General features: G+C 45.9%; 2 protein-coding genes across 7 annotated transcripts in view; both read right to left on the bottom strand.

Moving 5' to 3' along the window:
* Nucleotides 1-15,936, bottom strand: part of LOC138370361 (probable cytochrome P450 49a1) — a 150,180-nt gene extending 134,244 nt beyond the window's left edge. For 4 of the 6 annotated variants that reach the window (XM_069334716.1, XM_069334720.1, XM_069334719.1 and 1 more), the window contains exon 1: nt 5,593-5,748. The gene's annotated coding sequence lies outside the window, so the exon portion shown is untranslated. The other 2 variants (XM_069334717.1, XM_069334718.1) reach the window with 2 other exon arrangements.
* Nucleotides 15,937-120,388: 104,452 nt separating this feature from the next.
* On the bottom strand, nt 120,389-240,337 carry LOC138370291 (pentraxin fusion protein-like). The gene is made up of 4 exons (XM_069334307.1): nt 240,316-240,337; nt 239,240-239,393; nt 238,957-239,125; nt 120,389-120,712 (listed from the first exon to the last, which is right to left on the bottom strand). Exons 1-4 carry the CDS (start codon nt 240,335-240,337, stop codon nt 120,500-120,502), a joined length of 558 nt encoding a protein of 185 aa, XP_069190408.1. The 3' UTR covers nt 120,389-120,499.
* Nucleotides 240,338-288,358: the final 48,021 nt, after the last annotated feature.

Here is a 288,358-nt window from a genome sequence, read left to right as displayed (position 1 = left end):
AGCGAGGAGGGAGGAGGAGGAGGGCGAGGAGGAAGGAGGAGGACGAGAAGGAGGAAGGAGAGCAAGGAGGAAGGAGGAGGGCGAGGTGGAGGAAGGAGGAGGGTCAAGAGGATGTGGGTGAGGAGGAAGGAGGAGGAGGGCGAGGAGGAAGGAGGAGGAGAAGGAGAGCGAGGAGGAAGGAGGAGGAGAAGGAGAGCGAGGAGGAAGGAGGAGGAGAAGGAGAGCGAGGAGGAAGGAGAAGGGTAAGAAGGAGGGCGAAGAGGAAGGAGGAGGAGGAAGGAGGAAAGAGGAGGAAGGAGAAAGAAGGCTAGGAAGAAGGAGAGCGAGGAGGAGGAAGGAGTTGGGCAAGGAGGAGGAGGGCAAGGTAGAAACGGGAAGGAGGAGGGGGAGGAGGAAGAAGGATGGAGGAGGAGGAGAGCGAGGAGGAAAGAGGAGGGCGAGGAGGAAGGAGGAGTAGTAGGGCGAGGAGGGAGAGGAAAGAGAAGGCGGGTGAGGAGTAAAGAGAAGGAGAGCGAGAAGGAAGGAGGAGGAGGAGGACGAGAAGGAAGGGGGAGGAGGAAGTCAAGGAGGGCGAGGAGGAGGAGGGCGAGGAGGAGGAGGGAGGAGGGCGAGAAGGAGGGAGGAGGGCGAGAAGGAAGGAGGAGGAGGGCGAGGAAGAAGGAGGAGGGCGAAAAGGGAGGATGAGGAACCGAAGAGGAGGAAAGAGGAGGAGGGCGAGGGGGAAGGAGGATGGAGGAAGAGAGCGAGGAGGAAGGAGGAGGAGGAGGGCGAGGAGGAAGGAGGAGTAGTAGGGCGAGGAGGGAGAGTTAGGAGGAGGGCGAAGAGGAAGGAGGAAAGCGAGGAGGAGGGCGAGAAGAAAGGAATAGGAGGTCGAGGAGGAAGGAGGAAGAGGGCGAGGAGGAAGGAAGAGGAGGAAGGCGAGGAGGAAGGAGGAGGAGGATGTTAAAGAGGAGGTTAAGGAGAAAAGCCAGGAGAAAGGAGGAGTAGGAGATCGAAGAGGAAGGAGGAGTTGGTATGGTAGGAAGGTTGCGGAGGAGAAGGTCGAGGAGGAGGAGGTCGAGGAGGAAGAGGTCAAGGAGGAAGGAGGAAAAATTCCAGGTAGAAGGATGAGGTCGAGGAGGAGGAGATCGAGGAGGAAGGTGGATATCAAGGAGGAAGGGGGGAGGAGGAGGTCGAGGCAGAGGAGGAAGGTGAATGAAAAAGAGGAAGGAGGAAGAAGGGGGAGAGGAAAGTAGGAGGGGGGAAGGAGCAGGACGTCTGGGGGGGGAAGGGGGGGAATTAGATAATGGAGGAGAAGAGGAGGGGGAAGAATAGCAGGGGTAGGAGTAGTACAGGTAAGAGGGGGAGGGGGGAAGAGGAGGAGAAGAGAAGGGGAACGAAAAGGAAGGGGAAGTGGAGGGGGAAGAGAAGGGGGGATGAGGAGGAAGGGGAAGAACAGGGGGAGGGGTAAGAGAAGGAAGGGGAAGAGCAGGGGGAGGGGTAAGAGAAGGCAGGGGTAGAGCAGGGGGAGGGGTAAGAGAAGGAAGGGGAAGAGCAGGGGGAGAAGTAAGAGAAGGAAGGGGTAGAGCAGGGGGAGGGGTAAGAAAAGGGAGAAGAGCAGGGGGAGGGGTAAGAGAAGGAAGGGGGTAGAGCAGGGGGAGGGGTAAGAGAAGGCAGGGGTAGAGCAGGGGAGGGGTATGAGAAGGAAGGGGTAGAGCAGGGGGAGGGGTAAGAGAAGGCAGGGGTAGAGCAAGGGGAGGGGTATGAGAAGGAAGGGGTAGAGCAGGGGGAGGGGTAAGAGAAGGCAGGGGTAGAGCAGGGGGAGGGGTATGAGAAGGCAGGGGTAGAGCAAGGGGGAGGGGTATGAGAAGGAAGGGGTAGAGCAGGGGGAGGGGTATGAGAAGGAAGGGGTAGAGCAGGGGGAGGGGTATGAGAAGGAAGGGGTAGAGCAGGGGGAGGGGTATGAGAAGGAAGGGGTAGAGCAGGGGGAGGGGGTGATGTAAACACTGGCCCACCGCCCGGGTGATGTACTAGCTGACCCTCGCCTGGTGGACCCTCAAGGACATCCATCGCTGCCTCACCAACCTGCATGTTCACTTAATAATATTAATTTAATTCCTTAGTAAAATCAGAGATAAATTAATATAAAACATTATTATCTTATTCTTTATTTTTCTTGCTGTATTTGATGAAGATGAACACACCATAGTCATCTACCAAGACCTGGCTGTTTAATCCAGCGCCCTAACACGTCATGGAAACTCTGTAGGCCTAATGTGTACATGCCCCAGCCGTCACACAGATCCTGTTACACTCCCTCCCCATCTTCTCCTCCCCACCTTCCTCTCTTCCCTCCTACCCTCTTACCCCCTCCTCTTCCTCTTCCTCCTTCTCATTCCCTTTCTCTTACCCCTCCCTTCTTCCCCTCCTCTTTCCCTTCCTTCACATTCCCCCTTCTCTTACCCCCTCCCCACTCCTCATCCCCCTTCCCTTACCCCTCCCCTCCTCCTCCCCTTTCTCTTACCTCTACCCCATTCTCTTACCCCTACCCCATTCTCTTTCCCTTTCTCTTACCCCCTCCCCACTCCTCATCCCCCTTTCCTTACCCCTCCCCTCCTCCCCTTTCTCTTACCCCTACCCCATTATCTTTCCCTTTCTCTTACCCTCTCCCTTCTTCCCCCTCCTCTTCCTCCTCCTCTTCCCATTCCTCCTCATCCCCCTTCTCTTTCCCCTCCCCTCTTCCACCTCCTCCTCATTTTCATCCTCCTTCTCTTCCCCATCCTTCCCTCCTCCACCCTTTTCTTACCCCTCCCCCTCATCTTCCCCATCTCTTACCCCTCCTCTCTCCCCCCTCTTCTTCCCCTTCCTTCTCTTTCCCCCTCCCCTCTTCCCTCTCCTCTTCCCATTCCTCCTCATTTTCATCCCCTTCTCTTCCCCATCCTCCCCTCCTCCTCATCCACCCTTCTCGTACCCCTCCCCCCTTTTTACCCCCTTTCTTTTACCCCTCCCTCTCCTCTTCCCCTTCTCTTACCCCTCCTCTCTTCCCCCTTCTCTTCCCCTTCCTCCTCATCCCTGTCTGTTACCCATCCTTTTCGCCCTCCTCCCCATCCCCCCTTCTCTTACCCCTCCCCCTCCTTACCGCCCCGTTCTCTTACTTCTTCCCCCTACCCTCACCCCCTCCACTTCCCCTTCCTTCTCATCCCCCTTCCCTCACTCCTCCTCTTCGCCCTCCCCCGTTTACCTCTACTACTTCTACCCCTGCTATTCTCCCCCTCCTCTTCTCCTCCGTCACTTAGTTCCCCCCTTCCCGAGGTCCTCCTCCTTGCCCCTCCTCCTTCCCCCTCCCCCCTCTTCCTCCTTCCTCCTAGCCATCCTCCTCCTCCTTCTCCTTCCTCCTCGTTCTGTTCCTTACTCCTCGCCTTCCTCCTCCTCGCCCTCTTCCTTCTTCCTCCTTGCCCACCTCCTCTTTCCTCCTCGCCCTCCTCCTCCTCCTTCCTCCTCGCCCTCCTCCTCCTCCTCCTTCCTCCTCGCCCTCCTCCTCCTTCCTCCTCGCTCTTCTTCTCCATCCTCCTCGCCCTCCTCCTTCCTCCTCACCATCCTCCTTCCTCCTTGTCCTCGTCCTCCTTCCTCTCCGCCCTCCTCCTCCTTTCTCCTTGCCGTCCTCCTCCTCGCCCTCCTCCTCCTCCTTCCTCCTTGCTCTCCTCCAATATATAAGACAACAAAACGTTTTCAGATTCTTTCACACCACTTTCCAGCAACATTTATAATTTATATCAATTATTTTAGGGAAAAATACATAAATTATATATTTAAACATGATATTAGTGTTTAATGGAATGCATAAGGAGTCAAATTGTGTTAAAAAGAGCGATTTTTAGAAAATTTGGAAAACTACTTTTTCCTGATCATAGAACAACTAAATGTATTTTGAAGGTTTCATTCAGCCCTTAAATATCATTCACAATTTATTAATGAATTTTACAAAAAACACCATATATTTTATATTTAAACATGTAAAAACTATTTGTAATACATTAGGAACAAAATAGTCGTAGAAAAACAATTATAAAACCTTTGTGTTTGGCTTTTTAGATTAAAAGTTTCTCAAAGGCTCTCCTGCACCATTCTCAATGGAAGTCATTCCTACACCTATGGGAAGAGATAAACGAACGTTTTCTATATGATTTGTGTTTGCTGGGTCCTGACGCCGGCCCTCATTGCCCTTCAACTCAGTCTCTCTCATAATACGTCAGAGTTTTAACAGAATCAACTAAACCGTTAAAAATTTTATATTTTAAATAATTGAAGTCAGTCATTTTGACATTTTATATGCATAAGCCTCAACAGGTTTGGGGGGTTGCTTGGGTTCGTGCGTTTAGGTTAGGCATGACAATTAAATTGTTTACAGTGTCCTAAGGAGAACATAAACAGCACTGCTACACACCTTTCGGCCCTTCCCCCACTTCCATTCCCACACCTTTCAGACACCATTTATCCTGCCCTCTTACCTACACTACTCAGCCTTAGCCCCTCTCCTTCCCTCTCCCCTCACTGACTCTCTTTATCCTCCCTTCTTACCAATACTTCACACCCTTAGCCCCTCCCTTTCCCCCTCCCTTCAAAGACACTCTTCACATTTCTTACTTACACTACATATCCTTAGCCCCTCTCCTCACAGAAGGCCTTCACCTTGCCTTACCCTTTACCCACACCCCCAAACGCAGTCCCCACCCCACATCCCCTAACACCGTTTCCCACATCGCTCTCCCCAACCCTGTTCCCCCACCGCCCACCCTCAACCCCGACCCTCACCCAACAACTCCCAATCCCGTCCCCCACGGCCCCAACCCAGTTCTCCACTACCACCCTCCAAACCCCAACCTCATCCCCAACCTCTCACCTCCAACCTTCTCCCAAACACCTCATCCAAATTTTGACACAGCTCAAAGGATGGTTGGCAAGGACTCGTTATCCTTGTAAGACGAGTTTCTCCTGGCAACACAAGCTTGATCCAAAGAGTTGCGTCAGCAGAGCACTGGGGTATACAAGAAAGAACTTAATGCGTCTATGTGTACTGCGTCAACTCTGGCGATACATGAACTTCAAATAGGAAACTGGGTACGTTTATCCTGTATTCACCTAGTTGTGTTTGTGGGGGTTGAGCTTTGCTCTTTCGGCCCGCCTCTCAACTGTCAATCAACTGTTTACTAACTACTTTTTTTTCTCCACATCACACACACACACACACACCCCAGGAAGCAGCCCGTGACAGCTGACTAACTCCCAGGTACCTATTTACTGCTTGGTAACAGGGCATTCAGGGTGAAAGAAACTTTGCCCATTTCTTTCTGGCTGGTGCGGCAATCAAACCCGCGCCACATAATTACAAGTCCTGCGCGCTATCCACCAGGCTACCAGGCCCCCGTGTATGGGACGTAATGAACAGATCAGAGGGGGGTAGAAATAGCCTAAGCTACTCTATCCCTTTGAGATGTATTTCTTCCTTGTCTCAATAAACATAATTGAGCAGATCAAACCAGTTCACAACACTAGGGTAAGTGTAAACCTCCTAGTAAGTGTAAGTTCAAATCATTTTATAACCAATATACTCACTGTTCACTGCAGGCACAATATCCGTCACCTTATAACGCCTTAGAAATTTTACAACCTGCAGGAAGCAAATTCCTGCAGATTGGGAAGGTAACTGTGGAGCTCCTGAAAGCTCTGCCACACACTACACAGAACCGAATGGGCATCCATTGAAGCGGTGTACGCTTCAGACCCCCAACCTCCTCCTCAACACAACCCCCATAACCTTGATAACGTCAACTCACTATCACTCACCCTCGCCCACAGTGATTTTCGCCCTTCTGGGCTAAGGAATGCTGAACTCTGTGACACCTTCCATTCCTGACGCCCCTCACTCCTGACGTCCCCTCCCTCCAGACGCCCAACTCTCTGCTGACGCCCCCACTCACTCCTGACACCTCCCCCACTCCTGACCCCCCCTCATTCCTGACGTCCCCTTCACTCTTGATGCCCCCCTCAATCTTGACGCACCCCTCTCACTCCTCACACACCCTCTCACTCCTCACGCCCCCTCTTCGGACGCCCCCTTTACTCCTCACGCCCCCTTCACTCCTGACGCCCCTTCACTGCTGACACCTCCCTCACTCCTGATGCCCCCTCATTCCTGACGACCCCCTTCTCTTCTGATACCTCCTCACTCCTGACGGCCCCCCTCACTCCTGACGCCCCACTCTCTCCCGACGCTGCACTTTCTCCTGACGTCCCACTCACTCCTGACACCCTCCCTCACTCCAGATGCCCCACAAACTCCTGCCACTCCACTTACTCTTGACGCCCCCCTCCCGCCTGACGCTCACTCTCTCCTGATGTTCCCCTTACTCCTGACGCTTCACTTACTCCTGCGGCTCACTCACTCCTGACGTCCTCCTCACTCTTAACGTCCCACTCACTCTTGACGCTTCCTTCACTCCAAACGCCCCCTTCACTCCTGACGCCCCCCTCACTCCTGACGCCCCCCTCACTCCTGACGCCCTTCACTCCAAACGCACCCATCACGCCTGACGCCCCCCTCACTCCTTACGTCCCCATCTCACTCCTGACGTCACCCCTCACTCCTGACGCCCCTCTCACTCCTTACGTCCCCATCTCACTCCTGACGTCCCTCTCACTCCTGACGCCCCCCTCACTCCTGACGCCCCCCCTCACTCCTGAAGCCACCTTACTCCTGACGCCCCTATCCCTTCTGACGCGTCACTGTTTTCTGACGCCCCCCTCACACCTGACGTCCCACTCACTCCTGACGCCCCCTCACTCCAGACGCCTCACTCACTCCTGCTGCCCCGCTCACTCCTGACGCCCCCTTCATTCCTGACGACCCCCCTCACTCTTGACGTCCCCCTCACTCCTGACGTCCCACTCACTCTTGACGCCCCCCTCCCTCCTAACGCTCACTCACTCCTGACGTCCCCCTCACTCCTGCGGCTCACTCATTCCTGACGTCCTCCTCACTCCTAACGTCCAACTCACTCCTGACGCCCCCTTCACTCCAAACGCCCCCTTCACTTTAAACGCCCCCCTACACTCCTGACGTCCACCTCACTCCTGACGCCACCCCTGTACTCCTGACGCCCCTCTCACTCCTAACGCCCCCATCTCACTCCTGACAGCCCCTCTCACTCCTGACGGCCCCCCCTCACACCTGACGCTCCCCTCACTCCTGATGCCCCTCCCCTTCACTCCTGACGTCCCACTCTCTCCTGACGCCGCACTCACTCCTGACGTCCCACTCCCTCCTGACGCCCCTCTCACTCCTGACGCTCCCTCACTCCTGACGTTCCCTCACTCCTGACGCCCCTTACTCCTGACGCCCCCCCTTCTTGACGCCCCACACTCCTGACGCCCCCCACTTCTGACGTCCCTTTACTCCTGACGTCCCTCTCATTCCTGACGTCTAACTCACTCTTGACGCCCCCCTCCCTCTTGACGTTCACTCACTCCAAACGCCCCTTTCACAACTGACGCCCCCACACTCCTGCTTCCCCCCCCCCCTCTCTCCTGACGCCACCCCTCACTCCTGACGCCACCCCTCACTCCTAACGCCACCCCTCACTCCTAACGCCACCCCTCACTCCTAACGCCACCCCTCACTCCTGACGCCACCCCTCACTCCTGACGCCCCCCTCCCTTCTGACGTTCACTCACTCCTGACGTCCCTCTCACTCCTGACATCCAGCTCACTCTTGACGCCCCCCTCCCTTCTGACGTTCACTCGCTCCAAACGCCCCTTTCACTACTGACGCCCCCCTCACTCCTGCTTTCCCCCCCTCACTCCTGACGCCCTCTCTCACTCCTGACGCCCCACTCTCTCCTGACGCCGCATTCACTTCTGACGTCCCGCTCACTCCTGACACCCACCCTAACTCAGGACGCCGCACTCACTCCGGCCGCAACACTCACTCCTGATGCCCCCTTCACTACTGACGACCCCCCTCATTCTTGACGTCCCACTCACTCCTGACATCCCACTCACTCATGAAGCCCCCCCCTCCCTCCTGACGCACACTCACTCCTGACGTCCCACTCACTACTGACGTCCCCCTCACTCCTCACGCCCCCCCTCACTCCTGACGTTCACTCACTCCTGAGGCCCTCACTCCAAACGCCCCCTTCACTCCTGACGCCATCCTTCACTCCTGACGCCCCTCCCCTCACTCCTGACGCCCCCCCCCCTCACTCCTGACGCCCCACTCACTCCTGACGCCCCTCGCACTCCTGACCCCCTCGCTCCTGACGCCCCCTCTCACTCCTGACACCCTACTCACTCCTGACGCCCCAACACTCCTGACGCTCCCCTCACTCCTGACACTCCCCTCACTCCTGACGCTCCCCTCACTCCTGACGCTTCCCTCACTCCTGACGCCTCTCTTACTCCTGACGCCCCCTCACTCCTGACGCCCCACACTCCTGACGCCCCCCCCCCTCTTGACGCCGACACTCCTGACGCCCCCCTCTCCTGATGCCCCTTTCACTCCTGACGTCCCCCCTCACTCCTGACGTCCAACTCACTCTTGACGCCTCCCCTCCTGACGTTCACTCACACCTGACGTCCCCCCTCACTCCTGACGTCCAACTCACTCTTGACGCCTCCCCTCCTGACGTTCACTCACTCCTGACGTCCCCCTCACGCCTGACGCCCCTCACTCCAACCGCCCCCTTCACTACTGACGCCACCTCACTCCAGACGCCACCCCTCACTCCTGACGCCACTCCCCTCTCTCCTGAAGCCCCTCCCCTCACTCCTGACGTCCCACTCACTCCTGACGCACCTCTCACTCCTGACGCCTCCTCACTCCTGACGCCCCCTTCACTCCTGACGCCCCACTCACTCCTGATGCCCCTTTCACTCCTGACACCCCCTCACTCCTGACATCCTCCTCACTCCTGACGTGACCCTCACTCATCACGCCCCTCCTCACTCCTGACGCCCCACTCACACCTGAAGCACCCCTCATTCCTGACGCCACCTCATTCGTGACACCCCCTATTCCTGACACCCACTTTATTCCTGACACCCCACTCAATCCAGACGTTCCACTCACTCCTGAGGCCTCTCACTCCTCACGTCCCCCTCACTCATGACGCGCCCTCACTCCTGACGCGCCCTCACCCCTGACGTCCCACTTACTCCTGACTGTCACTCACTCTTGACACCTCCCTCACTCCTCATGCCCTCTCACTTCTGACGCCCCCCTCACTCCTGACACCTCTTTCATTCCTGAAGCCCCCACTCCTGATGCACCCTCACTCCTCACGCCCTCTCTCTTGACGCCCCCTCACTCCTGACGCCTCCCTCACCCCTGACGCCCCCTCACTCATAACGCCCCCTTACTCCTGACTCCCCCTCACTCATAACGCCCCCTCACTACTGACGCCCCCTCACTCATAACGCCCCTCACTACTGACGCCCCCCCCCCTCACTCCTGACGCCCCCCCCCCTCAATCCTGACGCCTCTTCATTCCTAATGCCTAACCTCACCCCTGACGCCCCCTCACTCATAACGGCCCCTCACTCCTGACGCCTCCTCATTTCTGACGCCCCCTCACTCCTGACGCCCCCTCACTCCTGACGCCCCCCCTCACTCCTGACGCCCCCTCACTCCTGACACCCCCTCACTCATAACGGCCCCTCACTCCTGACGCCTCCTCATTTCTGACGCCCCCTCACTCCTGACGCCCCCTCACTCCTGACGCCCCCTCACTACTGACGCCCCCTCACTACTGACGCCCCCTCACTCCTGACGCCTCCTCATTTCTGACGCCCCCTCACTCCTGACGCCTCCTCATTTCTGACGCCCCCTCACTCCTGACGCCCCCTCACTACTGACGCCCCCTCACTCCTGACGCCCCCTCACTACTGACGCCCCCTCACTACTGACGCCCCCTCACTCCTGACGCCCCCTCACTCCTGACGCCCCCTCACTCCTGACGCCCCCCTCACTCCTGACGCCCCCCCTCACTCCTGACGCCTCCTCATTTCTGACGCCCCCTCACTCCTGACGCCCCCTCACTACTGACGCCCCCTCACTACTGACGCCCCCTCACTCCTGACGCCCCCCCTCACTCCTGACGCCCCCTCACTACTGACGCCCCCTCACTCCTGACGCCTCCTCATTTCTGACGCCCCCTCACTCCTGACGCCCCCTCACTCCTGACGCCCCCTCACTCCTGACGCCCCCTCACTACTGACGCCCCCTCACTACTGACGCCCCCTCACTACTGACGCCCCCTCACTACTGACGCCCCCTCACTACTGACGCCCCCTCACTCCTGACGCCCCCTCACTCCTGACGCCCCCCTCACTCCTGACGCCTCCTCATTTCTGACGCCCCCTCACTCCTGACGCCCCCTCACTACTGACGCCCCCTCACTCCTGACGCCCCCTCACTCCTGACGCCCCCTCACTACTGACGCCCCCCCCCCCTCACTCCTGACGCCTCCCTCACTCCTGACGCCTCTTGATTTTTGACGCCCCCTCACTCATAACGCCCCTCTCACTCCTGACGCCCCCTCACTCCTGACGCCCCCTCACTCCTGACGCCCCCTCACTACTGACGCCCCCTCACTCCTGACGCCTCCTCATTTCTGACGCCCCCTCACTCCTGACGCCCCCTCACTACTGACGCCCCCTCACTCCTGACGCCCCCTCACTACTGACGCCCCCTCACTACTGACGCCCCCTCACTCCTGACGCCCCCTCACTCCTGACGCCCCCCCTCACTCCTGACGCCTCCTCATTTCTGACGCCCCCTCACTCCTGACGCCCCCTCACTACTGACGCCCCCTCACTACTGACGCCCCCTCACTCCTGACGCCCCCTCACTCCTGACGCCCCCCCTCACTCCTGATGCCCCCTCACTACTGACGCCCCCTCACTCCTGACGCCTCCTCATTTCTGACGCCCCCTCACTCCTGACGCCCCCTCACTCCTGACGCCCCCTCACTCCTGACGCCCCCTCACTACTGACGCCCCCTCACTACTGACGCCCCCTCACTACTGACGCCCCCTCACTACTGACGCCCCCTCACTACTGACGCCCCCTCACTCCTGACGCCCCCTCACTCCTGACGCCCCCTCACTCCTGACGCCCCCTCACTCCTGACGCCCCCCTCACTCCTGACGCCTCCTCATTTCTGACGCCCCCTCACTCCTGACGCCCCCTCACTCCTGACGCCCCCTCACTACTGACGCCCCCTCACTCCTGACGCCCCCTCACTCCTGACGCCCCCTCACTCCTGACGCCCCCTCACTCCTGACGCCCCCTCACTACTGACGCCCCCCCCCTCACTCCTGACGCCTCCCTCACTCCTGACGCCTCTTCATTTTTGACGCCCCCTCACTCATAACGCCCCTCTCACTCCTGACGCCCCCTCACTCCTGACGCCTCCTCACTCCTGACGCCCCCTCACTCCTGACGCCCCCTCACTCCTGACGCCTCCTCACTCCTGACGCCCCTTCACTCCTGACGCCCCCTCACTCCTGACGCCCCCTCACTCCTGACGCCCCCTTACTCCTGACGCCTCCCTCTCCCCTGACGCCCCCTCACTCCTGACGCCCCCCTTACTCTTCACGCCCCATCACTCCTGACGTCCCATCACTCCTGACGCCTCATCACTCCTGACGCCCTCCCTCACTCCTGACGCCGGCCCTCACTGCCCTTTAACTCAGTCTCTCTCATAATACGTCAGAGTTTTAACAGAATCAACTAACGTTTTATATGCTTAAACCTCGACAGGTTTGAGGGGGGGGGGGTTCTTGGGTTCGTGCGTTTTGGTTAGGCATGACAATTAATTAAATTGTTTACAGTGTCCTAAGCAGAACTTAAACAGCAGTGCTACACACCTTTCGCCCCTTCCCCCCCCCCCCTCCCATTCCCACACCTCTCAGACACCATTTATCCTGCCCTCTTACCTACACTACTCAGCCTTAGCCCCTCTCCTTCCCTCTCCCCTTCACTGAAACTCTTTACCCTCCCTTCTTACTGATACTTCACACCCTTAGCCCCTCCCTTTCCTCCTCCCTTCAAAGATACTCTTCACCCTGTAAGGGGGCTGGTCCCAAACTTGCACAAAGAAATAACACCACATGAGACCAGAAGGCATGGCAGGATGTGCAGAATTCTCCCGCTGAAAAACAGAGATGCAATATGTACCCTGAGAGAGAACTCTATCAACGTCAGAGGCCCGAGTCTGTTTAACACTCTTCCACTACACTAGGGGCACAACTGGCCGATCCCTCACAGTGTTTAAGAGAGAACTTGACAAACGCTTCCAAAAGATACCTGATCATCCAAGCTGTGATTCATACGTGAGGCTTCGAGCAGCCGCATTTAACAGCCTGGTTGACCAGTTAAGCCTTGGGCTGAGAGGATGTGCGCACCTCCTCTCCCTTCTAGGGGTTAAGTTCCTCTTACCCAACCTTGTGCTGTGATCGCCAGGGCGGTATCGTTACAATATTACTGTGCTGCTGAGTGTTGCAACACTATTGCATAAGTCACTAGTATCAGAGGAACCCTTGACTGAACTAGTGAGTGGCACCTGAGTGTTGGAGGCAGGCCAGCCTGCTCCTACCGCTCCCCTACCAAACATTAGTGTTTGATGCATTGCTGGTGCTAATAACACAGCATCACCTGCACAGAGTACTTGGAACTCACTGTAAGACTCTCTAGCAAGAAACTAATGGCATAGCTTCAGCCAGCAACAAGTAAGGAGAGTGGTGGGACCGTGACCTGACCCCCACGGGCCCCTGACCCTTGCGGTCAGGGCACTGACCCAACGGTCTCCTCTATCCCTTCCCTTCTCTGATGGGAGGGTGACATAGCCGCCAACATTACAATGATGCCAGCTTTGTACAGAGCACCTGTACACTCCTAGTTATAAAACGTATCTTCCCCACTTTCTCTTACTCTTCTCATTTTGCCATTTCAACAGGTCAAGTGCAACGGCCCAGTGGCCCATGCGGTTACCTGTAAAATCTGGGGGGCCACTTGATCTGGGCGTCTGTTCACCCTTGTAGCAGGGTAAGGCTGTCTTAGGGAACATTCTGTCCACACATAGGACATAGGAGAATAAGTCACTGAGGGCTAACCTCTACGAGTCCCAACCAACCAAGTGGAAGGACGGAGTGCATAGCCCTCAGCTAAGGAGAGCTTATTATTAGGAAGGGAAAGGAAGAGGAAAGCAAGTAAACAAGACAGAATGAACAGGAACTGAGAGAATGAGAGGACACTGAGTAAAAATCCGCCCCCTTGCGGGGGGGACCGGCTATGAGAAACAGAATGAACTAGCAAATCTGTTATACACTCAAGGTAAGATTTTCTAAACTAGTACCCACAAAGGATGCCTCATTCATAGCACTATGCTACCAGGATGAAGATGTTGACACAATCATCAAGGGAAAAAATATACGTATGTTGAAGGATAAACGTTTCCAGGTCATTATTACCCCTGAGCTGCAGGCCAGGAAGACAGTAGTCCTGAAGAGACTTGATGCAGCACTTACTAACTATATCCCTAAAAATATTAAACGCGACATAGAAGAAAGGAATGATTGGGCCAAGGTAGAAGAAGTAATTCTCCTGCCGAATTTGCCAACCATGATGAAAATAAGATTCGAAGAAATATCCATGGTACAAAACACCCTCAGCCAAGGTATCTATTCCCACTACTGTCATCTTAGCACGGATAACTACAACTTTGAGCAAGAAGAATTCTATAAAATAACCACCTGTTGAAAATGCTATAAATATGACCACACAGTCGCAGAGTGCCAACAAACAGTCACAATATGTTCAGAATGTGCCGAGCAGGGACACATATACAGAGACTGCACGAATAAATCAAATCCCAAATGTCTCAATTGTGAGGGTCCCCACCACAAGCTGGCATCAATCTGCCCCACTAGGAAAAACATCCTAAAACAAAAAAAAGAGCCGACGCCACAGCAAAAAAGACAGCAATGGCCAATAATACCTATGCAGGTATAACAACCACCAATGCTTGGTCAAACAAGGTATCACTTTCTCCTGCTAACACTACCCCACACAATCCAGCAAACACGACCTCACAGGTAATTGGTGACCTACCCACAAAGATCCTGAGCAGTATGATCTTTGCTCACTTAGAAAACCTAGCAAATCCAGGGTCATTTGGATCGGTAATTAAAGAAACGTACAAGAGGAATGGTCTCACAGAAATGGAATTCCCAGACACTCCCTCCTCCATTAAAATCATAAAAGCCCTGGTGGACAACAATGTACTCAGCACTACCCCAACTGAGACCAGCTCCCAAGTGCCAGCACCCACGAATGCAGCAACCATCAACGAGCCAGAGGAAGACGAAACAACACCAGCAGCCACCACTAATGACCTCCAAAGAGTGCCCACAGACAAACAACCAAACATACAAGTTCCACAGGATACACAGGATCAGGGACACGCTACGGGCATCAATCCTCACCGCACACCAACAGTGTGGGGGTTTTCTTTTTTTCTTTCACGACTGCAATGCGTACGTCGCCAATGTATATGTGGCAGACGCTTCACGAAGCTGTTGGAATTAGCAGAGAAAATACGAGAGCAACCGTACAGGGCCTGGGAGCAAGGTCGAGTTAAAGTCTTTGAGGGTCTCTTCTCAGACTAGCTTCACCTGGTCGTGCTCCACGTTGATCATTGGAATCTCCTAACTATTTAACACTTTAAGGGATTCCTAGGGTCCTCATCACATTTATACTTTAGTGAATATAGGCAACTCGGTGTTGAAGACACCTAGAGCTGAAGGCTTGAGTAATTGATTGACAGTATTCAGAAGTGGTTCAACGGAAACACCGCATAAAGCTTAACAGTAGTTTATTTACTAACTTAACCACTAATACAAAGGGTGCTTGCTTTACTTTAGATTGGCGTCAGAAAGGCTCTGGTTGCATTAGTGAGACTCTTGACGTCTGGCTAATCGACTCGGATCCTCTCGTGGCGAAACACCTAACTTAACACAGTTGACAGCCAATCATTAACACGGCAACCTAACTGCCGGTATGCAAAGGGATCACAAGAGTTCTAACCGGATACTCGGGTAATGATGATATGCAATAACTCACAAATACACTGTCAATGGGACAGGCAATAACATGCACAATAATAATATCACACAATACTAAATGTGTGGTGTATGTGAAACTCACATTCACAGACGAGTGTAATGTCGTGATACAACACAGATAAACATACATACACCGTCGCATCACCTATACCTGTGACAGGTATGAGAAGGTGAGACTGTGGTTGATACCTCAGATCAACACAGACACAATAAAACAATGACAAAATCTTGTACTTACAGATGGGGTATCTCTCTTATTCACTCAATCACTCAGGCACATTTATGCAAGCACTCGTAGGTGGCCTGATAGCTGGTTTCCTCATTCTGAAGTGAGACCATTGACGACAGGGTTTTCCGCAAACCGTACTTGACACGAGGGTACTCACAGGAAGGCGTGCTGTATGTATAACTGACACACGCACACACTCTAGCACTGGAGGTGAGTAAGGGTGGTGTCACGTGGTACAGTGCGGGAGGCGGCGGCGGGCTACACGCTTGGGACAGAGTGGCGGCTGGCGGCTGATTTTATTGTACCATACAGGTACACTTGTGGTAACGTCACACACAGGCTACTTAGGCAGGAGTTACCTGACACCAGTCTGTTTTGCTCTGGTGATTTGTCACTTAGGCTTCTGAACAATATATTCACGAACACGATTACGGGCGAACGTTGGTATATCGAAAAGATGCTGAGTTTAACTTGACGGTGAGGAATGGACGGTGTTACAGTCTATTGGCCGAAAGACAGTACAGGACACGTCCGCTGTGTAAGGGCTTCCTCACGAGAATGCTCTTGCCTGAGGCTCAGGGCATCTCGTGGGACACAACACAAAGCATTACGATTTGACCAATAGCATTGCAGCAAATGGACGGGAACCAATCATATTGCTAGATTCCTGATCAGTAGCAGAGGTGACGTCATGAACACGTCACGACCACGTCACAGCTGTTATTCTCCATAATGCCAGTTGACCCAGAGGTCAGGCGGTCACCTCGCTGGCGTCCTCTCTACTCTCTCACGCTGGCACTTCCTATGTGTACTCACTGACCCTTTGTGGCAAGTATGCTTAACTTCCCTGTATCTACTTCCTGCCTAGACATACGGCGGCCTCCGTATTATAAACGTATTCCTGGTTAAGTGGGCATTCTGGAGATACCCAACATGCCAGGTCACTATCCAGGGTTAACAGAGATAGGGCTTGTGCACGAGATCGGTGCACTGTGCACCGCAATGAGCCATTCAAGTCAGCTATGGGAGAATCTTGAGAAACCATATTCTCACACACAGACAATGCTGCACACTCAGACACAGACACCCGGGCCTCAGAAAATATTCCCAACAAAATAGAATTCTTCTCAAGACAAACATCCCACACGGTTAACCTCAAGACCCTCCGAGAACGAATAAAAACTCAGCACATAAAGTTCCACCACAACATTCCCGGTGTCGATACGAATGATGTGTACAACCGGATAATTACGCAAACTTTCTACCAAAACCCCATAACCATTAAACAGTTAAGTGACGATAGGTTTACTGCAATGCACAACGGACATGCACCGACCCCAAACAATCCACTAGGTGGATGTGATCCATCAGTTTCAACATAGCCATACAGTCATTAAAAATAATTCAACACAATGTTCTATGCTGGACTCCGCACAGAGCATTGGAACTCAGCAACCTGTACAGAGAATAGACCCTGATATAATACTTATTAACAGCCATGGAAAAAAGGAAAGCGAGAAGATAAAAATCTTCAATTACAAAATTTACCAGGTCAACAGAGTTGACCAGGCCAACGATGGAACAGCAATTGCTGTAAAAAGAAATAATCCACACAAAATTCTAGATAACTCTCAAGAAAACTTCCTGGCAATCGAACTCCAAACTACGAAAAGTATAATCTTCATAGGAACATGTTGATAACAGAGCTGAAGCTCTGTTATCAACTGTATTCATCTACAGACATCCATATATGATGAAACACATGTGAAGAACCTTTCACACACTCACTGCTCCCTGACAAGAGGGAGCAAGCTTAGCATAGCTGCCAACACCCATACATTGTGTCAGCAAGGCGGACAGCATACCTGCTTTCATACCTCTCACTGTACTTCCCACTTCTATACTTCCCTTCACCTATGCATCTCCTTCCTCTTAACAACAACAACAACAACAAAAAAGTTCAGCAACCAGGAGGCCTAGTTATGGACCGGGCAGCAGGGACGCTAAGACACGGTATCTTCGGTATCTTCGCATGGTAACCGTAAGGAAAGATAACCCAGCCTTCTTATCTACATTACACACCTTTAGCCCCTTCCCTACCCCCCCTCCCTTTACAGACACCCTTCACCCCGCATTCTTACCACATTATACATCCTTAGCCCCTCCCATTTCCCCTCCCCTCACTGACAACCTTAACCACACCTTCATACCTACACTGCACACCCTTAGCCCTTTCTCCTTCCACCCCTCCCTCACTGTCACCCTGCCTTTTTAACCATAATACACACCCTTCCCCCTTCCTCTCACACATCTTTTACCCTGCCTTCTTACTTACACTACACATCCTTAACGCCTCTCCTCACAGACAGTTTTCACCTTGCCTTACTCTTTACCCACACCCCCCAACGAAGTCCCAACCCCACACCCCCCTAACCCCGTTCCCCACATCGCTCTCCCCAACCCCGTTCCCCATCGCCCACCCTCAACCCCGGCCCCGACCCTCACCCAACAACTCCCAACCCCGACCCCTACTACAACCCCACGGCCCCTACCCAGTCCTCCACTACCACCCCTCAACCCCCAACATCATTCCCCCCCCCCCCTCACCTTCTCTCAAACCCCTCACCCAAATTTGACACAGCTCAAAGGATGGTTGGCAAGGACTCGTTATCCTTGTAAGACGAGTTTCTCCTGGCAACACAAGCTTGATCCAGAGAGTTGCGTCAGCAGAGCACTGGGGTACACAAGAAGGCACTTAAATACGTCTATGTGTACTGTGTCAACTCTGGTGATACATGAGCCTCAATTAGGAAACTGGGTACATTTATCCTGTATTCACCTAGTTGTGTTTGCGGGGTTGAGCTTTGCTCTTTCGGCCCGCCTCTCAACTGTCAATCAACTGTTTACTAACTACTTTTTTTCCACACCACACACACACACCCGAGGAAGCAGCCCGTGACAGCTGACTAGCTCCCAGGTACCTATTTACTGCTAGGCAACAGGGGCATTCAGGGTGAAAGAAACTTTGCCCATTTGTTTCTGCCTGGTGCGAGAACCGAACCCGCGCCACAGAATTACGAGTCCTGCGCGCTATCCACCAGGCTACCAGGCCTCTGTGTATGGGGCGTTATGAACAGATCAGAGGGGGGTAGAAATAGCCTCAGCTACTCTATCCATGTAATTTTTTCTTGTCTCAATAAACATACTTGAACAGATCAAACCAGTTCACAACAACAGGGTAAGTGTAACCCCCCTAGTAAGTGTAAGTTCAAGTTATTTTACATCCAATATACCCACTGCTGCCTGCAGGCACAATATCCGTCACCTTATAACGCCTTAGAAATTTTACAACCTGCAGGAAGCAAATTCCTGCAGATTGGGAAGGTAACTGTGGAGCTCCTGCAAGCTCTGCCACACACTACACAGAACCGAATGCGCATCCATTGAAGCGATGGATGCTTCAGACCCCCAACCTCCTCCTCAATAGAACCCCCATAACCTTGACAACCCCAACTCACTATCACTAACCCTGGCACACCGCCATGCCTCACCATCTCAAGCCCCCCCCCTTACACCTCATCCTCAACCCTCATCCAAACCCGTTACGCTTTTTCTTACACCTCCCTACTCTAACCACCACATAACACCCGGAACCCATACCCCCACCTCTCACACCGTACCCATCATCTCCACCTCTAACGTCCACAAATCACCAGTCAGTACAATTCATCCCTGACTCACCACTTACGACGCATTCCTACCCGCCGTCCTCACCCTTCTTCCTCATTCTTCAATACCACCCTCACTCCTGACGCCCCCTCTCTCCTGACGCTCCCTCACTCCTGACTTCCCTCACTCCTGACGCCCCCTCACTCCTGACGCCCCCTCACTCCTGACGCCCCCTCTCTCTCCTGACGCCCCCTCACTCCTGACGCCCCCTCTCTCTCCTGACGCCCCCTCACTCCTAACGCCCCCTCACTCCTGACGCCCCCTCACTCCTGACGCCCCCTCACTCCTGACGCCCCTCACTCCTAACGCCCCCTCACTCCTGACGCCCCCTCTCTCTCCTGACGCCCCCTCACTCCTGACGCCCCCCTCACTCCTAACGCCCCCTCACTCCTAACGCCCCGCCTCACTCCTGACGCCCCCCCTCACTCCTGACAACCCTCTCACTTCTGACGCCCCCTCACTCCTGATGCCCTCTCACTCCTGACGCCCCCTCACTCCTGACGCCCCCTCACTCCTGACGCCCCCTCACTCCTGACGTCCCCTCACTCCTGACGCCCACTCTCTCCTGAAGCCCCCTCACTTCTGACGCCCCTCACTCCTGACGCCCCCTCACTCCTGACGCCCCCTCACTCCTGACGCCCCCTCACTCCTGACGCCCCCTCACTCCTGACGCCCCCTCACTCCTGATGCCCTCTCACTCCTGACGCCCCCTCACTCCTGACGCCCCCTCACTCCTGACGCCCCCTCACTCCTGACGCCCCCTCACTCCTGACGCCCCCTCACTCCTGACGCCCCCTCACTCCTGACGCCCCCTCACTCCTGACGCCCCCTCACTCCTGACGCCCCCTCACTCCTGACGCCCCCTCACTCCTGACGCCCCCTCACTCCTGACGCCCCCTCACTCCTGACGCCCCCTCACTCCTGACGCCCCCTCACTCCTGACGCCCCCTCACTCCTGACGCCCCCTCACTCCTGACGCCCCCTCACTCCTGACGCCCCCTCACTCCTGACGCCCCCTCACTCCTGACGCCCCCTCACTCCTGACGCCCCCTCACTCCTGACGCCCCCTCACTCCTGACGCCCCCTCACTCCTGACGCCCCCTCACTCCTGACGCCCACTCTCTCCTGAAGCCCCCTCACTCCTGACGCCCCCTCACTCCTGACGCCCCCTCACTCCTGACGCCCCCTCACTCCTGACGCCCCCTCACTCCTGACGCCCCCTCACTCCTGACGTCCCCTCACTCCTGACGCCCCCTCACTCCTGACGCCCCCTCACTCCTGACGCCCCCTCACTCCTGACGTCCCCTCACTCCTGACGCCCACTCTCTCCTGACGCCCCCTCACTTCTGACGCCCCTCACTCCTGACGCCCCCTCACTCCTGACGCCCCCTCACTCCTGACGTCCCCTCACTCCTGACGCCCACTCTCTCCTGACGCCCCCTCACTCCTGACGCCCCCTCACTCCTGATGCCCCTCACTCCTGACACTCCTCTCTCCTGACGCCCCTCACTCCTGACGCCCCCTCACTCCTGACGCCCCCTCACTCCTGACGCCCCCCCACTCCTGATGCCCCCTCACTCCTGATGCCACCCCCCACTCCTGATGCCCCCTCCCTAGCAAACAATTTCAGGTTTCCACAACGTTCCTGGAAAGTGTTTGAAAGGATTGGAAACGTTTGTTTTCAAGAATTAAATACGTTCTTTTGTGTGGAATTAAATAGGTTTCCAAAACTTTTAACCAAAACCTACGAACCTAACCCTAATTTGAAACTTTGTGACCCCCTTTGTACCTAATTTGAAACTTTGTGACCCCTTTTGTACCTAATTTGAAACTTTGTGACACCTTTTATAAAGTGTTTCAAGTTAAAATGCTCATATATGAATAAAATAGGAAATGTAAAAGTATAAATATATATTTCTACTTTTGGTAAAATATATATAAAGCATCATAATAAAGGTGGGTTCATCATTTTTATTCATTTATCATTTGTATTATTGTAGTGTATTGGCCTGGTGTAGTAGCGTGGTGTAGTAGCGTGGTGTAGTAGCCTGGTGTAGTGGCCTGGTGTATTGGCCTGGTATAGTAGCGTGGTGTAGTGGCCTGGTGTAGTGCCCTGGTGTAATGGCCTGGTATATTGGCCTGGTGTATTAGCGTGGTGTAGTGGCCTGGTGTAGTGGTGTGGTGTAGTGGCCTGGTGTAGTGGTGTGGTGTAGTAGCCTGGTGTAGTAGCCTGGTGTTGAACCATGGTGTAGTAGCCTGGTGTTGTGGCATTGTGTAGTAGCCTGGTGTACTAGCCTGATGTAGTACCCTGGTGTAATGGTGTGGTGTTGTAGCCTGATGTAGTACCCTGGTGTAGTGGTGTGGTGTAGTAGCCTAATGTGGTGTAGTGTGGTACTACACCACACCCTGGTGTAATGGTGTGGTGTAGTACCCTGGTGTAGTGGTGTGGTGTAGTAGCTGGGTGTAGTGGCATGGTGTAGGAGCCTGGTGTAGTAGCCTGGTGTAGTGGCATCGTGTAGTAGCCTGATGTAGTAGTTTAGTGGTGATGTAGTAGTAGTTGTTGTAGTGTAGTGGTGGTGTAGTAGTTGAAGTAGTAGTAGTGGTGTAGTAGCCTGGTGTAGTGGCGTGGTGTAGTGCCATGGTGTAGTAGTGTAGTGTAGTAGTGCAGTGTTGGTGTAGTAGTGTAGTGTTGGTGTAGTAGTGTAGTGTTGGTGTAGTAGTGTAGTGTTGGTGTAGTAGTGTAGTGTTGGTGTAGTAGTGTAGTGTTGGTGTAGTAGTGTAGTGTTGGTGTAGTAGTGTAGTGGTGGTGTAGTAGTTATAATAGTAGTAGTAGTGGTGTAGTGGCGTGGTGTAGTAGCCTGGTGTAGTGCCATGGTGTAGTAGTGTAGTGTTGGTGTAGTAGTGCAGTGTTGGTGTAGTAGTGTAGTGGTGGTGTAGTAGTGTAGTGTTGGTGTAGTAGTGTAGTGGTGGTGTAGTAGTTATAATAGTAGTAGTAGTGGTGTAGTGCCATGGTGTAGTAGTGTAGTGGTGGTGTAGTAGTTATAATAGTAGTAGTAGTGATGTAGTAGCCTGGTGTAGTGGCATGGTGTAGTTGTGTGATATGGTTATGTGATGTAGTAGCCTGTCGTAGGGGTGTAGTGTCAAGTAGTGGCGTGGTGTAGTGGGGGTGGCGGTTATGATGTGGGGGGTGGCGGCGGTGGTGTGGTGGGAGGCGGCGGTGGTGTTGGAGGCGGCGGCGGTGGTGTTGGAGGTGGCGGCGGTGGTCTGGGCCCAGGAAACAATTTTATGTTGCCACAACGTATCTGTAAAGTGTTGGAAAGTATTGGCAACGTTTGTTTTCACGCATTAGATGCGTAATGTTGTGTGGATGTAAATAAGTTTCTAAAATGTATTGCACGAAACATTAGCTAAAAATAAATTGAAACCTTGTGGCAACCTTAAATGTTTCATAAACGTAGTTTTTTATTGCTGTTATTTATATAAATGTAGAAATATAAAAATATATTTCAACATTTAGTAAAATGAAACAGGGTCATAATAAGGGTTAATTCATCATTTTTACTCGAGGAAGGAGGAGGAGAAAGGAGGAAGAGGGCGAGGAGGAAGAACGAGGAGGAAGGAAAAGGGCGAAGAGGGAGGAGGAGGAGGAAGGAGGAGGAGGGCGAGGAGGAAGGAAAAGGGCGAAGAGGGAGGAGGAGGAGGAAGGAGGAGGAGGGCGAGGAGGAAGGAGGCCAAGGAGGATGGAGGAGGAGGGAAGAGGAGGGCAAGGAAGAAGGAGGAAGAAGGAGAGCGAGGAGGAGGGCGAGTAGGAAGGAATAGGAGGACGAGGAGGAAGGAGGAGGAGGCGAGCGAGGAGGAAGGACGAAGAGGACTAGGAAGAAGAAGAGCGAGGAGGAAGGCGAGAAGGAAGGAATAGGAGGTCGAGGAGGAAGGAGGAGGGCGAGGAGGAAGGAGGAGTAGGAGGGCGAAGAGGAGGGAGGAGGGCGAGGAGGGAGGAGGAGAGCGAGCAGGAAGGAGGAGGAGGAGGGCGAGGAAGAAGGAGCAGGGCGAAGAGGGAGGAGAAGGAAGGAGGAGTAGGGCGAGGAGGAAGGAGGAGGGCGAGGAGGAAGGATGAGGGCGAGGAGGAAGGAGCAGGAAGGAGGGCGAGGAGGAAGGATGAGAAGGAGGGCGAGGAGGAAGGATGGGGAGGAGGGCGAGGAGGAAGGAGGAGGAGATGGGTAGCGAAGAGGAAGGAAGAGCGAGGAGGAGGGTGAGAAGGAAGGTATAGGAGGTCGAGGAGGAAGGAGGAAGAGATCCAGATAAGAGGGTGAGGTCGAGGAGAAAGGAGCAGGACGAGAAGGAAAGAGAAAGGAGGAGGGCGAGGAGGAGGAAAGAGGAAAGAAATGGAGGAAGGAGGTGGAGGGCGAAGAGGAACGAGGAGGAGAGTGAGGAGGAGGAGGAGGTGAAGGAAGGAATAGGAGGTCGAGGAGGGAGGAGGGCGAAGAGGAAGGAGAAGGAGAAAAACAAGGAGGAAGGAGGAGGAGGAGGACAAGGAGGAAGAGGGCGAGGAGGGAGAGGGAGGAGGCAGAAGAGGAGTAAGGAGGAGGCGAGAAGGAGGGGGAGGGTGAGAAGGAAGGAGGAGGGCGAGAAGGAAGGAGATCGAGGAAGAAATAGGGCAAGGAGGAGAGCGAGCAGCATGAGGGCGAGGAGGAAGGAGGATGAGAGTGAGGAGGAAGGAGGAGGAAGGCGAGGAGGAAGGAGGTGGAGGGCGAAGAGGAAGAAGGATGAGAGTGAGGAGGAAGGAGGAGAGCGAGGAGGAAGGAGGAAGAGGGCGAGGAAGGAGGAGAGCGAGGAGGAGGAGGGCGAAAAGGAAGGAATAGGAGGTCGAGGAGGAAGGAGGAGGGCGAGGAGGAAGGAGGAGGAGGAGGAAGGAGGAGGAGGAAGAGAAGGAGGAGGAGGAAGAGAAGGAGGAGGAGGAGGAGGAGGAGGAGGAGGAGGAAGGAGGAGAGCTAGGAGGAAGAATTCCAGGTAAGAGGATGAGGTCGAGGAGAAAGGAGGAGGTCGAGGAGGAAGGAGGAGGGCGAGGAGGAGGAAGGAAGAGGAGGGTAAGGAGGAGGAGGGTGAGGGCGAGGAGGAAGGAGGAGGAGGAGAGCGAGGAAGGAGGAGGAGGAGAGCGAGGAGGAAGGAAGAAAGAGGAGGAGAGCGAGGAGGAAGGAGGAAGAGGGCGAGGAAGAAGAAGGACAGCGAGAAGGAAGGAATAGGAGGGTGAGGAGGAAGGAGGAGGAGGAAGGCAAGGAGGAGGAGGAAGGAGGAGGAGGGCGAAAAGAAAGGAGGAGGAGGGCGAAAAGGAAGGAGGAGGAGGATGTTAAAGAGGAGGTTAAGGAGGAGAAGAGTTAGGAGAAAGGAGTAGTTGGAGGTCAAAGAGGAAGGGGGAGGAGGGTAGGGGGAAGTGAAGAGGATGAGGAGGAAGGGGAAGACAGGTGGGGTACGAGAAGGGGATGAGGAGGAAGGGGAAGAGGGAGAGAGAGGAGGGGTTAGAGAAGGGGAAGAGAAGAGGGAGGGGTAAGAGAAGGAGGGTAAGGAGGGGGAAGGGTTAAGAGAAGGTGGGTAAGGAGGGGGGAGGGGTAAGAGAAGGTGGGTAAGGAGGGGGGAGGGGTAAGAGAAGGTGGGGTAAGGAGGAGGGAGGGGTAAGAGAAGGTGGGGTAAGGAGGGGGAGGGGTAAGAGAAGGTGGGGTAAGGAGGAGGGAGGGGTAAGAGAAGGTGGGGTAAGGAGGGGGGAGGGTTAAGAGAAGGTGGGGTAAGGAGGAGGGAGGGATAAGAGAAGGTGGGGTAAGGAGGGGGAGGGTTAAGAGAAGGTGGGGTAAGGAGGGGGAGGGGTAAGAGAAGGTGGGGTAAGGAGGAGGGAGGGGTAAGAGAAGGTGGGGGTAAGGAGGGGGAGGGGTAAGAGAAGGTGGGTAAGGAGGGGGGAGGGGTAAGAGAAGGGGGGGGATGAGGAGGAAGGGGAAGAGAGGAGGGGCAAGAGAAGGGGGGATGAGGAGGAAGGGGAAGAGAATGGGGGTGAAGAGGAAAGGGAAGAGATGGGGGAGGGGTAAGAGAAAGGGGGGGATGAGGAGGAAGAGAGGAGGGGCAAGAGAAGGGGAGATGAGAAGGAAGGGGAAGATGGGAGGGGTAAGAGAAGGAAGGGGAAGATGGGAGGGGTAAGAGAAGGAAGGGGAAGATGGGAGGGGTAAGAGAAGGAAGAAGAAGAACAGGGGGAGGGGGGTGATGGTCACTACTCACGGGTATGAACACTGTCTGTTACGGCCCTCTCGGGACGCAACGGGGTTCTTACTCTGATGTTGTTAGAGGAAGTTGTATCCGACCCCAAGCCAGTAGTGGCTTTCAAGGGATGTGATCCGTGACGCAAGTAACTTAAAGGGGAAGGGAAATAAAGGCAAAAACTTAATATAATATATTAACCACCACCAATAAATAATATATAAAAAGATTACACGGGGGGAGGGGTATTAACACTGTACACAAATGTCTTCGTACTGAAGAATCGCACAATCGTCTTCTCCTGAAGACTCTGGTTCAACTCTCTCTCGGTGCTGAGTCGTCGGTGCTTACGTGGCCTCACAACGAATCCTCTGAGAACGCTGAGCCTACCCTGGCCACAGGTCAGCCAAAACACAGGTCCACTGGGGGCACCGCCGTGGAGGCCGTCAACCACACGTCCAGCTGGTCTGCTGGCAGGTTCCGGATCAGCAAGGCTGGTCAGGCCACTCCACGAACGATGTAAGGGGAACGCCCTGGACAGGAGCCTCGTGTGACACCACAAATCACTCTCCTGTCCTCAATACCCCAGTGGATAAACGTCTCCAGCAGTCGGTCCCGGGAACGACGATCCTTTCAACTGCCACTCCACTGGCAGGGTAACACCACAGTGTTCTTCCGGGGGACGACTTCACAGCTGCTGCAGCAAAGCACACGGTATGGAGACGGCTGCCTCGGGTAGACTGACTCAACTTCCATCACAGCAGTCCCAGGTCGACTCTGTAAGCAGACACGTCATCAATAACAGGGACACTAAAACACCTCACTTACAGGCTCAGACACAAACGCCCGACGTATCCACTCCCTAGATGGCGCTGTCGTCGGAGCACCACCTCACCAGAGGTCAGGAGCGGCTGTGTTGTGAGCTGCACAGGACTGGAAACTGGCCCTTGTGGCCAATCTACGTCGTCCTCACCAGGTGTCGTCGTCCGTTTGGAGGGGGTTTCGGGAGCTGACCCACAGATGGCGCGGTTGTCACTGCTCCGTGCTCGGACGCTGGATCCGGGTTCGTAACACTGTCCCACCCGGGCGATGGTCAGTTGGCTACTACTGACCCTCGCCTGTTGGGACCCTCATGACAACCGTCGCTGTCCCACCAACCATTGTTCAGTTGATAATATTAATTTAATTCATTAGTAAAATCGGAGATAAAGTTATATAAAACATTATTATCTGATTATTTTTTTTGCTGTATTTTATGAAGGTGAACACATCATAGTCATCTACCAAGACATGCCTGTATAATCCAGCGCCCTAACACGTCATGGCAACTCTGTAGGCCTAATGTGTATACGCTCCATGCCTCACACAGGTCCCGTTACTCTCCCTCCCCATCTTATCTTCCCTCCTCCCTTCTTCCCCTTCCTCTTCGATCTCCTCCTTAATTCCTCCTTGGGCTCCTCTATCTTCTACTCTTCCTCCTCCTCCTTCTCCTTCCTCCTCGTTCTGTTCCTTCCCCTCGTCATTCCTCCTCGCCCTCCTCCTCCTTCCTCCTCGTTCTGTTCCTTCCCCTCGTCATTCCACCTCTCCTTCCTCCTCGCCCTCCTCCTTCTTCCTCCTCGCCCTCCTCCTCCTTCCTCCTCGCCCTCCTCCTCCTTCCTCCTCATTCTACATCTCCTTCCTCCTCATTCTACATCTCCTTCCTCCTCGACCTCCTATTCCTTCCTTCTCCCTCTCCTCACTCTCCTCCTCCTTCCTCTTCGCCCTCCACCTCCTTCCTCCTCGCCCTCCTCCTTGCCCTCCTCCTCCTCCTTCCTCGTCGCCCTCCTGCTCTTCGCTCTTCTCCTTGCCCTATTTCTTCCTCGACCTCCTCCTCCTCCCTCCTCGCCCTCCTCCTTCCTTCTCACCCCCTCCTTCTCGCCTCCTCCTTACTCCTCTTCTGCCTCCTCCCTCTCCCTCCTCGCCCTCTTCCTCCTTCCTCCTCGCCCTCCTCCTCCTCCTTCTCCTTCCTCTTCGCCCTCCTATTCCTTCCTTCACCCCCTCCTCCTCCTCACTCTCCTCCTCCTTCCTCTTTGCCCTCCACCTCCTTCCTCCTCGCCCTCCTCCTCCTTCCTCCTCGCCCTCCTCCTCCTTGCCCTCCTCCTCCTTCCACCTTGCCCTCCTCCTTCCTCTCCTTCATCCCCTTCCTCCTCCTCCTCCTCCTCCTCCTCCTTCCTCCTTACCCTCCTTCTTCCTCCACCTCCTTACTCCTCGCCTTCCTCCTCGATCTCCTATTCCTTCCTTATCACCCGCCTCCTCGCTCTCCTCCTCCTTCCTAGCCCTCTTCCTCCTTCCTCCTCGCTCTCCTCCTTGCTCGCCTCATCCTCCTCCTCCTTCCTCCTCGCCCTCCTCTTCCTTCCTCCTCACCATCCTCCTTCCTCCTCACCCTCCTCATTCTACCTCTCCTTCCTCATCCCTCCTCGACCTCCTATTCCTTCCTTCTCCCCCTCCTCCTCTTTCCTCTTCGCCCTCCACCTCCTTCCTCTTCGCCCTCCTATTCCTTCCTTCATCCCCTCTTCCTCCTCACTCTCCTCCTCCTTCCTCTTTGCCCTCCACCTCCTTCCTCCTCCTCCTCCTTCCACCTTGCCCTCCTCCTTCCTCTCCTTCATCCCCTTCCTCCTTTTCCTCCTTCCTCCTTACCCTCCTTCTTCTTCCACCTCCTTACTCCTTGCCTTCCTCCTCGATCTCCTATTCCTTCCTTCTCACCCGCCTCCTCGCTCTCCTCCTTCCTAGCCCTCTTCCTCCTTCCACCTCGCTCTCCTCCTCTTTCCTCCTTGCTCGCCTCCTCCTCCTCCTCCTTCCTCCTCGCCCTCCTCTTCCTTCCTCCTCGCTTTCCTCCTTCCTCCTCACCATCCTCCTTCCTCCTCGCCCTCCTCATTCTACCTCTCCTTCCTCCTCGCTCTCCTCCTTCCTCCTCGCCCTCCTCCTTCCTCCTCACCATCCTCGTCGTCGTCCTCCTCTTTCCTCCTTCCTCCTCGCCCTCCTTCTTACTCCTCGCCCTTCTCCTTTCTCCTCGCCCTCCTCGCCATACTCCTCCTTCCTCCTCGCCCTCCTCCTCCTTCCTCCTCGCACTATTCTTCCTTCCTTCTCGTCCTACTCATTCCTGCCCCTCCTCCTTCCTCCTCGCCTGCCTCCTTCCTACTTGCTCTCCTTCTTACTCCTCCTCCTTACTCCTTGCCCTCCTCTTCCTTCCTTCTTGCCCTCCTCCTTATTCCTCGCCCTACAGTGGTGTGGGGGGTAGCGGCGGTGGTGTGAAGGGTGGCGGCGGTTGTGTTGGAGGTTGCGGCGGTGGTGTTGGGGGTGGTGGAGGCTATGGTGTTGGGGGTGGCAGCAGCGGTGTTGGGGATGGCGGCGGTGGTGTTCGGGGTTGCGGTGAGTAGTAGAGAGCAAGACGCACAGGTCACTTTTTTTTCTGGGGGAAAAAGTTACCTGTGTGGCTTAGGGTTTTCAGGTCCAAACGGAAAAAGTTACCTGGGTGGCTTAGGGTTTTTCAGGCGAATTTGGGCAGTCACAGATTTGGAAGTAAGGAATTCTTATGAGGAAAATAATTTCAAAGATCTTAGAAGTTTGTTAAAAGTTCTTATAATGAAAATAAGTAGGAAAATCTTAAAGAAAATTGTTAGAAAAAATCGCGTTTGTTTACAGCATTTCCAGGTGAACTCTACGGACATATGTTGCCTGTTTTCAACTTCGGAAAAAATTACCTTTGTGGCTTAGGGTTTTCAGGTCCAGAGGGAAAAAGTTACCTGGGTGGCTTAGGGTTTTTCAGGCGAATTTGGGCAGTCACAGATTTGGAAGTAAGGAATTCTTATGAGGAAAATAATTTCTGAGATCTTAGAAGTTTGTTAAAGTTCATATGGGAGAAACTCAAATTTTTCAGAGTTCAGTTTTAAGAAAATATTTCAGAGTTTCAAATAATCATAGAAGTTAATTTATATGTTTATGACCAAATATTGTAAAAAAGACCATTTTCAGAGAATATTGTCTTAGATGTTTTATTAAGGAAAACAGACAACTTAGCCATAACATTTAGTTTTATATCCAGTTACGGCTATTTCACCTGTAAAGACCAAATTGAACAGAGTCCAGTTATATACAGAATTTCGTCAGAGACCTATTTTATACCTAAAAAATGAACAGAGTCCACTTTATGAGCAAAAATTAGTCAGAGACCGTTTTAAGCTCATATTTCATCAGAGTCCAATTATCAACAGAAATTCGTCAGAGTCCAATTAACGACAGAAATTCGACAGAGTCTACTTTGAGAGCAAAATTAGTCAGAGACAGTTTTAAGCTCAAATTTCATCAGAGTCCTGTAATCTGTGAAAAATTTGACAGAGTCCATTTTATACCCAATTTTCGTCAGAGTCCAGTTTATGGTCAAATTTGCCAGAGACCACTTTGTGCCAAAATATTCAGAGTCCAGTTCTTGATCGAAATTAATCGGAGTCCAATTGAAGACCCAAATTTGACAGAGACCACATTTTCGCTACTAGCAGTCCAATCCCTTGAAATTTTAAACAGTCATATTTCAGTCGTCGTAAATAAGATCGTCAGTTACTGAGCTCCAGCTCTCGTCCCCCACCCTACTCCCCCCTCAAGTCTTTGTAAATAACCCAACAATTTCCCTGAAATTTTTACCCTCTGTATTTCAGACATAGTAAATATGATGTAAACAATTATAAAACTCTAGCTCTTGTCCTCTGTCCAAGTTCACTCCTGTAAATTCATTACTATCAGTCCAAATCCCCCTGAGATTAAAACACCCAACTACATTTTCAGACATAGTAAATAAAAACCAGTTCAGTTATAAAGTTTCAACTCTTGTCCCCCAGCTTAGCTCATTTTGTACAAGTTCTTTATTATCCAACTAAATCACCTGAGATTTAAGATCACCTTATTTCTAACGTAGTAAAATTAATCTGGACATTAGCCAAGCTCCATTTCCTCAGTCTTAGATCATCGAACATAATTATATCCGATCAAGACCCTCTCCAGCCTATCTGTTTATCAGAGTAATCACCTTACCATTCTCATCCCCAACGTATCCAAACCTTCAATAATCATACTGTATTTGCATATTTTCTCTATATTCAGCTGTGTTCTTCACATTTTTTCCATGTTTTCTGTGTTCATTCCATGTTCTACAAATGTTCACAGCATACTCAGTTCAAATTTTTCACCTGTTTTTCTCATTTTTTCTGTTTTCTACCATTTTCCCCATATGTTCTCTATGTTCTTTGTCATGTTTTCATGTACATCATATGTTCTCTGTATAACTTTTATACTCAGTATTCATGTTCTTAGCTTGTTCTTCACATGTTCAGTGTTCATTCTTGTATTCCCTATGTTCCTTATCATGTCTTCATATTCTCTATAAGTTCATATTCCCTGCATGTTCACTCTATTCATAAACTTTTTCTTACATGTTTTCTGTGTTCGCCGTATGTTCACTGTGTTCATTCCCTTACTTAACCTCAATTTTTTATGTTCTTTGTTTCTTTAAACCAATTTGTTTCTTCCATTCACTAACTACTTCTTTGTCAAATAATATTATACTGCAATACAGTTCCCTCAACAATTTTAGTCAACAAGTTTTTATTTGCAAAACTATGTCAAAGTAATTCTCGTAGTCAACTTAATAGTTCTACCAACCCCGTTCTTAAACAAATCTACACTTTATTCAGTTCCAAATTTACAAAGACAAACCTTTCTTGTTACTTCGTAACTAAAAATCTTTCGCCGAACAACTAAAACATAGTCACTTTCGTCATTTCTCAACTAAACTTATAATCCAATCAACTAAAACATAGTCACTTTCGTCATTTCTCAACTAAACTTATTATCCAATCAACTAAAACATAGTCACTTTCGTCATTTCTCAACTAAACTTATTATCCAATCAACTAAAACATAGTCACTTTCGTCATTTCTCAACTAAACTTATTATCCAATCAACTAAAACATAGTCACTTTCGTCATTTCTCAACTAAACTTATTATCCAATCAACCAAAAATAGTCAGGATTAATCTCATTCAACACCGTTCTTAACCAAAACATCCTTTCTCTTAGCTAAAAATTGTCAAAGGAATCTTTCCAACACTGTTCATAACTAACTTTATCCATCGTCAAGTAATTGAAAATAGTCTCGTTCATCATTTCGTAACATCCATTATGTTTTCGTCAAGTAAGAAAATATAGTGAAAGATATCTATCATCGTCGTTCTTAACTGACATTTATACTTTGTGGAGCACTGAAATAGTCACTGTCGTCATATTTTTTTCTTGTCTTTCCTCAACTAAAATAGTCAAATGTAACTTTTTCAACACTTTCGTAACTAAAATTATATGTCGCTAAGTAAGAAAAATCGTCAAATGTAACTTTTTCAGCACTTTCGTAAAAATTATATGTCGTTAAGTAAGTAAAATAGTCAAAGGTGCTCTCCGTAACACCAAAGTTACTCTTCGAGATAACAAAAGACACTCTCAAACACTCAAAAATTTACTCACATCCTCAAAGTTATTCTCAGAGTCATCAAAAAGTTAATCTCAGTCATCAAAATGCTATTCTCTAAGTAGCCTTTCGTTCATCAGAGAAACTTTCTAAGACATCTTCGTTCATTAAAGTTAATCTCAGAGGCATAAAAGTTATTCCCAGTCATCAAACTTGTTCTCACTAAGATTACAGGAGTTTAGGTTAAGGGGTTGGGGAATAAGAATAAATGATAACATAATAAATACAACTTATGAGCAACTTGATGAACTTTAACAAATAACCCTTGATCTGCAAAAATGACCATTTGAGAAATTAGCCCTTGAAACGAGTAAATTCCCGTATATAACAAAAATCCTTTGAAATGGTTAAACACCCAATCTTAAACAAATAACACTTGAAATGCAAAAATGTCCATTTGAGAAATTAACCCTTGAAATGAGTAAATGAATATGAGACAATGATTGACGAAACACAAAAGACAAGCAGGAATAATTATGTAAGTTAGATCATGTCTGGTTGGACTAGATAAGTTAGGATACATCAGTTTGGGAATGTAAGATTAAGTTAGGTAAAGCAAGTTAGGTTAGGTTAGGATAGGTAAGATAAGTTACGTAAGTTAAGTTAGGTTAAGTTATGTAAGTTAGGTTAAGCAGGTTAAGTTAGGTAAGGTAAGGTAAGTTAGGTTAAATTATGTAAGTTAGGTTAAGTTAGGTAATGTAGGTAAGTTAGGTTAAGTTATGTAAGTTAGGTTATGTTAGGTAAGGTAAGAGAAGTTAGGTTAAGCAGGATAAGTTAGGTTAAATTATGTAAGTTAGGTTAAGCAGGTTAAGCTAGGTAATGTAGGTAAGTTAAGTTAGGGTAGGTAAAGTTAGGTTAAGCAGGTTAAGTTAGGTAAATGTAGGTAAGTTAGGTTAAGCAGGATAAGTTAGGTTAAGTCTGGTAAGTTAGGTAAGATAGGTAAGGTAAGGTAAGTTAAGCAGGTTAGGTTATGCAGGTTAAGTTAGGCAATGTAGGTAAGTTAGGTTAAGCAGGATAAGTTAGGTAAGTTAAGTTAGGATAGGTAAAGTTAGGTTAAGCAGGTTAAGTTAGGTAAATGTAGGCAAGTTAGGTTAGATAAGTTAGGTATGATAGGTAAGGTAAGGTAAGTTATGTCAGGATAGGTAAAGTTAGGTAAGATAGGTAAGGTGAGTTATGTTAGGATAGGTAAAGTTAGGTTATGCAGGTTAAGTTAGGTAAGATAGGTAAAGTTAGGTAAGATAGGTAAGGTAAGTTATGTTAGGATAGGTAAAGTTAGGTAAGATAGGTAAGGTAAGGTAAGTTATGTTAGGATAGGTAAAGTTAGGTTATGCAGGCTAAGTTAGGTAAGATAGGTAAAGGTAAAGTAAGTTAAGTTAGGATAGGTAAAGTTAGGTTTAGGAACGTTACGTTAACTAAGTAACATTGGGTGGAGAGGATAGGTTACGCAGGTTTGAACAGTGTAGTTCAGAGAACAGTTTTAGGGTAAAGTGACTAAGAAAATATATTTTAACAGACGTGCAGGTTTGGTATGAAAAGCTGAACTAGTTACATTTTGGAGAGAAATTTTATGACTGAAGATGTCTTAAAGAATAACATGATGGAAGAAGGAGAGTTTCTTTGATGAACGAAGGTGTCTTAGAGAACAACTTTTGGAGAACGAAGGTGAATTAGAGATCACTTTGATGACTCTGAGAATAACTTTGGTCAACGAAGATGGATTGGAAAGTTTCTCTAATGAACGAAGGTGACTTAAAGATTAACTTTTATGATTTAGAGAACATCTTTGATGTCTTAGATAGCAACATTGATGTCTTAGAGAATACCTTTGATGACTCTGAGAATAACTTTTATGTCTTTGAGAACAACTTTGATGAGCAAGATTAACTTTAGATGTCTCTGAGAATAACTTTTATAACATAGAAATTAACTTTAATGAACAAAAGTGAGTTAGAGAATAACTTTGATGACTCTGTGAATAACTTTGATGACTTTGAGAATGTTTTTGAGAACATGAGTAGTATTTTGTTAGCTCAGAGAATAACTTTTTGATGACATAGAGAATAACTTTTATGTCTTAGAGAAGAACATTGATGGCTTAGAGAGAATATCTTTGATGAAAGATGATGTCTTAGATTAACTTTGACGTCTCTTGGAATAACTTTGATGACTTTGAGAACAAGTTTGATAGCTCTGAGAATAACTTTTATGCCTCTGAGATTAACTTTAATGAACGAAGATGTCTTAGAAAGATTCTCTGATGAACGAAAGGTTACTTAGAGAATAGCATTTTGATGATTGAGATTAACTTTTTGATGACTCTGAGAATAACTTTGAGGATGCGAGTAAATTTTTGAGTGTTTGAGAGTGTCTTTTGTTATCTCGAAGAGTAACTTTGTTGTTACGGAGAGCACCTTTGACTATTTTCTTACTTAACGACATATAATTTTTACGAAAGTGCTGAAAAAGTTACATTTGACGATTTTTCTTACTTAGTGACATATAATTTTAGTTACGAAAGTGTTGAAAAAATTACATTTGACTATTTTAGTTGAGGAAAGACAAGAAAAAAATATGACGACAGTGACTATTTTAGTGCTCCACAAAGTATAAATGTCAGTTAAGAACGACGATGATAGATATCTTTGACTATATTTTCTTACTTGACGAAAACATAATGGCTGTTACGAAATGATGAACGAGACTATTTTCAATTACTTGACGATGGATAAAGTTAGTTATGAACAGTGTAGGAAAGATTCCTTTGACAATTTTTAGCTAAGAGAAAGGATGTTTTAGTTAAGAACGGTGTTGAATGAGATTAATCCTGACTATTTTTAGCTAAGAGAAAGGTTGTTTTTAGTTAAGAACGGTGTTGAATGAGATTAATCCTGACTATTTTTGGTTGATTGGATAATAAGTTTAGTTGAGAAATGACGAAAGTGACTATGTTTTGGATGATTGGATAATAAGTTTAGTTGAGAAGTGACGAAAGTGACTATGTTTTAGTTGTTTGGCGAAAGATTTTTAGTTAAGAAGTTACAAGAAAGGTTTGTCTTTGTAAATTTGGAACTGAATAAAGTGTAGATTTGTTTAAGAACGGGGTTGGTAGAACTATTAAGTTGACTACGAGAATTACTTTGACATAGTTTTGCAAATAAAAACTTTACTAAATTTGTTGAGGGAACTGTATTGCAGTATAATATTATTTGACAAAGAATTAGTTAGTGAATGGAAGAAACAAATTGGTTTAAAGAAACAAAGAACATAAAAAATTGAGGTTAAGTAAGGGAATGAACACAGTGAACATACGGCGAACACAGAAAACATGTAGGAAAAAGTTTATGAATGGAGTGAACATGCAGGGAATACGACCTTATAGAGAATATGAAGACATGATAAGGAACATAGGGAATACAAAAATGAACACTGAACATGTGAAGAACAAGCTAAGAACATTGAGAACATGAATACTGAGTATAAAAGTTATACAGAGAACATATGATGTACATGAAAACATGACAAAGAACATAGAGAACATACGGGGAAAATGGTAGAAAACAGAAAAAATGAGAAAAACATGTGAAAAAAATTGAACTGAGCATGATGTGAACATTTGTAGAACATGGAATGAACACAGAAAACATGGAAAAAATGTGAAGAACACAGCTGAATATAGAGAAAATATGCAAATACAGTATGATTATTGAAGGTTTGGATACGTTGAGGATGAGAATGGTAAGGTGATTACTCTGATAAACAGATAGGCTGGAGAGGGTCTTGATCGGATATAATTATGTTCGATGATCTAAGACTGAGGAAATGGAGCTTGGCTAATGTCCAGATTAATTTTACTACGTTATAAATAAGGTGATCTTAAATCTCAGGTGATTTAGTTGGATAATAAAGAATTTGTACAAAATGAGCTAAGCTGGGGGACAAGAGTTGAAACTTTATAACTGAACTGGTTTTTATTTACTATGTCTGAAAATGTAGTTGGGTGTTTTAATCTCAGGGGGATTTGGACTGATAGTAATGAATTTACAGGAGTGAACTTGGACAGAGGACAAGAGCTAGAGTTTTATAATTGTTTACATCATATTTACTATGTCTGAAATACAGAGGGTAAAAATTTCAGGGAAATTGATGGGTTATTTACAAAGACTTGAGGGGGGAGGAGGGTGGGGGACGAGAGCTGGAGCTCAGTAACTGACTTGATCTTATTTACGACGACTGAAATATGACTGTTTAAAATTTCAAGGGATTGGACTGCTAGTAGCGAAAATGTGGTCTCTGTCAAATTTGGGTCTTCAATTGGACTCTGATTAATTTCGATCAAGAACTGGACTCTGAATATTTTGGCACAAAGTGGTCTCTGGCAAATTTGAGCATAAACTGGACTCTGACGAAAATTGGGTATAAAATGGACTCTGTCAAATTTTTCACAGATTACAGGACTCTGATGAAATATGAGCTTAAAACGGTCTCTGACTAATTTTTGCTCATAACGTGGACTCTGTTCACTTTTTAGGTATAAAATGGTCTCTGACGAAATTCTGTATATAACTGGACTCTGTTAAATTTGGTCTTTACAGGTGAAATAGCCGTAAATGGATATAAAACTAAATGTTATGGCTAAGTTGTCTGTTTTCCTTAGCAAAACATCTAACACAATATTCTCTGAAAATAGTCTTTTTTACAAAATTTGGTCATAAACATATAAATAAACTTCTATGATTATTTGAAACTCTGAAATATTTTCCTAAAACTGAACTCTGAAAAATTTGAGTTTCTCCCATATGAACTTTAACAAACTTCTAAAATCTCAGAAATTATTTTCCTCATAAGAATTCCTTACTTTCAAATCTGTGACTGCCCAAATTCGCCTGAAAAACCCTAAGCCACCCAGGTAACTTTTTCCCTTCGGACCTGAAAACCCTAGCCACCCAGGTAACTTTTTCCCTTTGGACCTAAAAACCCTAAGCCACACAGGTAATTTTTTCCGAAGCTGAAAACAGGCAACATATGTCCGTAGAGTTCACCTGGAAATGCTGTGACACAAACACGATTTTTTCTAAAAATTTTCTTTAAGATTTTCCTACTTATTTTCATTATAAGAACTTTTAACAAACTTCTAAGATCTCGGAAATTATTTTCCTCATAAGAATTCCTTACTTCCAAATCTGTGACTGCCCAAATTCGCCTGAAAAACCTTAAGCCACCCAGGTAACTTTTTTCCCTTTGGACCTGAAAACCCTAAGCCACACAGGTAACTTTTTCCCCCAGAAAAAAATGACCTGTGCGTCTTACTCCCTACTACTGCGGTGGAGGTGGCGGCGGTGGTGTGGGGTGGGCAGTGGTGTGGGGGGTGGCGGCAGTGATGTGCGGGGTGGCGGCAGTGATGTGGGGGGTGGTGTTGGGGGTGGCGGTAGTGGTGTGGGGGTAGCGCCAGTGGTATGGGGGTGGCGGCGATGGGGTTTGGGGTGGCAGCGGTGGTGTTGGGGGTGGGGGCGGTGGTTTTGGGGGTGACGCGTTGGTGTGGGGGGTGGCGGCGGTGGTGTGGGGGGTGGCGGCGGTTGTGTTGGAGTTGGCGGCGGTGGTCTTGGCAGCGGTGGTGTGGGGGATGGCGGCGGTGGTGTTGGGGGTGGCAGCGGTGGTGGTGTAGGGGGTGGTGTGGGGATGGCGGCGGTGGTGGCGGTGGTGTGGGGTGGCAGCGGTGGTGTTGGGGGGTGGAGGTGGTGGTGTGGGGGTGACTGTTGGGTTATCTGGGGCTTGAACTCATATATTAAATTATTTGATTATTATATATAAATAAATCGAAGGACCACCCACTTTTGAGAAAAGAGGGAAAACGAATAACGGTGATTATAATATTGACACTATAGAACCAGTGCCTATGCATAATAATTAAATGTATAATCACTTGAAAATAATGAATAGACTGTATTATTAATTAAAGTCAAAGCCTCAAATATCAACATTGGGGATGTATTTCTAGAAGTTCATATATATCTAGGAACCAGTGTGGTTCGTCACTAGTTCATTGTTGAGTTATTAACATAGTAAATCTAAACTAAAATAGATTCAAAGATATGATACCTCAAATAATGAACATTATAGATTATGAATTATTGAGCAACAGTAAGAGTAAACACCTTAATTACTAAATCATAAATTCTGGCAGTAAATTATTTACTGTAAAGATCCTATATGAATTATATTGAATTCAGTAATAATCTTAGCTAAATTTATACGAAATAGGTGTCTTAGCTGTAAGACGACTTCTGTAACTCCATTTTGTCATTTGTCCTCGTGGTCACAGGATCCCAATAAAGAAAGAACCCGAAGTGAATATCACGAATGAAGAGGAAACAACTTGTCGATTCCTTGTATACACGATGCAATCAGGGAAATTTAAGTAGCATTTTATTAGGCTACGAATTATTTCAAGTATTCATTAAAATTGAAATAAATGAAGAAAATCAACTAACGTTGTGTATTTGTTGTTCCTTCTTCATCACGACAGACTGCCCACAAATACACAATCTAGGATGATGCATCAAACGAGAATGGTATACTTAACATGAGGGTATCAAATACTGAAACCTACTGTCTGCCAGTCCCAGGCGTCCATTGCTGTGTACGCGAATTATGGGCCGTGACTTCAATTGTTAACGCGTTATTAACTGGCAGGGCACTGTAGAACGCGCAAGGAGGTAATTGTTGACTATTGGTTGAGTTACAATGTAATTATTGTTGGAAAACTCTTCAGTCACTACCACGCGTCTCGCCTCTCTTATCGCCAGGAATGCCTCATGCGCAATGGCGTCTCCGCCCTCCCTCAACCCGTCTCCCGCATTCACAACAGAAATTACTAATCACGGATAATTCTTTTCCGCGTAATTACTGATGTAATACGCTAATGAGAACTGGGTAACAGATAAAACTGCTACTAGATAATAATTTTAGTTAATAACTCTCGGTTTTGGATTATTGGGAGTTATATTATCCGTAGTTAATTATTACACAGAATACTGATAATTTTAGAGAACCACATTCAATTCTCTAACATATTGGTAATAAACGTGTCTAGATAGACATTATCTGATGCAATCTGGCTACTCAATGTCGTGAGAATTTGAGATATATACAAGAGTTGTTACATTCTTGTACAGCCACTAGTACGCGTAGCGTTTCGGGCAAGTCCTTAATCCTATGGTCCCTGGAATACGATCCCCTGCCGCGAAGAATCGTTTTTTCATCCAAGTACACATTTTGCTGTTGCGTTAAACAGAGGCTACAGTTAAGGAATTGCGCCAAGTAAATCCTCCCCGGCCAGGATACGAACCCATGACATAGCGCTCGCGGAACGCCAGGCGAGCCTTAAGATTAATTCTATCACTAATGCGCGGATAAAGAAATATTAAGTTAGGTTGACACTACCGTTAGTGAAATTAATAACTACTGTAGTTAGTATATAATAATAATGTATTATAATACAATGGTAGTTTGTTAGTGTTGGAAATTTCCAACATAACTCGGGGGGGGGGGGGGGAACTCGGGTCGCAGTTCAATGTTGAGTACTGACGTACCTATTCTGAAGTTAGTATTAATGTTAGTATGATAGTACGTCAGTACACACATAACGGATGTCCCGTAATTGTCAAGGACATACAATACTTTAAGTCTTGTAAAGGAACGCATTTTAAATGTAAACATGGAATTGTGAATCATCTAAAGTTAATAATTACTAAAGCCTACAATATACTCAAAGACTGGTGTTGCGATGACATGTAACGGTTATGTTACTAAGTCTTAACGTTTTGTAAACTCATAGATGCTCTAGATGGGATAAGTTTATAGTTGATAGCTTACACTATTATACAATAAAGTATTATTGGGTCATTCAAGATCAAGGAGAGACTGACGCTACAGTAAGGTCACTGTCAAGGGTCGCTGTGACTTGTAACTATTGAGTTACTAGACAATAACATCACGGAGCATCATGATCACCCCAAATTCAAATGAGGAAATTTGATTTAATATGCACTGCTGTGCAGTATTCATTCTGACTGATGGTATAACTAAGTTGCTAACTAGCTAAAATAATGTAATATTAGAGAACTGAAAAGGTTTGTTCATTAAAATCAAGGAAGATTCTGAGTCGACAGTGAGATTAGTAGCCTAGTCATTCTGACTCATGAGGTAATTGAATTGCAGCTCATAGGCTTGACACTGTAAACTCATTAATACATCCTCAACCTTTAAATGAAAATTGAGTTTATTAAATCAGTCTCTTTAAGTATAGTCAAATGTAATTAGTTGCGAGTACAGACTAGGCTAGTACTCAGTTGACACTAACATAAGTCCCTAAACCTACCTAAATAAATGGTTTAAATTTCTAACCTACCTAAATAGAGGACTAAGCTAATTGTGATAACTCACTAATTCTTAGTGGAGTTACTCTAGCTGAATTGTGAGCAGTAATGTACTCGAATAAACATTGTGAGCTATATTGAGCTCGCTAACAGGGTAAGCTATATTAAGCTCGTTAACAGAGTGAGCTATATTGAGCTCGTTAACATGGTGAGCTATATTGAGCTTGTTAACATTGTGAGCTATATTGAACTCGTTAACAGAGTGAGCTATATCGAGCTCGAACTAACGAGTGAGCTATATTAAGCTCGTTAGCAGAGTGAGCTATATTGAGCTCGAACTAACGAGGTGGAGTATTGTAGCGTTCAATTATCATGGCGAGCAATATTGAGCTCGAATTCGAATGGGGAACAATAAGGCACTCAATTATTACATTAATTCATAGGTGAGCTGTAAGATCAGCTTGGGTTATTAGTGCAAGATCCTTGTTGAAGAATAGCTAAGCACGGAATCTAGGCAGATTCTCTGGTGAGTAGTGCTCGAATTAGCGCAAGGAGCATTGTAGCGTTCAATTATCATGGTGAGCAGTACTCGTATTAACATGGGGGAACATTAAAGCACTCAATTGTTACGCTAACTCAGGGTGAGTTATATTGAACTCGAATTAACGAGGTGGAGCATTGTAGCGTTCAATTATCATGGCAAGCAGTGCTCGTATTAACATGGGGATCATTAAATCGCTCAAATATTACGTTAACTCAAAAGTGAGCTATATTGAGCTCATTAAGCATGTTAAGTAACAATGCTGATGTTTTAATGATAATGCATTAAACAAAGGGGAACCTAAGGTTGCTGGAAATTTAATTACTGCCACGATTAATCCTATTCAGAGATAATTTGTAACATTTTCCCAACCTAAATGTTTGACGGGTTATTAGTTCTCTGTAGATTCACTTACGTATTGGTAAGTTTGCAAGTTTGATTGTGCTGCACTCCTACAATAATTAAGCAGAAACGAAAGAAAAAACTCAAACAAAATTGATGCAAGTATTTTTCACTAACTCTTATTGCAGAAAACATTGAATTAATAAGATTTTCTTGGCAAACCTTAAGCGCAGGTATTTTGGACCTTGGTCCCAGTGAATTTATAATTATAGAAATTGCTTAATGACTTCATAGTATTGCTAAATTCAGGAAATGCTAGATGCATTGAGTGCTAGATTCTCTAGCCTAATATTATCGATTACCTAGGGAGACTGAGTGTAGTCAATTATTACTCGCCGAGAACAATTCTAGGTCTACAGTGGATTCAATGGTTTGGTCGCTGTGACTTGTACTTGTTTAGGTACAGACTACTGGTTTTCCACTGAGACCTATGAAACATCTCGGCGAATACTAATTGTATCACATTCAATCTGGGTTTATTACTCAGCTGTGTTTCTCATTTTAGCTGGCTGCTGGAGAATTGATTTACTGCTGACTAATTTATTATTGTTGGCAGGCCTAGGCTTGTTCACATTCAGAACTTTCCCTGTAAGTAAGTAGCCACCTGCAAATTGGAGCATATTCATGCCCAATCGTTTAACATGTCCAGTTATGAACTGGTAATAGTAGTCTGCTCCAACTAGTACATTTACATTGTTAAGGCGGTCAGACGTTAACTTCTTGTCAGCCAAATTAATTTCACGTTCCTGCAGGAAGTGGGCTGTGTACCCCAGACCCTTAAGATTTAGGTCAAAAGGTATTTGATCTACAACAATGGCTTGGATAGCCTTGACATGACTACCTAGTCGTACAAGCGGTTGAACTACTAAGTATTCTTGGGGTCCTCGATTTATTATGAACCCTGACAGGTTTAATTTTACCTGTCTGATTGGTTGTAAATTGAGTGTCTCTGCCGCTTTCTGAGTAATGAAAGTTTTCTGGGATCCTTGATCAAATAATCCACGAACGGGTGACCTTGGCTCCTTTGTTCTTTACTTGAAGTTGGGCAGTGGGCAAAGCAGCATCCACTTGAGATGCTGGTGAAATTACGCTGTACATATCTCGCACCTTGCAGCACTGTACTGGTGTAGATTCTCTACCTCCTATTCTAGGATTGACATAATTTGTCTTGACAAATTTGCACAGTGCAGCATGATGCTTGCCCTTTCTACACCTATTGCAGGTGTTCAGTGGGGTGTCACAGCTATTAACATTATGTGATTTGAGACACCTATTACATTTGTGTAACTGTTTGAGTCGTCTGACTCTTGTGTCTCTATTAGGGTAATTAGTACATTTGTACAGAGAATGTTTTTGATTGCAAAACAAGCATATTTCCCATCCGACAGCTCGTTTAGGGGTTACCGGTTTAGGTACAACAGTAACTGCAGGTTGTGATGGTTTTGTTGCTTGCATTTGCTTGTTATTTATTCTCTTGGGAGTACTTTGTGTACTCTGGGGAGCAATTACTGGGCTCTTGGGAGTGCTCTTTGGACTATTAGGTCTCTTAGGAGCACCTGTGGGACTTTTGGGCCTTACTGATGAATCAGTGTTTGACTTATGGTTATTACATCGATTATTAGTACCCTTGTTACCTGGTGACAGTGTCACTTTAGGAGTTTCAGGTAAGGCAACTGATGTGGGTACAGTTTCGGTGCATTCAGAAGAGGCATTAAGTGCCTGGTTTGCTGAATGATTGCTTATATTGCGCAAACCTGCATATATATCCTGCATTAACAGGACATTACCATTCTGGTATAAATATAATTTATTGAGTGTGTCACCAGACAATTTTCTCTGGATGATAATTTTAGTCATCCACTCAGCAGTTGGGTGATCCAGCTCTTTACTGAAGGAATTTAACAGTGACTCAAGCTGAAAACTAAAAGCTTGTAAAGAGTCAACTGATTGTTCTGGTGGAGATAAATCTAGTAATTGTTGTACAAGGTTTATAACAGTCTTCTCATTGTTAGCACTTACTCTAGAAGGCTGGTGTGAGTAATTATGACCATTACCTGTATTGCTCAAGGCCTCTTGCTTAGCCTCAGCTTTAATTACAGCTTCGGCTGCTGCTGCAGCTTTAACTTTATCATTTTCTGGTTCAGATTCACTGATTATTACAGCTTCACAAAGAGTTTCATCTGCAGCTTCACTTGTTTCTCTGGGTTCCTGTGAGGAGTTAGTTAATTCAGTAGCCTCATGCATTGAATTTATAGAATCCAGGGAATATTGAGAAGAGCTGTCTGAAAATTGATCAGACTCTGTAAATAAATTATTACGTGGAGTTGTATTGGATGAGATGGTAGAAAATGAAGGTTGAACTTCAGTTGTTGATCCTGTGTAGTGATCAGTATTGATTAGAGGATTCTCCTCATTTTGAGGTAGCTCATGTATTTCATCTCAGCTGAGTGCTTGCTTGGGTGTACGTCTACAAAAAAAATGTTCTGTCCACTCAGGAACATTTTGTGTCGCAAGCACTTATTTATAGTGATCTAACTTGTCTTGAATTATATCTTCATAATCGGCAAGATCAGATTCTATCAGATTCAATTCGTCTGGGTCTGTATTACTGACAAGGAGTATGTTCCTATAAGACTCGATTATATCCTTTACATAGTCATATTTTTGGCTAGCCACCTTTCTGGAAATTTTTAGCCTGAAGACGTCAACTGAGTTAGTTCCTAAACAGTTGTCACATTTGTCATGTAGTCTTGACAGGTGATTTTGAAGACCTTTCAAGATTCTTCCAGTTTTTTCTGGAGTAGCCATTATGGCTGTAAGTTTGAGCCTTATAGGGCTTATATAGCTACTTGGACAGCTATGGTACTTGCTCCTTTATGTAGAGCAGGTATAATTATTGACAGCCTGATATTTTCTTGAGGCTGATTGTAATTTACATCATTTAGAGGTTAGCTACCTACCTAATAATAAGCCACTAAGATTTGAGTGGTGCCTTGGTATCACTACAGGTGTTCCTTAGCTTAGCTCTTAAAAATCAGCCTTGGATGGGTAGTGAACTTACAGTAACACTCAAAGGTGTACATAGAAATATGTAATAAAATATGATTACACAAATGGTTAATCCCACCCATTTGGGTCAGCATTACATAAATTAATAATGCACCAGCACTGTCTAACAGTACTAGTCAGGTAATAATCCTACCTATTAATGCAGCTAATGGTGTAGACAGAATTTGTACAAATCTTAGTACCATGTCAGTCTGAAATATCCTATCTCTGTTGGGTTGGCATAATAACTACAATAAATGTGGTGCAATAATGTGTAAATAGTGCTATGTTTTTGGATTTTGTAATTTTATATAATATATACACTGGTAGAAATTATGTGTATAAGAAATTAAATGAACACAAGAGTATTAATTGTGTTTGGCAAGGTTTCTACTGCCGTAAATAATATTTAACACCTGAATGTACTTCCTAATTGTGGAATATAATGTTATCAGGGTTAGTAATGATTAACTGATTCATGGGATCAGTAATTTGAATTAGTATACTGGACCTGAAATGTTAATGAATTCACTGACTTGAGTGAATCAGTAATTATGGATTGAATTTAGGCTATAATGGACAGTCTGCTGACAGCCGTAAATTGAAATATTTGTATAGCCCAATAATGGTTAACACATAATTGGTGTTAGTGATTAATTAATATATATCCGGTTCGAAGAGGACCAAAATGTTGGGTTATCTGGGGCTTGAACTCATATATTAAATTATTTGATTATTATATTTAAATAAATCGAAGGACCACCCACTGTTGAGAAAAGAGGGAAAACGAATAACGGTGATTATTATATTGACACTATAGAACCAGTGCCTATGCATAATAATTAAATGAATAATCACTTGAAAATAATGAATAGACTGTATTATTAATTAATTAAAGTCAAAGCCTCAAATATCATAATTTGGTGGGGGGGTTTCTACAAGTTCATATATATCTAGGAACCAGTGTGGTTCGTCACTAGTTCATTGTTGAGTTAGTAACATAGTAAATCTAAACTAAAATAGATTCAAAGATATGATACCTCAAATAATGAATATTAGAGATTATGAATTATTGAGCAACAGTAAGAGCAAACACCTTAATTACTAAATCATAAATTCTGGCAGTAAATTATTTACTGTAAAGATCCTATATAAATTATATTGAATTCAGTAATCATCTTAGCTAAATTTATACGAAATAGGGGTCTTAGCTGTAAGACGACTTCTGTAACTCCATTTCGTCATTCGTCCTCGTGGTCACCGGATCCCAATAAAGAAAGAACCCGAAGTGAATATCACAATGAAGAAAACCAACATGTCGACTCCTTGTATACATGCTGCAATCAGGGAAATTTAAGTAGCATTTTATTAGGCTACGAATTATTTCAAGTATTCATTAAAATTGAAATAAATGAAGAAAATCAACTAACGTTGTGTATTTGTTGTTCATTCTTCATCACGACAGACTACCCACAAATATACAATCTAGGATGATGCATCAAACGAGAATGGTATACTTAACATGAGCATATGAAATACTAAGGTCTGCCGAAACCGCGTCTGCCAGTCCCAGGCACCCACTGCTGTGTACGAGTAATTACGGGCCGTGACTTCAATTGTTGACGAGTTATTAACTGGCAGGGCACTGTAGAACACGTGAGGAGGTAATTGTTGACTATTGGTTGAGTTGCAACGTAATTATTGTTGGAAAACTCTTCAGTCACTACCACGTGTCTCACCTCTCTTATCGCCAGGAATGCCTCGTGCGCAATGGCGTCTCCGCCCTCCCTCAACCCGTCTCCCGCATTCACAACAGAAATTACTAATCACGGATTAGTAATTTAGTAAATTACGCTAATCACGGATTAGCGTAATTACTGATGTAATACGCTAATGAGAACTGGGTTGCAATTATAGGGAATTAAATAGGATCATATTCTCGTTAAATGGTGTTAAACCAGAAATGGAGAGGATGTCTATTCCCTCCATAGCATTCGTACGTAACAGATAAAACTGCTACTAGATAATAATTTCAGTTAATAACTCTCGGTTTTGGATTATTGGGAGTTATATTATCCGTAGTTAATTATTACACAGAATACTGATAATTTTAGAGAACCACATTCAATTCTCTAACATATTGGTAATAAACGTGTCTAGTTAGACATTATCTGACGCAATCTGGCTACTCGATGTCGTGAGAATTCTAGGACTAATGCGCGGATAAAGAAATATTAAGTTAGGTTGACACTACCGTTAGTGAAATTAATAACTACTGTAGTTAGTATATAATAATAATGTATTATAATACAATGGTAGTTTGTTAGTGTTGGAAATTTGCAACAGTGGCGGCGGTGGTGTTGGGGGTGGCGGCGGTGGTGTTGGGGGTAGCAGCGGTGGTGTTGAAGGTGGCAGTGATGGTGTTGGGGGTAACGCGGTGGTGTTGGGGGTGGCGGCGGTGGTGAGGGGGGTGGAGGCGGTGGTGTTGGGGGTGGTGGCGGTTGTGCGGGGAGTGGCAAAGGTGGTGTTGGAGGTGGCGGCGGTGGTGTGGGGGTGGTGGTGTGGGGGTGGCGGTGGTGGGGGTAGCGGTGGTGGTGTGGGGGGTGGCGGCAGTGGTGTGGGGGGTGGCAGCAGGGGTGTGGGCGGCGGGGGTGTGGGAGGTGGCAGCGGTGCTGTGGGGGGTGGCGGCGGTGGTGTAGGGGGTGGCGGCGGTGGTGTGGGGGGTGGCGGCGGTGGTGTGGGGGGTGGCGGCGGTGGTGTGGGGGGTGGCGGCGGTGGTGTGGGGGGTGGCGGCCGTGGTGTGGGGGGTGGCGGCGGTGGTGTGGGGGGTGGCGGCGGTGGTGTGGGGGGTGGCGGCGGTGGTGTGGGGGTGGCGGCGGTGGTGTTGGGGGTGGCGGCGGTGGTGTGGGGGGGGTGGCGGGGGTGGTGTGGGGGTGGCAGCGGTGGTGTTGGAGGTGGCGGCGGTGGTGTTGGGGGTGACGGCTGTGGTGTTGGGGGTGGCGGCGATGGTGTGGGGGGTGGCGGCGGTGGTGTGGGGGTGGCGGCGGTGGTGTGGGGGGTGGCGGCGGTGGTGTGGGGGGTGGCGGCGGTGGTGTGGGGGGTGGCGGCGGTGGTGTGGGGGTGGCGGGAGTGGTTTGGGGGGTGACGGCGGTGGTGTTGGGGGTGGCGGCGGTGGTGTTGGGGGTGGCGGCGGGGTGTGGGGGGTGGCGGCGGTGATGTGGGGGGGTGGCGGCGGTGGTGTGGGGGGGTGGCGGCGGTGGTGTGGGGGGTGGCGGCGGTGGTGTGGGGGGTGGCGGCGGTGATGTGGCGGCGGTGGTGTGGGGGGTGGTGGCGGTGGTGTGGGGGGTGGCGACGGTGGTGTGGGGGTGGCGGCGGTGGTGTGGGGGGTGGCGGCGGTGGTGTGGGGGGTGGCGGCGGTGGTGTGGGGGTGGCGACGGTGGTGTGGGGGTGGCGGCGGTGGTGTGGGGGGTGGCGGCGGTGGTGTGGGGGATGGCGGCGGTGGTGTGGGGGCTGGCGGCGGTGGTGTGGGAGGTGGCGGCGGTGGTGTGGGGGGTGGCGGCGGTGGTGTGGGGGGTGGCGATGGTGGTGTTGGAGGTAGCGGCGGTGGTGTTGGGGGTGACGGCGGTGGTGTGGGGGGTGGCGACGGTGGTGTGGGGGGTGGCGACGGTGGTGTGGGAGGTGGCGGTGGTGGTGTGGGGGGTGGCGGTGGTGGTGTGGGAGTTGGCGGTGGTGGTGTGGGAGGTGGCGGTGGTGTCGGGGGTGGCAGCGGTGGTGTGGGGGTGGCGGCGGTGGTGTGGGAGGTGGCGGTGGTGTGGGGGGTGGCAGCGGTGGTGTGGGGGGTGGCGGCGGTGGTGCTTGAGGTGGCGGCGGTGGTGTGGGAGGTGGCGGTGGTGGTGTGGGGGGTGGCGGTGGTGGTGTGGGGGGTGGCGGTAATGGTGTGGGGGGTGGCAGCGGTGGTGTGGGGGTGGCGGCGGTGGTGCTTGAGGTGGCGGCGGTGGTGTTGGGGGTGGTGGCGGTGGTGTTGGAGGTGGCGGTGGTGGTGTGGGGGGTGGCGGCGGTGGTGTGGGGGGTGGCAGCGGTGGTGTGGGGGTGGCGGCGGTGGTGTTGGGGGTGGCGGCGGTGGTGTTGGGGGTGGCGGCGGTGGTGTGGGAGGTGGCGGTGGTGGTGTGGGGGTGGCGGCGGTGGTGCTTGAGGTGGCGGCGGTGGTGTTGGAGGTGACGGCGGTGGTGTTGGAGGTGACGGCGGTGGTGTTGGAGGTGATGGCGGTGGTGTGGGGGAGGCGGGGATGGTGTGGGGGTGGTGGCGATGGTGTGGGGGTGGCGGCGATGGTGTGGGGGTGGCGGCGGTGGTGTTGGTGGTGGCGGCGGTGGTGTGGGGGTGGCGGCGGTGGTGGTGTGGGGGTGGAGGCGGTGGTGTGGGGGGTGGTGGCGGTGGTGTGGGGGGGAAAGGTGAAGGGTATTTTCAGTGTTCTACACCCGTATTCTATACCCGTATTTTGATTTAACTCTCTTCAAACCAAGGGACCCCAGAGCTACTACTACTCAAGCCGAATCCCACGCCACGTGGTCTTAACTGGTTTGACCGGCTAAGATTCTAAAGCCGTCATGACGTGGAGCTAGGCTCCTAGCAAACTCTAGAATCACCTTACGCTGCCAGCACCAGACCGTTAACACTGAGCAATAGCCGAGGTCTGGATCGATTATTCTCTCAATAAACCTTGGGGCTTGATCCCCAGCTTGTCGGTATGGGAGGGATGAATCTACGTTAAGTGTGAATATATTAACAATCAAAGGGATGTTGAATTCTTAATCGGTGTTAGGCTCTGCGGCCCAATGAATCTCGGCCTCTTAGGAGCCACGTGTCCAGTACAAAGAATAATGAAAAATAAAATGGAAATAATAAAAAGGCAATTAACTAATTAAATGATTTATTCTAAAACTAAGCAAAATCTAATTCAAAGCACTTCCTGGCTTAACACTCCCTGTCTTAAGGCATGAGATGACTAACTTCCTATAACAAACTTGTAGAAACTCTACCTCTTATAGCTGACCAGCTGGTGTCGTGCTGGTTTCGGGCGAGGTGGAGTGGTCACCTTCCTGAGGCGTTGCCTTCTCCACACTGCCTAACTTGCTCTGCTCTACACAGAAGCCAGGGCAGGGTATTCCTACGCTTAGGCTTACTAAGTTTACTCGTAGGGTTTAAGTTGAACAACTAATCTCTGTTGTACTGAACGTCCCAGCTGGTTGGATTCTTTTACTGAAGGTAATTACACAGGCATCTTAGGGAAGAGCTATTTCCGATTACAAAACGGCTATTTGACCTTTGAGAATTACTGAATGTTTTAACTCTGATAACCCGTGACCGCCAGGTCGCCAAGGTTACTCCGCGTTAAGGCCTAGTCCCGGCTCGTGACGTCACTGATGGTGACTTACTAAGGTATTGACAATTTAGGGTACTCTTGATACTCTAAACAGAGATACTATTGAATATGTATGAATACAATATGAATGAAGACTAATTTCTCTAAATTACTGAATTCTATAAAATAATTCATTATACGTTACTATGAGACAAAGGTGCCAGCCATCTTATGACCCTAGACCACTAATTCCCAGGAGATGCCCCAGAGTCAGGTCAACTACACCTTGACTCCAATTTCTCTCACTCCCATGTCTGAGAGAGAACATACTGGATAATTCCTACAACAACCTAGTTTGTTACAGCGGTAGTGTGGGGGAGGGTGGCGGCGGTAGTGTTGGGGGTGTTGGCAGTGGTGTGGGGGGTGGCGGCGGTGGTGTGGCTGGTGGCGGCGGTGGTATTGGGGGTGGCATGTAGGGTTATGTAGGAGCAGCGACCACATGTTCACAGGACAAGGCCTACAGGCAGACTGTCGCCTCTGGGGAGGTAGTGGCGGTGTTTGAAATCTCAAACTATACCCCATCATATCATCTGAATTCAGAAATATTTCATCAATTTTTTAATTTTTAAACCCGCAATAATAATAATGCATTGGCATGTCTTATTTCCTTGCTGCATATTTACGACTTTTTTGTAATATTTACAACATTTTGTTTCATAATTTCAAAGCTCTCGCGAGTGTTTGGACAAGGTCACCGACAACCGTTACATAGCATGTCCTGTCCCCTGTCTCCACCACTCACTGTACCCAGGCGACACCCTCAACCAGCTACACCCAGACATGACTACACCCACCCACGACTACACCCTCAACTGACCACTACACACGACTACACCCCCACACACAACAACTACACCCACACATGACTACGCCCCACACGACTACATCCACACACAACTACACTCACACACGACTACACCCACACACGACTACGCCCACACACAACTACACCCACACATGACTACGCCCCACACGACTACGTCCACACACAACTACGCCCACACACGACTACACCCACACACGACTACTCCCACACACGACTATGCCCACACATGACTACGCCCACACATGACTACGCCCCACACACGACTACACCCACACACGACTACACCCACACATGACTATGCCCACACACGATTACGCCAACACACGACTACTTTTTTTCTGATCATAGAATAACTAAATGTATTTTGAAGGTTTCATTCAGCCATTAAATATCATTCACAATTTATTAATGAAATTTACAAAAAAACACCATAAATTTTATATTTAAACATGTAAAAACTATTTGTAATACATTAGGAACAAAATAGTTCTGAAAAAAAAACATTTATTATAAAACCTATGTGTTTGGATTTTTGGATTAAAAGTTTCTCAAATGCTCTCCTGCACCATTCTCAATGCAAGTTATTTCTAAACCCATGGGAAGAGATAGATGAAAGTTTTCTAAACATTTGTGTTTGCTGGGTCGCTCCGGACGCCCCCCTCACTCCTGACGCCCCCTCACTCCTGACGACCCCCTCACTCCTGACGCCTCCTCACTCCTGACGCCCCCTCACTCCTGACGCCCCCCTCACTCCTGACGCCCCCTCACTCCTGACGACCCCCTCACTCCTGACGCCTCCTCACTCCTGACGCCCCCTCACTCCTGACGTCCCCTCACTCCTGACGTCCCCCTCACCACTGACGCCCCTCTCACTCCTGACCCCCCTCTCATTCCTAATACCCACCTCACTCCTGACTGCCCCAGACTGCTGACGCCCCCTCACTCCTGACGTCCCCCCTCACCGCTGACGTCCCCTCACTCCTGACACCCCCTCTCACTCCTGACACCCCCCTCACTCCTGACGTCCCCTGTACTCCTGACGCCCCTCACACCTGACGGCCCCCCCAACTCCTGACGCCCCTCCTTACTCCTGACGCCCCCTCACTCCTGACGCCTCTCTCACTCCTGACGCCTCTCTCACTCCTAATGCCCCTCTCAATCCTGATGCCCCTCACTCCTGACGCCCCACACTCCTGACGCCCCTCTCTCCTGACGACCCCACACTCCTGACGACCCCACACTCCTGACTCTCCCCTCACCCCTGATGCCCACCTCACTCCTGACGCCAGTAGTGAGATATGACACAAATCACGACCGTTTTGCTTTTCCTAACTGTCGTGATTTGAGTCGTGCCTTTTTCGTTAGCCCAGTGAACTAGTCGAAGCTTTTTTTTCGATGGTCGCGATACGAGTCATTCGTTTTTCGTTAGCCCAGTGAACTTGTCATAGCTTTATTCGACCGTCGCGATTTGAGTGTTTTTTTTCCGTGGATGTCAACTGTATCGATTTGAGTTGTGATTTTTTCCCCGTGGATTTAAACAGTCGCGATTTGAGTCGTTACTTTTTCGTTAGCCCATTGAACTTGACAAAGCTTTTTTCGATGGTCGTGATTTGAGTCGTTTTTTTTCCCCGTGGATGTCAACTGTATCGATTTGAGTTGTGATTTTTTCCCTGTGGATTTAAAAGGTCACGATTTGAGTCATGTGTTATGTGATCCCTGCACAAACATCGCCAATGGTCAATGACGTCTACCAGTTTTCATCTTCCTTGTATCATACCGTTTTCTGATATGGTATATTTATTCCCATTTTCAATATTTATGGCAAGTGGATTAAAAGGTCGGCTCCTGGCGTACCCAAATTTCGTTAGTCCAGTGACCCTTGTACAGACATCGCTAATGGTCAATGACGTCATCAGCTAGCCGCTCAGTGTTCCTGCACAGGCACATTCAAGGGGATTAAAAAGCCGGTCTATGAGTCGTATGTTTTGCTTTACAACAGTGGCCCTGAAACCTAATGTATAATACCATCATCCCTAGTCTATTTAAAATTTCCTATTTACTTCCAACCATCGTCCATTGCAAAGGGAAAGCAACACACAGCATGAACTATCATGTAACTCAGCATTCTCCCCTTGTTACCGAACCAGTATTTACCAGGATTTTTTCCTAAATCTTAAACTTATCCAATTTATACACATTGTTTCGTGTTCTGTCTCGTGTTGATACGATTCGAGTCGTGTGTTTTTCATTGCAAATGGTGCTTGGGCCGTGTGTTGTTAGTGATTTTTAATGGCGGATGTCAACTGCATCGATTTGAGGTACGAATTTTTACCCCGTGGATTTAAACGGCCGCGATTTGAGTCGTGCATTTTTCATTATCCCGCTGACCTATGCACAGGCATCGCTAATGGTCAATGACATCACCAACTAGCCACTCAGCATTCCTGCACAGGAACGTTCAAGGGGATTATAATGCCAGTCTATGAGTCGTGTGCTTTGCATTACAACAGTGACCCTGAAACCTAATGTATAATACCATCATCCCTAGCCTTTCCTAAAAAAGGGGTATGGCCGCAAGGCAGCAGAGGTTTAAAATCAGGGTTTTCCTTCCCCTAGATGGGCTGCCTTGACTTAACCCCATTTATACTAACTCTCTGTTTCCTTTGGAATAGCCATGCCCTAATCCAACTTAATATAGCACCCTCAATATCATGAGCCTCTATTTTTTTAATCAGTCTTTCATGTGGCACTGTATCAAAAGTTTTGCTAAAGTCAAGGTACACAACATCACAATCCTTACCACTATCAACTGCCTCAACTATGCTAGAATAAAACGATAGCAAATTTTTTAAACATGAACGGCCATTTGTAAAACCATGTTGCAACTCATTTATTAATTTATTTTTTTCAAGATGAAGACGAATTGTATTTGCAATTATCGATTCAAGTAACTTTCCCACAATAGACGTTAGGCTAATTGGCCGATAGTTTGACGCAAGTGATCTATCTCCTTTCTTAAAAATTGGTACCACATTAGCTACTTTCCATGACTCTGGCACTCTACCTAACTCTATTGATTTATTATATATGGTAGACAGTGGCTCGGAAAGCTCCTCTTTGCATTCTTTAAGCACCCTGGCAAACACTTCATCCGGCCCTGGGGATTTGTTTGGTTTTAGTTTTACTATTTGTTTAATTACATCCTCCTTGGTAACTGCTAAACTAGTCAACCTGTCCTCGTCCCCATCAACATATATTTGTTCGGCTGAAGGCATATTGTTAAGTTCCTCTTTAGTAAATACAGATATAAAATATTTATTAAAAATATTACTCATCTCCTCGTCAGTATCCGTTATTTGACCTGACTCAGTTTATAATGGACCAATCCTTTCCCTAGTCTTAGTTCGATATAACTGAAAAAACCCTTTAGGATTTGTCTTTGCTTGTCCTGCAATGTGAACTTCGTAGTTTCTTTTTGCTTTCCTTATCTCTTTTTTAACATTTCTAACCAGTTGTACGAATTCCCGTTCTAAACTAACTTCCCCATTCTTAATCCTTTTGAAACACGCTCTCTTTTTACCTATAAGGTTCTTCAGATCCTTTGTTATCCACTTTGGATCATTAGTATTCGATCTATTCAATTTATATGGTATACTACGTTCCTGGGCTTTGATTAGAATATTTTTAAAAAGGTTATATTTTGAATCCACATCGAAATCCCTTTTCCGTCACCTGTCGCTGAGTTCACGCCTAGCCCACACCCCATCCCTACGACATTACAATCTATTTGACCCAAAAAATTTCTAAGGCTATTGATAACAGCTTTTCGAAAATCAGGCACTTTAACAGAATTTTCTCCTACAGGTCTATTCCATTCTATGCTAAATCTGATTTCTTTATGATCACTGTTCCCTAGCTCACTCCCTATTTCCATGTCCTTAATTTGTGTTTCCCTGTTAGTTAACACTAAATCTAAAATATTAATTCCCCGCGTTGGTTCCTTAATATGTTGCGTAAGAAAGCAATCGTCAATTAATTCTAAAAAATCTTCTGCTTCATTATTCCCTGTTTTGTTCACCCAGTTTATTCCACTAAAATTAAAGTCATCCATGACATAAATACTGTTAGATCTTGATGCTCTAGATATTTCATCCCATAGATGCTTTACTTCCATTCTGTCTAAATTTGGTGGCCTATATATAACTCCTATTATAATATTATTTGCTTTTTCGTTTAATTCTATCCAAATAGTTTCTGTGTGTGGCTCAGTTTTGATTCCCTGTTTGAGACTACATTTCAAATTATCCCCTAACATATATGGCTACTCCCCCTCCTCGTCTAATATATCTATCTGTGTGATTTTTTTTTTATTTTTATTTTTACATGTGAACATGCGAATAAATACAATAAAATAAATACAATAAAATAAGAAACCAAGAACAAACAATCAGACATAAAAAAAAATACAAAAGCACAAAACAAATTAATACGAATTAATACAAATACACTAAATACAGGCCTGAAGGGCCGACGACAAAAACACAACAATGAGCATAAACACATAAACAATCTAAATGAGCATAAACACATAAGCACATATCAAGCGGATAACATCAGCGGCATATGCCAGGCTGGCCAACATACGAACGGCATTCAGAAACTTGTGTAAAGAATCATTCAGAACTTTGTATACCACATATGTCAGGCCAATCCTGGAGTATGCAGCCCCAGCATGGAGTCCATATCTAGTCAAGGATAAGACTAAACTGGAAAAGGTTCAAAGGTTTGCCACCAGACTAGTACCCGAGCTGAGAGGTATGAGCTACGAGGAGAGACTACGGGAATTAAACCTCACTTCGCTGGAAGACAGAAGAATTAGGGGGGACATGATCACCACATTCAAGATTCTGAAGGGAATTGATAGGGTAGATAAAGACAGTCTATTTAACACAAGGGCAACACGCACAAGGGGACACAGGTGGAAACTGAGTGCCCAAATGAGCCACAGAGATATTAGAAAGAACTTTTTTAGTGTCAGAGTGGTTGACAAATGGAATGCATTAGGGGGTGATGTAATGGAGGCTGACTCCATACACAGTTTCAAATGTAGATATGACAGAGCCCGATAGGCTCAGGAATCTGTACACCTCTTGATTGACGGTTGAGAGGCGGGACCAAAGAGCCAGAGCTCAACCCCCGCAAACACAACTAGGGGAGTACAACTAGGTGAGTACTCTTCTCCTTTCACCAATCAGCCCGGCAGATGTTGTGTCCATCATACACTCTCTAAAAACCAAGGCAAGGAACACCAGTGAAATTCTGTCCATTGTGTACAAGAGAGCCTCCCATGCCCTTGCCCCACCCATAACACTACTGTTCAACAAATCTATAGAGTGTCACACCTTCCCTCATATCCTCAAAAAACCAAGAGTAACGCCAGTCCATAAAGGAGGCAATCCGGCGGACATAAACAATTATAGGCCAATATCAAATCTACCCATTCTATCAAAAATATTTGAAAAAATTATTTACAAACAGCTCTATTCCTACCTCGTAAAATTCGACATACTCAGCCCCTGCCAGTTTGGCTTCCGGTCCCAAAAGAGCACCAACGATGCAATCATTAGTCTCCTTGACGTTATCTACTCAGCCCCTGACAAAAATGAGTTTCCGATTGGACTCTTCATTGACCTAAGAAAAGCTTTTGATACTGTTAATCACAACTACCTCTTACTTAAACTCCAGCATTATGGAATCCGAGGCCTTGCCCTTGACTACATCCGATCCTATCTTAGTGACAGACACCAATATGTAACCATCAATGATACAACTTCTTCCACTCTACCAACTACCGTTGGAGTGCCACAGGGCAGTATCTTAGGACCTCTTCTATTTCTTATATATATATAAACGATCTGCCTAATGTCTCTAATATTCTCAAACCTATATTGTTTGCTGACGATACTACCCTTATCTATTCAGACCTCAACCCACATACACTAAATAATGTTGTGAATAATGAATTAAAACGAGTCCACTTATGGATGTCAACGAACAAACTAACATTAAACATCGAAAAGACTTACTACATCTTATTTGGAAACAAATCATCAAATGCAATTCAGCTACAGATAGACAATATTAACATCAGTAATAAAAATGATGGCAAGTTTCTTGGCCTATTCCTAGACAAGAGACTCAACTTCAGCACCCACATTCAACACATAACTAAGAAAGTCTCTAAGACAGTTGGTATACTCTCCAAAATCAGATATTATGTTCCTAACTCTTCTCTCCTCTCACTATATTATGCACTAATCTACCCCTATCTTAATTATGCTATCTGTGCATGGGGGTCTACCACTGCAAACCACCTTAAGCCCATCATCACGCTGCAAAAATCTGCTATCAGAATAATAACTAACTCTGCTTTCAGACAACACTCGGCTCCCTTGTTTAAATCCCTAAACTTGCTAAATATTAACTCCCTCCACACATTCTCTTGTGTCAACTACATTTACAAAACCCTGTTCTTAAATGCAAACCATGCTCTGAAACTCTCCCTGGACAGATATAATAGGACCCATTATCACCACACCAGAAATAAATATCTCTTTGATATCCCCAGGGTCAAACAATGTGTAAACACTCTTTGCAAATTAAGGGACCTAGTCTATGGAACTCACTCCCTAGTGAATTGAACAACTATAAAACTTTTGCCTTATTTAAAAGCAAAACCAAAAAGTACCTAATTTCATCTTCTTAGTTTCCTACACTGAGCTTTAAATTTGCTCTGTACCTAGTGTTACCCAATCTCCTAATTTTTATGTAGTATCAAACAACCTTATCATTGTGTTCATTGCTGTCTTCTTTTATGTGCTAGCCATATGCTGTATTGTGACTACAATTTTTGTCAACTACCATTCAAGCTGTTATTGCAATCAATCTCATTGTTTCTGCTGTATTGTGCCTACCAATTTTTGTCAACTACCATTCAAGCTGTCATTGCAATCAATCTTAGATACCTATGTGCTTAAATATACTGTACCTACAATTTTCTCTCATCTTCTTTTTTTCATTCCATGTAACTGTTATAATTTTTTTTGTCTATAAATTTTGCAAGTATTTACTTAAAATTTTCTTAGATTAAGGACCTGCCCGAAACGCTGCGCGTACTAGTGGCTTTACAAGACTGTAATTACCATATTATGTATCCTCACATTCTCAATGTACCTTCTTGTATATGCATAAATAAATAAATAAATAAATAAATAAAATGAAACACAGGAAAAAGAAACAACAATGCCGGACAGGAGGGTAACGGAAATACAATAAATACAACAAAACAATGGTCATGAGAACAAAACACAACACCGGCGTGAAGGGCGCACAATAGGTACAACACATTGCAAAACAAACCACAGGTCCAAGCACACACCAAACACACAGCAAGCACACAGACTACTCAAATTGCTCATACTTATCCGGCCACTCCGCCGCCGAGAATCGAACACAATATGCCTCGCAAAGTAACATGACGTCATCCAGAACAGGTTCATTATGAACCGTACGAGGATCAGGCATCAACTCCGGCACACCCACAACAAAACACCGAGGTCACTGAACCCAGATGGAAGAAGGGCACCACAGAACAGGATGCAAGCGGTCAACAATGTCAAACCGCAAAGGATTCTGAGCATCATGCGCCACGCCGGAAGCCAAGACGAGAGGGAGGGGCTCCTACCCACGAGGCCGGGCAATGGGCAGCGCACTGGGAGCCTCCTCGCCTGCCTCACAGGGCCCCGGGTCAACCACCGTACGATGCACCTGCAGGGACCCCCACGCTTGGCATCCTTCTTCAGCACCAGCTTGAGGCCTCGGCTCGCACCAGAACCCTCACCACCCACGTCTCTAGGAGCGACCACCCCCCACTGCGGAGAACCTTCTGCAGGAGAAAGAACAGGAGGTAAATCATAACAACAACCATTGTCAACAGCAGGCACATGGACGTCAGCAACCACCAGCGACGTAGAGCGCGAAGCACCCAGAACCGCCACATCATCGCCCGAAGCTCCACCTGCGCCGAAGTCCTCCACATCAGCCCTAGCAGTAGAAGAATGCCTGGAACGCTTGAGCACCGGCCGCACATCCTCACAGCCGGAGGCGGACCCAGAACCACAGGCCTCGCAAACCGTGCAAACCGACGCCCGTCGCAGTACGGCAGCAGCCTCAACCACAGGGGGAACCAGGCTGCACACAACAGGACGCTCTGCAGCCCCTCCAGCACCCAGCATAGCCGTAACACCTGGCAAGGGCCAGGCGCATCAGCAGGAGACAAGGAAGATGAAGACGACTCGCAGAGACCATCCAGAAGACCCTCGGGAGCAACTGGCACAGTGAATTGACCAGTGACAGGAGCCACCGGAACACCCGGAGGAGGGACAACAACCACCAGGGGCATGTCGGGTGACACAGGGGGGGAGGCCGCATCAGCAGCAAACGGGACTTGCCCCTCTTCATCTCCAGAATCCACGCCCTGAGAGAGCGGCAGGAAATCCTCTTCCTGGAACAAGTTAACAGGTGCAGCAGGGGCCTCAGAGCACCCGGCAGCCTGATGCCCTAACTGGCCACATCGGAAACAGGTACGGGGCTGCCGGGCATAATACACCCGAATGTAGTAACCCAGCAGCCGGACAGAAGATGGGATATCCAACCGCAGGCGCATACCTAAGGTACAGATGTTCGTCCGCTTCCCAGCATACTTCCCCGAGGAAAGCGTGTTCACCCGCACACTGATGACTGCACCATACCTCCCGAAGAAGCGCTGGAGAAGGTCTTCAGGGAACTCCAGGGGTGCACCGTGTACACTGATATAAGTCAGGGCACCACTGCAGTCCGAGACCGCTAACAGAGCCGGCGCCATCTGGCAACGGCAAAGAACGCCCATCGTACCGACGGAGGAAATCCCGATACTCCTCCTCCCTCACGAACTTGATAATCACCCGGTGGGCCGTAACAAGCTCAGTTCCGTAGACAGCCTCCACCGGGACACAAAGCATGTCACACATCACCAACTGAATGGCTGGATAACCAGCCTTACACGAGAACTCCAGTCCCACGGAATTCACACGCAGAACAGGAGGAATTAGAAGGACCCCCCCCCCCCCATGTCAGAACTGCCACGTCAGCACGCAGTCAGGTAGGCAACAACACTGGGAGGGCAGAGACGCCCACACCACCTGGCGACCAAAATGGCAAACGACCCCAGCAGTCACGGAGGCCGGGACACGTCCTCACTCCACAGCTGCTCAGGGCGGACTCTCAATCTGTGTGAAATAGTTTAAATCCATTTATTTGATATTCAGCTAATAATTCTCTATTTTCTACATTCATCCACGTTTCGGTAAGTGCAATAATATCTATTTTTTCTGTACAGACAAGAGCATTTAACTCGTTTATTTTGTTTCTTAGACTTCTACTGTTAGTGTAATATACCCTAAGTGAATTGTTATTTTGAGGCCCTTCTCTGTCCCTGATCATTTTGCCAATTTGGTTCTCCAACAAACACATACTTATATTACCTCCTTTCTCCCTATCAATTCCCATACCACTATCTACTAACAGTTTAAACCCAAACAAATGCCTCTAACCATTGGTTCCAACGAATTCACAACAGCAACAACCCCAGCTCTCGATAGATGCACCCCATCACGATAGATTCATAAACCCTATCAAACCATCCTAACCAGACTTATTATATAACAAACAAATACATTTCTACAGACTCGTTGTTGTTTAGCGACATCACGAAAAGCGACCTCAGTATGGGGATAGGGTATTAGCTCCCATTAACAAATAGGTCTTAAGGCACCACAGCAACCTGACTTTTCAAACTATGTGTGACGTCACCAGATGACCAATGCAGGCTTTGGCATGGTACATATCAGATAGATATAATAGTTTGTTAAAACACTCGCGCGCCCAGCGAAGGTAAAAAAAAAAAGCGGTATGTGCGCTCAGCGTTTTTGTCACTTAAGCGTAAAAACAAAAATGTGTATACTCTTTTTACTCTCCTGACCTTAGTTCTCGAGCAACGTATTTCATTTTGGTACCAACGTGTTCGCAATAAAATTCTCTAGAAGAATATCAGTAAAAAAAAGTCACGAAACATATAGGGATACCAGCACCAAATAAATAACTACGAAGATGACTCGCCGTGAGCGCCCCACAGCAACAAAATGTTTTTACTCTTGGCATTGTTATCACCTCCACACTTGTCCTATAGCGTTAATTTTGATATCAATGGACTCGCAATAAAATTCCCAACACGGTGATATGAATATAAACGTAGAATAATGGTCGCGGCCTACCCGCAAGAGTGTGGGAAGTGGTGGAACTGTTACCTGGTATCGGTGACGGGAAGACACATGTGTGATACGGCGCTTTGAAAGTTTATACTTATTTCACTGTCCTGACATTATTATTCTATGTACGTCATTCATTTTTGTGTCAATGTGTTCGCAATAGAATGTTCTATGAGCCCGTAGGTAAAAAAGATCAACAAAGCGTAAGATAGAATAGTGCCAAATATAAAACAACGCTGGAACATATCAGTGAGCGTCAAACACGAAATGTTTTTACTTTTGTTATGTTTGCCAAGGTTATACTTGTTGCACACAGTTATTTTTGGTTGTACATTGATCGGAATAAAATTCCCTAAACAGACATATGCATATAATACATGATATGGGGGAAGCATTACCAATATAAACGGCTAAAGTCACCCATCTGCAACCCGTTTGGGACACTCATGCAGACACACGCTACACCCAAAAAAAAAATCTATGAAGGTTCGAGTCTACTTATGGCAGTTTATGTGATACAGTGTTCATTCTGGTATCAAAATACTCGTTTCAGTTTGTAGTTCATGCGATTTTCAGAATCAACTGAATCGCTGGAGGTTCAACATTTGAATCAGAGTCAGAGTCATCTGACAAAACTGTCTCGTCAAATGGCAGTGTGCCAGACATCTCGGGTTCTGATTCGGTTGCTGCTTCAGCTTGAGGTGTTGAAGTAAACAAGGGCCGCCTCACACCAGATGGTCCAGGAGTTTGCATGGCGTCAGCATAAGCAGGACCTGTGTCATCATTTATGTCTGGAGCGTGCCGCAAGTGTTGAGATACTGTTGCTGTTTGAGGCCAATCTTCCAGGTCCCAGCACAATAGGGCCCAAATTGCCACCTCGTGGAACTGTAGCAATGTTAGCTTTTTTTCATCAGTTGTGTTGTATTTGTACAAAACAAAGGCATTATGCAAAGCCATTTGCAGGAAATAAAACGTTATCTTCATGGTCCACTTGTGAGTTTTCCTGGTAAAATGGTAATACCATTTGATCGAAGTGGTCCACACCTTTCATGACCTTATTGTACCATGCAGCCTAGTGGTGAGAAAGAGAGTCTCATGGCGCGCAGTTTGAAACAAACCCAAAGTAAATCGGATTAAAATTGAATTTTATACAAATATTTTTTCGAGGACATCATTTTATATCCACATCGTGGAAGCGGGTAGGCGAAACAGGACTCCAGGTGATGTCCTGATCCGCACAAAGTGTTATTAAATGTTATTATTCAATAAATGGCTAGACTAACCATCCCTACCTACCTAATCAGAGGTTTAAGAATATACATATTTATCATCCACAACTGTAATTATTATTCGGTAATAAGTGCAAAAGTATAACAGCAACCCAAATGTCGTAACGCAATTTTTGCAGAATCGTACATCTGGCAGCATAGCAGGTAGGTGAGCTGAACATAATAAAGGTAACTGCAGAAGTCCTATTGGCCCATACGAGGCAGCTCCTATATATCCACCCAATCACATTCATATTCATGTCCACCCTATGCTTAAAACAAACAAGGGATCCCATTTAAAGTATTAGTTTACAATAATAGTTTTAATAAATAGCTCTGATTCTAGTTTTATACACAACAGCAATTATGAACCCTATTGCTAGATATCGTACTATAATCCACAAGTAGTTATCACACATCTGGCAGCACAGCGGATTATAGTAGCTGTGTTCATAGGCTAGTCAACTGTCCTCACATCCATCAAATAGCTATTCAAATGTCGCACCTCAATTCATCTATCTAGCAACTCAGCTGGATGCTAGCCACTATATTCATAGGCTAATCATTTCTACACCTCAAAAAATCCAGCTAACTTATTTCTAAACCAACAGTCGCAAATACAAGCATACATACCTACACATACTACAACCCCTCACACCTGACATTCCACTCCTGACGCCCCTCTCACTCCTGACGCCCCACACTCCTGAGGCCCACTCACTCCTGACGACCCCTCACTCCTGACGCCCCTGTTACGAACCTTACCTCTTGTGGAGGTTGATTTCGGTAGTAAAATGTTGGTGGACACAGGGAGAGTGTATATTAGTATAAATCCCCAGCTGAGATCAGAGAGGCCGCGAGTCATCATTATTACTCCGCCCAGTAAAGTAGTGCCTTCTCAGCTGGAGATCATCAGAAATAATGTGAACTTGAATAGCTTTACTATGTAAGGGACAAATGGACTCTATAAAAAAGTATGCATGGGGGAATATAGTAATAAAATCATTAATGTGTTTGATAGCATATGTAAAGAGTAGAGTATTAAGGGGCGATGAGGCAAGAGAGGTGGACGCCATCTTAACTGGAGGGGAAGATGTATCGCTGCCGACCGTTCCTGCTATTTGAGGGGTTTTCTCCAGCCGTTCAGTCAGATAAGCCTATCCTTGTCTATATCCAGGGTTGCAAGATTGGGTAGAGTAATATTGCAGAAGTTGGAGAGGTTTTATAAGAGTCCAGGTTTCCTAGAGGCAAAAATATGTGTTGTTGGATGATAGCAGTTTGTGGCTGGGTGCATGACACCAGGAATGGGACAGTGAGCCGTGGGGTGGTCAGAGCCACTTGAGTTTATAATACATAGTGATCTTACGTTGTAAGGAAAATGCCTTGTTAAATGTAATCCTGTGACTTGTACGTATAAATTTGTGACTTGTGTACTAGGCTGTTTCCCTTACTACTCATACTCCCTAGACAACCTGGTAAGGTCCACCCCCACCAAATTCTCACTAGCTCTCTATGACAACACAAATGTATCATGGCTGATAACATCAGTAAAACACATCCCCCCCCCCTCTCCCGTGATAGAATTGGGTAGCCTGTCTGGGAGCACCTTACATATTGAGCAGCCTGATCGAAAGCCTAATAAAAGTGGATAGCCTGTAGATGTAACCTGATATAAAAATTGTGTAGCTTGTTTTTTTTTACTTTAACTTGTATAGAAATTTAGAATATTTTTAATATTGGTATAATATGAATATGAACTTTATTACTTATTTATGTACATTTTATTAATCTTTATGAAAAGTGTTTTAAGAAATTTTTGTGCGTGTTCTCGAGTGCAAAAAATTTACCAGTTGACAGGGTAGTCAAGTAAACTAAGCACTGTCCTTATCAATTTTCAAAACAAATTCTCAGCCTAAAAAGAGAAAGGTGGGTGCATAATTATAAACTGTGTTGGAGTCTGCTGTATCTTAGCACACTAAAAAATGGATTTGGTAGCACAACAAATTGTCGACAATCCTAGTGTTGAGGGTTTGAAAGCGGCAAAAAAGTCTATCCTAGTGGCTGTTGGCAAGCACTATGGACTATTATTGCACATGGGAATGGTGAAGACGGAACTGCTAAGAGAAATAATGATACACTGGGTAGATGAACAAATTCTCCCACAGGAAATATTAGAGCAGTCCCCGTCCACCAGTGGTGCAAATGTTGTAACTACAGGAAAGGTAGAGACTCAGATGCAGTGGCAGGCAGAATTGAAACTAAAGAACTTGCAGTTAGAGGCAGAGCAAGCTCAGAAGAGGATAGAGGCAGAGCAAGCTCAAGAACTAGCTATGAAGAGGTTAGAAGTGGAGCTAGCTCAGAAAAAGATAGAGTTACAGATTAGGCTAGCAGATTTGGGAATTAGATAAGAAAATACCGGTGTTGATGATTTAGGAACACCTGGGCAGTTAAAGATTCACAAAAATGTCAAGTTTCCTATATTCTGTGAGTCTGACCCAGACCAATTCTTCATACATTTTGAAAAGTTGGCACAGAGTATGGAGTGGCCTGAAACACAATGGGTATCTCTTCTTCAAGGTCAGTTGGTGAGAAAGGCACAGAAGATATTTGCAGCTATGCCGTTGAGTAACAGTTTTGACTATGATAAGGTAAAAGAAGCCATCCTTACTGCTTTTCAACTTGTTCCTGAGGCTTATAGCCAGAAGTTTAGACAACTGAGACGAGACCCAAGTCAAACTTTGGTAGAATTTGCACAAGAGAAATATCACATGTTTAATAAATGGTTAGATGCAGAAAAAATCAGGGATCTGGACTCTATTAAAAATTTACTCCTAGTAGAAGAATTTTTATCTTGCATACCTTCTAATGTGGCTTTGTATTTGGCAGAGAAATTACCCAGAGATATCTATGAGTTGGCTAAATTAGCAGATGAATATGAGTTGATGCATAAAGTTACTTTTAAAAATAAAATTCAATCAAATAGACAAGGATCTGGTCGAGCAGTAAACTCCTCAGTCAAATTTGGGTCCCACATGTACCCAACAGCAGGTCAAGGAAACACTTTTTCAAAGGTGCCAGGTGGAAAAGAGAGTAATATGAAACTCAAAGAGGATCACACTAGTAATAAGCCTCACCCAGAGTCGAAACAGTGTTCCTACTGCCATAGGAAGAGTCATGTTGTTAAGAGTTGTTGGTTTCTCCACCCAGAAAAGAGGCCTATGGCACTCACAATGTGTGATGGGAGGAAAACCAAAGGTGTAACAAAATAATGGGGAAAAAAGCACTTGCTATAAACAATTTTTGGAGAGTTTATATCAAATGGGAAATTACAGTGTGCAAATGGTTTGTGGCATGATGTTAAAATTTTGAGGGATACAGGAGCATCCCAATCTTTATTATTAGAGAGTGTGTTAGAATATATACAGTCTACAGAGACTGGGGAGGTAATGATTATACAGGGAATCACAGGAGATTTCTAGACTGTACACTTGAGAGAAGTAAACCTAGACTGTGATTTTATTAAAGGCAAAAGTTTAGTAGGTGTTAGTCCTAAATTACCAGTTGCTGGCATTGATCTAATTGTGGGGAATGATCTTGCTGGTAATCGAGTTAAAAGAGATGACCACCCAATAATGCTAACTAAGCCAGAAGTGATTAGGGCATGGACAGATCCTGAGGACATGGTAATGTACCCATCATGTGCCGTGACCCAGTCAAAATCAGAGTCTCAAATATCACAAACTCCCAATAATGTAAGTCAGGAGACAAAATTAGAGGTTAACAAATCAAATAGTGAAGTGGATCTTTGAGACTTTTATGGCCAAGTTGGAAGAAGCAGATGGGAACAGGATAGGGAGCACCTCCACCAAACCACCTAGGAAAAGGGGTAGGGGAGAGTGTAGTCCAGTTACCACTTCTGGCTCTTCAGACTTGAGATCAAAATCAAATTTTATTCATCAGCAAAGAACTGATCCTACGTTGACTGACTTGCATAATAAGGCAGTAACTGAACTAGAAGCAGAATCGGAGGCTATGACTTATTACTACACTAAAGAGGTGTTGATGCGGAAGTGGAGACCTTGGAGCTCACCTGTGTCACACACTTGGGAGGTAGTTAATCAAGTAGTCCTACCGAGGGGTTATAGAGAAAAAGTACTAAGTGTAGCCCATGACTCACCAATAGGCGGACATCAGGGTATTGCAAAATCATATAATAAAATAAGCAAGTACTTTACCTGGCCTGGATTAAAGAAAGATGTCATCCAGTATTGTAATGAATGTCCAGTATGTATAAAAATGGCAAACCAAACCAGGTAATACCAAAAGCTCCTTTACAGCCAATTGTGGTAGCCGAGGAACCTTTTACCCATATTATTGTTGATGTAGTAGGCCCATTGCCTAGAACCAAGAGTGGTAATATGTATATCATCACCATGATGTGTCAGACTACACGTTTTCCTGAGGCATTCCCTGTGAGAAATGCTACAACGAAAGTGGTAGTAAGGCACATAATGAAATTTTGTACTATGTTTGGTTTACCAAAAGTAATACAGACAGATAATGGGGTAAATTTCACTTCCAAAGGTTTTCAGCAGTTTTGTGAGAAGTTTGGCATCCTCCATAAGACATCCACTACTTACCATCCGGAGAGCCAAGGTGCTTTGGAAAGGATGCACCAAACCCTTAAGCAAATGCTGAGAACCAGTTGCATGGAAACTGGCAGAGACTGGGATGATGGTCTTCTACTGATGCTCATGGCACTGAGGGATACTTATCAGGAGTCCCTGGGGTGTTCACCCAACTCATTAGTTTTTGGCCATGAGGTGAGAAGTCCACTAACTATCTAAAGAGATAAGTTGGTTGGAAATCCAAAGAGTGTTGTGCAGGTAAACTATATTCATGACTTACAAGATAAGTTAAATAAAAACAGGGCTAAAGCCTTAATTCATCTTAAAGAAGCTCAAGGAAAAATGAAGGCACAGTACGATAAAAAGACAAAGCAACACCATTTTGAGGCAGGTGATAAAGTGGTGGTACTAATGGCACGACAGGGACCAACATTGTTGCATAGGTTCCAAGGTCCTTATACAGAAATAAAGAAACTCAGTCCCACCAATTATGTAATCCAAACACCTGATCTCAAGAGAAAGGAAATGGTAGCGCATGTGAATAGGATGAAATTAACACAGAAGGGAACTACCAATACCAACCAGGTGCTTAGTGTAGCCCATGTAGATGAGAATAATGGGGAATGTGACTTTAATAGTGTACCTAATGCTCATGTACCTTATTTTAGCAATGGGGAGTGGTTGGCTAATGTCCAGAAAATGGTGGAACATTTGTCATCATAGCAGAAGCAGGACTTGGAGCAGTTGCTGACTTCTCATGCAGACATCTTTGGCGATATTCCCACCCAGACTACAGTTATTCACCACGACATCGAGGTGACCGACAACAACCAGTCAAGTCACACCCATATAAAGTCAACCCTACCAAGTTAGACCCCCTCCCCATCCGGCCCGTTGGCGTCGTGAGGGGGCTTGGTGGACGGCTGCCGGAGTGTGATGCTCCGTTGGGCAGTCCTCTGTCCTTTTCTGGCCTTGCACTCCTGCTGCTGTCTTCTCCAATTGTGCCGGATCGCTTTTCCTTTTCCTTATGTTTCGTTTTTCTCCCCCCTCTTCTCCTATCTGCTTGTCGTTTCCTGCCGACCTTTTGCTTGTTTTGGATTATTTCTTTGGACTTCTTCTATTTTGACGCCCGGGTGCTTGAGGAGGCATACTCTTGCACCTGTCGAACTGTAGTACCCAACGTCTCGAGCGAGGGGAACCTTTTATTGGCAATCCCCCTTTCGTCGCTGAACCCGATCTCGACGGACTGACGGTTCTTAAGGTGGCGTTTGTGGGGCGTATACTCACGACGCACCCCTAGGGGGCCCCAGCATGATCGGCGATAGCTTCCTGTTGGGTGTCCTGCCTCTAATTGTGGCTCCATGGTGGGTATGGGGGCACATTCGTGGATGAATTTGTCACTTTTCGTCTCTATGTCGTTGAATGTTTCCGTTGTACCCTCTCGGGCTTGTGGGGTGGGCGACCAAGCCCCCGAGTCGGCCTGTATTGGAAGACCAGGCTCTGTAGCTCCCGCTGCGTTGGGCCCCGACCTTGCTCCTCCTTTGACCGTCCTGACTTCTTCCCCCAGCTCCCCTCCCTCCTCTGTGGTTGGGTCGAGCCTCCAGCCCCCGGTGGTGACCACTTCATCCCCTGGTGTGGCTAAGTCTTTCGTTGTGACTACTGCGCCTTTTGACCCCTCTCTCTCTAGGGGTTCTCAACGCCGTTTGCGCCCCAACCGCACTCGCTCGATTCCTTCCCGTGCTGATGCATATCAGGCCTTGTTTGGTCCTGCTTCATGGGCCAAATACTTTGATTCTGCGCCTCCTGACGATTTCTCCCTCCATCGGCATCTTGTAGATTCCGTGGATGCGTCTGTTACTTTCAACCCCACTCGTCTCGGTACACGTGTCGTTGCTGCTCCTTCTCAGGATGCGGCTTCCCGCTTGGCTGCCTTATCTTGCCTTGGCGAGATCCCTGTTCGGGTCTCCAAGAACGTTCAGATGAATGCCAGTGTTCTTTTCTCCTCCCACCCCATGTTGCAACTGGTGTTCGGAATCTGCAGGATTGCCACGATGATATTCGGCATATCCTTAATGCCCAAGGCCATTCTGTCCTCCAGGTTGACTCGTTTACTCGTCCCCCTCGTGGTCGTCGCCGTCAACCCCTTCGCGTTGTGAAGATCACCTTTGATGGTAGGACCCTTCCATCCTCTGTCATTCTTGCTGGTGCTAGGTGCTCTGTCCAGGAGTATATTCCTTCTCCTCGACTTTGTAACAAGTGCTGGAGGTTTGGGCATGGTGCCCTCCGCTGCTCTGGGACTGTCTCTCTCTGTCCTTTGTGTGGGAGTGAAGGTCACTCTAAGTCGGAGTGCACTTCTCCCCAAGCTCGCTGCCTCAACTGCTGTGAGGCCCATCCTACCTTCTCCCGTGCCTGTGTCCATTACAAGCTTGAGGCGGCCGTCCTTAACCTGAAGCACCGGGAGCGTTTATCTTTTCCTGAGGCGAGGCGCCAGGTTCGCCGGCTCCCGCCTTATACTAACATCTCTTATGCTCGCGTGTTGCGCTCTTCCTCTCCTCGTCCTTCCCCCCTTCCTCAGACTCTCAACCGTTTCCGGGCCTTGGACCCTGATACGCCCACTGCCCCCTCCTCTGTTCCTTTGAGTTCTCTCCCGAGGGGTCCCCCTCCTGGTCCTCTGTCTGGGGTTCCCCTTCTTTCAACGCGGTCTGTCAAGTCTCCTGTGTCTTCTTCATCGTCCCCCTCCGATCCTCCTCCCCATCCTCTTCCTCCATCTATCGGCTCTCCCCACCGCCTGTCGGTGCGGGCGGATGTCCATCGCTCTCCTAACGGCCGTCGTGTGTGCTCTCGTTTGGCTTCTCCTGTTGAGACACTGGAATCCGTTGCCCGGTACGTAGTTGCTGGGACACTGGTCTCTTTAAGTCAGAAGCGTAAGCCTGGCTTCTCTCCTTCCTCTTCCCCGTCGGGTAAGAAGGCTTCGCTTTCTTCCTCAGCTCCTACTTCTGGCTCTGTTGCTCCTTCCTCTCCCGTTTCAGTGATTGCGCCCCCTGTTCCTGCTATGGAGGTTTCTTTGGCCCCTGCTTCCCTTTCGGTTGCTGCTCTTGCTGGGGTGCACTCCCATCTTTCTACTCCCCCTCTTCCTGCTGCTGTCCTTGACTGCTCCTCTCCGTTGTCTCCTCCTCTTCCTCCTCCTCCTCCGGACCCCGCCTGCCCACCTCTGATCTGTTCTCCCGTTTCCTTCCCTCCGTCTTTGCTCAGTTTACCCATGCCCCCTAACCCTGACTTTGCTGACCCTGATCCCGACCCTGATATTCTTTAACGTGCTTTGTTGCTCTTTCGCCTTTGTTTCTTACTTGTTCTCTGTTTTTGTCCTTTCTCTTCTCGTCGTTGTCCATTCTTCAATGGAACGTTCGAGGTTATTACACCAATTTCCTCGAACTCCAACTTCTGATTTCGCGGTTTTCGCCCCTTTGTGTCTGTCTCCAGGAGCCAATGCATGGTGCTCGTCCTGGTCGTTTTCGTGGCTATTCCTTTCTCTCCCCCCCCCCAGCCATTGCTGGGGCTTCTAATTCTTCTGCTCTCTTGATTCGTGCTGATGTTCCCTTTGTTCCTTTACTTTTTCCTTCGCCTCTCCATTGTTCTGCTGCTCGTATCTTTGTGGGGAAATGGTACACAGTTTGTTCCATTTATCTCCCCCCGAGTGTCCCGCTCTCTCTTCCTGATTTGAATCACCTCCTAGACTCCTTGCCGGAGCCTGTGCTCCTGCTGGGTGACTTCAATTGTCGTCATTCTCTTTGGGGTGACGTTCTGACGAATACCCGGGGTCGCCTCCTTGAGCCGTTTCTCCTCTCTTCTTCCCTGTCTCTTCTGAATTCTGGTGAGCCCACTCATTTGGACTCTCGGACTCACACCCTTTCTTGTCTTGATCTTTCTCTCTGCTCTTCTCTTTACTTAGATTTCACGTGGCAGGTTCTTGATGACCTCCATGGAAGTGATCGTTTCCCCATCCTTGTTTCCTTTTTCTCTTTTCGCCCTTCCCTCTCTTTCCCTAGGTGGCAGTTTGCTAAGGCAGATTGGACCCTATTTACCCTCAGTGCTGCTCTCTCTGACCTCTCCCTTCTGCCTCTCTCTTGCGCTTTCCTCCTTTTTCATGACACTGTCTTCAACGCTGCCCTCCGCTCTATTCCTCGCTCTTCCTCTCGGGGTCCATGGAAGTGCGTTCCCTGGTGGAATGCAGACTGTGCTCGGGCTGTCCGCTGTAAGCGTGCAGCCTGGAAGAGGCACTGCCGTAGGCAGACGACCGATTCTTTTCTTTTCTTTCGGAAAGCGAGTGCGGTGGCCCATAGGGCCATCCGTACGGCTAAACATGAATGTTGGGCATCTTATGTCTCAACAATTACGTCCGAAACCCCTTTGGCCCAGATCTGGAAGCGTATCCGCAAGATAGCGGGTAAGTTCGTTCCCGATGTTTCACCGGTCCTTCACCTCCATGATACTCTTGTGGCGGACTCGTTGCAGGTCGCTTCCGAATTGGGTTCCCACTTTTCTTCTGTTAGCTCTGGTCTTCATCTTCCCCAATCTTTCCTTCTTCGTAAACCTGTCCTTGAGTCTCGTCCTTTAGATTTCTGCACTCATCTTCAGCTTCCCTATAATGATCCCTTCTCTCTCTCTGAACTTCGTTCTGCCCTGGCCCTCTGCGGTTCTACGGCGGCGGGCTCCGATGGCATTCATTATGAGATGCTTCGCCATCTCCCTCCGTGCACGTCTCAGTATTTACTGAGTCTGTATAATCGGATCTGGGAGTCGTCGTCAGTCCCTGAGGACTGGCTCGATGCCGTTGTCCTCTCCCGTTTAACTTCATGTATATGGTGGAACTTCAAGTAACAGTTGTTTGACAGACATTTTTGTCGTTGTTGGAAGTAGCAGTAATATTGAAGAAACTGTAGGAGTACCTTCTTAATTTGAGGAGCCATTGATGGACGTTGCAAGTTGCCCAGCTCAGAAGGTGAGGGGGAGCAGGAGGTTGCTGGCGAAGATTAAATTAAGCAGCAGCCTAGTATAGTCTATTTGTTAGAACAGTGATGTTATATCAGCGTGATGCTAGTTTGTTGGACATGATGATACTATGCTGTTATTTTTCATTCTTTGTATTTTTGTAATAAATGTGTGTCAGTAGATAACTTGTTTTGCACTTGTCCTGGTGAGAATTTCTAGGAGATAGAGATAAAAACAATTGCAGGCCGGTCGACAACAGGCATAATATCATAAAGGGGAACTAGACGTAGGTCATCCCAAAGCAAGGAGAGTGAGGGTAAATCGTATCGGTTCAGTTGTGTGTGTACTCATGATAATAGGCCGGTTCTGAGGCGATTCCCCAAATAGTATGACGGTGAGACCTTTTCTCCATAGTTAAGATTATTAAAGGGTGACTATCCAGGGTGCGCTCCATTGATGTTGTTGATAGCAATAATGTTTTTTTTTATATATTTTATCAAGGGGTAACCCTATTTATATATTTATATATAGGAGGTCCTTATATTCGGGAGCTCCTTATAATTTTGCGAAATCCAAAAAAATCCCTGATTATCTTGAGGGCCTCCCAATTTACCTCATCATTATAACAATAGGGATTCAGCGATGGGAACTATTTCAGAAAATTTGGACCTCAAATTACCCTTCCTTTATGTCTTACACACAGGCTGCTAATCGGTTCACCATTCAACGTCTCCTCGACCACAGTGATGACACAGACATGAACTATGATCTAGAAACCCCATACTGGATCTGGGACTGACTGCATCATCATCCTGCCTCACTTCTAAAGAGCCGGAGAAGGCGTCGTCGACTCGCTCACTGTTCACAGTCAGACAGCCGTTAAAATCTTCAGGAACTCCGGGTGAATTCCCATGGAATGAGCCGTCTGTGAATCGAGGGGTTAAGAATGAAGCTGCACCTAAGGATCGCCCACCCAAGGGCAGGCCCTCACGAGATGCTGCCATTGTCACTTCCAATATGCTGAAGAATGCTCTGCATAGCACCCTATGGAATGGCTGTCATTGCTTCTTCGAATTTTCTTTTCCATCTTATGAAGGTTATTAAGTAAACTCACATGTTTCCCCTGTTAGATGACATTTGTAAGCTGGTAATAAAAAAAAGCAGGGATAATGGCTCTCTTTTCAGAGAACACTGAGGCTTTTGGGCTGCGAGTTTCCTCCATTAGAAACAGATCCTATACAGTTTCCTAGAGAGTTTCCCACGTTAGTCGTGGAGCTGTGTGAAACGTGGCTGCCGAATCATTTCTCATTTATGATTCCATTATACAAGATTTACAGACAGGATCGACAAAAGGGAGGTGGAGGTTCTTGTCTTCTATGTCAGAGAGTCGGTCCCAAGTTCGTTACTCTAGATCAGTGCCTTTATACGTGGGAACCTTGAGTTCATAATGGTAAAGGTAGCCGTCTCCTATTGGTGGGGCACTTTAGGTGTTCTGTTAAACCCGTCAACTGTTACTTTAAGACAATATGACAATTATTTCAGTCATATCACAGACACCAGCCACGTATTGGGCGAGTCAGTACTCGCTACTCGTCATTGGATGCCTGGGAACTGTGTGTGCAAGATGACAGGCCACCACTCCCTGCCTTCCTTCCCGATCTAGAATGCCAGTATTAACATGAGCCTGGGGAAGAGAAAACAGCTGAGCTTTTCGCTAATCACTTTAAAGAGGTTTTCCGTTTCCTATTAAATCCGAGCGGCTCCGTCGTCTGGAGCGAGGGCGAGGGCAATTCTCAAGACTGTGATATCCCGTTTATGCCTAGAGAGCTGCAGAAAGCCCTGCTACTCTACGGCTGGGTACACAGTTGGTGTGGTCTATATCCCGAATGAGTTTTTCCGGAAAGAGCCAGATCTACTGCCGTTACACCTACTAGTCGTCTTCTATGCCTTCTGGTACACATGTATATTTCCTAATGGGTGAATATGCGCACTTCTCCTTCCGTTTCCCAAGCCTGTAACAATGACAACACATGAGATGTCTCTATGAGAAGTCACGTTGTACACTCTCCATGTCTACCTGTATATGATTTGCCACATAGACCTGTATTAAAGTGATAGTGCCACATGGCTCTCAAAACAAAAGTTACAGTGCCCTGAATACAAATGTTACAGTGCCATATATACCTGAACAAAAGATACAATGTCATGTGGCACCGAACACAAAAGTTACAGAGCAACGTGGCACTGTATATAAATGTTGCAGTGCCACGTGACCTTGAATACAAATGTTACAGTACCATATAGACCTGAACACAAATGTTGCAGTGCCACATGGACCTGTATACAAATGCTACAATGCCACATGGACTTGTATTAAAATGATAGTGCCACATGGCCTGAGTACAAAAGTTAGTGCCCCGTGCGCCAGAATAAAAAATTACAGAGCCACATGGCCCTGAATACAAATGTTAATTCCATGTGGACCCTGAACGAAAGTTACAGTGCCACGTGGCCCTGCACGGAAGATAAAGTGCCATGTGGCAATGAACACAAAACTAACAGTGCCATGTGGCCCTGAATACAAACGCATTCAGAACGTATTCAATTAGGCACTGAGCACTAATTGACCCTTCAGCTGGTTGAAATCCTTCCTGGGTGTGGAGTTTTCAGTTGCATATATTCTTGGGAACTATTCACGTTTGTTCGCATTTGTGTTGCTCACGTGGCCTCACAAAGTGAGGTGATTCGCTGAAATATCTATGACCAAGTTTACCACCAAGTGCTGTCGGGATGTTGGGCAAACAGCCTCAGCTACCAACGTCTTTTGTACATTCATTATTGGTGCCATGTGGCACCAATAATTGAGGACCATGTGCCACATGGTCCTCTTTTTTTTTTGTTTTTTTTTTTTTGAGTTATATACAAGAGTTGTTACATTCTTGTGCAGCCACTAGTACGCGTAGCGTTTCGGGCAGGTCCCTGGAATAGGATCCCCTGCCGCGAAGAATCGTTTTTTCATCCAAGTACACATTTTACTGTTGCGATAAACAGAGGCTACAGTTAAGGAATTGCGCCCAGTAAATCCTCCCCGGCCAGGATACGAACCAATGACATAGCACTCGCGGAACGCCAGGCGAGTGTCTTACCACTACACCATGGAGACTGTGAATCTGGTCTTCGACGGTCCATTCTGCTTTGCTTTGATGAAGGCGAATTAGCCGAAAACGCGTTAAGCATTCTCTATTTTTCACATGTGGTTATTCTTCATACATCTGTATAAATCTGTATATACAGATATACATTTGTTTATCTATATATACATATATACAAGTTCATGTGGCACTGTAACATTTGTATACAGACCCAGGTGGCACTGTTAGATTTAATTAAAGTCCCCATGTGGCACTGGAACATTTGAATACATATCCATGTGGCACTGTAACATTTATATTCAATCCTATGTGGCACTGTAACATTTGTATACAGACCCATGTGGCACTGCAACATTTATATACACACCCATGTGGCATTGTAATATTTGTATTCAAATACCATGTGGCACTGTAACTTTTGTATACAGGTCTATATGTCATTGTAACATTTGTTTACAGATACATGTGGCATTGTATCTTTTGTATTCAAATTCTATGTGGCACTATAACATTTGTATACAGGTCCATTTGACACATTACCATTTGTTTACAAGTCCATGTGGCACCGTAACATTTGTATTCAAATTCCATGTGGCACAGTAACATTTCTATTCAAATGCCAATGGCACTGTAACATTTGTATTCAAACTCCATGTGGCACTATACCATTTGTATACAGGTCAATTTGATACTCTGACATTTGTTTATAGGTCCATGTGGTACTGTAATATTTGCATTCAGTCCCCTGTGATACTGTAACATTGTTATTCAGGTCCATTTGACACAAACATTTGTTTGCAGATCCATGTGGCACTGTAACATTTGTTTGCATGTCCATGTGGCACAGTAACATTTGCATATAAGTCCCATGAAGACCAAAGTGGCACGGTAACAATTGTATACAGAACCATGCGGCACTGTAACATGTGACTACAAAATCATGCGGAACTGAAACCTTTTTTCTCAGGTCCATGTGGCACTGTAACATTTTAATTCAGTTCCATGTGACAATGGAAAATTTATCTGCGGAACCATACAGCTCTGCAACATATGTATACAGGCCCATGTGTCACTGGAAATTTTGCATAGAGTCCTCTGTTGCACTGTAGCATTTGTATACATGTCCATGTGGCACTGTAATATTTGTATACAATCCTGTGTGGCACTGTAACATTTTTATACAGACCCATGTGGCATTGTAGCAATTGTAAACAATACCATAGGGCACTGAAACATTTGTATACAGTCCTATGTGGCACTGTAACATTTGCATTCAGTTCCATGTAAAACTGTAACATTGTTATTCAGGTTCATTTGACACTAACATTTGATTACTAGTCCACGTGTCACTGTAACGTTTGTGTAAAGTCCCATGGGGCACTGTAACATTTGTTTAAAGATACATGTGGCACTGTAATATTTGTATACAGACCCATGTGGCATTGTAACATTTGTATACAATACCATGTGGCATTGTAACATTTGTCAACAGGTCTGTGTGGCACTGTAAAATTTGTATACAGCCCCATGCGGCACGGTAACATTGTTATTCAGGTTTATTTGACACTAAAATTTGTTTACTGGTCTATGTGGCACTGCAACCTTTGTATAAAGTCCCATTTAGCTCTATAACATTTGAATAAAAACTCATGTCACACTGTAACATTTGTATACAGAACCATGCGGCACTGTAACATTTTTTCTCAAGTCGTTGTGGCACTGTAACATTTGAATACAGTCCTATGTGGCACTGTAACATTTGCATTCAGAACCATACAGCACTGCAACATTCGTACACATGTCCTTGTTGCACTGTAACATTTAAACACAGTCCCATGTGTCACTGTAACATTTGTATTCATATCCATGTAGCTCTGTAACATTTGTATACAATCCCATGTGGCACTGTAACATTTGTACTCAGGTCCATGTGGTACTGTAACATTTTAATTCAGTTGCATGTTGCCCTGTAACATGTGTATACAGTCCCGTATGGCACTCTAACATTTGAATACACATTTATATACAGTACATACATCTGTGTGTATACATGCATGTATTTACAGTATATACATATGTATATACAGTACATACATCTGTATATACAGTATATACATCTGTATTTACAAATATACATTTGTTTTTCTGTATATACATATATACAGGTCCATGTTCCTCTGTAAAATTTGTATATAAACCCATGTGGCACTGTATGATTAGTTTAAACTCCCATGTGGCATTATAAAATTTGTATAGATATATACAGGTCCATGTTGCTCTGGAACATTTGTATACAGACCCATGTGGCACTCTATGATTAATATTTTAAACTCCCATGTGGCACTGTAACCTTTGTATTCATTTCCATGTGGCACTGTAAAATTTGTATATATATATATATATATATATATATATATATATATATATATATATATATATATATATATATATATATATATATATATATATATATATATATACAGGTCCATGTTGCTCTGTAACATTTGTATACAAACCCATGTGGCACTGTAAGATTAGTTTAAAGTACCATGTGGCACTGAAACATTTGTATACATTTCCATGTGACACTGTAACGTTGACCAGACCACACACTAGAAGGTGAAGGGACGACGACGTTTCAGTCCGTCCTGGACCATTCTCAAGTCGATTGTCTTGACACTGACACTGTAACATTTGTATGCAATCACACATGACACTTTAACATTTGTATAAAGACCCTTGTGACACTGTAACATTTGTATTCAGGTCCATGTGTCACTGTAACATTTGTATACAGACCCAAGTGGCATTATATTATTTGTATTCAAATTCCAAGTGGCATTATATCATTTGTATTCAAATTCCATGTGGCACTGTAACGTTTGTATACAGGTCCATTTGATAGTGTAACATTTGTTTACAGGTTCATGTGGCACTGTAACATTTGCATTCAGTCCCCTGTGATACTATAACATTGTTATTCAGATCCATTTAATACAAATATTTGTTTGCAGGTCCATGTGGCACTGAAACATTTGCATAAAAGTCCCATGGGGCAATATAACATTTGTATGAAGACCAAAGTGACACGGTAACATTTGTATACAGAACCATGCGGCTCTGTAACATTTGAATTCAAAATCATGCGGCACTGAAACCTTTTTTTCTCAGGTCCATGTGGCACTGTAACATTTTAATTCAGTCCCATGTGACAATGTAAAGTTTATCTGCAGAACCATACAGCTCTGCAATATTTGTATACAGGTTCATGTGACACTGTAAATTTTGCTTACAGTCCTCTGTGGCACTGTAGAACATGTATACATGTCTGTTGTATATTAATTACAGTATCAATTAACCGTACTATCTGTAGCACTAATATAAATTAATATTTCTCTATCTGCGCATCATTTGCTGAAATTCTCACCACATCGAGATGCAGGATTGCGTCAGATATTGTCTAGCAAGACATATTTATTACCAATATGTTGGAGAATTGAATAAGGTACTCTACTTTTATCAGTATTCTGTATAATAATTTTTTACTGATAATATAACCACTAATGATCTAATTACCGAGAGTTATTAACTAATAATATCACTAAATAACAGTTTTATCTGTTATATACGAACGCCATGGAAATTCTTCTCATTTCTCGTTAATAAGGACACTGTGCTTAATCAACACCATCTAACGAGAATATAAACAATATTTAATTCCCTATAACTGCAACCCTATTCTCTTTAACGCATTACGTAAGTAATTACACGGAGAAGAATTCTCCGCCCTTACTGAATTCTATTGCGAATGCGAGAGGGGTTGAGGGAGACGCAAGCGGGGAGACGCCATATTATTACTACAGAGTCAGACGAGACGTGAGGAGTGGCGTGGCTGACGAGTCGCACAGCATTAGTCGCGTGGTAGCTCCACAGACGGCCGCCATTCAATACCATCACGTGGTCTACAGTGCTGAACTGTTTAATAACGCGTCTACAATTAGTCACGACGCGTAGTTACGCGTACACAGCAGTGGACGCCAGGGACTGACAGACCCGATACCGGCAGACCTTAGTATTCTCGCACGCTCACGTTAAGTATACTTTTCCAGTTTGATGCATCATTCAAGATCGTGTATTTGTGGATAGTCTGTCGTTATATTACAAGAAGACCTATACTACAATGTTAGTTGATTTTCCCTTTTTATTTCAATTTCAATGAATATTGAAATAATTCATAGCCTAATCAAATGCTACTCAAATTTCCATGATTGCAGCGTGTAGGCGAGGATGTAACAAGTTGTCTCTCTTCACCTACGATGTTCACTACGGGTTTCTTCCTTATTGGGATCTTGTGATCACGTGGACGAGTAACGAAACGGACTTAATGAAGTCGTCTTACAGCTAAGACATATGTTTTCGTAGAAATTTGAATAAGATTATTAGTAGTTCCTATATATAAATTCATATATAGGAGAGTTAAGAGGAATAATCTAACGCCAGAATTTATTATTCGGTGCTTAATGAATCTACATTTATTGTTTCTTAATATTTAATAATCTTTCAATATATTAAATATTTAATATGTCATATCTTGAATCTATATTCTAGTTCAGTTTTTGCCATGTTACTAACCCTTTAATGAACTAGTGACGAACGACACTGGTTCCTACATATATATGAACTTCTAGAAAGAATCCCCCAATGTTGATATTTGAGGCTTTAACTTTAATCAATTAATAATACAGTCTATTCATTGTCTTTAAGTGATTGTTAAATCAATTACTATACATAGGCACTGGTTCTATAGTGTCAATTTTATAATCACCTTTATTAGTTTTCCCTCTTTTCTCAAAAGTGGGTGGTCCTTCGATTTATGTTAATTATCATTATTAAATAATTCAATATGTGAGAAAAAGCCCCAGATACCCAACAATGTCCATGTGGCACTGTAATATTTGTATACAATCCCATGTGGTACTGTTACATTTTTATACAGACCCATGTGGCATTGTAACAATTGTAAACAATACCATAGGGCTTTGAAACCATTGTATTCAGTCCTATGTGGCACTGTAACATTTGCATTCAGTTCCATGTAAAACTGTAACATTGTTATTCGGGTTCATTTGACAACCTGAATAACAATGTTACAGTTATTCAGGTTTATTCTGTTTATTCAGGTTTTAACAGACGTCGCGATCATAGCGACGTCTGTTAAAACATTACCACACATCCCAAAAGCAGCCCTCCATAATGTGGCAGCCAAGCTCTCTAATCTTCTGAAAAGGGTCAATGACGATCCAGAAAACATTCACGCTGGGCATAATGTTCTGTTGTTTGGCACTATAAGTCTCACCATCCCTCCAAATTAGGAAAAATCACTTGCATCCTCGGTTATTAGGGCGATAAATGAATACCCAAGGGGGATAAGATAGTTCGCCTGCCTACTTGAGCAAAACACACCCACCGCAATAATGGTAAAAACAACACATCGGAAATGTACAAAATCAGTGCATAAATCACCAAAGATAATTGAAGAGGGAAATACAGCAGGTGCTATTCGAGTCTTCATCAGTGACGATAAAACTGCTGCTAGAAACTCTGCCACAGCACAAGGCCTGCAAAGCAAGCACCCACCTAGAGCCCTACGAGTTGACAACATCGTACCACCACCAGCCAAGACCAGTTCAAACTCATTAACCCTTGATGAATCTGAGGTATATTAAGCAGCTCTTTCTTTTCCACTTGGGTCAGCAGGCGACTTTACAGGATTAAAACTTTAACACTTCAAGCAAATGCTAAATCCTGCTGTTGGTGATGCTGCACAAGATCTTTTTAAGGACCTCACAAAGTTCGTCAATGCATGCCTGGCTGGTGGTATACCTGAGGTCATCAGGTCCCTCGTTTTAGGTGCCTCTCACTGATCAGTTGATTTTGTAAATGCGCCCAAGAAAGATAGTGTGCACACTACATTATTAAAACAGTTAACACTGAAAAGCATCACTGAAAGTACTCAGAGTATGGGTAACGATGTTTATCAGTGCTATACCGACGGCTCTGTAGAAGAAGGTGGACGATATACCGGATGTGCATGTAACATATTTGAACAATCTTCTCTCGTACATACAGCAATGAAGCGCGTCAATGACTGGGCAAGTACAACTCAAACCGAACTTGCAGGCATATACCTTGCCACTGAATTTTTAAAAGACAAAGGCAGTGGACTTATATACTGTGACTCGCAGAGTGCACTCCTGGCATTGAACGCACATAGTAGTGACACCCAGAAAATAGTCAGTGATATTCGAATGAATGTTTTAGCTGACAAAGAAAACAGATTTGAGATTAAATTCCTATGGATACCATCACATGTTGGCATCGCAAGGCATGACACTGTTGATATGCTTGCTAAGTCAGCCTGCAGAAAACCAGTGGTAGAAATTGATATGGGTGTTTCATTAGCAGTGACAAAGAGAATACTTAAACAAATATCTAATGAAAATCTCACCGACCTAACAAATTCTCAAAGACCTGAAAGATGTAGCATTAAATATTATGATAGATATCGTGAGGAGACATTCACATATGGGACTAATAGAACAAGAACCCGGCAATGTGATGTTATAGTGGCCAGAATACGCCTGGGATATAGACGTATCTGGCAGCTTTCTCAAAACCCAAATGTCGAGTACACAATGTGTCAACTTTGTGAAAGAGAAAACATGCACTCTCTTGAACATTATATTGTAGAGTGTCCAATACTGACTGACTTTCGCCCTCCTGGGCTAAAGTATGCTGAACTCTGTAGTTACTATATGAGTACTGGAACACTGATGATATATTGGACTTGTATCCAAAATTGACCATGTAATGTATCAATCATACAATGTATGTATGTGATGTAACTATATAACCTGAGCTTGTAAAAGCACCTTCATCACCTTCAGTGATTAAATGCTTAATTGCACACTAGTTTCTTTATCAGCTACCTCACCCTGTCAGGGTAAATGAGACAAATGTATGTGAATGCATGTGTGTGTGTATATATGTATGTGTATGTGTGTGTGTGTATGTATATGTATGGGTATAAAGCATATATGGAAGCTGATCAGAATTACATTTCACCTTTGTGAATGTACATTAATGACACTATGTAAAAGACACATCTAATACTTTATGTAGGGCATACGTAAATCTGTGTATCTATGTATTTACGTATGTAGGTTAGCTTAGCATTTTAAAAGCACCGAATCACCTTCTGTGGTTGAGTGTTCAATAAACCCTTGAACTGTATGTTTAACACTTCTCTAACCCTGTCCATGGAGGACAGAAGAAAATGTATATATGCTGGTTAGCATTGTAAATGTATGGCCACGTCTGTGGTAGAAAAAAAAAAAAACTTCACTCAACAAGAAGGATTGGCGAATCAGGCCAATTGCTGTTAGCAACACTCTCTGATACCGGGATGCCAAGGCTACCACGAGGAATCTCAGCCAGCAAGCGGCTGAATTCCTGAAAACAATTCAGTTAGGATTTGGGATCCCTAAGGCTGTTAAGCGTAAGCTCTATCACGCATCACTCACCTTGGCCTTGTGTTACGTGAGGTTACAGTTAAACAGCGAAGGATCATGATACTGATCTTGTAACTCCATGCCGTGGGTCTTTGCTCCCTCCACTAGGGTGTCAAGCATCATCCCCCAGGGAGCTCTCCAAGTCATTCCTCAAGACCGGTCACCACTATTTGACCTTGGACCCAAGGGGAAGAGGAAAAAGCCCAGCACACACTGCTTGAGCTCAATCCTGCAGTGTGTGACACCCCTGCCAGGCCTGCCCACCTGTGCGTGCAAAGATTTTGCCGGACTTCCGGCCGTATCCTCAATCTCACCTCTTCCTTTCTGGTCACCAGCTGGGTAATTTTTAATGCGTCCCAGCAACGCAATCTGGTTCGAATGTAATATCGTATATACAGCCCAGGGCCTCGTTCTATATAATGCCAGTGCAAGAATTCAAATAAACATTCGTGTTGCCAACCCAGGGTCTCTTTCTATGTAATGTCAGTACCAGTATTCAAATATAATATCGTGTTGCCAACCCAGGGTCTCTTTTATGTAATGCCGGTACCAGTGTAGTATAATCATATATCATTTACCCACAATGCTCAATGATATGGAGGCGACACCAAATGCAAAAATAAAATAATAAAGTTTACTCAAGAGCAAACTACAGACACGTGAAATACATATATATATTCGTATGGAAATGATAATGGTGACAGCAGCGCTCCTCTGCTGGCCGCCGGCAACTCGCATCAGCTGATCGAGTTTACATAGACCACTGGCCCCTCACTGGGGGGCAACTCCGTCAGCGGTCCACAATCCTCCACAGGTCAGCCACTCACGCCCACCCGCTGTCTTCACCAGGCAGTAGATAACATGTACATGCTGTCCCACAGCCTAATCTACTCCTAATGAATCCTAGAAACACTAGTAAATGCCAAGCTATAACAATAGGCGTAGCTTGCCTAACATCAAGGAAAATATGGGAGGGAAAAATTATCTACTTTATCAAGTCCTGCCCTCAGATGCCTGGACTCCGATGGTCGCCGCGGTTCCTCAGTCCCTTCACATCGTTTCTTGACGTTCATGATGAGTCACCAGTCCATAGGCGTCGTGAATTCTCTCGTCATCTCCGTACTCGCTCCCGTAGTGAAGTTCCTGGGCGTGGCTCGTCCAGTCGTCACAGCATACTTGGTTACCCTCAAACACTCCTTCACCGAGACTACTCACTCGTGGATCAGGATTCGTATTCTCCCTACTGAATTCCCAGTGGGCGTGACCCAATCACAAAAGCTCTGCTACTCTCGGAGTTCCACTGACGGCGAGCCACTTCTTGCTCCTGCCACAGTCACTCCCTCGACCTTTCCAAGACTATCAGCTCACAGCTCTTGGCGCTCTTAGACCTTTGGAACTCGGCTCCTCGCACTTCCCTGAAGTACTGCAGTCCTTGGTAGTCACTACCAAGGACTATTACACTTGTCAGGCTGTGTAATTCCACTGAATGAGGCTCCTGGACCTCGGAACTTGAGAGCTTAACCAGCGCACGTCCACTCTCAATGAAGCGTCTCAAATCTCTCAGCGCCTAGTGCTCTGCTGGTAATGATCCAGGCCTCCTAGTGACGTCACAGACCCAGGGGTGGGCTCTTATTGGTCAATCACGTCATGTGACCTTAGCCAGCCAATCCCCATCCGGCTGGCGTAGCACACAAAATGGCAGATTTGCAGACTGGGGGCGCCATTTTGTTGTACCTAGGGTGCGACCTCCCCACTTACCTACAAACTTAAAATGCAAATTTCTCCATAAATAGATAACCATTTCGGTACCCTCATACTTCAAAATACTCCCTGCATCTCTGGGAACCTCCAGGGTAAGCTGATATGACTCTTAAAGCTGGCATATGGGAGAAATAGAAGAGGCTCCATAACAGGTCATGCTGCACGAGAGTATATCGTCAAAATCTCTGATGAAGGAAAGGCTCTGCTCAAACTGGACTTTAAAGGGCCTGGTGTATGTGGAGACTTTAACAAATATGAAAAATAATGACTAATTTTAAACAAATTAAACAAATCTCTTGTTATTTGGGATCAGCGTTTTGAAAATTTCATCAAAATATTTTAAGAAATAATATTTTTTACGATTTTTTTTTCAATAAATGCGTGCGCGACGAGCGGCAACTGGAACTGATAATAAAGATGATACCTCTTATTTACTGGCAATCAGGAATAAAGAGATGCAAGCACATGTCTGACGCACAAAGAAGATGAGTAGTAGTAAGGAGGGTCCACAGAGAGCAGATATGCCGCTAGTGCCACCTGGAGGGCCAGATTTCACACATAATAATTAGTTAGTATGTTATTATGCTGTATTCTGTTATATATTAAATAAATACATTGCCCAATGTCAATATTTCTTATGTCCCTTTGTACAAAAAGCTGACAACCACTATTTTTTTTTTGGGGGGGGGGGGTTCTTTTTCTCTCTCCTTTTTTCTATGTGGATTTTGTTGTGACTTATACATCTTGAAGAATGCATATCCGGACCTAAACATGTGAAGTTTGAAGGAATTTGGTCAAGATGTTAATTAGACACTGGTGGCAGAAGTTGTGACCTTTTTTGGGGGGGCCGATATATTTACAGAGTTCAAACTCTATTCTCATTGTCTATTTAGCTTGTATTGATGAATAAAGATCAGATGAGGGTCTTATCGCTAATAAATTGGCAATAAAGTTATTGCAATATATATGTTTCGTTATAAGAACATAAGAATGAAGGTTATATATATATATATATATATATATATATATTTATATATATATATATATATATATATATATATATATATATATATATATATATATATATATATATATATGTATGTATGTATGTATGTATGTATGTATGTATGTATGTATATATTGTGACGGAGTTCCCCCCCCTTATAATTCTCCCACGCCTGCAGTAAGAGTCATGTCTGCTTTTCCCAAGCGTTCTCTACGTTGCAGGCTACAATTTGATATATGGGAGAGAGTGAAGTGTTCTCGGAGAGCCGAGAAATTTGTGAAATAGTAATATTTTGGCCTGTGGTTTAGGCCCTTTAGGGAGCCAAGATGGCGCTTACCTCTCTGATCTCCCGCCAAAACCGTGTGACGTCAGTGGCACCGGATTGGTCACCGGCAGCAGTGTGGCACCGGGAGCCAATGAAAACCTCCCATAGTAAAAGTGACGTCACGAAGGAAGGGGGTCCGGCCAGCGCGCCGGCTGGCGCCAGCAGTGAGACACGACACGTCATAGAGGTCGGACGTGCGACGAGTGGTCCTGTCTGTCGGACAGCTGTTTCCCACTACCGTGGATTTACGCGTCACCTGAAGTCCGCCAGTACTCTGAGAAGTCTTCCCTAGTTCATGTGTTGAACCAGAAGAGGGAATTGACGGTTATTTGAGCAACAAGTGCTCCAGTCAGGTACTGTGCCAGTAGCAGTGAAGCCGTGCAGTGACGTATGTTGACGTCTGTGGCAATTCACCAATTCGTGACAGCGTAGTGGCTGACAGAGCCACTGGGTAGCTGAGGAAGAGAGGACTATTTGGGGAAACCGAACGACTGTAGCTGAGACGTAGGCGACAGCCGTTGCTGGGAGAAGACGACGGCCAGGAGACCGACTCCAACCTTCAAGAAGTCAAGGAGGAGGACGGACCTGCAGTGAGGAGGCACGGAGACGACGCGCTAAACGGTGGGACGACGAGAGGCTCTGGTAGGACACGACGACGTGTAGTGTGGGGGCGTTCCCGACACGAGGACCAGGAGCTACATCTCGACTCTCATCGGAGGATAGGGTGAAGTAGGTGGTTCTAGTTCCCTCCCCATTCCCCTTTAGTTAGCTATATTATTTGGCTATATTATCTAGCCTGAAGATTTTATATGTCGTGAGCAAGTCTCACCTATGTCACGGTAAAGCACCAGTGTGCTAGACAGTACTATCAAGAGTACTTGTAATATTCATGTTGATTATTGGTGTGTACAGACACCAGGAACCAGTGATAAATTTACTGTGTTGTGTATATCTTTCTATAGATTTTGATATGAACATATAGTAGTAAATTATATATAAGATTATGCCAGTATTCGGAGGTTAGGCTATGTGCCCAGAAACTATTTATTTTCCATGTATTGATGATTGATTTATATACTATATATATGTCTATGTTCATTCAGTGAATAATCATTTGTGAGTACAGTGAATCATTGCGTTATCGCCCACGAGAGAAAGTACTGAAAACTCCCGTGTTAATATTTCATTATATATTGTTGGATAAATAACAGTGTAAGACCATTACAGTGAATCATTGTAGAATTGATTGTAGAAAAGACTGTTTGAGCCTGAGTACAGTGTAACTAAGTAATTCGGTTTATTTGTGCCAATATAGAGTGTGCGAGTTTCTAGTAATATTGGAGAATTTAAAGAAACCGCGCGCGTGAATCTAGCAAACAAGCAAATTTCGCGCGGAGTGACCATTGCGATCAGCTGTTCTTGACACTTGATGAGGAGGGGAGAGTGTTGCCCTCTAGCGGTCGCATAATATCCGTGGGAATTACCGGCCGAGTCAGGATCAGTTGATTTATCAATTATTGTGTGGCCTTGTGACATCTTTCATACATTTTAAGTAAAATACAAAACTCTCTTTGTGTTTTTATCATCCCCTCCATTGATCTCGTGGCTATACTAAACCTGTAAGCATAGAGTGATAACAACAAGTACCTGCCTGATTCCTGATCTTTGAGTATGACCTTGCCAAGGCTACCACTGAATACACCAGTCCACTGATGGTGTTATTGGCCACCTTAAACACCAATTGGCGACCTTGTGATTAACCGTAGAGCCCTATTGTTGGGGAGGGCACACGACAGTCGATGTGATCGAGTCGTGTTCTCACTCTTTCTTAATAAGAGGCCGTTAAGATTGACTGGGAGACTCTCCTGGCGTGCAGTGGCGCCGTGAGGATCGAGGGAAGACCCGCAGGGCTACGGTGAGTTACCTTGAGCGTAACTATTGCTCACCCCAGAGTAAGGGAAGAGAATAATAGAGAGGTGAAACCCCAACATTGGCGACCTTGCCAGGATATAGATCGGAGTAAAGGTTGCAGTGGTACTTGGCAGTGGTGTTAGAGATCAGGTGCAGGTTAACACTGGTAGCACAAGATGGAGGATGATAAAGTAGCAAGGTTTATTGACTCTAGAGACGAACAGGTGCTGGAAGAGTGCACCAAGGCACAGTTACAGGCTATAGCGGATCATTTTGGAATAAAGCTGAAATCTGCCCGAGTTGGTGAAAGAAGACTAGAGATAATGGCTCAGCTAAAGGCTCGAGACGAAGCTTTGGGGGAGGAACGGCCCCAAACACCTGCCAGTGAGGGTGAACACTTGAGTATTGGTGGAAGCAGCAGGGGATCCAGCGGCAGCAGGCACAGCATTAAGCTGGAAATAATGAAGCTGCAGCTAGAGGCACAGCAGCGCAAGGAAGAGCGGGAAGCAGAAGCGCAGCTGAGGAGAGAAGAAGCACAGCTGCGCAAAGAAGAACAAGAGCGAGAAGCACAGATGAAGCGTGAAGAGCGAGAAGCACAGATGAAGCGTGAAGAGCGAGAAGCACAGATGAAGCGTGAGGAGCGAGAAGCACAGATGCAGCGTGAGGAGCGAGAAGCACAGCTGCGCCGGGAAGAACAGGAGCGAGAAGCACAGACGAAGCGTGAGGAGCGAGAAGCACAGCTGCGCCGGGAGGAACAGGAGCGAGAAGCACAGCTGCGCCGGGAGGAACAGGAGCGAGAAGCACAGACGAAGCGTGAGGAACGAGAAGCACAGCTGCGCCGGGAAGAACGAGAGCAAGAAGTTAGGCTGAGACAAATGGAAATAGAAGCCAACCAGGAGGTGGAGCTGAAGCGAGCTGAACTGGGACTAGGTGCCCATGCCCCGCCACAGGAAGACCGACGAGTGAGGGAACGAGACCTGCCGGTCTTTGTGCCTAGTGAAGCCGAAAGTTTCTTCGATCACTTTGAGAGAGTTGCTGCTATGAAGAGGTGGCCGAGGGCGGAGTGGGCGGAGTTGGTCCAAGGGAGGCTCACAGGGGAAGCTCGCCAAGCCTTCACTATGCTCGACTTCCAAGAATGCACTAACTACGATGCGGTAAAACGAGCTGTGCTCCGTTCCTTTAAGCTCACGCCAGAGTGTTACAGAAAGAGGTTTAGAGAATGTACCCGGTTGCCAGGAAAGTCGTATGCGGAGACGGCGAGGGACATAGAAAGAAAGCTCCTTAAGTGGCTGGACTCTGAAGAAGCAAGGTCGGTCGAAGAGGTCAAGGAACTAATGGCCATGGAAAAGTTTATGTCCGTGCTCTCTCCTGAGATCAGGATGAGGGTAAAGGAGGCGGACATAAAGGACCTGAGGGCCGCAGCCGACCGGGCCGACATGCTAGAAGAAGCCCTACGCCCACGCCGAGAGGGACAGAACCGACCACCCGCATACGTCGGAAACGATAGGAGTTATAGAAGGACGGATGGATGGAGGACAGGAACGAGTTCTCCCAAGTCCCATCTCTCAAGTTGGAACACCCGAGGATCAAAAGGTGCTGTAGAACCGATAGAGGAGAGCCAAGCTGAAAGCTCGGGAGTTGTTACCGCAACGAAGGAAACAACAAGCGGTGCGGGAAAGACACAGGGTGTGACGGTCTCTGGAGGCAGTGCTAAGGCGAGCGGTGGCGGATGGTCTCCGCCGAGGGGCCGCTGCTACAACTGCGGAATACCTGGACACGTCGCGCGGGAGTGCAGACGCCCTAAGCAGCGGGGACACGTTGCTTTAGTGATGTTCGAGGACCAGAGGGCCGAGGGAGTGCGGGATGAACCCGTGCTGAATGGGGAGAAGAAAATTCACCCATTCATGTGTCAAGGAACCGTAAGGATGGGGGTCGCAGACCCCATCCCAGTGAAGATGCTAAGAGACACCGGGGCTGACTTTACCCTGGTAAGTGAAACCCTGTTCCCAGAGGGTTACGAAAGTACCAGTGTGGGGGTGGCAAGTGTGGCCACTGTGGGAGGCCCAGTGACGATGCCCCTACACCAGGTAACTTTGGATTCCGATTATGGCTGCCAGACCCTAGTGGTGGGAGTCTGTACATCAATGCCCAAGATGGAGGCACAGGTCATCTTGGGGAATGACGCGTGTGGAGGATACGTCCTCCCACATCTCGTGAAAGGCGAAGAGTGCATAGAACAATGCATGGAGACAGGCGGGGAGTTGAACGCCTGTGGGGACGAGAAGGGAATCGCACCGGAGGCGATCCCAGTTTGTACTGTGACACCGAGACAACGCGAGGAACAAGGAGGGTGCGGATCTGATGGGGCTGAGGAGTCGACTGACAGCCTGGGAACAGATCACCTCTGCGTAGGACCCAGAGAACGAGTGGAGGGCGAGAGTAGCCCGAATGGTGAGTTGCAGGTGACACTCACCGGTTTTCCAGGGGTAAACCGCGCTCGTCTCGAAGAGTTACAGCAGGAGGAGTTCCCCGAATTGGTTAGTAAGGCCGAAGGAGGACGTGTGGGTCCTGAGAAGGCTTACTTTCCATTAATCTATATTATATATGCCATGCTATCTATGATGAAGGAACGATGGACGCCAGGAGCAACCGTGGGAACGGTGAATAAATATGTCCAGAAGTTCAAAGAACGTCTCACTAGAGCGAAGAAACTGGCTAGGAAACTCCTGAAGAAGGCGCAACGTAAGATGTCGGAGTGGTACGACAGGGGAGCTGCGCAGAGGAATTTTCAGGCCGGATCCAAAGTATTGGTTGTGCTGCCAGGTAAAGGTAGAGTGACCAGGTCGCGGTTCAAGAGACCATACCGAGTGCTGCGACGGTTGGGTCCAGTGTCATACGAGATTGGGAAGCCGGATGGACCCCGAAAGAAACAGGTGTGTCCCGCAGACCGCCTGGAACCTTTCTTCACTGTGGAAGGAAGAGCCGCCAAGCAGGACGGAACGATGTCCCGAGAAACCCAGCGGAAGACGGGTCTGAGTGTACCGAGGGACCGAGAACTCCCGGAGGAGGAAAGTAAGTGGTCCAGGGCGGACGGCACCAGTCTCACCCGCACTGAGAGTCTGACAAGGATCAAGGTCAAGCACATAAAGGGGAAGGACAACGTAGTAGCGGACGCCCTATCCCGCATACACTAACGAGACATGACTCTTATTTTAAGGGGAGGGGTATGTGACGGAGTTCCCCCCCCTTATAATTCTCCCACGCCTGCAGTAAGAGTCATGTCTGCTTTTCCCAAGCGTTCTCTACGTTGCAGGCTACAATTTGATATATGGGAGAGAGTGAAGTGTTCTCGGAGAGCCGAGAAATTTGTGAAATAGTAATATTTTGGCCTGTGGTTTAGGCCCTTTAGGGAGCCAAGATGGCGCTTACCTCTCTGATCTCCCGCCAAAACCGTGTGACGTCAGTGGCACCGGATTGGTCACCGGCAGCAGTGTGGCACCGGGAGCCAATGAAAACCTCCCATAGTAAAAGTGACGTCACGAAGGAAGGGGGTCCGGCCAGCGCGCCGGGCTGGCGCCAGCAGTGAGACACGACACGTCATAGAGGTCGGACGTGCGACGAGTGGTCCTGTCTGTCGGACAGCTGTTTCCCACTACCGTGGATTTACGCGTCACCTGAAGTCCGCCAGTACTCTGAGAAGTCTTCCCTAGTTCATGTGTTGAACCAGAAGAGGGAATTGACGGTTATTTGAGCAACAAGTGCTCCAGTCAGGTACTGTGCCAGTAGCAGTGAAGCCGTGCAGTGACGTATGTTGACGTCTGTGGCAATTCACCAATTCGTGACAGCGTAGTGGCTGACAGAGCCACTGGGTAGCTGAGGAAGAGAGGACTATTTGGGGAAACCGAACGACTGTAGCTGAGACGTAGGCGACAGCCGTTGCTGGGAGAAGACGACGGCCAGGAGACCGACTCCAACCTTCAAGAAGTCAAGGAGGAGGACGGACCTGCAGTGAGGAGGCACGGAGACGACGCGCTAAACGGTGGGACGACGAGAGGCTCTGGTAGGACACGACGACGTGTAGTGTGGGGGCGTTCCCGACACGAGGACCAGGAGCTACATCTCGACTCTCATCGGAGGATAGGGTGAAGTAGGTGGTTCTAGTTCCCTCCCCATTCCCCTTTAGTTAGCTATATTATTTGGCTATATTATCTAGCCTGAAGATTTTATATGTCGTGAGCAAGTCTCACCTATGTCACGGTAAAGCACCAGTGTGCTAGACAGTACTATCAAGAGTACTTGTAATATTCATGTTGATTATTGGTGTGTACAGACACCAGGAACCAGTGATAAATTTACTGTGTTGTGTATATCTTTCTATAGATTTTGATATGAACATATAGTAGTAAATTATATATAAGATTATGCCAGTATTCGGAGGTTAGGCTATGTGCCCAGAAACTATTTATTTTCCATGTATTGATGATTGATTTATATACTATATATATGTCTATGTTCATTCAGTGAATAATCATTTGTGAGTACAGTGAATCATTGCGTTATCGCCCACGAGAGAAAGTACTGAAAACTCCCGTGTTAATATTTCATTATATATTGTTGGATAAATAACAGTGTAAGACCATTACAGTGAATCATTGTAGAATTGATTGTAGAAAAGACTGTTTGAGCCTGAGTACAGTGTAACTAAGTAATTCGGTTTATTTGTGCCAATATAGAGTGTGCGAGTTTCTAGTAATATTGGAGAATTTAAAGAAACCGCGCGCGTGAATCTAGCAAACAAGCAAATTTCGCGCGGAGTGACCATTGCGATCAGCTGTTCTTGACACTTGATGAGGAGGGGAGAGTGTTGCCCTCTAGCGGTCGCATAATATCCGTGGGAATTACCGGCCGAGTCAGGATCAGTTGATTTATCAATTATTGTGTGGCCTTGTGACATCTTTCATACATTTTAAGTAAAATACAAAACTCTCTTTGTGTTTTTATCATCCCCTCCATTGATCTTGTGGCTATACTAAACCTGTAAGCATAGAGTGATAACAACAAGTACCTGCCTGATTCCTGATCTTTGAGTATGACCTTGCCAAGGCTACCACTGAATACACCAGTCCACTGATGGTGTTATTGGCCACCTTAAACACCAATTGGCGACCTTGTGATTAACCGTAGAGCCCTATTGTTGGGGAGGGCACACGACAGTCGATGTGATCGAGTCGTGTTCTCACTCTTTCTTAATAAGAGGCCGTTAAGATTGACTGGGAGACTCTCCTGGCGTGCAGTGGCGCCGTGAGGATTGAGGGAAGACCCGCAGGGCTACGGTGAGTTACCTTGAGCGTAACTATTGCTCACCCCAGAGTAAGGGTAGAGAATAATAGAGAGGTGAAACCCCAACAATATATATATATATATATATATATATATATATATATATATATATATATATATATATATATATATATATATATATATATATATATATATATATATATATATATGCAATTGACGATCACAAAACACTGATCATTTTATGCGGAAAATCCACAGATAAATCCACTAGAAAGTTCAAATTTAATATGTATAGGAAACCTACCAACGTGGGGTTGTATGTTCATTTTTATTCAAATCATCATAGTAAAGTTAAACAGGCAGTATTTTCAGGAATGTTTCTACGAGCTTTGAGGGTATGCAGCCCTGAGTTTTTTGATGAAGAGATTGCTAAAATATATGAAATTGGGAAGAGTTTACAATATCCTAAGAGGTTTTTGGATTTGTCGTTTCAACATGCCAAGCGTACGTTTTATAATCACGTCCCTAAGGCGAAACCAGAAATTATTAACTCATTGGTGGTACCTTATGCGTGTGGACTTTTAAAAATTGTCTCTGATTTTTAAGAAACTTAATATAAATTTGGTGTTCACTAATAGTACGATCAAATCCAATTTAATAAAAAACTCCCCTGACACAGCAGGTTGTGTGTATTCGCTTCCCTGCAATGATTGTGATTCTGTGTACCTTTGACAAACAGGAAAGTCCTTACAATTGCGGTTGTCACAACATGCTTTTAGTATTAGAACTGCCCAAACGTCGAATGCATTGTATCTACATACGAGTTTATGAGATCACAATATTAACTGGAATGGGGCAAAAAGCATTACCAATTGTGGGGATTTCGTGGAACGGAATTTAATTGAGTCTGCTCTAATCAGTCAGTGTCCAAATCTTCTTAATGTTAGTACTGGAATGTACAAACTTGATCCATTTTTTAAGTTATAATATTGCACAACAGTTTAAGAAAAAACTTTGATAGAGGCTTACAATGTCTCATTATAATTTTATATTCATATATTGTGTGTTCATGAGGCTTTTCTTTAATCTTTCATCCTTATTCTCTGACCGCTTAATCCTCTTTACCATTCTAAGCTAAGCTTTACCTGTTTCTGGTTAATTCTTTCCCTAGGGATGAGTTGGTCAGGTGCCGGCCTATATATCCTCCCCCTTCTCCCTTCTCCTTTAGTGAATCTGGTGTTGACAAAGGCTTTAACAAGCCGAAACGTTCACCTCATTTCATATTTCTCTGTGGATTTTCCGCATATATATATATATATATATATATATATATATATATATATATATATATATATATATATATATATATATATATATATGCGAACAAGCCTGAATGGTCCCCAGGACATATGCAACTGAAAACTCACACCCCAGAAGTGACTCGAACCCATACTCCCAGAAGCAACGCATCTGGTATGTACAAGACGCCTTAATCCACTTGACCATCACGACCGGACATAATGAGGTGATAGCCGAGGCTATTTGAACCACCCCACCGCCGGCACTCGGATAGTTATCTTGGGCATAGCATTTTACCAAATCACCTCATTCTTTGGGGCAACACGTGAGGAACACAAATGCGAACAAGCCTGAATGGTCCCCAGGACATATGCAACTGAAAACTCACACCCCAGAAGTGACTCGAACCCATACTCCCAGAAGCAACGCATCTGGTATGTACAAGACGCCTTAATCCACTTGACCATCACGACCGGACATAATGAGGTGATAGCCGAGGCTATTTGAACCACCCCACCGCCGGCACTCGGATAGTTATCTTGGGCATAGCATTTTACCAAATCACCTCATTCTTTGGGGCAACACGTGAGGAACACAAATGCGAACAAGCCTGAATGGTCCCCAGGACATATGCAACTGAAAACTCACGTATGTCCGGTCGTGATGGTCAAGTGGATTAAGGCGTCTTGTACATACCAGATGCGTTGCTTCTGGGAGTATGGGTTCGAGTCACTTCTGGGGTGTGAGTTTTCAGTTGCATATGTCCTGGGGACCATTCAGGCTTGTTCGCATTTGTGTTCCTCACGTGTTGCCCCAAAGAATGAGGTGATTTGGTAAAATGCTATGCCCAAGATAACTATCCGAGTGCCGGCGGTGGGGTGGTTCAAATAGCCTCGGCTATCACCTCATTATGTCCGGTCGTGATGGTCAAGTGGATTAAGGCGTCTTGTACATACCAGATGCGTTGCTTCTGGGAGTATGGGTTCGAGTCACTTCTGGGGTGTGAGTTTTCAGTTATATATATATATATATATATGTCGTACCTAGTAGCCAGAACGCACTTCTCAGCCGACTATGCAAGGCCCGATTTGCCTAATAAGCCAAGTTTTCCTGAATTAATATATTTTCTCTAATTTTTTTCTTATGAAATGATAAAGCTACCCATTTCATTATGTATGAGGTCAATTTGTTTTTATTGGAGTTAAAATTAACGTAGATATATGACCAAACCTAACCAACCCTACCTAACCTAACCTAACCTATCTTTATAGGTTAGGTTAGGTTAGGTAGCCGAAAACGTTAGGTTAGGTTAGGTTAGGTAGGTTAGGTAGCCGAAAAACAATTAATTCATAAAAACTTGGCTTATTAGGCAAATCGGGCCTTGCATAGTAGGCTGAGAAGTGCGTTCTGGCTACTAGGTACGACATATATATATATATATATATATATATATATATATATATATATATATATATATATATATATATATATATGTGTGTGTCGTACCTAGTAGCCAGAACTCACTTCTCAGCCTACTATGCAAGGCCCGATTTGCCTAATAAGCCAAGTTTTCATGAATTAATGTTTTTTCGTCTACCTAACCTACCTAACCTAACCTAACCTAGCTTTTTTTGGCTACCTAACCTAACCTTACCTATATATATAGGTTAGGTTAGGTTAGGTAGGGTTGGTTAGGTTCGGTCATATATCTACGTTAATTTTAACTCCAATAAAAAAAAATTGACCTCATACATAGTGAAAAGGGTAGCTTTATCATTTCATAAGAAAAAAATTATAGTAAATATATTAATTCAGGAAAACTTGGCTTATTAGGCAAATCGGGCCTTGAATAGTAGGCTGAGAAGTGAGTTCTGGCTACTAGGTACGACATATGTCTATATATATATATATATATATATATATATATATATATATATATATATATATATATATATATATATATATATATATATATATATATATATATATATGTCGTACCTAGTAGCCAGAACGCACTTCTCAGCCTACTATGCAAGGCCCGATTTGCCTAATAAGCCAAGTTTTTATGAATTAATTGTTTTTCGGCTACCTAACCTACCTAACCTAACCTAACCTAACGTTTTCGGCTACCTAACCTAACCTAACCTATAAAGATAGGTTTGGTTAGGTTAGGTAGGGATGGTTAGGTTCGGTCATATATCTACATTAATTTTAACTCCAATAAAAAAAATTGACCTCATACATAATGAAATGGGTAGCTTTATCATTTCATAAGAAAAAAATTAGAAAAAATATATTAATTCAGGAAAACTTGGCTTATTAGGCAAATCGGGCCTTGCATAGTAGGCTGAGAAGTGCGTTCTGGCTACTAGGTACGACATATATATATATATATATATATATATATATATATATATATGTCGTACCTAGTAGCCAGAACGCGCTTCTCAGCCTACTATGCAAGGCCCGATTTGCCTAATAAGCCAAATTTTCCTGAATTAATATATTTTCTTTTAATTTTTTCTTATGAAATGATAAAGCTACCCATTTTATTATGTATGAGGTCAATTTTTTTTTATTGGAGTTAAAATTAATGTAGATATATGACCGAACCTAACCATCCCTACCTAACCTAACCAAACCTATCTTTATAGGTTAGGTTAGGTTAGGTAGCCGAAAACGTTAGGTTAGGTTAGGTTAGGTAGGTTAGGTAGCCGAAAAACAATTAATTCATAAAAACTTGGCTTATTAGGCAAATCGGGCCTTGCATAGTAGGCTGAGAAGTGCGTTCTGGCTACTAGGTACGACATATATATATATATATATATATATATATATATATATATATATATATATATATATATATATGTGTGTGTCGTACCTAGTAGCCAGAACTCACTTCTCAGCCTACTATGCAAGGCCCGATTTGCCTAATAAGCCAAGTTTTCATGAATTAATGTTTTTTCGTCTACCTAACCTACCTAACCTAACCTAACCTAGCTTTTTTTGGCTACCTAACCTAACCTTACCTATATATATAGGTTAGGTTAGGTTAGGTAGGGTTGGTTAGGTTCGGTCATATATCTACGTTAATTTTAACTCCAATAAAAAAAAATTGACCTCATACATAGTGAAAAGGGTAGCTTTATCATTTCATAAGAAAAAAATTATAGTAAATATATTAATTCAGGAAAACTTGGCTTATTAGGCAAATCGGGCCTTGAATAGTAGGCTGAGAAGTGAGTTCTGGCTACTAGGTACGACATATATATATATATATATATATATATATATATATATATATATATATATATATATATATATATATATATATATATATATATATATATATATATGTCGTACCTAGTAGCCAGAACGCACTTCTCAGCCTACTATGCAAGGCCCGATTTGCCTAATAAACCAAGTTTTCATGAATTCATTGTTTTTCGACTACCTAACCTACCTAACCTAACCTAACCTAACTTTTTCGGCTACCTAACCAAACCTAACCTATAAAGATAGGTTAGGTTAGGTTAGGTAGGGTTGGTTAGGTTCGGTCATATATCTACGTTAATTTTAACTCCAATAAAAAAAATTGACCTCATACATAATGAAATGGGTAGCTTTATCATTTCATAAGAAAAAAATTAGAAAAAATATATTAATTCAGGAAAACTTGGCTTATTAGGCAAATCGGGCCTTGCATAGTAGGCTGAGAAGTGCGTTCTGGCTACTAGGTACGACATATATATATATATATATATATATATATATATGTCGTACCTAGTAGCCAGAACGCGCTTCTCAGCCTACTATGCAAGGCCCGATTTGCCTAATAAGCCAAATTTTCCTGAATTAATATATTTTCTTTTAATTTTTTCTTATGAAATGATAAAGCTACCCATTTTATTATGTATGAGGTCAATTTTTTTTTATTGGAGTTAAAATTAATGTAGATATATGACCGAACCTAACCATCCCTACCTAACCTAACCAAACCTATCTTTATAGATTATGTTAGGTTAGGTAACCGAAAAAGTTAGGTTAGGTTAGGTTAGGTAGGTTAGGTAGTCGAAAAACAATTAATTCATGAAAACTTGGCTTATTAGGCAAATCGGGCCTTGCATAGTAGGCTGAGAAGTGCGTTCTGGCTACTAGGTACGACATATATATATATATATATATATATATATATATATATATATATATATATATATATATATATATATATATATATATATATATATATATATATATATATATATATATATATATATATATATATATATATATATATATATATATATATCCACCCAATCTCATTCATATACATATCTAACCTACTGTTAGGCACTTAAGAAGCCCCAGTGTCTGTTTTACAGTTATCCCTAACGTATCCCTTTATTTTGTTTTTTGGGGGGTTATTTTATATTGACTTCATTTCAACACATATTGACCTACAACTTTCACATATTCGAGTACGAATGCCAAGCAATATTAATTATAACTTACAAAATATATCATAAATTAAAAGTACTATATTAATTGTCGCGAAATTTAAATGCATTTTTCTCTATGAAAAATATTTTCAACTTTGAGACCTAGTAAAAAATTCAGTTTCTGATGGATTCTCACCAGTTTTACATATTATGTACAAAGTTCTTATTGCTAAGGTTCCTAGTGAATCGTTTAAACATAAAGCCATAACGTTTGGAGTTATAAATATTTTGCCTTTAAATTTGGCACTTATTTGGATGGGCACATTCGAAACATGCTTTACAGTAAACTATACTCTTTAACAATAATTTTCTCACTAGCAGTTGAACGTTATGTGCCATTCTGAGACCGTAATGAATAAAATAAAAATTGGTGACATAATAAGATATTTATAGCAATTTGAAGTTGTGATTTTTTTATTTTGTTTTCTTTTCTTTAACTTTTTTCTGTTCATGGTATGATGCTTATCCATTTTGGAAAAGTTGGAGCATTTATCATGAAGATTATGCACAAACATAATTTAGTGTGTTTGAGGAAGTTTCGGTGCACATGGACCGGGCCTCTTAAATATGCCATTAACATGGTCAGAAGAGATATAGTGCTCTGTGATTTACATTTCCATTTCCGGCCCCTCTACCCGTTCATTATGTCTTGCTACAGTGGTGAATCAAAACTGCTATTTGGCGAACATGAAATCAAGTCAAGTGAAGGTATCCAGCAAGGTGATCCTCTTCTTTTCTTCTTAGTCTTAAAACAAATCACCGGAAATATATCCAGCGAGTTCAACATCTGATTTTCCCATAATTTTTTTGATAGCTGGCTCCCCTAAACACCCTTCTTGGGGGGTCATCAGAAAAATAAAGGAGCACGAAATAAACCTGGGTCTCTTCCTAAATCCTTCCAAGTATAGTCTCCTCAAACCCAGATATCATAGCTCCATCTTGCAACCAAACATCAATAAGATCCGTCTTGTCCGGTATCCATGTCATTAGCGCTTTGAACAGCATTCTCCTTGGAGGCCCCCCCCCCCCCCTTGGATCTAACGCTGTTGACGAGATCCTTGATAAGAAAATCACAGACCTCAATAGGATGGAAGACAGGATAGGTGACATCGATGCTCAGGATGTATTTTATCTTCTCAATAGAAGGCTATCCCTTCTGAGGCTAACCTACTTTCTGGGATGTTGTAACCATCTTACAATAGCCTAAAACTTGAAGAGTATGACTTCTTATGGAAGACCATGTTAGAAAAAGTTGTCAACCTTTCCCTCAATGACTATTAGTGGAAACAAGCCACTCTTGCAGTCAGGCTTGACCACCTTCGTGTCCGCACTGCCACCCAAATTGCAGTTCCAGTCTTCCTCTCTTCCTTCACAGCATCAGATTACCTGGTCAAGGAAATTGTACCAGACAACCGGGGTGACTTACAGGGATACATGAGCCCTGCTATGTGGAATGACACACAAAGAGGGATATCATGGCATAACTAGCCGTCAGATAAACAATGCTGAAAGCCAAGAAACAATCCAGCTGGGACAGCCCCATTGTAGACAAAGAAGCCACAGCTTTGCTGGAGGCAGCAACAACCCTCAGTAATCGTGGATGCCTCAGCTGTGTAGGCTCCACATTGTTACGGTGCCCTCTCCTATTTCTTTCGTTTGCCCGCTTTAAGAGTCATATCATCTCTCCCTACTGATTCTCTGAGGTTCAGGGAGTCTAATGATATATGTGGCGACCAGACCGGCTGCCAGTTAAGGGAGAACGTTACATTATAAGTTGTAAATAAGGGGAAATTGCAGCCCTGATATAAAATGAAAGAGTATCCCCTAATGCAGATATGACCTTTTGGAAGGGACACTAGCCGATCGTGGATTGGCCGACTTAGGTCGCGGGCGACCAATCAGGGCCCGCCATGACGTCACCGAGTGCCCCGGGCGGCGCCAACGTCAGAGTTGACCTAACCTCGGAAGCGAGAGGACGCGCCTCGGTCTGCTCTCAAGGATCAGAGGCTTTGCAAGCCTTTCTTAGTGGATTAGTGCTAGCTATTGCAGCCCATCTGCTGTATTGGAGACCCTGCGCTTCTGGGAAGCAAAAAGGAACCAAGTTTATTGAGCGAAAGAGTGCCAAACTTGGAAAATATTCGACGACGACGCTGGGCGGCGACGCTGGGCGTTGAGGGTCTGGAAAGGTGTGGCGGGCAAGTCTAGCAGTGACCGGGTCACATCCACTGAGGGTTTTGGAAGGACGACACCGTGCCTAGGACAAGGAGCAACGCCTTGTGGAAGGGGCGAGTGTGGGAAAATAGTGATTAGCTCAGCGCCCATCGATGAACCAGGATTGGGGTAGCTGAATCTCAGGGATTGGAACGGCGACGACGCGAAGGCTCCACGACACCTGAGGACCTGTGGAACGTTCCTGGATCGTCGAGGATCGACTCAGGAAGCGTGGGAACCTCACACCATCGAGGGACAGGTGTCGTGAGCCAGGAATGTAAGGTAGATCATTTTCCCTCCCATTACCCCTTGTGTGAGTAGGCTAGTTAGGCCACAATATATACTTATGTATGTGGCAATAGGACATTAATACTTTAGTAGTAGAATAGGCTGCAAGGCAGCTTGTATCCAGGACTGTCAGAGGGGACAGTGTGTATGGATGGCAGGACAGTGAAGAAGAGGCGCCGACGTGGTGAAGAGGCCCTCCTGTGAGAGAGTGTGGGACTCCTGTCTTTCTGCCCAGTTGAAGGAGTGTTGGAGGTCATGGAAGAAGAGGCTGACGATCTCCAGACTTATTATCCTTATTTTCATATTCATGTATTACTTGTGATTCTATGTGTGATCATGTAATTTGCATCAGTAAATTCACACTTTTATCATTGTGTTTAAGTGTGCCTCCATTTATAACATTTCTCTATGAGCATACATGAAGGTTATCATAGTACCACCTAGGGAACACAACGTTCTCTATAGAAGTTCTTATTGCCTGGAGAGTGGTAAAGACAGCACAGACTTACATAAAAGTGTACCCTTAGCCATCCGATCAGTATCGGTGCCTGAGTGGTGGCAACTATTAACGTAGTGGCTATAGAGAGGTAAAGCCACACAGACCTTCCTGGGAGAGTACCCTGGGCCAACAGTCTAGTAGCAGATCTATGGGAGTAGCAATCTTCTGGCTACAAACAATATATATAATACACCCACTGAACTGCATTGCTGGGGTGCAGATATAATAACCCAGCTGGCGACCTTGTTAAGGAGAAGATAGAGAAGACAGGCGGGAAAGGAGTTCCTGCAACCTTTTTGTCTGGCAGGCAAGATTCAGGGAGGTTATTGTTATAAGGTCAGCCTGAGTCTTCCTTCACTCCTCCACGGGTCTAGGCCGGAACTGATGACAACAGTTTCCCCGTGTTTGACTGAAGGGCTTCCAAGGTGAATCAGTGGCACCCCCCTTTTTGTGGTGGAAGCAAAGACCTGCGGAGGTGGGCATTGTTGGTCCTCTCTTGTGTGACCAAGGAGACTCCGGTGAATCCAGGGAGTTGGAGGGGCTGAGTATTTGGGCCTTTTGAGCCCCTAGCAGCTAAGTGTTAGCAGAGCCCCGCCCCCCCCCTTCCCCGTGACAACATGCAGTGGACTTCATTTTGGCTGTCCCTATGACTGCTAGAGGCGCATGCTTTGATCCACAGCACCTCAGTATTGCAGTGGCTCTCCCCCCCCATGTTACACCGATCCCCACTGTTCATAAATATATTTGCTGCGAATCAGATGCAGACGAATATGGATTGCTTGGCCTGCACTGTGGAAAATCAAGTGGATGGATTCACAACATGATGAAGTCAATGACTTCATTAGGAGGAGTTTTGCCTCTGCCCAGTTTCCAGCAGAGAGAGAGCCTCGAAATTTATTGAACTTTAACTCTGTTAGCTTTTTACTGGCCTACCTGATGGAATTATCTGCGCCCTTGGATTAATTGCTGACAATTAGAGTTGTACTATTCTTGCGTATCAACTCTGGCACCGATATACCTCAACCTCTCTATTGGCCAAGCAGGAGACGTGGCGACACACAGAGAAAGAGACAAGTCAACCAAGTATAGGGAAATAAATCACCGGTACAACTTCCTTCCAATAGGATTTGAGACTTTTAGTCCATGGGGAGAGAGTACAAAGAGGTTTCTTTAAGATCTTGATTCCAGGCTCATTGAAACTACAAGAGACTCTATTGCGGCAAGTTTTATCTTCCAGAGCCACAGTGTAGCGATCCTGAGAGGAAATGCTCGCTGTATCCTCGGTTCCTGCCCGACGTCGGAGGAGTTCGAAGAAATTTACAGCCTCTGGGAACTAACCTTTCCTTTATTTTCTCTTAATGTCCACATTTTGTAACTAACCAGATATGTAACTGTGTAAGCTTGTATAATAAAGTGTACAACATAAATAATAAAAAAGGGATGGTAGGAGAAGTGAATACTCATTTGCATTTAGAGTATAACAGAAAGTTTTATCAGAATGGTTTGTATTCCACTCTCCGAGGCTATGGGTCAAATAGCTTCGGCTATCATCTATTTATTGTCCAGTTGTGATGGTCGAGTGGATTAAGGTGTCCTGTACATAGCTGTTGCGTTGCTCCTGGCAGTATGGGTTCGAGTCTCTATTGAGGTGTGAGTTTTCAGTTATATATAAATATATATAAATATATATAAATATATATAAATATATATAAATATATATATATATATATATATATATATATATATATATATATATGTATATATATATATATATATATATATTTTTCCTTTATTGTGTATTTAAAGGTTACAAAACATACAAGACAAATGCCTAAAGGTTATGGATCTCTTGAAGCTCCTCCGCTTCTGGACAGGAACCGAGGACGCAGCAAGCATTTCCCCTCTGGATCGCCACACTGAGACGCTGAAATAAAAAACTGGAAGCCCTTGGGTCTCTGGTGACGTCAATGAGCTTGGACCCCAATTCCTTGAGAAATCCCAAGGCACTCTTGCCCCAGGGGCCATGCGTCTCAGACGCTATGGGAATCTGCCTATATATATATATATATATATATATATATATATATATATATATATATATATATAGGGGGGTACCACCACTGGTGCAATTATAGGGACCCACAGCCTCAGAGAAGGGAACACAGAGCATTCAGGGAAAAACTTGCCATTAACTCTGAATACGTAAGAGTGTTCGCTTCTCCTACCACCCCCTTTTTTTTATGGTGTACACTTTATTATGCAAGGTTATACAGTTACATATCTGATTTTATACAAAAAATTAACATTAAGAGGACACAAAAAAAAGTTCGCTTCCTAGAGGCTGTAGAGTTCCTCGAACTCCTCCGACGCCGGGCATGAACCGAGGATGCAGCGAGCATTCCCCCTCTGGATCGCGACACTGAGGCGCTGAAAGAGAAAACTTGCTGCTCTAGGGTCTCTTGTGGTGCCAATGAGCTTGGAACCAAGATCCTTAAGAAACCCTCTTGCACTCTCTCCCCATGGGCCTAGGGTCTCAGACCCTATTGGAACGAAGTTGTACCGACGATCTAATTGCCTGTACTTGGCTGACTTGTCTCTTTCTCTGCATGTCGCCGCGGCTCCTGCTGTGCTGGCAGAGAGGATGATGTACGTGGTTGCCAGGGTGGATACACAAGTATAGTCCCATGCCAACTGTCTGCCACCCTTCCACGGTCGCAGTGTGATTCCGTCTGGTCGGTCGGCAAAGCTAACAGAGTAACGGTTCAGTAGGTTGCGGGGCTCTCTCTCCGCTGGACACTGAGCAGAGGCAAGGCTTCTTTTAATGATGTCATTGACTTCGTCGTGTTTAGTGTGCCACCCACCAGATTTTCCACAGTGCAGTCCATATTCGTCAGCATCTGCCTCGCCGCAAATACACCTATGAACAGTGTGGATAGGGGCAGCAAGACAGAGAGCGACTGCATTACGGAGCTCCTGCGGATCAAAACGTGTGCCTGTCGCAGACATAGGGACTGCCAAAAGGAAGTCCCCTGCATAGGGAGCCTGCACAGCTGTGAGGCGTGCACGATCACTTGGGGTTGTTGCTGCCTCCAGCAAAGCTGTGGCTTCTTTGTCTACAATGGGGCTCTCCCAACTGGATTGTTTCTTGGCTTTCGGCATGGCTGGTCTGAGTGCTGGGTCTGCCATGGCACCCCATTTCGTGTCGCATTCCGTGTAGTGGGGGTCCTGTATCCCCGCTACATCACTCAGGGTGTCAGGTAGAATTTCCTTAACCAGGTCATCTGATGCTGAGGAGGAAGACAGGAAGGCTGGGACAGCAATTTGGGTAGCGGTGCGGACACCCAAGCCACCGAGCCTAACAGGAAGAGTGGCTTGTTTCCACTGGCATTCGTTGAGGGAGAGGTTAACAACTTTTTCCAGCATGGTCTTCAGTAAGAGGTCATACTCTTCAAGCTTTCGGCTGTCGTAAGATGGAGCACACCTCAGAAAGTAGGTTAGCCTCTGAAGGGATAAGCATTTGGTGAGGAGATAAAAAGCATCGTGGGCATCGATGTCACCTATTCTGTCTTCCATCCTCCTAAGGTCTGCGATTTTCTTGTCAAGGATCTCCTCAATGGCGTTAGACCCGAGGGGGGGCTCCAAGGAGGGTGCTGTTCTCGGCCCTAATGACATGGGCTCCAGGCAAGGCAGACCTTATTCTAGCTACGATGTCTGGGTTGGAAGAGACTACTTCACACTTGGAAGGGTTCAGGACAAGACCCAGGCTTACTTCTTGCTCCTTTATTTTCCTGATATCTGCCAAGAGATGGTCTATGGTGCCAGCTATGGTGCCATCATCCAAAAACCAGATGTTGAACTCGCTGGACAAGCTTTCGGTGATTTCTTTTAAGACTAAGCAGAAAAGAAGGGGAGCAAGAGGATCACCTTGCTGAACACCTTCACATGATCTGATTTCATGTTCACCAAAGAGCAGTTTTGACTTACCACTGTAGCACGATAGTATGAACGGGTAGAGGGGCCGGAAATGGCGATGTACGGCACAAAGTACTGTATCTCTTCTGACCATGTTGAAGGCATTCTTAAAGTCCAGTTTGAGCAGGGCCTTTTCATCAGAAATGTTGGTGATTTATGCTCGTGCTGCATGGGCAGCCGCTTCACAGCCTTGGGGGATTCCAAATCCTAGCTGGATTGGTTTCAGCAATTCAACCGCTTGCTGGCTGACTACCCTCGTAGCAGCCTTGGCAATCAGGCGTCGGAGAGTGTTGCCAACAGCGATTGGCCTGATTCCTTCGTCCTTCTTTTGGAGAGCACAGAGGGAGGCACCAAAAAAGAGAGGCCTGATGACCTCACGTATCTCACCAGCCAGGCACATGTTGACGAACCTTGTGAGTTCCATAAGAAGATCTTGTGCAGCATCACCAACCGCAGGATTTAACATTTGCTTGATGTGTTGAGGTTTTAACCCTGTAAAGCCGCCTGCTGACCCAGGTGGAAAAGAAAGGGCTGCTTTGTAGACCTCAGATTCACCAACGATTAATGGGTCTGAAATGGTGTCGGCTGATAGCGGAACGATGTTCTCGCCTTGAGGGGCTCTGGGTGGGTGCTTGCTTTGCAGGGCCCGTGCTGTGGCTGAGTTTCGAGGAGGAATTTTCTCGTCACTGGTGAGGACTCTAATAGCACTTGCGGTATTTCCCTCTTCAATTTTGTCGGTGATTTGTGCTCTGATTTTGTACGTTTCCGGTATGTTGTTGTTACCATTTCTGCGGTGGATGTGTTTTTCTCGGAGAGGCAGGCGAACTAGGTTGTCCCCCCTTGGGTATTCATTTATCGCCCTCAGGATCGAGGAAGCAAGTGATTTGTCCCTCCTTGGAGGGACAGTGAGGCATACATTGCCAAACAGAAGGACATTATGCCACGCTTGAATGTTTTCCGGGGCATCATTGACCCTTTTCAGAAGATTACAAAGTTTGGCTGCTGCATTTGGACGGGCTGCTTTTGGGATGTGTGGTAATGTTCTAGCAGACGTAGCTATGATCGCTTGGGTGAAGTTTTCAGATGAGATTAGGTTTAGATTAGATTAGGGAGTCTCTTCTCTAACTGTCAATGGCAGCTGGCCATTGCTTCCCTTTGGAAGCTGGTGGGAACCACTGCATCTTACCTCGTTGACGGTGTGAAAGCGGATAACACCACCGTTGGAGTTTATGGCGGTGTTTTTGTTGCATACTCGGCAAAAACCTCTTTTAGGAGCAGTTGTTGGCACCTCAAGGCTTGTGGAGTCCTGCCCGACCGCTGGGACCCCTTCCATTTCAACTCGGTTGGGAGAGTTAAACCGTGCATTGTTCTATAGAGGGGGGCAAACATGCTGGGTCATGGCCAAGCAACTGCCAGCAACTGGGTGTGGAGACAGCAACTGGGTGTGGAGCCAGCAACTGGGTGTGGGGGCATCAACTGGGTGTGGAGGCATCAACTGGGTGTGGAGGCATCAACTGGATGTGGAGCCAGCAACTGGGTGTGGAGACAGCAACCGGGTGTGGAGCCAGCAACTTGGTGTGGGGGCATCAACTGGGTGTGGAGGCATCAACTGGGTGTGGGGGCATCAACTGGGTGTGGAGGCATCAACTGGGTGTGGAGGCATCAACTGGGTGTGGAGGCATCAACTGGGTGTGGAGGCATCAACTGGGTGTGGAGCCAGCAACTGGGTGTGGGGGCATCAACTGGGTGTGGAGGCATCAACTGGGTGTGGAGGCATCAACTGGGTGTGGAGGCATCAGCTGGGTGTGGAGGCATCAGCTGGGTGTGGAGGCATCAACTGGGTGTGGAGGCATCAACTGGATGTGGAGGCATCAACTGGGTGTGGAGGCATCAACTGGGTGTGGAGGCATCAACTGGATGTGGAGGCATCAACTGGGTGTGGAGGCATCAACTGGGTGTAGAGGCATCAGCTGGGTGTGGAGGCATCAGCTGGGTGTGGAGGCATCAGCTGGGTGTGGAGGCATCAGCTGGGTGTGGAGGCATCAGCTGGGTGTGGAGGCATCAGCTGAGTGTGGAGGCATCAACTGGGTGTGGAGGCATCAGCTGGGTGTGGAGCCAGCAACTGGGTGTGGAGGCATCAGCTGGGTGTGGAGGCATCAGCTGGGTGTGGAGGCCGGTGGGGCGAGGGTCAGCTCAGGTAGTGAGGTGCGGGGGGGGGGGGGGGGGAGGAAGGGGTCGTTTTGGGGGGGAGGCGTGAGGTTTGTGTGTCATGCTATACACATGACACACAATATACATTCATATATATGTACACCAGGGTATGTATATATGACACTGAGAATATGGGGTTGGCACTTTGTTATATGTATGACACTATAAACGGGGGTTGATACTTTGTGGTGTGTATGACACTGAGTATCAGAGTTGGCACTTTGAAATGTATATTTCACTATGGCACTATATATACATGGTATTCACTTTGTATGTCGGGGCCGCAAAGTATACACTAAACAGACAGAAATTGTTCACTATCATTCAATGAGCCCACGAGGGAGGTGGTGGGGTGGTGTGGTGGTATATATATATATATATATATATATATATATATATATATATATATATATATATATATATATATATATATATATATATATATATATATATATATATATATATATATATATATATATATATATATATATATATTAGTATATTTTGGTAGCAGTCTTTCCTGTAGACATATATTATTAAATATGACCGAAAAAGTAAGATTAATAATTCTAACACGAATTTTCTCAATCTTTCGTACATTTCTTTTCACTGTTGGAGGTAAATCAAAAATCCATTCTCCAAAATTCATTTTTATTTCTAGTCTATCCAAAAATCAGAGGATACAACTGACGATTTACTATAAAACCAGAAAAACGGTCAGCCTACTCATGAGAAACTCTCCAGACACAAAACAGAACGCTTTAAAAGAGACTAACGTCGTCTATGCCTTCAAATGCCCTCTTGGGGACTGTAAGCTCCAAAAAACCCAGTATATAGGCAAGACAACAACATCTCTTTCTTGGCGTTTAACGATGCATAAGCAACAAGGCTCCATTAAGTAACATATAATCTCTTCCCACAACCAAACCATCGCCAGAGAAATCCTAGTAAACAACACAGAAATCATCGATAGATACAGCGATAGCATCAGACTAGAAATAAAAATGAATTTTGGAGAATTGATTTTTGATTTACCTCCAACAATGAAAAGAAATGTACGAAAGATTGAGAATATTCGTGTTAGAATTATTAATCTTACTTTTTCGGTCATATTTAATAATATATGTCTACAGGAAAGACTGCTACCAAAATATACTAATATATATATATATATATATATATATATATATATATATATATATATATATATATATATATATATATATATATATATATATATGTATATATATATATATATATATATATATATATATATATATATATATATATATATATATATATGTCGTACCTAATAGCCAGAACGCACTTCTCAGCCAACTATGCATGGCCCAATTTGCCTAATAAGCCAAGTTTTCATGAATTAATGTTTTTTCGACTACCTAACCTACCTAACCTAACCTAACCCAACTTTTTCTGCTACCTAACCTAACCTAACCGATAGAGATAGGTTAGGTTAGGTTAGGTAGGGTTGGTTAGGTTCGGTCATATATCTATGTTAATTTTAACTCCAATAAAAAAAAATTGACCTCATACATAATGAAATGGGTAGCTTTATCATTTCATAAGAAAAAAATTAGAAAAAATATATTAATTCAGGAAAACTTGGCTTATTAGGCAAATCGGGTCTTGCATAGTAGGCTGAGAAGTGCGTTCTGGCTATTAGGTACGACATATATATATATATATATGTCGTACCTAATATATGTATATATATATGTATATATATATATATATATATATATATATATATATATATATATATATATATATATATATATATATATATATATACATATATATATATATATATATATATATATGTCGTACCTAATAGCCAGAACTCACTTCTCAGCCTACTATTCAAGGCCCGATTTGCCTAATAAGCCAAGTTTTCATGAATTAATGTTTTTTCGTCTACCTAACCTACCTAACCTAACCTAACCTAGCTTTTTTTGGCTACCTAACCTAACCTTACCTATAAATATAGGTTAGGTTAGGTTAGGTAGGGTTGGTTAGGTTCGGTCATATATCTACGTTAATTTTAACTCTACTAAAAAAAATTGACCTCATACATAGAGAAAAGGGTTGCTTTATCATTTCATAAGAAAAAAATTATAGTAAATATATTAATTCAGGAAAACTTGGCTTATTAGGCAAATCGGGCCTTGAATAGTAGGCTGAGAAGTGAGTTCTGGCTACTAGGTACGACATATACATATATATATATATATATATATATATATATATATATATATATATATATATATATATATATATATATGCGAACAAGCCTGAATGGTCCCCAGGACATATGCAACTGAAAACTCACACCCCAGAAGTGACTCGAACCCATACTCCCAGAAGCAACGCATCTGGTATGTACAAGACGCCTTAATCCACTTGACCATCACGACCGGACAAAATGAGGTGATAGCCGAGGCTATTTGAACCACCCCACCGCCGGCACTCGGATAGTTATCTTGGGCATAGCATTTTACCAAATCACCTCATTCTTTGGGGCAACACGTGAGGAACACAAATGCGAACAAGCCTGAATGGTCCCCAGGACATATGCAACTGAAAACTCACACCCCAGAAGTGACTCGAACCCATACTCCCAGAAGCAACGCATCTGGTATGTACAAGACGCCTTAATCCACTTGACCATCACGACCGGACAAAATGAGGTGATAGCCGAGGCTATTTGAACCACCCCACCGCCGGCACTCGGATAGTTATCTTGGGCATAGCATTTTACCAAATCACCTCATTCTTTGGGGCAACACGTGAGGAACACAAATGCGAACAAGCCTGAATGGTCCCCAGGACATATGCAACTGAAAACTCACACCCCAGAAGTGACTCGAACCCATACTCCCAGAAGCAACGCATCTGGTATGTACAAGACGCCTTAATCCACTTGACCATCACGACCGGACAAAATGAGGTGATAGCCGAGGCTATTTGAACCACCCCACCGCCGGCACTCGGATAGTTATCTTGGGCATAGCATTTTACCAAATCACCTCATTCTTTGGGGCAACACGTGAGGAACACAAATGCGAACAAGCCTGAATGGTCCCCAGGACATATGCAACTGAAAACTCACACCCCAGAAGTGACTCGAACCCATACTCCCAGAAGCAACGCATCTGGTATGTACAAGACGCCTTAATCCACTTGACCATCACGACCGGACAAAATGAGGTGATAGCCGAGGCTATTTGAACCACCCCACCGCCGGCACTCGGATAGTTATCTTGGGCATAGCATTTTACCAAATCACCTCATTCTTTGGGGCAACACGTGAGGAACACAAATGCGAACAAGCCTGAATGGTCCCCAGGACATATGCAACTGAAAACTCACACCCCAGAAGTGACTCGAACCCATACTCCCAGAAGCAACGCATCTGGTATGTACAAGACGCCTTAATCCACTTGACCAACAAAGTTGCCCCAAAGTGGGCAACAAAGTTGCCCACTTTGCGCAACAAAGTTGCGCCTTTGTTGCGCAACAAGTTTGCGCAACAAAGTTGCGCCTTTGGGGCAACAAAGTTGCCCCAAAGAATGAGGTGTTTTGGTAAAATGATATGCCCAAGATAACTATCCGAGTGCCGGCGGTGGGGTGGTTCAAATAGCCTCGGCTATCACCTCATTTTGTCCGGTCGTGATGGTCAAGTGGATTAAGGCGTCTTGTACATACCAGATGCGTTGCTTCTGGGAGTATGGGTTCGAGTCACTTCTGGGGTGTGAGTTTTCAGTTGCATATGTCCTGGGGACCATTCAGGCTTGTTCGCATTTGTGTTCCTCACGTGTTGCCCCAAAGAATGAGGTGATTTGGTAAAATGCTATGCCCAAGATAACTATCCGAGTGCCGGCGGTGGGGTGGTTCAAATAGCCTCGGCTATCACCTCATTTTGTCCGGTCGTGATGGTCAAGTGGATTAAGGCGTCTTGTACATACCAGATGCGTTGCTTCTGGGAGTATGGGTTCGAGTCACTTCTGGGGTGTGAGTTTTCAGTTGCATATGTCCTGGGGACCATTCAGGCTTGTTCGCATTTGTGTTCCTCACGTGTTGCCCCAAAGAATGAGGTGATTTGGTAAAATGCTATGCCCAAGATAACTATCCGAGTGCCGGCGGTGGGGTGGTTCAAATAGCCTCGGCTATCACCTCATTTTGTCCGGTCGTGATGGTCAAGTGGATTAAGGCGTCTTGTACATACCAGATGCGTTGCTTCTGGGAGTATGGGTTCGAGTCACTTCTGGGGTGTGAGTTTTCAGTTGCATATGTCCTGGGGACCATTCAGGCTTGTTCGCATTTGTGTTCCTCACGTGTTGCCCCAAAGAATGAGGTGATTTGGTAAAATGCTATGCCCAAGATAACTATCCGAGTGCCGGCGGTGGGGTGGTTCAAATAGCCTCGGCTATCACCTCATTTTGTCCGGTCGTGATGGTCAAGTGGATTAAGGCGTCTTGTACATACCAGATGCGTTGCTTCTGGGAGTATGGGTTCGAGTCACTTCTGGGGTGTGAGTTTTCAGTTATATATATATATATATATATATATATATATATATATATATATATATATATATATATATATTAGTATATTTTGGTAGCAGTCTTTCCTGTAGACATATATTATTAAATATGACCGAAAAAGTAAGATTAATAATTCTAACACGAATATTCTCAATCTTTCGTACATTTCTTTTCATTGTTGGAGGTAAATCAAAAATCAATTCTCCAAAATTCATTTTTATTTCTAGTCTGATGCTATCGCTTTATCTATATATATATATATATATATATATATATATATATATATATATATATATATATATATATATATATATATATATATATATATATATATCTATATATGTATCTATATATATATATATATATATATATATATATATATATATATATATATATATATGTATATATATATATATATATATATATATGTCGTACCTAGTAGCCAGAACGCACTTCTCGGCCTACTATGCATGGCCCGATTTGCCTAATAAGCCAAGTTTTCCTGAATTAATATATTTTCTCTAATTTTTTTCTTATGAAATGATAAAGCTTCCCATTTCATTATGTATGAGGTCGATTTTTTTTATTGGAGTTAAAATTAACGTAGATATATGACCGAACCTAACCAACCCTACCTAACCTAACCTAACCTATCTTTATAGGTTAGGTTAGGTTAGGTAGCCGAAAAAGTTAGGTTTGGTTAGGTTAGGTAGTCGAAAAACAATTAATTCATGAAAACTTGGCTTATTAGGCAAATCGGGCCTTGCATAGTAGACTGACAATTGCGTTCTGGCTACTAGGTACGACATATATATATATATATATATATATATATATATATATATATATATATATATATGTCGTACCTAGTAGCCAGAACGCACTTCTCAGCCTACTATGCAAGGCCCGATTTGCCTAATAAGCCAAGTTTTCATGAATTAATTGTTTTTCGACTACCTAACCTACCTAACCTAACCTAACCTAACTTTTTCGGCTACCTAACCAAACCTAACCTATAAAGATAGGTTAGGTTAGGTTAGGTAGGGTTGGTTAGGTTCGGTCATATATCTACGTTAATTTTAACTCCAATAAAAAAAAATTGACCTCATACATAATGAAATGGGTTGATTTATCATTTCATAAGAAAAAAATTAGTGAAAATATATTAATTCAGGAAAACTTGGCTTATTAGGCAAATCGGGCCTTGAATAGTAGGCCAAAAAGTGAGTTCTGGCTACTAGGTACGACATATATATATATATATATATATATATATATATATATATATATATATATATATATATGTAAATATATATATACATATATATATATATAAATATATACATATATATATATATATATATATATATATATATATATATATATATATATATATATATATATATATGTATATATATATATATATATATATATATATATATATATATATGCGAACAAGCCTGAATGGTCCCCAGGACATATGCAACTGGCCCGATTTTTGGGGTGTGAGTTTTCAGTTATATATATATATATATATATATATATATATATATATATATATATATATATATATATATATATATATATATGTCGTACCTAGTAGCCAGAACGCACTTATCGGCCTACTATGCAAGGCCCGATTTGCCTAATAAGCCAAGTTTTCCTGAATTAATATATTTTCTCTAATTTTTTTCTTATGAAATGATAAAGCTACCCATTTCATTATGTATGAGGTCAATTTTTGTTTATTGGAGTTTAAATTAACGTAGATATATGACCAAACCTAACCAACCCTACCTAACCTAACCTAACCTATCTTTATAGGGTAGGTTAAGTTAGGTAGCAGAAAAAGTTAGGTTAGGTTAGGTTAGGTAGGTTAGGTAGTCGAAAAATAATTAATTCATGAAAACTTGGCTTATTAGGCTAATTGGGCCTTGCATAATAGGCTGATAAGCGAGTTCTGGCTACTAGGTACGACATATATATATATATATATATAGTTAGTCCGAATCTGAGTCACTCCCCAAATTGTCACGGTCTGTCTGAACCATTTGGACTGGAATATACTTCCACAGTCCGTCTGAATTTCCCTGGGCATTCCCACCCAAGAGAAAAATCGTTGCAGGTCAAACGCCGCATCGGGACAGCTCCCGGAAATCTGGTTGACGCACACATGATTGTCATCAGGTAGGTATTTCCTCATTTCGTCCGTGGCAATGGTCCCACCCCATCGACCAACAGATGCTCAAATGCAGGCCCAAACGCAGGAACAGGGACTAACGGGGCCTTTGGTATCGCCGGTTGGCTCTTCCCTGCCCTCTGGCAAGGTTAGCACGTCTTACAGTAACGCCTCACATCGGCGTCCATACCTGGCGAGTAGAAATGGTCCCTGATCTTACGCAACGTCTTGGTCACCCCCAGGTGACCTGCAGAGTCCACAGAGTGCGACAGATCCAACACTGCCGCTCTTCACTGGGCCGGCAACACTACCTGGTGTCTCGTACCTAGAGATTCTTCTCCATCCTCACAGGCCTCCACTGTCTCATCAGCATTCCGTCCTGTATATAAAAATGGGTGGCCCTCTCAGGACCAACACGTCCTCCTTTGGCCTCATGAATCAGTTCGGGGAACTCTATCTGTTGCAACTCCCCCAGACGAGTGCGGTCTACTCCAAAAGAACTGGCGAGGGTCACCTGTAACACACCATCCGGGCTGCCTTCGCCCTCCACTCGTTCTCCGGGTTCCACGAAGAGGTGATCGACTCCCAGGCTGTCAGACGTCTCTTCCCCAGCCCTATCCGATCCACTCCCTCCGTGTCCATCGCACCGCCTTGGGATCACAGCGCATACAGGGAACGCCACCGCAGCGAGTCTAACACTCCGCCTTTCTCCTTGTAGTGCTCCAAGCACTCCTCGCCCTTCACGAGGTTAGGAAGGTCACATCCTCCACATGCGTTATTTCCAAGGATGACTTGTGCCTCCATCTTGGGCATTGATGCGCAGGCCCCTACCACTAGGATCTGGTAGCCATAATTAGAATTCAGAGTCACCTGGTGTAGGTGCATCCTCACTGGGCCTCCCACAGTGGTCACAACAGCCACCCCCTCACTGGTACTCTCGTAACCCTCGGGTAACAGGGTTTTACTCACCAGGGTAAAATCTGCCCCAGTGTCTCTCAATATCTTCACCGGAAAAGGGTCTGCGTCCCCCATCCTTACGGTTCCCTCACACACGAAAGGGTGAACTCTTTTCTCCCCACTCAGAACGGGTTCATCCCGCACCCTCTCGGCCATCTGGTCCTCTACCCTCACGAAAGCAACGTTCCCCTGCTGCTTAGGGCGTCTGCATTCCCGCGAGAAGTGTCCGAATCCCCCACAATTGTAGTAGCGGGACTTCCTTGGCGGGGATCTTCCACCACCGTTCACCCTGGCAACGCCTCCAGAGGGCGTCGCTCCGTGGGTCTTCCTCGCGCCTTCCGTCGTCTCCTTCGTCACAGCAACAGCTCCTGAACTCTCAGCAAAGGACTTCTTTACCGACTCCACAGCACTCTTTGATCCTCTACTGTCTCCACTCGAGAGGTGGGACTTGGGAGAACTCGCTCCTGTCCTCCACCCGTCCGTCCTTCTATAACTTCTCCCATATCCGGAGTATACTGGCGGTCGGTGCTGTCCCTCTCGGCGTGGTCGTAAGGCTTCTTCCAGCATGTCAGGTCTGTCGGCAGCGGCCCTCAGGTCCTTTATGTCCGCCTCCTTTACTCTAACCCTGATCTCAGGAGAGAGCACGGACATAAACTTCTCCATGACCATCAGCCTCTTGACATCTTCAACCGACTTCGCTCCTTCGGATTCCAGCCACTTCAGGAACTTTCTCTCCATGTCTCTCGCCGTCTCTGCATAAGATTTTCCTGGCAAACGGGTACATTCCCTGAACCTTTTCCTGTAACATTCTGGCATTAGCTTGAAAGAGTGGAGCACATCTCTCTTCACAGCATCGTAGTTGGTACACTCCCTGTGGTCGAGCATGTTGTAGGCTTCGCGAGCTTCACCGGTGAGTCTACTCTGAACCAACTCCGCCCTCGGCCACTTCTTCAAGGTAGCGACCCTCTCGAAGTGGTCAAAGAAACCTTCAGCTTCGCTTGGTACAAAGACCAGCAAATCTCGCTCTCTCACTCGGCGGTCTTCCTGCTGTGGCGGGGCAGGTGGGGCTAGCCCAAGCTCAGCTCGCTTCAGCTCAACCTCTTTGTTAGCTTCAACCTCTTGCTGTTTCAGTTTAGCTTCTAGCTCGCGCTCCTCCCGTCTTATCTGTGCCTCATGCTCTTCCTTGCGCAGCTATGCCTCTCGCTCTTCCCGTTTCAGCTGTGCCTCTCCCTCTTCCTTGCGCAGCTGTGCCTCTCGTACTTCTTTGCGCAGCTGTGCCTCTCACTCTTCTTTGCGCTGCTGTGCCTTTCGCTCTTCTCGTTTCAGCTGTACTTCTGCTTCTCGCTCTTCCCTGCACAGCTGTGCCTCCAGCTGCAGCTTCAATATCTCCAGCTTGACGCTGTGCCTGCTGCCGCTGGATCCCCTACTGCTCCCACCAATGCTCAAATGTTCTCCCACGCTGGCGGGTGTCTGTGGCCGTTCCTCCCCCAAAGCCTTATCTCGGGCCCTGAGCTGTGCCATGATCTCAAGTCTCCTCTTTCCCACTTTGGAAGATCTCAACTTTATCCCAAAGTGGTCAGCTATCGACTGCAGCTACGCCTTGGTGCAATCCTCCAGCACCTGCTCATCTCTAGTGTCAATGAACCTTGCTACCTTCTCATACTCCATCTTGTGCTACGAGTGATAACCTGTACCTGATACCTAATACCACTGTAAAGTACCACAATTGCAATCATAATCTTGATCGTTATCCTGATCGTTATGCTAAATACTTAATCCTTGCAAGGTCGCTATTGTCGGAGTACGTCGTAAGTGAGTAACGGTGTACAAGAACTAAATCCCGAAATCCTGGCAGGATCGCCAATGTCGGGGTTTACCTTAGTTGTAAGTATAAGTATAAATGATCGTACTTAATATCCTGTCAACGGTCGCCAACGTCGGGGTGTCGCTCTCTCTACATAGACACCACCCAGTAGTATTAGCGATAACTGTTACTCACTGTAGCCCTGCGGGTCTTCACTCAATCCTCGCGGAGCCACTGTTTGCCAGGAGAGTATCCCAGTCGATCTCCAGCTGGCCTTATAGCCAAAGATGAGTGAGAACACAGTCTGCTCTCTCCCAACTGTGTGCCCACCCCGACAAGGGATCTACTACTAACTGCAAGGTCGCCAACTGGTGTTTCCCGTGTCCAGTAACACGTTAGTGGTATTGTGGGATTGTGGTACTAGTGGCAGAGAGCTTACTCGTTAAAACTGGTCACAGGCAGGTATGTATCTCTATCACTCTCACTTTTTCCAACTGTTCTATAGCAACAAGATATGGAGGGATAATACAAACGCGAAGGTAGTTTTGTATTTTACTTAAAAACACACAAGGTAAAAACAAGCACATGGCAGTAAGTCACTCTCTCTTCATAAAACTGGAACTCATCAAGAGGGCAACACTCCCCCACCTGTCAATATCAGCTGAGCGGCCCCCCTCACTGTGTGAATGCTTCTGTACTTGTTTCCTGGCGTTATGTGCCTGTTTCTTTAAATTCACAGTAATCACTATATTTGCATTCAACACAATATTTACTATAAAGACAATAGAACGCAATGAGTCACTTCACTGGTCTCAAGCTCAATAAATCGTTTCTACAGCAATAAACACGATAATTCACTGTAAAGGCGTTATGCACGGCAGATCATGATAATGACAATGAATGCAATTAACCACGGTACTGGCCTTAGACTCAGTAATTCCTTTCAAAGGCGATAACACGACAAATCACTGTACACATGAAAATGTTATCCAACACTCCAGCACATATATATATATCGATCAATATAAATAATAATAAGATAATACTGGGCACACAGCCTAACACCAATAACTGGTACACTTATATATATATATATATATATTCTCTGGCATAAGTTATACTATTAATGTCACATGAAAGAAATCATCCATGACACAGCAAATCTCTTCAATGATCAAAGGTGCTCTCACACACACCACAAATATATATTCCGTGAGAGTTTTCCACAGCCTCACTCTTCACAACTGTGTCCTACTGTGACATAGACATTGGTGAGCCTTGCTCACGACATATAAGATACTCTGGCTAAATATAACTGACTAAAGGGGAATTGGGAGGGAAACTAGAATCACCTACTTCCACCTCACAGATGTGGGTTCGCCCTCCGGTGAGAGCTGAATTGCAGCTCCTGCTCCCGGCTCTCGACTCGTTGTAGGGAACGCCCCCACACACGCTGTGATGCTCTCTCAAAGGAACCCAATCAACATCCCAAAATAAACGCGTCGTCACCGTGCTCTGCCCTCCGCAGGTCCGTGCTCCTCCACAACTTCTTGAAGGGTTGGAGTCGGTCTTCTGGCCGTCGACTTCTCCTCGCAACTACGTCTGCAGTCCTACTTCTCGGCTGCAGTCGTCCTGATTCCCAATTAGTTTTCTCCTTCCACTGCTTCCCAGTGGATTGGCCCAGCCGCTACGTCGTCACTAGATGGGTGAACTGCCTCAGACGTCACATATGTCACTGCACAGACTTCACTTCTTCTTGCAGAGCACCTGTCCCTGGAGCACGTGTTGCTCAATATTCCGTCGATTCCCTCTTCAGTCCATCACATGAACGAAAGAAGACCTCACAGCGTACTTGCAGACTACGATTGACGCGTAAAATCCACGGGAGCAGGGTACAACTGTCAAACTGACAGGGAGAACTTTCACACATCCAACCTCGTCAACGTGTCGTGTCAAACTAGTGGCGCCACAGAGGCGCGATCTCTGGACCCCCTTACTCTCATGACATCATACTTGCCAGGGGCGGTTTTCATTGGCTCCCTGTGCCATGTCACTGTTCGTGACCAATCTGGTGCCACTGACGTCATACAGTTTTGGTGGGAGAATGGAGGGACCGGCGCCATATTGGCGTCCTAAAGGGCCTAAACCACAGGCCAAAATACTCTTCTTTTACGAATTTGTCGCCAACGCGAGAACACTACATGCTCCCACATACGTCAAATTGTTGCCCGCAACATAGAGAACGTGCGGGTAAAGTGGATATGACTTTTACAGCTGGCATGGGAGAAATATAAAGGGGGGAACACCGTCACACTGGTCTGCCCTAGGTCGCCAGCTAAGGGTTTATACTCGTGTCCCAGCAACATGTCAGTCAGTCTCATTAGTTATCTTAATTTAAGGATGCAGTCTCATGTGCAGTGCAAGGTGACACAAGTCCAATTTTCACTCAAAATAGCCCTAGAGAATGGAGGCTCACTCAAACACATAGGTAAGATTAAAAATTTACTGAAGAAAAATATATATACTTGTATAGGGAAATAATCAGGTGGAAATTTCAGATGGTGGCAACCTTCTCTCGTCGCGTCTCTGGCAACACGGTCAGCTGACTGGGTCCACATGTCACGCGGCGGGCACACACCTCGCGCCTCTGGCAACACAATCAGCTGGCAGCTCCAACTGTCAAACTGGCAAGGACACACCTCGCGTCTCTGGCAACACTCTCAGCTAGATGATTCAAAGTTCGTTTCTGGCTTCTTGAAAACCAGCTATTATTCCCAGATACACTAACGTCGCCACATCTACATATTTATGTTCCACCACCAATTCATGCCTAAATGAGCTCCTTGCCTCCTAGCCTAACACTATCACATAGACAATAAATGGTGACCAGAATGTGTTGCTGGGTAAGCTAAGGAAGGGGCGAAGGGGGGAACCCTTGGTGGCCTTCTTATGCCACCAGTTGATCTTGGTACCATTACGATCCATAAATATAGGGATTCATACTCAATATATAATTCAAACATAAATTTTTCCACCCATGATATTTCACTAAAAATCTCAAAAGTTTTTGCGAAATTAAAAACTAGGTTTTATTTCCTTTTTGTCGTTCAGTAGTATTTATTTTATGTTAGTCTGTTAGTTGTGTTTCTGCAGATCTCAATTTATTAGAGATAACTATTTCTCGTCTAGATCAATGCAGTTGCCATTGATCAATTATTATTACTCTTGTAAGACTAAAACTTGAACTTCCACCATATGCAGCATGTCATCTTCCGGAGTGACCCGCTGGATACTGATGTACCTGCCAGCAACACCGTCTCTCCTGTAGCAGCAGAGGGTCTCCAGGGTGTCGCTGTAGTATTCATTGTAGGTGGAGAATAGCCTGAAGGAGGAGAAGTGGCCAGACTCTTCTCGGGTGTTGCCAACTCGGACCTGAGATATTCACAAGTATTGAAATGTTTATAAAAGTCAACAACAAATTTGAAAATTAAGATATATGTATTGTTTCATTATTCACAAGTACAAGCTATACAGTCAGAGTGAAAAGTAGTAAATTTGAAAATAATATATATGTAATAATTGCACATTGCTGGAAATGGTAATGAAGCCTCCGTCACGTAGTTCACTCCTGGGATAAGTCTTAGAATATAAGTATGCAATCGCTGCTCCTACACACCAGCCGAGAAGCTCCACTTCAGAAAGATAATACATTTGATGTATTACTACAAACAATTCAGACTACAGACAGTGTGTCACTGAATCCTTGCCTTGCACATGATGACAATCAAAGCAACAAGTACCAGTAGCCAAGCCTAAACCCAGCAAACACAAAACATGTTGAAAACTTTCATCTAACTTCTCCCATAGGTGTAGGAATAATTTGCATTGAGAATGGTGCAGGAGAGCATTTGAGAAACTTATAATCCAAAAATCCAAACATATAAGTTTTATAATAAATGTTTTTTTCTAGAACTATTTTGTTCCTAATGTATTACAAATAGTTTTTACATGTTTAAATATAAATTTTATGCTGTTTTTTTTAAATTCATTAATAAATTGTGAATGATATTTAATTGCTGAATGAAACCTTCAAAATACATTTTGATATTCTAAATATCAGAAAAAAAGTAGTTTTCCAAATTTTCTAAAAATCGCTCTTTTTAACACAATTTGACTCCTTATGCATTCCACTAAATACTAATATCATGTTTAAATATATAATGAATGTATTATTCCCTAAAATAATTTATGTAAATTTTAAATGTTGCTTGATAGTGGTGTGAAACATTCTGAAAACTTTTTGTTGTGCTATATATTGGGGTGTTCTTATTAACTGTCTCAAGTGCACAGTTTATCAAACAAGTAAGTAAGTAATTATCAATAGAAGGCACCAAACCGGGAAGGCTATGTAGAACCATCAAATGTGCGGAATAATCAGAGGGCGCTAAATATCACCAAGGATGCCAATATGAGAACAAAAACGCATAAGGCGTACGATATAAAAAGTATCCAAGTCACCAAGAATTCTATTGAGGGATAAGTGACCGCGAGGGACGGTCAGAAAGCAAAACACACGCTCGTCCTGGAAGTCAGGACATTCAACCAGGATATGCACGACTGTAAGAGGGACAATGCAATTTGGACAATATGGAGCAGGGTGGCGCTATATTAAGTAAGTAATTATCAAAAAGAAGGCACCAAACCGGGAAGGTTATGTAGCACCATCAAATGTGCGGGATAATCAGAGGGCGCTAAATATTAGCAAGGATGCCAATATGAGAACAGAAACGCATAAGGCGAACGATATCAAAAGTATCAGAGTCACCAAGAATTCTATCGAGGGACAGGTGACCGCGAGGGGTGGTTGGAAAGCAAGACACATGCTCGTCCTGGAAGTCAGGACATTCAAGAAGGACATGCACGACCGTAAGAGGGACAACGCAATTAGGACAATAAGGAGCAGGGCGGCCCTCCATCAAGTGACCATGGGTTAAGCAAGTATGACCAATATGCAACCTCGCCAGAGCTGTTTCCCATCATCGGTTACGGTGGTAGGAGGACGGCCACGAGGAAACATAACATTTAAGAGTACGTAGTTTGTTACCAGTAACAGACGACCAAGAAGGCTTCCAACGGGTAAGGATGGAGGAATGGATAACCAGGTAAAAGTCGGAATATGGAATACCTTTACGAGAGATGGGACAAGAGCGGACAGCTTCCTTGGCAGCATCATCCGCACACTCTTTGAAAGACACGCCAATATGGCTGGGAACCCAACAAAACACAACCGACTTAAATTTACTGTGAACAAGAAACAGGCAATGCTGGATCTCGACAACTACTGGATGAACCGGATTAAAGGACCCGAGAGCCATGAGGGCACTATGAGAGTCAACAACAACTACAAAGGAAGACTGACAACGAGAAAGCAGGAGACGAAGAGCATAGAGAATAGCATAAATCTCCGCTGTAAAGATGCTAGTCTCCAGAAGCAAGCAACACATATAAGTGGGATCAGGAAAAACAACAGTAGCCAACACCATCCGCAGACTTAGACCCATCGGTGAAGACAGAAACGGAGCGGGAGTGAGAAGAAAAGTGCTCAAGGAAAAGGCCTTTTAGAACCATAGGAGGGGTAAAAGTTTGAGTGATGCGGGTCAAGGATGTACAAAACTGCGGAAGGGGGACTCTCCACGGGGGCAAAGAAGGAAGAACATGAGGAGAAACATTAGAAACACGAACGGAAAGGGAATCCTGTAAGCGAGATAATCGGCAGAAAGAGGGAGGTGGTGAAGAGGAACAGGAACCGCAGGAGGGGTAAAAGTTAAAGCACGACAGAGGCGAGAGAAAGGATGTTGTAAGGACCACGCAAGATAGCGAAGACAGTAGCGATCACGGCGGTCCTGGAGAGACAGGAAGCCAGTGTCAACATACAAGCTAAGGACGGGAGTCGAACGAAAGGCACCAGAACTGAGGCGCAAGCATCAAGACGGCGAAGAGTAGAAGGAGAAGCAGACGAGTAAGCAGGGCAACCATAATCGAGTTTAGACAGGACGAGAGAGGAATGTAAAGCAAGGAGAGTGCGCCTATCCGCTCCCCAAGAGGTATGGGATAATACCCGAAGGAAGGTAAGGCCTTAGAGCACTCAACACAGAGGTAAGAAATATGGGGAGACCAAGACAAAACAGTGTCAATGAATAACCCCAAAAGCTTCGCGGAATTTTTGTACACAAGGGGATGACCATAAAGTGACTAAGAGGGACGAAGAGCGACCCGTTTCCGAGTAAAAGACATGGCACAAGTCTTAGAAGTAGAGAACTTGAAGCCGTGATCGGTGGCCCAAGACGACACGGCATCAATCGCAAGTTCAAGCCGGCGCTGAAGGCGAGGCAAATCATCACCCTGACAGCAAAGGGTAAGATCATCGACATAGAGAGCGGAGAAGACACCTGAAGAAAGAGAGGAAAGAAGACCATTGAGGGCATCCAGAAAAAGAGTAGTGCTCAGAACACTACCCTGGGGCACACCTTCGTATTGCTGAAAAGAGGCAGAGAGAGCAGTACTAAGGCGCACCCGAAAGGAACGACGAGAGAGGAAGCTGCGGAGAAAGAGAGAGAGATGACCACGAAGTCCAAAAAAATGAAGCTGGGATAGAATATGATATTGCTAAGTGGTGTCGTAAGCCTTTTCCAAGTCAAAAAGGACGGCAACAACGGAGGTCATCGCAGGAAAAGCAGTACGAATATAGACCTCCAAGTTCACCAGGACATCTGTCATGCTGCGGCACTTGCGGAAACCAAATTGAGAAGGGAAGAGGAGGTGATGTTGCAGGAACCACATCAGACGAACGTTAACCATACGTTCAAAGAGTTTGCAGACACAACTTGTGAGGGCAATAGGGCGAAAGTCCTTAGGGGAAGTTCCCAGAGACCCTGGTTTGCGAACAGGGAGGACAACGGCATCGAGCCAGTCCTCAGGGACTGACGACGACTCCCAGATCTGATTTTACAGACTCAGTAAATACTGAGACGTGCACGGAGGGAGATGGCGAAGCATCTCATAATGAATACCATCGGAGCCCGCCGCCGTAGAACCGCAGAGGGCTAGGGCAGAACGAAGTTCAGAGAGAGAGAAAGGATCGTTATAGGAAAGTCGAAGACGAGTGCAGAAATCTAAAGGACGCGACTCATGGACAGGTTTACGAAGAAGGAAAGATTGGGGAAGATGAAGGCCAGAGCTAACAGAAGAAAAGTGGGAACCCAGTTCGGTAGCGACCTGCAATGGGTCCGCCACAAGAGTACCACGGAGGTGAAGGACCGGTGAAACATCGGGAACGAACTTACCCGCTATCATGCGGATACGCTTCCAGATATGTGGTAGGGAAGTTTCGGACATAATTGTGGAGACATAAGATGCCCAACATTCATGTTTAGCCGTATGGATGGCCCTACTGGTCTCCGCACTCGCTTTCCGAAAAGAAAAGGTACGGTAATTATCAAAAGAAGGCACCAAACCGGGAAGGATATGTAGCACCATCAAAGTGCGAAATAATCAGAGGGCGCTAAATATCACCAAGAATGCCAATACGAGAACAAAAACGGATAAGGCGAACGATATCAAAAGTATTCGATTCACCCAGAATTCTATCGAGGGACAAGTGACCGCGAGGGACGGTCGGAAAGCAAGACACACGCTCGTCCTGGAAGTCAGGACATTCAACAAGGATATGCACAACTGTAAGAGGGACAACGGAATTCGGACAATAAGGAGCAGGGCAGCGCTCCATTAAGTGACCATGGGTTAAGAGAGTATGGACAACCCGCAGCCGTGCCAAAGCAGTTTCCCACCGCCGATTACGGTGGTAGGAGGAAGGCCACGGGGACACACTACGTTTGAGAGTACGCAGCTTGTTACTAATCACAGAGGACCAACAACCCTGCCAACGGGCAAGAATGGAGGAATGAATAACAGGATAAAAGTCGGAATAAGGAATGCCTTTACGGGAGATGGGACAAGAACGGATAGCTTCCTTAGCGGCAGCATCCGCACGCTCATTGAAAGAAACACCAATATGCCTGGGAACCCAGCAAAACAGTACTGATTTAAATTTACTAGAAATAAGAAACAGCCAATGTTGAATCTCGATGACCACCGGATGGACAGGATTAAAGGACCCTAGAGCCATGGGGGCACTACGAGAGTCAACTACAACCACAAAGGAGGAATGAGAATGAGAAAGCAAGTGACGAAGAGCATAGAGAATAGCATAAAGTTCTACCGTAAAGACGCTAGCCTCCGAATGGAGGCGACACATATAAGTACAGTCAGGAAAAACAACAGAGTAGCCCACACTGTCTGCAGACTTAGACCCATCGGTGAAGATGGAAGAAAAGTGCTCAAGGAAGAGGTTTTTCAGAATTGTAGGAAGGGTAAAGGCTTTAGGAATACAAGTCAAGGACGTACAAAACTTGGGAAGGGGGACTCTCCACGGAGGTAAGGAAGGAACAATACGAGAAGAAACATTAGAAATATGAACAGAAAGAGAATCCTGTAAGCGAGATAACCGGACAGAAAGTGGGAGACGATGAAGAGGAACAGGAACTACAGGAGGAGGAAAAGTCAATGCATGACAGAAGCGAGAGGAAGGCTGTTGGAAGGACCGCGCAAGATAGCGAAGACAGTAGCGATCACGGCGGTCCTGAAGAGAGAGAAAGCCGGTGTCAACATACAAACTGAGGGCGGGAGTCGAACGAAATGCACCAGAGCTGAGACGCAACCCAGTATGGTGCAAAGCATCAGGACGGGGAAGAGTAGGAGGAGAAGCAGAAGAGTATGCAGGGCAACCATAATCGAGTTTAGACAGGACGAGAGAGGAGTGCAAATAGAGGAGCGTGCGCCTATCCGCTCCCCAAGAAGTATGGGACAAAACCTTAAGGAGGTTAAGGGCCTTAGAGCATTTAACTCGGAGGTAAGAGATATGGGCTGACCAAGACAAACGAGTGTCAAAGACTAACCCCAAAAGCTTTGCACAATCCCTGTACACAATGGGATGACCATAAAGCGACAAAGAGGGACGAAGAACGACATGCTTCCGAGTAAAAGTCATAGCACAAGTCTTAGACGCAGAGAACTTGAAGCCATGATCGGTGGCCCAAGACGACACAGCATCAATCGCAAGTTGAAGCCGCCGTTGAAGGAGAGGTGAATCATCACCCCGACAGCAAAGGGTACGATCATCAAAATAGAGAGCAGAGAAGACGCCAGAAGAAAGAGAGGAAAGAAGACCGTTGAGGGCAACTAGAAAAAGAGTAGTGCTCAGAACACTACCCTGGGGTACACCCTCATACTGCTGAAAAGGGGCAGAGAGAGAGCAGTACCAAGCCGCACACGAAAGGAACGACGAGAGAAGAACCTCTGGAGGAAGAGAGAGAGGTTCCCACGAAGGCCAAAAGAATGAAGTTGAGACAGCATATGATACCGCCAGGTAGTGTCGTAAGCCTTTTCCAGGTCAAAAAAGGACAGCAACAACGGAGGTCTTCGCAGCAAAAGCAGTACGAATATAGACCTCCAAGTTCACCAGGACATCCGTTGTGCTGTGGCACTTGCGAAAACCAAATTAAGAAGGGGAGAGGTGGTGATAATGTTCTAAGAACCGCATCAAACGACATTAACCATACGTTCAAAGAGCTTGCAGACACAACTCGTGAGGGCAATAGGGCGGAAGTCCTTGGGGGATGACCCGAGAGACCCTGGTTTCCGAACAGGGAGGACAACAGCATTGAGCCAGACTTCAGGGACTGACGACGATTCCCAGAGCCGATTGTACAGACTCAGTAAATACTGAGACGTGCATGGAGGGAGATGGCGAAGCATTTCATAATGAATGCCATCGGAGCCTGCTGCCATTAAACCACAAAGGGCTAGGGCAGATTGAAGTTCAGAGAGAGGGAAGGGATCATTATAGGGAAGGTGAAGATAAGTTCAGAAATTTAAAAGACGGGATTCAAGGAGAGGCTTACGAAGAAGGAAGGATTGGGGGAGATGAGAACCAGAACTAACAGAGGAGAAATGGGAACCCAGTTCGGTCGCAACCTGCAACGGGTCTGCCACAAGAGCACCATGGAGGTAAAGGACCAGTGAGACATCGGGAACGAACTTACCCGCAATGTTGCAGATACGCTTCCAGACCAGTGGGAGAGGAGTTTCGGACGTAACGGTGGAGACATAAGACGCCCTGCAAGCACGTTTAGCCGCACGGATGATCTTATGGGCCACCGCACTCGCCTTCCAAAACAAAAGAAAAGACTCAAACGTCTGCCGGCGGCGATGTCTCTTCCAGGCTGCTCGCTTACAGCGGACAGCCCGAGCACAGTCCATACTCCACCAGGGAAAGCCCTTCCGCGTTCCCCAAGAAGAAGAGCGAGGAATAGAGTGGAGGGCTGCGTCAAAGACAGTGTCATGAAAAAGAAGGAGGGCGCGAAGGAGAGGCAGAACGGAGAGGTCGGAAATAGTAACACGGAAAGTAAAGCGGCACCAGTCAGCCTCGGCAAACCGCCACCTAGGGAAGGAGAGAGGAGGGCTAAAAGAGAAAAAAGTGACAAGGATAGGAAAATGGTCACTGCCATGGAGATCATCAAGGCCCCGCACCCGAAATCTAAGGAAATTGATGACGAGCACAGAGAAAGATCGAGACTAGAAATGGAGCGAGTCCGAGAGTCCAAATGAGTGGGCTCACCAGAATTAAGAAGAGACAGGGAAGAAGAGAGGATGAAAGTTTCAAAGAGGCGACCCCGGGTGTTTGTCAGCACATCACCCCAAAGGGCATGACGACAATTGAAATCACCCAGCAGGAGCACAGGCTCTGGCAAGGAGTCTAGGAGGTGTTTAAGATCGGGAAGAGAAAGTGGGACAGTGGGAGGGAGATAAATGGAACAAACCGTGTACCATCTACGCACAAAAACACGGGTTGCAGAACAGTGGAGAGGCGAGGAAAAAAGTAAGGGGACAAAGGGAACATCGGAGAGAATCAAGAGAGCAGAAGAATTATGGACCCTAGCTGTCGCTGGGGGAGGGAAGAGAAAAGAATAGCCACGGAAGCGACCAGGACGAGCATCAAGCATCGGCTCCTGGAGACAGACACAAAGGGGCGAAAACTGTTAAATGAGAAGTTGGAGGTCAAGGAAATTGGCGTAAAATCCACGGATGTTCCATTGAAGAAAAGACATCAGCAAAGAGAGAGAGGAGAGCAACAGAGAGCAAAGAAGAAACAAAGGTGAAGAAGGAACACAGCACACTAAAAAAGCAAAGAGTCAGGATCAGGGTCAGCGAAGTCAGGGTTAGGGAGCATGGGAAAACTGAGTAAAGAAGGAGGGAAAGAAGCGGGAGGACGGACCAGAGGTGGACGAGCAGGGTCTGGAGGAGAAGGTTGGGGAGGAGGGGGGGCAGAAAGAAGGGAGCGCACCTCAGCAAGGGCAGTAACCGAGATGGAACCCCCCACAGTAGGAACAAGGGGCACCACCACCGAAGCGGGAGGGGAAGAAACGATAGAATCAGAGATAGGGGGTGAAGAAGAAAGCAAAGCTTTCTTACAGACAGGGGAGGAGGAAGGAGAGGAGCCAGGTTTCCGCTTCTGACTCAAAGATACAGGCGTCCCAGCAGCAACGTACTTGGCAACAGACTCCAGTGTCTCGATAGGAGAAGAATAGCGAGAGCGAACGACACAACCATTAGGAGAGCGATGGACGTCGGCCCGCAGTCAGGCGGCGTGGAGAGCCAAGAGACGGAGGAGAAGGAAGGGAAGGAGGACTAGAGGGAGAGGAAATAGAAGACACAGGAGACGTGACAGACTGGGTAGAAAGAAGGGGAGCCCTAGACAGAGAACCTGGAGGGGGACCCTTTGGAACATAACAGAGGGAAACAGGGGAGGTGGTTGTGGGCGTGTCCGGGTCTAAGGCTTGGAAACGGTTGAGAGACTGAGGAAGGTGGGAAGGACGAGGAGAGGAAGAGCGCACCATGCGAGCATAGGACGCACCAGCGAAAGAGGGGAGACAATGAACTTGGCGCCGAGCCTCAGGAAAAGACAAACGGTCCCGGTGCTTCAAGTTGAGGACAACCGCCTCAAGTTTGTAACGAATACACGCACGGGAGAAGGTAGGATGGGCCTCACTGCAATTGAGGCAGCGGGCCTGGGGAGAAGTGCACTCCAACTTAGAGTGACCCTCGCTTCCACACAGGGGACAGAGAGAGACAGGACTAGAGCATTTGAGGTTACCATGCCCAAACTTCCAGCACTTACTGCAGAGCCGAGGAGATGGAATATGCTCCTGAACAGAGCACCTGGCACCAGCAAGAATGAAAGAGGATGGAAGGGTCCTATCATCAAATGTAATCTTCACAACCTGAAGGGGCAGACGGCGATGACCATGAGGGGACGAGTAAATGTATCCACCTGGAGGACAGAATGACCCTGGGCCTCGAGGATATGCTTGATATCCTCGTGGCAGTCCTTGAGATCCCTAACACCGGTCGCAACATGGTGCAAGAGAACAGTGCCAACACTGGCATTCAACCGAGCGTTCTTCGAGACCCGAACAGGGGTCTCGCCAAGGCAGGATAAGGCAGCCAAGCGAGTGGCCGCATCCTGAGAAGGAGCAGCAATGACACGGGTATCAAGACGAGTGGGGTTGAAGGTGACAGAGGCATCCACGGAATCGACAAGATGCCTATGAAGGGAAAAATCGTCAGGAGGAGTTGAATCCAAAGGTTGGAGGTCAAAGTACTTAGTCCATGTAGCAGGACCAAACAAAGCTTGCAACGAAGTAGGATGGGAAGGGAGCATACGAGAGCGGCCGTGGCGGGGACGGCGATGAGAACCCGAAGAGAGAGACGGGTCGAAAGGTGCAGTAGTTACAAGAAGAGATGGAACCGTGCAAGGGGACGAGACGGTCACCACAGCAGGCTTGGGGCTCGACCCAACCACAGAGGATGGAGGGGAGCAGGGAGGAAGAGTCCGGTCTGGGCCTAAACCGGGCCCTGTAGTGGAGGCTACAGATCCCGGTCTTCCAGGACGGTCTGACTCAGGGGCCTGGTCGCCCACCCCATGAGCCTGGTTAAGAATAGTCAAGTCGTCATCCATGCAGCAAACCAATATATAAGGGATGGGACCCGGAACCAAGGGATACCATCTACCAGGGCAGCCAGGGAGGCCGAGCGCGGGCCAGTGCAGGAAGGGTATGTCGTCCCCAGCGGTGCTCCCCCTTTTCTCCCCCTTGTCATTGCTGTCCTACTACTTCGTTCATTCTCCCACACTGGTGCTAAGACCCCAGTCCCCATATCGCCCTAGCCCGGACACCCAACCATCCACTCAGGGCGGCCTCTCACAGGCGACCCCTCCAGCGGGTGGTTCAATGGCTCACAAGGCCCCTACATGTTGCCCTTCAGCACATACACCACCCAAATAGGAGGCAGGAGAGGGGGCACAGGCAACCCAGACCTGTCCCAGGGAGGTGTATGTGAGCCCCTCACCACGGCAAGGAGGCACCACGGAGAGGAAGAAAAGAAAAGAATCGGACGTCTGCCGACGGCGGTGCCTCTTCCAGGCCGCACCCTTACAGTGGACAGCCGAGCACAGTCTGCATTACACCAGGGAACGCACTTCCGTGGACCCCGAGAGGAAGAGCGAGGAATAGAGCGGAGGGCAGCGTCGAAGACAGTGTCATGAAAAAGGAGGAGAGCGCGAGGGAGAGGCAGAAGGGAGAGGTCAGAGACAGCAGCACTGAGGGTAAATAGGTTCCAGTCCGCTTTAGCAAACTGCCACCTAGGGAAGGAGAGGGAAGGACGAAAAGAGAAAAAGGAAACAAGGATGGGGAAATGGTCACTGACATGGAGGTCATCAAGAACTTGTCACGTGAAATCTAAGTAAAGAGAAGAAGAGCAAAGAGGAAGATCAAGACAGGAAAGGGTGCGAGTCCGAGAGTCCAAATGAGTGGGCTCACCAGAATTCAGAAGAGACAGGGAAGAAGAGAGGATAAACGGCTCAAGAAGGCGACCTCGGGTATTCGTCAGAACATCACCCCAAAGAGAATGACGACAATTGAAATCACCCAGCAGGAGCACAGGCTCCGGCAAGCAGTCCAGGAGGTGTTTCAGATCAGGAAGAGAAAGCGGGACACTCGGGGGGAGATAAATGGAACAAACTGTGTACCATTTCCCCACAAAGATACAAGCACCAGAACAATGGAGAGGCGAAGGAAAAAGTAAGGGGACAAAGTTGTTGGCAGTTGAGGCAGCGAGCTTGGGGAGAAGTGCACTCCGACTTAGAGTGAACTTCACCCCCACACAAAGGACAGAGAGAGACAGTCCCAGAGCAGCGGAGGGCACCATGCCCAAACCTCTAGTACTTGTTACAGAGCCTAGGAGAAGGAATATACTCCTGGACAGAGCACTTAGCGCCAGCAAGAATGACAGACGATGGAAGGTTTCTACCATCAAACGTGATCTTCACAACACGAAGGGGTTGACGGCGACGACCACGAGGGGAACGAGTAAACGAGTCAACCTGGAGGACAGAATGGCCTTGGGCATCAAAGATATGCCGAATATCATCGTGGCAATCCTGCAGATTCCGAACATCGGTTGCAACATGGGGTGGGAGGAGAATAGTGCCAACACTGGCATTCATCTGAACATTCTTGGAGACCCGAACAGGGATCTCGCCAAGGCAAGACAAGGCTGCCAAGCGGGAAGCTGCATCCTGAGAAGGAGCAGCAACGACATGTGTACCGAGACGAGTGGGGTTGAATGTAACAGACGCATCCACGGAATCGACAAGATGCCGATGGAGGGAGAAATCGTCAGGAGGCGCAGAATCAAGAGGGAGGAGATCAAAGTATTTGGCCCATGAAGAGGGACCAAACAAAGCCTAATACGCGGCAGTACGGGAAGGAATCGAGCGGGTGCGGCCGGGGTGCGAACGGCGTTGAGAACCCCCAGAGAGAGAGGGGTTAAAAGGTGCAGTAGTCACAACGAGAGACTTAGCCGCACCAGGGGACGAAGTGGTCACCACCGGGGGCTGGAGGCTCGACCCAACCACAGAGGAGGGAGGGGAGCTGGGGGAAGAAGTCAGGACGGTCAAAGGAGGAGCAAGGTCGGGACCCAACGCAGCAGGAGCTACAGAGCCTGGTCTTCCAATACAGGCCGACTCGGGGGCTTGGTCGCCCACCCCACGAGCCTAAGAGGGTACAACGGAAACATTTATCGACATAGAGACGAAGAGAAAGAAATTCATCCACGAATGTGCCCCCATCCCCACCATGGAGCCACAATTAGAGGCAGGACACCCAACAGGAAGCTATCGCCGAGCATGCCCGGGCCCCCTAGGGGTGCGTCGTGAGTATACGCCCCACAAACGCCACCTTAAGAACCGTCAGTTCGTTGAGATCGGGTTCAGCGACGAAAGGGGGGATTGACAATAAGAGGTTCCCCTCGCTCGAGACGTTGGGTACTACAGTTCTACGGGTGCAAGAGTATGCCTCCTCAAGCACCCGGGCGTCAAAATAGAAGAAGTCCAAAGAAAGATCCAAAACAAGCAAAAGGTCGGCAGGAAACGACAAGCAGATAGGAGAAGAGGGGGGAGAAAAACGAAACAGAAGGAAAAGGAAAAGGTGCTCAGCACAATTGGAGAGGACGGCAGCAGGAGCACAAGGCTAGAAAAGGACAGAGGACTGCCCCAAGAAGCATCACACTCCGGCAGCCGCCCACTAAGCACCCCTCACGGCATCAACGAGCTGAGCGGCGAGGGGGGGGAAGAAAGCGAAATCTCCTTACCCGCCGGGGAGGAGGAAGGAGAGGAGCCAGGCTTACGCTTCTGATTTAAAGAGACAGGTGTCACAGCAACTACGTACTGGGCAACGGATTCTTGCGTCTCAACAGGAGAAGCTGAACGAGAGCACACATGACGGCCGTTTGGAGAGCGATGGACATCAGCCCGCACCGACAAGTGGCGGGGAGAGTCAAGAGACGGAGGGGAAGGATGGGAAGGAGGAACGGAAGGAGACGAGGAAGAAGACACAGGAGACAAGACAGACCGAGTAGAAAGAAGGGGAACCCCAGACAGGACCAGGAGGTGGATCCTTCGGGACAGAACACAAAGGAAAAGAGGAGGGGGCAGTGGGCGTATCAGGGTCCAAGACCCAGAAACGGTTGTGAGTCTGAGGAAGGTGGGAAGGACGAGGAGAGGAAGAGCGCAACACGCGAGCATAAGAGATATTAGCATAAGGCGGGAGCCGGAGAACCTGGCGCCTCACCTCAGGAAAAGATAAACGCTCCCGGTGCTTCAAGTTGAGGACGGCTGCCTCAAGCTTGTAATGGACACACGCATGGGAGAAGGTAGGATGGGCCTCACTGCAGTTGAGGCAACGAGCCTGGGGAGAAGTGCACTCCGACTTAGAGTGACCTACGCCACCACACAAAGGACAGAGAGAGACAGTCCCAGAGCAGCGGAGGGCACCATGCCCAAACCTCCAGCTCTTGTTACAGAGCCTAGGAGAAGGAATGTACTCCTGGACAGAGCACCTGGCACCAGCTAGAATGACAGAGGGTGGAAGGGTCCTACCATCAAAGGTAATCATCACAACCCGTAGGGGTTGACGGCGACTACCACGAGGGGGACGAGTAAATGTGTCCACCTGGAGAATAGAATGACCCTGGGCATCAAGGATATGTCGAATATCGTCATGGCAGTCTCGCAGATCCCGAACACCAGTCGCAAAATGGGGCGGGAGGAGAATCGTGCCAACACTGGCGTTCAACTGAGCGTTCCTTGAGACCCGAACAGGGGTCTCGCCAAGGCAAGATAAGGCAGCCAAGCAGGAAGCAGCATCCTGAGAAGGAGCAGCAACGACACATGTACCGAGACGAGTGGGGTTGAAAGTAACAGAGGCATCCACGGAATCAACGAGATGTCGATGGAGGGAGAAATCGTCAGGAGGCGCAGAATCAAAAGGGAGGAGATCAAAAGATTTGGCCCACGAAGCGGGACCAAACAAGGCTTGATAGGTATCAGAACGGGAAGGAATCGAGCGAGGGCGGCCGTGACGAGGACGGTGTTGAGAACCCCCAGAGAGAGAGGGGTTAAAAGGCGCAGTAGTTACAACAAGAGCTGGAGCCGCGCCAGGGGACGAGGTAGTCACCACTGGGGGCTTGGGGCTCGACCCAACCACAGAGGAGGGAGGGGAGCCGAGGGGAGGAGTCAGAGAGGCCAAAGGAGGAGCAAGGTTGGGGCCCAATGCAGCGGAGGCTACAGAGCCCGGTCTTCCAACACGGACCGACTTGGGGGTTTGGTCGCCCACCCCACGAGCCTGAGAAGGTAAAGGAGAAACAGTAGAACCAGTAAACATCATCGCTACGAGAAAAACATTCATCCATGAATGTGCCCCCACACCCACCATGGAGCCACAATTAGAGGCAGGACATCCAACAAGAAGCTATCGCCGATCATGCCGGGGCCTCCTAGGGGTGCGTCGTGAGTATACGCCCCACAAACGCCACCTTAAGAACCGACAGTCCGTCGAGATCGGGTTCAGTGACGAAAGGGGGATTGACAATAAAAGGTTCCCCTCTCTCACGACGTTGGGTACTACAGTTCTATGGGTGCAAGAGTATGCCTCCCCAAGCATCCGGGCGTCAAAATGTCTAAAGGAATAACCAAAACAAGCAAAAGGTCGGCAGGAAACGGCAAGCAGATAGGAGAAGAGGGGGGAGAAAAACGAAACAGAAGGAAAAGGAAAAGTAGCTCAGCACAATTGGAGAGGACAACAACAGCAGGAGCACAAGGCTACAAAAGGACAGAGGACTGTCCCAAGGAGCATCACACTCCGGCAGCTGCCCACTAAGCCCCCCTCACGGCAACAACGAGCCGAGCAGGGAGGGGGGGGTTTATCAAACAAGAAGATTAACTTTCATCAACCCTTAAAATCTTATGTTATCGTGCGGGTGCAAAATGGGGGAATCTTTAAGAAGAGTATCTATATGACAAATGGTGCATTTCCTAACTCAAACAATGTAGGGTTTATTATTCTACACATATTTCTAATGACTCTTAGATGTTTACATTCTCTGAAGTATAGTTGTCAAGGCTATGTCCATCACTCTCACCACAGATTCTTAAACTCCTCTGCATGTTCAACTATAATTGTTTCCATTCTGAATCTCCATGGACATTTGTTTACAAAATGAAACCAATTTGATTTCCTTCAGCAGACAACACATTTGCTCATTCATTTCCACAGATTCCAACATGGTAGGTGATATATTGTTATCTATTATGAATGCATTTCCATATTATGAGACAAATACATGAGTTTATGATAAATTTGTTTTCTGTGATATAACATTGGTATGCTGTTTTTTCTTTTAACCCCATACTGAGCTAAATCACGAGAGTATATATTGTTTATTAAGAAGTGCCACCACTGACCGCCAATTAAGTGCTGACATCAATTATAACTCTATAAGAAATAACACACAAGCAATGCCCAACCATCGATCAACATTGACACTGTACACACTCGGGCGCCTCGACTCAAAATTGCCACTCATCAGTCATATGGAGGAGAAAATTTTGACAAACTTCACGTATCATAAATAAGAAGCACCACCGTTGACTGCCAAGTGCTCATAGCAAGTCTAACTCTAAGAAACAACATGCAATCCTTGCAAATAACCACGTCAACATGGACTCTGGACACGATACGTCTACCAACATCATCACTCTTGCTGTCATCAAGATGGAAATGATAGGACCTCTCCTATTGGTTATATATACACAGCAATGTGCTGCTATCCTGCTGTTTCCCGGCCAACAGCCCCACTTCAGTGCCAGGTAAGTCCGCTACGGGCTCACCGTAGCTACTTGGAACTTGTTTTTCCGAGTAGCTGAATTTTAAACAACAACAACAGCTGCTACCCTATTCTATATGAAAGATTACACAGTGTAGATCAAAAGCTAGCTATAAGCCCATCTAATATTCCCATCTCACAGGATGGTTAGTCAAACATAGAATCAGGGCAGAAAACACAAGCCTCAATACAAAAACAAATCAAGTATGACTAAAAATCAGGAGAGAACATTAAGTGCAAGGCTGATCTATTATCCTCCACTAGCACACTGGTACAGCGCTGTTACGGACCCGAGCCCAGCGTCCGAGCACGGAGCAGTGACGACCGCGCCATCTGTGGGTCAGCTCCCAAAACCCCCTCCAAATGGACGACGCCAACTAGTGAGGACGAGATATACTGGCCACAAGGGCTAGTTTCCCGTCCTAATCAGCTCGTGACGTAGCCGCTGCTGACCTCTGGTGAGGTGACGCTTAGACAGCAACGCCATCTATGGAGTGGATAGGTGGGCGTTTGTGTCTAAGCCTGTAAGTGAGGTGCCCTAGAGTGTCCCTATTACTGATGACGTGTCTGATTACAGAGTCGACCTGGGACTGCTGTAATGGAAGTTGGATCAGTCTACCCAAGGCAGCTGTCTTGTCTCCAAGTATTTGCTGCAGCAGCTGTGAGTCACCCCCCGGATGAACACTGTGGTGTTAGCCTGCCTGTGACGTGGCAGCTGAGGGATTGTCGTACCCGGGACTGACTGGCGGAGATGCTTAACCACTGGGGCGTTGTGGTGAGGAGAGTGATCTGTGGGATCACACGAGGCTCCTGCCTAGGGCTCGCTACCCTAGTATCGGTCGCGGAGTGGCCTAACCAGCGTTGCTGATTGGAACCTGCCAGCTACAGGCTGGATTTGTGGTTGACGACCTCCACGACGGTGCCCCCAGTGGAACTGTGATTTGGCTGGCCTGTGGCCAGGGTAGACTCAAGAGAATCGAAGGGTTCATCATGAGACCACAAGAGGACCAAGAGCTTAGCATCGTTGAGCACCGTGAACGTCCGGAGTCTTCAGAGGAAGACGACGTTGTACATAATAGTGTTTATACCTCCCCCGTGTGATAATCTTTATATTATTTATGGTGATGGTGATAATTATATTATTAAGTTTTTGCCTTTATCTCCCTTCCCCTTTTATTTACTTGCGTTACGGATCACATCCCTTGAAAGCCACTACTAGCTTGGGGCCAGATACCCTTACTGTACTAACATCAGAGAAAGAACCCGGTTGCGACCCGAGAGGGCCGTAACATAATGGTTTGTGGTTGACGGCCTCCACGACGGTGCCCCCAGTGGAACTGTGATTTGGCTGGCCTGTGGCCAGGGTAGACTCAAGAGAATCGAAGGATTCATCGTGAGGCCACAAGAGGACCAAGAGCTAAGCATCGTCGAGCACCGTGGAACACTCCGCGTCTTCAGAGGAAGACCACATTGTATATAATAGTGTTAATACCTCCCCTGTGTGATAAGATATATATTATTTATGGTGATGGTGACAATTATATTATTAAGTTTTTGCCTTTGTCTCCCTTCCCCTTTTATTTTCTTGCGTTACGGATCACATCCCTTGAAAGCCACTACTAGCTTGGGGCCGGATACCCTACCTCTAACAACATCAGAGAAAGAACCCGGTTGCGACCCGAGAGGGCCGTAACATAATTGGCATCCCCAGCGGGATCCGACCCCTTGTCAAGTATGTTTGACAGGGGTGGTGAAGTGGCGCAATCCCTGTAAATAATTCCCCCTGTGTGTGACTATTAGGACGTTATACGTCCTGTGCGGTGCTCAGAGTGATTCAGTGCAAAATTGTAGAGCGAGGTGCTCGCTGTGATTAAGTGCAATATTGTGTAGTGCGGTGCCCGGTGTAATTACGTGCAATATTGGCAAGTGAGGCGCTAGGTGCGATAAAGTGCAATATTGACGTAGAACAGTGCTCGGTGCGTTAAGTGCTAAAGTGAAGCGGTGTGTTAAGTGCTAGTGTACCAAGTGACAATGGCAGAAAAAGCGACCATCGACGATCTGGACGATGTTCAGGCTTTTCTGAACAGGGAGGACTGTCTTGCCAGATTAAAATATCTGGGGAAACAGGAACTAGTGTTAGTGAGTGCCTACCTGGAGATAAAAATACGTGCCAGTGATTCCCGTGAGGAGATCTTGTCCAAGGTTCACCGGCATTTGAAGGCCGAGGAGAAAGAGGAAAGTGAGGCACAAGGTACAAAAGAAAGTGAGGAAGTAGCTTCCACTGAAAAGGAAGATAAGGGCAGTGACATTGACAGCGATGCAGGTGAGCTGAATATTAGCTTGCTAACAGTCAAAATGCGTGCCTTGGAAATAAATCGTGAGATAGAATGGAAGAAATTAGAATTAGAACGAGAATTAAAAGATAAAGAAATTGAGATGAAAGATAAAGAATTGGCGATGAGGCGTTTAGAACTAGAACGAGAAAGAGAGAGAGAAGAACGAGAAAGAGAAGAGAAGAGCGAGCGAGGGAAGAAAAAGAAAAAGAGAGACGAGATGAGCTAGAAGTAATGCGATTAAGTGGTGGAAGACAAACAATGGAAACGAGTAGTTTCGATCCGGTAAGGAACATCAAAATGGTCCCGAGTTCAACGAGAAGGAAGTTTCGAAGTTCTTCGCGGCCTTCGAGAAAGTCGCAGCCTCTTTGGAATGGCCAAAGGAGAATTGGGCCATCATGATACAGTCTGTCTTGACTGGGAAGGCCCAAATCGCCTACTCCACGTTGTCCCTTGATGACTCTGGCGATTATGATAAAGTGAAGAAAGTGGTGCTCATGGCGTACCAATTGGTACCTGAGGCTTACAGGCAAAAGTTCAGGAACCTGAAAAAGACCTCAGAGCACACTTTCACCGAATTCGCGACCATCAAGGAGCGGCTTTTCCAGGAATGGTGTGCCTCTCGGAAGGTGGAGACCAAAGAAGACCTCGAGCAGCTCATACTGTTAGAGGACTTCAAGGATTGTTTGTCTGGAGATCTAAAGACGTACCTAGAAGAGCAGCAAGTAGAGACCTTACGTGCGGCAGCCACCATGGCTGAAGAGTACATCTTAACGCATAGGCCTTCTGCTAAGTACGTCCCTAGGAATTACCCACGCCGGTTTGACAAACCTCATCAGGAAGAGGAGTGACCCGTCCCACGAAGCGCTGAGAAGACGCCCCCAAGTAGCCCTCGAAGGACTAGTCCTAACAGTCCGAAACACCGGAGTCCGAGGAGGAATATGGTGTGTTGGACTTGTGGGCAGAAAGGGCATGTAGCTGCTATGTGTCGAGGCAGAAGAGGTAGCGGCCCACGTAGGGAGGTGATGCTGATGAGCTGTGTAACACCACTAGCAGGAAGCCAGTCTATGACTACTCAGGACGAACCAAGTTTGTTCGCCCCTCACACTTCAGGCGGGTATGTATCGAGTGATCATGCTGGTAGATCAGTTGTAGTGCTCATAGATAGTGGAGCAGCCCAGTCCCTGATCGTGAAAAACTCGTTACCCGAGGGAGTGAGTGTGGATGGGAGACAAAAGGTTGTCCTGGTTGGGTTTCCTAGGACGCAGTACATCGCCCCCTTAGTGCCGATACATCTAGACTCGCCTTACTTCAGCGGCACATGTGCGTTGGCAGTAGTCGATACCCTCCCTATAGCTGGGATTGACTTAGTACTAGCCAACGACTTGGTGACAGATTGGAGCAACAATCATCCCAAGGTCGCGGACGAGTCAGCCGGAACAGCAAGGTCCGAGGTAACGGCAGGCAGTGGTAATGTCCAGGTACAGGCAGACCCGGAATTAGATAACATGTTTAATTTGTCCTCTCACCTACAGATTGACAGGATGCTAGCAGTCTCCTGATTCTTCTCCCGACGAAGACCATACGGTTAAGGAGGCAGAAGCAACTTAGCAAGAAGAGAGGCCTTGTGTGCAAGCACCCACGGATACCCAAGAGTCTGGAGTGAAGGCGGATGAGTACTTGCGGTATGGCAAGGAACACCGTTCATTGAACCGGCCAGAGATTCCCCAGACGTTGGAGGTATGTGAGGTATGTGCGAAGGTTATAGTGCACTCTTCGGTCCAAACCAGGCTAAAGGATGTAGCCGGCTATGGACATTACAGGCTCAAGAAGCTTATCCTTCAGTTAACCAAATGTTTCCTAGCGGTATTTTTTGTTCTTGTGTGTGTTCTCAGTATGGACCAGTGGACGACCCGACAGATGATGGCTCCCATGAACATCGTGAAGAGATCCCAGGGATTAGAGACGTGCACTGTGAGTGTTGCAGTCAAAGAAGGGACCTGGAAGGTGATGGTAGATACAGGAGGCACGAGATATGATATGATGAGTAACTGTTTCCGACAGGTTGACACCCCCGCGTGATTGCTGAGCCTAAATGCGGCGTTATATGGAACGTTGGTCGACTTGACGGTAGCAGAGCGAATGCCATCCTCGATGTACGAACAGCCCTGTTGGGACTAGGTGTGAACCTAGTAGAGGCGTATGCAGTAAGTATTGACTTACTCACTGTCGCTGTCGCTCTAAATTATCAGACCCCTGTATTCCAGGTTCCCGTCTCCCTGAAGGACTACCGGAACGGTACCAGAAATACCGTCTGTAACCAGCCATCATCGGTGTCATGAAACAGGGAAGTGTCGATTCACCCCAGGTCGCATCAATATCGATCCTTACTCGAGAGATGTGAGATTATGCTCCGGATTGACATCTCGGTAAAGGTGTGTGAAGTTGCAACAGGCAGGCCATTGCCTACCATCTTCAAGTTTCATCTGTGCCAGAGTTTCCCGTTCGGACAGTTCTGTGGACAAGACATCCTCGCCATTCCAGTTCTTGGAGTACGTGAGTCCATTTGGAGTTGTATCCGCGTAGTAATTTGGTTTGTGCTTTTCTTTATAGAGCCCCAAACCAAATTCTTTTTGGTGGGGAGGTGTTACGGACCCGAGCCCAGCGTCCGAGCACGGAGCAGTGACGACCGCGCCATCTGTGGGTCAGCTCCCAAAACCCCCTCCAAATGGACGACGCCAACTAGTGAGGACGAGATATACTGGCCACAAGGGCTAGATTCCCGTCCTAATCAGCTCGTGACGTAGCCGCTGCTGACCTCTGGTGAGGTGACGCTTAGACAGCAACGCCATCTATGGAGTGGATAGGTGGGCGTTTGTGTCTAAGCCTGTAAGTGAGGTGCCCTAGAGTGTCCCTATTACTGATGACGTGTCTGATTACAGAGTCGACCTGGGACTGCTGTAATGGAAGTTGGATCAGTCTACCCAAGGCAGCCGTCTTGTCTCCAAGTATTTGCTGCAGCAGCTGTGAGTCACCCCCCGGATGAACACTGTGGTGTTAGCCTGCCTGTGACGTGGCAGCTGAGGGATTGTCGTACTTGGGACTGACTGGTGGAGACGCTTAACCACTGGGGCGTTGTGGTGAGGAGAGTGATCTGTGGGATCACACGAGGCTCCTGCCTAGGGCTCGCTACCCTAGTATCGTTCGTGGAGTGGCCTAACCAGCGTTGCTGATTGGAACCTGCCAGCTACAGGCTGGATTTGTGGTTGACGGCCTCCACGACGGTGCCCCTAGTGGAACTGTGATTTGGCTGGCCTGTGGCCAGGGTAGACTCAAGAGAATCGAAGGATTCGTCGAGAGGCCACAAGAGGACCAAGAGCTAAGCATCGTCGAGCACCGTGGAACACTCCGCGTCTTCAGAGGAAGACCACATTGTATATAATAGTGTTAATATCTCCCCCGTGTGATAAGATATATATTATTTATGGTGATGGTGACAATTATATTATTAAGTTTTTGCCTTTGTCTCCCTTCCCCTTTTATTTTCTTGCATTACAGATCACATCCCTTGAAAGCCACTACTAGCTTGGGGCCGGATACCCTACCTCTAACAACATCAGAGAAAGATCCCGGTTGTGACCCGAGAGGGCCGTAACAAGCGCAAGAATATCTTCCAATTTTTCTGAGTGTATAAAGTGACTACAGAGCCCAAAGCTACCTCATACCACTTGGTCTGGAGTCACTTTTAACAGGGCAATTACAGATGTAGTGTAGTGTTGGAGAGTATGTCCCAGCTCTTGTTTACATAGTTTATAATTGGAATGTTCACCATTGGGGGATTCATTACCTGCAGCCACCTGCCATAAATATCGATATCCCAGTACCTAATTTCTAGTGCAGTGCAATCTAGTGCAACCCAGTCCCCTAATATATGAACCTAAGCCATACTATCTGTACCGTAGATTTATTAAGTTGGATTAGGGCATGGCTATGCCAAAGGAAAAAGAGTTTGTATAAATGGGGTTAAGTCAGAGTGGGAAAATGTTGTAAGTTGAGTGCCTCAAGGCTCTGTTCTGAGAGGAGGGGAAAGAATAGCAGGGGTAGAAGTGAGAGAAGGGGGATGAAAAGGAAGGGGAAGAGGAGGGGGGATAGGGTAGGAGGAAGAGGAAGGGAGAGGGTCAAGGGGTAAGAGAAGGGGGGTGAGGAGGAAGGGGGAAAGAGGGAAGTGGTAAGAGGAGGAGGATAAGGCGGAAGGGGAAGAGAAGGGGGAGGGGGCAAGAGAAGGGGATGAGTGAGGAAGAAGAAGAGGAGGGGAGGGGAAAGAGAAGGGGGATGAGGAGGGGAGGGGTAAGAGAAGGGGGGATGAGGAGAAGGGGATGAGGAGGAAAGGGAAGAGGGGAGGGGAAAGAGAAGGGGGATGAGGAGGAATGGGAAGAGGATGGGGAAGAGGGGCATGTGTGTGTGAGCCTGGGTAGTCAGAACCATAACGGTCGTCGTGGTGACCATGTCTGAACACTCACGAGATCTTTCAAACTATGAAACGAAATGTTGTAAATATCAAAAAACGTCGTAAATATGCAGCAAAGGAAATAAGACATGTCAATGCATTAATATTATTACGGGTTTAAAAATGAAAAAATTAATGGAAATATTTCTGAATTCAGATGCTATAACGTTGAGGTATTCACACACAGAGATCACACTAACGTGATGCATCAAATGAACAAATCCACAAGGGCCGTGACGAGGATTCGAACCTGCGTCCGGGAGCATCGCAGACACTGCCTTAATCGACTGAGCTACGACAGGGTTAAAAGGGTTGAAACCGAAGTTCTACTGAACTTACTGGATCCTGTAGCCTCTCCGAGGCACAAACCAGGCTTTTACACAACCCCCCCCCCCTGCACCCGAGCTATGTCAATAGGCCGTTCTCCCTCTTCGCCCTTACATCATCACACACAGTAGAAAGTAAGTAAGTACTCTACTGAACTTACTACAGTAAGTTCAGTAGAACTTCGGTTTCAACCCTTTTAACCCTGTCGTAGCTCAGTCGATTAAGGCAGTGTCTGGGATGCTCCCGGACGCAGGTTCGAATCCTCGTCACGGCGCTTGTGGATTACGTTGAGGTATTGTTTGAGATTTCGAACACTGCCACGGGACCTTCAGAGGCCGCCTTCAGACTGCCTTTAGACCTTCTCTTGTGAACACGTTGGCGCTGCTCCTATACGGCCCTACACGCCACTACACGCCCCCTACACGCCCCTGCATGCCACTACATGCACTACACGCCCCAACATGCCCCTACACACCACTACACGTCCCTACACGCCACTACATCACACCAACACACGCCACTACACCACGCCCCTACACAACCATTCACGCCACTACACCACGCCAACACATGCCCCTACACAACTCTACACGCCACTACATGCCCCTTGCATGCCCACTACATGAAGCTATGACAATCATTCTTGGAGTTCCAAGGACTGCCAAAACGTCTAATCTACGAGAGGAGTTGTCCCTTCCCAGTGTTAAAAGCAGAATTCAGGAGCTGAATGCTAAGCTTGCAATTAGGATAGCCAGAGATCCCCATTATAATGATATTGCTAAGAAAAAACTGAGCTCTGTGCTACGTTCAGGGGGAAACAGGAGAAGCAAAAAATGGCATCACAGATCAGTCTGCTACCTCGAAGAACTTCACCTACTTGAGCAAGCCAGTGAGCTCCAGCCTGTAGAGAGGTTACCTCCCTGGGAGGATGACTCATGCAAGATCATCATCAATGAAATGGCAACGAAAAAATCCAACATGATACCACAAGAAATGAGTCACAAGTATCTCGAGGAAATTTATAAAGAAGCCGGAGATGAACTAGATCAAATCTACACTGACGGGTCATCTAATCCTGTCAATGGCAGGGCTGGTGCAGCATACACCGTAATCAAGGATAATACTTTCCAACGCAGAAATGAAGAAAAAGCACGTATTGAGAACTATGCCTCTTCAACGCAAGTAGAGCTAACTGCCATTGTTATGGCGTTAAGGTTTCTTGAACGGAACACTAATGGTGCAGTGATTTGCACCGATTCAAAAGCAGCACTACAAAGCCTAAGTAAAAATCGGGCAGAAAATCTTGCAATAGTCGCTGAAATTAAGAGAGCTGTGAGAGTACTTACTAATCAGGGAAGAGTCATCAAGTTTCTGTGGATCCCCTCCCATGTTGGAATATGTGGAAATGAACGAGCAGATGTGCTGGCTGCTGAAGGCGCTGAAGGAGACCATATTGAATACTTCATACCCAAGACTCTACTACAAATTAGAGGTATTGTCAGGCAACATCACCGTGACAAGGTAACTGAGGAAAGGAGGATAGGAGCACAAACTAGTGAATCTATACGATGGTACAACATGGTTGCAGCTGGCAATCCCAATCGTTATGGCCGAAGAGGAGGAGGACGAGGGAGGGAATCAGTAATAGCAAGAATTCGTCTTGGATACAAATATCCTTGGAGACATGGAATGGAAACAACTGTTGATCAGCGAAGTTGCAGAATCTGTGGTGAGAGTGACGGACACCGCCGTGACCACTATCTACGTGAATGTGAACACTTGAGAGATACCAGAAATGTGTAGAATAATAAACCCCACATTGTTTGAGTTAGAAAAACACTATTTGTCAAATATTGATGGTGTTCTTAAAAGATTTCCCCATTTTGCACCCGCAAGATAACGTAAGCTTTTAAGGGTTGATAGATGTTAATCTTCTTGTTTGAGGAGCTGTTCACTTGAGACAGTTAAGCAAGTCCCAGCTGTGTCTGGGTACAAGTGACAGGATGAACAACCCAGCGGGTTTTCTTCCTATTGGGGAGTGTTGTACATGCTGCTATGGCGGTGTGTCCACTCGCAAGATGAGTGGCGCTGCCCAATAAACTCGCCCCTCGGGGCAAAATTTAAAAAATTTAAATTTACATGCCCCTACTTGCCACTACACCACACCACTATACGCCACCATAGCCCCTACACGCCACTACACAACCCTACACGTCCCTACACGCCACTACACAAACCTGCACGCCACTACACTCCCCTACACGCCACTATATGCCACAACACCGCACCAACACACGCCCCTACACAAAACTACATGCCCCTACACGCTACTACACAACCTTGCACGCCACTACATGCTCTTATACGTCATTACATGCCACTATACGCCCCTACACGCCACTACACAACACTGCACGCCACTGTACACCACAACACAACCCTTTACGCAACTACACGCCCCACACACGCCCCTACACGCCACTACACAACCCTGCACGCCACTACACGCCCCTACATGCCACAACACCACGTCATTGCCCGCCAACACACACCCTACACGCCACTACACACCCCTACTCGCCACCACACGCCACAACACACCACTATACAACCCTGCACGCCACTACGCGCCCCCTACACACCCCTACATGCCACTACACTCCAATACACGCCCCTACACAATCCTACACGCCCTTACACAACCCTACGTGCCAACACATGCCACTACACAAGACCACCACCAGGCTACTACACCACGCTACTAAACCACACCACTATACCAGGCTACTACACCACGCCACTACACCATGCTACTATACCACGCCACAACACCAGGCTACTACACCACGCTACTAACCCACACCACTATACCAGGCTACTACACCACGCCACTACACCATGCTACTATACCACGCCACAACACCAGGCTACTACACCACGCCACTACACCATGCTACTATACCACGCCACAACACTAGGCTACTACACCAAACTACTACACCACACCACTACACCAGGCTACTACACCACGCCACTATACCAGGCTTCTACCCCACGCAACTACACCAGGCTACTACACCAGGCAACTACACCATGCTACTACACCAAGTAACTACACCAGGCTATACATTTTGCCACTACACCACACCACTACACCAGGCTACTACACCTTGCCACTACACCACGCCACTACTCCACGTCACTACAACAGGCTACTACACCACGCCACTACACCATGCAAGTACACCATGCCACTACTCCAGGCTAATTCACCATGCTACTACACCACGCAACTACACCAGGCTTCTACACCACGCAACTACACCATGCTACTACACCACGACACTACACCAGGCTACTACACCATGGTACTACACCATGGTACTACACTAAGGTACTACACCAGGCTACTACACCACGCCACTGCACCAGGCTACTACATCATGGTACTACACCAGTCTCCTACACCACACCACTACACTACGCCACTACTCCACGCCACTACAGCACGCAACTACACCAGGCTACTACACCACACCACTACACCACGCTACTACACAACACTACACCACGCTACTACACAACACTACACCAGGCTACTACACCACGCCACTACACCAGGCTACTACACCACGCCACTACACCAGGCTACTACACCACGCCACTACACCAGGCTACTACACCATACCACAACACAAGGCTACTAAACCACGATACTACACCAGGCTACTACACCACACCACTACACTACACCACGCCACTGTACCACGCTACTGCACCATGCCACTACACTACACAACGCCACTACTCCACGCCACTACACCAGGCTACTACACCATGCTACTACAACACGAAACTACACCATACTACTACACCACGCCAGTATTTCTGGCTACTACACCACGCCACTACACTACACCATGCCACTACACTAGGCTACTACCCAGGAAACAATTTTAGGTTGCCACAACGTATCTGGAAAGTGTTGGAAAGTATGGGCAACGTTTGTTTTCACGCATTAGATGCGTAATTTTGTGTGGAAGTAAATAATTTTCTGAAACGTATTGCACTAACGTTGGCTAAAAAAAATTTGAAACCTTGTGGCAACCTTAAATGTTTCATAATCGTAGTTTTTTATTGTTGTTATTTATATAAATGTAGAAATATAAAAGTATATTTCTACATTTAGTAAAATAAAACAGGGTCATAATAAAGGTTAATTCATCATTTTTATTCATTTTTTACGAAGAGGTCGAGGAGGAAGGAGGAGGGCGAGGAGGAAGGAGGGGGATTGTGAGGGGGAAGGAGGAGGGCAAGGAGGAAGGAGGAAGACGGGGAGGAGGAGAGCGAGGAGGAAGGAGGAGAAGAGCGAGGAGGAGTATGGCGAGGAGGGAGAGAGAGGAGGCGGAAGAGGAGTAAGGAGGAAGGCGAGAACGAAGGAGGAGGAGAACGAGAAGGAATGATGGGGAGGAGGAGGGCGAGGAGGAAGGAGGTGGGCGAGGAGGGAGTAGGAGGTCGAGGAAGAAGGAGGGCAAGGAGAGCGAGGAGCAGGAGGGCGAGGAGGAAGGAGGAGGAGAGCAAGGAGGAAGGAGGAGAAGGAAGGAGGAGGAGGACGAGGAGGATGAAGTAGGAGGGCGAAGAGGAAGGAGGCGAGCGAGGAGGAAGGAGGAAAGAGGAAGAGCGAGGAGGTAGGAGGAAGAGGGCGAGAATGAAGAAGGAAGAGGAGAAGGAGAGCGAGGAAGAAGGAGGAAGAATTCCAGTAAGAGGGTGAGGTCCAGGAGAAAGGAGGATGTCGAGGAGGAAGGAGGAGGAGGGCAAGGAGAAGGAGGCGAGCAAGGAGGAAAGAGGAGGAGAGCGAGGAGGAAGAGGGCGAGGAAGAAGAAGGAGGAGAGTGAGGAGGAGGGCGAGAAGGAAGGTATAATAGGTCGAGGAGGAAGGAGGAGGAGGGAGAGGAGGAAGGAGGTAGAGGAACAAGGATGGCAAGGAGGAAGGAAGAGGAGGAAAGAGGTGGAGGAAGAAGGAGGGCAAGGAGGAAGGAAGAGGAGGAGGAGGAGGAAGGAGGTGGAGGAAGAACGAGGGCAAGGAGGAAGGAGGAGGAGGAGGGCGAGAAGGAAGGACGAGGAGGAGGAGGGTGAGGAGGAGGGAGGAGGGCGAGAAGGAAGGAGGATGACGGCGAGAACGAAGGAGGAGGGCGAGGATGAAGGAGCAGGAAGGAGGAGGGCAAGGAGGAGGAAGGAGGAGGGCGAATAGGAAGGAGGAGGCCGAGGAGGAAGGAGGAAGACGAGGAGGAATTAAAGGAGGAGGAGGAGAGCGAGGAGGAATTAAAGGAGGAGGAGGAGAGCGAGGAGGAAGGAGGAAAAGTAGGGCGAGGAGAGAGAGGGAGCAGGCGGAAGAGGAGTAAGGAGGAGGGCGAGAAGGAAGGAGGAGGAGGGCGAGAAGGAAGGAAAAGGAGGAGGGCGAGAAGGAAGGAAAAGGAAGAGGGCGAGAAGGAAGGAGGAGGAGGACGAGAAGGAAGGAAAAGGAGGAGGGCGAGAAGGAAGAGGGCGAGAAGGAAGGAGGAAGAGGATGAGAAGGAAGGAAGGAGGAAGGCGAGGAAGAAGGAAGAGGGCGAGGATGAAGGAGGAGAAGGTCGAGGAAGAAGGAGGGCAAGGAGGAGAGCGAGAAGCAGGAGGGCGTCGAGGAAGGAGGAGGAGGAGAGCAAGGAGGAATGAGGAGGAGGAAGGAGGAGGACAAGGAGGAATGGGGAGTAGGAGGGCGAAGATGAAGGAGGAGTAGGAGGGCAAGGAGGAAGGAGGAGGGAGAGGAGGAAGGATGTGGAGTAGGAGGGCGAAGAGGAAGGAGGGCGAGAAGGAAGGAATAGAAGGGCGAAGAGGAAGGAGAATGGCGAGGAGGAAGGAGAAGGGCGAGGAGGAAGGAGGAGGAGGAGAGCGTAGGGGAAGGAGGAGGACAGCGAGGAGGAAGGAGGTGGAGGAAGGTGGAGTAGGAGGGCAAAGAGGAAGGAGGAGAGCGAGGAGGAGGAGGGCGAGAAGGAAGGAATAGGAGGGCGAGAAGGAAGGAATAGGAGGGCGAGGAAGAGGAGGAGAGCGAGGAGGAGGAGGGCGAGAAGGAAGGAATAGGAGGGCGAGGAAGAGGAGGAGAGCGAGGAGGAAGGAGGAAGAATTCCAGCTAAGAGGATGAGGTAGAGGAGGAAGGAGGAGGGCGAGGAGGAGGAAGGAAGAGGAGTAGGAGGGAGGAGAGCGAGGAGGAAGGAGGAGGAAGGCGAGGAGGAAGGAGGAGGAGGACGAGAAGAAAGGAGGGGGAAGGAGGAGGAGGGCAAGGAGGAAGGAACAGAAGGAGGGCGAAGAGGAAGGAGGAGGAGAGCGAGGAGGAAGGAGGAGGGCAAGGAGGAAGGAGGAGGCGAGGAGGAAGGAGGAGGAGGAGGAGAGCGTGAAGGAAGGAGGAGGGCGAGGAGGAAGGAGGCGGGCGAGTAGGAAGAAGGAGGAGGAGGAGAGCGTGGAGGAAGGAGGAGGAGAGCGAGGAGGAAGGAGGAGGGCAAGGAGAAAGGAGTAGGGCGAGGAGGAAGGAGGAGGAGGAAGGCGGAGTAGGAGGGCGAAGAGGAAGGAGGAGAGCGAGGAGGAGGAGGACGAGAAAGAAGGAATAGGAGGGCGAGGAGGAAGGAGGAAGAATTCCAGGTAAGAGGATGAGGTCGAGGAGGAAGGAGGAGGGCGAGGAGGAAGGAGGAGGAGGGCGAGGAGGAAGGAGGAGGAGGGCGAGGAGAAAGGAGGCGGGCGAGGTGGAAGGAGGAGGAGAGCGAGGAGGAAGGAGGTGGAAGGAGGAGGGCAAGAAGGAAGGAGGAGGGCGAGGAGGAAGGAAGTGGAGGAAGGCGGATTAGGGGGGCAAAGAGGAAGGAGGAGAGCGAGGAGAAGGAGGGCGAGAAGGAATAGGAAGGCGAGGAAGAAGAGGAGGAGAGCGAGGAGGAAGGAGGAGGGCGAGGAGGAGGAAGGAGGAGGAGTAGGAAGGAGGAGAGCGAGGAGGAAGGAGGAGGAGGGCGAGGAGGAAGGAGGAGGAGGGCGAGGAGGAAGGAGGAGGAGGGCGAGGAGGAAGTAGGAGGGCGAATAGGAAGGAGGAGGGCGTGGAGAAAGGAGACGGGCAAGGAGGAGGAGGAGTAGGGCGAGGAGGGAGAGGGAGGAGGCGGAAGAGGAGTAAGGAGGAGGGCGAGAAAGAAGGAGGAGGAGGGCGAGAAGGAAGGAGGAGGAGGGCAAGGAGGAAGGAGGAGTAGGAGGGCGAAGAGGAAGGAAGATGAGAGCGAGGAGGAAGGAGGAGGGCAAGGAGGAAGGAGGTGGCGGGCGAGGAGGAAGGAGGAGGAGAAAGGCGGAGTAGGATGGCGAAGAGGAAGGTGGAGTAGGAGGGCGAAGAGGAAGGTAGAGTAGGAGGGCGAAGAGGAAGGAGGAGAGTGAGGAGGAGGAGGGCGAGAAGGAAGGAATAGGAGGGCGAGGAGGAAGGAGGAGGGCGAGGAGGAAGGAGGGGGAGGAGAGCGAGGAGGAAGGAGGAAGAATTCCAGGTAAGAGGATGAGGTCGAGGAGGAAGGAGGTGGAGGGTGAGGAGGAAGGAGGAGGAAGGAGGAGGAGGAGAAAGGCGAGGAGGAAGGAGGAGGAGGGCAAGGAGGAGGAAAGAGGAGGAGGGCGAGGAGGAAGGAGGAGGGCAAGGAGGAAGGAGGAGTAGGGCAAGGAGGAAGGAGGAGAAGTAGGGCAAGGAGGAAGGAGGAAGAGTAGGGCGAGGAGGGAGAGGGAGGAGGCGGAAGAGGAGTAAGGAGGAGGGCGAGAAGGAAGGAGGGGGAAGGAGGAAGGCGAGTATGGAGGAGGAGGCCGAGGTGGAAGAAGGGGGAGGGTGAGGAGGAAGGAGGAGGGCAAGGAGGAAGGAGGAAGACGAGGAGGAGGAGAGCGAGGAGGAAGGAGGAGAAGAGCGAGGAGGGAGAGGGAGGAGGCGAAAGAAGAGTAAGGAGGAGGGCGAGAAGGAAGGAGGAGGAGGACGAGAAGGAATGATGGGTAGGAGGAGGGCGAGGAGGAAGGAAGTGGGTGAGGAGGGAGTAGGAGGTCGAGGAAGAAGGAGGGCAAGGAGGAGAGCGAGGAGCAGGAGGGCGAGGAGGAAGGAGGAGGAGAGCAAAGAGGAAGGAGGAGAAGGAAGGAGGAGGAGGACGAGGAGAAAGAAGTAGGAAGGCGAAGAGGAAGGAGGAGGAGGCGAGCGAGAAGGAAGGAGGAAAGAGGAGAAGAGCGATGAGGAAAGAGGAGGAGAGCGAGGAGGTAGGAGGAAGAGGGCGAGAAAGAAGAAGGAAGAGGAGAAGGAGAGCGAGGAAGAAGGAGGAAGAATTCCAGGTAAGAGGGTGAGGTCCAGGAAAAAAGAGGAGGTCGAGGAGGAAGGAGGAGCAGGAGGGAGGAGGAGGAAGGAGGAGGAGGGCAAGAAGAAGGAGGCGAGCAAGGAGGAAGGAGGAAAGAGGAGGAGAGCGAGGAGGAAGGAGGAAGAGGGCGAAGAAGAAGAGGGAGGAGAGCGAGGAGGGCGAGAAGGAAGGAATAATAAGTCGAGGAGGAAGGAGGAGGAGGGAGAGGAGGAAGGAGGTGGAGGAACAAGGATGGCAAAAGGAAGGAGGAGGAGGAGGGCGAGGAGGAAGGAGGTGGAGGAAGAAGGAGGGCAAGGAGGCAGGAGGAGGAGGAGGAGGGCGAGGAGGAAGGAGGTGGAGGAAGAACGAGGGCAAGGAGGAAGGAGGAGGAGGAGGGCGAGGAGGAAGGAGAAGGAGGAGAGCAAGGAGGAAGATGGAGGAGGAGGAAGGAGGAAGAGGGCGAGGAAGAAGGAGGAAGTAGTGTGGTTGAGGACTACGACGACGCGCACGGCACCTGCCAGGTGGCACTCAGGTGAGTGCCACCCGACAGGTGTCGCGCAGGGGTGTAGTCACACAGGGTTTTGGGGGAATTTCCCGGAAGTTTGGCACGTTTCGGACGCGTGTGAGCGTCATGTGTTTGGGTAAGTGGTCATGAAAGAGAGTAAGTTATGTTGATGAGTGCCAGGTGGTGTGCGTGGTCGTCGTCGCAGCGCGGGTGTCTAGTCACAGGGGGTTTGGGATGGGAATTTCCCGGAAGTTTGGCGCGTATCGGAGGCGGTCTTGAGTGGCGGGTGAGCAGGTGCAGCCCCTCGCTCTAGACACAAAGGGAATTTCTGGGAAGACGTATGAAAATACAAGGATAAGAGTGTAATATGAGGAAGGAGATTGTCATAGACTTAATGATAATAGTTTGATGATCGTGAGTAGAGGATGTTTGGGGAGGGGGGAGGGAGAGGAGAACCCCAGTACCTGAGAGGAACGCCAGGAGGTCCATTAGCTTCCCCCCTACAGGAAGTCGCAAGTGTCGATGGGTAAGAGAGCGAGAGGGCACCCTCCTGCGGAAGTTGGCCATTCCCTTGGGTCATTTGTCTAAAGGGTTTTCGTTGTCTTCAGAGTGGAGATGTTCGCCCCACGGCTAGTCCTCATACACTGGATTCGTTAAGGAGGGGAGCTAAGTATATATGACAGACAGACCCACACCTGTCAGCCATCAATCACTTCTCATTTGACCCGGGCATTTCACTCCCCTCACACACAAACGCGCCGCCAGTTCCCTGCGAGACTTCATCCGCTACACACACACCATACAGCTCCATGTCATGGAAAGGCGAAGCTCTACAGCCTGCATGAAATGCGGAGTGTTTTATATTCCATCACCGAATCAAGTGTGTCGGCTGCAATGCGCAAGCTGTGAAAAACCGCCCCTAGGACATTACGACATCAAATGCAAGCGATGTCAGCAGATTTTCTGTGATAACCGTGAGTGATATTCATATTTAATATTCCACAGTTCATTTTATGGCATCCACAGGTGAAATATCGCGTGTAAACTACTATAGTGTGAGAATATTAACTCATTCGGGCTATTACATTCCACACAGTTAAATATGTTCTTTCCAATTTCAGTTTACAAAACCGTGAAGTGTCCTTATTGCTCACCTGCCCCGCGAGGAGGTCATCGCCGGAATGAAACTTCACATAAACGTAGGTAGCATATACAAATATACTTCTCGTATCTGTATTTCATCCACTTGCAAGCGAACACATGCATAATAAACATATTTTTCCCCATTCACCCGTGCTGAATATCATTTTATTCCATTTCAGGTTATAATCCATACCTCAATCGACGGAGTGAACAGATCGACGCCATCGAGCCTATACCCCATTCCTCACACACTGAGTTAAGGAGAGCACATCTCACTCGCCAGGAGTCACAGCCCCTTCATCAAGGTCAGCCACCCCGACAGATGAGGGGCTACGAGACCGTATCTCATCCTGTTAACACGATGTTACGAATTCATACCCACTCACCTGCTCAACCCCTTCACCAGGACATAAGTAAGTTATTACTGTCTGATTTCAATCTATTTCCTAAACATATTAATTCCCACTAGTCTGTTCCGTAGCCTCATAATATATATATATATATACGCTTTCATTCTTTCTAGAGATATATAGGCTTCATTCTTTCTAGAGATAATATGTTTTTCTTTTTTTTACAGACGACACACCGCTGTGCATAGATTTGGCATCCAGCGACAGCTGCAGCAGTGGCTGTGAGAGTGGCACAGCAGGGCGGGCAGTGGCCACTTCCGGCTCTCACAGGGAGGGGAGGACTCGTTCACGCCCTCACTCAACCCCCCCCCCGTTCCTCCCCCAGCCCCATACCCCAATCAATCAGCGACAGCTATGACAGCAACAGCAGCAGCAGCCGCAGTGGTGAGAATCGTACCATTTTCATCTCAGACAGTGACTCAGACGACAGCTCAGCAGACCGTGACCTTGACCCGCCAGCATCTGTCAATTCTGACTTGTTAGCACCGTCTGGTGTAATAGCTGACCCAGCGGTCTCACCCATTCATCTCGGAGGGGGTGGGTTATCACCACCCCCCACCCCTCCCAGCCCCCTCCCTTCACCCCCGCCACCTCTTTCCCCCTCTCCTCCACCTGCCCTAGAAATTCAACCCCTGCTACTGGATCGAATTGATAACTATAACGGCACCTATGTCCGGCTTTCATTCTCCATACCAGAACATGTTAACACCTCCCCCAGGAGTATATCTGAGAACATACAGGGATTTTTTCATTAATGAGGTTCGATCCCTTTTCTCCCCACAACACCCATTCCTCCTAATTTACCCAGACATCACTCTAATTGTGCGAAATTTAAATGTACAACAAGACGGGGAGGATATTCTATTGGATCCTATAAATAACGACGGCTTTCCCATACGAGGTGAGGGGCAAAGAATTACTCTAGAGGAAGTAGAAACTCTTATTGATTTTTGGGTTGATGAATTGACAGAGAAAATATCCCAGTATCTGGAAGCGAAGGAAGGGTCCAATGTCTTGGTTGAGCGGCTCACCGGGTTTTACATCAACTGTGGTCAGATTGAACATCCGATAAGATTAGGCTCGCATGTAGACTATCCTGAAGGCCTGCGTGGAAAGCAGTTGGTTTGCAATCCAGAGGGAGAGGCTGATATTTGCCTTATGCAGTGTGTTGCTGCTTATAAATGTTTAGCTAAGGGGATGCGACTAGGTAATATCCGCGCTAGATCTGTGAATGCTAGTTGGTGTCTCAGACACATGAAATGGCCCGCAGATGTCAATTCTGCAGTAACATTCGAGGATATTCACAAAGTAGAGAAAATGAATAAAGTCAGTATATTCATCTATTCACTAGAAAGAGATGAAAATGCTAGACGACAACAACGACACTACATTACACTAGCTAAGAAGGGAAGAGTAGGATATACAGATGTCATACCACTGCTGATGTTGGAAGCTCAACACTTAGTATTAATTAAGGATTTTAACCAATATGTACGTAATATGCGCAGCAATCCAGATCGCATCCCAAGTCATCACAGCTTCTGTCACTGTTGTTTGATATCACTCCCAGCAGATAGCATGCAGAGTCATGAAAGTACATGCAAAGTACATCAAACTCTCAAATTCTACCCACCAGAGAGGAAGATTACTTTCCGTAACTATGGACGGGGATATGGTCCTAGTCACATGTGCTTTTATGACTTTGAGTGCATGTTAGACCGCTCGAACCCTAAGGGAATGATAGAAACACGTCACAACGCAGTGGCGTATGCGTACATCATCATTGACAGACAGAAGAATATTGTTGAGAAAGATACTTATTTGGGTAAAGATGCGGCTAATCACTTTGTAACCACACTAGAAGCGTCATGGACACGAATCAAGAAGGGGCTAGTATCCTATGAACTTCACATGTCTCAGCAACAGCAGGCACTATATGAGACAAAAACAGCCTGTGAACTCTGTGATGCACCTTTTAACGGAGAAGATGTAATCAAAGTCCGTCATCACGACCACACTGTAAGATTCCACAATTATCAAGCAGCTTACTGTGATAGATGTAATTTGCAATGTATAAATTCATACAAGTTCCTATACACATTTTCACACAACGCTTCCTATGATTTAGGAGTAATCTTAAACGAGATGAGAGATAGACCAGGAAGTGAAATAGATATATTAGCCAAGGATGGATTTAAATTTATGAAAGTTGATGTGAACAACTTAAGATTTTTGGATAGTTTAGCCCTTCTCAACGGCTCGCTAGGAAGAATAGCCAAGGATCATATTGATAGTGGGAAACCTACCACATTCACTTTGGCTATGTTAAAAGGGGTAAATAAAGCAGCCATCCCAAAACTGTTGAAGGGTAAACAATCATTCTGCTATGATTATTTATCCTCTATGTCTGTGTTAGATGAACCACAACTCCCTTCGCGTGATAAGTTTTACAATACACTAAAAGATGAAGAGTTGTCAGAAACAGATTATAAACAAGCCTTAGAAATTTTTGATTTGGCTAAATGTCATAACATAGGGGAGTATCTGCTCCTTTACCTCAAAGTGGACACAGGATTGCTAGCCGATGTGTTCACAGTCTGGCGAGACACCATGCTTGCTCTCTACAAATTAGACATTTCACACTACATTTCTTTACCCTCATTTGCTTGGGATGAGTTCTTGCTTAAATCGAAAGTTCAACTTGATGTTGTGTCAGACCCATTGTTATATGATTTACTTCGTCGGAATCTCCGAGGTGGGTTCACCAGTGTGACGAGACAGTACACGAATGTGGAGAACAGGCACACAGGCTTAGATCTAGAGGAAGATAGTAGCTACGTCATTTACTTAGATTTTAATAGTCTTTACGGGGCGTGTATGACTGAACTACTCCCTCGGGGTGGGATACGGAAACTGTCACATGATGAGCGTGACGTACTGCTGGAGCAAGGCTTGGAGAATATCCCATGTGACGGGGCCAAGGGATATTGGGTGTTGTGTGATACACTGCAGGTCCGACCTGAGGTAGCTAGGTATACAGATGAACTGCCCCTAGTTCTTTCACATACATGCATTACTGAGGAACACATTTCACCCTACAGTAAAAATATTCTTACAGAAGAAAGTCGTGGGCTGCCTAAAAACAACACTAAATTAATTGCTTCTCACCTTCCTCAGAAAGACTACCTCGTTAGTCTGGACTTGTTACAGTTGCTCATGCGCATTGGATTAGAAGTAGCTAAAGTTCACGACATCTACGAATTCGAGCAGGAGAGTTACCTTAAAGACTTCATTGAAACCAATGTTCGTGAACGTGCCAGTACCAAATGCACGATAAAAAAAAGGCTTTCAAACTCGTATCAAACTCTATATATGGAAAGAGTCTCACAGATGTATCTAAATATGGGAACAAACACTATTTGGTCACAGATCGTAGTCATTTCCTGAAACACGCTCGAAACCCATTCTTCAAGCGGAGTCTTTTGTTAAGTAAGGATCGAGTGATATGTACAATCAAGCAGAAGTCTCTCCTAGTCAACACTCCTACGTATCTGGGTTATCATATACTTCAAATTGCTAAGAGGCGACTCTATGAGTTCTGGTATGATGTTGTCAAACCTGCGTATGGGGATAAAGCGAGTCTGTTATATACAGACACAGACTCTTTCATCATTAAACTGGACTGTCAGGATGTGTTTGAAGAGTTGAATAAGTCTCCTCTCTTCGACTGTATGGATTTTAGCAATTTTAATGACACACATCCATCATACTCTAAATCGCGAGAAGGTGAACTAGGATTGCTCAAGTCTGAAATAGGCTCTAAGATTATTAACCAGTTAATTGCTCTCAGACCTAAAACAAATTCGTTCACCACACATGATGGGGAGCACACTTGTAAGTGTAAGGGCGTACCTTACCATCTACAAGAGAAACTCTCACATGACTCATTTCAACACACTCTTGAAACAAACACTTCAATCAGGTATGTGTCGAGATCTATACGCAACGTGCAAGGAAAGATTTGTACATGTCGCAGTACCTGCAGAGGATTGTCAGCATTTGACGATAAACGCTACATTTTAAGCCCCACACAGTCCCTAGCGTATGGTCATCCTGATATTCCCAATATCAATGATGATGAGATGGATGTAGAAGTGAGAGAGGAGGAGGAGATGGAAGAAGTGATTATGGAGGAGGAGGAAGTAGAGCAAGCACAGAGACTCTACCCAATATTCCGTCCCTGGAGCAAACGCAATGCTACAGCTCAGAAACTATTCAACCCTCGCTAGATTTTATGTTGTACAATTGTTAGGTAGTATTAAGATGGATGCCTCATATGACTAGAACTTTTATACTAATGAATAGGATGTTTAATATTATTGTTTGTGAACTATAAGAACTATGATTAGTTTTAAAATAGGATGTTTAATATTATTGTTTGTGAACTGTAAGAACTATGTTTAGTTTTAAAAATGATGTTGCTGTACATAAAATATGTGAATAAACACCTGTAAATGACTATGTTTGCATAAATACCACCTCAGTTCCTTAGTTTTAGCAGTCTTAACGAAGCATTAATCATGGACAGTTCCTATGATATAATCCATGCGGAACATCTAGATATTTTCAGAGAACCATCTCGTGTTATTATTGCTGGTTATTCAAACAGCGGAAAATCCTACTTGTGCAGTAAACTTGTAAGGAAGTATCAACACAAGTTCTCCTCAATAATCATATGCGGAGGAGGTTACTTTGAATTACGATCAGATCCTCAAATTAAAGGGAAGCTGATCGAGCATTCAACCATTATTGATCCTGTGGAAGAGCGAGTAGATAATGACTCGCATATGACTCGTATCAGACATGTTTACTAGGGGCAGACATTTCACGGTTTCCGTCATATTGATTACACAAAATATATTTTTTCCTGGTAAATATTCTAGGAATATTAGTTTAAATACTTCTCATTTCATATTGGTTAAATCACGAGATCTGTCACAAATTGAAACACTCGGACGACAAATATTTGGGAAAGTGGATTCAAAGAAATTTGTAGAGTTATATAAGCAAGTTATTAGCCAGCCCATCGGCTATTTGCTAGTAGATCTGGGCTCGAACACTCCATCTACGATAACATTACGCGGTAATATTGTTCACGAACCGCCCTATGAGATAGTTTACCAATGATGAGCAAGAAAGATGTACTGGAACGAGTATATAACGATCCCTCATCTAGCGGAGGGCTTGGAGGGGTACAGAGATTGTATAAGGCCGCCAAATTAATTAACTCTAGTATAACTCTAGCCGATGTAAAGGACTATCTGAAAAGCTCTGACTCCTATACGTTGTATTATTTACAACCGCATAAATTCCCTCGGCGTCGGGTGTTAAGCCCTAAACCACGACTATTCCAAGCTATAGACTTGGCCGAGATGAGTTTATTGGACAAACATAATGACGGAGTGAAATATTTACTCGTATGTGTAGATATTTTCTCCAGGTACGCCCAAGTAGTACCCTTACGCGCTAAGGATGGGAAAAGCACCACTAATGCTCTAGCTTTAATTCTAGATTCACCTCATTCTCAGGGAGTGCGCAAAATTAATTCTGATCGAGGTGGAGAATTTTATAACGCCACTATGAAAAAAATGCTGGCAGCAAGGAAAGTACGGTTATATAGTGTATTTTCTCAGGAGACTAAAGCTTCAATCGCTGAGCGGTTCATACGTACTTTAAAAGGTAAACTTTACAAGTTTATGACGGCGCGCAACACTTTAAAATACATGCAGGCTCTACCAGATATTGTGAAAACATATAATTTAACCCCGCACAGAGGATTGAAGGGGAAGACACCTGCGGAGGTGCACGCTCTATCCTCGCCCAGCGAACACACCAAACAATTTGATTTAATGTATAAAAGCCTGAGCAAATCAAAGAGAGCTGTCATTCCTCGATTGAGTGTTGGTGATACAGTACGCATCACTCTATCTGATCGCATTTCCAAGTTTAAGCAGCAGAACACCCGCGAGATCTTTACAGTTACACGTATTGATCGGAGACAACACATCCCTTTATACTTTCTAAAAGATCTGAATGGGGAAGAAATTGATGGTGGCTTCTATAAACAAGAATTAACACCAACACATTTGCCTCAAACCTTTAATATTAAGAAAGTATTGGGACAACGCAGAGTCTCTGGCAAACTCCAGTATAAAGTTAGGTACGCAGGTTATGATCGATCATTCGATCAATGGATTGATGCTGCTGAGATATTGCATTTATAATGAAGAAGCCTTTAGTTTATAAATACAAGGAATTGATCCAACTATTATCAAAACTTCAGTATTCCTCGAGAAAGCAGTTGATTGAAAAATTGAAGAAACCACATATAAATTGTTTATCAGAAATTTTTAATAACTTTTAAAAAAAAAAATTGCCCGTGCCTGAGAAGGTCGTTAAAAAGTTGAAAAAATATAAATTGCTTATTCGGTCACTAGCCTGTAAGAAACCTTCTGTGACAACTAAGAAACAGATATTAACCAGCAAACGAGGAGGCAGTATTTTATCCATTATTTTACCGATTGCGGCTAGTTTAATTACACGGTTGTTCAGTAAGTAAAATGAAAGCCTTTTATCTCGTACCGCGTAAAATAGTGGACAACCGGAAAGCTGCACACAGCCCTGCTTACCCTACTGTGAAAGCGGTTGCTCGTCATCTTACTGTCAAACCACCTCCTCCTCCTCAGCTGCATACCAACCCTTCCATAAAACATTTAATAGATTTGAAGTTGAAAGTGAGAGATCACGAATATGCAAGATCCTTGCTAAACCATTATGATGATACCGGAATCGTTCGTTGGGATCTGAATGGAAATGTATTGGCTCCAGTATCTGGCATACATATAATTAATGACATTATACATAAAATGACTGTGCTTAAATCTGTTTTTTTACCGGATAAACTCCCCATTGCTCAACTGTTTTTCACACTAACATCTACATCGCGAGATTTATTCCGTAATACTACGGCAAGCAGTCAAGTGTATGAACCTCCATCTGTTAAGAGAAAGGCAACTGTCAAGATTGATCCTCACAGTAAAAGGAAAGCTTCCTGGATCGTATATTAACAGGTGAGTGTATATAAATGAGTGTGTTATGTGTAGATGGCTTTACTAGACAAAAAGCAGTCTAAGGAGATAGAGCGATGGACACTCACGTGATATACGCCACCAGCGTATCAGATACGCATTTATTCCCCAATAACATCCCCGCATCTTTCCAAAATCGATTGTTTAACCAGCTAGAATTAGATCCCAGGAGGAGTTATGAAATGTGTCTACAAAAATTACTCCTCCCCACTTCACATTACGTTATTAAGCGTGATAATCCTGAGGCATATATACGTGTAGGCGTTACGTATGAGAAAGTGAGCGAGGGGAAATACATGCATTCAAAGCATTTATTATCATCTGATGTTTTAGCCGGAACTATAAAAGAAATTAATACCACAATTAATACAGAAATAGAGGCCATATTTTCAAGTAATGCTAAACTGAGTTTTTTAGGAAAGTCATTAAAACAATTTTCAGCTAAATATGGAACGCATTTTATTAAATATGATTCTTCCTCCAATCGAAACAAGTTCACTACTGTGATTAGTGATGAGAATATTAGCTCTGCAACGGGGCATAAAGACATCTGTAGAGTTACATTATCATTTGGAACCGCTTTTGGGAAAGTGTTGGGCGTAGTTCCAGAAATAGAATATGACATATTCGCAAAACGTCAGTACGCCTCGAGTGTAGTTAACACATGTCTATTCCCGCCAATGCCTAGAGAAGGAGTTGATATTCTGTGTGTTTATTGCGATAGAATCTCTTCTACTAGATATGGAAACCAGTCTGTAAATATTTTGGATGTAATCTCCCTAAATGGAAGTGATAACAGCAACAATAAAAAACTATATGTGCGTCTTAACACTAACATGATAGATAGCGTCAGCATCACTATTAGGGATCAAGATGGTAACCCAATACATTTTGATGAACGTGGGTGCACCATAGCAGTCTTGCATGTACGTCCCGTTGCAGGAGGTATATAACACCAATGCTTTCCCGACACTCCTCATTCGTCTGAAACAAGCGGAGAAATGCGTGTCCACTTTATTCCTCCCTCTGTTGAGGAATTATACATTCTGTTAACCCCTCCTAGAGGTGGAGGGACTGATGATATACGGATTTTCAACAGTAGTAGACGTTATACGCAAGGAGGAATATTTTCCTTTTTAAGCGGGATAGCGCGTCGAGCAGCGCCCTTTATCATGAGGACTCTGGCCCCGGCTGCGCTTAGCTTGGGGCAGAACGTACTAGACGATATTAATAATGACAAACAAACTTTCAAACAATCTCTTAAGAAACGCGGAATTGAAACATTGAAAGGAGTGGGGAAGCAAATGATAGGTGGAAGAGTGCATAAAAAGAATAAACAAACAAAAAAATTAATAAACATCAAACGTTTTACTAAAGCGAAATATAATGATGTGTTGTCATAACTTCTTCTCACTCGGTTGGTGTTGTCTAAAGCGCGAACATGGCCGGATATAACGCTCTGGGCCTCCAGGTGCCATTAGAACATTATACAGCTGCTGTTAGTGAAGCCTTTCCTAAAGTATTTTCCCCTCGATTGGTAGAATCAACAATTGCCAGCAGACAAACGGTGGATGTATTACCTGTGAATTCTGGGGTCAATAATAAGTTTACAGACACTTATCTGGAATTCATCATCAAGGGAGTGAATGGTCAACTGGTGGATTTGTCATCTATAGCTTTGGAGTTGACTATTGATCTAACCGAAGAAGATGGAATAACGCCTTTAGGAGATGTTAAAAACGCATCGTTGGTGAATGGATTATCGCAAACGCTATTCAAATCCGCTATTGTGTATTTAAACGAAACAGTAGTTGAAACCAGCTCATTATTCTCATTCTGGTCATACGTAAAGTTATTATCTACGATTTCTGGGTGTAAGGCTAACCGCTATGATAAACTGTCACAGTGTTTTAACCGAGTTGATCCTGGTAAAATTGAAGCTGGTTATTTCACTAACGCCTCGGCTGGTGAGAAGCAGCGGATGACTGATATGAAAACGAGTGGCATGAATACTTGTTTTAAACTAATGCTGGATGTCACATCCGTTAGTGAATACGTTTTGGATAATGTGGACATCAGGGTGCGGCTCGAACTTCAACCTGATAAGTGGCTTATACTCAGCGATAATGAACACGCTAATTTTAAATATAATATCAAGTCTACACGACTATTGGTGGATCGGGTATTGCCTTACCCTGAAGGATTAGTAGCCATTAATAAAGCCATGGTGCAGAACAACTCTCCTATTACGTATACTTTTAATAAAACTTTATACAAAACGTATATATTGGGCACAGGTCAGCGCTCTATAACAATGGACCAGCCGTGGGGGACTGTTATACCAGAACATTTATATATGATCATCCTTGATATGGAGGCAGTGTCTGGTGCATATAATCGCAACCCGCTTTATTTGGAAAACTGCGAGCTTAGTAAAGTATTAATATCCCAGAATAGCACTAATATTGTCAATATTGGGTGTGACTTCCCTCATAACTGCGCCAAGTTGTATTACACAGCATTACAAGCCTTAGGCTTCGATAAAGACAATATATTATCTTATGACACATATGTGAATGGTGGAACCATACTGGCCTTTAATTTACAACCCGAGGATATCGATGACACCATCCCGATTGAAAAAAGTGGTAATCTGAGGATCGCTTTGGAATTTAAACGTGGAGTAGCTAGAAATAAAGTCATTCTAGTTTATGGGTCTACAACAGGTGTGATCAGCATTAACGCGGATCGTCGCGTTATTTGCGATACGCGAGGATAAAATACTAATATGAATTGTTTGGAAATAAATGAGGCTATCAGAAGTAATTTAGGTGCTAAGGTAGACTATCTAGGATGTTTCCTAGCTGATGACGTCCGGAAAATATGCATAAAAATACATAAAAAAAGACCTGTGGTGTTCATAATGAACACTCTGGACTCGGGTTCTCGTAATAAAATGGGCCATTGGATAACATTCTATGTAAATAAGGATGAAGGTAGAAGCGAGATAGTTATACTAGACAGCTATGCCAATCCTGCAATAGGATCTTATTCAAGATATTTCGAAGAGTTTATGTCCTACTTCCAAGACTATACCCTATATATTATGAAGAAAAGGATTCAATCCTTGAATAGTTACTTCTGTGGGAATTACGCCGTTTATTTTGCATATCATTTTTGCAGACTAGGCTTAGAGGCCGCCCTGCTTCACTTTGATGAAGCGTTTAAATATGGTCATTTTCGCAAGAATGATGAAAAAGTGTTGAAATTCAATTACGCTCAGATGAAAATGCCTGTGTGTAAGCAAACATTCTGCTTAAACGGTAGTGATGCTGAGTATGAAACGCTGTGTGACGAAGATGGCTAGGATGATATTGCGGTGAGTAATACTTTATGTTAGGATTGAATGATGAACATAATAATGTCTGTATTTATGTTTACAACATTGACAACAACAACAAAACTTATAACCTTTTCCCCTTTCTACAGATTGACTGATTGACTAGCGTGTCGGGAAGGTTCGATGAACTGAATGAAAGCCTTTCTCCATCTGTCTGCTGGCTAAACCACCAAGAAGAAGTCTTATTATTATTATTATCATTGTAAATCGCTTAAGTGTTTAATAAAGAAATAAATTTATATAATGTGTTTACTTTCCCTCGTTATTGCTCTCACCATGTTGATCACGTTACGATATGGCTTACACATACTAAAAAAGGGTTTGCACGGAACAATGGTTGATGGTATGGAGGCGGAGGGGGCTGAGGGGTGGGAGTGATTGATGGCTGACAGGTGTGGGTCTGTCTGTCGTATATACCTAGCTCCCCTCCTTAACGAATCCAGTGTATGAGGACTCGCCGTGGGGCGAACATCTCCACTCTGAAGACAACGAAAACCCTTTAGACAAATGACCCAAGGGAATGGCCAACTTCCGCAGGAGGGTGCCCTCTCGCTCTCTTACCCATCGACACTTGCGACTTCCTGTAGGGGGGAAGCTAATGGACCTCCTGGCGTTCCTCTCAGGTACTGGGGTTCTCCTCTCCCTCCCCCCTCCCCAAACATCCTCTACTCATGATCATCAAACTATTATCATTAAGTCTATGACAATCTCCTTCCTCATATTACACTCTTATCCTTGTATTTTCATACGTCTTCCCAGAAATTCCCTTTGTGTCTAGAGCGAGGGGCTGCACCTGCTCACCCACCACTCAAGACCGCCTCCGACACGCGCCAAACTTCCGGGAAATTCCCATCCCAAACCCCCTGTGACTAGACACCCGCGCTGCGACGACGACCGCGCACACCACCTGGCACTCATCAACATAACTTACTCTCTTTCATGACCACTTACCCAAACACATGACGCTCACACGCGTCCGAAACGCGCCAAACTTCCGGGAAATTCCCCCAAAACCCTGTGTGACTACACCCCTGCGCGACACCTGTCGGGTGGCACTCACCTGAGTGCCACCTGGCAGGTGCCGAGCGTGTCGTCGTAGTCCTCAACCACACTACTGGAGGAGAGCGAGGAGGGGGAGGAGGACGAGAAGGAAGGAATAGGAGGTCGAGGAGGAAGGAGGTGGGTGAGGAGGAAGGAGGAGGAGGAGGAGGAGAGCGAGGAGGAGGATGAGGGAATATTTCCAGATAAGAGGATTAGGTCGAGGAGGAAGGAAGAGGAGCGCGAGGAGGGAGGAGGAAGGAGAAGGGTAAGGGTGAAGGTGGAGGAGGGCGAGGAGGAAGGAGGGGGGAGGAGAGCGAGGAGGAAGAAGGAGGAGCAGGGCAAGGAGGAAGGAGGAGAGGAAGGAGGAGGGCGGCGAGGAGGAAGGGAGAGGAGGTACGAGGAGTAGGCCGAGGAGGAAGGAGGTGGAGAAAGAAGGAGGGCAAGGAGGAAGGAGGAGGAGAGCGTGGAGGAAGGAGGAGGAGAGCGAGGAGGAAAGAGGAGGGCAAGGAGGAAGGAGGAAGAGGGCGAGGAGTTAGCTACTACACCAGGCTACTAAACCAAGCCACTACACCACGCCACCACACAACGCTACTACACCATGCCACTACACCAGGCTACTACACCACGAAACTACACCAGGGTACTACACCACACCACCATACCACACCACTACAGCACGCCACTGCATCAGGCTACTACATCACGCTAGTATACCACACCATTGCACCACGCCATTACAGCACGCCACTACAGTACACCATGCTACTACACCATGCCACTCAAGTACAACTCAAACCGAACTTGCAGGCATATACCTTGCCGCTGAATTTTTAAAAGACAAAGGCAGTGGACTTATATACTGTGACTCGCAGAGTGCACTCCTGGCATTGAACGCACATAGTAGTGACACCCAGAAAATAGTCAGTGATATTCGAATGAATGTTTTAGCTGCCAAAGAAAACAGATTTGAGATTAAATTCCTATGGATACCATCACATGTTGGCATCTCAAGGCATGACACTGTTGATATGCTTGCTAAGTCAGCCTGCAGAAAACCAGTGGTAGAAATTTATATGGGTGTTTCATTAGCAGTGACAAAGAGAATACTTAAACAAATATCTAATGAAAATCTCACCGACCTATCAAATTCTCAAAGACCTGAAAGTTGTAGCATTAAATATTATGATAGATATCGTGAGGAGACATTCACATATGGAACTAATAGAACAAGAACCCGGCAATGTGATGTTATAGTGGCCAGAATACGCCTGGGATATAGACGTATCTGGCAGCTTTCTCAAAACCCAAATGTCGAGTACACAATGTGTCAACTTTGTGAAAGAGAAAACATGCACTCTCTTGAACATTATATTGTAGAATGTCCCATACTGACTGACTTTCCCCCTCTCGGGCTAAGGTATGCTGAACTCTGTAGTTACTATATGAGTATTGGACCACTTGATATATTGGACTTGTATCCAAGATTGACCATGTAATATATCAATCATACAATGTATATATTTGATGTAACTATATACCCTGAGCTTGTAAAAGCACCTTCGTCACCTTCAGTGATTAAGTGTTTAATTACACACTAGTTTCTTTATCAGCTACCTCACCCTGTCAGCGTAAATGAGAAAAATGTATGTGAATGCATGTGTGTGTGTGTATATATGTATGTATATGTGTGTGTGTGTGTGTATATATATATATATATGTATATGTGTGTGTGTGTATATATATGTATGGGTAAAAAGTATATATGGAACCTGATCAGAATTACATTTCACCTTTGTGAATGTACATTAATGATACTATGTAAAAGATACATCTTACACTTTATGTAGGGCATACGTAAATCTGTGTATCTATGTATTTACGTGTGTAGGTTAGCTTAGCATTTTAAAAGCACCGAATCACCTTCTGTGGTTGAGTGTTCAATAAACCCTTGAACTATATGTTTGACACTTCTCTAACCCTGTCCACGGAGGACAGAAGAAAATGTATATATGCTGGTTAGCATTGTAAATGTGTGGCCACGTCTGTGGTAGAAAAAAACAAACAGGCTACTACAACATGGTACTACACCAAGCTACTACACCACGCTACTATTCCAGGCTACTACACCACGCCACTATACCTCGCCACAACACAATGCCACTACACTACACCATGCCATTACACCAGAATACTACACAACGCTACTATTCCACACTGCTCCACCATGCCACTACACCACGCTACTACCTCATGGTACTGCAACAGGCGACTACACCATGCCACTATCCCAGGTTACTACACCAAGCCACTACCCCACGCCACTACACCAGGCAACTTCACCACGCCTATACACCAGGCCACTCCACCATGCTACTACACCACACAACTACATCAGATTACTACACCAGGCTACTACACCACGCCAATGCATCCTGCTACTACACCACGCCACTATACCAGGTCACTACACAACAACACTTCATAAGGCTACTACACCATGCCACTACACAAGGCAGCTACATTACGCCACAACACCAGGCTACTACACCACGGTACTACACCAGGCTACTACACCACGGTACTACACCAGGCCAATACACCACGCCACTACACCAGGCTACTTCACCACGCCCATACACCAGGCCACTAGACCATGCAATTACACCACGCCACTACACCATGCCACTACACTACACCATGCCACTACACTACACCATGCCACTACACTACAACATGCCACTATACCATGCCACTACACTAGGCTACTACACTACGATACTACACCAGGATACTACACAACGCTACTATTCAAGACTGCTTCGCCATGCCACTACACCAGGCTACTTCACCACGCCTATACACCAGGCTACTACACCATGCTACTACACCACGCCACTACACCATGCCACTACACTACAACATGCTACTACACCATGCCACTACACTAGGCTACTACACTATGGTACTACACCAGGCTACAACAACGCTACTATTCCAGACTGCTTCACCATGCCACTACACCACGCCACTACACCAAGCTACTACCTCATGGTACTGCAACATGTCACTACACCATGCCACTACACCAGGCTACTACCTCATGGTACTGCAACATGCCACTACACCATGCCACTACACTAGGCTACTACACTATGGTACTACACCAGGCTACTACAAAACGCTACTATTCCAGACTATTTCACCATGAAACTACACCATGGAACTACACCAGGCTACTGCACCACGGTACTACACCAGGCTACTACATCACGCCACTACACAACACCACGCCACTATACCATTCCACTGCACCATGCCACTACACCATGCAACTACACCATGCCACTACACCAAGCTAGTACACCATGGTACTACACCACGCCACTATTTCAGGCTAATACACCATGCCACTACACTACGCCACTACACCAGGCTACTACACCACGCCACTACACTACACCATGCCACTACACCACGCCACTAGGCTACTACACCATGGTGCTACACCAGGCTACTACAAAAGCCACTATTCCATACAACTTCACCATGCCACTACTCCACTCCACTACACCAGGCTACTGCACCATGGTACTACACCAGGTTACTACACCACACCACTACACCATGCCACTACCCCACGCTACTACACCAGGCTACTACACCATGGTACTATACCAGGCTACTACACCACACCACGCCACTATACCACGCAACTACACCAGGCTTCTACACCACGCCACTACACCATGCAACTACACCAGGCAACTACACTATGCCACTACACCAAACTACTACACCATGCTATTACACCAAGCCACTACACCAGGCTATACTTAATGCCGCTACACCACGCCACTACACCAGGCTACTACACCTTGCCACTACACCACGCTACTACTCCTCACCACTACAACGGGATACTACACCATGCAACTACACCACACCTACACCTGACTATTACAACATGACACCAGGCTACTACACCACGGTACAACACCAGGCTACTACACCACACCATGCCACTATACCACGCCACTGCACCACGCCATTACACCACACCATTACACTACACCTCGCCACTACACCAGGCTACTACACTACGCAACTACACCACGACACTACACCAGGCAACTACACCTTGCCACTAAACCAGGCTACTACACCTCGCCACTACACTATGCAACTACACCATGCCACTACACCAGGCTACTACACCATGCTTCTATTCCAGGCTACAACACCACCTTACTACACCACGTCACTACACCACGTCACTACACCAGACTACTACACGAGTCTACTACACCACACCACAACACCAAGCTACTACACACCACTACACCAGGCTACTACACCACGCAACTACACCAGGCTACTACTCCAGGCTAGTAAACCAAGCCACTACACCTCGCCACCACACAACGCCACTACACTACGCCACTACATCAGGCTACTACACCACACCACTCCACTATACCACGCTACTGCACCACACCATTCCAGCACGCCACTACACTACACCATGCTACTACACCATGCCAATACCCAGGCTATTACACCATGGTACTACACCAGGCTACTACACCACGCTACTATTCCAGGCAAGTACACCATGCTACTATTTCAGGCTACTACACCACGCTACTATACCTCGCCACTACCCTACACCATGCCGTTACTCCAGAATACTACACAACGCTACTATTCCAGACTGCTCCACCATGCTACTACACCACGCCACTACACCAGGCTACTACCTCATGGTACTAAACCAGGCAACTACACCACGCCACTACACCATGGTACTACACCAGGCTACTGCATCAGGCTACTACACCACACCACTATACCATGCCACTACACCATGCTACTACACCAGGCAACTACACTACGCCACTACACCACGGAACTAAACCAGGCAACTGCACAACGATACTACACCAGGCTACTACATCACGCCACTACACCACACCACTACACCACACCATTACACTACACCACGCTACTACACCAGGCTACAACACCACGCAACTACACAACGACACTACACCAGGCAACTACACCTTGCCACTACACCAGGCTACTACATCATGCCACTACACCAGGCTACTACACCAGGCTTCTACACCACGCCTCTATTCCAGGCTACTACACCACGCCACTACACCACGCCACTACACCACGTCACTACACAACACCACTACACCAGACTACTACACGAGGCTACTACACTACACCACAACACCATGCTACTACACACCACTACACCAGGCTACTACACCACGAAACTACACCGGGTTACTACACCACACCACCATACCACGCCACTACAACACGCCACTACACCAGGCTACTACACCACGAAACTACACCAGGCCACTACACCATGCCACCACACAACGCCACTACACCAGGCTACTACTACACGAAACTTACACCGGGTTACTACACCACACCACCATACCTCGCCACTACAGCACGCCACTACATCAGGCTACTACACCACCCTACTACACCACACCACTCCACTATACCACGCCGCTGCACCATGCCATTACAGCACGTCACTACACTACACGATGCCACTACACCATGGTACTACATAGGCTACTATTTCAGGCTACTATACCATGCCTCTACACCATGCCACTACACCAGGCTACTACACAACGCCTATACACCAGGCCACTACACCACACCACTACACCACGCCACTACACTACACCATTGTACTACACCAGGCTACTACACAACGCCACTATTCCAGGTTACTTCACCATTCCACTACACAAGGCTACTACACCATGGTCCAACACCAGGCTACTACACCAGGCCTCTACACAATGGTACTACACCAGGCTACTACACCACACCACCATACCACGCCACTACACCACGCAACTACACCATGCCACTACACCACAGTATTCCACCATGCTACTACACCACACTACTACACTACACAACTACCCGAGGCTATACATTACGCCACTACACCACGACACTACACCACGACACTACGCCAGGCTACTACACCAGGCTACTACACCACCTCACTACACCAGGCTACTACACAACGCCACCAGACTACTACACCACGGTACTACACCAGGCTACTACACCACGCCTCTATACCATGCCACTACACAAGGCTACTACGCCAGGGTACTACGCCATGCCACTACACAAGAGTACTACACCTCACCACCATACCACGCCACTACATCACGCCACTACATCAGGCTACTACACCATGCTACTACACCACGCCAATATACCACGCAACTGCACCAAGCCACTGCACCAAGCCACTGCACCTTGCCACTACACCATGCCACTACACCATGCCACTACACCAGGCTACTACACCATGGTACTACACCACGCTACTAAACCACGCTACAACACCATGCCACAACACCACACAACTACACCACGACACTACACCAGGCTACTACACCAGGCTACTACATCAGGCTACTACACCACGCTACTACACCAGGTTACTACACAATGCCACCAGGCTACGACATCACTGTACTACACCATGCTTTTACACCACGCCACTACACTACACCACGCCACTTTACCACACCACTACACCACGCCACTACATCAGGCTACAACACCACACCAATATACCACGCCACTGCACCACTCCACTGTAACAAGCCACTACACCTTGCCACTACACCATGCCACTAAACCATGCCACTACACCAGGCTACTACACCATGATACTACACCAGGCTACTATTCCAAGCTACTACACCATGCCACTACACCACGCTACAACACCATGCCACAACACCACGCTACTACAAATTGCTACTACACCACACAACTACATCAGATTACTACACCAGGCTATTACACCACGCCACAACACCAGGCTACTACACCACGCCACTACACTAGGCAACTACATTACGTAACACCAGGCTACTACACAGCGGTACTACACCATGTTACTACACCATGGTACTACACTAGGTCACTACACCATGCCACTATTCCAGGCTACTACACCAAGCCACTACCCCACGCTACTACACCAGGCTACTGCACCACGGTACTACACCAGGCTACTGCACCAAGCCAATACACCATGCAACTACACCATGCCACTACACCAAGCTAGTACACCATGGTACTACACCACGCCACTATTTCAGGCTATTCAGGCTACTACACCACGCCACTACACCACGCCACTACACCACGTCACTACACAACACCACTACACCAGACTACTACACGAGGCTACTACACTACACCACAACACCATGCTACTACACACCACTACACCAGGCTACTACACCACGAAACTACACCGGGTTACTACACCACACCACCATACCACGCCACTACAACACGCCACTACACCAGGCTACTACACCACGAAACTACACCAGGCCACTACACCATGCCACCACACAACGCCACTACACCAGGCTACTACTACACGAAACTACACCGGGTTACTACACCACACCACCATACCTCGCCACTACAGCACGCCACTACATCAGGCTACTACACCACCCTACTACACCACACCACTCCACTATACCACGCCGCTGCACCATGCCATTACAGCACGTCACTACACTACACGATGCCACTACACCATGGTACTACATAGGCTACTATTTCAGGCTACTATACCATGCCTCTACACCATGCCACTACACCAGGCTACTACACAACGCCTATACACCAGGCCACTACACCACACCACTACACCACGCCACTACACTACACCATTGTACTACACCAGGCTACTACACAACGCCACTATTCCAGGTTACTTCACCATTCCACTACACAAGGCTACTACACCATGGTCCAACACCAGGCTACTACACCAGGCCTCTACACAATGGTACTACACCAGGCTACTACACCACACCACCATACCACGCCACTACACCACGCAACTACACCATGCCACTACACCACAGTATTCCACCATGCTACTACACCACACTACTACACTACACAACTACCCGAGGCTATACATTACGCCACTACACCACGACACTACACCACGACACTACGCCAGGCTACTACACCAGGCTACTACACCACCTCACTACACCAGGCTACTACACAACGCCACCAGACTACTACACCACGGTACTACACCAGGCTACTACACCACGCCTCTATACCATGCCACTACACAAGGCTACTACGCCAGGGTACTACGCCATGCCACTACACAAGAGTACTACACCTCACCACCATACCACGCCACTACATCACGCCACTACATCAGGCTACTACACCATGCTACTACACCACGCCAATATACCACGCAACTGCACCAAGCCACTGCACCAAGCCACTGCACCTTGCCACTACACCATGCCACTACACCATGCCACTACACCAGGCTACTACACCATGGTACTACACCACGCTACTAAACCACGCTACAACACCATGCCACAACACCACACAACTACACCACGACACTACACCAGGCTACTACACCAGGCTACTACATCAGGCTACTACACCACGCTACTACACCAGGTTACTACACAATGCCACCAGGCTACGACATCACTGTACTACACCATGCTTTTACACCACGCCACTACACTACACCACGCCACTTTACCACACCACTACACCACGCCACTACATCAGGCTACAACACCACACCAATATACCACGCCACTGCACCACTCCACTGTAACAAGCCACTACACCTTGCCACTACACCATGCCACTAAACCATGCCACTACACCAGGCTACTACACCATGATACTACACCAGGCTACTATTCCAAGCTACTACACCATGCCACTACACCACGCTACAACACCATGCCACAACACCACGCTACTACAAATTGCTACTACACCACACAACTACATCAGATTACTACACCAGGCTATTACACCACGCCACAACACCAGGCTACTACACCACGCCACTACACTAGGCAACTACATTACGTAACACCAGGCTACTACACAGCGGTACTACACCATGTTACTACACCATGGTACTACACTAGGTCACTACACCATGCCACTATTCCAGGCTACTACACCAAGCCACTACCCCACGCTACTACACCAGGCTACTGCACCACGGTACTACACCAGGCTACTGCACCAAGCCAATACACCATGCAACTACACCATGCCACTACACCAAGCTAGTACACCATGGTACTACACCACGCCACTATTTCAGGCTATTCAGGCTACTACACCATGCCACTACACCACGCCACTACACTACACCATGCCACTACACCACGCCACTATACTAGGCTACTACACCATGGTACTACACCAGGCTACTACGGAAAGCCACTATTCCATACAATTTCACTACGCCACTACTCCACTCCATTACACCAGGCTACTGCACCATGGTACTACACCAGGTTACTACACCACGCCACTACACCAGGCTACTACACCATGGTACTACACCACACCACCATACCACGCCACTTCACCACACCACGCAACTACACCAGGCTACTACATCAGGTTACTACACCACGCAACTAAACCAGACTACTACTCCACAGTACTACACCAAGCAACTACACCACGCAACTACACCAGGCTACTACATCAGGCTACTACACCACGCCACTACACCAGACTACTACTCCACAGTACTACACCATGCCACTACCCCACGCCACTACACCAGGCTTCAACACCACGCCACTACACCAGGCTACTACACCATGGTACTACACCAGGCTACTACACCACACCACGCCACTATACCACGCAACTACACCAGGCAACTACACCACGCCACTACACCATGCAACTACACCAGGCAACTACACCAGGCAACTACACCAGGCTACTACACCACAGTACTACACCATTCTCTTACACCAAGCCACTACACCAGGCTATACATTATGCCACTACACCACACCACTACACCAGGCTAATAAACCTTGCCACTACACCACACCACTACTCCACACCAGTACAACAGGCTACTACACCATGCAAATACACCACGCAACTACATCTGACTACTACACCATGCCAAGAGGCTACTACACCATGGTACAACACCAAGCAACTACACCACACCATGCCACTATATCACGCCACTGCATCACGCCACTACACCACACCATTACACTACACCTGGCCACTACACCAGGCTACTACACCAAGCCACTACCCCACGCCACTACACCAGGCTACTGCACCACGGTACTACACCAGGCTACTGCACCAAGCCACTACACCATGCAACTACACCATGCCACTACACCAAGCTAGTACACCATGGTACTACACCACGCCACTTTTTCGGGCTACTACACCACGCCACTACACTACACCATGCCACTACACCACGCCACTATACTAGGCTACTACACCATAGTACTACACCAGGCTACTACAGAAAGCCACTATTCCATACAATTTCACTATGCCTCTACTCCACTCCACTACACCAGGCTACTGCACCATGGTACTACACCAGGTTACTACACCACGCCATTACACCAGACTACTACACCATGGTACTACACCACACCACCATACCACGCCACTTCACCACACTACGCAACTACACCAGGCTACTACATCAGGTTACTACACCACGCAACTACACCAGGCTACTACATCAGGCTACTACACCACGCCACTACACCAGGCTACTACACAGTACTACACCATGCCACTACCCCACGCCACTACACCAGGCTACTACACCACGCCACTACACCAGGCTACTACACCATGGTACTACACCAGGCTACTACACCACACCACGCCACTATACCACGCAACTACACCAGGCTACTACACCACGCCACTACACCATGCAACTACACCAGGCAACTACACCAGGCCACTACACCACAGTACTACACCATTCTCTTACACCAAGCCACTACACCAGGCTATACATGATGCCACTACACCACACCACTACACCAGGCTACTACACCTTGCCACTACACCACACCACTACTCCACACCACTACAACAGGCTACTACACCATGCAACTACACCACGCAACTACACCTGACTACTACACCATGCCAACAGGCTACTACACCTTGGTACAACACCAGGCAACTACACCACACCATGCCACTATATCACGCCACTGCACCACGCCACTACACCACACTATTACACTACACCTGGCCACTACACCAGGCTACTACACCACGCATCTACACCAGGCTACTACATCAGGCTACTACACCTCGCCACTACACTATGCAACTACACCAGGCTACTACACCACGCTTTTATTCCAGGCTACAACACCACGCCACTACACCACGCCACTACACCACGTCACTACACCACGTCACTACACCAGACTAATACACGAGTCTACTACACCATACCACAACACCAGGCTACTACATCAGGTTACTACACCACGCAACTAAACCAGACTACTACTCCACAGTACTACACCAAGCTACTACACCACGCAACTACACCAGGCTACTACATCAGGCTACTACACCATGCCACTACACCAGGCTACTACACAGTACTACACCATGCCACTACCCCACGCCACTACACCAGGCTACTACATCAGGCTACTACACCATGCCACTACACCAGGCTACTACACAGTACTACACCATGCCACTACCCCACGCCACTACACCATGCAACTACACCACAGTACTACACCATTCTCTTACACCAAGCCACTACACCAGGCTATACATGATGCCACTACACTACACCACTACACCAGGCTACTACACCACGCTTCAATTCCAGGCTACAACACCACGCCACTACACCACGCCACTACACCACGACACTACACCACGTCACTACACCAGACTAATACACGACTCTACTACACCATACCACAACACCAGGCTACTACACCCCGCAACTACACCCGGCTACTACACCAGGCTACTAAACCAAGCCACTACACCACGCCACCACTTCACCACGCCACTACACCAGGCTTCTACACCAGGGTACAACACCACACCACCATACCACACCACTACAGCACGCCACTACATCAGGCTACTACATCACGCTAGTATACCACACCACTGCACCACGCCATTACAGCACGCCACTACAGTACACCATGCTACTACACCATGTCACTCAAGTACAACTCAAACCGAACTTGCAGGCATATACCTTGCCGCTGAATTTTTAAAAGACAAAGGCAGTGGACTTATATACTGTGATTCGCAGAGTGCACTCCTGGCATTGAACGCACATAGTAGTGACACCCAGAAAATAGTCAGTGATATTCGAATGAATGTTTTAGCTGCCAAAGAAAACAGATTTGAGATTAAATTCCTATGGATACCATCACATGTTGGCATTTCAAGGCATGACACTGTTGATATGCTTGCTAAGTCAGCCTGCAGAAAACCAGTGGTAGAAATTGATATTGGTGTTTCATTAGCAGTGACAAAGAGAATACTTAAACAAATATCTAATGAAAATCTCACCGACCTAACAAATTCTCAAAGACCTGAAAGTTGTAGCATTAAATATTATGATAGATATCGTGAGGAGACATTCACATATGGGACTAATAGAACAAGAACCCGACAATGTGATGTTATAGTGGCCAAAATACGCCTGGGATATAGACGTATCTGGTAGCTTTCTCAAAACCCAAAAGTCGAGTACACAATGTGTCAACTTTGTGAAAGAGAAAACATGCACTCTCTTGAACATTATATTGTAGAATGTCCCATACTGACTGACTTTCCCCCTCCTAGGCTAAGGTATGCTGAACTCTGTAGTTACTATATGAGTACTGGAACACTTGTATCCAAGATTGACCATGTAATATATCAATCATACAATGTATATATTTGATGTAACTATATACCCTGAGCTTGTAAAAGCACCTTCATCACCTTCAGTGATTAAGTGCTTAATTGCACACTAGTTTCTTTATCAGCTACCACACCCTGTCAGCGTATATGAGAAAAATGTATGTGAATGCATGTGTGTGTGTGTATATATGTATGTATATGTGTGTGTGTGTATGTATATGTATGGATAAAAAGTATATATGAAAGCTGATCAGAATTACATTTCACCTTTGTGAAAGTACATTAATGACACTATGTAAAAGACACATCTAACACTTTATGTAGGGCATACGTAAATCTGTGTATCTATGTATTTACGTATGTAGGTTAGCTTAGCATTTTAAAAGCACCGAATCACCTTCTGTGGTTGAGTTTTCAATAAACCCTTGAACTATATGTTTAACACTTCTCTAACCCTGTCCATGGAGGACAGAAGAAAATGTATATATGCTGGTTAGCATTGTAAATGTGTGGCCACGTTTGTAGTAGAAAAAAAAAACAAAAAAAAAAAAACAAAAAAAACACCAGGCTATTACACCATGGTACTACACCAGACTACTACACCACGCTACTATTCCAGGCTACTACACCACGCCACTATACCTTGCCAGAGCACTACGCCACAACACAACGCCACTACACTACACCATGCCATTACACCAGAATACTACACAACGCTACTATTTCACACTGCTCCACCATGCCACTACACCACGCTACTACCTCATGGTACTGCAACAGGCCACTACACCATGCCACTATCCCAGGTTACTACACCAAGCCACTACCCCACGCCACTACACCAGGCTACTTCACCACGCCTATACACCAGGCCACTACACCATGCTACTACACCACACAACTACATCAGACTACTACACCAGGCTACTACACCGCGCCAATGCATCATGCTACTACACCACGCCACTATACCAGGCCACTACACAACAACACTTCATAAGGCTACTACACCATGCAACTACACCAGGCTACTACATTTCGCCACAACACCAGGCTACTACACCACGGTTCTACACCAAGCTACTACACCATGGTACTACACCAGGCCACTACACCACGCCACTATACCAGGCTACTTCACCACGCCCATACACCAGGCCACTAGACCATGCTACTACACCACGCCACTACACCATGCCACTACACTACACCATGCCACTACACTACAACATGCCACTAAACCATGCCACTACACTAGGCTACTACACTATGATACTACACCAGGCTACTTCACAATGCTACTATTCCAGACTGCTTCACCATGCCACTACACCAGGCTACTACCTCTTGGTACTGCAACAGGCCACTACACCATGACACTATCCCAGGCTACTACACCAAGCCACTACCCCACGCCACTACACCAGGATACTTCACCACGCCTATACACCAGGCCACTAAACCATGCTACTACACCACGCCACTACACCATGCCACTACACTACAACATGCCACTACACAATGCCACTACACTAGGCTACTACACAACGCTACTATTCCAGACTGCTTCACCATGCCACTACACCACGCCACTACACCATGGTACTACACCAGGCTACTACACCACACCAACAAACATACCATGCCACTACACCATGCTACTACACCATGCTACTACAACAGGCAACTACACCACGCCACTACACCATGGAGCTACACCACGCCACAACACCACGGAACTACACCAGGCTACTGCATCCCGGTACTACACCAGGCTACTACATCACGCCACTACACTACACCACGCCACTATTCCTTGCCACTGCACCATGCCACTACACCATGCAACTACACCATGCCACTACACCAAGCTAGTACACCATGGTACTACACCACACCACTATTTCAGGCTAATACACCATGGTACTACACCAGGTTACTACACCACACCACTACACCATGCCACTACCCCACGCCACTACACCAGGCTGCTACACCATGGTACTACACCACGCTACTACTCCTCACTAGTACAACAGGCTACTACACCATGCAACTACACCACACCTACACCTGACTATTACACCATGCCACCAGGCTACTACCCCACGGTACAAGACCAGGCTACTACACCACACCATGCCACTATACCACGCCACTGCACCAGGACATTACACCACACCTTTACACTGCACCTCGCCACTACACCAGGCTACTACACCAGGCAACTGCACCACGACACTACACCAGGCAACTACACCTTGCCACTAAACCAGGCTGCCACTACACCTTGCCACTACACTATGCAACTACACCATGCCACTACACCAGGCTACTACACCATGCTTCTATTCCAGGCTACAACACCACGCCACTACACCAGACTACTACACGAGTCTACAACACCACACCACCAAGCTACTACACACCACTACACCAGGCTACTACACCAGGCTACTACACCAGGCAATTACACCAGGCGACTACACCAGGCTTCTAAACCAAGCCACTACACCACGCCACCACACAACGCCACTACACTACGCCACTACACCAGGCTACTACACCAGGGTACTACACCATACCACCATACCATGCACTACAGTACACCACTACATCAGGCTACTACACCACACTACTACACCACACCACTCCACTATACCACGCCACTGCACCACACCATTACAGCACGCCACTACACTACACCATGCGACTACTCCATGCCACTACACCAGGCTATTACACCATGGTACTACACCAGGCTACTACACCACGCTACTATTCCAGGCTACTACACCATGCTACTATTCCAGGCTACTATACCTCGCCACTGCACTACGCCACTACACAACGCCACTACACTACACCATGCTATTACACTAGAATACTACACAACGCTACTATTCCAGACATCATGCCACGACACCACGCCACTACACCAGGCTACTACCTCATGGTACTACACCAGGCTACTACACCACGCCACTACACCATGGTACTACACCAGGCTACTACACCATGGTACTACACCAGGCTACTACACAACACCACCATACTACGCCACTACACCATGCTACTACACAAGGCAACTACACCTCGCCACTACACTACGAAACTAAACCAGGCTACTGCACAACGATACTACACCAGGCAACTACATCACGCCACTACACTACACCACGCCATTATACCAAGCCACTGCACCACGCCACTACACCATGCAACTACACCATGCTACTACACCAAGCTAGTATACCATGGTACTATACCACGCCACTATTTCAGGCAACTACACCATGCCACTACACCACGCAACTACACTAGGCTACTACACCATGGTACTACACCAGGTTACTACACCACGCCACTACACCAGGCTACTACACCAGGCTACTACACCACGCCACTACACCAGGCTACTACTCCACAGTACTAAACTATGCTACTACACCACACAACTACACCAGGCTACTACACCACGACACTATACCACACAACAACACCAGGCTACTACACCACGCCAATGCACCAAACAACTACACTAGGCAACTATACCAGGCTACTAAACTACAGTACTACACCATGCTACTACATCATGCTACTACACCAAACAACAACACCAAGCTATACATTATGCCACTACATCACGCCACTACACCAGGCTACTATACCTTGCCACTACACCACGCCACTAATCCACGCCATTACAACAGGCTACTACACCATGCAACTACACCACGCAACTACACCTGGCTACTAGACCACGCCACCAGGCTACTACACCACGGTACAACACCAGGCTACTACACTACACCATGCCACTATACCACGCCACTGCACCACGCCACTACACCACACCATTACACTACACAACGCCACTACACCAGGCTACTACACCATGACACTACACCAGGCAACTACACCTTGCCACTACACCTTACCACTACACCAGGCTACTACACCATGCCACCACACCAGGCTACTACACCAGGCTTCTACTCCACGCCTCTATTCCAGGCTACTACACCACACCATGCTACTACACACCACTACACAAGGCTACTACACCACGCAACTACACCAGGCCACTACACCATGCCACCATACAACGCCACTACACCACGCCACTACACCAGGCTACTACTCCACGAAACTACACCGTGTTACTACACCACACCACCATACCACGCCACTACAGCACGCCACTACATCAGGCTACTACACCACGCTACTACACCACACCACTCCACTATACCACGCCGCAGCACCATGCCATTACAGCACGTCACTACACTACACGATGCCACTACACCATGGTACTACATAGGCTACTACACCACGCTACTATTCCAGGCTACTATACCATGCCTCTACACCATGCCACTACACCAGGCTACTACACAACGCCTATGCACCAGGCCACTACACCACACCATGCACTACACTAGGCTACTACACCATGGTATTACACCAGGCTACTACACAACGACACTATTCCAGGCTACTTCACCATGCCACTACACCAGGCTACTACACTATGGTCCAACACCAGCCTACTACACCAGGCTACTACACCACACCACCATACCATGCCACTACACCACGCAACTACACCAGGCTACTACATCTTGCTACTACACCAGGCTACTACACCACACCACTACACCACAGTATTCCACCATGCTACTACACCATACTACTACACCACGCAACTACCCCAGGCTATGCATTATGGCACTACACCAGGCTACTACACCAGGCTACTACACCACGTCACTACACCTGGCTACTACACAACGCCACCAGACTACTACACCACGGTACTACACTAGGCTACTACACCACGCCACGACACTACACCACGCCACTATACCACGCCACTATACCATGCCACTACACAAGGCTACTACGCCAGGGTACTACACCATGCTACTACACAAGGGTACTACACCTCACCACCATACCACGCCACTACACCACGCCACTAAACCACGCTACAACACCATGGCACAACACCTCACTACTACACCACTACTACACCACGCAACTACATCAGATTACTACACCAGGCTACTACACCACGCCATAGCACCAGGCTACTTCACACCACTTCACTACACCAAGCTACTACACCATGCCACTATACCAGGCTACTACACAACGACACTTCACCAGGCTACTACACCACGCAACAACACGAGGCTACTACACCATGCCACAACACTACACCACGCCACTCTACTATGCAAGCGCACCACACAAGTACACTACACCATGTAAAAACACGATGCCACTAAACCAGGCTACTACACCATGGTACTACACAAGGGTACTACACCACACCACTATTTCAGGCTACTACATCATGCCACTACACCATGCCACTACACCAGGCGACTACACCATGCTACTACACCAAGCCACTACACAACATCACTACAACAGACTACTACACGATGCCACAACACTTGGCTACTGCACACAACTACACCAGGATACTACACCACGCCACTACACCAGGCTACTACACTGGGCTACTACATCAGGCAAATTCACCCCGCCACTACACCAGGATACTACACCACGAAATTACACCAGGGTACTACACCACACCACCATACCACGCCACTACACCACTCCACTATACCACGTAACTGCACCACGCAACTGCACCAAGCCATTACACCTATGCCACTGCACTACATCATACCATTACACCAGACTACTACACCACGCTACGATTCCAGGCTACTACACCATGCCACTACACCAGGCTACTACACAATGCCTATACACCAGGCCACTACACCACACCACTACACTACGCCACTACACAACACCATGCCACTACACTAGGATACTAAACCATAGTACTACACCAGGCTACTTCACAACGCCACTATTCTAGGCTACTTCACCATGCCACTACACCACACCACTACACCAGGCTACTACACCATGGTCCAACACTAGGCTACTACTCCAGACTACTACACCATGGTACTACACCAAGCTACTACACCATGCCACTACACCACACAAGCACACCTTGCTACTACACCAGGCTACTACATAACGCCACAACACCACAGAACTCCACCATGCTACTATACCATGCTACTACACCACGCAACTACCCCGGGCTATACATTATGCCACTACACCACGACACTACACCAGGCTACTACACCAGGCTACTGCACCACGCCACTACACCAGGCTATTACACAACGCCACCAGGCTACAATACCACGGTACTACACCAGGCTACTACACCACGCCACTACACAATGCCACTATACCACGCCACTATACGATGCCACTACACCAGGCTACTACACTAGGCTACTACGCCTGGGTACTACACCACACCACTACACAAAGGTGCTACACCACACTACCATACCACGCCACTACACCACGCCAATACATCAGGCTACTACACCACGCTATTACACCACACCAATATACCATGCCACTGCACCATGCCACTGCACCAAGCCACTACACCTCTCCACTAAACCATACCACTACACCATGACACTACACCAGGCTACTACACCACGCTACTATTCGAAGCTACTACACCACGCCACTGCACCACTCTACAACACAATGCCACAACACCACACTACTACACCATGCTACTACGCCACAAAACTACGTCAGATTTGTACACCAGGCAACTACACCACGCCAAAATACCAGGCTACTACACGCCACTACACAACGCTACGACACCACGCCACTACACAATACTACTACACCACGCCACTATACCAGGCTACTACACAACACTTCATAAGGCTACTTCACCACGCCAATACACCAGGCAACTACATTACGCAACAACACCAGGCTACTACACCATGGTACTACACCAGGCAACTAAACCATGGTACTACACCAGGCCACTATTTCAGGCTACTACAGCATGCCACTACACCACGCCACTACACCGGGCTACTACACCACGCCACTACACCATGCCACTACACCACACAACTACACTAGGCTACTACACCATGGTACTGCACCAGACTACTACACCAGGCTACTACACAAAGCCACTATTCCATACAACTTCACCATGCCACTACTCCACTCCACTACACCAGGCTACTAAACCATGGTACTACACCAAGTTACTACACCACGCCACTACACCAGGCTACTACACCATGGTACTACACAAGGCTACTACACCACACCACCATACCACGCCACTTCACCACACCAGGCTACTACATCAGGCTACTACACCACACAACTACACCAGGCTACTACTACACAACGCAACTACACCAGGCTACTACACCATCCTACTACTCCACATAACTACACCAGGCTACTACATCATGCTACTACACCTCGCCACTACACCAGGCTACTACACAGTACTACACCATGCCACTACACCACGCCACTACACCTAGCAACTACACCATGGTACTACACCAGGCTACTACACAACCACCACGCCATTATACCACGCAACTACACCAGGCTACTACACCAGGCAACTACACCACAGTACAACACCATGCTACTACACCAAGCCACTACACCAGGCTATACATTATACCACTTCACCACACAACTACACCTGGCTACTACATCACGCCACCAGGCTACTACACCACGGTACAACACCAGGCTGCTAAACCACACCATGCCACTATACCACACAACTGCACCACGCCACTACCCCACACCATTACACTACTCCACGCCACTACACCAAGCTACTACACCACGCCACTACACCACGTCACTACACAACACCACTACAACAGACTACTACACGAGGCTACTACACCACACCACAACACCAGGCTATTACACACCACTACACCAGGCAACTACACGACGCAAATACACCAGGCCACTACACCATGCCACCATACAATGCCACTACACCACGCCACTACACCAGGCTACTACACGAAACTACACCAGGGTACTACACCACACGACCATACCACGCCACTACATCAGGCTACTACACCACGCTACTACACCACACCACTCCACTATACTACGCAACTGCACAACGCCATTACAGCACGTCACTACACTACACAATGCCACTGCACCAGGCTACTACACCATGTTATTACAACAGGCTACTACACCATGGTACTACAACAGGCTACTACACCACGCTACTATTCCAGGCCTCTACACCATGCCACTACACCAGGCTACTACACAACGCCTATACAGCAGGCCACTACACCACACCACCACACCACGCCACTGCACAACACCATGCAACTACAATAGGCTACTACACCACGGTACTACAACAGGCTACTACACAACGCCACTATTCCAGGCTACTTTACTATGCCACTACACCACGCCACTACCCCAGGCTATTACAACATAGTACTACACCAGGCTACTACACCACACCACGTCACTACACCACGCAACTACACCAGGCTACTACACCATGCCACTACACCACGCCACTACACCACAGTGTTCCACCATGCTGCTACACCACACAACTACCCTAGGCTATACATTATGCCACTACATCATGACACTACACCAGGCAACTACGCCACGCCACTACACCAGGCTACTACACCACGGTACTACACCAGGCTACTACACCACGATATGACACTACACCACGCCACTATACCATGCCACTACACGAGGCAACTACACCATGGTACTACACCAGGCTACTACACCACACTACTATTCCAAGCTTCTACACCACGCCACTAAAAGACGATACAACACCATGCCACAACACCACGCTACTACACCACACAACTACATCATATTACTACACCAGGCTACTACACCACGCCACTACACAAGGCTACTACACCACGCCACTACACAATGCTACTACACCTCGCCACTACACTACACCACGCCACTATACCACGCCACTACACCACGCCACTACACCAGGCTACTACACGATGCTACTACACCACACAACTACACTATGCTACTACACCAAGCTACTATACCATGGTACTACACCAGGCTTTTACACCATGCCACTATTTCAGGCTACTACACCACACCACTACACCAGGCTACTACACCATGCCACTACTCTACACCATGCCACTACACCACGTTACTACACCATAGTACTACACCAGGCTACTACACAACGCCACTATTCCAGAATACTTCAACATGCCACTACTCCAAGCCACTACACAAGGCTACTACACCGTGGTACTACACTAGGTTACTACACCACGCCACTACACCAGGCTACTACACCATGGTACTACACCGGCTACTACACCAAAGTACTACACCAGGCTACTACACCATGGTACTACACCAGGCTACTACACCGCACCACCATAACACGCCACTACACAACGCTACTACACCACGCTACTACACCACGCCACTACCCCACGAATCAATACCAGGCTACTACACCACACCACTACACCAGGCTACTACACCCCGAAACTACACAAGGGTACTACACCACACCACCATACCGCGCCACTACACCACACCACTACATCAGGCTACTACACCACACAACTACACCACACCAATATACCACGCCAAGCCACTACTCTACACCATGCCATTATACCATGCCACTACACCAGGTTACTACACCATTGTACTACACCAGGCTACTACACCACGCCACTGCACCACGACATAACACCACGCCATTACACCACGCTACTACACCAGGCTACTACACCATGGTCCAACACCAGGCTACTACTCCAGACTACTACACCATGGTACTACACCAGGCTACTACACCACGCCACTACACCATGCAACTACACTATGCCACTACACTAGGCTATTACACCATGGTACTACACCAGGTTACAACACCATGCCACTATTTCAGGCTACTACACCATGGTACTACACCATGCCACTACACCACGCCACTACATCATGGTACTAGACCAGGCTACTACACAACGCCACTATTCCAGACTACTTCACCATGCCACTACTCCACGCCACTACACAAGTCTTCTACACCATGGTACTACACTAGGCACTACACAGTGCCACTATTCTAGGCTACTACACCGTGCCACTACCCCACGCCACTACACCAGGCTACTGCACCACGTCTGTACACCAAGCTACTTCACCATGCCACTACACCACGCCACTAAACCACAGTAATACACCATGCTACTACATGCTACGCCACTACACCAAGCTATTGCACTTTGCCACTACACCACGTAACTACTCCACGCCACTACACCAGGCTACTACACCACGCCCTACACCAGGCTACTACACCATGGAACTCCACTAGGCTACTACACAGTGCCACTATTCTAGGCTACTACACCATGCCACTACCCCACGCCACTACACCAGGCAACTACACCACGTCTATACACCAAGCTACTTCACCATGCCACTACACCACGCCACTACACAACAGTACTACACCATGCTACGCCACTACACCAGGCTATTGCACTTTGCCACTACACCACGTAACTACTCCACGCCACTACACCAGGCTACTACACCGTGCTACTACACCACACAACTACACATGGTTACTACACCACGTCACTACACCAAGCTAAGACAACATGCCACTATACCAGGCTACTACACAACGACACTTCACGAGGCTACTACTTCAGGCTACTACACCACGCTACAACACAAGGCAACTACACCATGCCACAACACTACACCACGCCACTCTACCATCCAAGCGTACCACACCACTACACTACACCATGCAAAAACACGATGCCACTACACCAGGCTACTACACCATTGTACTACACCAGGCTACTACACAACGCCAGTATTTCAGGCTACTACATCATGCCACTACACCACGCCACAACACCAGGCTACTACACAGAACTGCACCAGGCTACTACACGAAGATACTACATCACGCCACTACACCAGGCGTGTACACTAGGCTACTACACCAGTCTACTACACCACGCCACTACACCAGGATACTACACCACGAAACTACACCAGGGTACAACACCACACCACCATACCACGAAACTACACCACGCCACTACATCAGGCTACTACACCACTCTACTACACAACACCACTCCACTATACCACGTAACTGCACCATGCCACCGCACCAAGTCATTACACCACGCCACTACACTACACCATGCCACTAGACCAGGCTACTACACCATGGTACTACACCAGGCAACTACACCACGCTGCTATTCCAGGCAATTACACCACGTTACTACACCACGCCACAACACCACACCGCCATACCACACTACTACACCACACCACTACACCAGGGTACTACACCACGCCACTACACTACGCAACTACACCAGGCTACTACACCACGGGACTACACCAGGCTAATACATCATGCCACTACACTATACCACGCCACTGCACCACGCAACTACACCATGCTACTACACCATGGTACTACACCAGGCTACTACACCACGCCATTATTTCAGGCTATTACACCATGCCACTACTCCATGCCACTACTCCACGCCACTACACCAGGCTACTACACCATGGTACTACAACAGGTTACTACACCACGCTATTACACCAGGCTACTACATCATGGTACTATACCAGGCTATTACACCACACCACCATTCCACGCATCTTCACGACGCCACTACAATAGGCTACTACACTACGTAACTACACCAGGATACTACATCAGTCTACTACACCACGCCACTACACCATGCTACTACACCACAGTACTACATCATGCTAATACACCACAGTACTACACCATGCTACTACACCACGCAACAACACAAGGCTGCTACATCAGGCTACTACAACACGCCACAAACCAGGCTACTACACCACGCCACTACACCAGGCTACTACACCAAACCACCATACCACGCCACTATACCACGCCACTACACCAGGCTACTACATCATGCCACTACACCATGCAACTACTCCAGGCTACTACACCAAGCTACTACACCAGGCCACTACACCACAGTACTACACAATGTTCTCCACCAAGCAACTATACCAGGCTATTCATTATGCCACTACAGCACGTCACTACACCAGGCTACTACACCTTGCCACTACATAACGCCACTACTCCACGCCACTTCAACAGACTACTACACCATAATACTACACCACGCAACTACACCAGGCTACTGCACCACGCCACTACACCACGCAACTACACCATGACACTATACCAGGCTACTACACAACAACACTACACCAGGCCACTACACAACGCCACTACACCAGTCTACTACACCTTGCCACAACAGGCTACTACACCACACCACGCCGCTATACCATGCCACTGCACCACGCCACACCATTACACTACACCACAACACTACACCAGACTACTACACTATGCTACTACACCAGGCAATTACAGCATGCCACTACACAGGGCAACTACACTACGCCACAACAGGCTACTACACAACGGTACTACACCAGGCTACTACACCACACCACGCCACTATACCATGCCACTGTACCACGCTACTACACCACACCATTACACTACACCAGGCTACTACACTATGCTACTACACCACACAACTACACCATGCTACTACACCACGGTTCTACACCAGGCTACTAAACCACGCCAGTACACTACACCACGCCACTATACCAAGCCACTACACCACGCCACTACAATGCACTATGCAACTACACCATGCCAATACACGAGGCTACTACACCACGCCACAACACCAGGCAACTAAACACCATTACACCAGGCTACTACACCATGCCACAACACCAGGCTACTACACCAGGCTACTACACTAGGCCACTACACCACCCCACTACACCAGGCTAGTACACCACACCACAATACCACGCCACTACACCACACCACTACATCAGGCATTTACACCACGCTACTACACTACACAACCATACCTCGCCACTACACCACGCCACTAAACAAGGCTACTACACCACGCCACTACACCAGGCAACTACACCAGGCTGCTACACCACGCCACTACGCATCTACACCTTGCCATTACAACAGGCTACTACACCACGCCACTACACCAGGCTACTGCACCACAGTACTACACCATGCTACTACACCACGCTACTACACCAGGCTATACACTATACCACTACACCTCGCCACTACACCAGGCTACTACGCCAAGTTACTACACTACACCATGCCACTACACCACGCCACTACACTAGGCTACTACACCAGGCTACTACACAACGCCACTATTCCAGAAAACTTCAGCATGCCACTACTCCACTCAACTACACCAGGCTACTACTCCACAGTACTACACCACGCAACTACACCAGGCTACTACATCAGGCTACAACACCACGCCACTACTCAAGGCTACAACACAGTACTACACAATGCCACTACCCCACGCTACTACACCAGGCTACTTCACCACTCCACTAAACCACGCAACTACACCAGGCAACTACACCAGGCCACTACACGAGGCTACTACACCACAGTACTACACCATGCTACTACACCAAGCCACTACAAAAGGCAACTACACCAGGCTACTACACCTTGCCACTACAACACACCACTACTCCACGCCACTACAACTGGCTACTACACCATGCTCCTACACCACACAACTACACCTGGCTACTACACCACGCCACCAGGCAACTACACAACGGTACAACACCAGGCTACTACACCACGCAACTACACCAGGCTACTACACCACGCAACTACACCAAGCTACTACACCATGCCACTACACCAGGCTACTAAACCATAGTACTACACCAGGCTACTACACCATGCATCTATTCCAGGCTACTACACCACGTCACTACACTATGCTACTACACTATGCTACTACACCACGTCACTACACAACACCACTACACCAGACTACTACACGAGGCTACTACACCACACCACAACACTAGGCTACAACACACCACTACACCAGGCTACTACACAACGCCACTACACCAGGCTACTACACCAGGCTACTAAACTATGCCACTATAACACGCCACCTCACAACGCTACTACACCACGCCACTACAATAGGCAACTACACCACGAAACTACACCAGGGTACTACACCACACCACCATACCACGCCACAATATAATGCTACTACACCATACTACTACACCACACCACTCCACAATTCCACGCCACTGCACCACACCATTACAGCACGCCACTACACTACACCATGCCATAACACCATTCCACTACACCAGGCTATTACACCACGGTACTACACCAGGGTACTACACCACGCTACTATACCTCGTCACTGCACCAAGCCACTACACAACGCCACTACACTACACCATGCCACTCCACCAGACTACTACACCACGCCATGATTCCAGGCTACTACATCATGCTACTACACCATACCACTACACCAGACAACTACACAACGCCTATACACCAGGCCACTACACCACGCCACTACACTAGGCTATTACACCATAGTACTACACCAGGCTACTACACAACGTCACTATTCCAGGCTACTTCACCATGCCACTACACCACGCCACTACACCAGGCTACTACACCATGGTTCAAAACTAGGCTACTACACCAGGCTACTTCACCATGGTACTACACCAGGCTACTACACCACACCACCATATCACGCCACTACACCAAGCAACTACACCAGGCTACTACACCACGCTACTACATTTTGCAACTACACCTTGCTACTACACCACGTTATTACACCACATTACTACACAATGCTACTACACCACACTACTACACCACGCAACTACCCCAGGCTATACATTATGCCACTACACCACGACACTACACCAGGCTACTACACCAGGCTACTACACCAGGCTACTACACCACGCCACTACAACACGCCACTATACCATGCCACTACACCAGGCTACTACGCTAGGGTACTACACCACGCCACTACACCAGGGTTACTACACGACCATACCACGCCAGTACACCATGCCACTACATCAGACTACTACACCAGGCTACTACACCATCGAACTACACCAGACTACTACACCACGCTACTATCCAAGCTACTACACCACGCTACAACACCATGCCACAACACTACGCTACTACACCACGCTACTAAACCACACAACTACATCAGATTTCTACACCAGGCTACTACACCACGCCTCAACACCAGGTTACTACACGCCACTACACCAGGCTACTATACCAGTCTACTACACAACAACACTTCATAAGGCTACTACACCACACCACTACACCACAGTACTACACCTTGCTACTACACCACACTACTACACCACGCAACTACCCCAGGCTATACATTATGATACTACACCACGACACTACACCAGGCTACTACACCATGGTACTACACTAGGTTATTACACCACGCCACTACACCAGGTTACTATATCATGGTACTACACTAGGCTACTACACAATGCCACTATTCTAGACTACTACACCATGCCACTACCCTACTCCACTACACCAGGCTTCTACACCACGTCTATACACCAGGCCACCTAACAATGCCACTACACCACGCCACTACACAACAGTACTACACCAGGCTACTACACCACGCCACTACACCAGGCTACTTCACCATGGTACTACAAAAGGATACTACACAACACCACCATACCACGCCACTACACCACACCACTACACCAGGCTACTACACCACGCCACTACACCACGCCACTACACCACAGTACTACACCATTCTACTACGCCGCGCCACTACACCAGGCTATACGTTGTGCCACTACACCAGGCTACTACACCATGCTTCTACACCACACAACTACACCTGGCTACTACACCACGTCACTACATTATGCTACGACACCATGAAACTATACCAGGCTACTACACAACGACACTACACTAGGCTATTACACCAGGCTACTACATCATGCCACAACACCAGGCTACTACACCACGCCACTCTACCACACCAGCGCACCACACCACTACACTACACCATGCCTACACAACTACACGATGCCACACCACTACACAACTACACGATGACACTACACCAGGCTACTACACCATGGTACTACACCAGGCTACAACACCATGGTACTACACCAGGGTACTACACCACGGTACTAAACCAGGCTACTACACCATGGTACTACACCAGGCTACTACACCACGCCACTATTTCAGGCTACTACACCATGCCACTACACCATGCGACTACATCAGGCTACTACACAACACCACTACACCACGCAACTACACTACACCACTACAACAGACTACTACACCACGCCCCAACACCAGGCTACTACACACCACTACAACAGGCTACTACACCAAGATACTACACCACGCCAATACAACAGGCTACTACACTAGGCTACTACACCAGGCTAGTATACCACGCCACTACACCAGGCTACTACACCACGAAACTACTCCAGGGTACTACACCACACCACCATAACACGCCACTACACTACGACACTACATCAGGCTACTACAGCACACTACTACACCACACCACTCCACTATAATACGTAACTGCACCACGCTTCTGCACCAAGCCATTTCACCACGCCACTATTCTACACCATGCCACTGCACCAGGTTACTACACCATGGGACTACTCCAGGCTACTACACCATGCTACTATTCCAGGCTAATACACCACGTCACTACACCACGCCACAACACCACACCACTACACCAAGGTACTACACCAGGCTACTACATCACGCCACTACACTACACCACTCCACAATATATCACGCCACTGCACCACGCCACTACACTATGCAACTACACCATGCCACTACACCAAGCTACTACACCAGCCTACTACACCACGCCACTATTTCATGCTACTACACAATGTCACTACACCATGCCACTACACTACACCACGCCACTACACTATGCAACTACACCATGCCACTACACCAAGCTACTACATCAGCCTACTACACCACGCCACTATTTCAGGCTACTACACAATGTCACTACTCCACGCCACTAAATCAGGCTACTACACCATGGTACTATACCAGGTTACTACATAATGCCACTACACCAGGCTACTACACCACGCAACTACACCTGGCTACTACATCAGGCTGCTACACTACGCCACTACACCATGCTACTACACCACAGTACTACACCATGCTACTACACCACGCAACTCCACCAGGCTACTACATCAGGCAACTACACCACGCAACTACACCAGGCTACTACACCACAGTACTACACCATGCCACTACCCCACGCCACTACACCAGGCTACTTCACCCCGTCACTACACCAGGCTACTACACAATGGTACAACACCAGGCTACTACACCACACCACCATTCCACGCCACTATACCACGTCACTGCTCCAGGCTACTACACCACGCCACACCACTAAACCACGCAACTACACCAGGCTATACATTATGCCACTACACCACGCGACTACTCCATGCCACTACAACAGGCTAATACACCATAATACTTCACCACCCAACTACACCTGGCAACTACACCACGCTACTATACCAGGCTACTATACCAGGCTACTACACAACAACACTACACCAGGCTACTACACAACGCCACAACAGGCTTCTACACCAGGCTACTACACCACACCACGCCACTATACCAGCCACTGCACCACGCCACTACACCATACCATTACACTACACCACGCCACTACACCAGGCTACTACACCACGGTTCTACGCCAGGCTACTACACCACGCCAGTATACTACAACATGCCATTATACCACGCCACTGCACCAAGCCACTACACCACGCCACTACAATACATTATGCAACTACACCATGACACTACACCAGGCTGCTACACCACACCACGCCACTATACCACGCCACTGCACCACGCCACTATACCACACCATTACAGTACACAACACTACTACACCAGGCTACTACGCCATGCTACTACACCACACAACTACACCACAACACTACACTTGGCTACTACACCATGCTACTACACAACGGTACTACACTACGGTACTACACCACACCACGCCACTATACGACGCCACTGCACTACGCCACTACACCACACCACTACACCAGGCTACTACACTGTAACACCCATGACCTCCCCCCCTTAGAGTTCACACCCAGGGAAGCCTTCTCCAAGAGGTCAGCCCAGATGACCTTCGGATTATCTTGTATGTTGATTAAAAAAATTCCTGGGTTAGTCTTAGTCAGCATAGTTTCAAGTATGTAATATTTCATGATACTCTGGTCAAACATTGCAAGGGAATTAGACCCCAGATTCTTATGTGTAAACATCTATGGATCTCCCCCTTTTGGCCAGGTCAGAGGTCAGTCACACACGTAATTAATAACTCCTCTCTTGAAGAGTGTATGGTGAATGTCAAACAAGCTTATTGAAATATTGTTTAAGTGTTTGTGCACGTGTGGCCCGACCCCCCTAGCATTTCTGATCTAAGTAGCAACAGTAAATCTCCCCTCCCCCCTTTTGGGGTATATATATTGGTCCTGTAGAGATTTAAGAACAGAGTGCCGGACACCGGGGTCCAGAGAGGGCTGTGGAGAACATCGGGAGGTGACAGAGGGAGAGACAGAGGTCTTAAGGTAATGTGTGTGATCTCTGAGGTTTTGTTCCATGTCCAAATTTCTTAAATTTTTGCCCGTGTTAGAGTAGGATTTATAATTGGTGATTGACATAATTTTGGTCTCAATAAACTCATGTTAAATTTCCCGTCTGTGTCAATTGTTGAATCCTCTTAGCCTTTTGGATATAGTGGCTGACAACCATTTTCATAATAAATGACAGTCATAGAAAGTACTCTCCAAGTCAAGCAATGTTTCTTGCCTCGTTGCTTGATATAGTCTCAATGGTCAAAGGCAGATGGTGGCAGCGCATTTAATCCTGGGTTAGCATTTCCTTGTTGGCAGTGTACCTTTGAGTTCCGGTGTAACCATCATATGTCAGCTCATAACAGTGTTACCAAGTGCAACCGATGGGGAAGTGTTACTCAGGATATGTAGTGTTTACATTATTAGTTTAGTATCCATTATAGTGGTGTTACATTAGAGTGGTGTTACAGTTGGTGCTAGCGGTGGTCCAATAAATTCTGGGTGTGTCCACACTTTATTGGAGTCCTGCGTGCCGGCTGCTCGGGTGGCCACGTCGTTGTTTGTTTGTTTAGGCGGACTCGCGATTTCGTTGCTCGGAGTCACGCGTATTTTAAGTGTTATGATTTAAGTGCGTTATACGGGAAACTAGAGAAAAGTTTGGGGTATGCGCTTCACTCTGAAATCTATGGACAGAAATTAGTTCTCGTTTCTCTTCATAGCTTCCAGGGATGTACAACCCAGTTATAGGTTGTACAGCAATCTGTTCGGCAGGTTGTCTGGGAAATTATCAGTGAAGGACGCTTACTGATACATTTCTGAGGTACATGGAGTTGCCTCGAGTTCTAGATTTTAACGATAAGGCCGCAGACGGTGCTCCATCACCTAGAGTGTAGCCGAGATATCATCATAGAGGGGGTTATGTTGTCAGCGAGGCTGACCTCAAACATTCTAGTCGTGAATTGTGTCTTAGGGAGGACGGCTGCTAGTGTTGGATGTTTTTCCCCAAGGGCGGGTCAGACGTAGTTACCGGTCGTAGCTTATCGAGGAACAATCGTAGTTTTAATCACCACGAGAGTAGTCTTACAATTAGTTCAGGGAATTCATAGTTAAGTATATTATATCTTTTTATTTTCATTATTTTACTCTGATTCTTTTCGTAAGTGTAAGGAATTTCAGTGTCGATAAGGTTGGATGTACACCTGACTGCCTTTTGTGTGCACATATGTGTACATGTGTTTATCGTGCGACGATCTGAGAGATTGTTTATACTAAGTTATCAACACCTGTTTCATCTTGGGCGCGCGGTCTTTTTTGTGTTAAAATTTCATCGCGTTGTCTTGCTTGGTCAGGGTTTTACGGGATTGCCGGTAAGTTGTATGTTGACCAGAGCGAGGTCTCAACGTGGGGTGACTCCGGTCTTGCATTTAGGGGATAACGAATTCTCTGTGCTTCCGGGTACTGTGGCCATGGTGGACCCAGATCATTCGCCGGCACCTGGAATCATCCATGGGCTAGGTAGCCAGTCTACAGAAGACGCTACACCCCCACCGGCAGGGAGTGAGGATTTACTGGGGGAGGGGCCCGTGGTGCCACAAGCCTCCCCCAGCCATTCGTCCTCCCTGCTGTCACAAGGGCCCCTACAACAACACTGTCTACCTCTCAGGTACAGCCCACACCGCCCCCCGCGTCCCCACCTATACCGGCGGTTGCGCCATCCACTCAGTTGTGTTCCCCACAACTTCAGCCACAACAACAGGCATTTGGTACAACACCTCAGGTACAACTTCAGCCACAACAACAGGCATTTGGTACAACACCTCAGGTACAACAACAGGCATTTGGTACAACACCTCAGGTACAACTTCAGCCACAACAACAGGCATTTGGTACAACACCTCAGGTACAACTTCAGCCACAACAACAGGCATTTGGTACAACACCTCAAGTACAACTTCAGCCACAACAACAGGCACTTGGTACAACACCTCAGGTACAACCTCAGCCACAACAACAGGCACTTGGTACAACACCTCAGGTACAACCTCAGCCACAACAACAGGCACTTGGTACAACACCTCAGGTACAACCTCAGCCACAACAACAGGCACTTGGTACAACACCTCAGGTACAACAACAGGCATTTGGTACAACACCTCAGGTACAACTTCAGCCACAACAACAGGCATTTGGTACAACATCTCAGGTACAACTTCAGCCACAACAACAGGCACTTGGTACAACACATCAGGTACAACTTCAGCCACAACATCAGGCACTTGGTACAACACCTCAGGTACACCTTCAGCCACAACATCAGGCACTTGGTACAACACCTCAGGTACAACTACAGGCACTGGGTACATCATCGCAGGTACAACAACAGGCACTTGGTACCCCATCACAACTCAACCCGTTCTCGCAAATTTAATAAGTCATTATTGACATATTAAATATACCTATAATAGGTTAAGTAACAATTGTAATTACGAAGCTATAAGATGCTTATTTTAACATACTAAGTAGGTTAGGTAAGGTCGGTGTTTTCTATGAAGCTTTTCAAGGGAAACTATTATGTTTAGTATGTCACCTATGCACGCAACTAATAAGTCAATATTGACTTATTAAATTTGCGAGAACGGGTTGCACAACTAACCATGGCGCACCCCCATCAACAACACCAATGGAATTCACAACCCTTCGTTGCCCCTCAACCACCCTATACCCCCCAGGCCTATCAACCAGCCACCGCCCGAGCTCCTCCCAACACCCCCACCCATACCACTCATCCTACCACCCCTGTTACCCCTATCCCCCTACCTGGCCTTACGCCCACATACCAGGCGCCTCCCCACATGCACAGCTCCCCTCCTTACCCCTCCCACTTAACACCTAACCCCCCTCCTTTCATTAATTCCATTTCCTACCCTCCTGCCCCCCCCACCTCCCCTATGTCCCCGCCCAGTATTCCCCCTCCTCCGCGCCTCTCCCGGGTAGGTCTCCTCATTTGCCAGCCTTGTCGGGGTTGTTACCCAAGCCGGTCGTGCCTAAATTGATTTGCAATGACCTATCTCGTGATAAGGGGGAGCGCAACAGAACAGTAGAGGACTGGCTCTGGCAGGTGGATTCTGCCTTAGCGTCGGCGCCCAGCGATCCTGTGAAGATCCATCTGGCCGCCGGGTTTTGCGTGGATCCGAGCGGCCCTCTTATGAAACTCGAGACGTTTAGACGTTTGGGCACATGGCCAGAGTTCGTACATGCGATAAAACAACGTTACAAGGAGCGGATCACGGAGGAAGAGGCTTACAGATATTTGTCAAATCTTCGTCGCGACCCGAATGTTACAGTCAAAGCGTTCGGTACTGTTGTGTTGAGTAGGGTCAGTGACCTCAGACAGGAACTGGGGTATGACACAGCGGCGGTTGAGAGCTTGGCGAAACAGCTCTTTTGCAGATCTTTACCTCCCACCCTTGGCCCGTTTATTGCAACAGAGGGTCTCCATATGAGCTTTGATAGATTATTAGAACACGCATCCTGGTTCTGTGACGTGGAACAGACCGCATCTCGGGTCAGCATCCAGCCGACCCTTTATGTTAATGCTATTGCCGAACCTGCAACAGTGCAGGTCGACAAGGGATCAGGGGACATCCCACGACCACAGACCATTACGAAAAGGGGGACGGGGCCTCCCCCTCGGCGGGTACACACAAACAATATTACGTGTTATAATTGTGGGGGTAGAGGACATATGCAGCGTGCCTGCCCTAGCGGGGTGTTTGAAGCCTGAGATAAGGTTCCCTTTCATGATGGTCGACCTACATTTGAGGTCAAGGTTGAGGGCGAGAGGTTGATTGCTTTCATGGACACAGGTAGCCAAGCAACACTCATTAAGAGTTCAGCCTTCAGCAAATTCAAACATGCACAGCTTAAAAGTAGTAGTAAGCAGCTCACAGCAGTTAATGGGGGACAAATTGATATCTTGGGTCAAGCCACAATTAATTTTGGAATAGGTCATGATGAGTCGTACCCTCACACTTGTACAGTGGTTCAGAATCTTGCTTATCCGGGAGATATCTTGATTGGCATGGATTTCTTACACAGGTTTTCATATTCTCTGTCTGCTGAGAAAGGGGAGAGACACTGCCGGTTGAAATTAGGCACTGTATCGTATCCGGTTACATTGACTGACCATCCGCCTGTTGTAGCTCCCATCCAGCGGAAGCAGAAACATCATGCCAACTACGCGAAATTTCTGTTTCAGTCTCCTCCAGACAATAATAAGAAGTCGTGTATTTTACATGCTTTTGACAAGCAGACTTGCCCTCCACGAACATTTAGGTTCCTTAGGGTGGCCGTGGGTCGTCATATCCAGCCTGGTACTACCCTTCTGGTGGCTGGCAGGTTTGATAAACTATTAATTCTCCACCACTTAATTGTTGTCCTGGACAAAGATGCAACTACACAACGCTACTACACCAGGCTACTACACCACGCCACATCACTACACCACTACACTAGACTACTGGCCGAGGCTACTACACCATGCCACAACACCAGGCTACTACACAACGCCACTGCACCACGAAACTACACCAGGGCGTAGTTTTAACCTGATCAACCAGGCTGTGACTCATACGTTAGGCTGCGAGCAGCCGCGTCTAACAGCTTGGTTGATCAGTACAGCAACCAGGAGGCCTAGTCGAAGACCGGGACGCTAATCCTCGGAAGCACCTCAAGGTAACCTCAAGGTAAAGGTACTACACCACACTACCATACCACGCCACTACTCCACGCCACTACATCAGGCTACTACACCACGCTACTACACCACACCTCACCACTATATCACGCCACTGCACCACGCCAATGCACTAAGCCACTACACCTCGCCACTACACTCCACCATGCCACTACACCATGCTACTACACCAGGATACTACACCAAGGTTCTACACCAGGCTACTACACCACACTACTATTCCATGCTAATACATCACGCAACTACACCACGCCACAACACCTCACCACTACACCACGCAACTACACCACGCCACAACACCTCACCACTACACCACGCTAGTACACCAGGCTTCTACACCACAGCACTACACCAAGCTACTACACCATTCTACTACACCACACAACTACACCATGCTACTACACCACGACACTACACCAGGCTACTACACCATGCCACAACAGGCTACTACACCACGGTACTACACCAGGCTACTACACCACAGCACATCACTATACCACACCACTGCACCACACCACTACACAACACCATTACACTACACCACGCCACAACACCAGGCTACTACACCATGCTACTACACCACACAACTACACCATGCTACTACACCACGGTACTACACCAGGCTACTACACCACGCCAGTACACTACACCACGCCAATTCACTACACTATGCCACTATACCACGCTACCGCACCACGCCACTAAACCATGCCACTACAATACACAATGCAAATACATCATGCCACTACACCAGGCAACTACACCATGCCACTACACCAGGCAACTACACCAGGCTACTACACCATGGTACTACACCAGGCTACTACACCACGCTATGATTCCAGGCAACTACACAATGCCACTACACCAGACTACTACACCACACCACGCCACTATACCACGCCACTGCACCACGCCACTATACCATGCAACTACACGATGCCACTACACTAGGCTACTACACCATGGTACTACACCAGGCTACTATACCATGCCACAATTCCAGGCTACTACACCACGCCACTACCTTACACCATGCTACTACACCATACCACTCTACTAGGCTACTACACCATGGTACTACACCAGGCTACCACACAATGCCACTATTCCAAGCTACTTCACCATGCCACTACACCAGGCTAATACACCATGGTACTACACCAAGCTACTACACCACACCACCATACAACGCCACTACACCACGCCACTACACCAGGCTTCTACACCACAGTACTACACCATGCTACTACACCACGCAACTACCCCAGGCTACACATTATGCCACTACACCACGCCACTACACCAGGCTATTACACCTTGCCACAACACCATGCCACTTCTCCTCGCCCCTTCAAGAGGCTACTATACCATGCTACTACACCACGCAACTACACCAGGCTACTACACCACGTCACTACACTACACCATGCCACTCCACTAGGCTACAACACCATGGTACTACACCAAGCTACTACACATCGCCATTATTCTAGGCTACTTCACCATGCCACTACACCATCTACTACACCAGGCTACTACACCACGTAACTACATCAGGCTACTACACCATGCTACTACACCGGTCTATACATTATGTCACTACACAATGCCACTACACAGGCTACTACACCATGGTACTACACCAGGCTACAACACAATGCCACTATTCCAGGCTACTTCACCATGCCAATACACAACGCCACTACACCAGGCCCTTGCACCACGCCATTACACTACACCATGCCACTACTTCAGGCCACTACACCATGTCACTCCACTAGGCTACTACACGATGGTACTACGCCAGGCTATTACACAACGCCACTATTCCAGGCTACTTCACCATGCCACTACACCACGCCACTACACCAGGCTACTACACCTTGGTACTACACCAGGCTACTACACCACGCCACTCTACCAGGCTACTACACCACGCCACTACACCATCTACTACACCAGGCTACTACACCAGGCCACTACACCATCTACTACACCAGGCTACTACACCAAGCCACTACACCAGGCTACTACACCTTGCCACTACACCACGCCACTACACTACACAATGCCACTACACCAGGCTACTACACCATGGTATTACACCAGGCTACAAAACAATGCCACTATTCCAGGCTACTTCACCATGCCACTACACCACGCCACAACACCAGGCTACTACACCTTGTCCCTGCACCACGCCACTACACTACACCATGCCACTACACCAGGCTACTACACCATGGTACTACACCAGGCTACAACACAACGGAACTATTCCAGGCTACTTCACCATGCCACTACACCACGCCACAACACCAGGCTACTACACCTTGTCCCTGCACCACGCCACTACACTACACCATGCCACTACACCAGGCTACTACACCATGGTACTACACCAGGCTACAACACAACGGAACTATTCCAGGCTACTTCACCAAACCACCATACCACACCACTACACCATGCCACAACACCAGGCTACTACACCACGCCACTACACCAGACTACTACACCTTGCTACTACACCACGCAACTACACCAGGCTACTACACCACGGCACTACACGCTACTATACCAGGTTATTACACCAAGACTGTTGGAAATTTCCAACAATAATACAACACTGTTATATTATTATTAATTATTACTAAATCTACTAATCACTGTAGTAATTAAAATTAACCAACCGTAGAGTTCACATGTACTAATAATTGTATCTGTACAATAAGGCTAGAATTCTTACGTCACCAGACGCCAGTATTGCGTCAGATTCCATTATAATAAACACATCTATATCCAGTGTGTCTGAGAATTGAGTTTGATTCTCTATAAAACAACGGTGTTCTGTGTGATAATTATTTACAGATAAACTGATCCCCAACTAATGCCAAATAGAGCGTTTATAGTTACAACTGTTATCTGGTGATAAATTTAACGTCACGCGTGAATGCCCTGGAGAGACTTTAATTCATCTCCATTGCTTGTTTACCATCGTAAAACGAGCAATTAATAATATTTAACTCCTCTGAATAATAAACCCGTCCTTATCCGAGCATTTCAATCACAACTGCGAGAAATGATATTATTCGTAGTAAATGATTTGTGTATCAAATGCGGGACGTGGAGCGGGGGGGGGGGGGGGGGCAGAGGAGACGCCATTGCTGGAGTGGACGCCACCGAGAACGGGGAGGAGGAAAGTCGCCACTGTGAGGTGTGAAGAATTGTTGCAGAATATAGCAACTTAGCTGGTTTATAGTGTCACGGGATACCTCGTGGTGGATCGTCAACGAGAATTAACTTGACGTTCCGCCGGGAAAATGTTAATTGGTTCCGTGTAGACCAACGTGACCGGCCAGAGAAGCGCGTCAGCATCTAGGCTAGGCTCGACACCACGTGTTCATTATTACGACGCCAGAACCTAGGACGCGAGCTTCGGCAAGCCTCAACTTACACAGTGCCCTATTAGCTAAGTACCTTTATTCCCTTTTGATGCATCATTATGGATAGGTTATAGCTGGGTAGCTTGTCGTTACGCCGAGCGACTAAAAAAACTACAGGTTATTATCTGTCTCCACTCTCCATTTTAATTTTTTGAACATAGATATTTAGCAGCCTAATATGTTGCTACTGAATATATTTTGATTTGCAGCGTGTGTGAAGAATTCCCCGAGCTGTCATTTCCCGTGTTAATCATCTCCCAGTGTTCCATGATGAGTTCAAGAGATTCCGAGGATGAGTCATAGCCGATGTCTTGGAAAACGTCTTCAAGCTAAGACCCTTTTCCGCATTCCTTTAATTACATTATCTGTAGTGTATTATTACTACGGATCACTGTTTTCTGGATTACCACGTGTTTATTATAATCATTAATTTCTCATGTTCATAATCTATGTTCTTATTGGTGATTGTTTTATTGATTCTATAATTGGTCATAGGATTAGATTTATTACATAATGAACTGGTGCACGAACCACACTAGTTCCTAGACATATATGAAGTTCTAGTAATAACCCCCCCAATGTAGGTGTTTGAGGCTTTGATTCAGTTAAATTATATACAGCCCATTAATTATACAAGTGATTATATTCTCTAGTATTTATCCATAATTACTGGTTCATCTAGGAATTTTCTAATGATCACATTTTATTAGTTTCCCTCTTTACTATAAAAGCGGGTGGTCCTTCGTAATTTATTTTCATTACATTAATATTTAAATAAATAGAGTCAAGCCCCAAATGTCCAACAAAGACACTACACCAGGATACTACACCAGGCTACTACACCAGGCTACTACACCACGTCACTACACCACAGTACTACACCACGCCAATATACCATGCCACTGCACCACGCCACTACACCACACAAGTACACTACACCATGCAACTACACCATGCCACTACACAACGCTACTACACCATTGCACTACACCAGGCTACTACACCACGCCACTATTCGAGGCTACTACACCATGCCCCTACACCACGCCACTACACCAGGCTTCTACACCATGGTACTACACCAGGCTACTACACGAAATCACCATACCACGCTACTATACCAGGCTACTACACCACGCCACTACACCAGGCTACTACACCAAGCTACTACACCACGGTACTACACCAGGCTACTACACCACAGTACTACACCAGGCTACTGCACCACGCCACTACACCAGGCTACTACACGCCACTACAAGAGGCTACTACACCAGGTTACTACACCACGCCACAACACCAGGCTACTACACCAGGCTACTACAGCACGCCACTATTCCAGGCTACTACAGCACGCCACTATTCCAGGCTACTACAGCACGCCACTATTCCAGGCTACTACACCAAGCTACTACACCACGCCTATACACCAGTTCACTACAGCACACCACTACACCATGCCACTACACCACGCCACTACACTACACCATGCCACTATACTACGCTACTACACCATGGTACTATACCAGGCTACAACACTACGCCACTACACCAGGCTACTTCATCATACTACTACACCTGGCTATACTACACACCACCAGACCATGCCACTACACCACGCCACTACACCACGCAACTTCACCAGGCTACTTCACCAGGCTACTACACCACGTCACAACACCAGGCTACTACACCATCCTACTACACCACGCAACTATACCACGCCACTACACCAGGCTACTACACAATGGTACTACACCAGGTTACTACACGACGCCACTATTCCAGGCTACTACACCATGTCACTACACAACACTACTACACCAGACTACTACACGAGGCTGTTACAACACGCTTCAACACCAGGCTACTACACACCACTACACCATGCTACTACACCAGGTTTCTACACCACTCCACTACACCAGGCTACTACACCACAAAACTACACCATGCTACTACACCAGGTTTCTACACCACACTACTACACCATGCCACTACACCACGCTACTACAGCACAACATTCCACTATACCATGCCACTGCACCACACCACTGCACCTCACCACTACACCACGCCACTGCACCACACCACAACACCACGCCACTACCCTACACCATGCCACTACACCACGTCACTACACCATGCAACTACACCATGCCACTTCACCAGGTTACTGCAGTATGGTACTACACCAGGCTACTACACTACGCCACTATTCCAAGCTACTACATCATGCCACTACACCACTACATCTCTCCACTACACCACGCTACTACACCACATTACTACACCAGACTACTACACCAGGCTACTACACATAACACCAGGCTACTAAACGCCACTACACCAGGCTACTGCACTATGCTACTACACCAGGCTACTACAAAACGCCACTACACCACACCACTACACCACACCACTACACCAAACCACCACGCCACTACACCACACCACCACACCAGGCTACTACATAACACCACCGTACCACACCACTACATCAGGCTACTACACCACGTTTCTATACCACACCACTATACCAGGCTACTACACCACGCTTCTGCACTAACTCATCCATACCACGCCATTACACCACGTCACTACACCAGGCTACTACACCAGGTGACTACACCATGCTATTACACCACACCACTACACTAGGCTTCTTCAAAACAGTACTACACCATGCTACTACACCATGCCACTACACCAGGCTATACATTATGCCACTACACCATGCCACTATACCAGGCTACTACACCATGCCACTACACCAGGCTACTACACCAGGCTACTACACCAGGCTACTACACCAGGCTACTACACCACATCACCAGGCTACTACACCATGCCACTACACTACACGCCACTATACCACGCCACTACACTACGCCACTACACTACCCTACACCAGGCTACTACACCATGGTAGTACACCAGGCTACTGCACCACGCCACTATGACAGGCTACTACACCATGCCACTACACCACGCTACCACACCAGGCTACTACACCACACCACTACACAATGCCACTATACTACGCTACTACAAATGATAAATGAATAAAAATGATGAACCCACTTTTATTATGATGCTTTATTTTACCATATGTAGAAATATATTTTTATATTTTTACATTTCCTGTTTTATTCATATATGAGCATTTTAACTTGAAACACTTTATAAAAGGTGGCACATAGTTTCAAATTAGGTACAAAAGGGGCCGCAAAGTTTCAAATTAAGGTACAAAAGGGGTCACAGTTTCAAATTAGGGTTATGTACATAGGTTTTGGTTATAATTTTCGGAAACCAATTTAATTCCACACAAAATGACGAATCTAATTTGTGACAACAAACGTTTCCAATCCTTTCAAACACTTTCCAGGGACGTTGTGGAAACTTAAAATTGTTTCCTGGTTAGAGTTTAAATTATAAATTCCTTGAGTATATTTTCTGATACATGAACACAAGAAATTTAGTAAATCATTCACCACGTTCATTTTATGGGGCTATAACTACATATTATAACCTGAATTCTGGAAAGGAAGCTGTTGATGGCGCGCACAATATTATTAACTTGACATTAAATTGATAAAGCATGGAAGAGTCACCAACTATCTCTTTGTTATTGTATAGACCGGGTGCCAGAGTCAACTATTTTATAGTCAACTTAATTGTCCAAGCGTGAGTGGAGACGATTATTTTGTTGTGGTAGAGTTGGGACCACGTGCCGTCAAGACAGGCATGCGAGGCGGTCCTTGTCACAATTATTTGTCTTAAAATTAATGTCTTGAATGTAGTATGGCTGGCGGAGCCCGAGTGCCTGGGGGAATTGAGTGAAACCCCGGTTAGGCTTCAATGGAAGCCTCGGGACCCTTGTGGGTGCAGAAGTACTCCAGGATGATATTCTTTTACCATGTCGTAGTGCAGTCGACTAGAGGGTGTCTTGGAACACCCTGCCCATAGGTTCGAACCCTCATCAAAGCTTTTACTGGATTTGTTGACTAATGACTGTCATAATTGTTCAACTCTTCAAATATTCAGAAACGTTTCTGTAGAAATACCTAATCGTGTAGTGTTAAACAAAGAGTCTAAAAACCCGTAATTCTGGAGAATATATAAGCATGACTAAGACTTGGTGAGGGAGGAAACACAGCAAGAGAAAAACACTAATACTGGCGTCCTCCTCTCAGCTTAACCAAGAGTTTAAGGAAACGATGGATTATTTAGATTAGTTACTAATTGATCAATAATATACCGTTTAATTATATTTAATAACGTAACTCAAAGTTAAGGAATATTCAATAAGTAATTATCAGTATTACTAAGAAAAGATCTAACGAAGGTGGCGCTCGCCTGCCGGATGGTGCAGGCTAGCTCTAATTTATGGTGCTTGGGAGGTGCTTAGGTAGTGGGAGTTTACCCTTGTAAACTCCATATAAACTACAAACAGCATTATTCTGTTGATATTTTCCCCAAGTATCCTGACTGTACTACATTGGCTTAAAACTTGTTCCAACTTGTCCGCTTCATGGACAACGACAGGGGAGAAGGGGGGGATTCAGTTCTTTGCTCAAGGTCACTGCTTCCTCTTGACTTTAATGCCTTCGGCCATACATACTGTAACTGGGACCAGACCCCATACATATTATAACAGGGACCAGAAACCGTACATAATCTAACAGGGATCAGAAGCTGTACATATTGTAACTGAAACCAGAAACCGTACATAATCTAACAGGCACCAGAAACCGGACATATTATAACTGGGGAAAAGGAACCGTACATACAGTAACTGGGACAAGAAACCGTACATACTCTAACAGATAAAAAAAAAACTTACATACTCTAACTGGGACCAGAAACCGTTAATACTGTAACTGGGACCGGAAACCATTCATATTGAAACTGGGGCCAGAAACCGCACATACTGTAAACAGGACAAGAAACCTTACATACTGTAACTGGAGTCAGAAACTGTACATTCTGTAACTGGAGTCAGAAAGCTGTACATTTTGTAACTGGGACAAGAAACCTTACATACTGTAACTGGGACCAGAAACCATTCATAATGTAACTTGGACCAGAAACCATACATTCAATAAAACGTACATACTGTAATTGTTGACAGAAACCATACATACTGTAACTGGGACCAGAAACCGTACATACACTAACTTTAACCAGAAACCGTACATACTGTAACCGGGAACGGAATCTTACATATTGTAACTGGAACCAGAAACCTTACATACTGTAACTGGCACCAGAAACTGTACTTACTGTAACTGGAACCAGAAAACGTACATATTGTAACTGGGAGCAGAAAACGTATATTTCAAAATTGGGAATACTGCAACTGGGACGAAAAACCGGACATAATTTAACCGGGTCCAGAAACCATAGACACATTGGGACCAGAAACCTTAAATAGTGTAACCGAGGCCAGAAACAGAACATAGTGTAACTGGGACCAGAAAATGGGCACACTGTAACTGGGAACATAAACCGTATCTACTGTAACCAGAACCAGAAACAATACATACTGTAAATGGGAACAAAAAAAGTACATACTCTAACTGGGACCAGAAACCGTACATTCTGGAACTGGGACCAGAGACCATACATACTTAAACTGGGACCAGAAACCGAACATATTATAACTTGGACCAGATGCCGTACATACTGTAACTGGGATCAGAAACCGTACATATTGTAACTGGGACCAGAAACCACAAATAATGAAACCGAGTTCAGAAACAATTCATACTGTAACTGGACCACAAACTGTACATAACGTATCTGAGACCAGAAACGGCACATAATGTAACAGGGACCAGAATCCATACATACTCTACAACCCGTTCTCGCACTTTCTTACAGTCAATATTGACTTATGTGCATAGATGACATACTAAACATACAAGTTTACCTTGAAAAGCTTCATAGAAAACACCGACCTTACCTAACCTTCTTAGTATGTTAAGGTAAGCATCTTATTGCTTCGTAATTACAATTATTACTTAACCTATACCTATAATAGGTTAAGAAATAATTGTAATTACGAAGCAATAAGATGCTTATCTTAACCTACTAAGAAGGTTAGGTAAGGTCGGTGTTTTCTATGAAGCTTATCAAGGTAAACTAGTATGTTTAGTATGTCACCAATGCACGTATTTAATAAGTCAATATTGACTTTACGAAAGTGCGAGAACGGGTTGTACTCTAACCAGACCAGAAACCGTGCATGCTCTAACTGGGACCAGAAACTATACAAACTGTAACAAGGACCAGTAACCTTAGTGTAACTGGGACCTGAAACCATACATATTTTTACTGGGACCGGAAACTGCGCATAATGCAACAAGAACCAGAAACCGTACGTATTCTAACTGGGAACAGAAACCGTACGTATTCTAACTGGGAACAGAAGCCATACATAATGTAACCGAGACCAGAAACCGTTCATACTGTAACTAGGACCAGAAACCGTACATTCTCTACCTGGGACCAGCAACCGAACATATTGAAACTGGGACCAGAAACCGTACATAATTTAATTTAGACCGGAAACCTTATGTATTGTAACTGGAGCCAGAAATCGTGCATAATCTAACAAGGACCAGAAACCATACGTACTGTAACTAGGACCAGAAACAGTACATCTCTACCAGGGACCAGAAACCGAACATACTGTAACTGGAACCAGAAATCGTACATATTCTAACCAGGACCAGAAACCTTACATACTGTGAGACTAGAAATTGTACATTCTGTAACTGGGACCAGAAGCCATACATTCTATAACTGGGACCTTAAACCGTACATACTGTAACAGACACCGGAAACCGTACATACTCTAACTGGGACCTGAAACCGTACAAACAGTAACTGGGACCGGATACCTTCAATACTGTAACTGAAGCCAGAAACCGTACATTCCTGACCTGGGACCTGAAACCGTACATTCTGTAACTGAGACCAGAAACCGAACATAATATAACTTGGACCTGAAATCGTACATACCGTAACTGGGACCAGAAACCGTACATACTGAAACTGGGAAAAGAAACTGTACATACTGTAACTTGGACTAGATAACGCACATAATGTAAAAGGGACCAGAAACCGAACATACTGTAACTAGGTCAGAAATCTTATATACTCTAATTGGGACCAGAAACCATACATTCTGTAATGGGACCACAAACCGTACATACTGTAACCATGACCAGAAACCTTACATACTGTAACTGGGACTAGAAATAACACATACAATCAATAACTGAGTCCAGAAAACGTACATATTGTAACCGGGACCAGAATCAGTACATATTGTAACTGGGACCAGAAGCCATACATACTGTAACTTGGACAAGAAACCGAACATATTTTGATTGGGACTGGATAATTTAAATACTGTTACCGAGGCCAGAAACCGTACATACTCTAACTGGGACCTGAAACCATAGACAATAACTGGGACCAGAAACCTTAAATAGTTTAATTGGGCCCAGAAAGAGAACCTACTGTAAATGGGACTGTAAGCCTTATATATTCAGTAACCGGGACAAGAAACAATACATACTGTAACGTGGACCAGAAACCGTTCATATTGTAACTGGGACCAGAAACCGTACATACTGTAAATGGGAACAGAAAAAGAAAATGCTGTAACCAAGACCAGAAACCTTACATAATCTAACAGGGCTTAGAAACTGCACATACTATAACTGAGACCAAAAAACGTACATACTACAACGGGGGCCCTGAAACCCTACATACTATAACTGGTATCAGAGTCTGTAAATACTGTAACTGGGACCAAAAACCGTTCATACTCTAACTAGGACCAGAAACCGTACTTTCTCTACCAAAGACCAGAAACCGAACATACTATAACTGGGACCAGAAACCGTGCATTCTGGAACTAGGACCAGAGACCGTACTGTTACGGCCCTCTCGGGACGCAACGGGGTTCTTACTCTGATGTTATTAGAGGAAGTAGTATCCGGCCCCAAGCCAGCAGTGGCTTTCAAGGAATGAGATCCGTGACGCAAGAAACTTAAAGGGGGAAGGGAAAGAAAGTTAAGAACTTAAGACTATAATTTACCATCACCAAATAAATAATATATAAAAGAGTGCACAGGGGGAGGGGTATTAACACTGTACAGGGGAAATACACAATCGTCTTCTGCTGAAGACTCTGGATCCTGATTCTCGGTGCTGAGTCCTCGGTGCCTTCGTGGTCTCTTGACGAATCCTTCGACCAAGCTGAGTCTACCCCAAACACAGGCCAGCCAAAACACAGTTCCACTGGGGGCACCGCCGTGGAGGCCGTCAACCACAAGTCCAGCAGGTCTGCTGGCAGGTTCCGGATCAGCAAGGCTGGTCAGGCCACTCCACGAACGATATAAGGGTAACGCCCTAGACAGGAGCCTCGTGTGATACCACAAATCACTCTCCTGTCCTCAGTACCCCAGTGGATAATCGTCTCCAGCAGTCGGTCCCAGGTAATCCTTCTACTGCCACTCCACTGGCAGAGTAACACCACAGTGTTCTTCCAGGGGGACGACTTCACAGCTGCTGCAGCAAAGCACAAGGTATGGAGACGGCTGCCTTGGGTAGACTGACTCAACTTCCATCACAGCAGTCCCAGGTCGACTCTGTAAGCAGACACGTCATCAATAACTCGGACACACTAAGGCACCTCACTTACAGGCTCAGACACAAACGCCCACCTATCCACTCCATAGATGGCACTGGTGTCTGAGCACCACCTCACCAGAGGTCAGCAGCGGCTGTGTTGAGCGCTGAACCGGACTAGAAACTGGCCCTCGAGGCCAATACATCCCGTCCTCGCCAGGTGTCGTCGTCCATTTGGTGGGGGTTTCGGGAGCTGACCCACAGATGGCGCGGTCGTCACTGCTCCGTGCTCGGACGCTGGATCCGGGTTCGTAACACGTACAAACTTATACTGGGACAAGAAACCGTACATAATATAACATGGACCTGAAGTTATACATACTGTAACTGGGACCAGAAACCACTCATAATGTAACCGGGTTTAGAAACCATACATACTGTAACCAGGATCAGAAACTGTACATACTCTCACTGTAACCCACAGGCTATTTTCTTGATGCCTTAAATTATAAAGGCAAAATTTGTGCTGAGTATACGAGTATAGGCAAAATTGACTGACGATCTGCAAAATTTAATAAAATAAAGTAGCACACCCGTTACATTAAACAAAACGAATTAATTGTTTCGGGAGAATATTATAGGGAGGTCAGCCGGTAACTGTAGCAGCCCAATATGTGCAATTATGTACTAAATACGTACATCGAAAAATGTACTTATTACATTTAGTATTAAAACGTACTGTCTATTCGGAGGATGGGTTGCTCACTGGGAACAGAAACCATACAAACTGTAACTGGGACCAGAAACCTTAAATAGTGAAACTGGGATCAGAAACCGAACATACTGTAATTGGGACTAGAAACTGCCCATAATGTAACAGGAACCAGAAACCGTACATACTATAACCAGGACCAGAAACCGTATATTCTCTACCTGGGTCCAGAAACCGAACTTACTCTAACTGGGCCCAAAAACCGTGCATATTGTATTTGGGACCGGGAACCTTAAATATTGTAACTGGGGCAAGAAATCGTACCTAATCTAACGGACCAGAAACCATACATACTGTAACCGTGACCAGAAACCTTACATGCTCTAACTATGGACTAGAAACCGCACATACTATGACTGGGACCAGAAACCGTAATACTCTAATTGGGACCAGAAACCGTAATACTCTAATTGGGACCAGAACCCATACACACTGAAACGAGGACCAGAAACCGTACTTACTATAAAGGTGTCCTGAAACCCTATATTCTGTAACTGGTACCAGAAACCGTACATACTGTAATTAGGACCAGTAACCGTTTATACTGTAACTTGGACCAAAAATTGTACATATTGTATTTGGGACCAGAAACCTTAAAAATTGTAACTGGGACCAGAAATTATACATACTCTAACTGTGACCAGAAACTGTACATACTATAACTGGGACCAGATACCACACATAATGTAACTGGGACCAGTAACCTTAAAAAGTGTATCTGGGACCTGAAGCCGTACATACTGTAACTGGGACCAGAAACCGCACATAATCAAACTGGGTACAGAGACCATACATACTGAAAATGGGACCAGATAACGTACATACTGTATTTGGGACCAGAAACCGTACATAATGTAACTGGGACTTGAAACCATACAAATTGAAACTGGGACCAGAAAACATAAATAGTGAAACTGGGGCAGAAACCGTACATACTGTAACCATGACCAGAAACCTTGCATACTCTAACTGGGACCAGAAACCGTACATACCGTAACTGGGACCAGAAACCGTACTTGCTGTAACTAGCATCTTAAACCGTACATACTGAAACTGAGACCAAAAACCGTAAATACTCTAACTGTGACCAGAAACTGTACATACTGAACATAGGACAAGAAACCGTACATTTTGTAACTGACCAGAAACCATACATACTGTGGGAAATTTTTACCCACCATATCTAATTATCATCTAAGAAATGTATAATTTCTGTATCATATCAAAATCATATCTAAAATCATATCAGAATCATTATAGATTCATTATACAGTTTGATCCTAGAAGATAATGCCACTTGGATCCCGTACGCATACTGCCCTATAGATGCCTACGTGACTTTGTGCATGATCTCTTATGGATCCAGAAACTTCTAGAAGGATTTTAAAATTAAAAAATTATTGGAACATTGATTCAATATCCAGTAGGGATAAAAATCGAATCCTTAATAAGAATCAGTGGTACTATCAAGTACTACTTATAATCTTTATATCCTATATCAAATTATATTATAATTACAGCTTATCTCAATCATAAGTCTAGACTGTAAAAATAATCAATCAATATTCATAGAAGACTTCCGTGCTCAGGGAGCATGGGAAGGGATCTGGGTCAGAAGCGTCCACGAGAGCCCAGCGGGACCACGCGTTTGTTGACAACTGTGAACACGTGTGACGGATCCTTAGCAAACATTACCAGCTCAAGGACACCTTATCTAATATCTTTATCACCAGTGAACACTCTTTAGAATTGGGGGAGTACCTGGACAATATCTACAAGGAAAATCCTAGAACATTTATATAAAATAGGAGTGTATAGTGGAGCTCATAGTGACACGGTTTCCACCACCTTCATTCCTAATCTTCAGCAACTATCATTCTTCTGCAACTGCAGGGTCAATCACGTAGCAACGCTACCAGTACATCATACAGCAACGCTGAAACAAAATATCGTGCCTAAACTCAACAAGAGAGAGTTAATCAGTCTGGTACCTTGTCAGACAGGCACCCCGACTGGCAGAGAAGTATATTGAAGGTTATTTTGGTATATGATTGGCCAATTGTATGCTTGTGTGACTTTAATATCCTATAAATCTGTCTGTTGGTTAAAAAGCGAGGCTAAGCCTCACATTTCAGTAAGTTTATTAATATTGTAGATGAGCAGCAGGTCCTTGTCCAGGCACTAAACTTCATGAGTGTCCAGTTGTCAGGAAAAGATTCAGTCGCAATGCGTAAATAAAGTCTCATGAGTGTCCATTGTGTGGAAAAGGATTCAGTCAAGCTGACTACATAATCATATAAATTGAATATGTCTGCATATATATTTGAATATATAAATAAAGTTAACAATTGCTTGCTTAGTTAATTTATAAGTTATCATACAAGTTCATTTAATTGAATAATATCTAGTACTTAGTTAAGTGCTTAGACTACATTTAAAGTCATTTATTATACTTTTGCAATTTAATTTGTTTATAGTATAAGAACCTATTGGCTGTTAGTTATGGTGCTAGGTTAGACTATGTATGATTAAATCTCTGATTTAAACAGAGCCAGTGTTCAGTCATATAACTGAATTTATCAAATCTTATCCTTGTATAATATACAAGCTGATGTGAGATCCCTGTCTACAGGTGGACTGGAACTTCTATCAACTAATCCATTCATCCCACCTGTCCCTTACAGCCCACAATCTATCATTAGGAAAAGAGGAGCTAGGATTTACGACCCTAGCTAGAGATTCTTGGAATTAATTTGCAGACAGTAATTTTTTAATTTAGTTCAGTCCAAGTCTCTAGTAGTCTCCTCTTATATCAATCCCAGCAGGTTTTTCCCACATTTTTGGTCATTCGTTTACCAAATATCATTCCAGCAAATACATAAGAAACTTCTTGAGTTTGCATTGGAATAATTTTTAAATATTCTAGCCTAACCTAGCTATCAGCCAATATTTATCATAGCTATATATCTTAAGTAAACATATTGTTTGCAGTGGCTTAAGCCACCATATCCATTAACTAGTAAGCATTCATAGCATACTAATACTTTTTTTTTTTTTGAGATATATACAAGAGTTGTTACATTCTTGTACAGCCACTAGTACACGTAGCATTTCGGGCAAGTCCTTAATCCTATGGTCCCTGGAATACGATCCCTTGCCGCGAAGAATCGTTTTTTCATCCAAGTACCCATTTTACTGTTGCGTTAAACAGAGGCTACAGTTAAAGAATTGCGCCCAGTAAATCCTCCCCGGCCAGGATACGAACCCATGACATAGCGCTCGCGGAACGCCAGGCGAGTGTCTTACCACTACACCACGGAGACTGTTTAAGTGTTAAGAAACCACAATACTTAATTATATCAGTGTCACAGACACTGCACTGCATCTTAATCATATCATTACCTACCTCACTTGTGGTAACATTACATGCATATTTAAGTGTATTATCTAGCATAATCTCTAATTAACTGACTTTCAGAGCTGCTCATTACATAATATCCTTTAAAAAGTATTTTTATCACTGTAAGAGCATTTCATTACAATCTAACTATAATCAACTATATCATACCCTATTACAGGTAAAACCAGTAGACATTCTACTGTATTTTATCAAACAATTATTATGGTAACAGATCTTGTTATAACTTTGCAAAAATAGTGCCATTTACTATTTTTTTAAAATTATTACAGGATTTACCAACTTGGTGCATTCGTGCATTCGGGTCACAAATCAAATTATTACAGTACTTTTGATAATTGAACACCTGCTACAACCAGATTCCAGGGAGGAAATGAAGGACGATCTTTGGGATCATTACCTAAGTAGACAGGAAAGCTCATTTATCAAAATACATAACATCATACATATTTATCAGAAAAAAGAAAATATCTCGGAATCTCCGAAACTCGGAAAAGGTCAAAATGGCTGACAGTATTCCACCAGCAGCTGAAACAGGAAATAGGAGGACACATATTGGTCTACAAAATCACCTAACTCAACTGATTGACAAATGTCAAAAGTTGGCTAGACAACCATCTCCTGATTTAATAATTTTGAATACCAGAGTAAAAGCAGCTGTTGAAAAGTATGGACAAATCAAACGCCATGCAGAGATTTATCTAACAGAAATGGCTACTGCAGATTTAACCCAAAGGGAACTTCAGGAAATCATTGCTGAAATGACAATGTATGAAGATAAAATCCAAGATCAACTTGATCCTTTAATCAAACAAATATCTCAAGCAGGAACCCAATCCAATGTGAGCTCATCCACTCAACAGAGCAATGCAACTATCACACATATAGCAGCAGAGCTCCCAAAGGTACACTTACCATATTTTGAGGGCAAGGATGAAGACGATTGGGATACCTTCTGGAGAGCCTTTGATTCTATAATAAACTCCAACGCTTCTCTCAAAAAAGCGACGAAGTTTCAATATTTACAAGGCCAGTTACGAGGAGAGGCAAGGCAGGTCATTGCTAATTTGTCATTAACAGATGATGATTACGACCATGGTTTACAGTTGTTACAAGATAACTACAGTGATAAGGAGACAGCTATTGCTCGTCTCACATACAAATTATTGGATTTACCCTCTCCCAATAAAAGTTATGAGTCACTACATTCATTTCGATTGTCTATAGAATCAATCATCAAAGCCCTTAGTACAAAAGTACCTGTAGGAAATGCAGAGTGGCTTACAAAGTTAATCATTCAAAGGAAACTTTCTAATGAGGTCATAGACAGCCTACGCACCCATTATAACACCAACATCTTATCACAGAGCCAAATCTTTGATGGACTTCGAGCTTACGTACAAAGATTACGAAGCCGAGGAAAACTTAGATCACAAGAAAAAATCACTAAAAATGAATCCATGGACAAAAGCAAAAATGTCCAAACTGGCAGTCAAAAATCAAGGCAACAAAACTCCTCTTCTGCAAAGTGGAAACAGAGTGATGTTGGCTCTTATGCTATATCCCCCACAGTTAACAGAACTGTAGGAAATAAAACTCCCAAGACAGATAAGACAAAAGGAGCTGCAAGTGCCCTAAAATGTTTATTCTGTCAAGAAGCACATACCATTTATCAATGCACAGTTTATGAAGGTCGTGCCAGTCGAATCAATCGACTGAAATCTCTGAACAGGTGCATCCGTTGTTTATGGAAGCATGATACAAGTGAATGTAATACTCAATTGCAGAACTGCCAATATTGTCATAAAAGTGTACATCACACAGCACTCTGTGGTGATATCAACACTTAATCCAGATCACAGACATCCAATAATCAACCTGCATCTCAGGCAAAACCCAAAGATGATAATAACACAACAGCCGTACAATACTGTACAGTAATGAGTAATGTCAATGCCTTAGATACAGAAATTGTTACAACAGCCATATTGCCTACTGCACAGCTAGAACTATGCAATCAAGGAATTTGTATTCAAACAAGAGGCTTTTTTGATCAAGGTTCTCAGAAAACCTTTATCAGTAAAAAGATGGCAGAAGATTTACAACTTAAATCTTCAAAGCAAATATCTACATCCATATCAGGGTTTTTTACCAGTTCAGGTCGTAGAACTTTTCCGGTAGTACAACTCATTGTCTGTCTAGGTACATCCCAAAGGACAGTCGAAGCCATAGTAGTTGATAAAATTCCTACTGAAATGGAAGTGACTGGTCTGGCAGCAACAATTAAATTCCTAAAAGAAAAAGGAATCCAATTAGCAGATCCTCTACTCGATTCTGACTACATAGGGGATATCGGAATCCTGATTGGAGCTGACTACTATCATCGATTCATTCTGGGATCAGAGGAATGTATGGGTATGAATGTACTCAAATCGGCAGGAGGCATATTGTTGACAGGACCTATACTAGATCTTGAACCTTCAACTCCTGTAAATTCACATCATATAGAAACTGTAATCGTGGCATGGCTAGGCAAAGAACAGTCACTACTTAATATCCCCCACATGATTGATGATGGATTGGAATCTGTACATCAATTGTGGGAACTTGATGCCATAGGAATAATTCCTGAACAACCAAGTCCTGATGATGTCTGTGCATACAATCAGTACTTAGAAACTGTACAGTATCATGATGGACAATACTGGGTAAGGCTACCATGGAAAATCAACCATAAAACCTTACCTACCAATTATCACATGGCTTATAGCCAATTTAAATCTCAATTAGCAAAGCTAAGAAAAAGGCCTGAGCATTTAAAACTATCATGAGATTATAGCTCAACAATTAAAGAATAAATTCATCGAAGTCGTGAAACACGACAATAAGCAAACAGGCCATTTTTTACCACACATGGCTGTAATGAGAGATTCAAAAACGACTCCTTTACGGATAGTTTTTAATTGTAGCTCTAAATCTGGACTCCAAGGAACCAGTCTAAATGATTGTTTGCAAACAGGTCCAAGTCTAACTCAGAAATTGTATGACATACTGTTGAAGTTTAGACTTAACAAATATGCTTATTCAGCAGATATTAGTAAGGCCTTTCTAAGAGTTGGCTTGCAGGAAGAAGATAGAGACTTCACTAAGTTTCTATGGGTAGAGAACCCAGAAGATATCAACAGTCCTATAGTGACTTACAGATTCTCATCAGTTCTTTTTGGCGCAACAAGTAGTCCATTTCTATTGCAAGCAACTCTAGATACTCATCTGAAGAAATCATCAAGTCCCTATAAGGCTGAAATCAGTCAGAATCTATATGTAGATAATTTTCAAGGGACAGTTAACAGTACTACTGAACTGTTACAATTATATCAAGAGGCCAACAAGGAACTACAAGGTGCCAACATGCCACTACAGTCTTGGGTCTCTAATAATACAACATTGAATAATCAAATAGCAAGAGATTACCCTGAATATCATGTACCAGAATCACAAAAGGTGTTAGGCATGGAGTGGGATTTAATCTCGGACACGATTCAAATCAGAGCTGTACCAGTAAATTATTGCATTGCTACAAAAAGGGATTTGCTTTCACAAGTTAGCAAAGTATTCGACCCACTTGGTCTATTAAATCCTTTAACTATCAAGTGGGGTTTATTGGTGCAAGAAGCTTGGAAGACTAAAGTTGGTTGGAATGATCCACTACCACTCCAGATACAAAAAGCTTGGATGGAAGTGGCTCAAGAACAAACTTTAGTCGAAAAGATAATCTTTCCAAGACACATAGTCGAGGAAAATGATGAAGTATCACTACATGCATTCGCAGACTCGTCAGCCAAAGCCTTTGGAGCTTGTGCTTACTTAGTGACTTCTAATCAATCACATCTTTTCACCTCTAAGGCCAGAGTTGCTCCATTAAAAAAAAGGACTTTGCCTCAGATGGAACTAACTGCATTGCTAACTGGCACACGCTTAGCAGTGCATATCAAACAAGTCTTGTCTACCATGAACATCAAAGATGTCATTATATGGTCTGACAATGAAGCTGTATTACAATGGGTACGAAACGACAACTGTCCAACTCCATATGTAAAAAATCACGTCTCGGAAATTAAAGAAATTTCCGCAGGCTTTCAATTGTTGCATGTACCAACAATTGATAATCCAGCTGATCCCTTATCAAGAGGTATGACATTTAAACAATTTGCAAAGGCAGATATTTGGTTTCATGGGCCTCGATGGTTAGTGAATGGTAGTTGGCCTGAACAAAAGCCACACGTCATCACGACACAAACAATAACTACCACCAGGCAGCAAGCTCAAATATCAGTCATGGATTGTACTCGTTACTCCTCGCTCATCAAATTAATCAATGTAACACAGAACGTGTTTCATTATCTCAGGAAAAAAGGTATAAAATACACTTTTCCTGATGCACTTATCTATTGGGTAAGACAAGCCCAGAGAGAAACTTATGGGAATAACTATGAAAATCTTCCGCATAAGTTAAAACACAATCTCGGTATGTGGATAGACCAAGAAAATCACAACATTCTGCGTTGTGGAGGGAGACTTAAACACACAGATATCAATCTAGATACTGTGCATCCATGGGTTTTACCAAAAAATCATTGGATCTTCAGGTTGATTGTGTTACATACACATCAACAAATCATCAAACATGGAGGAGTGTTAGACACACTCACACAAATCAGACAGCAGTACTGGATTCCTCAGGGAAGACAGTCAGTCAAATCAATCTTGAAGAATTGCATGATATGCCGAAGGTACGATGCAAGAACTTGCTCATATCCAGGGCCACCACCTCTACCAAAGGAACGAGTGGTCCATCTACACCCTTTCGAAACGACAGGAGTAGATTATACAGGAGCAATATATCTAACAGGGACTCCAGATAAGCAACCTATCAAGGCATACATCTGTCTGTTCACCTGTGCTACCACCAGGGCAGTACATTTAGAGGTAACACCCGATATGACTGCTCAATCATTTATACAAGCTTTCCGCAGATTCGCAGCACGCCGTTCATGCCCCAAGCTGATGATTTCAGATAACGGAGCAAACTTGGTAGCTGGAGAAGCATGTCTACGGGAAATTTGTTCCCATCCTGCAGTTACTTCCACACTGGAACAGCGTCATTGCAGATGGAAATTTTTCCCTCCGAGAGCCCCATGGCACGGAGGATTTTATGAACGGTTAATAGGAACTGTTAAAAGATCCTTGAGAAAATCTCTACACCGTCAGAAAATCAATCTTCAAGAACTCCAGACAGTAATCACGGAAATAGAATCAAGGGTGAATAACCGGCCGTTGACTTACTTTTCTGATGATCCTACTCAACATGAGCCATTAAGTCCTGCACACCTAATGTATGGAAGACTTCTGACTCCAGTACCATCTCTAGTGGATGGTGAGATCAGAGATCCCTCATATGTGGGTCAGAGCGAGTTGGTTCAGGGGTATAAGCATATGTCCAGCATAATCCAAAAATGGAATGATGTTTGGACAAAAGAATATCTTACATCTCTACGAGAACATCACTATGGGGCCAATGTCCCACATAATATATCTATTCTCCAACCTGGCGATATTGTCTTGGTAGACAGTGATGGCCCTAGGGCTGACTGGCCATTAGGTAAAGTTGTCTCAGTCCATCCAGATAGCCAGGGGATTTTGAGAATAGTCAAAATCCTGTCTAAAGGAACAACTTCCCTAAAGACATTGGGCAAACTCATCCACATGGAATCAGTGAGCCAGCTGCAGTTAGATCCTGAGAGACCTCAAGACACTCTAACTCCACATGACCCACAGACTCCTAACAGACACAATCGTCCACAACGGACAGCAGCACAAAAGTGCAAGCAAAATTTGCACTTGTATTATGAATCCGATGGAGAGTAAATAAATACAGCTGGTTACTACTGTCCTTAGTATTGGACTCTGTGCCAGTTCTCTCCCTCTGGAAGATGTGGGAAATTTTTGCCCACCATATCTAATTATCATCTAAGAAATGTATAATTTCTGTATCATATCAAAATCATATCTAAAATCATATCAGAATCATTATAGATTCATTATACAGTTTGATCCTAGAAGATAATGCCACTTGGATCCCGTACACATAGGGCCCTATAGATGCCTACGTGACTTTGTGCATGATCTCTTATGGATCCAGAAACTTCTAGAAGGATTTTAAAATTAAAAAATTATGGGAACATTGATTCAATATCCAGTAGGGATAAAAATCGAATCCTTAATAAGAATCAGTGGTACTATCAAGTACTACTTATAATCTTTATATCCTATATCAAATTATATTATAATTACAGCTTATCTCAATCATAAGTCTAGACTGTAAAAATAATCAATCAATATTCATAGAAGACTTCCGTGCTCGGGGAGCATGGGAAGGGATCTGGGTCAGAAGCGTCCACGAGAGCCCAGCGGGACCACGCGTTTGTTGACAACTGTGAACACGTGTGACGGATCCTTAGCGAACATTACCAGCTCATGGACACCTTATCTAATATCTTTATCACCAGTGAACACTCTCTAGAATTGGGGGAGTACCTGGACAATATCTACAAGGAAAATCCTAGAACATTTATATAAAATAGGAGTGTATAGTGGAGCTCATAGTGACACGGTTTCCACCACCTTCATTCCTAATCTTCAGCAACTATCATTCTTCTGCAACTGCAGGGTCAATCATGTAGCAACGCTACCAGTACATCATACAGCAATGCTGAAACAAAATATCGTGCCTAAACTCAACAAGAGAGAGTTAATCAGTCTGGCACCTTGTCAGACAGGCACCCCGACTGGCAGAGAAGTATATTGAAGGTTATTTTGGTATATGATTGGCCAATTGTATGCTTGTGTGACTTTAATATCCTATAAATCTGTCTGTTGGTTAAAAAGCGAGACTAAGCCTCACATTTCAGTAAGTTTATTAATATTGTAGATGAGCAGCAGGTCCTTGTCCAGGCACTAAACTTCATGAGTGTCCAGTTGTCAGGAAAAGATTCAGTCGCAATGCGTAAATAAAGTCTCATGAGCGTCCATTGTGTGGAAAAGGATTCAGTCAAGCTGACTACATAATCATATAAATTGAATATGTCTGCATATATATTTGAATATATAAATAAAGTTAACAATTGCTTGCTTAGTTAATTTATAAGTTATCATACAAGTTCATTTAATTGAATAATATCTAGTGCTTAGTTAAGTGCTTAGACTACATTTAAAGTCATTTATTATACTTTTGCAATTTAATTTGTTTATAGTATAAGAACCTATTGGCTGTTAGTTATGGTGCTAGGTTAGACTATGTATGTTTAAATCTCTGATTTAAACAGAGCCAGTGTTCAGTCATATAACTGAATTTATCAAATCTTATCCTTGTATAATATACAAGCTGATGTGAGATCCCTGTCTACAGGTGGACTGGAACTTCTATCAACTAATCCATTCATCCCACCTGTCCCTTACAGCCCACAATCTATCATTAGGAAAAGAGGAGCTAGGATTTACGACCCTAGGTAGAGATTCTTGGAATTAATTTGCAGACAGTAATTTTTTAATTTAGTTCAGTCCAAGTCTCTAGTAGTCTCCTCTTATATCAATCCCAGCAGGTTTTTCCCACACATACTGTAACTAGGACCTTAAACCATACATACTGAAACTGCGACCAGAAACTGTACATACTGCAACTGGGACCAGAAAAGGCACATAATATAACAGCGACCAGAAACCGTACATACTGTAACCAGGAGAAAAAACCTTACATAATCTAATTGGGACTAGGAACCTTACATTCTGTAACTGGGACCAGACACAGAAACCGTGAATACTGTAACTGGGACCAGAACCGTACATACTTTAGCCGGAAACAGAAACAGTACATATTGTAACCAGGACCAGAAACCTTATATATTGTGTGACGGGAAAGCGTTGGTGTTCGGCTGTTTCAAAAGCTAGGGGCAGGGCCTCGTCACATGACAAAAAAAAGAGAAAAGTTGGTCCTTTCGTCTGTGGTAAGGTAATGGGAAGACACAAAACACAAGTATATAAACAATGAAATTTTAATTACTCTAGAAAACAAGACATGAATAAAGGTAATCTCATAAAAATATGCAGGACAAGTCAACAAACAAAATAACATGAATAATCACTGGCAAATGAAAAGTTACGCTAAGACAAGTAAGTTACAGTGATAGCAAAATAAAATATGAGTGCTGGAATACTGGCTTCGAGATGCCACCTCCCTTAGTACACGAAAGCCAAGGCTTAGTCTACCAGCGAGAGATGTCAACTGCATGGAGCACCGAGATATTCTGACGAGACTGGCGCACTGCAGCCCAGACGTCGACTTGTGGTGGTGGTGGAGCTCAGGGGCGACGAGACACCAGCCAATCAGCAACAGGCAGGCAGAGGATGAGCAGTTAGCTGGTTACGGCGGTGGCCAGGTGTGCTGGGTACGATTTGCTCTCTGGGCAAAACGTTTGGCGATACTTGGTGAACGTATCTTGTATATAGTATCTTGTATTTTGACGTAATTATGTAGGGAAGAGCAGGCTCAATCTCTCTTGAAAGAGATTATTGTCACAACTCTCCCCCGAAGCCTGCGGTTCTGGAAGAAGTTACGTCTTCATGTGGTGGAGTAATAGTTGGAGTTGCTTCTACTTCATAGACTCTGGAGAGGGCGTCGGCTATGATGTTGTCAGAACCCTTGATATAGCGGATCTCCAGGTTGAAATCTTGCAGATATAAAGCCCATCGTAGAAGACGCTGGTTAGTGAATTGGGCTTGATGTAAGAAGCGGAGAGGATTGTGGTCTGAGAAGATGGTGGTAGACCTGGCACCTTGTAGGTATGGAGCAAAGTGCTGGAGATTCAGGACGATGGAGAGTAGCTCCTTTTCAATAGTGCTGTAGTTCCTCTGGTGGGGTTTCAACTTGTAGCTGTAGTAGCTGACAGGTAGAACCTCCTCGCCTCGTTGCTGCATCAGGACACCACCGATGCCGGTACCACTGGCGTCGACATGAAGGACGAAAGACTTGGTGATATCTGGCGAGGCGAGAATGGGATTAGAACAGAGGAGGAATTTGAGTTGTTCGAAAGCAACGGTTTGCTGCATGGTCCAATTATACCGTTGCTTGGGACTGGTTAAAATGATTAATGGTGTGGCGACTGTACTAAAATTTCTCACAAACCTACGGTAGTAGGAGGCAAGACCAAGGAAGTGCAGGAGCTGCTTCCTGGTGGTAGGCTGTGGATAATGCTGGATGGCTTGAGTGTGTGTGTCTAACGGAGCTAGGCTGCCACTCCCAATTACATGACCCAGATAACGCACTTTACCTTTGGCGAAGGTGGACTGGCCCAGGTTGATGGTGAGGCCGGCTGTCAGGAGCTTGGCGAACAGTCGTTGCAACTGGAGCAGATGTTCGCTCCAGGTGTTGGATGCTACGACGATATCATCCAAATAGGCGTAGGTGTTATCCAAGCCCTGGATGACGCGGTTGACAGCTCTCTGAAAGGTGGCCGGGACATTACATAGTCCGAAAGGAAGGCGTTCATATCTGAAAAGTCCGAAGGGAGTGATAAAGGCAGATATTTCTTTGGCTCGCTCTGTTAGACACGCTTGGTAATACCCCTTAAGCAAGTCCACTTGGGACAAGTACTGGGCATTACCAATGGTGTCAAGAATGTCATCTATCCTTGGCAAGGGGTATGCATCCTTGACAGTCACATTATTTAACTTACGGAAATCCGTGCACAGTCTCACCTTACCTTGGGGTTTTGGCACCAAGATACAGGGTGAGGCCCAGGGGGACTCACAAGGTGTAGCCAGTCCATGATCCAAGAGGTACTGCACCTCAGCACGCATGACTTCCTTCTTGCTAGGGCTGATTCGGTAGAAGGGTTGACGAATCGGCCTGGTGTCAGGGAGCAGTTGGATGTCGTGCTGGGTAACATTACACTCTTGGGGATCATCTCGGAACAACTCTTGATGTTCTTTGAAGATCTTGATGAGAGGTGCACTATGATTGTCCTGAAAATAGTTGGGAAGATCAGTTAGGATTTCCGAATTAGAAAGCGCCGACTCGTTGTCAGTGCTTTCGGGAGGAGAAGCAAGGAAGGTCTCACTGTGGATGTATGGCTCTTTAAATGAAGAGTAATTAATCATGACAGTGGGAGGAGTACCGTTATATAGCTTCAGGAGGTTGACGTGGCACATCTGGGTCTTCCGCCGCCTATCTGGAGTCTCTAGAACGTAGTTATGGTTGTTTCTGCACTCCTTGATGCGGTAGGGTCCTGAAAACCTATTTGTAAAGGAGAACCTGGGATAGGGAAATAAGCAAGTACAAAGTCTCCCGGTTTAAATTTCCTTACTTTGCTGGTCTGGTCGTAATGAGTCTTCATCCTCTCCTGTGCTTTCAATAGATTATCTTGGGCAAAACTGCGGACCCTCTCTAGAATGTGTTGTAGGTTTTGAAGAAACTGGGGCACATTCTGATGCTCACTGAAGGTGGCATCTCGTAGAGAGTCTTTGAAACCCTTGAGGGGAGTACGGCACTTACGTCCGTAGAGCATCTCATAAGGAGATACTCCTAGGGACTCATTGGGAAGACTTCTATAGATACACATTATTAGGTCGATTTGCTTATCCCAATCCTTATAGGTTTCATTACAAAACTTCTTCAGGAGTGCTTTAATAGTCTGATGACTACGCTCAAGAGAACCCTGTGAAGCAGGATGATAGGGGCTGGACAATACCTGTTTGATGTTGAACTCTTCCAGTGTCCTCTTGAAGAGATCACTGGTGAAATTGGTGCCACAGTCGCTCTGAACCTCCCTTGGAAATCCATACTGGGTGAAGATCTTCAATAAGTGTTTCACAACTGTAGCAGCCGTAATGTTCTTTACTGGAACTGCTATGGGGAATCTGGTGGTAGGACACAGGATGGTTAAGATATAGGCGTTACCTGAACTGGTCCGAAGTAAAGGACCAACACAGTCTATAATAAGTCTGTGGAAAGGTTCTGCAGGAACCTGTATGGGAGTTAGTGGTGCTCTGGGAATAGAGATGTTCGGTTTACCTCCCATCTGACATGTATGACACTGTTTGACGCTATTTACCATACCTGGCCAGTAGTAGTCTTGACGGATTCCATGGTAGGTCTTGTTAAATCCGTAGTGGGAGAGTGCTCCGTGGGCCAGGTGTAGAATAGTGGGCCGCAGGCTGGCAGGAATCACTAGTTGTTCGACGTTGGCCCAATCGTCCTCCTCCTTCAGTTTACTGGGTTTATATCTGCGGTAGAGCAACTCGTTCTCTAGGAAGAACCCAGGAATACTGTCAGGTTGAGTCTCAGCCTGGAAAAATAATGGTGTCAAGGTAAGATCTTCCCTTTGTAACTTACGGAACTCCAACTTGGTCAGATAACTTACGGAACTCCAACTTGGTCAGATTCGGGGGTAGTTTCTGAGGGTCTTGAGGGACAGCGGTAGCAGTAGAGTCAGCTGGCTTTGGTCGTGCAGCTTGTGCACGGGTGGTCACTAAAACCGGAGGAGAAACTTCATCACTCTCTTGAACCTTTGCTGGAACATATTCAAAAATGGGATTATCCATCACAGAGGTACACACCTGGGGTTTGTCCATGACGATCAGGTTGGTCGGTTGCAGGTCTTCTGCCAAGTCGTTGCCCAGGAGAAGTTGCACTCCAGGCATGGGAAAAGGCTTTTCCCTGATGGCGACTTGGACTTCTCCCCTCACGAAGGGACAATCCAGGTGGACTCTGGCGAGAGGATAAGGAGTGGTAGCAGTGAGGTCAGTGATGAAGACAGTTTCTCCGGTGTAGGCGATGTTGGGCACAGCCGACTTCAAAATAATCGATTGAAGAGCCGCTGTGTCCCTGAAGATCTTCAGTTTGAAACGTCCCTCCGGATTTGAACCGTTGGCAGAGACAGTTCCAGTTTACAGGTGTTTACTGAAAAGAGAAAGGTCATTAACATGAACACCAACATTCATCACAGATTTACCGGACTTAGGAGGAGTCTGTTTGGGTTTTGGCGTTTCGGTGTTTCCTTTGTATTGAGACTTACCACATTTATTTATGGTATGTCCATAGAGTCTACAATACTTACAGTAAAATTGCGAGCCAGCTTGATCGGTACTCACTTTCTCGTAACTGTACCACGACTTCTTACTGGAAGATGGTTCTGGTGTCAGCCGGTGGATGAGGCTGTAAGTGTCAGCCGACTTAGTACACTTTAGGTAGTCGGTTTCTTCTTTATCTGCTAAATATAGACGGACAGGAGGCGGCACACGCCTCAAGAATTCTTCAACTAGCATGAGGTTGACGAGTTCTGCAAAGGTAGAGACATGTGCTGCTTCCAGCCATTTCATAAAATATCTCCTTTTGGTATTAGCAAACTCGAGAAAGGTAGTGGTACTTGCCTTCAGGTGGTCACGGAATTTCCTTCTATAACTTTCGGTGGAGAGAAGGTAGGCGTCCAACACTGCTTGTTTCAGAGTCTGGTAGTCATTCTCAGACGCCAAAGTACTGAGTGTAACTGCAGCTCTACCTGTAAGATGTACTCTGAGAAGGGTTGCCCATTGGTCGGCAGGCCAACTAAGTTGATTAGCAAGGGTTTCAAAGGTGGTGAAAAACACATCAACTTCTGTTTCTACGAATGGTGGCATTAACTTACTTGCATGTGATATATTGAAACTGACGGGAAGATTGGTGGTAGCTTGCTGGCGTTGAGCGAGGTGTGAAGTTTCCAACGCAAATTCTAGTTGACGACATTCCATAGCCAGAGTTGCTTGTTGTTTGTCATGTTCGTGTTGCATCTCCAATTGGCGTTGTTTTGTTTCAAGCTGTACTCGTTCCCGCTCACGGAGTATTGCAACCTCACGTTCTTGTTCTTCTTTCCTCAAGGCAGCTTCACGTTCCTTGAGGGCGATTTCACGTTCTTGTTCTTCCTTTCTTATGGCAGCTTCACGTTCCTTGAGGGCGATTTCAGGTTCTTTTTCTTCCTTTCGTAAGGCAGCTGCTTCCCTTTGTTGCTCGAGGGCTTCTCTGTGCTGCTCGCGTTCGATCTTGGCCAGCTCTAGTTTGAGTTCCATCGTTGTCAAATCCGTTTTATCTGCAATAAAGTAAGTTTCGTGAGTTTCAGAGTCTATCTTACCTTGCTCTAAGAGATGAACCAGTAACAGGTTATGTATTTCATTTTTGTTGGCTTGGTAGGGAACTTGTAGTTGATACTCATGTGCAAGAGTTTGTAATTCAGTCCTCTTGGCATGACTTAAGGTCCCTATTGCACCTGCTGGATCTGCACGGAAAGCTTGGAGACGAAACATGGTGAAATTAGCAAATAAATGCACAACGAATATACTGTTGTAATATGGTGAATGTCAAAAACAGGACAACGTGGCAACTGGTACCTATCCTGTGGAATCGTTAACAATTAATGTTAATTTCAAGATGATAAATGATTATTAAATCAAGGTCGCAGGAAATCTTGTACCCGGTACTAATGTAAGAGGATAAGGGCAAGAAAATCCTACTAAACAAGCGAAACTGAGTTTCTAAAACATATGAAACAGTTAATTGCCTCAAAAGTAAAATTGGTAGTCCAAGAATGTAGGCATACCTTGCCGAGTCTCTATAGGACATAAGCAAGTTTTTCCCACTGAAATTAATATGATACTTACAGAATCAGCGAACTTTTGTGCTCTGAAAAAGAAGGCTAATTCCCTACCAATGTAAATATCATCATCTCTCACCGACGTGTAGGGGTGCAAGGTGTCAACTGGTGACGAGAACTGCTGCTGAGGTCCCAATTCAGCAACTAAAGTTCGTGCGAGAGGAACTATGGCCCTCTTTATCCTCCTACTGTCAGATTGCAGAAGATTAGGTGCACTTGACCCGGGACAGACCACAGTACCAGGGTACCAATATGATGATCTGCCGAAAATGTGAGAAATATCCTAGGGACAAAAGATGGTAACACGAGTAATAACACGGAGGGAGAGATGACCAATTAAGAGAATGACTGAGGCCTACAGTCACCACGTAATCCAAAGTTGTCTCACCTTCACCATATGCTACTCTCGGAATGCACAATACACACAGCACCATATGAAAATAAAATTGAATATGAAAAATAATGAAAAGCTACGTTACCAAAGCCAAATACGCTTACCATAAATTTACTACTTGGCACCAGTACCTGAGTGAAGCTCCTAGGACAGGCCCCCACGTTATGTGACGGTAAAGCGTTGGTGTTCGGCTGTTTCAAAAGCTAGGGGCAGGGCCTCGTCACATGACAAAAAAAAAAGAGAAAAGTTGGTCCTTTCGTCTGTGGTAACGTAATGGGAAGACACACAAAACACAAGTATATAAACAATGAAATATTAATTACTCTAGAAAACAAGACATGAATAAAGGTAATCTCATAAAAATATGCAGGACAAGTCAACAAACAAAATAACATGAATAATCACTGGCAAATGAAAAGTTACGCTAAGACAAGTAAGTTACAGTGATAGCAAAATAAAATATGAGTGCTGGAATACTGGCTTCGAGCTACTACCTCCCTTAGTACACGAAAGCCAAGGCTTAGTCTACCAGCGAGAGATGTCAACTGCATGGAGCACTGAGATATTCTGACGAGACTGGCGCACTGCAGCCCAGACGTCGACTTGTGGTGGTGGCGGAGGGCAGGGGCGACGAGACACCAGCCAATCAGTAACAGGCAGGCAGAGGATGAGCAGTTAGCTGGTTACGGTGGTGGCCAGGTGTGCTGGGTACGATTTGCTCTCTGGGCAAAACGTTTGGCGATACTTGGTGAACATATCTTGTATATAGTATCTTGTATTTTGACGTAATTATGTAGGGAAGAGCAGGCTCAATCTCTCTTGAAAGAGATTATCGTCACAATTGTAACTGAGACTAGAAACGGTACACAATAACTGGGGCCAGAAACCATACATATTGTAACTGGGACCAGAAACAATACATATTGTAACTGGGACCTGAAGCCCAACATATTTTGACTGGGACCGGAATACTTAAATACTGTAACTGAGGTCAGGGACCCATCATACTCTAACTGGGACCTGAAACCATACACTCTGTAACTGGGACCAGAAACCTTAAATAGTGTAACTGCGGCCAGAAACAGAACATATTGTAACTGGGACCAGAAAATGTGCACACTGTATTTCGGACCATAAACCGTATATACTGTAACTGGGACCAGAAACCATACATACTGTAATTGGGACCAGCATCCGTACATACTGTATCTGGGACCAGAAACAGCACATAATATTACACGAACCAGACACCATACATACTGTAACCAGGACCAGAAACTGTACATACTCTAACTGGGACCAGAAACCATACTTACTGTAACTGTGAGCAGCAACTTTAAAAATTTCAACTGGGACAAGAAACCGTACATAATGTAACTGGGACCTGAAACCATACAAACTATATCTGTGACCAGAAACCTTAGTGAAACTGGGGCCAGTAACCGTATATACTGTAACTAGGACCAGAAACTGCACATAATGTAACAGGAACCAGAAACGGTACATACTGTAACAAGGACCAGAAACCTTACGTACTATAACGGGGACCTAAAACCCTAAATACTGGTACCAAAAACTGACCATTCACTAACTGGGATCAAAAGACCGTTCATACTGTAACTAGAACCAGAGACCATACATTGTCTGCCTAGGACCAGAAACTGAACATAATGTAACTGGAAACAAAAACCGTACATATTTTAACTGGGACCGGAAACCTAAAATATTGTAACTGATACCAGAAACCATACATACTGTAACTGGGACCAGAAACCGTACATACTGGAACTGGGACCAGAAACCATACATAATTAAACTGGGAAGAGAAACCGTATATAATATAACTTAGACCTGAAGCCGTACATACTGTAACTTGGACCAGAAACCGTACATACTTAATTTAGGACCAGATACCTCTAATAATTTAATCCGGTCCAGAAACCATACATACTGTAACTGGGACCAGAAACTGAACACACCGTATCTGGGACCAGAAACCACACACACAATGTAACATTCAGAAACCAGTCATACTGTAATCAGGACCAGAAACCGTGCATACTCTAACTGGGACCAGAAACCTTACATTCTCAAAATTTCATCAAAATTTTACTCTCATATTATATTTATTCTCCAATGATACTCTCAAAGACATTAGGAATATATTCTCTATAGTATATCAATGTAAAAGAATACTCTCAGAATCATCAAAGTTAATTTCTTAAACATCGAGAATATTCTTCAAGCATAAAATATCACTCTGTAACAAACATTGTTTTTCCATTCAATAAACAGGTAGTCAAAGGTAACTTTCCAAGACATGAATGAACTAAAGTTTATATTAAAGTTACTAAGACAATACGTGTTGTAGCCTCCAACAACATTTAAATAATACAGAATATCAAACTATCCATGTGCAACTTTATGTACTAATAAACTTATGCTTCGAGTAAAAAGGCGTAAAATAACTATCTTTATATAATAGTACAAGTGCACTCAGTCATTTACAGTCAAAACTAAACATGCATCTCACAACACATTAACACAACTCACAACATGCAATCACAACTCGCAACACACAAATCATTAAACACAACACACAAAACACAACACACAAAACACAACACAAACATAGACAATGTATCACAACACACAAAACACAACCCACAACACACACAGTCGATGTCACTAACTTCTGTCAATGTCAATGTCACAAATTGACGTCACTAACGTCAATCAGTACACCAGTCGATTGACAGTTGAGAGGCAGGACCAAAGAGCCAAAGCTCAACCCCCACAAGCACAAATAGGTGAGTACAACAACACACACACACACACACACACACACAAATCACTAATCACATCCCACTTCTTATTCATCACTCCTATGTTTAAAGTCTCCAGCAAGAAGACCAATTATTTATTAATATACTAGCCGTACCCGGCTACGCGTTGCTGTTGCCACAGCAACCTTCCCCTGTCTCCCAGTCCTCACCACCATTCCCCCTTCCCCATCCCCTCATCCTCCCAACAACTTCCCACTCCCCCATCCCCTCATCCTCCCTACCATTCTCCCCTTCCCTGTCCCCTCGTCCTCCCCATCATGCCCCACTCCCCTGTCCCCTTGACCTCCCCACCATTCTCCATTCCCCTGTCCCCTCATCCCCAACTCCCCCATCCCCTCTTCATCCTTATCATTCCCTCCTCCCTCCCTCCCCCGTCCCCTCGTCCTCCCCACCATTCCCCAATCTCCTGTCCCGTTGTCCTCGTCATCATTCTCCATTTCCCTGTCCCCTCGTCTCCACCATCCCTGTCCCCTCGCCCTCTCTGCCATTCCCCACTCCCTCGTGCGATGCATTCCCAAATGAACCTATGTTCGCATCAGAAAATTGGGAACATCAAATGATCTGATGTTCCCATCACTGAAATAAAGAAAAACAGTTAAAAACGATATAAAAACAATGAAAAAATAAAAAAATATAATGTACTCACAAAATGAACGGTATAGTAAAAAACACAGCTCAATTCCAACACAATGTCACACAAAATAATTAAATACAAATGAAAATAAATCGAAATCCATGAAAATTCAATTTGTCAATGCAATTGCAAACATTGAAATGGAATTGTAACATATTTAGTATACCATGTGTTGCTCCTACGTGCATTAGATAACACTTTCTTAAAAAAAGGAATATTTTTACCTGTCACAACTGTGGCATCTATACTTATACTTAAGAAATGAACGGTATGGTAAACAACATAGCTCAATTCCAATTCAATGTCACACAAAATATTTAAATCAAAATGAAAATAAATCGAAATCTATAAAAATTTAATTTATCAATGCAATTGGAAACATTGAAATGGAATTGTAACATATTTAGTATACCTTGTGTTGCTTTTACGTCCAACATATGACGTTGTTTTTCAGAAAAAAACATGTTTTTACCTGTCTCAGGTGTGGCATCTATATAGTAGGTATATAAAAACACATGCATATTCAAATGAAATGTGTCAAAATTTCAAAGCAATCTGTGAAGAACTTTTGGAGATTACAGCTTGTGTTACACTTACATCCAACAGATGGCGCTGTTTCCTAAAAAAAAAATGTTTTTTCCTGTCACAGGTGAGGCATGTATATAATAGGTATTAAAACATGCGCCTGTTCGAATGCAACGGTGTGTCAAAGTTTCAAAGCTATTGGTAAAGAGGTTTCGAAGATTTCCCTCACATGAAAAACACAGTTTAAAAAAAAGTTTTTTCCTGTCACAGTCGTGACATCTATATAGTAAGTATATAAAAACCTGCACGGATGCGAATGAAACATTGTGTAAAAATTTCAAAGCAATCGGTGAAGAACTTTCGGAGATTAGCGATTTTGAACAAACGAACATTTACATTATTATTTATGTAGATGGTAAGATTATATTTTTCAGCAATTAATTCAGTTCTCAAATGGTTGTTTATGCATTTCAAGTGTATTTCAAGGGTTTTAAAACTAAAACTGGTACTGCCAATGTTAAAATTTGATTAATGCATAATTTGAAGCTCCACCGCCTCTTTATAATGGTGTCATTCGTAATTCCTTCCGTGCTTTGATCCTGATCTTCACTGTTCCAGCATCTCTCAGGTAGAAACGTAATGTTCGATCGGTGGTCCGGCACAGAACTGGCTTACGATTGCAAGAATGTGTGGATGGGTGTCGGGTGAAGGAGAGGATAAGAGGATTATCAATTAACTGAGTTCTCAAATGGGTGTTTACCCATTTCAAGGGCTATTTGTTAAAAGATGGGGTATTTAGCCATTTCAAAGGATACGCTTAATCCTTCTACACCATCATGAGAGGTTCACCTTCATGCTCATCGGTTCTCACCGAGAAGAGGGAGGAGATACCCAGGATTGCCATAAACTCTCATACACCTATTGAAATGAGTTTTTATTCCAAAACTTACCTGACGCCGGTGAACGTCCTCTAATTATTTAATCTGGAAGTTTGCGGAAACAATTACCAAGGGCTGCAATTCACTCACATAAACCTGATTGTCGTTCACCACCTTCAACCCGGTCCTTCTCATGCCCAGGTAGACGGGATGGCTTTTGGTGGGTCGTGATTGACACTCACTACCTCCAGCGACAGAGCTTACACTTAACTTCATCCTCATACATCTACTCACCCTATGCACACTCATCCTATACAACACATCCTACTCCTAATCCCAAAAATCTACCCCATCACCCTCTCCGGGAGGTGGGGGGCGGAGCTTATCCAATTCACCCCTTACACCAATACACGTCCCCCTAATTAATCACCTGGCCAGCTGATGCTTACCTTTGCATCAATTGTCCCGGTGGAGGGGACTATTTGTGTAAACCTCCCTACTAACTGGGACCATAAACTATACATACTGTAACCAGGACCAGAAACTGTGAATTCTGTAAATGGAACCTAAAACCATGCACACTTTAACCGGGAATAGAAACAGAATATACTGTAACCAGGACCAGAAACCTTACATACTGGGACTAGAATCCGTACATACTGTAACTAGTACCAGAAACCGTAAATACTCTAACTGGGACCACAAACCATTCATACTGTAACAGGGACCGGAAATCCCACATACTTAAACCAGGACCAGAAACCATACATACAGTAACTGAGACAAGAAACCTTACATACAGTAACTGGGACCAGAATCCGTATACACTGTAACCAGGACCAGAAACCGTACATACTGTAACTGAGACAAGAAACCTTACATACAGTAACTGGGACCAGAATCCGTATATACTATAACTGGATCCAGAAATTTTACATACTATAATTTGGACCAGAAACTGTACATAGTGTAACAGGAACCAGAAACTTTACATACTGTAACTGTGACCGGAAACCGTTCAAATTATTTCTGGGACCTGAAACTGTACGCACTTTAACAGAAACCAGAAACCGTACATGCTGTAATGGGGGACCAGAAACCGTACATACTGTAACAGGAACCAGAAACTTTACATACTGTAACTGTGACCGGAAACCGTTCAAATTATTTCTGGGACCTGAAACTGTACGCACTTTAACAGAAACCAGAAATCGTACATGCTGTAATGGGGGACCAGAAACCGTACATACTGTAACAGGAACCAGAAACTTTACATACTGTAACTGTGACCGGAAACCGTTCAAATTATTTCTGGGACCTGAAACTGTACGCACTTTAACAGAAACCAGAAACCGTACATACTGTAGTTGGGAGCAGAAACCGTACTTACTTTAACCAGGACCAGAAACCGTACATACTGTAATTGGGACCAGAAACCGGGACCAGAACAGCAGTTACCACTGCCACATATGAGTTTTCTGCAGTTCAACATTCTTGGATTTTTCAAAATTAAAATTCCAAATTCGTTCAAAATTCTTGAAATCATTAAGTCAGAATAAGGCTGTAATTGTGGCTGACAGTAGAGCGTTTTACCTCAAAGGCTTCTGGAAGGTCTGTGAATGATTAAACCAATGGCAGTAGTCCAAGAGAGGCAGGGTCTGGTATTGTTGCTCTCCTCTCATATACTAGTCCGTCCCTCGTCCCCTGCTCACATATTCGTTCAATGATACACGATTGTTTTTGGCTGTCATTTTAGTTTCTGGAACATTTTACCGCGAACAAAGGGAAAATTATATATCTCTTTGAAAAAAGAACTACAAATATTCTCGCTGACAATATACGTTATCTGTAACGTCAAAAATCTGTCGACACAGAGTAAGAATCAAAACGAGCGAAGGAAGGCAAGAATGGGCAGCGAGTATCGCAACAACACGTAATAAGAGGACACTGTCGACAAATTGACTAAAGTATTTATCGAACAGAAGTCTGGAAAGTAATCAGCATCGCTGAGTTTTCTTGGATAGGTCTGGCGACCACTTAATGCCATTGGAAAAATAAATATGAACAAAAAGTTTCGATAACGCTATTAACATTATACACAGAATGACCTACCTCAATGTTATGAAACCTGTATGCATAGTAGCCAGGTCTTGGTAGTATTTTCACTTGGTAAACAAGGTAGGTGTTGCCGAGGTCCACCACCCACCAGGGGAACACTATACCAGGCTCTGAGTGGTAGTAGGTGGTTGTGTTGCCGTCCACGGTAAGGTCCGAAGTATCGCTGTAGAGAAACAATGCATATCACTGTGAATCTTACAAGACTGATGAATAGTTATGTAATAACCTTTGTGTTTGCAAAAGAAAGCAATTAAATGCATAGTTCTTTGAAACTTACTTAAAAGCACACGGACTGGCGTAGGTGTTTTTGCCTCTGGCCGTTTCGATCAGCATGTCTGGGGTGCCTGCCCTGATAAAGGTAAAGGCACTAGCGTTGACGCCCAAGCCTTTCCCCGTAAGAGTGCACGCCGCATCTGTATTTTGGAAGGGTTCTATGGTAAATCAAACGTTTAAGGTTCATAATGTAAATTCAGAATCCTTATGGAAAACAATAAAATGTTACCGTCAAATATATAGGTAAAAACATCGATGGATTTTACTTTTTTATTTTTACCCTACAATATCTTCCTAGTATCTGTAACAAAGGCTAATGAAATGATAAAAAAAGTTTTTTCCATTGACATTGTCTCTGTGGTTACTGTCAGACCCTGGCCACTACTGTTGACTGTCAGTTCATTTACCAATACTGTATCTTGTGTGAACTGTCAGTGTCCTGGCCAATACTGTCTCTTATGTGTGAACAGTGTCCTGGCCAATACTGTCTCTGTGTGTGAACTGTCAGTGTCCCGCCCAGGGCCGTCTTACCGCCGTCTTACCGATGGGCACTTGCCCCGGGGGGGGGGGGGACACCACGAGCATAGGACATATTTAGTATGGAAACAGAATGATTAACTTCTGCTTTTAACAATTTTGAATGTTTAAACTAAAATATATATACGCTCACTTATGAATATAACCCTACAACCTGGTGTGGGACAAAAAACTAAATATTTAAGATATATATTTCCATGTGAATAACCTTTTCCGAAGAAATGAAACGTAATGTTTTGAGTGGAGCACAGAAGAGGAAGAGAGCTACAGAGTAGTAGGATAAAACAGGAAAACTTCAAAAATTAACATCGTGGCTCCACTCCTGCAATGTCAGCTGAGTACTCTTCCTTCAGATATAGAATTCACCTCTACATCCATTCCTGCTACCAATCATCCAATTTCAGCAGACACCACTATTGCCTGTCTGCTGCTGGTGACATTTTACAAGAGGAAATACCCAAATCTGTAACAGTAATGGAGTTTGCAATTCAAGAGACATATCCGGGGCTATGGAACATTAATGATCCAAACACAATAGATTACTGGATTCATAGTGGGCCTTCATCATGTCAGAATATGATAGCAACCTTTCAAACTCACGCAGAGTGTATAAAACAGCTGGAGTAGAGAATATGAAGGCAAGGTATTTATAAAACAATGTGTTCAAACGTAAACTGTGGAATGGTATGTATATAAAACGTGAATGGCTACTCTATTAACCATCCCAAGGTCGTTTGTTTTGCTTTGTATGTCGCCTATTGTCCAAAAAAGAATCTCCCTTTGCTACATTGGGGTTCAATGACTGGAAGCACAGCAATGTTATTGTAGAACGTGAAAATGGATAAAAACATCGAAAGAGCATGACAGCATATTTGATGAGGCATAGAGAAATTGGAAGTGCACATTCGTTATTACTTGAGCAACATCGCTCAGAGCAGGAATATTGGCATAAAGTGTTGACACGTGCGGTTCTGTAATTCGCTTTCTTGCCACTAGAGGTTTGCCTTTTCGTGGAGAAAATCAGATTATTGGGTCAACAAAAAATGCCAACTATTTAGGTATACTTAAACTGCTGAGTGAATTTGACCCTAAGTGTCAAAATCAATAAGTGTAGATATCTTACATACAGATCAACTGACATTTACTGTCCGATACATTAAAGGCTGTGAAATTTCTTGATGTTCATTCCCATCATTTCTCATGGAGTAATGGATTTAACAGACACTGTTGTGGATTTTCTCATGGAAAACAAAATTTCACTATCAAACTTTTGTAGTCAGTCATATATTAATGCTTCATATTTGTCGGAATGATATACTGGATTGCAAACACGGATTCATCAACTCAATGAGTTTGCCATTTGTGTCCCTTGTAATGGACACAGTGCGAACTTGGTGGGAGTAAAACCAGTAGTGTTGTCTACAGATTGTTAAATTCTTTTGAGCATCTGTATTAATTTTTGGCTGGTTCAACTCATCGCTGGAATGTATCGACATCCTCTTTTCCTAAAGATTTTGTAACCAAACGTCTGTCTGACACACGATAGTCAGCACATTTTGATGCTGTTCATGCTCTGTATGAACAGGTTCTCGGGGTTTCACGATCCTCCCCAATCTGTATGAACAGATTGGGGGGTTCGGGAAAATAAAACATGCACGGGATTCTCTATCAGCTGATAATGAACAGCAAGTGCCTTTCGCCGATACAAGGCGAAAGGCAGAAGGATTGAGCAAAAAAATTTAAAACTTGCAAACAATCTTTCTCACAATACTTTGGAATGACATGCTAGAAAGAATTAACAAAAACAAGCTGTACAATCAAAGGATGTGAACATCTTGTTGCCACGAATCTTCTTCAGTAAGAATCTTCTTAACAAGATTCTTCTTGTCAAGAATCTTCTTGAGTAACTTAGAGACAAATTTAGTGAATATGAACTTTAAGCCAGGAGTACGTGTCCAGATCAAGATTACAGTGATGGAAAAAACGGGAAAATAATGAAAAATAGATATGATGGATGAGCAGAAGAGGTTCTTCTCATTAAAATCGAAAATTTTCTTGGAGAAGTTGGAAACTTTCATCCTTATTCTGGCCACACTAGTTCTTTGAACTGACAAAACGTGCAGAATCTTATTCACAGATTGGAAATCTGCTTTCTTTCTTCAGTGAATTGAAAACCATTGCTTCTGATTCACTATAGAAAAAGTGTGAACATCTGCCCACACTTTTTGGACCATTTGTCCAAATAGTACTAATAAGTATCACAAAAACCTGAATTATGATGACCTATAAATGAATGCGAGCATCTCAAGCATTACATGACTCTTTATGAAAATTGTAAGACTCGCACTGAACTGTTCAGAAAAATAATTTCGGACAATTTGAAATCTGTATTCCCGAATGATGAAATTGCACTCAGTGTGCTCATGTGCATGATGATAAACTGTACAGGAGAACGTTCCATTTCAAGACCGAAACTTATAAAAACATCTGCTTCGTAGCACAATGGGGCAGCATCATTTGAACTGGCTTTCATTTATGTGCATAGAAAATGACATCCTGAAGACCATTCACTTCAAGCCAATAATAAAACAAATATCTGAAAAGAAATGCCACAAATGCTTGTTATAATAAGACGTTTGTAGTAATTACATACTGTGCCATCTAATCTGTGTAGTTTACCGAGTGTTAGTGTGTTTTTCAAGCCTTGTGTATTGTTGAAATGCTAATCACGTTGAGTAGTTGCTACTCTACTGCATGTTTTTGATGTTCTAACACCAGTTTTGTTGAAGTTACAATAAAATAAATATATGTTTAATATTATTAACCATTTACATTTTATTCCTGTGAGTGGTTGTTGTAGAGCCTGCAGCACAGTTGTTTGCTCATGGGCCCATAACTAAGACGGCCCTGGTGCCGCCCAATAATAGTAGATAGAATGACACCATAATGAGTATATTTGTTTTTTCGAAAACAAATCTTGCAATGGCGTCACTCAATTTAGGGTATATTTCGGCAGTCCCAATTCGTCACTATGCCGTCATCCGTTTAGGGATAAATTAAGTTCAGATCGAATCTATCTTCGGGTAAAATGGTAATTTGGAGTGTGTTATGTAATTAATAGGGTCAGACTTCAGTTCTTTGACCGGGTTTCAAGGTCACTGGTAAAAAGTTCTCCATTTTAGAGGAGAGTCGTGACCGGAGGGAGTTCATCTTTGGTTAATATGTTGATAATGAGTGTGTGAAATATTTAATAGTGTTAGTCTTCGTCACCATTCAGCAGTACACAGTATAGAGTGGAATTCGGCACGGTCCCTGGTACCATTCACATTCAGTAAGGCTCGTGGACCTGGTAGCTTCATTACAACCTCTTATTGGCCTGTTCCCTCAACTTTTAGCTGCGGAATAAATTTAATAATTCATAAAAGTGTTGGCCCACCAGTACACTAATCAGTAATGTACAAAAAAAAATCAACAAAAAAATAAAAACATATGACTTAACAATTGATTACTAATAACTAGTGGTAATACTTAATATATACTATAAAATAACTCTCCCACTCATAATACCAAGCAAAACAATCCACTTAACTTAGGGCTCTAACACTACATCCAGTCCCACCAAAATCAACCACTTTTCTAACGGAGTCGCTTCCTGAATGAATGAGGGGATGCTCTCCTATACAATGTCGCCAACCTGACCGGCTGGAGCCGGTCGGCCGAGCGGACAGCACACTGGACTTGTGATCCTGTGGTCCCGGGTTCGATTCCAGGCGCCGGCGAGAAACAATGGGCAGAGTGGGACGCAGGCTAACAGTAAGGAAAGAGCAAGACAAATTCTTTATAGAAAGCACTGAACATTGGTATAACAATTATGAGTCTGAAAATGTACAACAGTTTTATGAAGACCTCGTGAATAAAACATACGAGGCCTTAAAAAAAAATGAGTCAAACCAAAACCTATTTTGACCTACGCTTTTTGACGTACCACGCCAGTACGCCAAAAAAGATGTACCACCAAGCAGGTTAGACAACCAGTACTATGATGATGCTAAACTGAAATAACTTAAATCAATTGCTAGACAAACGGGTAAAGCATATAAGAGCCTTAGAGCTCTCCAAACGTTAAAACTGTTTCAGGCTGCGCTTGCAGCAGCAAGGGAGAGAGTGACTTAACTCAGACAAAATAAATGGGAGGGTTTTGTAGTGGATTTAACCTGCATACTCCCATGGAAAAAGCTTGGAAAGCCATAAACAAAATTATTGGTAAAATTAATAGACAAGTTTCACACCCAAAACCGCTACAGAAAGCCAATCAGTTAATTACAAAATGGGCTCGGGTTTCCAGCTTTGGAATGTAACCAGATAGCACTAGGGAGAAACTGCAGACGAGGTCCACAGACAGAAACCTATATAATTCTATGCAGGCGATGAGTCACAATAACGTGGCTGAAGTATGTTGACCAGACCACACACTAGAAGTTGAAGGGACGACGACGTTTCGGTCCGTCCTGGACCATTCTCAAGTCGATTGTGATGAGGAGGTAGGGTCAGGCAATAAATAGGCAAGAGAGAGCTGAGGAGGAAAGTCAGGTGTAGTAATGAGAACTGCAGAAGGCCTATTGGACCATACGAGGCAGCTCCCATTATAACCACCGAAGGAGATAGTAATAGGAATAAGAAGAGGAATGCAAGGGAGCGTAGGAGAAGACAATGAACAGAAAAAGGGAGAAGAGAGAAAGAAAAGGAAAGAGAATGAAAGATAAATGGAAGGGGGAAAGCTTATGTTAAGTCACGTTTGTTAGAAAGATTAGAGCATTTGAGTATATACTATGAAAGGGAAGAGTCCACAGCAACAAAGCCAGGACTCAAGTTTATGTTGGGTACATTGTGTATAAGAGCCGATTCTACAAGACGGCGTCTGTGTAGAGTAGAGGCAGGAAAGATTATTTTGGAGGAAGACCAATCAATGGGATGATTAGAATCCCTCACATGGCAGAAGAGAGCATTGTTAGTGTCTGCAGACTTAACACTTCTCTTGTGTTCTTTAAGTCTGTCATTCAGTGTACGGCCAGTTTCGCCAAAGTATTGGAGAGGACAAGATGAACAGGAAATAGAGTAGACACCAGCAGCATTAGAAGCAGGAGGAGCAGTGTGAACTAGATTGCTACGAAGTGTGAACTAGATTGCTACAAAACCTAGTGAGTGAGACCCAAGTGAAAACAAAACAGAACAAAAACCAGAACAAAACCCAAGTGAACTAGATTGCTACAAAACCTTATATAATTCTATATAAATAAAAATGGAAATGTTCGTTTGTTCAAAATCGCTAATCTCCGAAAGTTCTTCACCGATTGATTTGAAATTTTCATACAATGTTCCATTCGCATCCGAGCAGGTTTTTATATACATACTAAATTGATGTCACGTCTGACGGAAAAAACATACTTTTTTTTAATTATGTTTTTCATGTGAGAGAAATCTTTGAAATCTCTTTACCGATTGCTTTGAAACGTTGACACGACCTTGCATTCGAATAGGCCCGTGTTTCTATATACCTACTATATACATGCCTTGCCTGTGGCCGGTGAAAACATTCTTTTGTGAAAAACAACGCCATCTGTTGGATGTAAGAGCAACACATGCTGTAATCTCCCAAAGTTCTTCACCGATTGCTTTGAAATTCTGATACAACGTTCCATTCGAATATGCGCATCTTTATATAGACCTACTATAAAGATGCCACCTCTGTGACAGGTAAAAACATGCGTTTTTGAAAAACAGAGCCATCTGTTGTACACAATAGCAACATGCACACTATACTAAATATATCACGAATTCCATTTGAAAGTTTCCAATTGCATTGATAAATTTTATTTTCATAAATTTCGATTTATTTTATTTTTTATTGAATTATTTTGTGTGACTTTATGTTGGAATTGAGCTGTGTTGTTTACCATACCGTTCATTTCATAAGCATTAAGTATAGATGCCACACCTGTTACAGGTAAAACTATGCATTTCTTGAAAAACAGCGCCATCTGATGCATGTAAGAGGAGCACACTTGCTATACTAAATATGTTACAATTCCATTTCAATGTTTCTGATTATATTGATAAATTAAATTTTCATAGATTTTTATTTATTTTCATTTTGATTTAATTTCTTTGTGTGAATTGCATTGGAATTAAGCTGTGTTGTTTACCATACCATTCATTTCGTGAGTATAGTTTATTGTTTTACTTTTTCATTTCATTTCTTAAATTTTCTTATAATTCCCACACTCTCACTCATTCTCCCACACTCTCACTCTCCCACAATCTCACTCACTCTCCCACACTGTCCTACACTCACACTCACTCTCCCACACTCTCACACACTCTCACTCACTCTCCCAAACTTTCACTAACTCTCCAATACCCACTCAATCTTCCACACTCTCACACACTCACTCTCTCTCCCACACTCTCACTCACTCTTCCACACTCTCACTCACTCGCCAACACTCTCACTCACTCTCCCACACTCTCACGCACTCTTCCACACTCTCACTCACTCTCCCACACTTTCATGCACTCTCCCACACTCTCACTCACTCTCCCACACTCTCACCTACTCTCCCACACTCTCCCAAACTCTCACTCACTCTCCCACACTCTCACTCACTCACCCTTCTACAGTCTCGCTCACTCCCCAACACTCTCACTCTAACTCTCCCACACTCTCACTCACTTTCCCACACTCTCACTCACTCTCACACACTCTCCTACACTCATTTCAATCTCCCACACTCTCAGCTCACTCTCTCGCACTCTCACTCACTCACCCTTCTACACTCTCGCTCACTCCCCAACACTCTCACTCTAACTCTCCCACACTCTCACTCACTTTCCACCACTCTCACTCACCCTCACACACTCTCCTACACTCATTTCAATCTCCCACACTCTCAGTCACTCTCTCGCACTCTCCCACACTCTCACTCACTCTCTCACTCACCCTTCTACACTCTCACTCACTTTCCAACACTCTCACTCTCATTCCCCCACACTCTCACTCACTTTCCCACACTCTCACTCACTCTCCCACACTCTTACTCATCTCTCACTTTTTCTCCCACAGTCTCCCTCACTCTCACTCACTCTCCTACACTCTCACTCATCTCACTCACTCTTCAACACTAACACACTCTCACTCTCTCTCTCTCTCCCTCTCCCCCCACACTCTCACTCACTCACCCATACTCTCACTCACTATCTCACACTCTCACTCATCTCACTCACTCTCCTACACTCACAAACTCTCACTCTCTCTTTCTCTCACTCTCTCTCTCTCTCCCACACTCTCACTCACTCTCCCACACTCTTACTCACTTTCACTCTCCCACACTCTCACTCACTCTCCCACACTTTCACTCTCTCTCACTCTTCCATACCCACTCACTTTCACTCAATCTCCCACACTCTCACTCACTCTCCCACACACTCACTCACTCTCCAACACTCACGCTCACTCTCCCACCCTCTCACTCTCCCACTCTCACTCACTCTCCCATGTGGGAAATTTTTACCCACCATATCTAATTATCATCTAAGAAATGTATAATGTCTGTATCATATCAAAATCATATCTAAAATCATATCAGAATCATTATAGATTCATTATACAGTTTGATCCTAGAAGATAATGCCACTTGGATCCCGTACGCATAGGGCCCTATAGATGCCTACGTGACTTTGTGCATGATCTCTTATGGATCCAGAAACTTCTATCTTGAGGTTATCTTGAGATGATTTCGGGGCTTTAGTGTCCCCGCGGCCCGGTCCTCGGCCAGGCCTCCAACCTGTAGGAAGCAGCCCGTGACAGCTGACTTAACTCCCAGGTACCTATGTACTGTTAGGTAACAGGGGCATTCAGGGTGAAAGAAACTTTGCCCATTTGTTTCTGCCTCGTGCGGGAATCGAACTCGCGCCACAGAATTACGAGTCCTGCGCGCTATCCACCAGGCTACGAGAACCCTAGGATCTAGAAGGATTTTATCTTTAAAAAATTATTGGAACATTGATTCAATATCCGGTAGGGATAAAAATCGAATCCTTAATAAGAATCACTGGTGCTATCAAGTACTACTTATAATCTTTATATCCTATATCAAATTATATTATAATTACAGCTTATCTCAATCATAAGTCTAGACTGTAAAAATAATCAATCAATATTCATAGAAGGCTACCGTGCTCAGGGAGCAGGGAAGGGATCTGGGGGAGAAGCGTCCACGAGAGCCGAGGAGGACCGCGCGTTTGTTGACAACTGTGAACACGTGTGACGGATCCTTAGCGAACATTACCAGCTAAAGGACACCTTATCTAATATCTTTATCACCAGTGAACACTCTCTAGAATTGGGGAAGTACCTGGACAATATCTACAAGGAAAATCCTAGAACATTTATATAAAATAGGAGTGTATAGTGGAGCTCATAGTGACACGGTTTCCACCACCTTCATTCCTAATCTTCAGCAACTATCATTCTTCTGCAACTGCAGGGTCAATCATGTAGCAACGCTACCAGTACATCATACAGCAATGCTGTGACAAAATATCATGCCTAAACTCAACAAGAGAGAGTTAATCAGTCTGGCACTTTGTCAGACAGGCACCCCGACTGGCAGAGAAGTATATTGAAGGTTATTTGGTATATGATTGGCCAATTGTATGCTTGTGTGACTTTAATATTCTATAAATCTGTCTGTTGGTTAAAAAGCGAGGCTAAGCCTCACATTTCAGTAAGTTTATTAATATTGTAGATGAGCAGCAGGTCCTTGTCCAGGCACTAAACCTCATGAGTGTCCAGTTGTCAGAAAAAGATTCAGTCGCAATGCGTAAATAAAGTCTCATGAGTGTCCATTGTGTGGAAAAGGATTCAGTCAAGCTGACTACATAATCATATAAATTGAATATAAATATGTCTGCATATATATTTGAATATATAAATAAAGTTAACAATTGCTTGCTTAGTTAATTTATAAGTTATCATACAAGTTCATTTAATTGAATAATATCTAGTACTTAGTTAAGTGCTTAGACTACATTTAAAGTCATTTATTATACTTTTGCAATTTAATTTGTTTTTAGTATAAGAACTTAATGGCTGTTAGTTATGGTGCTAGGTTAGACTATGTATGTTTAAATCTCTGATTTAAACAGAGCCAGTGTTCAGTCATATAACTGAATTTATCAAATCTTATCCTTGTATAATATACAAGCTGATGTGAGATCCCTGTCTACAGGTGGACTGGAACTTCTATCAACTAATCCATTCATCCCACCTGTCCCTTACAGCCCACAATCTATCATTAGGAAAAGAGGAGCTAGGATTTACGACCCTAGCTAGAGATTCTTGGAATTAATTTGCAGACAGTAATTTTTTAATTTAGTTCAGTCCAAGTCTCTAGTAGTCTCCTCTTATATCAATCCCAGCAGGTTTTTCCCACATTAATGGTCCTTCGAACCTAGATATTAATGGTCTTTTGAACCTAGATATTTATAGTCATTCGTTTACCAAATATCATTCCAGCAAATACATAAGAAACTTCTTGAGTTTGCATTGGAATAATTTTTACATATTCTAGCCTAACCTAGCTAGCAGCCAATATTTATCATAGCTATATATCTTAAGTAAACATATTGTTTGCAGTGGCTTAAGCCACCATATCCATTAACTAGTAAGCATTCATAGCATACTGATACTGTTCAGTGTTAGGAAACCACAGTACTTAAGTATATCAGTGTCAAAGACACAACTGCATCTTAATCATAAACACAATTATTTACCTCACTTATGGTAACATTATAAACATATTTAAGTGTTTTATCTAGCATTATCTCTAATCAACTGATTTTCAGAGCTGCTCATTACATAATATTCCTTAAAAAAGGGTTTTATCACTGTAAGAGCATTTCATTACAATCTATTTATTTATTTATTTATTTATTTATGCATATACAAGAATGTACATAAGGAATGTGAGGATACAAATATGGTAATTACAGTCTTGTAAAGCCACTAGCACACGCAGCGTTTCGGGCAGGTCCTTAATCTAAGAAAATTTTCTAACTATAATTTTCTAACTATAATTTTCTAACTAGAAAATAAATCTAACTATAATCAACTATATCAAACCCTATTACAGGTAAAACCAGTAGACATTCTACTGTATTTTATCAAGCAACTATTAGGGTAACAGATCTTGTAATAACTTTGCAAAAATAGTGCCATTTACTATTTTTAAAAAATTATTACAGGATTTACCAACTTGGTGCATTCGTGCATTCGGGTCACAAATCAAATTATTACAGTACTTTTGATAATTGAAAACCTGCTACATCCAGATTCCAGGGAGGAAATGAAAGACGATCTTTGGAATCATTACCTGAGTAGACAGGAAAGCTCATTTATCAAAATACATTAACATCATACATATTTATCAGAAAAAAGAAAATATCTCGGAATCTCCGAAACTCGGAAAAGGTCAAAATGGCTGACAGTATTCCACCAGCAGCTGAAACAGGAAATAGAAGGACACTTATTGGTCTACAAAATCACCTAACTCAACTGATTGACAAATGTCAAAAGTTGGCTAGACAACCATCTCCTGATTTAATAATTTTGAATACCAGAGTAAAAGCAGCTGTTGAAAAGTATGGACAAATCAAACGCCATGCAGAGATTTATCTAACAGAAATGGCTACTGCAGATTTAACCCAAAGGGAACTTCAGGAAATCATTGCTGAAATAACAATGTATGAAGATAAAATCCAAGGTCAACTTGATCCTTTAATCAAACAAATATCTCAAGCAGGAACCCAATCCAATGTGAGCTCATCCACTCAACAGAGCAATGCAACTATCACACATATAGCAGCAGAGCTCCCAAAGGTACATTTACCATATTTTGAGGGCAAGGATGAAGACGATTGGGATACCTTCTGGAGAGCCTTTGATTCTATAATAAACTCCAATGCTTCTCTCAAAAAAGCGACGAAGTTTCAATATTTACAAGGCCAGTTACGAGGAGAGGCAAGGCAGGTCATTGCTAATTTGTCATTAACAGATGATGATTACGACCATGCCTTACAGTTGTTACAAAATAACTACAGTGATAAGGAGACAGCTATTGCTCGTCTCGCATACAAATTATTGGATTTACCCTCTCCCAATAAAAGTTATGAGTCACTACAATCATTTCGATTGTCTATAGAATCAATCATCAAAGCCCTTAGTACAAAAGTACCTGTAGGAAATGCAGAGTGGCTTACAAAGTTAATCATTCAAAGGAAACTTCCTAATGAGGTCATAGACAGCCTATGCACTCATTATAACACCAACATCTTATCACAGAGCCAAATCTTTGATGGACTTCGAGCTTACGTACAAAGATTACGAAGCTGAGGAAAACTTAGATCACAAGAAAAAATCACTAAAAGTGAATCCATGGACAAAAACAAAAATGTCCAAACTGGCAGTCAAAAATCAAGGCAACAAAACTCCTCTTCTGCAAAGTGGAAACAGAGTGATGTTGGCTCTTATGCTATATCCCCCACAGTTAACAGAACTGTAGGAAATAAAACTCTTAAGACAGATAAGACAAAAGGAGCTGCAAGTGCCCTAAAATGTTTATTCTGTCAAGAAGCACATACCATTTATCAATGCACAGTTTATGAAGGTCGTGCCAGTCGAATCAATCGACTGAAATCTCTGAACAGGTGCATCCGTTGTTTACGGAAGCATGATACAAGTGAATGTAATACTCAATTGCAGAACTGCCAATATTGTCATAAAAGTGTACATCACACAGCACTCTGTGGTGATATCAACACTCAATCCAGATCACAGACATCCAATAATCAACCTGCATCTCAGGCAAAACCCAAAGATGATAATAACACAACAGCCGTACAATACTGTACAGTAATGAGTAATGTCAATGCCTTAGATACAGAAATTGTTACAACAGCCATATTGCCTACTGCACAGCTAGAACTATGCAATCAAGGAATTTGTATTCAAACAAGAGGCTTTTTTGATCAAGATTCTCAGAAAACCTTTATCAGTAAAAAGATGGCAGAAGATTTACAACTTAAATCTTCAAAGCAAATATCTACATCCATATCAGGGTTTTTTACCAGTTCAGGTCGTAGAACTTTTCCGGTAGTACAACTCATTGTCTGTCTAGGTACATCCCAAAGGACAGTCGAAGCCATAGTAGTTGATAAAATTCCTACTGAAATGGAAGTGACTGGTCTGGCAGCAACAATTAAATTCCTAAAAGAAAAAGGAATCCAATTATCAGATCCTCTACTCGATTCTGACTACATAGGGAATATCGGAATCCTGATTGGAGCTGACTACTATCATCGATTCATTCTGGGATCAGAGGAATGTATGGGTATGAATATACTCAAATCGGCAGGAGGCATATTGTTGACAGGACCTATACTAGATCTTGAACCTTCAACTCCTGTAAAATCACATCATATAGAAACTGTAATCGTGGCATGGCTAGGCAAAGAACAGTCACTACTTAATATCCCCCACATGATTGATGATGGATTGGAATCTGTACATCAATTGTGGGAACTTGATGCCATAGAAATAATTCGTGAACAACCAAGTCCTGATGATGTCTGTGCATACAATCAGTACTTAGAAACTGTACAGTATCATGATGGACAATACTGGGTAAGGCTACCATGGAAAATCAACCATAAAACCTTACCTACCAAGTATCACATGGCTTATAGCCAATTTAAATCTCAATTAGCAAAGCTAAGAAAAAGGCCTGAGCATTTAAAACTCTATCATGAGATTATAGCTCAACAATTAAAGAATAAATTCATCGAAGTCGTGAAACACGACAATAAGCAAACAGGCCATTTTTTACCACACATGGCTGTAATGAGAGATTCAAAAACGACTCCTTTACGGATAGTTTTTAATTGTAGCTCTAAATCTGGACTCCAAGGAACCAGTCTAAATGATTGTTTGCAAACAGGTCCAAGTCTAACTCAGAAATTGTATGACATACTGTTGAAGTTTAGACTTAACAAATATGCTTATTCAGCAAATATTAGTAAGGCCTTTCTAAGAGTTGGCTTGCAGGAAGAAGATAGAGACTTCACTAAGTTTCTATGGGTAGAGAACCCAGAAGATATCAATAGTCCTATAGTGACTTACAGATTCTCATCAGTTCTTTTTGGCACGACAAGTAGTCCATTTCTATTGCAAGCAACTCTAGATACTCATCTGAAGAAATCATCAAGTCCCTATAAGCCTGAAATCAGTCAGAATCTATATGTAGATAATTTTCAAGGGACAGTTAACAGTACTACTGAACTGTTACAATTATATCAAGAGGCCAACAAGGAACTACAAGGTGCCAACATGCCACTACAGTCTTGGGCCTCTAATAATACAACATTGAATAATCAAATAGCAAGAGATTACCCTGAATATCATGTACCAGAATCACAAAAGGTGTTAGGCATGGAGTGGGATTTAATCTCGGACACAATTCAAATCAGAGCTGTACCAGTAAATTATTGCATTGCTACAAAAAGGGATTTGCTTTCACAAGTTAGCAAAGTATTCGACCCAGTTGGTCTATTAAATCCTTTAACTATCAAGTGGAGTTTATTGGTGCAAGAAGCTTGGAGGACTAAAGTTGGTTGGAATGATCCACTACCACTCCAGTTACAAAAAGCTTAGATGGAAGTGGCTCAAGAACAAACTTTAGTCGAAAAGATAATCTTTCCAAGACACATAGTCGAGGAAAATGATGAAGTATCACTACATGTATTCGCAGACTCGTCAGCCAAAGCCTTTGGAGCTTGTGCTTACTTAGTGACTTCTAATCAATCACATCTTATCACCTCTAACGCCAGAGTTGCTCCATTAAAAAAAAGGACTTTGCCTCAGATGGAACTAACTGCATTGCTAACTGGCACACGCTTAGCAGTGCATATCAAACAAGTCTTGTCTACTATGAACATCAAAGATGTCAATAATATGGTCTGACAATGAAGCTGTATTACAATGGGTACGAAACGACAACTGTCCAACTCCATATGTAAAAAATCGTGTCTCGGAAATTAAAGAAATTTCCGCAGGCTTTCAATTGTTGCATGTACCAACAAAAGATAATCCAGCTGATCTTTTATCAAGAGGTATGACATTTAAACAATTTGCAAAGGCAGATATTTGGTTTCATGGGACTCGATGGTTAATGAATGGTAGTTGGCCTGAACAAAAGCCACACGTCATCTCGACACAAACCATAACTACCACCAGGCAACAAGCTCAAATATCAGTCTTGGATTGTACTCGTTACTCCTCGCTCATCAAATTAATCAATGTAACACAGAACGTGTTTCATTTTCTCAGGAAAAAAGGTATAAAATACACTTTTCCTGATGCACTTATCTATTGGGTAAGACAAGCCCAGAGAGAAACTTATGGGAATAACTATGAAAATCTTCCGCATAAGTTAAAACACAATCTCGGTATGTGGATAGACCAAGAAAATCACAACATTCTGCGTTGTGGAGGGAGACTTAAACACGCAGATATCAATCTAGATACTGTGCATCCATGGTTTTTACCAAAAAATCATTGGATCACTACGTTGATTGTGTTACACACACATCAACAAATCATCAAACATGGAGGAGTGTTAGACACACTCACACAAATCAGACAGCAGTACTGGATTCCTCAGGGAAGACAGTCAGTCAAATCAATCTTGAAGAATTGCATGATATGCCGAAGGTACGATTCAAGAACTTGCTCTTATCCAGGGCCACCACCTCTACCAAAGGAACGAGTGGTCCATCTACACCCTTTCGAAACGACAGGAGTAGATTATACAGGAGCAATATATCTAACAGGGACTCCAGATAAGCAACCTATCAAGGCATACATCTGTCTGTTCACCTGTGCAGTACATTTAGTACAGGTGCAGTACATACCAGGGCAGTACATTTAGAGGTAACAACCGATATGACTGCTCAATCATTTATACAAGCTTTCCGCAGATTCGCAGTACGCCGTTCATGCCTTAAGCTGATGATTTCAGACAACGGAGCAAACTTGGTAGCTGGAGAAGCATGTCTACGGGAAATTTGTTCCCATCCTGCAGTTACTTCCACACTGGAACAGCGTCATTGCAGATGGAAATTTATCCCTCCGAGAGCCCCATGGCACGGAGGATTTTATGAACGGTTAATAGGAACTGTCAAATCCTTGAGAAAATCTCTACACCGTCAGAAAATCAATCTTCAAGAACTCCAGACAGTAATCACGGAAATAGAATCAAGGGTGAATAACCGGCCGTTGACTTACTTGTCTGATGATCCTACTCAACATGAGCCATTAAGTCCTGCACACCTAATGTATGGAAGACTTCTGACTCCAGTACCATCTCTAGTGGATGGTAAGATCAGAGATCCCTCATATGTGGGTCAGAGCGAGTTGGTTCAGAGGTATAAGCATCTGTCCAGCATAATCCAAAAATGGAATGATGTTTGGACAAAAGAATATCTTACATCTCTACGAGAACATCACTATGGGGCCAATGTCCCACATAATATATCTATTCTCCAACCTGGCGATATTGTCTTGATAGACAGTGGGCTGACTGGCCACCAGTGTTCAGTCATATAACTGAATTTATCAAATCTTATCCTTGTATAATATACAAGCTGATGTGAGATCCCTGTCTACAGGTGGACTGGAACTTCTATCAACTAATCCATTCATCCCACCTGTCCCTTACAGCCCACAATCTATCATTAGGAAAAGAGGAGCTAGGATTTACGACCCTAGCTAGAGATTCTTGGAATTAATTTGCAGACAGTAATTTTTTAATTTAGTTCAGTCCAAGTCTCTAGTAGTCTCCTCTTATATCAATCCCAGCAGGTTTTTCCCACATCCCACACTCTCCCTTACTCTCCCACATTCACTCTCTCCCATACTCTCCCTCACTCTCCCACATTCACTCTCTCTCCCACACTCTCACTCACACTCCCAAACTTACACTCACTCTCTCACACACTCTCTCTCTCTCACACTCACTCTCCCACACTTTCTCTCTCCCACACTCTCACTCACTCTCCCCACTCTCATATACTCTTACTCTCACACAATCTCACTAACTCTCTCAAACTCTCACTCACTTTCTCACACTCTCACTCACTTTCCCACACTCTCACTCTCTCACATTCTAACTCACTCTCTCACTCACTCTCCCTCACTCTTACTCACTCTCCCACACTTTCACTCACTCTCCCACACTCTCACTCACTCTCCCAAAATCTAACTCTCACTCTCCCACAATTACTCACTCATTCCCCCCACACTCCCACTCACTTTCCTTCACTCTCCCACTCACTTTCCTTTACTCTCCCACTTACTCTCCCACACTCTCACTCACTCTCCTAAACTTTCACTCACTCTCCTACACTCACCCTCCCTTACTCTCATTCACTCTCCAACACTTTCACTCTCACTCTCCCACACTCGCACTCACTTTCCCACACTCACACTCACTCTCACACACTCTCACTCATCTCTCACTCACTCTCCCACAGTCTCATTCACTCTCACTCACTCTCCCACACTCTCCTACACTCACTCAATCACCCACACTCTCACTCACTTTCCCACACTCACTCTCCCACTCCTACTCACTCTCCCTCACTCTCCCACTCTCACTCACTCTCCCTCACTCTCACTCACACCCCCACACTCTCACTCCCACTCACTCTCCCACGCTCACTCAATCTCCCAGACTCTCACACAATTACTCTCCCACACTTTCACTCAATCTCCCATACGCTCACCAACTCTCCCACACTCTCTCTCACTCTCACACACTCTCACTCTCACGTTCCCACACTCTCACCTACTCTCCCACACTTTCACTCAGTCTCCCACACTCTCACTCAATCTCACTTACTCGCCCACACTCTCACTTACTCTCACTCACTCTCCCACACTATCACTCACTCTCCAATAATCAATCACTCACACTCACTCTCCCACAGTCTCACTCTCCTACACTCTCACTCACTTTCCCAAGCTCTCACTCTCACACAATCACACTCACTCTCCCACACTCACTCCCACACACTCTCACTCACTTTAACATTCTCTCCCACACTCTCACCCTACACTCTCACTCACTTTCCCATGCTCTAACTTACTCTCACACACTCACTCTCCCACACTCTCACTCACTCTCCCACGCTCTCAATCACTCTCCAACAATCTCACTCACTCTCCCACACTCTCCCACACTCTCACGCACTCACTCTCCCACACTCACTTACTCTCCCACAATCTCACTCACTTCTGCACTCACCCACTCTCCCAAATTCTCACTCATTCTCCCAAACTTACACTCACTCTCCCACACTCTCCCACGCTCTCCCACACTCACTCTCTCACAATCTCATTCACTCTTCTACACTCACTCACTCTCCAACACTCTCACTCACTCTCCCGCACTCTCCCACACTCTCATGCACTCTCCCACACTCTCATTCACTCTCCGACACTCACTCACTCTCCCACAATCTCACTCACTCTTCTACACTCACCCCACTCTCCCATACACTAACGCACTCTCCCAAACTCTCACTCACTCTCCCACACTCTCACTCACTCTCTCTCACCTTCCTACACTCTCGCTCACTCTCCAACACTCTCACTCTCATTCTCCCACACTCTCAGTCACTTTCCCACACTCTCACTCACTCTCCCAAACTCTCACTCATCTCTCACTCACTCTCCCACACTCTCACTCACTCTCTCACTCACTTTCCTACACTCTCGCTCACTCTCCAACACTCACTCTCCCACACTCTCACTCACTTTCCCACACTCTCACTCACTCTCCCACACTCTCACTCATCTCTCACTCTCTCTCCCACAGTCTCCCTCACTCTCACTCTCGCTCACTCTTCTACACTCACTCTCTCTCTCTCTCTCTCTCTCTCTCTCTCTCTCTCTCTCTCTCTCTCTCTCTCTCTCTCTCTCTCTCTCTCTCTCTCTCTCTCACTCACTCTCTCCCACACTTTCACTCACTCACCCATACTCCTATTCACTATCCCACACTTTCACTCATCTCACTCACTCTCCTACACTCACACACTCTCACTCTCTCTTTCTCTCACTCGCACTCTCACTCTCCCACACTCTCACTTACTCTCCCACACTCTCACTCATTGTAACTCTCCCACTCTCTCACACACTTTAACTCACTCTCCCACACTCTCACTTTCACTCTCTCTCACTCTTCCATACCCACTCACTTTCCCTCAATCTCCCACACCATCACTCACCCTCCTACACTCTCACTCACTCTCCCACAGTCTCACTCACTCTCACTCACTCTCCCACACTCTGCTACACTCACTCAATCTCCCACACTCTCACTCCCCCACTCTCTCACTTTCACTCTCTCACACTCTCACTTACTCTCCCACACTCTCACTCACTCTCACTCACTCTCCCACACTCTCACTCACTCTCCCACACTCTAACTCTCACTTTCCCACACTTACTCATTCCCCTCACACTCTAATTCACTCTTTTATACTCTCCCACACTTTTAATCACTCTCCAGCACTCTCACTCAACAGCACTCTCACTCTCCCACTCACTTTCCTTCACTCTCCCACTCACTTTCCTTCACTCTCCCACTCACTCTCCCACTCTCTCACTCATTCTCCTAAACTTTCACTCACTCTCCTACACTCACTCACCCTCCTACACTCTCACTCACTCTCCAACACTTTTACTCTCACTCACCCACACTCTCACTCACTTTCCCACTCTCTCACTCACTCTCCTACACTCTCACTCATCTCTCACTCACTCTCACTCACTCTCCCACACTTTCCTACACTCACTCAATCTACCACTCTCTCACTCACTCTCCCACACTCTCGCTCACTCTCCCACTCCCACTCACTCTCCCTCACTCTCCCACTCTCACCCACTCTCCCTCACTCTCACACACTCACTCCCACTCACTTTCCCACATTCTCACTCACTCTTCCACACTCACTTTCACTCTCCCACACTCTCACTTACTCTCCCACACTCTCACTCACTCTCATTCACTATCCTAAACTCTCACTCATCTCACTCTCCTACACTCACACACTCTCACTCTCTCTCTCTCTCACTCTCTCTCTCTCTCCAACACTCTCACTCACTCACCCACACTCTCACTAACTCTCACGCCACACTTTTACTCACTCTCCCACACTCACTCAATCTCCCACACTATCACACACTCATTCTCCCACACTTTCACACCCTATCACGCAGTCTCACTCTCCCACACTCTCACTTACTCTCCCACACTCTCACTCACTCTCACTCTCCACGCTCTCGCACACTCTCACTCACTCTCCCACATTCTCACTTTCACTCTCCCTCACTCTTCCATACCCAGTCACTTTCATTCAATCTCCAACACTCTCCCACACACTCACTCACTCTCCCACACTCACTCTCTCACTTTCACTCACTCTCTGAAGCTCTCACCCACTCTCACACAATCTCAATCTCTCTCCTGCACTTTCACTCACACTTTCACCCACTCTCCAACATTCTCTCACTCACTCTCCCACACTTTCACTCACTCTCCCACACTCTCACTTAATCTCACTTACTCTCCCACACTCTCACTTACTTTCCCACACTCTCACTTACGCTCACTCACTCCCATGCTCTCACACAATCTCACTCACTCACCCACACTCGCCCTTTTACTCTCCCACACTATCACTCACTCTCCAATACTCACTCACTCACACTCACTCTCTCACACTCTCACTCTCCCACGCTCTCGCTCACTTTCCCATGCTCTTACTCACTCTCACACAATCTCACTCACTCTCACACAATCTCACTCACTCTTCCACAGTCTCACTCCCAAACACTCTCACTCACTTTAACATTCTCTCCCACACTCTCACTCTAACACACTCTCACTCCCACTCCCACACTCTCATTCACTCTCCTACACTCTCTCACTCACTTTGACTTACTCTCCCACACTCTCACGCACTCTCCCACACTCTCACTCACTCTCCAACACTCTCACTCACTCTCACTCACTTTCCCACACTCTCACTCTCCCACACTCTCACTCCCACTTCCACACTCTCATTCACTCTCCTACACACTCTCACTCACTTTGACTTACTCTCCCACACTCTCCCACACTCTCACGCACTCTCTCACACTCTCACTCACTATCCAACACTCTCACTCACTCTCACTCACTTTCCTACACTCTCACTCAATCTTCCACACTCTCACTCACTCTCTCTCACACACCCACACTCCCACTCACTCTCCGACACTCTCACTCTCCAACACTCTCACTCACTCTCACACACTAACTCACTCTTCACACACTCTCACTCACTCTCCTACACTCTCACTTTCTCCCCCACACACTCACACACTCACTCTCCAATACTCACTCAATCGCCCACATTCTCACACATTCATTCACTCTCCCATACTCTCACTCACTTTCCCACACTCTAACTCTCACTCTTCCACACTTCCACACTCTCAATCACTCTCCCACACTCACTCACTCTCCCACACTCTCACTCATTCTCCCACACTCTCACTCTCCCACAATCTCACTCACTCTCCCACACTGTCCTACACACACACTCACTCTCCCACACTCTCACACACTCTCACTCACTCTCACTCACTCTCCCTCATTCTCACTCACTCTCCCATTCTCTCACACAACCTCACTCACTCTCCGAAACTTTCACTAACTCTCCAATACCCACTCAATCTTCCACACTCTCACACACTCACTCTCTCTCCCACACTCTCACTCACTCTTCAACACTCTCACTCACTCTCCAACACTCTCACTCACTCTCCCACACTCTCCCACACTCTCACGCACTCTTCCACACTCTCACTCACTCTCCCACACTCTCCCACACTCTCCCACACTCATGCACTCTCCCACACTCTCACTCACTCTCCCACACTCTCACCTACTCTCCCACACTCTCACACACTCGTAAAGTCTCACTCACTCTCACACACTCTCACTCACTCACCCTTCTACACTCTCGCTCACTCCCCAACACTCTCACTCTCACTCTCCCACACTCTCACTCACTTTCCCACACTCTCACTCACTCTCACACACTCTCCTACACTCATTTCAATCTCCCACACTCTCAGTCACTCTCTCGCACTCTCCCACACTCTCACTCACTCTCACTCACCCTCCTACACTCTCACTCACTTTCCAACACTCTCACTCTCACTCCCCCACACTCTCACTCACTTTCCCACACTCTCACTCACTCTCCCACACTCTTACTCACTCTCCCACACTCTTACTCATCTCACTTTTTCTCCCACAGTCTCCCTCACTCTCACTCACTCTCCTACACTCTCACTCATCTCACTCACTCTTCAACACTAACACACTCTCACTCCCTCTCTCTCTCACTCTCTCTCCCTCTCCCCCACACTCTCACTCACTCACCCATACTCTTACTCACTATCTCACACTCTCACTCATCTCACTCACTCTCCTACACTCACAAACTCTCACTCTCTCTTTCTCTCACTCTCACTCTCTCTCTCTCTCTCTCTCCCACACTCTCACTTTCACTCTCCCACACTCTTACTCACTTTCACTCTCCCACACTCTAACACACTCTCACTCACTCTCCCACACTTTCACTTTCACTCTCTCTTACTCTTCCATACCCACTCACTTTCACTCAATCTCCCACACTCTCACTCACTCTCCCACATTCTCCCACACACTCTCTCACTCTCCGACACTCTCGCTCACTCTCCCACCCTCTCACTCTCCCACTCTCACTCATTCTCCCACACTCTCCCTCACTCTCCCACATTCACTCTCTCTCCCACTCTCACTCACTCTCCCATACTCTCCCTCACTCTCCCACATTCACTCTCTCTCTCACACTCACACTCACTCTCCCAAACTTCTTCTCTCCCACACTCTCATACACTCTTACTCTCACACAATCTCACTAACTCTCTCAAACTCTCACTCACTTTCTCACACTCTCACTCACTTTCCCACACTCTCACTCTCTCACATTCTAACTCACTCTCTCACTCACTCTCCCTCACTCTTCCTCACTCTCCCACACTCTCACTTACTCTCCCACACTTTCACTCACTCTCACTCACTCTCCCACACTCTCACTAACTCTCCCACAATCTAACTCTCACTCTCCCACAATTACTCACTCATTCCCCCCACACTCCAACTCACTTTCCTTCACTCTCCCACTCACTTTCCTTTACTCTCCCACTTACTCTCCCACACTCTCACTCGCTCCCCCACACTCTCACTCCCACTCACTCTCCCACATTCTCACTCACTCTTCCACACTCTCACTTTCACTCTCCCACACTCTCACCTACTCTTCCACACTCTCACTCACTCTCACTCATTTTCCCAAACTCTCACTCATCTCACTCACTCTCCTACACTCACACACTCTCACTCTCTCTCTCACCCTCACACTCTCTCTCTCCTACACTCTCACTCACTCACCCACACTCTCTCACACACTCACTCTCTCTCCCACACTCACACACACTCTCCCAAACTTTCTCTCTCCCGCACTCTCACTCACTCTCCCCACTCTCATACACTCTTACTATCACGCAATGTCACTCACTCTGTCAAACTCCCACTCACTCACTTTCTCACACTCTCACTCACTTTCTCACACACTCACTCACTCTCTCACACTCACTCACTCTCCCACACTCTCACTCACTCTCACTCACTCGCTCACACTCTCATCACACATTCTCCCAAACTCATTCTCACTCTCCCACACTCTAACTCACTTTCTCACTCACTCTCCCACACTCTTACTCACTCTCCCACACTTTAAATCTCACTCTCCCACACTCTCACTCACTCTCACATACTCTGACTCACTCTCACTCACTCTCACTCACTCTTCCACAGTCTCACATACTCTCACTCACTCTCCCGCACTCTCATACACTCTCACTCACTCTCACACGCTCACTCAATTTCCCAGACTCTCACACAATTACTCTCCCACACTTTCACTCAATCTCCCACACGCTCACCAACTCTCCCACACTCTCTCTCACTCTCCCACACTCTCACTCTCACGTTCCCACACTCTCACCTACTCTCCCACACTTTCACTCAGTCTCCCACACTCTCACTCAATCTCACTTACTCGCCCACACTCTCACTTACTCTCACTCACTCTCCCACACTATCACTCACTCTCCAATAATCACTCACTCACACTCACTCTCCCACCGTCTCACTCTCCTACACTCTCACTCACTTTCCCAAGCTCTCACTCACTCTCACACAATCACACTCACTCTCCCACACTCACTCCCACACACTCTCACTCACTTTAACATTCTCTCCTACACTCTCACTCTCCCACACTCTCACTCACTTTCCCATGCTCTCACTTACTCTCACACACTCTCTCACTCTCTCACACTCTCACGCACTCTCCCACGCTCTCAATCACTCTCCAACAATCTCATTCACTCTCCCACACTCTCCCACACTCTCACGCACTCTTCCACAGTCTCACTCACTCTCCCACACTCACTTACTCTCCCACAATCTCACTCACTCTTCTGCACTCACCCACTCTCCCACATTCTCACTCATTCCCCCAAACTTACACTCACTCTCCCACACTCTCCCACTCTCTCCCACACTCACTCTCTCTCCCACAATCTCATTCACTCTTCTACACTCACTCACTCTCCAACACTCTCACTCACTCTCCCGCACTCTCCCACACTCTCAAGCACTCTCCCACACTCTCATTCACTCTCCGACACTCACTCACTCTCCTACAATCTCACTCACTCTTCTACACTCACCCCACTCTCCCATACACTAACGCACTCTCCCACACTCTCACCCACTCTCCCACACTCTCACACACTCTCCCAAACTCTCACTCACTCTCCCACACTCTCACTCACTCTCTCACTCACCTTCCTACACTCTTGCTCACTCTCCAACACTCTCACTCTCATTCTCCCACACTCTCAGTCACTTTCCCACACTCTCACTCACTCTCCCAAACTCTCACTCATCTCTCACTCACTCTCCCACACTCTCACTCACTCTCTTACTCACCTTCTTACACTCTCGCTCACTCTCCAACATTCTCACTCTCACTCTCCCACACTCTCACTCACTTTCCCACACTCTCACTCACTCTCCCAAACTCTCACTCATCTCTCACTCTCTCTCCCACAGTCTCCCTCACTCTCACTCACCCTCCCACACACTCACTCACTCACCCATACTCGCATTCACTATCCCACACTCTCACTCATCTCACTCACTCTCCTACACTCACACACTCTCACTCTACTACACTCTCTCTCACTCTCCCACTCTCTCACTCTCACTTTCCCACACTCTCACCTACTTTCCCACACTTTCACTCACTCTTCACACTCTCACTGAATCTCACTTACTCTCCCACACTCTCACTTAATCTCCCACACTCTCACTTACGCTCACTCACTCCCATGCTCTCACACAATCTCACTCACTCACCCACACTCGCCCTATTACTCTCCTATACTATCACTCACTCTCCAATACTCACTCACTCACACTCACTCTCTCACACTCTCACTCTCCCACACTCTCGCTCACTTTCCCATGCTCTTACTCACTCTCACACAATCTCACTCACTCTCACACAATCTCACTCACTCTCCCACGCTCACTCAATCTCCCAGACTCTCACACAATTACTCTCCCACACTTTCACTCAATCTCCCATACGCTCACCAACTCTCCCACACTCTCTCTCACTCTCACACACTCTCACTCTCACGTTCCCACACTCTCACCTACTCTCCCACACTTTCACTCAGTCTCCCACACTCTCACTCAATCTCACTTACTCGCCCACACTCTCACTTACTCTCACTCACTCTCCCACACTATCACTCACTCTCCAATAATCAATCACTCACACTCACTCTCCCACAGTCTCACTCTCCTACACTCTCACTCACTTTCCCAAGCTCTCACTCTCACACAATCACACTCACTCTCCCACACTCACTCCCACACACTCTCACTCACTTTAACATTCTCTCCCACACTCTCACCCACACTCTCACTCACTTTCCCATGCTCTAACTTACTCTCACACACTCACTCTCCCACACTCTCACTCACTCTCCCACGCTCTCAATCACTCTCCAACAATCTCACTCACTCTCCCACACTCTCCCACACTCTCACGCACTCACTCTCCCACACTCACTTACTCTCCCACAATCTCACTCACTTCTGCACTCACCCACTCTCCCAAATTCTCACTCATTCTCCCAAACTTACACTCACTCTCCCACACTCTCCCACGCTCTCCCACACTCACTCTCTCACAATCTCATTCACTCTTCTACACTCACTCACTCTCCAACACTCTCACTCACTCTCCCGCACTCTCCCACACTCTCATGCACTCTCCCACACTCTCATTCACTCTCCGACACTCACTCACTCTCCCACAATCTCACTCACTCTTCTACACTCACCCCACTCTCCCATACACTAACGCACTCTCCCAAACTCTCACTCACTCTCCCACACTCTCACTCACTCTCTCTCACCTTCCTACACTCTCGCTCACTCTCCAACACTCTCACTCTCATTCTCCCACACTCTCAGTCACTTTCCCACACTCTCACTCACTCTCCCAAACTCTCACTCATCTCTCACTCACTCTCCCACACTCTCACTCACTCTCTCACTCACCTTCCTACACTCTCGCTCACTCTCCAACACTCACTCTCCCACACTCTCACTCACTTTCCCACACTCTCACTCACTCTCCCACACTCTCACTCATCTCTCACTCTCTCTCCCACAGTCTCCCTCACTCTCACTCTCGCTCACTCTTCTACACTCACTCTCTCTCTCTCTCTCTCTCTCTCTCTCTCTCTCTCTCTCTCTCTCTCTCTCTCTCTCTCTCTCTCTCTCTCTCTCTCTCTCTCTCTCTCTCTCTCTCTCTCACTCACTCTCTCCCACACTTTCACTCACTCACCCATACTCCTATTCACTATCCCACACTCTCACTCATATCACTCACTCTCCTACACTCACACACTCTCACTCTCTCTTTCTCTCACTCGCACTCTCACTCTCCCACACTCTCACTTACTCTCCCACACTCTCACTCATTGTAACTCTCCCACTCTCTCACACACTTTAACTCACTCTCCCACACTCTCACTTTCACTCTCTCTCACTCTTCCATACCCACTCACTTTCCCTCAATCTCCCACACCATCACTCACCCTCCTACACTCTCACTCACTCTCCCACAGTCTCACTCACTCTCACTCACTCTCCCACACTCTGCTACACTCACTCAATCTCCCACACTCTGCTACACTCACTCAATCTCCCACACTCTCACTCCCCCACTCTCTCACTTTCACTCTCTCACACTCTCACTTACTCTCCCACACTCTCACTCACTCTCACTCACTCTCCCACACTCTCACTCACTCTCCCACACTCTAACTCTCACTTTCCCACACTTACTCATTCCCCTCACACTCTAATTCACTCTTTTATACTCTCCCACACTTTTAATCACTCTCCAGCACTCTCACTCAACAGCACTCTCACTCTCCCACTCACTTTCCTTCACTCTCCCACTCACTTTCCTTCACTCTCCCACTCACTCTCCCACTCTCTCACTCATTCTCCTAAACTTTCACTCACTCTCCTACACTCACTCACCCTCCTACACTCTCACTCACTCTCCAACACTTTTACTCTCACTCACCCACACTCTCACTCACTTTCCCACTCTCTCACTCACTCTCCTACACTCTCACTCATCTCTCACTCACTCTCACTCACTCTCCCACACTTTCCTACACTCACTCAATCTACCACTCTCTCACTCACTCTCCCACACTCTCGCTCACTCTCCCACTCCCACTCACTCTCCCTCACTCTCCCACTCTCACCCACTCTCCCTCACTCTCACACACTCACTCCCACTCACTTTCCCACATTCTCACTCACTCTTCCACACTCACTTTCACTCTCCCACACTCTCACTTACTCTCCCACACTCTCACTCACTCTCATTCACTATCCTAAACTCTCACTCATCTCACTCTCCTACACTCACACACTCTCACTCTCTCTCTCTCTCTCACTCTCTCTCTCTCTCCAACACTCTCACTCACTCACCCACACTCTCACTAACTCTCACGCCACACTTTTACTCACTCTCCCACACTCACTCAATCTCCCACACTATCACACACTCATTCTCCCACACTTTCACACACTATCACGCAGTCTCACTCTCCCACACTCTCACTTACTCTCCCACACTCTCACTCACTCTCACTCTCCACGCTCTCGCACACTCTCACTCACTCTCCCACATTCTCACTTTCACTCTCCCTCACTCTTCCATACCCAGTCACTTTCATTCAATCTCCAACACTCTCCCACACACTCACTCACTCTCCCACACTCACTCTCTCACTTTCACTCACTCTCTGAAGCTCTCACCCACTCTCACACAATCTCAATCTCTCTCCTGCACTTTCACTCACACTTTCACCCACTCTCCAACATTCTCTCACTCACTCTCCCACACTTTCACTCACTCTCCCACACTCTCACTTAATCTCACTTACTCTCCCACACTCTCACTTACTTTCCCACACTCTCACTTACGCTCACTCACTCCCATGCTCTCACACAATCTCACTCACTCACCCACACTCGCCCTTTTACTCTCCCACACTATCACTCACTCTCCAATACTCACTCACTCACACTCACTCTCTCACACTCTCACTCTCCCACGCTCTCGCTCACTTTCCCATGCTCTTACTCACTCTCACACAATCTCACTCACTCTCACACAATCTCACTCACTCTTCCACAGTCTCACTCCCAAACACTCTCACTCACTTTAACATTCTCTCCCACACTCTCACTCTAACACACTCTCACTCCCACTCCCACACTCTCATTCACTCTCCTACACTCTCTCACTCACTTTGACTTACTCTCCCACACTCTCACGCACTCTCCCACACTCTCACTCACTCTCCAACACTCTCACTCACTCTCACTCACTTTCCCACACTCTCACTCTCCCACACTCTCACTCCCACTTCCACACTCTCATTCACTCTCCTACACACTCTCACTCACTTTGACTTACTCTCCCACACTCTCCCACACTCTCACGCACTCTCTCACACTCTCACTCACTATCCAACACTCTCACTCACTCTCACTCACTTTCCTACACTCTCACTCAATCTTCCACACTCTCACTCACTCTCTCTCACACACCCACACTCCCACTCACTCTCCGACACTCTCACTCTCCAACACTCTCACTCACTCTCACACACTAACTCACTCTTCACACACTCTCACTCACTCTCCTACACTCTCACTTTCTCCCCCACACACTCACACACTCACTCTCCAATACTCACTCAATCGCCCACATTCTCACACATTCATTCACTCTCCCATACTCTCACTCACTTTCCCACACTCTAACTCTCACTCTTCCACACTTCCACACTCTCAATCACTCTCCCACACTCACTCACTCTCCCACACTCTCACTCATTCTCCCACACTCTCACTCTCCCACAATCTCACTCACTCTCCCACACTGTCCTACACACACACTCACTCTCCCACACTCTCACACACTCTCACTCACTCTCACTCACTCTCCCTCATTCTCACTCACTCTCCCATTCTCTCACACAACCTCACTCACTCTCCGAAACTTTCACTAACTCTCCAATACCCACTCAATCTTCCACACTCTCACACACTCACTCTCTCTCCCACACTCTCACTCACTCTTCAACACTCTCACTCACTCTCCAACACTCTCACTCACTCTCCCACACTCTCCCACACTCTCACGCACTCTTCCACACTCTCACTCACTCTCCCACACTCTCCCACACTCTCCCACACTCATGCACTCTCCCACACTCTCACTCACTCTCCCACACTCTCACCTACTCTCCCACACTCTCACACACTCGTAAAGTCTCACTCACTCTCACACACTCTCACTCACTCACCCTTCTACACTCTCGCTCACTCCCCAACACTCTCACTCTCACTCTCCCACACTCTCACTCACTTTCCCACACTCTCACTCACTCTCACACACTCTCCTACACTCATTTCAATCTCCCACACTCTCAGTCACTCTCTCGCACTCTCCCACACTCTCACTCACTCTCACTCACCCTCCTACACTCTCACTCACTTTCCAACACTCTCACTCTCACTCCCCCACACTCTCACTCACTTTCCCACACTCTCACTCACTCTCCCACACTCTTACTCACTCTCCCACACTCTTACTCATCTCTCACTTTTTCTCCCACAGTCTCCCTCACTCTCACTCACTCTCCTACACTCTCACTCATCTCACTCACTCTTCAACACTAACACACTCTCACTCCCTCTCTCTCTCACTCTCTCTCCCTCTCCCCCACACTCTCACTCACTCACCCATACTCTTACTCACTATCTCACACTCTCACTCATCTCACTCACTCTCCTACACTCACAAACTCTCACTCTCTCTTTCTCTCACTCTCACTCTCTCTCTCTCTCTCTCTCCCACACTCTCACTTTCACTCTCCCACACTCTTACTCACTTTCACTCTCCCACACTCTAACACACTCTCACTCACTCTCCCACACTTTCACTTTCACTCTCTCTTACTCTTCCATACCCACTCACTTTCACTCAATCTCCCACACTCTCACTCACTCTCCCACATTCTCCCACACACTCTCTCACTCTCCGACACTCTCGCTCACTCTCCCACCCTCTCACTCTCCCACTCTCACTCATTCTCCCACACTCTCCCTCACTCTCCCACATTCACTCTCTCTCCCACTCTCACTCACTCTCCCATACTCTCCCTCACTCTCCCACATTCACTCTCTCTCTCACACTCACACTCACTCTCCCAAACTTCTTCTCTCCCACACTCTCATACACTCTTACTCTCACACAATCTCACTAACTCTCTCAAACTCTCACTCACTTTCTCACACTCTCACTCACTTTCCCACACTCTCACTCTCTCACATTCTAACTCACTCTCTCACTCACTCTCCCTCACTCTTCCTCACTCTCCCACACTCTCACTTACTCTCCCACACTTTCACTCACTCTCACTCACTCTCCCACACTCTCACTAACTCTCCCACAATCTAACTCTCACTCTCCCACAATTACTCACTCATTCCCCCACACTCCAACTCACTTTCCTTCACTCTCCCACTCACTTTCCTTTACTCTCCCACTTACTCTCCCACACTCTCACTCGCTCCCCCACACTCTCACTCCCACTCACTCTCCCACATTCTCACTCACTCTTCCACACTCTCACTTTCACTCTCCCACACTCTCACCTACTCTTCCACACTCTCACTCACTCTCACTCATTTTCCCAAACTCTCACTCATCTCACTCACTCTCCTACACTCACACACTCTCACTCTCTCTCTCACCCTCACACTCTCTCTCTCCTACACTCTCACTCACTCACCCACACTCTCTCACACACTCACTCTCTCTCCCACACTCACACACACTCTCCCAAACTTTCTCTCTCCCGCACTCTCACTCACTCTCCCCACTCTCATACACTCTTACTATCACGCAATGTCACTCACTCTGTCAAACTCCCACTCACTCACTTTCTCACACTCTCACTCACTTTCTCACACACTCACTCACTCTCTCACACTCACTCACTCTCCCACACTCTCACTCACTCTCACTCACTCGCTCACACTCTCATCACACATTCTCCCAAACTCATTCTCACTCTCCCACACTCTAACTCACTTTCTCACTCACTCTCCCACACTCTTACTCACTCTCCCACACTTTAAATCTCACTCTCCCACACTCTCACTCACTCTCACATACTCTGACTCACTCTCACTCACTCTCACTCACTCTTCCACAGTCTCACATACTCTCACTCACTCTCCCGCACTCTCATACACTCTCACTCACTCTCACACGCTCACTCAATTTCCCAGACTCTCACACAATTACTCTCCCACACTTTCACTCAATCTCCCACACGCTCACCAACTCTCCCACACTCTCTCTCACTCTCCCACACTCTCACTCTCACGTTCCCACACTCTCACCTACTCTCCCACACTTTCACTCAGTCTCCCACACTCTCACTCAATCTCACTTACTCGCCCACACTCTCACTTACTCTCACTCACTCTCCCACACTATCACTCACTCTCCAATAATCACTCACTCACACTCACTCTCCCACCGTCTCACTCTCCTACACTCTCACTCACTTTCCCAAGCTCTCACTCACTCTCACACAATCACACTCACTCTCCCACACTCACTCCCACACACTCTCACTCACTTTAACATTCTCTCCTACACTCTCACTCTCCCACACTCTCACTCACTTTCCCATGCTCTCACTTACTCTCACACACTCTCTCACTCTCTCACACTCTCACGCACTCTCCCACGCTCTCAATCACTCTCCAACAATCTCATTCACTCTCCCACACTCTCCCACACTCTCACGCACTCTTCCACAGTCTCACTCACTCTCCCACACTCACTTACTCTCCCACAATCTCACTCACTCTTCTGCACTCACCCACTCTCCCACATTCTCACTCATTCCCCCAAACTTACACTCACTCTCCCACACTCTCCCACTCTCTCCCACACTCACTCTCTCTCCCACAATCTCATTCACTCTTCTACACTCACTCACTCTCCAACACTCTCACTCACTCTCCCGCACTCTCCCACACTCTCAAGCACTCTCCCACACTCTCATTCACTCTCCGACACTCACTCACTCTCCTACAATCTCACTCACTCTTCTACACTCACCCCACTCTCCCATACACTAACGCACTCTCCCACACTCTCACCCACTCTCCCACACTCTCACACACTCTCCCAAACTCTCACTCACTCTCCCACACTCTCACTCACTCTCTCACTCACCTTCCTACACTCTTGCTCACTCTCCAACACTCTCACTCTCATTCTCCCACACTCTCAGTCACTTTCCCACACTCTCACTCACTCTCCCAAACTCTCACTCATCTCTCACTCACTCTCCCACACTCTCACTCACTCTCTTACTCACCTTCTTACACTCTCGCTCACTCTCCAACATTCTCACTCTCACTCTCCCACACTCTCACTCACTTTCCCACACTCTCACTCACTCTCCCAAACTCTCACTCATCTCTCACTCTCTCTCCCACAGTCTCCCTCACTCTCACTCACCCTCCCACACACTCACTCACTCACCCATACTCGCATTCACTATCCCACACTCTCACTCATCTCACTCACTCTCCTACACTCACACACTCTCACTCTACTACACTCTCTCTCACTCTCCCACTCTCTCACTCTCACTTTCCCACACTCTCACCTACTTTCCCACACTTTCACTCACTCTTCACACTCTCACTGAATCTCACTTACTCTCCCACACTCTCACTTAATCTCCCACACTCTCACTTACGCTCACTCACTCCCATGCTCTCACACAATCTCACTCACTCACCCACACTCGCCCTATTACTCTCCTATACTATCACTCACTCTCCAATACTCACTCACTCACACTCACTCTCTCACACTCTCACTCTCCCACACTCTCGCTCACTTTCCCATGCTCTTACTCACTCTCACACAATCTCACTCACTCTCACACAATCTCACTCACTCTTCCACAGTCTCACTCCCAAACACTCTCACTCACTTTAACATTCTCTCCCACACTCTCACTCTCCCACACTCTCACTCTCCCACACTCTCACTCCCACTCCCACACTCTCATTCACTCTCCTACACACTCTCACTCACTTTGACTTACTCTGCCACACTCTCACGCACTCTCTCACACTCTCACTCACTATCCAACACTCTCACTCACTATCACTCACTTTCTTACACTCTCACTCAATCTTCCACACTCTCACTCACTCTCTCTCACACACCCACACTCCCACTCACTCTCCGACACTCTCACTCTCCAACACTCTCACTCACTCTCACACACTAACTCACTCTTCACACACTCTCACTCACTCTCCTACACTCTCACTTTCTCCCCCACACTCTCACACACTCATTCTCCAATACTTACTAAATCGCCCACATTCTCACACACTCATTTATTCACTCTCCAACCTCTCACTCACTTTCCCACACTCTAACTCTCACTCTTCCACACTTCCACACTCTCAATCACTCTTCCACACTCACTCGCTCTCCCACACTCTCACTCATTCTCCCACACTCTCACTCTCCCACAATCTCACTCACTCTCCCACACTGTCCTACACTCACACTCACTCTCCCACACTCTCACACACTCTCACTCTCACTCACTCTCCCTCGTTCTCACTCACTCTCCCATCCTCTCACACAATCTCACTCACTCTCCCAAACTTTCACTAACTCTCCAATACCCACTCAATCTTCCACACTCTCACACACTCACTCTCTCTCCCACACTCTCACTCACTCTTCCACACTCTCACTCACTCTCCAACACTCTCACTCACTCTCCCACACTCTCCAACACTCTCACGCACTCTTCCACACTCTCACTCACTCTCCCACACTGTCCCACACTCTCCCACACTTTCATGCACTCCCCCACACTCTCACTCACTCTCCCACACTCACCTACTCTCCCACACTCTCACACACTCTCCCAAACTCTCACTCTCTCTCACACACTCTCACTCACTCACCCTTCTACACTCTCGCTCACTCCCCAACACTCTCACTCTCACTCTCCCACACTCTCACTCACTTTCCCACACTCTCACTCACTCTCACACACTCTCCTACACTCTTTTCACTCTCCCACATTCTCAGTCACTCTCTCGCACTCTCCCACACTCTCACTCACTCTCTCACTCACCCTCCTACACTCTCACTCACTTTCCAATACTCTCACTCTCACTTCCCAACACTCTCACTCACTTTCCCACACTCTCACTCTCCCTCACTCTCACTCACTCTCCTACACTCTCACTCATCTCACTCTTTAACACTAACACACTCTCACTCTTTCTCTCTCTCTCTCACTCTCTCCCTCTCCCCCACACTCTCACTCACTCACCCATACTCTCACTCACTATCTCACACTCTCACTCATCTCACTCACTCTCCTACACTCACAAACTCTCACTCTCTCTTTCTCTCACTCTCACTCTCTCTCTCCCACACTCTCACTCACTTTCCCACACTCTTACTCACTTTCACTCTCCCACACTCTAACACACTCTCACTCACTCTCCCACACTTTCACTTTCACTCTCTCTCACTCTTCCATACCCACTCACTTTCACTCAATCTCCCACACTCTCACTCACTCTCCTACATTCTCCCACACACTCACTCACTCTCCGACACTCTCGCTCACTCTCCCACCCTCTCACTCTCCCACTCTCACTCACTCTCTCTCACTCTCCCACATTCACTCTCTCTCCCACTCTCACTCACTCTCCCATACTCTCCCTCACTCTCCCACATTCACTCTCTCCCACACTCTCATACACTCTTACTCTCACACAATCTCACTAACTCTCTCAAACTCTCACTCACTTTCTCACACTCTCACTCACTCTCCCTCACTCTTACTCACTCTCCCACACTCTCACTTACTCTCCCACACTTTCACTCACTCTCACTCACTCTCCCACACTCTCACTCACTCTCCCACAATCTAACTCTCACTCTCCCACAATTACTCACTCATTCCCCCCACACTCCCACTCACTTTCCTTCACTCTCCCACTCACTTTCCTTTACTCTCCCACTTACTCTCCCACACTCTCACTCACTCTCCTAAACTTTCACTCACTCTCCTACACTCACTCACCCTCCCTTACTCTCATTCACTCTCCAACACTTTCACTCTCACTCTCCCACACTCTCACTCACTTTCCCACACTCGCACTCACTCTCCCACACTCTCCTACACTCACTCAATCTCCCACACTCTCACTCACTTTCCCACACTCACACTCACTCTCCCACTCCTACTCACTCTCCCTCACTCTCCCACTCTCACTCACTCTCCCTCACTCTCACTCACTCCCCCACACTCTCCCACATTCTCACTCACTCTTCCACACTCTCACTTTCACTCTCCCACACTCTCACCTACTCTTCCACACTCTCACTCATTTTCCCAAACTCTCACTCATCTCACTCACTCTCCTACACTCACACACTCTCACTCTCTCTCTCACCCTCACACTCTCTCTCTCCTACACTCTCACTCACTCACCCACACTCTCTCACACACTCACTCTCTCTCCCACACTCACACACACTCTCCCAAACTTTCTCTCTCCCGCACTCTCACTCACTCTCCCCACTCTCATACACTCTTATTATCACGCAATGTCACTCACTCTGTCAAACTCCCACTCACTCACTTTCTCACACTCTCACTCACTTTCTCACACACTCACTCACTCTCTCACACTCTCACTCACTCTCCCACACTCTCACTCACTCTCACTCACTCGCTCACACTCTCATCACACATTCTCCCAAACTCATTCTCACTCTCCCTCACTCTAACTCACTTTCTCACTCTCCCACACTCTTACTCACTCTCCCACAATTTAAATCTCACTCTCCCACACTCTCACATATTCTGACTCACTCTCACTCACTCTCACTCACTCTTCCACACTCTCACATACTCTCACTCACTCTCCCGCACTCTCATACACTCTCACTCACTCTCACACGCTCACTCAATTTCCCAGACTCTCACACAATTACTCTCCCACACTTTCACTCAATCTCCCACACGCTCACCAACTCTCCCACACTCTCTCTCACTCTCCCACACTCTCACTCTCACGTTCCCACACTCTCACCTACTCTCCCACACTTTCACTCAGTCTCCCACACTCTCACTCAATCTCACTTACTCGCCCACACTCTCACTTACTCTCACTCACTATCCCACACTATCACTCACTCTCCAATAATCACTCACTCTCCCACCGCCTCACTCTCCTACACTCTCACTCACTTTCCCAAGCTCTCACTCACTCTCACACAATCACACTCACTCTCCCACACTCTCACACACGTTTAACATTCTCTCCCACACTCTTACTCTCCCACACTCTCACTCACTTTCCCATGCTCTCACTTACTCTCACACACTCACTCACTCTCCCACACTCTCACGCACTCTCCCACGCTCTCAATCACTCTCCAACAATCTCACTCACTCTCCCACACTCTCACGCACTCTTCCACACTCTCACTCACTCTCCCACACTCACTTACTCTCCCACAATCTCACTCACTCTTCTGCACTCACCCACTCTCTCACATTCTCACTCATTCTCCCAAACTTACACTCACTCTCTGTGGGAACCGACCTGTGAGATTTATATTTATTTAATTTATATGAATTTATATTTACGTTAATTTGTATACTTCGATAGTAATTTGTATAATGATAAGTGGACTGTATTTCTGCAATAATCTCATAATCTCACAAGTCGATCCTCTACACATTAGGGTGGGGTTTATATTAATTAATTTATATATATGCAGCCAATCAAACTACAGTATTAGACTACATACATTGAAGAGGTTCCTTATCTTATAGTACAGCAGGTTAGTCCACCAGGTATAACTAGGGTGTAGAAACCACATTTTCCCTCTTTCAGGTAGCTTCCATCACCCTGGTAACTGATGCACAAAGCATATGCTTCCTCGTCTTGACCTGTCAAAAGGGCGCTAGCTGTAAAGCCAGAATCCTATATATGACAGGTATATCAGAGAAAATACTGTACATGGAACAATGAAGACCTGGCTTAATTACCTTTAGTATGAGGCGATTTCGTGATCTAACCACCCTACCCAATGACATTAATGGCCATAAACGGGTTTCGGAAAGACACTTAACTTGAATTTGTTGACAGAGTGTGATAATGGTACACCTTTGGTTTCCATAACACTTCATCCAAGTAAAATTAACAGGAGCTGAATTGCTCCCTGCGCCTCTGGTCTAGTATAAACAATGGCAATGTCTAACACTCCATACTACTGACGCTACTGGCCGACATTGTCCAGATATAATAGGAGCCGAATTTGCTCCACGCGTCTTGGAGGTGACAACAACAATGGCTGCCCTCGCTCACCCTCACGCCTAGCTTACATTGTCCAGATGTCAATAAGTGATAGAAGGGTCACATTTACTCTATTTTAATACTGATAATTAAGTTAATTTATATGAGATGTTTTATGATGGTAAAGTCCAAAGACTAATGTATTTAAGAATAATTCCCACCATAATAGGTGGTGAATATAATAGTATGTGGTGATGATATCCCGTTTTCTATAGACGGGAATTCCACTACAAGTTACGTTTTCTATGGGTTAACTTGTTTATACAACACAGCTATTATCTGTCTGTATGATATATTAATAACACTTTCGCGCTATCTGGACGCGCCGGCGCGTTCGGTTTCGTCTAACGTAAACGCATAGTGGACATAAAGTTATGTCAACTTTTAAAATATTTGTAGAAAATTCAATTTTAATCCGATTTCATTGGGGTTTGTTTCAAACGACGCGCCATGAAGTTCTCTTTCTCACCACTAGGCCGCCTGGCGCGTCGGCCTACCCGGTCACGTGACGGGCCCATTGTTTTCGTGTCACATGTCGTGAGTCGATCACACTCCCCTCACGCGCCAAACTCGAGCATTTTTACCCGTTTCCGTGTGGATTATACCCAATTACTTCATCAAAAATGGATCAAGGTCAAGGCCCAAGCACTTCTACGCCCAAGGAAGCCTCCAGGTCATCGAGAGTGGACAAAATAACCCAAATTTTTAAGAAGTGGAGCGGAGTGAAGCTCACACCAACGAAAATTCCAGGCCTTGTGGAGGATTTATCAGAAGCTGAAGGTGATGTAGAGGTATTGGAGGAAGATTTTGGAATCCACAACGATTATAGTGTACCTAGAGCTAGAGGGAATGATACGGCAACGAGTGATGAGGAGATTGAGGCCCTCACCGAGGAAGAGGAGGCACCGCGACCCCCTCCTCCTCCTCCATCTCGACGCACACGTGGTGCATCTAGGCTACCTAGAAAAGTTGCTACCAGACATGTTACTCGTCGTAGGAACACACGACAAATTGCGCCAAGTGATTCTGAAAGTATAAATGATGAGGAAAGTGATGAGGATTCATTCGAGCCTGCTGAAATGCGTACACGTACAGTACGTACTCGGCAGGCTGGGGCTGGTGAGGGCTGGAGTCGTAGCAATACTTCTCCAGTTGTTGATGATTTTGCTGGAGATCCTGGACTGAAAATTCCCAAGCCTACTAGTGCACTGGCTTATATTCAATTGTTCATCACGCGTGCCCTCCTTGAGTTCTTTACCGTTGAAACAAATTTGTACGCCTCGCAGTTATTCCGGATGGCCAATGAAAATGTATCAGATATTTGGACCCCAGTGAAGGTGAGTGAAATGGCGCGATTCCTAGGACTGTTCATATTGATGGGCATAATTAGGCTCCCAACTATGAGGATGTATTGGCAAACAGCAAAGTCATGGCATGCTCGTTTCTTCAGCTTGTTCATGCCGTCCAGATGATTCCAGCATATAAACCAGTTTTTCCACACATTCAATACCAATGCAGTGCCCGTGAACAATCGTGATAAGTTGATAAAAGTGAGACCAGTGATGGATTACTTGAAAGAGAGGTTTGCTCAAGTTTACATCCCCAAGAAAGAGTTGTGTTTGGATGAGGGTACAATGGCATGGCGAGGCCGACTATCCTTCAAAGTGTACAATCCAAACAAACCAGACAAGTATGGTGTGAAACTTTATATGCTTGCTGAATCTGTCTCTGGGTACATATATGACTTTGACGTATATTCAGGTATTGGTAAGATGATAGTGGATACAGTAACGGGGTTGATGCAGCCTTTAGTGAACCAGGGTTACCATTTGTACATGGATAATTACTACAACTCGGTTACCCTGACAGAAACATTGAGAGAACTTGGGGTGTACACATGTGGCACAATTAGAATGCTACGTGGCGCCCCAAAGGTATTGCAAGCTCTAGCCAAGGGTAAACTTCCACTGGATACCACAGTATACCGCCGCAAAGATAATACCTTCATTCTCCTGTGGAAAGACAAGCGAGTGGTTTCAATCATTACCAACATCCACAATGCAGATACTCAGCGAAGGAAGCGAATTCGCAACCGAGACGGAACAAGTGGAATACAAAAGGTAACAGTGAACAAACCGACTGCAATTTGCGAGTACAATAAGTTCATGAAAGGTGTGGACCACTTCGATCAAATGGTTAAATATTACCATTTTACCAGGAAAACTCACAAGTGGACCAAAAAGATTACCATTTATTTCCTGCAAATGGCATTGCATAATGTCTGTGTTTTGTACAAATACAACACAACTGATCGAAAAAAGCTAACATTGCTACAGTTCCACGAAGTGGCAATCTGGGCCCTATTGCACTGGGACACAGAGGAGTGGCCTAAACAACATCATCATCTCAACACTTGCGGCACGCTCCAGACATAAATGATGACACAGCTCCTGCCAATGCTGACGCCATGCCAACTCCCGGACCATCTGGTGTGAGGCGGCCTTTGTTCACTACACCACCTCAAGATGAAGCAGACAACGAATCTGAACCCGACATGTCTGCCACACTGCCAGTTGACGAAACTGTTTTGTCAGATGAATCTGACTCTCCTGCAACTCCTGTTACACCTCCAGCGAGAGGACCTGGCCGCCCTATTGTTGATTCAGAAAATCGCATGAACTACAAACTGAAACATGAAATTTACAGACTGCCCAAACGTCTCAAGTGTCATGCATGCGCACGGTCCGGTAAAAGGAAGGACACGAACTATGGATGCAAGACCTGTGGTGTTGCACTCTGTGTTGTTCCCTGCTACACTAATTACCACCGGAAACAGGTGTATTGGGTGGTGAAGAAGTAACCACCCGCAACAGCTTCACTCCACCTACAAACCATCTATTGAGCAACTTCAGGAATGAAGAACCTGAAGAAGGTTGAGTGAAGAACAAATGCTCAACTTACTGTTCCACAACCAGCCTTCCCTTGGTAAGTACATCTATTTGGTCCAAGTTTGTGTAGTATAATTTAGCTCATAGAACATTCTATTGCGAAAACATTGCCACAAAAATGAATGACATACATACAATAATAATATCAGAACAGTGAAATAAGTATAAACTTTCAAAGCAACGTTTCGCGCGTGTGTCGTCCGGTCACCGTTACCGGGTAACAGTGCGCCCACTTCCCACACTCTTGCGGGTGGGCCGGGACCATTATTCTACGATTATATTCATATCACCGTGTTGGGAATTTTATTGGGAGTCCATTGATACCAAAATTAAGGCTGTAGGACAATTGTAGAAGTGATAATAATCCCAAGAGTAAAAACATTTTGTTGCTGTTGAGCGCTCACGGCGACTCATCTTCGTAGTTATTTATTTCATGCTGGTATCTCTATAGCTTTCGTGACTTTTTTTACTGATGTTCTTCTAGTGAATTTTATTGCGAACACGTTGATACCAAAATGAAATACGTAGCATGAAAACTAAGGTCAGAAAAGTAAAAAGAGTATACACATTTTTGTTTTTACGCTTAAGCGATAAAAATGCTGCGCGCACATACGGTTGGCTGAGTGACCTTTGCCGAGAGCGCGAAAGTGTTAAATGGTGTCGGATTTTCCGACATAATTCCCCAGGGGGCTGCTCACGGGTCGAAGTCCTCTTTAGAACAGACGAACACCGATACTCCTCCTTCGAATTATTAGATTAATTTGATGTTAGTAGTTAGTAATCACACATTTGTGTGTCTGTTCGTACAGGACGGATGTCCCGTACTAGAGTTGCAGGGGTTAGAAGTCTAATGCGATTTCATTTCCCTGTTAACTCTTGAAAGGCTAATATTCAAGCCTAAATACATATTATTTAACCCAGAAGACTGAATGTGATCAAGTACTACAGTCAAGTATGATTCAGGGACTGCAGTGAGATCAGCGACATTAGATATAACTTGAAGTTTGTTCAGGTAACTGGTCACTGATATATAAACACTGAGGCCCATGGAATACATCTTGATTAAATAATAAATGTATCAAATCAGTCATCAAATTTATTGGGGTTTAATTTAGTTAATTGATTCAGAAGATTGAATAGCTCATCATTAAAGTAAAGTATGGTTCTGAGACTGCAGTGGGTTCAGTGACATTGGTCGCAGTGACTTGTAGCTGGTTTAGGCTACTGTTCACTGGTTTGCCACTGAAGCCTCATGAACTCATCTTCAGCTTTAAATGATGATACTAACATCAACCTCTGTTGGTATAGTCAGCTGTAATCTCCTTAGTATAATGCTACTGGAGAAATATAATCAGCTGACAAATTTAGATTTCTATTGGTATTGTTTATCTGCAGGCATAGGTCTCCCCTGGCTTGATACTGGGCCTGAGAGTAATTTACCTCCTGCAGAATTTAACATGGTTATGCCCTGATATTTAGTAGGGGCTACCGATGAATCGATGACAATAGTCTGTCCCTACAAGGAGACCGAAGTCGGTGAGGTGATCAGACTTAATATTATCTGCCAATTTTATTCCTCTATTTCTCAGGAATTTGGCTGTTGCTCTCAGACCTTGAACTTGTAGGTCTACTGGTATTTTGTCCACCACAATGGCTTGTACTCGACAGACGTACCTGCCTAAACGTACTGATGGTTGTACCACCTGGTAGACTTGAGATCCTGCATCTGTTACAAACCCTGAGATATTGAATGACATCTGGGCTACAGGCCTTAATTGTAATTCATCTGCCAGCTTTTTAGTGACATATGTTCTCTGGGATCCTTGGTCAAACAACCCACGGGTATGGACTTTGGCCCTCTTATTCAGGATGGTAATTTGGGCAGTAGGCAAAGTCGTATTACCTTTAGACTTTGCCGATTGGGCACTCTTTGTTTGTTGCACCTTGCAGTACTGTACTGTGGTGGGAATGCTATCTTCCACCTTGGGGTTTGGAGACTTTGTTTTTGTGTCTCTGCACAATGCTGCATGGTGCTGACCTTTGTTACACTTATTACAGGTGTGTAATTGGGTATCACAGTCGTTGATGTTATGTTTCCTGAGGCACCTCGTGCAATGTTGCAAATCTTTGAGTCGCTCAACACGGGCGTCACTATCAGGAAAATTAGAGCAGTGGTACATTGAATGTTTCTCATTGCAGAACAAACATGTTCCATAGCTTCCAGTACCCTTTGGTGTCACGTTCTTGGGTGACACAGTAACTATAGGCTTGGAGGGTCCCACTGCATATACGCCCACACTGCCACTGTTCCACTTTGGTGTTGAATTATATTGTCTAGATTGATTTGGAGTACCTTTGGTACTCTGTGGTTTACTATTATTGGTTTCTGAGGGTTTACTTGGTGGTTTTAATTTGTCATGTGTTCGTAATTGATGAACTACTGACTTTAAACCTTCAGATATTTCATTCATAGATAAGATGCTTTTATTGTAATGAGCACTCATTTGTCTCAATATGTCCCTAGGTATTTCCTCCTGGACAATTATTTTCAAGACCCACTCAGCCCCGTTTGTATCTGCTGTCAGGCTGAGGGCATTGATCAATGATTCTATCTCCAGCTTGAAGACTTGGAGTGAATCAGCTGAAGCCTCCGGTGGGGGTAAATGCAACAGCTCATGAACTAAATGTGATGTTCTTACTTCTGGATCAGCATAATTATCCTTGAGGAGTTTTCCTGCCAGATCATAGCCGTCATTAGTTAATCTCAGATGGGATACTACTGTTTTAGCCTCACCTGATAATTGGCCTTGCAAATAAGAGAATTTACTACTCTTTAGTAAAGATTGTTTTGAGTCCACAAGGTCAACGAATTTGTTCCAAAATTCGTCCCAATCTTCCTCATCTTTTCCTGAGAAAGTGGGTAAATTAATTGGAGGGAGTCGAGCTTCTGCTTGACTCGTATTAGATGCAACTGTTGTTGTTGCTGTTGCCTTGTTCTGGGCAATTAATTTGACATAAGGATGTAACGTGGCCTGAGTGTGATCTTCATAATTCGCAAGATCAACCATAATGTCGTCTATTTCTGTTTCTGATAAATTGGTGTTGGCAAGTTCAGCCACATATGTTGCTATTTGGCATTTGATTTGCTCAAATTTACCTGCAGCTGCTTGATAATAGCTTTCCAGGTCAGCATAATCAACTTGAGATTGTTGTGACAAATCTTGTGGGGCTTGTACTTGGGCTGCTCATAATACTGAACAAGCACTGATGGTAGCCTAGGGTCAAATTTTGCACTCACTAGGCAATAATCCTACCTCTGCTAGAGGTTAGCACTTAAAATTAATACACATTATATATATACAATCATACACACTAATGATTTGAGTGATAAACCAGAGTTATGGAAGTACCTTTAGGTTAGCTCTTCTATATCACCCTAGGATGGTAGAGACACTAATTAATCACTCAAAGGTGTAATGATCATAAGTAATTTATTATATATACAACTCAACTCGAGTTGACAAAAATTACACCCAAAATAGGGTCTGGACCATTCATTAATGGTGTTAGGTTGTTGAATATAGTACAACTGACTATGGTAATAATGGGACTAGGATGAACGATAATAGTTCAACTAGCCAATGGTAAATATCCTACCCTGTTGTGGGTTGGCAATTAGTAAATATTATACTGTGATCACTAGTGCAATATATATTAAATAATTGTCTATTTTGGAGAAATAATATACATAATTATTGATAATTGCCTCTTAAATAGCCTCTATGAAACTTCTAATATTATCAAGAAGTATTAAATATTATTAGTGACCTCGCGAAATAAACTCCACAAAATTCGTAGATAATCTCTCGCGAAATTTAACACCACGAAATCATTGAACAATCTCGCGACACAGTCACTAATTTGGCTGGCTTCATTATTAGCGCTGTCATTTCACAGAATAACACACCACCAAATCTGTGGGTGTACATGAAACCGATGACGAAGCTGATCTGAACTGAGCGGGGCTCGTGAACTCGCACGAGTCAACGCCGCCGTCTTTGACTGCTGGCTTTGTTTAAATCACACTGCACTAGTTTATTTAATGAATCCACTGGTTAACTGGTTCATCTGGTACTAAGATGACCAAATGTGGGTTCAAAGGATCAAATAATCCGTCATCCGGTTCGAAGATGACCAAATAATGTGGGAACCGACCTGTGAGATTTATATTTATTTAATTTATATGAATTTATATTTACGTTAATTTGTATACTACGATAGTAATTTGTATAATGATAAGTGGACTGTATTTCTGCAATAATCTCATAATCTCACAAATCGATCCTCTACACATTAGGGTGGGGTTTATATTAATTAATTTATATATATGCAGCCAATCAAACTACAGTATTAGACTACATACATTGAAGAGGTTCCTTATCTTATAGTACAGCAGGTTAGTCCACCAGGTATAACTAGGGTGTAGACACCACATTTTCCCTCTTTGAGGTAGCTTTCATCACCCTGGTAACTGATGCACAAAGCATATGCTTCCTCGTCTTGACCTGTCAAAAGGGCGCTAGCTGTAAAGCCAGAATCCTATATATGACAGGTATATCAGAGAAAATACTGTACATGGAACAATGAAGACCTGGCTTAATTACCTTTAGTATGAGGCAATTTCGTGATCTAACCGGACCACCCTACCCAATGACATTTATGGCCACTAATGATAGATAAACGGGTTTCGGAAAGACACTTAACTTGAATTTGTTGACAGTGTGTGATAATGGTACACCTTTGGTTTTCATAACACTTCGTCCAAGTAAAATTAACAGGAGCTGAATTGCTCCCTGCGCCTCTGGTCTAGTATAAACAATGGCAATGTCTAACACTCCATACTACTGACGCTACTGGCCGACATTGTCCAGATATAATAGGAGCCGAATTTGCTCCACGCGTCTCGGAGGTGACAACAACAATGGCTGCCCTCCCTCACCCTCACGCCTAGCTTACATTGTCCAGATGTCAATAAGTGATAGAAGGGTCACATTTACTCTACTTTAATACTGATAATTAAGCTAATTTATATGAGATGCTTTATGATGGTAAAGTCCAAAGACTAATGTATTTAAGAATAATTCCCACCATAATAGGTGGTGAATATAATAGTATGTGGTGATGATATCCCATTTTCTATAGACGGGAATTCCACTACAAGTTACGTTTTCTATGGGTTAACTTGTTTATACAACACAGCTATTATCTGTCTGTATGATATATTAAATGGTGTCGGATTTTCCGACACTCTCCCACACTCTCCCACACTCTCTCTCCCACAATCTCATTCACTCTTCTACACTCACTCTCCCGCACTCTCCCACACTCTCATGCACTCTCCCACACTCTCATTCACTCTCCGACACTCACTCACTCTCCCACAATCTCACTCACTCTTCTACACTCACCCCACTCTCCCATACACTAACGCACTCTCACCCACTCTCCCACACTCTCACACACACTCCCAAACTCTCACACACTCTCACTCACTCTCTCACTCACCTTCCTACACTCTCGCTCACTCTCCAACACTCTCACTCTCATTCTCCCACACTCTCAGTCACTTTCCCACACTCACTCACTCTCCCAAACTCTCACTCATCTCTCACTCACTCTTCCACACTCTCACTCACTCTCTCACTCACCTTCCTACACTCTCGCTCACTCTCCAACACTCTCACTCTCCCACACTCTCACTCACTTTCCCACACTCTCACTCACTCTCCCAAACTCTCACTCATCTCTCACTCTCTCTCCCACAGTCTCCCTCACTCTCACTCACTCTCCCACACTCTCACTCATCTCACTCACTCTTCTACACTCACACTCTCTCTCTCTCTCTCTCTCTCTCTCTCTCTCTCTCTCTCTCTCTCTCTCTCTCTCTCTCTCTCTCTCTCTCTCTCTCTCTCTCTCTCTCTCACTCACTCTCTCCCACTCACTCTCTCCCACACTCTCACTCACTCACCCATACTCTCATTCACTATCCCACACTCTCACTCATCTCACTCACTCTCCTACACTCACACAGTCTCACTCTCTCTTTCTCTCACTGGCACTCTCACTCTCCCACACTCTCACTCTCCCACACTCCCACTAATTGTAACTCTCCCACTCTCTCACACACTTTAACTCACTCTCCCACACTCTCACTTTCACTCTCTCTCACTCTTCCATACCCACTCACTTTCCCTCAATCTCCCACACTCTCACTCACTCCCACACTCTCCCACACACTCACTCACTCTCGCTCACTACCCCACACTCTCACTCTCCCACTCTCACTCACTCTCCCATGCTCTCACCCACTCTCACACAATCTCACTCACTCTCCCACACTCTCACTCATACTTTCTCCCACACTCTCATTTTCCCACACTCACTCACTTTCACTCACTCTCCCACACTCTCACTTACTCTCCAACACTCTCACACACTCTCTCTCTCTCCCAAACTCTCACTCACTCTGTAATACTCACTCAATCTCCCACACTCCTACACACTCACTCACTCACCCATACTCTCACTCACTCTTCCAAACTCTCACCCATTCTGCAACACTCATTCAATCTCTCACACCATCACTCACCCTCCTACACTCTCACTCATCTCTCACTCACTCTCACTCACTCTCCCACACTCTGCTACACTCACTCAATCTCCCACTCTCTCACTTTCACTCTCCCACACTCTCATTCACTCTCCCACACTCTAACTCTCACTCTCCCACACTTACTCATTCCCCTCACACTCTCATTCACTCTTTTATACTCCCACACTTTTAATCACTCTCCAGCACTCTCACTCTCCAGCACTCTCACTCTCCCACTCACTTTCCTTCACTCTCCCACTCACTTTCCTTCACTCTCCCACTCACTCTCCCACTTTCTCACTCACTCTCCTAAACTTTCACTCACTCTCCTACACTCACTCACCCTCCCACATTCTCACTCACTCTCCAACACTTTTACTCTCACTCACTTTCCTACTCTCACACTCACTCTCCCACACTCTCACTCACTCTCCAACAGTCTCACTCACTCTCACTCACTCTCCCACACTTTCCTACACTCAATCTACCACACTCTCACTCACTCTCCCACACTCACGCTCACTCTCCCACTCCCACTCACTCTCCCTCACTCTCCCACTCTCACTCACTCTCACTCACTCCCCCACACTCTCACTCCCACTCACTCTCCCACATTCTCACTCACTCTCCCACACTCACTTTCACTCTCCCACACTCTCACTTACTCTCCCACACTCTCACTCACTATCCCACACTCTCACTCATCTCACTCTCCTACACTCACACACTCTCACTCTCTCTCTCTCACTCTCACTCTCTCTCTCCAACACTCTCACTCACACTCTCACTAACTCTCACGCCACACTTTTACTCACTCTCCCACACTCACTCAATCTCCCACACTATCACACACTCATTCTCCCACACTTTCACTCACTATTACGCAGTCTCATTCTCCCACACTCTCACTTACTCTCCCACACTCTCACTCACTCTCACTCTCCACGTTCTCGCACACTCTCACTCACTCTCCCACATTCTCACTTTCACTCTCCCTTACTCTTCTATACCCAGTCACTTTCATTCAATCTCCCACACTCTCCCACACACTCACTCACTCTCCCACACTCACTCTCACTTTCACTCACTCTCTGATGCTCTCACCCACTCTCACACAATCTCAATCTCTCTCCCGCACTTTCACTCACACTTTCACCCACTCTCCAACATTCTCTCACTCACTCTCCCACACTCTCACTTACTCTCCAACACTCTCACACTCACCCAAACTCTCACTCAATCTCCCACACAATCACTCACTCACTCTCCCGTACTCTCACTCACTCTCCCACATTCTCACTCTCCCACACTCTCACTTTTACTCTCTCACACTCTCACTTACTCTTCCTCACTCTCACTCACTCTCCCACACTCTAACTCCCACTCTCCCACACTTACTCACTCCTCCACACTCTCACTCACCCTTTCACACTCTCCCACACATTTATTCACTCTCCTACACTCTCACTCTCCCACTCACTTTCCTTCACTCTCCCACACTCTCACTCACTCTCCTAAACTTTCACTCACTCTCCTTCACTCACTCAATCTCCCACATTCTCACTCACTTCCCCACA

Source organism: Procambarus clarkii, chromosome 31 (assembly GCF_040958095.1).
Source record: "Procambarus clarkii isolate CNS0578487 chromosome 31, FALCON_Pclarkii_2.0, whole genome shotgun sequence".
Classification (NCBI taxonomy): Eukaryota; Metazoa; Arthropoda; class Malacostraca; order Decapoda; family Cambaridae; genus Procambarus; species Procambarus clarkii.
Note: the sequence above shows the minus strand (reverse complement) of the source record. Positions and strands in the feature narration are given on the sequence as shown.

Bases quoted from the DNA above. Each gene is read 5' to 3' on its own strand.
- LOC138370291 (XM_069334307.1), bottom strand. From the start codon at position 240,337: ATGAAGGCCCACTATGAATCCA. The intron at 239,394-240,315 runs GTAATCTATTGT...GATTTACCATAG, and splicing joins GAAGGCCCACTATGAATCCA to AACCCTTCCAAAATACAGAT. The intron at 239,126-239,239 runs GTAAGTTTCAAA...GTTTCTCTACAG, and splicing joins GCCAGTCCGTGTGCTTTTAA to CGATACTTCGGACCTTACCG.